The sequence below is a fragment of the Rhinoraja longicauda genome, chromosome 26, assembly GCF_053455715.1.
Source record: "Rhinoraja longicauda isolate Sanriku21f chromosome 26, sRhiLon1.1, whole genome shotgun sequence".
NCBI lineage: Eukaryota > Metazoa > Chordata > Chondrichthyes > Rajiformes > Arhynchobatidae > Rhinoraja > Rhinoraja longicauda.
The window spans coordinates 678456-930955 of record NC_135978.1 but is presented as its reverse complement, the minus strand read 5'-3'; the positions used below and the strand labels follow the sequence as shown (position 1 = coordinate 930955).

Sequence of the window (252500 nt, the reverse complement as noted above, 5' to 3'; positions counted from 1 at the left end):
TACGTTCAGTGACTGATGTACAGTCTCGTTGCACCTCCGGCAGTTACTCCAGCACTGTGTGAAACGTCACCTGTCCGTGTTCTCCAAATATGTTGCCTGACCCGCTGAGTTACTCCAGCACTTTGTGTCTTTCCTTGGTAAACCAGCATCTGCAGTTCCTCGTTTCTATGTGTTTACACATTGATGTGGAGGTGTACAAGATCATGAGCGGTAAATGCACAGAGTCTCTTGCCCAGAGTGGGGAACTGGAGGACCAGAGGACATAGGTTTAAGGTGAAGGGGAAAAGATTTAATAAGAACCTGAGGGTTACCTTTTTCACACAGAGGGTGGTAGGTGTATGGAACGAGCTGCCAGAGGAGGTAGTTGAGGCTGGGACTGTCACAATGTTTAAGAAACATTTAGAGAGGTACGTGGATAGGACGGGTTTGGAGAGATATGGACCAAGCGCACGCAGGTGGGACTAGTGTAGCTGGGACATTATTGTCCGGTATGGGCAAGTTGAGCCGAAGGGCCTGTTTCCACACTGTGTCACTCTATGACTCTATGACTAGTGTAGATGGGGCAAGTTGGCCGGTGTGGGCAAGTTGGGCAGGAGGGCCTTGTTTCCACGCTGTGTCGCTCTATGACTGTGCAGAGATGCGAATGAATCGCGCCGTGCAGTGATTGAGTTTGGTGACTCGTGCACTGTGTTACTGAGCCTGTAATCGCTGCCCCTCTCTCCGGTCAGCGACCCTCCACGCGGGTGTGAGGAACGGACACACAGCCCTCGGTGGACATTGTCAATTTGCATTAAATTCTTTTAGTACACTTGTAATGATTGGAAGCCGCACGGTGCTGTTCATTGATCACAGCGGGGTGGGGGGGAAGATCAACTTCTTATACAGCGGCCGGAATAACTCAGTCTGGTGGAGATCAAACACAGCAGGTCATAAATTCACATGTTCATAACTTCATAAGTGTTTTGGTTCAGTTTAGAGATACAGCGCAGAAACAGGCCCTTCGGCCCCCTACATGCCTGCACGTCTTTAGAGTGTGGGAGGAAACCGGAGCACCCGGAGAAACCCCTCGCAGGTCACGGGGAGAACGTACAAACTCCGTACAGGCAGCACCCGCAGTCAGGATGGAACCCGGGTCCCTGGCGCTGTGAGGCAGCAGCTCTACCCGCTGCGCCACCGTGCCGCCGCCCCTGACACCAGGCAGTGTGTGTAGAGAGAGAGAAAGATCTCTCGTTGAGCGTTGAGCGTGTAGGAAGGAACTGCAGATGCTGGTTTAAAGCGAAGATAGACACAAAATGCTGGAGTAACTCAGCGGGTCAGGCAGCATCTCTGGAGAGAAGGAATGGGTGACGTTTCTTCAGTCTGAAGGGTCTCGACCCGAAAGGCCGCCCATTCCTTCTCTCCAGAGATCCTAACTGTCCCGCTGAGTTACTCCAACGTTTTGTGTCTAAACGTTGAGCGTGTTTCTCTCTCCACTGATGCTGTCTGACCTGGTGAGTGTTTCGGGTATTTGCTGCCTTTAGATATTGTCATGATGCCGATTTCTTTCCAAGTCCGTCGGAGGCTAGAGTAATTCAGAGAGACCGCACCTGACCGTGTTTCTTTCAATTCATTCCTAATGATTCCAATCCTTGCATATGGACACATCAATTGATATTTTTAAGGCAGAGATTGATAGATTATTGATTAGTGCGGGTGTCAGAGGTTATGGAGAGAAGGTAGGAGAATGGGGTTAGGAGGGAGAGATAGATCAGCCGTGGTTGAATGGCGGAGTAGACTTGATGGGCCGAATGGTCTAATTCTGCTCCTATCACTTTTGAACTTATGAACGTCCCGGTGTGGGTTTATCGGTTAATTGGCCTCCGTAAATTGCCCCTCGTGTGTCGGGAGTGGATGAGAAACTCGGTTAACACAGAACTCGTGTGAATGGACACTCCAGATTCAGGGACAGTTTCTTCCCGGCTGTTATCAAGCAACTGAACCATCCTTCCACAACCAGAGAGCAGTGCTGAACTACTATCTACCTCATTGGAGACTACCTCTATCCTTGATCGGACTTTACTGGCTTCACCTTGCACTAAACATTATTCTCTTATCATGTATCTGTACACTGTGAATGGCTCGATTGTAACTATGTATGGTCTTTCTGCCGACTGGTTAGCATGCAACAAAAGCTTTTCACTGTACCTCAGTACATGTGGCAATAAACTAAACTGAACTGAACTTGTGATCAATGCTCGGCATGGGGTCGGTGGACAAAAGGGCTGTGTCTTTCAATCAATCGATCATTCAATCAAAAGCAGATAAATATCTATGAACACATTATGATGTAATTAACCAGCGAGAGACCAGGCAGTTCCAGTGATGTCATAGAGTTGTACAGCACGGAGACAGGCCCTTCGGCCCACCTTGTCCAAGCCTAACAAGTTGCCTTTCAGGGCTAGTCCCATTTGCCTGCATTTGGCCCCTTTCCCTTTACACCCTTCCTGTACATGTATCTGTCCAAATGTATTTTAAAACTTGTAATTGTATCTGTAATTGTAATTGTAATTGTAGCTTCCTCTGGCAGCTCGTTCCAGGTACGGACTACCCTCTGAGTGAAAAGGTTGTACCTGAGGTTCCTCTTCAATCTCTCCCCTCTCACCCTAGGCCTGCAACCCCAGGTCACATCCTTGTCATTCTCATCTGCACCCTTTCCAATGTCCTCTGTAATAAGGGTGACCAAGCAGACACATAGCACTCCAAGTGTGGTCTCACCAATGGACTAGATATTGGTCTCACCTTAACCCTGTGCCCTCCAGTTTTAGAATCCTCGACCCTAGGAAACAGACTGTGAGTGTTCACTTTATTCGTGCTCCTCATGATCTTGTACACCTCAATAAGTTCACCCCTCAGCCCCCTACAGTCCAAAGAAAAAAGTCCCAGCCTGCCCAACCTCTCCCTGTAACTCAAGCCCACAGGCCCAGTCTGAGTCAATACAAAATAAGAATGAATGATGGAACGTTATAAATGTCAAGGAATTAAACCACTGAAATGGCAACCTTTCCACACAGAGGGTGGTGGGTGCATGGAACGAGCTGCCGGAGAAGGTAATTGAAGCAGGTACTATCACAACATTTAAAAGACATTTGGACAGGTACATGGATAGGACAGGTTTAGAGGGGTATGGGCCAAACGCAGGCAGGTGAGACTAGTGTAGATGGGGCATGTTGGTCGGTGTGGGCAGGTGGGACTAGTGTAGATGGGGCATGTTGGTCGGTGTGGGCAGGTGGGGCTAGTGTAGATGGGGCATGTTGGTCGGTGTGGGCAGGTAGGACTAGTGTAGATGGGGCATGTTGGTCGGTGTGGGCAGGTGGGACTAGTGTAGATGGGGCATGTTGGCCGGTGTGGGCAAGTGGGACTAGTGTAGATGGGGCATGTTGGCCGGTGTGGGCAGGTGGGACTAGTGTAGATGGGGCATGTTGGCCGGTGTGGGCAGGTGGGACTAGTGTAGATGGGGCATGTTGGTGGGTGTGGGCAGGTGGGACTAGTGTAGATGGGGCATGTTGGTCGGTGTGGGCAGGTGGGACTAGTGTAGATGGGGCATGTTGGTCGGTGTGGGCAGGTGGGACTAGTGTAGATGGGGCATGTTGGTCGGTGTGGGCAGGTGGGACTAGTGTAGATGGGGCATGTTGGTCGGTGTGGGCAGGTGGGACTAGTGTAGATGGGGCATGTTGGCCGGTGTGGGCAGGTGGGACTAGTGTAGATGGGGCATGTTGGCCGGTGTGGGCAGGTGGGACTAGTGTAGATGGGGCATGTTGGTGGGTGTGGGCAGGTGGGACTAGTGTAGATGGGGCATGTTGGTCGGTGTGGGCAGGTGGGACTAGTGTAGATGGGGCATGTTGGTCGGTGTGGGCAGGTGGGACTAGTGTAGATGGGGCATGTTGGTCGGTGTGGGCAGGTGGGACTAGTGTAGATGGGGCATGTTGGTCGGTGTGGGCAGGTGGGGCTAGTGTAGATGGGGCATGTAGGTCGGTGTGGGACTAGTGTAGATGGGGCATGTTGGTCGGTGTGGGCAGGTGGGACTAGTGTAGATGGGGCATGTTGGCCGGTGTGGGCAGGTGGGACTAGTGTAGATGGGGCATGTTGGTCGGTGTGGGCAGGTGGGACTAGTGTAGATGGGGCATGTTGGCCGGTGTGGGCAGGTGGGACTAGTGTAGATGGGGCATGTTGGCCAGTGTGGGCAGGTGGGACTAGTGTAGATGGGGCATGTTGGTCGGTGTGGGCAGGTGGGGCTAGTGTAGATGGGGCATGTTGGTCGGTGTGGGACTAGTGTAGATGGGGCATGTTGGTCGGTGTGGGCAAGTTAGGCTGAAGGGCCTGTTTCCACGCTGCATCACTCTATGACTCTATGTCATAATTTGTGATCAGCTCAGAAGTCAATATTAGTAAATTATGTACTTTCCGCTGAGAATGAAAGTTTATGCGACTTAATTTCCTGACTGTGTTAAGGTAGCTTTGTCTGTGTGTCTTGCAATGATAGTTTAATGTAGGGCAATGAGTATTTAATGCTGGTCTTGGAGTACAAGTGTAGGAAGGAACTGCAGATGCTGGTTTACACCGAAGATAGACACAAAATGCTGGAGTAACTCAGTGGGACAGGCAGCATCTCTGGAGAGAAGAAATGAGTGACGTTTCAGGTCGCGACCCTTCTTCAGTCTGAAGGAACATCACCCTTTTCTTCTCTCCAGAGATGCTGCCCGTCCCGCTGAGTTACACCAGCATTTTGTGTCTATCTTTGGAATACAAGTATAAACCGAAGATAGACACAGTAACTCAGAAGCTGGAGTAACTCAGCGGGACGGGCAGCATCTCTGGAGAGATGGAGTGGGTGACGTTTCAAGTCGACACCCTTTCTTCAGACTAGTTAGGGATAACGGAATCAAGAGATATAGACGATGATGTAGAGAGAGAAAGAACAATGAATGAAAGAAATGCAAAAAAATGATGATGATAAAGGAAACATACCATTGTCAGCAGTTTGTTGGGTGAAAACAAGAAACTTGTGCAAACTGAATGTCAGTACGTGAGCAGCCACTGGAGGGAGCTGGTGAAGAGCTCTTTAAACTTTAATTAACTGTTCTCCGGGTGATCAAAATGGAAACTTTACCATTACTACAACAACGATCTGCAGAGCATTATTACTTCCATTCAGTTTAGTAACTAATCAGGAAGGTTAAGAAGGACCGAGGAAGGGTCCAGACCTGAAACGTCAGCCATTGCACATTTAGTGCAAGGTAAAGCCAGTAAAGTCCAATCAAATACAGTCCAAGGGTCTCCAATGAGGGAGATAGTAGTTCAGGACTGCTCTCTGGTTGTGGTAGGATGGTTCAGTTGCCTGATAACAGCTGGGAAGAAACTGTCCCTGAATCTGGAGGTGTGCGTTTTCCCACTTCTGTACCTCTTGCCCGATGGGAGAGGGGAGAAGAGGGAGTGACCGGGGTGAGACTGGTCCTTGATTATGCTGCTGGCCTTGCCGAGGCAGTGTGAGGTGTAGATGGAGTCAATGGAAGGGAGGTTGTTTTGTGTGATGGTCTGGGCTGCGTCCACAATTCTCTGCAATTTCTTGCGGTCTTGGATGGAGCGGTGATGCATCCTGATAGATGTCAGGCTGTTGTTCATTGACTACAGCTCAGCGTTCAACACCACAGAGGAGACGCATCTAACTTGGCATCATATTTGGCACGGACATTGTTTAGTTTAGTTTAGAGATACAGCACGGAAACAGGCCCCTCGGCCAACCGAGTTTGCACCAACCAGCGATCCCCACACACTAACACTATCCTACACACATTCGGGCCAATGTTACATTCATTCCGAAGTCAATTAACCTACAAACCTGTACGTCTTTGGAGCGTGGGCCGAAACCGAAGATCTCGGAGAAATGTACAATCTCCGTACAGACAGCACCCGTAGTCAGGATCGACCCGGGCCTCTGGCGCCGTGAGGCAGCAGCTCTACCGCTGCACCACCGTGTCGCCCTGATGGGACTGTAGGACCAGATTCTGTGTTGTACAGTTCTATGTTCTACATACACCTGTAGGCCTCTTTCGTGCCACTGGATGGCGACTCTTGTCAGTGTTGGCAGATGCAGTGTTGGTTGCTGAGGACCACGGAGACTGGTGGGGCAAGGAAAACATCTGGCAGCAACTCCAGGTCAATGCATCCTGAACACTAGTTATGGCCCAGACCCAGTCCCACGCTGGCAATTAGCAAATTAAACTCAGTGCGACCTGTCATGTTGCACCATAAACTGATGTAGAAATTGCCAGACCATCATAAATACTGCCCATGGAGCTGAGCTCCACAGTGAAAGCAGCCTCCAACCCCACCCAGGTAACCCAGACTGGGAATAACACAGAGACACAAGGAACTGCAGCTGCTGCAATCATCATCAAAACACAAAGTGCTGGAGGAACTCAGCGTCTGTGCAGGGGATGGACAGGCGACGTTTCGGGTCGGGACCCTTTTTCAGACTGATGGAGCGGGGGGGGGGGGGGGAGAAAGCTGGAAAAGAGAGGTGGGGGACGGGACAAAGCCTGGCAAGTGATAGGTGGATACGGGTTAGGGGGGTGGTTGGCAGATGGGTGGAGTGAGTGACAAATGCTGGAGGTGCAAAGGAGACAGACACAAGGGGGTCGGATAGGGAGAGGAGAGAAGGAGTCAAATGTGAAGCTGGAGAGAGAGATAGTGGAAGGTCAGAGGAGAGGGGGGGGGAGAGAGAGAGATAGTGGAAGGTCAGAGGAGAGGGGGGGGAGAGAGAGATAGTGGAAGGTCAGAGGAGAGGGGGGGGGGAGAGAGAGATAGTGGAAGGTCAGAGGAGAGGGGGGGGGAGAGAGAGATAGTGGAAGGTCAGAGGAGAGGGGGGGGGAGAGAGAGAGAGATAGTGGAAGGTCAGAGGAGAGGGGGGGGGAGAGAGAGATAGTGGAAGGTCAGAAGAGAGGGGGGGGAGAGAGAGATAGTGGAAGGTCAGAGGAGAGGGGGGGGGAGAGAGAGAGATAGTGGAAGGTCAGAGGAGAGGGGGGGGAGAGAGAGATAGTGGAAGGTCAGAGGAGAGGGGGGGGGAGAGAGAGATAGTGGAAGGTCAGAGGAGAGGGGGGGGAGAGAGAGATAGTGGAAGGTCAGAGGAGAGGGGGGGGAGAGAGAGATAGTGGAAGGTCAGAGGAGAGGGGGGGGGAGAGAGATAGTGGAAGGTCAGAGGAGAGGGGGGGGGAGAGAGAGAGATAGTGGAAGGTCAGAGGAGAGGGGGGGGAGAGAGAGATAGTGGAAGGTCAGAGGAGAGGGGGGGGGAGAGAGAGATAGTGGAAGGTCAGAGGAGAGGGGGGGGAGAGAGATAGTGGAAGGTCAGAGGAGAGGGGGGGAGAGAGATAGTGGAAGGTCAGAGGAGAGGGGGGGGGAGAGAGGGGGATAAAAGAAAATGGGGATAGACACAAAAAGCTGGAGTCACTCAGTGGGCCACGGAGCATCTCTGGAGAGAAGGAATGGGTGATGTTCCAGGTTGAGATCTTTCTTCAGCCTGAGAGTCGGGGGAAAGGGGAACGTGACATATAGACGGTGATACAGAGAGATAAAGAACAAATGAATGATGAAAGATAAGCAGAAATGTTGAATGGGAAACAGCCATTGTTAGCTGTGGTCTAGGTGAAAATGAGTCACAGACATTGAGACTCAACAAGACGACTTTGAAACTAGTACAAGGGCCGGAGAGAGAGAGAGAGAGAAGGGCAGGGCCGGAGAGAGAGAGGGTGCAAGGGTTACAGTCTACACCTTCTGTACCTCTTGCTCGATGGGAGAGGGGAGAAGAGGGAGTGACCGGGGTGAGACTGGTCCTTGATGATGCTGCTGGCCTTGCCGAGGCAGCGTGAGGTGTAGATGGAGTTGACGGGAGGGAGTTTGGTTTCTACTGTACTGTAATTGTATCACAATAATTCTGCTTCATCATGAGATCCAAATGAAATTGCACCTCGCACTGAAATATTATCACAAAGGGAAGATTGATCAGGGAATTTCTCCAAAGTTGGTCACCGGTTGGAAGTGAAGGAAGATGCTGGTGGGTTGGATGGGCTCCAAGGAAGGATATCCTCACCGGGAACTATCAACTTTGGAAAGCAATCTCTGGTTGCACCACGTCATGACTCAATCAGGAAATGTACTGACTACAAGGAATCACCAGAGAACTAATCACACTTCCCCTGAGAAACAACTGTGGAAGGACTTAAAAATCATATCATATAAATTTGATTCTCTGACTAGTAAGTGCATTAAATCGTGCAATATTGCGACATTTAGATTTCCAGGAGAAGTCATTAGAGCAAAGTGGGCTTTGCCTGCTCATGTTACCACATCCCATTAATGAATATCTCAAACACTTCATGCAATTTTTATCCCATCCATTATTATTAGCTGGTCCTTCCAACCCATCATTTTAGTTTAGTTCAGAGTGGGCGTGGAAACAGGCCCTTTGGCCCACTGAGTCCATGCCAACCGTCAGTCACTTGTACACTAGTTTCATGTTATCCCACTTTCACATCCTACACACTTGGAGCAATGAACAGAAACCTATTAACTTACAAACACGTACACCTTTGGAATGTGGGAGGAAACCGGAACACCACGTTAATTCCTGGGATGGCGGGACTGACATATGATGATAGAATGGGCTTGTATTCACCGGAATTTAGAAGGATGAGAGGAGATCTTATAGAAACATAGACAATTCTTAAAAGATTGGAAAGGCTAGATGCGAGAAAAATGTTCCCAATGTTGGGGGAGTCCAGAACCCGGGGTCACAGTTTAAGAATAAGGGGTAGGCCATTTAGGACTGAGATGACGAAAAACATTTTCACCCAGAGAGTTGTGAATCTGTGGAATTCTCTGCCACAGAAGGCAGTGGAGGCCAATTCACTTGACGTTTTCAAGAGAGTTAGATTTAGCTCTTAGGGCTAAAGGAATCAAGGGATATGGGGAGAAAGCAGGAACGGGGTACAGGTATTAGATGATCAGCCGTGTGGTGCGGTTTGATGTCAGCCTCGCCAATTATTATTTATTAATTATTAATTATTTTTGTATTATATGGGGAAAACTTTTTTAATCTATTTCCTCGATGCGACTTTTTCCGTATTGTATCTCCGTCTGCGCTGCGGCCTAACATCGAGGAGCTGGTGGTCCCTTGGTTAGGGACCAACTGCGACCGCTCCAACCACAGGAGCTTCGATCGCCCCGACACGGGAGAAAGGAAGGGAAGAAGATAATCCTTATTGATTTCCATCACAGTGCGCTGTGGTGAACGATTACATTAATTTTTATGTAGTTGTGTGTCTTGTTGCTTTTTTGGTATGACTGGATGGCAAATCAAATTCTTTGTATGTTTTTACATACTTGGCTAATAAATTCATTACAATACAATATAATACAATGGCAGTGCTGGCTCAAAGGGCCGAATGGCCTACTCCTGCACCTATTTTTCTACGTTTCTATGTTTCTACCCGGAGAAAACCAACATGGTTACAGGGAGAACACGCAAACTCTACACAGACAGTACCCATAGTGGGATTGAACCCGGGTCTCTGGTGCTGCAAAGCAGCAACTCTACCGCTGCGCCACCGTGCCGCCCCTGAGCTAGCATGGGAGTGTCTCTTTAATTCTGGGCAGTGCGCATTTATCCAAACCTTCCCTTCATTTTTATATCTCATTAAATTAATCTCACTAAATGGTTTTATTCTAAGTAGAATTCAGGAAAATGACAAAGGTCAGAACAGGCAATTTATAAATGTACACGCTCTCATCAATTTAAAAAAGAAAAACTTTAAGTCATAATTAAACATTGAAGCCTTCTAAAAATCAATCCAAGTTGCCGCTGGGAGAGGGTGGAGACAACACAGCCTTGAGCAAGGTTCATTTGCTTCCTAATGGCTTGAAGTAATTTGCTTTTTGCAGAACATGAGAAGGTGCCAATTTCAGTGTGAGCATCACGACCAGCACCAGCACGACCAGCACCAGCACCAGCACGACCAGCACCACCAGCAGCACCAGCACGACCAGCACCACCAGCAGCACCAGCACGACCAGCACCAGCACGACCAGCACCAGCACGACCAGCACCAGCACGACCAGCACCAGCACCAGCACCAGCACGACCAGCAGCACCACCAGCAGCACCAGCACAACCAGCACCAGCACGACCAGCACCAGCACCAGCACCACCAGCAGCACCAGCACGACCAGCACCAGCACGACCAGCAGCACCAGCACCAGCACGACCAGCAGCACCACCACCAGCACCACTACCAGCACCACCAGCACCACCAGCACGACCAGCACCAGCACGACAAGCAGCACGACCAGCAGCACCAGCACCAGCAGCACCAGTAGCACCAGCAGCACCAGTAGCACCAGCACGACCAGCACCAGCACCACCAGCACCAGCATCAGCACCAGCACCAGCACGACCAGCAGCACCAGCACCAGCACCAGCAGCACCAGCACCAGCAGCACCAGCACGACCAGCACCAGCACCACCAGCACCAGCATCAGCACCAGCACCAACACCACCAGCACGACCAGCAGCACCACCACCAGCACCAGCAGCACCAGCACGACCACCACCAGCACCAGCAGCAGCACCACCACCAGCACCACCACCACCACCACCAGCACCAGCACGACCAGCAGCACCAGCACCAGCACCACCACCAGCACGACCAGCAGCATCACAACCAGCAGCACCAGCACCAGCACCAGCACCACCACCAGCACGACCAGCAGCATCACGACCAGCAGCACCAGCACCAGCACCACCACCACCACCAGCACGACCAGCAGCATCACGACCAGCACCAGCACCAGCACCACCACCACCACCAGCACCAGCACGACCACCACCAGCACGACCAGCAGCATCACGACCAGCATCACCACCACCAGCACCACCACCACCAGCACCAGCACGACCAGCAGCACCAGCACCAGCACCAGCACCACCACCATCAGCACGACCAGCAGCATCACGACCAGCAGCATCACCACCACCACCACCACCACCACCAGCACCAGCTTGCTGCAGAAAGGAGAGACCTCTGCAAACGTCACTCCGGCACTCACTCGCAGCCCACAGTCAGCAGGCACAAAGAAGGCGTTTGGTACATTAGCCTTCCCTCAGTCAGGGATCTGAGAATAGAAAAAGACGCAGAGTGCTGGAGTAACTCAGCGGGTCAGGCAGCATCTGTGGAGAACATGGATAGGTGACGTTTTGTGTCAGGACGCTTCTGAATACAGACCAGAGGTCACAGCCTCAGAATCAGAAGGGGCATTCCTTTAGGAGGGGGATGAGGAGAAATTTATTTAGTCAGAGAGTGGTGAATCTGTGGAATTCATTGCCAAAGAAGGCTGTGGAGACCAAGTCAATGGATATTTTTAAGGCAGAAATAGATAGATTCTTGATTAGTACGGGTGTCAGGGGTTATGGGGAGAAGGCAGGAGAATGTGGTTGAGAGGGAGAGATAGATCAGCCATGATGGAATGGTGGAGCTGACTTGATGGGCCGAATGGCCTAATTCTGCTCCTATCACTTATGAACATGAATTTATGAAAGGTATCCCAAAATATCAGCCACCCATGTTCTCCAGGGATGTTGCCAGACCCGCTGAGTTACTCCATGTGGGGGGAGGGGTGGATGGAGGGGAGTGGGAGGGGAGGGGTGGATGGAGGGGAGTGTGGGGGAGGGGTGGATGGAGGGGAGGGGAGTGGGAGGGGAGGGGTGGATGGAGGGGAGGGGTGGATGGAGGGGAGTGGGAGGGGGAGGATGGAGGATGGAGGGGATTGTGGGGGTGTGTGGATGGAGATGGGGGACTGGGGTGGAAGGGGGGCTAATGGGTTGGGGAGTTGGGAATGGGGAATTGGGAATATAATGGGATTGATGTAAATGGGTGCTGAGTGGATGGTGTGAGATTAGTGGGTCATAGGGCCTGTCAATGCTGCATTACTCTAAGATTCTATTGAAGATAGACACAAAATGCTGGAGTAACTCAGCGGGACAGGCAGCATCTCTGGAGAGAAGGAATGGGTGATGTTTCGGGTCGGGACTGATGTCAGGAGAGAGGGAGGTGCATAGATAAGGAAGTGAAAACAGGGCAAATGAAATGGAGATCAAGGAAAATGTAGAAACAGATCATTGATCTGTCTGTGAAGACCCTTCTTCAGACAATTCACCTGGTGAGGCACAGACTGATTTTCTCCTCTCCCAGGCAGTGACTGTGTTGGGTCAAAGCTGAGCCCACAGTGCAGGCCGGAGAGATGGGGGAGAGTCAGGGGCACTCTTTGGATCAGCTGTGAGGAAGAATGAATAATGCTTATAAGCTCCATTGTATTAAACAACGTACCCACAGATTTACCGCAACCAACATCGAAGCTAATCCATCAGTATCTGGAATTGCTTTTATTACTGGAATCTTCATTTAAAATTAAGCCCATGAAGCCATTTCACGTTAATAGAATCTGTGTGGCCTTCTGTGGTGAGCAAGTGCTAGGATGTGTGGGTCCCAATTACTCATGAAAGCCTCCCTTAGCCTGGAACAGCAGCGTGCACTCTGACTGTCTAGACTGAGTCATAGAGCTGTACAGTATGGACACAACAGTGCAGATTGCAAGAATTATCCCAGGAATGAGTGGGTTAACATATGAGGAGCGTTTGAAGGCACTGGGCCTGCACTCGCTGGAGTTCAGAAGATTGAGGGGGGATCTCATTGAAACTTACTGAACAGTGAAACACCTGGGTAGAGTGGATATGGAGAGGATGTTTCCACTAGTGGGAGAGTCTAGGACCAGAGGGCACAGCCTCAGAATAAAAGGACGTTCCTTTAGGAAGGAGACGAGGAGGAATTTGTTTAGTCAGAGGGCGGTGAATCTGTGGAATTCATTGCCACAAATGCAGTGGAGGGCAAGTCAATGGATATTTTTAAGTCGCTGATTGACAGATTCTTCATCAGTGCGGGTGTCAGGGGTTATGGGGAGAAGGCAGGAGAATGGGGTTAGGAGGGAGAGATAGATCAGCCATGATTGAATGGCGGAGTAGACTTAACTGCAGCTAGACTTGAACCTCAAGTGTAGCTAAAGAGGATGCCACAATCCCTCTCAACGCCCCTGCAATCCCCTCCCTTCAGGATGAATGGGATCATTTGCAACATCCTGCACAACCTTCAGCAGAGATGGTTTGCACGCAACAAGAGCTTCTCACTGTACATCTGTACATGTGACAACAAACTTAAATAAACAGAGCTTTCAAAACTGGATCATCTGCATCCGACCTCTGGTTGAAACCCGTTCTGCTTCTGTCCTAACCAGCTCATAGTGATGAGGCCAGAATGAGGCCATTCGGCCCATCACGTCTACTCCGCCATTCAATCACGGCTGATCTATCTCTCCCTCCTAACCCCATTCTCCTGCCTTCTCCCCATAACCCCTGACACCCGCACTGATCAACAATCTATCTATCTCTGCCTTAAAAATATCCATTGACTTGTGGCCTCCACAACGACACCAAATCCTGGAGAAACGCAGCGAGACAGGAGAGAAGGATTGGGTGATGTTCCTTCAGACTCGACCCCAAACCTCACCCATTCCTTCTCTCCAGGTCCCGCTGAGTTTTTGTGTCTATCTTCGGTGTAAAGCAGCACCTGTAGTTCCCACAAGTGACATTGAGCAGGACCCATTGAGCGGTGACTCGGAGCCCACAGTTATGTCAGATACACTGGGTTGAGCTGCGACCCCGTTTAGACGAGGCCGCCTTCCTGAGAACACGAGGCTGTTGTTTGTAATATCGACCGCCGCTCTAATGGAGCTGTGCAGATCCGCAAAGCTGGTGCTATGAATAATGTAGCGGCAACAGAGTGCGGGCAACACGGCTCCCAGTAATAGCCCCGGCTCCCAGGGGATGGGGAACGGGGGAGAGGCGCTGCCTCCGCGGGTAGACATGGAGGCGGGTAGTACAGCTACCTCACCCCCGCTGCGTCTCATAGAGGGGGGGGGAGAGAGAGGAGAGAGGGGGGGAGAGAGAGGGAGAGAGGGGGAGAGAAAGGGAGAGAGGGGGAGAGAGGGGGAGAGAGGGAGAGAGGGGGGGAGAAAGGGAGAGAGGGGGAGAGAGGGGGAGAGAGAGGGGGAGAGAGGGGGGAGAGAGGGGGAGAGAGGGGGGAGAGAGGGGGAGAAAGAGAGGGGGGAGAGGGGAGGGGAGAGGGGGGAGAGAGGGGGGCGAGAGAGGGGGGAGAGGGGGAGAGAGAGGGGGAGAGAGAGGGGGAGAGAGAGGGAGGGGAAGAGGGGGGAGGGGGAGAGGGGCAGCGTTACAGGGGGGAGTGTTGTAGAGGGACGTGTTACAGATTGGAGAATCACGGGGGAGTGATACAGGGAGTGTTGCAGAGGGGGGAGTGTCACTGGGAGAATGCTGCAGAAGGGGGGTATTACAGGGGGAGTGTTGTAGAGAGGGGGTGTTGCTGAGGGGGGGTGTTGTAGAGAGAGGGGGGAGTGTTGCAGAGCTGGGAGTGTCACGGGGACTGCTGTAGAGGGGCGTGCTACAGATGAGAGTATCACGGGGGGGTGATACAGGGGGTGTTAGTGTGGGGAGTGTCACTGGGAGGAGAGCGTTGGAGAGACGGAGCTGCAGAGAGAGAGCTACAGCGGGAGTTACTGAGCAGGGAGGGGGATATCAGAGGCAGGGAGCGGCCACCGTGAGTCTCTGCAGCGACCAGAGGTTGTGCCTGGACCCGCGGCTGTGATCCGCACCGTCGCCTCGTCTACCTGCACCCTGCTCCTGCTGTCTCCCCCCACCCCCCTGTCTCCCCGCACCCTGTCCTTGCCCTCTCCCCCCACCCTGCTGTCTCCCCCCACCCTGCTGTCTGTCTCCCCCCACCCTGTCCCTGCCCTCTCCCCCCACCCAGCTGTCTGTGTCCCCGGGGATGCGCGAGTAGCGGGGGGGACCATGAAGAAAGGCGCGGACGCGGACGAGGGGGTGAAGCTGGGGCCGGCTGCGGGGGTCGAGCCGCCCAAGGACGGGCAGGAGATGGAGAAGCTGTTGGTCAGTGCATCGGACGGGAGTTTGGAGAACGGGCTGGTCAAGTCCCGCTCCTTCTCCGCTGCTCTGCCCGGCGACAAGGGCCAGGAGGCGGCGGCGCCGAACGGCCACAGTCTGCGATACCTCTCCTCGGAGTCGGTCAGTCACCTGGAGGCGCCTCCGTCCCCATCCCGGGTCAGTGTTGGTCGCCTCTCGTCCGCCTGCACCGCCAGCGGCCGCCAACAGAGCCGGCCCCGGGACTACCTGATCCTGGCCATTATCAGCTGCTTCTGCCCCATATGGCCCGTCAACATCATCGCCCTCGTCTACTCCATCATGGTGAGTGAGGGGGGAGAGAGGGAGGGGGAGGGGGAGAGGGGGGAGGGAGGGAAGGGGTAGGGAGGGAGGGGGTAGGGAGGGAGGGAGAGAGAGAGGGAGGGAGGGAGGGAGGGAGGGAGAGAGAGAGGGGGAGGGAGAGAGAGAGGGGGGAGGGAGAGGGAGAGGGAGAGAGAGAGGGGGGAGGGAGAGGGAGAGGGAGAGAGGGAGGGAGGGAGGGAGGGAGGGAGGGAGGGAGGGAGGGAGGGAGGGAGGGAGGGAGGGAGGGAGGGAGGGAGGGAGGGAGGGAGGGAGGGAGGGAGGGAGGGAGGGAGGGAGGGAGGGAGGGAGGGAGGGAGGGAGGGAGGGAGGGAGGGAGGGAGGGAGGGAGGGAGGGAGGGAGGGAGGGAGGGAGGGAGGGAGGGAGGGAGGGAGGGAGGGAGGGAGGGAGGGAGGGAGGGAGGGAGGGAGGGAGGGAGGGAGGGAGTAAGTAAACACTCTGAATCCTGTCCCGGGGAGAGGTGGGCAAAGGTGGAATGTTTCAATAGACAATAGGTGCAGGAGTAGGCCATTCAGCCCTTCGAGCCAGCACCGCCATTCAATGCGATCATGGCTGATCACTCTCAATCAGTACCCCGTTCCTGCCTTCTCCCCATACCCCCTCACTCCGCTATCCTTAAGAGCTCTATCCAGCTCTCTCTTGAAAGCATCCAATGAACTGGCCTCCACTGCCTTCTGAGGCAGAGAATTCCACACCTACACCACTCTCTGACTGAAAAAGTTCTTCCTCATCTCCGTTCTAAATGGCCTACCCCTTATTCTTAAACTGTGGCCCCTTGTTCTGGACTCCCCCAACATTGGGAACATGTTTCCTGCCTCTAATGTGTCCAATCCCCTAATTATCTTATACGTTTCAATAAGATCCTCCCTCATCCTTCTAAATTCCAGTGTATACAAGCCTAATTGCTCCAGCCTTTCAACATACGACAGTCCCGCCATTCCGGGAATCAACCTAGTGAAACCTACGCTGCACGCCCTCAATAGCAAGAATATCCTTCCTCAAATTAGGAGACCAAACTGCACACAGTACTCCAGGTGCGGTCTCACCAGGGCCCGGTACAACTGTAGAAGGACCTCTTTGCTCCTATACTCAACTCCTCTTGTTACGAAGGCCAACATTCCATTGGCTTTCTTCACTGCCTGCTGTACCTGCATGCTTCCTTTCAGTGACTGATGCACTAGGACACCCAGATCTCGTTGAACATCCCCTCTTCCTAACTTGACACCATTCAGATAATAATCTGTCTTTCTATTCTTACTTCCAAAGTGAATAACCTCACACTTATCTACATTAAACTGCATCTGCCATGTATCCGCCCACTCACACAACCTGTCCAAGTCACCCTGCAGCCTTATTGCATCTTCCTCACAATTCACACTACCCCCCAGCGTAGTATCATCTGCTATCCGGGTATCATCTGCTATCATTTCCCCGGGCTATCCAAAGTTAGGTGGCGCAGCGGTGGAGTTGCCGCCTCAAAGCGCCAGAGACCCGGGTTCGATCCTGACTACGGGTGCTGTTTGTACGGAGTTTGTACGTTCTCCCCGTGACCTGCGTGTTTTTCTCCGGGTACTCCGGTTTCCAGCCACACTCCAAAGACGTGCAGGTTTGTGGGTTGATTGTCTTTGTTGTGATTGTAAGTTGTCCCTGGTGTGTGTAGGATAGTGTTGGTGTGCGGGGACCGCTGGTCGGTGCGGACTCGATGGGCCGAAGGGCCTGTTTCTACTCTGTATTTCTAAACTAAACTAACGAACTAAAAAAGTATGTAGAATTGAGATAAAGTGGTGTTTGTTGTGATGGTGCATTGCAGTGGAGCCCGGAGTCGCCGAGATCAGTAATCACGTAGCAGTACACACACAGCGTGCTGGAGTAACTCCGCGGGTCAGGCAGCATCTCCGGAGAGAAGGAATGGGTGGCGTTTCGGGTCCAGACCCTTCTGCAGTTTTCTTTCTGCCCATACATATATCAATATCTTTCATTTGGTAACACCGAGATTTGCCAGACGTGATGATATTAGGAATAGGACCGTTGATCTGGGCGAAGACACAAGGAACTGCAGATGCTGGTTAATACACGAAAGGATACAAAGTGCAGGAGTAACTCAGCGGGTCAGGCAACCTTCCTGGAGGACATGGAAAGGCGATGTTACGGGTCGGGACCCTTCTCCACACAGTATTTTGAGGAGCATTTGAAAGGCGTGGCACGGGGAGGTGTAGGAACTGGTCAGCTGCAGAATGGCCGGGAGGTGGGAAGTGGGAACGAGTGGAGGGAGGCTGGCAAACAGCAACATCTTGGGAGAGTTGTAGAGCTGCAGGAGATTGCAGTCGCGGAGAGATGACCAAGCCTTTGGATCAAGCAAGAGTGCGAATCAAGCTGTTTGTCAGCCGGCGGCATCGTAGATCAGCCAACACACGGCTCGACAACACCAGGCGACGTCGCTCAGAACATGGGCAGGGCGGCAATGGGTGGCATCTGTAACCAGTCTGGAGATTGGAGTAAAGAGACCCCCCCGGGGACGTGATTAAACAGTCAAACCAGACGGCGGAATAGTCTCGACCCGAAACATCACCTATCCATGTTCTCCACAGATGCTGCCTGACCCGCTGAGTTACTCTAGCACTCTGTGAAACATCACCTATCCATGTTCCCCAGAGATGCTGCCTGACCCGCTGAGTTACTCCAGCACTCTGTGAAACATCACCTATCCATGTTCCCCAGAGATGCTGCCTGACCCGCTGAGTTACTCCAGCACTCTGTGTCTATCTTCGATTTATACCAGTATCTGCAGTTCTTTGCTACACATAGTTGTGACTTAGCTGGGCTGAATGACTATTTTAATATTCCATCGTCTTTCCCCGCCTGGACAAGTTTAATGGCTGATTTATGTTACGATATTTAAAATTAAATTGAATAATATTAAGAAACGTTTAAAGAACTTAAACAGGGCTGCAAAGATCTGTAAAGCCTCCCATACAAACAGTCCATGAATTTCCTTTTAAGATTTAGATTATGTTGGGAAATATATATTTACTGTATTTGAAAGTGCGGAATCTGCGATCTTGCAAACTTTGCCTGACCTATTGAAGATAGACACAGAGTGCTGGAGTAATTTAGCGGGTCAGGCAGCATCTGTGGAGAACATGGATAGGTGACATTTCGGCTCGGGACTCTTCTTCAGACTGAGAGTAGAGCGTGGGGTGAGGGGGTTGGGGGTGAAGAGCTGAAGGCGAGAAAAGACAGGGCCTTCATGGCCGACCACAAATAACCTCAGGCAGGATCTGAAGAAGGGTCTCGACTCGAAACGTCGCCCATTCCTTCTCTCCAGAGATGCTGCCTGTCCCGCTGAGTTACTCCAGCTTTGTGTCTGTCCCTCGAATTCTCTGGCTCCGCCTTCGTGACTGCGATCCGGTGGTGGGTAGAGTGGATGTGGAGAGGATGTTTCCACTGGTGGGAGAGTCTAGGACCAAAAGTCAAAGCTTAATACTAAAGGACGTCCCTTTAGGAAGGAGATGAGGAGGAATTTCTTTAGTCAGAGTTTGGCGAATCTGTGGAAGTCTTTGCCACAGACGGCTGTGGAGGCCACAAGTCAGTGGATATATTTCAGGCAGAGATAGATAGATTCTTGATCAGTGCGGGTGTCAGGGGTTATGGGGAGAAGGCAGGAGAATGGGGTTAGGAGGGAGAGATAGATCATCCATGATTGAATTGTGGGTGTAGACCTGATGGGCCGAGTGGCCTCATTCTGCACATATCACCTATCTTAGGGATAATGGAGTCAAGGGATATGGGGAGAAACCAGGGACGGGTTACTGATTGTGGGTGATCAGCCATGATCACATTGAATGGCGGTGCTGACTCGAAGGGCCGAATGGCCTCCTCCTGCACCGATTGGCCATGTTTCTATGTAATCACTTTTGAACACTTCTGGAGAACAGGTGTTTTGGTGGACAGTGAACGGCACCGGCACATAATGCATTATCAGCCACCCCTCGTTGTTCCCTCGCCCGCCGATGCTGAGTCAGACTGACTCTGAGCATCACACCCCGTCTTTACAAAAGGGAACCCCCGCGGCACAAATGGAGATATTTACCCCTGGTGTAGATAGACAGTTCAGCCTTTGTTTAAAGTCAAAGGCGGGAGGCTCGCAAATACAAACTGCCGCATCCAATAACACAGTAAAACACAGTAATAACACAGAGTGCTGGAGTAACTCAGCGGGTCAGGCAGCATCTGTGGAGAATGAATGGGTGACGTTTCGGGTCGAGACCTTTCTTCAGACTGAGAGTCAGGGGAGAGGGAAACGAGAGATGTAGACTGTGATGTACATAGATACATAGGGAGGTATCATAGACTTTAGGTGCAGGAGGAGGCCATTCGGCCCTTCGAGCCAACACCGTCATTCAATGTGATCACGGCTGATCATCCACAATCAGTACCCCATTCCTGCCTTCTCCCCATTCCCCCTGATTCCGCTGGTGATGGAGAGAGATATAGAACAAAGGACATATATGCAAAGTAAGACACAGTCTGAAGAAGGGTCTCCACCCGAAACATCACCCATTCCTTCTCTCCAGAGATGCTGCCTGTCCCGCTGAGTTACTCCAGCATTTTGTGTCTGTCTTCGGTTTAAACCAGCATCTGCAGTTCCTGCAACATCTCCGTTGTCACAAACACTGCGGCCGCCTCACATCTGCTCAGTGCACAGCCTCGCCGCTGATGTTTACCAGCAATCATTGGGTAAATATTTGGAAATGTTTGGAGGAGCGTTTCATTGATTGCTTCTCAATGTTGGCCATTTGCTTACAAAGGCAGCGTTGTGACTCACTGTACAATACAAGGCGGTAATTCGATCAGCCGCGCGATTCCAAGGCGTGGGGAGGGTCGGCAAAAACACAGAGGGAACTGCGGACCCGGCTTTAAACCGAAGATAGACACAAACAAAATGCCGGAGTAACTCAGCGGGTCAGGCAGCATCTGTGGCGAACATGGATATGTGACGTTTCACAGAGTGCTGGAGTAACTCAGCGGGTCAGGCAGCATCTGTGGCGAACATGGATATGTGACGTTTCACAGAGTGCTGGAGTAACTCAGCGGGTCAGGCAGCATAGAAACATAGAAAATAGGTGCAGGAGTAGGCCATTCGGCCCTTCGAGCCTGCACCGCCATTCAATATGATCATGGCTGATCATCCAGCTCAGTAACCTGTACCTGCCTTCTCTCCATACCCTCTGATCCCTTTAGCCACAAGGGCCACATCTAACTCCCTCTTAAATATAGCCAATGAACTGGCCTCAACTACCTTCTGTGGCAGAGAATTCCACAGACGCACCACTCTCTGTGTGAAGAAATGTTTTCTCATCTCGGTCCTAAAAGACTTCCCCCTTATCCTTAAGCTGTGGAGAACATGGATAGATGACGTTTCGGGTCGAGACCCCTTCTCCACCCGAAACGTCAACCAATTCCTTCCCCCCCCCCCCCCCCCCCCCCCCGAAAGACACATTGGGACCGGTGTTGTGATCTTCTCGGTGCGGGCGGATACACAGCATGATCTGTGTGGCACCAGACACCCAACAACCAACATTGCCAGCCTGATATAAACCCACTGTCACCCCCCTCTCTGTCCGCTCACCTCACATCTGAACCTTGTGAAGGGGCGGTTACAGGCGGATGTTGGAGTGTTTACGTATTTCTTTCATCTACTTTACATTTTTCTGGATTTCCGTAGCTGAGTAAATGAGACTTTAGACTTTTCACATGAAGATTTGAAACAGGCCCTTCGGCCCACCGCGTCCGCGCCGACCAGCGATCCCCGCACATTAACACTATCCTACACACACGGGGGGCAAACGAACCATTCTACACTTCCACACCGTCGTCTGTTTTGATCTGTCGTTTTCACTCCTCACCCTTCCATATCTCGATGTCTCTCTCTCCCTCGACTCTCAGTCTGAAGAAGGGTCTCGACCCGAACCGTCACCCATTCCTTCTCTCCAGAGATGCTGCCTGACCCGCTGAGTTACTCCAGCACTTTGTGTCCATCTTCGGTGTAAACCCACATCTGCAGTTCCTTCCCCCACTCCTCTCCACATCCACTCTATTCCAGGTTTCCTTCCTCGTCCGGGTGCCAGAGGTTAAGAGGAAAAGGCGGAGACTGGGGTTTGGAGGCAGAAATGGTTCAGCCATGCTTGAATGACGGAGTAGACTTGATGGGCCGAATGGCCTAATTCTACTATCCCTTATGACCTCGGGTTCCCTCATTGGGACGGATCCGAGGGCAGGGCTTCACATTGATCAGTCGCAACACGACAACCAGCGGGATATTCACCCCCCGTCTCCAAGCGACCCCGACCTCGCCACCCTGAGGCACAAGCAGCGGTAGAGTTGCTGCCTTACAGCGAATGCAGCGCCGAAGACCCGGGTTCGATCCTCACTACGGGTGCTGTCTGTACCGAGTTTGTACGTTCTCCCCGTGACCTGCGTGGGTTTTCTCCGAGACCTTTCCTCCCACACTCCAAGACGTGCAGGTTTGTAGGTTAATTGGCTTAAAATTGTCCCTAGGATCGCTGGTCGGCGCGGACCCGGTGGGCCGAAGGGCCTGTTTCCGTGCTGTATCTCTAAAACGAACTAATCTAAACGTTATTTATCCCAGGAGGGAAATTGATCTGCCAACTGTCATACAACCACAAACTACACAAAACACAAACTCCATCCAAACCTGCCCGATCCATGATGTCTCAATGTTTTTTAAAGGCTGTTGTTGTTCGACCTCCTCCGGTCGCTCGTTCCATACACCCACTACCTCTGTGTCAAAAACAGAGGACATAGATGTAAAGTGAGAGGGGAAATACGTAATAGGAATCTGAGAGGTACGTTTTTCACACAGAGGGCGGTGGGTGTACGGAACGAGGTAGTTGAGGCAGGGACTATCCACACTGAGGGTGGTGGGCGTGTGGAACGAGCTGCCGGTGGAGGTAGTTGGGTCTACAGCAACATTTACAAGACACTTGGACAGGAGATAGTTCGGAAAGGTACATGGATTGGAGGGATAGGGTAAATGCAGGCAATGCGACTGACGTTACGTATGGGCATCTTGGCTGGATGTGTGGAACGGCCTGTTTCCGCGCTTTGTGACTCCGTGGAGCCTCTGCCTGACAATCCTGTAGCAATGTGGGGAGGCGCGGTGGCGCAGCGGGTAGAGTTGCTGCCTCACGGCGCCAGATCCCGACTGACGGTGCTGTCTGAACGGAGTTGTACGTTCTCTCTGTGACCGCGTGGGTTTTCTCCGGGTGCTCTGGTTTCAAAGGTTACAAAGGCCTTTTATTGTCACATTGCCAATTACGGTACAGTGATATGCGAATTACCATACAGCCAAACCAAAAAAAGCAACATGACACACAACTACATAAACGTTAACACAAACATCCCGCACTGCGGAGTCGCCACGTCCCACAACTTGGTGGAAGTTTGGAGTTGGAGTTTCCTCCCACACTTCAAACACGTGCGGGTTTGTGGGTTAATAGTGTGCAGGGGGCGATGAGAAAGTGGGAGAACACAGAACCAGTGTGAGATACATTACGGGAAAACCCGCATCTCCGTCCAGGAAAGAGATAAAAAAATGTTTCCCCACCCCCCCCCCCCCCCCCCCCCCCCCCAACTAACGTGATGATAATTTAAACCAAAAATAAATGTAATCACAAATGTAACACAAACCAATAGCAACAAACCACCCCCTCAATACGAAGTGAAAGGAATATTCTTCAATATCAAATATACTGAGTATCAAACAACTAATCCTTGTCAAGGGTGCATCCCCCACCCCCCACCCCCCTCCCCCCCCCCCCACCCCCCCCCCCCCCCCCCCCCGCCACCCCCCACACACCCCCCCCGCCACCCCCCCACACACACCCCCGCCACCCCCCATCCCCCCCCCCCCCGCCACCCCCCATCCCCCCCCCCGCCACCCCCCACCCCCCCCCCCCCCCCCCCCCAGTGACCAGCGGTCCGGAAATCCCAGGGCGCCCGTGGACAGCGCGTCGTCCCCTCTTTAAATCCACCGGGCGTGGATGTGACCCTGGAGACGGGCAGGCAGCTTTGGGGCAGGCGGGACGGGGGCAGGGGCGGGGGCTGGGGTTGGGGCAGGGGCTGGGGTAGGGGCAGGGGCAGGGTAAGGGGCAGGGCAGGGGCAGGGGAGAGGCAGGGGAGGGGGAGGGAGAGGGGCAGGGGGGCAGGGGTTGGGGCAGGGGGAGGGGCAGGGGGAGGTGTAGGGGTAGGGCTAGGGGGAGGGGGAGGGGCAGCGGGAGGGGCAGGGGCAGGGGCAGGGGCAGGGGTAGGGGCAGGGGTAGGGGCAGGGGCAGGGGCAGGGGGAGGGGCAGGGGGAGAGGCAGGGGGAGAGGCAGGGGGAGGGAGAGGGGCAGGGGGCAGGGGGAGGGAGAGGGGCAGGGGCAGGGGGAGGGAGAGGGAGAGGGGCAGGGGTTGGGGCAGGGGGAGGGGCAGGGGGAGGTGTAGGGGTAGGGGCAGCCGGGAGGGGCAGGGGCAGGGGAGGGGGAGGGGCAGGGTAGGGGCAGGGGGAGGGGGAGGGGAGGGGGAGGGGGAGGGGCAAGGGGAGGGGGAGGGGATGGGGTAGGGGGAGGGGCAGGGGAGGGGCAGTGTAGCGGCAGCGGTAGGGGTAGGGGCAGGGGGAGGGGGGAGGGGCAGGGGCAGGGGTAGGGGCAGGGGGAGGGGTATGGGCAGGGGGAGGGGCTGGGGGAGGGGGAGGGGCAGGGGAGGGGGAGAGTAGGGGGAGGGGGAGAGGGAAGGGGGAGGGGTCAGGGGCAGGGGGAGGGGGAGGGGGAGGGGGAGGGGCAGTGGTAGGGGCAGGGGATAGGGGCAGGGGGGAGGGCAGGGGGAGGGGCAGGGGATAGGGGCAGGAGGGAGGGGCAGGGGATAGGGGCAGGGGGAGGGGCAGGGGGAGGGGCAGGGGGAGGGGCAGGGGGAGGGGCAGGCAGCTCTCTCCCGCCTCGCCTTTGCAGACGCGAGTGTGGGCTGTGGCTGATAAATGCGGTATCAGGAGTGGGGGGGACAGGCCGGGCGGGCAGGTTGTAGCGGCTACAGCGCGGGTGTAGCAGAGACCGGCTACACGCAGACACAAGCTGGGGATCACATACCTAGGACGCTGGGCACCGCGGGGGATGGAATCTACCCTCAATAAGAATGGGGACGTAGTTATTTAATATTTAAAATTTAAGAATATTTGCTCTGCTTTGGTGTCATGGCGGGGTGGGGGTGGGGGGTGGGGGGTGGGGGAGGGGTTGGGGTGAGGGGTTAAAATCCAGTTGGTAAATAAGAATGGACCGTTTCAACACAGTTTTAAATACATAATACACAGAGTGCTGGAGTAACTCAGCGGGCCAGGCAGCATCTCTGCAGAGAAGGAATGGGTGATGATTCAGGTTTGGAACCCTCAACGTCTCATAGAAACATAGACACAGAGACAATAGGCGCAGGAGGAGGCCATTCGGCCCTTCGAGCCACCACCGCCATTCAATGTGATCATGGCTGATCATCCACAATCAGTAACCCGTGCCTACATTCTCCCCATATCCCTTGATTCCACCAGCCCCGAGAGATCTATCTAACTCGACCCGAAATGTCACCCATTCCTTCTCTCCAGAGATGCTGCCCTGATCCGCTGAGATACTCCAGCACTTTGTGTCTCTCTTCTGTGTAAACCAGCACCTGCAGTTCCTTCCTACACATTAATTTATGATGGTCTGGTGAACACGATGCACCTTGGAGAGAACGTCATAACATCCGTGAGGTGCGTCTGTTACTCCTGCCACTAAATTACAGAGATCCTCACAAATACATTACCTACCAGTCCCGTCACTGGCTTGGAAAATATCACAATAAGTGTTAAGTGTGGAGGAAGGAACTGCAGACGCTGGTTTACACTGATAGACACAAAGTGCTGGAGTAACTCAGCGGGTCAGGCGGGTCATGTGGAGAACATGGATAGGTGACGTTGCATAGAGTGCTGGAGTAACTCAGTGGGCCAGGCAGCATCTGTGGAGAGAAGATTTTGGGTTGGGACCTTTCTTCAGACATGTTTTGTAACCAATTATTTCCTTTTCCAATTCTTTACAAGTTTATACAATAATAACATATCTGTGAAAATAACACGAAGATACGCGTCTGAAAGTTGATTTCAATTGATTCCTTTTGTTTAATTCTGCTGCGATTTAATTTCTAAGTGCTTGCTTTAATCCACACTCAACCCCGTTAAATTAAATGTTATTCCCTTTATCCTGTATCTGTACTCTGTGGTCAATTATAATCATGTATAGTCTTTCCGCTGACTGGATAGCAGGCAACAAAAAACGCTTTTCACTGTAGCTCAGTAAACATGCGTGGGTTTCTCCCGTGACCTGCGTGGGTTTTCTCCGGGTGCTCCGGTTTCCTCCCACATTCCAAAGACGTGCAGGTTTGTAGGTTCATCGGCTTTGGTAAAGATTGTAAATTGTTGCTAGTGTGTGTAGGATAGTGCTGGTGTACGGGGTGAGCGCTGGTTGGCGCGACTTGATGGGCCGAAGGGACTGTTCTAAGTTATATCTCTAAACTAAATTAAACTAATTTCTAGCACTTTTTTCAGAAGCCTAATGTCTGTGTATTATTTATTCACCAACAGTCCAGAAAACAGTTTGCAACAAGGCGACACAGATGGAGCCCGGAGACTTGGGCATTTGGCCCGGTTACTGAGTATCATCGCAATAGTGCTGGGAGCACTCATTATCATTACCTACTGTGTGGTTCAACTATGCAGGTAAGGGTGGCAAGGGGGTACTCTTTACATTTTTACTTTAGCTTAGAGATACATCGTGGAAACAGGCCCTTCGGCCACCGAGTCCACACCGACCAGCGATCTCCGTACACTAGCACTATCCTACACACACTAGGGGCAGCCACTTAAGCTACAAACCTGCACGTCTTTGGAGTGTGGAGGAAACGAAGATCCCAGAGAAAACCCACGCGGTCACGGAGAGAACGTGCAAACTCCGTACAGACAGCACCCTTAGTCGGGATGGAACCCGGGTCTCTGGCGCTGTGAGGCAGCAACTTTACCGCTGCGCCACCGGGCCACACACATTTGTGGAGTCAAAGGTGATTATTTCTAAATCTTCCACCACAAAACAAATGAAAACAAGTTAAACAATGAGTTGCGTTGGCTAACAACAGTACAGCAACATCATTTCTGTATCCATAACTGCAAGCTGTTTTTATAAACCAGAGTACCTGTCGATATAGACACAAGATGCTGGAGTAACTCAGCGGGACAGGCAGGCAATCCTCCGGAGAGAAGGAATGGGTGACGTTTCGGGTCGAGACCCTTCTTCAGACTGGATAAAACGTTCAACCATTCCTTCTCTCCAGAGATGCTGCCTGTCCCGGCTGAGTACTCCACGGTTTTGTGAATACCTTCGATTTAAACCAACATCTTTCGTGCACATTATTTGTCGTTACATCTGCAGTGTTGCGCATTTATCAAGTAAAGGTAGGAATAAAGAGTTCTCTGCTGGGCGATCGAGGGCAAGAATGGATGACGGCTTCTGATAAAGCAGCGACCCTCTTGTACACATAGGTTGTGCCGTGGTTCCTCAGCAGTTGCTGCTTTACCTGCAAGATTCAGTCAATAGAATTTCCATTCGCTGGAGTGTGTCAGTTGGATAATTTCCAAACTGCAGCTCACTAACACAGAGACATCTCGGCTCTTTCAATTCTTCCCACTTGCTGCACTTTACATTTATTTAAAGGTTGCTTTGTCAATCTTGGTCATTGGAGAAGCAGACACCACCCGACACCCCCGTCCTTTCTCTGAGTTACTCCAGCACATTTTGTCTGTAGTTTTATCTGCAACCTACGTGCCGTGTGGAGACAGTGACTTCATTAGTGTGGTTGACTACCCAAAAGCAAAGAGAAAATGCGGCATTCGTGCCCCAGAGGCCTTTCACAGTTAATGGCGCGAAGGCTTCCGTGTAGAAAATACTGCAGTGAACAGCTTCCTACCCTCCACTCATCCACCTAAACCTACCTGGTCTCCCGGTTGCCAAACACCTTAACTCCCCCTCCCACTCCCACGCCGACCTTTCTGTCCTGGACCTCTTCCATTGTCAGAGTGAGGCCCAGCGCAAATTGGAGGAACAGCACCTCATATTTCGCTTGGGCAGCTTCACACCCCAGCGGTATGAACATTGACTGCTCTAACTTCAAGTAACCCTTGCTTTCCCTCTCTCTCCATCCCTCCCCCCTTCCTAGTTCTCTGACCAGTCTGGCTGTCCTCCTGATTACACTTTACATTGTTGTCAGCTTCCCCGAGATAACAATGATCTATTCTGCATTTTCCTTGAACTTGAACTTGGTCCCCTTTGTGTCTCGTTTTCAACCCTGACCCTTCCATATCTGTATCTCCCTCTCCCCGGACTCTTAGTCTGAAGAAGGGTCTCGACCCAAAACGTCACCCATTCCTTCTCTCCAGAGATGCTGCCTGACCCGCTGAGTTACTCCAGCATTTTGTGTCTACCTTCGGTGTAAACCAGCATCTGTTGTTCCTTCCTACTCAACTATCAGCACGTTCCCTCACACAGCATGAGGCTGGAAAGGTCAGAACTTACTGTTCACGTCAGGAAGCCAGGGACAGATGTGAGCCCGGGTGATGGAACAGGCGGCAAGGACAGAGTAGAGCTAAAGGCAAACGTGTGGGGAGCTTGGTCTGGGATATTACCTGGTCAGCACGGTGGTGCAGCGGGTAGAGCTGCTGCCTCACAGCGCCAGAGACCCGGGTTCCATCCCGACTACGGGTGCTGTCTGTACGGAGTTTGTACGTTCTCCCCGTGACCTGCGTGGGTTTTCTCCGAGATCTTCGGTTTCCTCCCACACTCCAAAGGCGTGCAGTTTTGTAGGTTAATTGGTTTGGTAAACTTGTCCCGAGAGTGTTCGTGTGCAGGGACCTCTGGTCGGTACAGACTCGGTGGGCCGAAAGGCCTGTTTCCGCGCTGTATTTCTAAACTAAACTTAACTAAACTCAGCGGGTCAGGCAGCATCTCTGGAAACAAGGAATAGAAACATAGAAACATAGAAAATAGGTGCAGGAGGAGGCCATTCGACCCTCCGAGCCAGCATCGCCATTCAATATGATCATGGCTGATCATCCAAAATCTGTACCCCGTTCCTGCCTTCTCCCCCATGTCCCTTGATTCTGTAGCCCTTAGAGCTAAATCTAACTCCCTCTTGAATACATCACAAATAGGTTTCGGGTCAGAAGCCTTGCACGGTGCCGTGCGATGCATCTGTTCTGCATAGTGCATGCAAAATAAATCGTAGGAAGCCAGGAAGTGAAAATCAATAAACTTTTAAATGCTGGAAATATAAAAGCAAAATAGAGAAAACTGGAAGCTTTCAGAAGATCTAGCAGCACCAGAACTGACGAGGAACTCAGCACATCAGGCAGCATCTGTGGAAGGACGAACTGCAGATGCTGGTTGACACCAAAGATTAGTTTGAGTTCAGTTTATTGTCACGTGTGCCGAGGTACAGTGAGAAGCTTATGTTGCGTGTTGACCAGTCAGCGGAAAGACAATACATGGTTACAATCGAGCCGTCCACAGTGTACAGATATATGATAAGGGAATCACGTGAATAACATTTTGTGTAAGATAAAGTTCAGTAAAGTCTGATCAAAGATGGTCCAAGTGTTTTATGGGCTTTACAGACACAAAGGTTTTATAGGACACAGAGTGCTGGAGTAACTCAGCGGGTCGGGCAGCATCTGTGGAGAACATGGATAGGCGACGTTTCACAGAGTGCTGGAGTAACTCAGCGGGTCAGGCAGCATCTCTGGAGAACATGGATAGGTGGCGAAAAAAGAATGGATGACGGTTTGGCTTGGTACCCTACTTTAGACTGAAAGTAGAGGGGGTGGGGGGGGGGGGGTAAAACTGTGGCTAGGAAAAGACCAGAACAAATCAGGGCCGGCAACTGGTGAACAAGAAAGGGTGGAGCCCACAATGGTCTATTGTTGGCTGGGGAAGAGATGCTAACGAAGGGATACAGGGATGCGAACAATGGAACTAGTGGGCTGACTAGGGTGGGGGAGGAGGGGGGGGGGTGGGAGAGAGGGGGTGCAGGGTTACTTAGTATTGGAGAAGTCACCTCCATGCTGCTGGGTTGTGAGCTGCCCCGGTGATGAGTGTGGCGGTATCTGCGGAGGGAGTGGACAGATGAGGTTTTGGGTCGGGTCAGGTTAGGACCCTTCTTTAGCCGCGCTCTGCTCCACGGCGTGGACCTCCAGCACTTCCCGCCCGCCTGGCAGGTACTTGGAGCTGTGCCATTCCACTTACATCAGGAGACAAATCTTCATCCCTGCAAGCACTCTCCATGGCACTGAAAACCAATTTACATGCGATGGAGTTTTATGCCTTTCGTTTTTAATTATGGCCGGTGAGTTATAAAATGCATTTTATATTCTCCCCATTTTCTGGAGAGTTATAGCGTCAGGCAGAGTGGTGAAGCAGACTGTTCCTGACTCAGCTGTAGCTGTTCCAAGCAGCACTCCACTTAATCCCACTCTGCCGGCTTTCCCTGTCATCCCAACAAGGTCCTCGCTTTGAGAATCGATCCAATCGCTTTGACCACATCTCAGCGTTGTTGTCCCCCCCCCACCCCACCCCACCCCCACCCACACAGCACCCCCCCACCCCCACCCACCCAGCCCCCCCCCCCCCACCCCCACCCACCCAGCCCCCCCCACCCCCCCACCCCCACCCACCCAGCCCCCCCCCACCCCCACCCACCCAGCCCCCCCCACCCCCCCCCCACCCACCCAGCCCCCCCCCACCCACCCAGCCCCACCCACCCAGCCCCCCCCACCCACCCACCCAGCCCCCCCCCCGCCCCCACCCACCTCTCGGGCACAGTTCCAAATTTCTTAGCTCGTTTCACTCTGATTATCAAATCTCGGTGAATGTCTATTTGAGACAGAGTCATACAGCACGAAACAGGCCCTTCGGCCCACCGTGTCCATGCTGACCAAGTTGGCCTAGTGGGCAAGTCTCACTTGCCTGCATTTGGCCCATATCCCTCTAAACCCTTCCTACTCATTTATCTGTCCAAATTACTTTAAAAAAATCACAGTTATACCAATTTCTACAGCTTCCCCTGGCAGCTCGTTCCAGATATAGACCACCTTCTACGTGAGAAAGTTGCCTCTGAAGAAGTTTTTACAAACTTCTCCTTGTTGGGCACGAGGGACTTGGTTTATTTTTAATAAAGGCACAGAGCGCTGGAGTAACTCAGCGGGTCAGGCAGCATCTGTGGAGAACATGGATAGGTGACGTTTCAGTTTGAGACCCTTCTTCAGACTGACTCAAAACGTCACCTATCCATGTTCTCCAGAGATGCTGCCTGACCCGCTGAGTTACTCCAGGACTCTGTGTCTACCGTGTTACGGCTACAATCTCTCGGTCACGCCTGGCAGTTGGCGGATGTGGGAGACGGGGACTAGGTCGAGGCTAACGAGAGAACACTTGTGGATCCGACGACCCTTGTTGTGGCACAGTGTTACACTGGAGTGGGGACCAGCCAGCCCTGGCCAAGCTGCCCAAGGCTCCTGCACTTCACTGGGATCCATCACCTTCTCCACTCTCCCCACTCCCAGCAGTCACACAGGAGAAGAGCCGATGTCAAGCGCTCGCTCCCAGGGGCATCAGCACCACTTTCATCTCATCTACAGGAGGAAACGCCGCCGACCTTTAAAGTACTTTCTCCCATTAGCTTTTTATAACCTCGTACATATTCCACTTAAGATGATTTCTTAATTATATTTCAACTAATGGCATCTAATGTTGGAGACATTCACAACCGGAGACCTGGTTTGGCACCAGAACTAATTCAACGCTGAATGAAACTTCCCCGCACATTCACAACATGTTCCCTATTTGACCAAAATGAGAGTTTAACAATCTTGTCTGTCATTTCACAGCAAGCAGCAAGCAACACGTGACCCCTCTCTCTCCCCTCTCTCTCCGCTCTCTCTCGCCCCCTCTCTCTCTCCTCTCTTCCTCTCTCTCTCTCTCTCTCTCTCTCTCTCTCTCTCTCTCTCTCTCTCTCTCTCTCTCTCTCTCTCTCTCTCTCTCCTCTCTCTCTCCTCTCCGTCTCTCCTCTCTCTCCGTCTCTGTCTCCATCTCTCTCCTCTTCCGTCTCTCTCTCCTTTCTCCGTCTCTCTCTCTCCGTCTCTTCCCTCTCTCCGTCTCTTCCCTCTCTATGTCTCTCTCCTCCCTCACCCCCTCCAACTTCAATTAAGGAATGCAGATCTTGAGCAAAACCCAAGTCTAGAGTAACTCAGCGGGTCAGGCAGCATCTCTGGAGAACATGGATAGGTGACGTTTCAGGTCGAGATCCTTCTTCCGACTGAAGCAATTCTTAATCCCTTCTGATACCATTATGTAAAATGAACCATATTTGTGAGCTCCCCGAGTTCCTTGTGTGCAATCATTTATGGTGTCGTCCAAACTGACCTCCCCACCATCGAAGGGATCTACAGATGCTTCAGAGATACAGCGCTGAAACAGACCCTTCGGCCCACTAAGTCCGCACTAACCAGCGATCCCCGCACACTAGCACTATCCTACACACACTGGGGACAATTTACAATGGAGTGTGGGAGGAAACCGGAGCACCCGGAGAAAACCCACGCAGGTCACGGGGAGAACGTACAAACTCCGTACAGACAGCCCCCGTAGTCAGGATGGAACCCGGGTCTCCGGCGCTGCAAGCGCTGTAAGGCAGCAACTCTACCGCTATTAGTGAAGCAGATCGTGCTGTAATTGCAAAGTTATACACGCGATTGGCGCTGGCTTCCTGAGTCCGCTCTTTGTTCAGTTATCTGAATGTAAATCCCCCAACTTCTTGGTTAGGAATGTGTCAGAGAAACAGAGGGCAGAATATAGTTCTCAGTATTGTAGCACAAAGTCCAATGTCCGCAATGGGGTAGAGGTGGATCGGACGCGACCCTAGCTTATGGAGGGACCGTTCAGAAGCCTGATAACAGAGGGGAAGGAGCTGTTCCTGAATCTGGTGGTGCACGATTTCAAGCTTCTGCACCTTCTGCCGGACGGGAACAGGGAGAAGAAGGAATGGCCGGGGTGGGACACGAACATGTCTGTGATTATGGCGGCTGCTTCCCCGAGGCAACGTGAAGTGTAGATGGAGTCGATGGTGGGGAGTGTGGTGTGTGTGATGGGCTGGGGGCTACATCTACAACTCTGCGATTTCCTGTGGCCTTGGGCACAGCTGGATGACTATAGCCCAGTCTGCTTTCTACGGCGCATCTGTAGAGGTTTGTCAGTCACTGGAGACATGCCGGATTTCCTCGGTCTCTTCGGGTAGTAGAGGTGTTGCTGATGTCTTTAAGGATTGGCACAATACTACAGCCAACGTCACTGCAATGAAGGGATCAAACAGTAAATACTTGTCCACGTCGCAGTTGGATTCACTTGATTAACCTGCCATGTCCTTGTTATTTCTTCCAGTTGGCATGTAGACGCGTGGAGATGGCGGGACTCATTCCCAGACGGACTCAGTGAAGGGAAGTCACCTCTTTAGGAACGCCTGTTTCACTAACTCCTGGACAAGATGGAGGATGTGACCAGGAGAACCCTGTTCCACTTTAGCTCAATGTGCATCATCCAGCTGAGCGTCACCTGGGCTGGACACTTTCAGTTGACGTCTGACGACAGATTTCACAGCTAACCGGCCAATTCCACGCAGATAGCTGGGGGCGAAGGCCGCTTAGGCCATTTGCTGGGACACTTGCATGCTCCTCTATGCAGAGAGACACACCTCTGACCAGTTTACAACGCAGGTCTTTGTTCTTTGTACAAACCGACTGGACTGCGATCGTCCGTCAAGCTCAGGCCTGCCAGTAAATATGTGCAGATGTCACCCGAGGGAAGATACAAGAGAAGGAATGGAACTGGAGAACGGAACCAACGTTTGTCCCATTGGGTAGTCAGGACGGCACCGGAGGCTGGGTAACTTGCAGCGTTTTGTACTTTAGATGAACAAGGCAATGACTATGAGCATGTGGAGAGTGGACATATTACAGAAAACTAGAGAATGAGATGTCCGTGTGTGTGGATGTGGTGTTTGTGATATTTGATGTCGTATTGTCCTTGTTTATGTGGCTGTGTGTTCACCAAACAAACAAGTGTTGGCCCCGTGGCATCTCCACACTGACCGTTATGTCCTGGGTCCCCACACTGACCGTTATGTCCTGGGTCCCCACACTGACCGTTATGTCCTGGGTCCCCACACTGACCGTTATGTCCTGGGTCCCCACACTGACCATTATGTCCTGGGTCCCCACACTGACCGTTATGTCCTGGGTCCCCACACTGACCGTTATGTCCTGGGTCCCCACACTGACCATTATGTCCTGGGTCCCCACACTGACCGTTATGTCCTGGGTCCCCACACTGACCGTTATGTCCTGGGTCCCCACACTGACCGTTATGTCCTGGGTCCCCACACTGACCGTTATGTCCTGGGTCCCCACACTGACCGTTCTGTCCTGGGTCCCCACACTGACCGTTATGTCCTGGGTCCCCACATGGACCGTTATGTCCTGGGTCCCCACACTGACCGTTCTGTCCTGGGTCCCCACACTGACCGTTATGTCCTGGGTCCCCACACTGACCGTTCTGTCCTGGGTCCCCACACTGACCGTTATGTCCTGGGTCCCCACACTGACCGTTATGTCCTGGGTCCCCACACTGACCGTTCTGTCCTGGGTCCCCACACTGACCGTTCTGTCCTGGGTCCCCACACTGACCGTTATGTCCTGGGTCCCCACACTGACCGTTCTGTCCTGGGTCCCCACACTGACCGTTCTGTCCTGGGTCCCCACACTGACCGTTCTGTCCTGGGTCCCCACACTGACCGTTCTGTCCTGGGTCCCCACACTGACCGTTATGTCCTGGGTCCCCACACTGACCGTTATGTCCTGGGTCCCCACACTGACCGTTATGTCCTGGGTCCCCACACTGACCGTTCTGTCCTGGGTCCCCACACTGACCGTTATGTCCTGGGTCTCCTCCACTGTCAGAGTGAGGCTCAACCCAGATTGGAGGAACAACACCTCATATTTCACTCGGACAGCTTACACCCCAGCGGTATGAATATTGACTTCTCTAACTTCAAGTAGACCCGGCATTCCCTCTCCCTCCATCCCTCCCCCACCCAAGTCACACCAGCTTCACGTTCTCACCCAGCAAACAGCTAACAGTGGCCCGTTTCCTTTATCATCGTTACTTTTTTGCACATCTTTCATTCATTTGTTGTGTCTCTCTCTACATCATCGTCTATATCTCTCGTTTCCCTCTCCCCTGACTCTCAGTCTGAAGAAGGGTCTCGACCCGAAACGTCACCCATTCCTTCTCTCCAGAGATGATGCCTGACCCGTTGAGTTACTCCAGCACTTTGTGTCTATCTGCAGTTTATACCAGCATCTGCAGTTCCTTCCCACACAAGTGTTGTCCAAATATTTCATACCTTCTCCTTCCGTTAGTACAAAATGATTGATTGTTCTGTGGAAATAATCTCTGGCTCCAGGCCCATCACTGGCTCCAGGTCCATCACTGGCTCCAGGCCCATCACTGGCTCCAGGCCCATCACTGGCTCCAGGCCCATCACTGGCTCCAGGTCCATCACTGGCCTGGCCACATATTGGAGTGTGATTAAATTCAAAATCGCAATTCAAGGTTCTTATTGATTGAAAAAGAATGCTTCATCATTTTAAAAGGAGGCTTTTTGTTGGAAGCTGAGAGACGACTTGCAGAAGCACCAGTTTTTCTGCCCAGTCCACTCTGCTTCAGCGGCCGGGTGAAAGAGCTGAGGAATTGTCCACTTGCAGCCGAGAGAGGAAACAACTTTGGGAGTTATTAAAGTTAAATATATCTTCATTTGTTGAAAAATCCCGACTAAATTCACATGAACCCCATCGGTCATGCAAATAAGTTGTGTTCAGTGAGGAGTTTACAGAGTTCATCTGCGCCTTTCCTTCATTGACGACATATTAATTGCAGCAACATCTGCAAGGAACCTCATTACTGTAATTTATCACAACTGGTCTTCAAGTCGGTGCCAATGAAATAGCTCTGTCCTCATTAATAATGGTGACACTCCCCATCCCCTCTGTGTGAAGCAGGGGGCGAGGGAAGGAGCAATTGAGGGAGGGAAGGAGGGAGAGAGTGAGGGAGAGAGGGAGGGAGGGAGGGAGTGAGGGAGAGAGGGAGGGAGGGAGGGAGGGAATGAGTGAGTGAGTGAGTGAGTGAGGGAGGGAGGGAGAGAGTGAGTGAGTGAGGGAGAGAGGGAGGGAGGGAGGGAGGGAGAGAGTGAGTGAGGGAGAGAGGGAGGGAGGGAGGGAGGGAGTGAGAGAAGGAGGGAGGGAGGGAGGGAGGGAGGGAGGGAGGGAGGGAGGGAGGGAGGGAGGGAGGGAGGGAGGGAGGGAGGGAGGGAGGGAGGGAGGGAGGGAGGGAGGGAGAGAGGGAGAGAAGGAGGGAGGGAGGGAGGGAATGAGTGAGTGAATGAATGAGTGAGTGAGTGTGAGGGAGGGAGTGAGGGAGGGAGTGAGTGAGTGAGTTGGTGGGTGGGTGGGGTGCTTCCTCGCTGTAGTGCGGGTCTCCAACCCCACCCCAGGTGACCCCTGCTGGATGAGGGGTGACCACTCATTGGCAGCTGATGCTTAGTGTGAGCTGATGTCCTCACCCATTCCACCCAATGGTTGGCAGCTGGAGGTGAGATTGCCTGACCTACGCTGGGCTCTCAGAGCCTGACCTACGCTGGGCTCTCAGAGCCTGACCTACGCTGGGCTCTCAGAGCCTGACCTTCGCTGGGCTCTCAGAGCCTGACCTACGCTGGGCTCTCAGAGCCTGACCTACGCTGGGCTCTCAGAGCCTCAGCTACAACCCTGACCTCCCCTTGTTTCATCACCACACTAACCCCTGCTCAAGGCTTTCTCGTGAGCTTCAGGGTGAGTGCAGCACTGAGACTGACATCACGTTACGTGTGTTAGAGCCCCACGGACTGCATTATTGCTGATGATAGTGGCCGCTACATGGGTCGTACGTTCTAGGAGCAGAGTTAGGCCATTCGGCCCATCAATTCTACTCCAACATTCAATCATGGCTGATCTATCTCTCCCTCCTAACCCCATTCTCCTGCCTTCTCCCCATAGCCTCTGACACCCACACTAATCAAGAATCTATCAATCTCCACCTTATATATATCCACTGACTTGTGGCCTCCACTGCCTTCTGTGGCAAAGAATCCACAGATTCACCACCTTCTGACTAAAGAAATTCTTCCTCATCTCCTTTCTAAAGGCGCGTCCTTTTATTCTGAGGCTGTGCCCTCTGGTCCTAGACTCTCCCACTAGTGGAAACATCCTCTCCACATCCACTCTATCTGGGCCAGGTTGGTGGGGCACGACATTGCTTGCTGGTTGTGAGCAGGAGAGGGAAGCCGATGTCACAATGCACTGACTCAGTGTGTCCAGAGAGCCATTGCTGTTCCTGCAAACCCAATCAAAGCTTGGCTTCACTCTATCTCCCCCTGCCTCTGTCTCTCTCTGTCTCTCTCTGTCTCTCTCACTCCCCCTGCCTCTGTCTCTCTCTGTCTCTCTCTGTCTCTCTATCTCCCCCTGCCTCTGTCTCTCTCTGTCTCTCTCTGTCTCTCTCTGTCTCTCTCACTCCCCCTGCCTCTGTCTCTCTCTGTCTCTCTCTGTCTCTCTCACTCCCCCTGCCTCTGTCTCTCTCTGTCTCTCTCTGTCTCTCTATCTCCCCCTGCCTCTGTCTCTCTCTGCCTCTCCTTGTCTCTCTCACTCCCCCTGCCTCTGTCTCTCTCTGTCTCTCTCTGTCTCTCTCTATCTCCCCCTGCCTCTGTCTCTCTCTGTCTCTCTCACTCCCCCTGCCTCTGTCTCTCTCTGTCTCTCTCTGTCTCTCTATCTCCCCCTGCCTCTGTCTCTCTCTGTCTCTCTCTGTCTCTCTCTGTCTCTCTCTGTCTCTCTCTGTCTCTCTGCCTCTGTCTCTCTCTGTCTCTCTCTGTCTCTCTCACTCCCCCTGCCTCTGTCTCTCTCTGTCTCTCTATCTCCCCCTGCCTCTGTCTCTCTCTGTCTCTCTCTATCTCCCCCTGCCTCTGTCTCTCTCTGTCTCTCTCTGTCTCTCTATCTCCCCCTGCCTCTGTCTCTCTCTGTCTCTCTCTGTCTCTCTATCTCCCCCTGCCTCTGTCTCTCTCACTCCCCCTGCCTCTGTCTCTCTCTGTCTCTCTCACTCCCCCTGCCTCTGTCTCTCTCTGTCTCTCTCTGTCTCTCTCTGTCTCTCTCTGTCTCTCTATCTCCCCCTGCCTCTGTCTCTCTCTGTCTCTCTCTGTCTCTCTCTGTCTCTCTATCTCCCCCTGCCTCTGTCTCTCTCTGTCTCTCTCTGTCTCTCTCTGTCTCTCTCTGTCTCTCTCTGTCTCTCTCTGTCTCTCTCTGTCTCTCTATCTCCCCCTGCCTCTGTCTCTCTCTGTCTCTCTCTGTCTCTCTCTGTCTCTCTCTATCTCCCCCTGCCTCTGTCTCTCTGTATCTCTCTGCCTCTCCTTGTCTCTCTATCTCCCCCTGCCTCTGTCTCTCTCTGTCTCTCTGTCTCCCTCTGTCTCTCTATCTCCCCCTGTCTGTCTCTCTCTGTATCTTTGTCTCTCTAGCTCTTTGATGTGTCTCCATCAGGTAAAGTCCTCCTCGTGTGGACTGCATCCCTGGCCTTGTCGCCCACAGGTCCTGTGAATCCCACACACTGACCCCCCTCACAAATTACCCCTCATCTCCGTCCTAAATGTCCTGCGGTTGGAGTTTGTCCGCTGGGTCGTGATGTCCCAGTCAGGGGGAACAATCTACATCCAGTCCTTTAGCCCTGTCTAGAACGTTGAGAGTTTCCACAATCTTGGTCGGAGCCGAGAAGGTGAAATCACGTCTCACCACCACTTCCCCACGGAAACGCTCACCTCAAGATTCAGACTGATTATGTAATAATCAATAAGCCCATTCCCTCCTCTCCCCTCTCCCATCTGCAAGAGGTACAGAAGTGTGAAAACGCACACCTCCAGGTTCAGGGACAGTTTCTTCCCGGCTGTTATCAGGCAACTGAACCATCCTCTCACCAACTAGAGAGCGGTCCCGAACTCCAACAAACCTCATTGGAGACCCTCGGACTATCTCTAATCAGACTTTACTAGGCTTTACGTTGCACCAAGCGTTATTCCCTTATCATGTATCTGTACTCTGTGAATGGCTCGATTGTAATCATGTGTTGTCTTTCCACTGACTGGTTAGCACACAACATAAAGCTTTTCACTGTACCTCGGTACACGTGACAATGAACTAAACTGAAGGGCAAAGAGGGGATGACTTCCAGGAGCATCGAGATCTCCAACATCAATAACCGTGTTGCATTCATCCACTTTCAAACAGAGCGTGATTCTCCTGATATCAGAATCCTCGGCGACCCTCCACTGCTCTCTCTCTTCATAAATTCTAGGAGCAGAATTAGGCCATTCGGCCCATCAAGTCTACTCTGCCATTCAATCATGGCTGATCGATCTCTCCCTCCTAACCCCATTCTCCTGCCTTCTCCCCGTAACCCCTGACACCCGCACTGATCAAGAATCCATCAATCCATTGCCTGTTGGAAGGTCCAGCCTGCTCAGCCGCCACCTGCAGTCACCACCTCTCAACCTCTGCTCCTCTCCCGTTCCCAGCAGTTATCAAAGCCCAGACCTGAGGTACCATCACCAGTCATTGATTGCCCCCTTTCAGCAGCTTGAGAGGGGCCTGGAATGCAAGTGTTGATGTTTCAGCTACCCAAGGTTGTGGCGCTGTGGGGAGAGAGAGCTTCATCAACTGATGCTGTCGCTGTGACTCCACTAGGCTGGAGCTGCTTTGCCTGAGAGGAGAGCGATGCGATTTGCTGAAAGCTCAGAATGAATGTCGTAATTCACGGGCGCTCGACAGGTCTGAATTTGATTCATTTTGAAGCTTTCTAAACCTTGAGAAGTGGGATTTAGCTGTGGAAGATATATGGTAAACAATCGTTCCCCAGCCCTTCCATTTATCTGTGACACACACATCGTGTATCACAGCTCTCTGACAGCAGCTACAGACCAGTACATCTTGTGGATGGAACGCCACTCGCTCTGTCTTTTTACATGGATTGGGATTTTGTCCACATTACAGAACCTGGCTGCTGTCCTCACCAACACAATCCCCACTGAATCCCCACTCACATCCACAACCCCCACTCACATCCCCACTCACATCCACAATCCCCACTCACATCCACTATCCCCACTCACATCCCCACTCACATCCACAACCCCCACTCACATCCCCACTCACATCCACAATCCCCACTCACATCCACTATCCCCACTCACATCCCCACTCACATCCACAACCCCCACTCAACCCCCACTCACATCCCCAACCCCCACTCACATCCACTATCCCCACTCACATCCCCAACCCCCACTTACATCCCCACTCACATCCACAACCCCCACTCACATCTACAAACCCCACTCACATCCACTATCCCCACTCACATCCCCACTCACATTCACTATCCCCACTCAACCCCCACTCACATCCACAACCCCCACTCACATCCACTATCCCCACTCACATCCACTATCCCCACTCACATCCCCACTCACATCCACTATCCCCACTCACATCCCCACTCACATTCACTATCCCCACTCAACCCCCACTCACATCCACAACCCCCACTCACATCCACTATCCCCACTCACATCCACTATCCCCACTCACATCCCCACTCACATCCACTATCCCCACTCACATCCACTATCCCCACTCACATCCCCAACCCCCACTCACATCTACAAACCCCACTCACATCCACTATCCACACTCACATCCACAATCTGCACGGCAGCTCCTGGCCCAGATGCCACAATGCTTTTATATAAAAAACAGACCTGGGAGGCTGTCCTCGAGGCGTGGAGGGAAGGTTGACCTTCTGTGTTGCTTACACCAGGTCATCTTTTTATTGGTTTATTCCAGAATATGGGCAGGAGAGAACCATTGAACCATTGAGAGTTCTGTTCTGCAAGGTTGGCTGACAAACCTTTATGTGACTGTGATACACAGACCCTCCCCTCCAAGCATGAACCCCAGATTAGTATCCTACACTCCAGCAGTTGACCACTTTGTTGAAAGCTACGAGGGAACTGTTGTATATTTGCTTATTTTGTATAGATGAGCATGGGCTGTAATGTGCATGGATGCTCTTTGTGAAGTGGACTTACATTAACAGAAACAAATGTTAAACCTTTGCTGATATATCCCACCAATATGCTAATAAAATTTCAACCTTCTAAAGCACTGATCAAACATTATTGCTGCAACTGGAGTGTAAATCATGGAGTTCTGGAACAAAGGAGATTCATCTGTCTGTGTGTGGTGTTTAAATCTGAACAATAACCCAGTTTCCTGGAGCTTACTCCAGCTGTTTGTGTCTCCCTTCGGTTTAAACCAACATCTGCAGTTCCTTCCTACACAATAACGACCTTATCTGACAGTGAAGTTAGAGTCGGTCACAGAGCTGTACAGCACGGAACAGGCCCTTCGGCCCTCCTGGTCCATACCGACCAAGTTGCCATACTGGGCTAGTCCCATTTGCCTGCATTTGGCCCGTATCCCTCTAAACCCTTCCGATCCATGTATCTGTCCAAATGTTTTTTAAAAGTCGTAATTGTATCCACTTCCATAACATGCTTTGGCAGCACATTCCAGATACAGACTATCCTCAACCTTAAAAGATGCCCCTAAGCTCCATCTTAAATCTTCCCCCTCTCACCCTAACCCTGTGCCCTCTAGTTTTAGAATCCTCCACTCTGGGAAACAGACTGTGAGTGTTCACTTTATCCATGCCCCTCATGATCTTGTGCACCTCAATAAGGTGTAGGCCTCACTCAGCCTGCCACTCCCAGCATGTCCAACCTCTCCCTGTAACTCAAGCCCACAGCCCCAGGTTACTTCCTGGTGAATCTCCTCCACAGCCAGCAAAGGTCGCTAACAGCTCAATTCTCTGATCACAAGAACATACATATATATAATAACGAAAGAGAGATGGCAGGCACTGAAAGGTTATGGGCATTGTGGTCAGGTGTTAAGAGAGGAAACATTTGAACAGGTACATGGACAGGTTTACAGGGATATGGGCCAAACGCAGGCAGGTGGGACCAGTGTGGATTGGGTATGAATGAATACCTGGGAGTCCACATCACAGAGGATCTGACATGGACAACACACATTGCTGCAGTGGTGAGTAAGGCAAGGCAGCGATTTTACCACCTCAGACAGTTGAGGAAATTCAGAGTGTCTCTGAGGATCCTTCAGTGCTTCTACTCTGGGGCTGTAGAGAGCATCTTGTCCGGAAACATCACAATCTGGTTTGGGAATAGCTCTAAACGCACTATGGGAACTACACTCGCCCCCCTGCAGGACCTAGACATCAGGAGGTGCAGATCCAGAGCAAGCAAGATTATGGGGGACCCCTACCACCCCAGCAACGGACTGTTCCAGCTGCTACGGTCAGGCAAACGCCTCCGCTGTCACGCTGGGAAAACAGAGAGGATCAGACGGAGTTTCTTCCCACAGGCCATCAGGACTGTTAACTCTCATATCCACCAGGGACTAATTTAATTTACTGTATTAATTTATTTGTGTTAAAAAATCTGTTTTGTAGTTTAGCACAATCCGCAGGCATTGCCACTTTCACTTCACTGCACATCTTGTATATGTATGTGACAAATAAACTTGACTTGACTTGAATGAATGAATGCCTTTATTTGTTGTTGAAAGCACTGCATACAACGACATTATTATTGCCATTCCATTGGTGCCTAATATACTAACATAAAAGCACAGGACACAATTTAAAAACAATGTTATTTAACTAGGTCTTAAGATAAATAAATAATCAATATTGCAATATATCAATAAACAATGGTGACAGTGAGGTAAAATGCACAACAGGTAGCAGCGTGGAAGAGTGCAGCATGAGTAATACTCAGTAGCTTATTGCTTTGGGGAAGAAACTCTCTTAGTGTGGAGGTGCGTGTTTTGACTGACCTATAACGCCTGCCAGAGGGGTGGTGACCGGGGTGTGTGGAGTCTTTAATGATGTTTGTGGCTCTGCTGAGATGGCGTGAGGTGGCAATATCCTCCATAGAGGGCAGTGGGCAGGTGTGTTGTGGGCAAGTTGGGCTGAAGGGCCTGTTTCCGTACTGTATCACTTTATGACTGTTTATGATTCCTGCAGGAATACCAATACTTTCCATTCGTACGTTTATAAGTGATAGGAGCAGAGCCAGGCCATTCGGCCCATCAAGTCTACTCCACCATTCAATCAGGGAATCTATCTCTCCCTCCTAACCTTAGTCTCCTGCCTTCTCCCCATAACCCCTGACACCTGCACTAATCAAGAATCTATCTATCTCTGCCTTAAAAATATCCATTGACTTGGCCTCCACAGCCTTCTGTGGCAATGAATTCCACAGATTCACCACCCTCTGACTAAAGAAATTCCTCCTCATCTCTTTCCTAAAGGAACGTCCTTTAATTCTGAGACTGTGCCCTCTGGTCCTAGACTCTCCCACTAGCGGAAACATCCTCTCCACATCCACTCTATCCAGGCCCTTCACTATTCAACCAGTCACTGATGGCTTTGGGCTGAGTGTGTGGGGTGGGGTGTGGGGTGGACTTTGCTGCTTTGAGGGTTGAGGGAATGCCCCATCGCTGTGCTCCACACCCCACCAGGGCTGATGGTGTGGGAAGAGTTGTGACGATATTGCTGTGGACAGGCAGTGATGGAATGGGGACGCAGAGTGTTCCATTATTGAAGCGTACTTGTGGTGTTGCCATGAATAATGAATGCAGGAGCAGCATGATTGTACGGTTCACTCTGACCCATTGATGCATGAGCGTTGTATGGATGCACAGCCCATCACCTCTCGTCACGACAAAGCACTGTAACAGGTCTTGGCAGCTTATTAACCACCAGTGAACCGTGAGCCTTGAAGAACAACACTGAAAAATATTTCCTACGGAGCGAACTCTCATTTAATAAAGAGCTACAGAACACGGACACGGGCCATTCCACCCACCTAGTCCATGGTGGCGCAGCGGGTAGAGCTGCTGCCTCACAGCGCCAGAGACCCGGGTTCCATCCTGACTACGGGTGCTGTCTGTACGGAGTTTGTACCTTCTCCCCGTGACCGCATGGGTTCCCACACTCCAACGACGTACACGTTTGTAGGTTAATTGGCTCCAGTAAATTGTAAATTGTCCCTAGTGTGTGTAGGATAGTGTTATTGTGCGAGGATCGCTGGTTGGCATGACTGACTGGGCTGAAGGGCCTGTTTCCGCGCTGTATCTCTAAACTAAATTAAACTAAAGTTGGCACACTGGGTTGGCTTGAGGATTGGCGTTTAGGAGCAAGGAGGTCCTATTGCAGGTGAGACCGCACCTGGAGCATTGTGTGCAGTTTTGGTCTCCTAATTTGAGGAAGGACATTCTTGCTGTTGAGGGTATTTATTCACAAAATGCTGGAGTAACTCAGCAGGTCAGGCAACATCTCAGGAGAGATGCTGCCTGACCTGCTGAGTTACTCCAGCATTTTGTGAATAAATACCTTCGATTTGTACCAGCATCTGCAGTTATTTTCTTACACTTCTTGCTATTGAGGGAGTGCAGCGTAGATTCACCAGGTTAATACCCGGGATGGTGGGACTGACATATGATGAAAGAATGGATCAACTGGGCTTATATTTACTGGAATTTAGAAGGATGAGAGGGGAACTTACAGCAACATATAAAATTCTTAAAGGATTGGACAGGCTAGATGCAGGAAAAATGTTCCTGATGTTGGGGGAGTCCAGAACCAGGGGCACAGTTTAAGAATAAGGGGAAGGCCATTTAGGACTGAGATGACGAAAAACGTTTTCACCCAGAGAGTTGTGAATCTGTGGAATTCTCTGCCACAGAGGGCAGTGGAGGCCGATTCACTGGATGTTTTCAAGAGAGTTAGATTTAGCCCTTTGGGTTAAAGGAATCAGAGGTGGGCCAAAGGGCCTGTTTCCAATCTGTTCTCTAAACTAAACTAAAAATATTTAAACTGAATTCCGAGGGGCCTCAATGATTTGTGGATTCATTGATAAAATTGATTGATTGAAAGATACAGCTCAGAAACAGGTCCTTCGGCCCATCGAGTCCACGCCAACCAGCGATCACTCATTCACGCTAGTTCTATGTTATCCCAGTTTTTTTATCCACTCCCTACACACTAGGGGGCAATTTACAGAAGCCAATTAACCTACAAGCCTGTACGCCTTTGGGATGTTGGAGGAAACCGGAGCACCCAGAGGAAACCCATGCGGTCCCGTCACGTAAACCCACATCCTTTTCTCTGGCTTCACTTTTCGCATCTCTACTAACCTTGTCTCTTGTCTTTGTATAATCATCTGCCAGTGAAAATCTCCTTCACCTGTATCCACTTATCACTTGCCAGGATTCTCCCTCCCCCCCCCCCCCCCCCCTCCTCTCTTCCAGCTTTCTCCCCCCAACTACAATCAGTCTGAAGAAGGGTCCCGACGCAAAACATCATCTGTCTGTTTCCCTCCACAGATGCTGCCTGACCCGCTGAGTTCCTCCAGCACTTTGTGTCTATTTTGTAAACCGGCATCTGCAGTTCCTGAAATTGGGTCTGAATCTGTATTTCATTTACACATATATTGCAGAACTGGAGATTTTAAGACCCGGTATCAATATATATTTATTATCTGTCGATTGGAATAATGGGAAACAATATTTCCACTGATACACAACCTCACAGTATCTTCACACCGACAAGGGCCTGCTGCCCGTGAATAGTGTTCAGCTAAGATTATTGTCACGTGTACCGAGGTACAGTGAAAAGCTTTTGTTGCGTGCTGACCAGTCAGCTGACCACAATACATGATTACAAACAAGCCATTCACAGTATGTAGATGCATAAGGGAATAACGTTCAGTGCAAGGTAAAGTCAGTAAAGTCCGATCAAGGATAGTCCGAGGGTCACCAATGAGGTAGATAGTAGTTCAGCACTGCTCTCTGGTTGTGGTAGGATGGTTCAGTTGCCTGATAACAGCCGGGAAGAAACTGTCCCTGAATCTGGAGGTGTGCGTTTTCGCACTTCTGTACCTCTTGCCCGATGGGAAAGGGGAGAAGAGGGAGTGACCGGGGTGAGACTGGTCCTTGATTATGCTGCTGGCCTTGCCGAGGCAGCGTGAGATATACAGTGCATTTTTGTGCTTAATGGTGACACCATTAATGAATCGGTAAGAGAGTCCAGAGTGTTTTATTGTCGTGTGTCCCAGATAGAACAATGAAATTCTTACTTGCAGCAGCACAACATAATATGGTTGCACAGCGCACTGATGGAGGGTAAGGCTTCCATCAAGGTCTCTCCACTGCCACACAAGGCTCGGCTCACACTCCCCCCTCCGACTGCTTGCCAAACAATTCCCTGGTCCCAGGGCAGTGGATCGCACGTGGCATGAAGCCAACTTGTAGAGTGATGGACGATGTAGAATTCATTACTTCAGTACAAGCATTACTAATAAATGTAGGAGTTAGCGGCTATAACCCAGGGAATACGTTGATAATCCATCACCAAAGGCATCCTCATTAAAAAGCCCGCATGAAGACACCACACCAGTCTGTGTCCTTTCACCGTCTGCAACGATGTCTAAGGTTGAACCACTTAGTTTAGTTTAGCAATACAGCGCGGAAACAGGCCCCATGGCCGACTGTGTCCTCACCAACCAGTGACCAGCGCACACTAACAATATCCTACACACACTGGGGACAACGTACAATTGTTATTGAAGCCAATTAGCCTGTAGGCCTGTACATCTTTGGAGTGTGTGAGGAAACAGGAGCACCCTGAGAAAACCCACGCAGGTCACGGGGAGAACGTACAAAATCCATACAGACAGTTCCCGTAGTCAGGATGGAACCCGGGTCTCTGGCGCTGTGAGTCAGCAACTCTACCGCTGCGCCAACGTGCCGCCCGTTTGCAATTGCTGGTTTAGAAGGGTCCTGGCCCAAAACGTCACCTGTCCATGTTCTCCAGAGATGCTGCCTGACCCGGTGAATCAATAGACAATAGGTGCAGGAGTAGGCCATTCGGCCCTTCGAGCCAGCACCGCCATTCAATGTGATCATGGCTGATCATTCTCAATCAGTACCCCGTTCCTGCTTTCTCCCCATACCCCCTGACTCCGCTATCCTTAAGAGCTCTATCTAGCTCTCTCCTGAATGTATTCAGAGAATTGGCCTCCACTACCCTCTCAGGCAGAGAATTCCACAGATTCACAATTCTCTGACTGAAAAAGTTTTTCCTCATCTCTGTTCTAAATGGCCTACCCCTTATTCTTAAACTGTGGCCCCTGGTTCTGGACTCCCCCAACATTGGGAACATGTTTCCTGCCTCTAATGTGTCCAACCCCTTAATAATCTTATACGTTTCGATAAGATCCTCTCTCATCCTTCTAAATTCCAGTGTATACTAGCCTAGTCGCTCCAGTCTTTCGACATATGACAGTCCCGCAATTCCGGGAATTAACCTAGTAAACCTACGCTGCACGCCCTCAATAGCAAGAATATCCTTCCTCAAATTTGGAGACCAAAACTGCACACAGTACTCCAGGTGCGGTCTCACTAGGGCCCTGTACAACTGCACACAGTACTCCAGGTGCGGTCTCACTAGGGCCCTGTACAACTGCAGAAGGACCTCTTTGCTCCTATACTCAACTCCTCTTGTTATGAAGGCCAACATTCCATTGGCTTTCTTCACTGCCTGCTGTACCTGCATGCTTCCTTTCAGTGACTGATGCACTAGGACACCCAGATCTCATTGTACGTCCCCTGTTCCTAACTTGACACCAATCAGATAAGACTCTGCCTTCCTATTCTTACCACCAAAGTGGATAACCTCACACTTATCCACATTAAACTGCATCTACCAAGCATGCGCCCACTCATACAACCTGTCCAAGTCACCCTGAAACCTCATAGCATCTTCCTCACAGTTCACACTGCCACCCAGCTTTGTATCATCTGCAAATTTGCTAATGGTACTTTTAATCCCTTCATCCAAGTCATTGATGTATATTGTAAATAGCTGCAGTCCCAACACCGAGCCTTGCGGTACCCCACTAGTCACTGCCTGCCATTATGAAAGGGACCCATTTATCCCTACTCTTTGCTTTCTGTCTGTCAACCAACTTTCTATCCATGTCAGTACCCTACCTCCAATACCATGTGCTCTAATTTTGCCCACTAATCTCCTATGTGGGACCTTGTCGAAGGCTTTCTGAAAGTCGAGGTACGCCACATCCACCGGCTCTCCCCTGTCAATTTTCCTAGTTACATCCTCAAAAAATTCCAGAAGATTAGTCAAGCATGATTTCCCCTTCGTAAATCCATGCTGACTCGGAACGATCCTGTTACTGCTATCCAAATGCTCCGCAATTTCGTCTTTTATAATTGACTCCAGCATCTTCCCCACCACTGATGTCAGACTAACTGGTCTATAATTTCCCGTTTTCTCTCTCCCTCCTTTCTTGAAAAGTGGGAATCGATCAATTGAAAGATACAGCATGGAAATAGGCCCTTCGGCCCACCAAGTCCACTGAGAGGCTTATTTGTTCCACCTTGAAAACAAGGTCAGGGTGGGCGACATGGGACCTACAAGCCTGGTCTATCCAGAGACCATTCCTCATTACCACCAATTAAACCCAGTTGGTTTATCACCTTGGCTCACTGGATACCAGATGTTGTGCTGAGACGGGAGATTTGAAAGACCTGAGCACGTAATCTGGGCTGAGAACATCACCTGGGCTGGCACATCACCTGGGCTGGCACATCACCTGGGCTGGCACATCACCTGGGCTGGCACATCACCTGGGCTGGCACATCACCTGGGCTGGTACATCACCTGGGCTGGCACATCACCTGGGCTAGTACATCACCTGGGCTGGCACATCACCTGGGCTGGCACATCACCTGGGCTGGTACATCACCTGGGCTGGCACATCACCTGGGCTGGCACATCACCTGGGCTGGCACATCACTCGACTCTCACCACCACTCTCCTCAACCACAACCATTACAACTGTGAGCTTTGGAGGATATTATGTGAAGTTTAACAGCCCTGCTTGTCTATGGAAGAGGGTACACTTAAACTGGGGTTCATTGGACATAAAGAGCTTTCAAGATTCAAGGAAAACCCAATGAGATAATAGATAAGGTGAGGGAGGTGAATTGGTGGACTGAGTGACAAATGCTGGAGATGAAAAGGAGTCAGATAAAGAGGAGTGAAATGTGCAAATGTAATGTGACAGCCAAGTATCTGGGTGGGAAGGGACAGGGGGAGGGGAAAGAGGGGGGGGATAAAGGGAAATTAGGGAACGAGGGGTGGAAAATAACTGTAAGGAGAAGGGAAGAAGGAGCAGGGTGGCTGGATGGGTGGGACATGATGGTCGGAATGTGTGTGCACTGGGGAAGGGGTGGCGTGAGTGAGCTGGGGAAAGCAGGCACAGGTTGAAATTGAAAACTGTAATGCTCCTACTATTGGGCTGTAACTACCCAAGGGGAATAGGAGGTGCTGTTCTGCCAGAGAGAGTAACGTTTGTCAATGTACGTCCAGCAACACATCCACAAACCACGTCTTGCATAGGAATCCAAGCTCAGGAAATGGGATGCCAACTCTGGTGAGATCTTCAGAAACATTGTGATGCGGCTCTGGAGCCCAGCACCATCACCCACCACCCTTGCCATCCGCCACCATTACCCACCACCCTTGCCATCCGCCACCATTACCCACCGCCCTTGCCATCCGCCACCATTACCCACCACCCTTGCCATCCGCCACCATTACCCACCGCCCTTGCCATCCGCCACCATCACCCACCACCCTTGCCATCTGCAACATTCACCCACCACCCTTGCCATCCGCCACCATCACCCACCACCCTTGCAATCCGCCACCATCACCCATCACCCTTGCAATCCGCCACCATCACCCACCACCCTTGCCATCCGCCACCATTACCCACCACCCTTGCCATCCGCCACCATCACCCACTGCCCAGAGACCCCCTGGCCTTGCCCCGGGTCTCACTTGCCCCGGCAGGTCGGCACGGTGGCGCAGCGGTAGAGTTGCCGCCTCACAGCGCCAGAGACCCGGGTTCCATCCTGACTATGGGTGCTGTCTGTACGGAGTTTGTACGTTCTCCCTGTGACCTGCGTGGGTTTTCTCTGGGCGCTCCGGTTTCCCCCCCACACTGCAAAGACGTGCAGGTTTGTAGGGTAATTGGCTTCTGTAAATTGTCCCGAGTGTGCAGGATAGTGCCCATAGCAGAGGCATCCACGTGGCAGGGGCTGGGAACTGGAAGTGTCCTGAGCTAATTCTGCTACCACCACCATCTACTGTACAAGTGGTGACTCCCACTGAGTGTCGCCGGAAGCTTGTGGCCTTTTCAGGACGGACGAAGACAATGAAGTAACATTTGAAACAAGATGATGGACCCGAAAGAAGAAGTGTACGGGTCATTGGTTGGCACGGACTCAGTGGGCCGAAGGGCCTGTTTTCATGCTGTATCACGAAACTGAACTGAACAGATATCACACGACACAAGTACCATTTTAAAGTCAGCAACCAGTCTGTGGTCTTGTTCTCATTGAGGATATTTAAGCAGACATTTTCAGACTTATGAAAATCAATGAACCGGGTTAGCTTGGGATCAGTAGTACGTTCTACAACTGCACTCCAAGAGTGGAATCGCACCAAATGTGCTGCCTTGGATATTCCTCAGGCCTAACGATAATACTTACTTCATGGGTTGCCACACAGGTTATATGATCTGCACTCTAGGGACAATCCTAGTTTCCTTCACTAACCAACGGTGAAGGCAAAGGTGCTTCTGTTCACACCCATTATTAAATCATTGCAAGACTTGCCTGAAGTAAAGTCACTGGAAATCCCAGCTTCCTTGCCTTCAAGATAGACACCAAATGCTGGAGTAACTCAGCGGGACAGGCAGCATCTCTAGGAGGAAGGAATGGGTGACGTTTCGGGTCGAGACCCTTCTTCAGACTGGGATTCAGTGGAGAGGACATAGAGATGTAGAAGGGCAAGGTGTGAAAACGAGAGATCAAAGGGGCGTGGACCTGGAGAGCAGGAGGCATGACGTGGGAGGGGGAGGGGGGGCAGTGAGGGAGGATGGTACAGAACTCTCGTCAGAGAGACACACACCTTGTGGAGATGTCGCAGTGGAGCAGACGGACGGAGTGTGTAGGAACGGAAGACGCTGGTTTCTTTAATGTCTTTTTTTAAAAGTCTTTTGGTGAAATAAAGTTTCACTCGATGAAGAGTCATCCCCTTTCACCTCCTCTGCTGTAACTCCACATAGAATATAAAACAGCCCAGCACAAGAACAGGCCCTTCGGCCCACAATGTGCATACTGAACATAATGCCGAGCTCATCACTTCTTCACCCGCACATAAACCATATCCCTCAATATACATGCGCCTATCCAAAAGTCTCTTCAATGCCACTATGGTATCTGCCTATTCCACCCAGCAGTGCGTTCCAGGCGCCCAGCAACTCCTTTAAACGTTGCCTCTCTCACCTCTTCACCATGCCCTTTAGTGTTGGATGTTTGCACTCTGGCAGAAAGGTTCTGACTGTCTACCCTATCTGCGCCTCTCCTGATTTTAGGTCTCCCCTCAACCTCCAATGTCTAGAGAAAACAATCCGTCTATCCAACCTCCCTCCCATCACTCTGGTAAACCTCTCTGCACCCTCTCCAACCTCTCCCAGTAGCTGGAACCCTCTAATCCAGGCAGCACAACCTCTCCCTGTAGCTGGACCCCTCTAACCCAGGCAGCGTCCTGGTGAACCTCCTCTGTACCCTCTCTAACCTCTCCCTGTAGCTGATGCCCTCTAATCCAGGCAGTGTTCAGGTGAACCTCCCCTGTACCCTCTCCCTACAGCTGATGCCCTCTGATCCAGGCAGCGTCCTGGTGAACCTCCTCTGTACCCTCTCCAACCTCTCCCTGTAGCTGATGCCCTCTAATCCAGGTGGCGTTCTGGTGAACCTCCTCTGTATCCTCTCCAACCTCTCCCTGCAGCTGGACCCCTCTAATCCAGGCAGCGTCCTGGTGAACCTCTCCAACCTCTCCCAGTAGCTGATGCCCTCTAATCCAGGCAGTGTTCTGGTGAACCTCTCCAACCTCTCCCAGTAGCTGGACCCCTCTAATCCAGGCAGCGTTCAGGTGAACCTCCCCTGTACCCTCTCCCCGTAGCTGATGCTCTCTAATCCAGGCAGCGTTCTGTGAACCTCTCTCCAACCTCTCCCTGTAGCTGATGCCCTCTAATCCAGGCAGCGTTCAGGTGAACCTCCTCTGTACCCTCTCCCTGTAGCTGATGCCCTCTAATCCAGGCAGTGTTCAGGTGAACCTCCTCTGTACCCTCTCCCTGTAGCTGATGCCCTCTAATCCAGGCAGCGTTCAGGTGAACCTCCCCTGTACCCTCTCCAAAGCCTCCACATTCTTCCTGTAACAGAGGTGACCAGACGGCACAAATCTAAATGTCAATGATAATGGCATCATTGGTTAACAGAAGCAAACGTGCTGTGACATTCTACATGAATTATACACTTCTTCCCCAGTCAGCGGTTTACATGTATTGTAACGCAACCTAATGGCACTTTGAACCAAATTATAACTTGCAAACTTTTCCAGAAATGCTGTAGACCATATCTTGAGAAATAAAAGATTACCAATTCCTTGGCACAGGTAAGGACAATTAATTTGAAAATATGTGAATTAATATGAATGCGTCTCATTTGCAAGGTGATTTCTTGACTGGCTTTCTCTTCAATACATTGCCACACAATTTTGACCATGACATTTGGACAGATATATGGATAGGAAGGGTTTAGAGATATATGGCCCAAATGCAGGCAAATGGGACTAGCTTAGTATGCCAACGTGGTCGGCATGGACAAGATGGGCCGAACGGCCTGTTTCCATGCTGATGAGCTCTCAGACAAATCAATACAAGACAACTGACAAAGCACCAAGCAGGGTCACTTAGAATTCTAATTTATTAACAAATTACATACAGTCAAAGCTCCTCTGTACAATGCAGAAAATGCATTAGCAGAGAACAGAAATTATTTTACAAGATTAAAATCTACACGAACAAAATTTCCAGAAGCATTTAATGAAGCAGAGGGCGGGGCAGACGAGGAAAGAGTAGTATCAGACAAAAATACAAGCAGGTTTGGAAAAGATTAAAAAAAACCATAGCAGCTTTATGAACTCTATGAGGGGTAGAAGTGGACACTTTGTACGGATTAACTCAACAAAGTGCGAAACAAAACAAAATCAGCTAAAACAAATAAAGAACTTTAATTTGAACATAGCCAATTTGACATCTGGTAGTCAAGTTAATCCATAAAAGGTCACGGGAAATGGATAGTAGCCTATATTGAAAAGACAGTGTCACGTACAAAAAGTGGATCTCTTTCCCAACACTATTGGAATGATTCATATTTCCAAATATTGAGAATTGTGTCTGCGAGAAATCTGGACCATATTTCCATGGGTTACCTCAATCTGAGGGACAGAAGCAGATTCTCTCTCTCTCTCTCTCTCTCTCTCTCTCTCTCTCAACACCAGTCAACTATTCGTTACACTCTCTGCAAATCCAGGGGCCGCCGTGTCAGGGTTTGTGAATGAATGCACCCTGATCTCAAAAACTGGGCCTACGGCAAATCACAACTCCCTGGGAAAATACTGAAGGAGGAAAAATAAAATAAACAGATTGTATCTATTCAACATGATGTTGGTCCTTGGTGTAGATAACCTAAAGTACTTTGGGCTCCTCTCTCATTAATAAAATGAAGCTTCGGCAGTTGTTTTTTTCCCGCAAATCCAAAAAGGTTTGAAGTGAGAGGTTGATCTGGCTGGTCCTTGAACACTGTTACTCCGTGATATTACCACCCATGATGTGTCTCGGAAACCACACTGAAACATTCAACACAACGTGATTCACAAATACCACACGCTGGTGAGTGTGGCAGATGCACAAACACCACACGCTGGTCAGTGAGGCAGATGCACAAACACCACACGCTGGTCAGTGTGGCAGAGAATCACAAACACCACACGCTGGTGAGTGTGGCAGTGAATCACAAACACCACACGCTGGTGAGTGTGGCAGTGAATCACAAACACCACACGCTGGTGAGTGTGGCAGATGCACAAACACCACACGCTGGTGAGTGTGGCAGATGCACAAACACCACACGCTGGTGAGTGTGGCAGATGCACAAACACCACACGCTGGTGAGTGTGGCAGATGCACAAACACCACACGCTGGTGAGTGTGGCACTTACTTGGTTTTTAAGAGGTGCTGCAAAACTCAGAAGTTACATTTGAACATATATTTATGTTGGAAAATAACTCCCTTTCTCTTCTCTCCAAATGTTGGTCACGTGTGCATGAGGATGAGCTAGCTTCTGAGCCTGGGTCTCGGGCAGCAAAGGACCAGTTTCTGGAGCCTGGGTCTCGGGCAATAATGTGTAGGAGAAAAATTGCAGATGCTGGTTTAAATGGAAGGTAGACACAAAATGTTGGAGTAACTCAGCGGGTCAGGCAGCATCTCGACCCGAAACGTCACGCTTTCCTTCTCTCCCGAGATGCTGCCTGAACCGCTGAGTTACTCCAGAATTTTGTGTCTGCCTCTCGGGCAATAATGCTCGATTCAGATCAAACTGTGGACGGACAATGTCACTTGTTCTCCGCAAGAGGGCAGAGAGTGGAGGAGAGGAGATGGACATGGAGTGGACCGGTGCTCTGCCCCAGTGTGACCAGGCACACAACATGTTACACCAACCTTCATCATGCAACCAGTTTTTGAGTACACGCTCTTGAAAATACATATTTTGGATCAAGACACATTGAAGGTAGTTTATTACTAAATGTGACTCTATAAGTGTAAATGAAGCAGTGATGTATTACCTGGACCCTGGAGTTAGGAACAAAGCTCCCTGAACCAGACCACCTTGCACCACGCTTTGAAACAAGTCACTGGCCTGCTGTCTAGCACAATTATACGTTCCAAGAGATGAGTTAATTAAACAAAAATCAGAGGGTTTGATCATAAACTAATCACACGACTGTGGCCCAGGGGAATGTTGCTTTAAACCATTCAATGATAATCACGATCCATTCAACCTCACCATTGTATACAGGTTGGGTCCATATGTTCCCACCCCACTGCCTTATAGCTGCAAAAGCATCTTGGTATAATATTACATCAGTGAAAAGCATACAGTAGCAATAAGATAGTGCAAATGCCAATAACACCTCCCAAAATTAATGTATCCCTACGTTTCCGCAAATTTAACCTTTGAACCAAACTGTTGATGGCAGGAAATCGATCTGGAACAGTTGTTAAAGAAACAAAAGTCATTTCCAATGTATTAAAATAATGCTGCTACGTTGAAGAGTAAGTTTTAAATACATGCTTTATCCCCTCTCATCCTTTTGTGAAGGTGTAACTTCCTTGGAACACAGGTCTGTGGGCACCACACGTTCTCTGATTGTACCACTACTTCAGTAGATGTATCAGGTACAGTAGGTTCAATATTTTACGTGCTGCGAACTATTGGACTGTTGAGTTGAGTTGAGTTTAGTTTATTGTCAGGTGTGGCTAGGTACAGTGACAAGCTTTAGTTGACTGCAAGAAGAATCACAGTCAGGTGATCAAATTAATGAAAGATATGCAAAATAGTCATGATGATAAAGGAAACAGGCCATTGTTAGCTGTGGGCTAGGTGAAAACGAGTTACAGACAATGAGACTCAACATGATGACTTTGAAACTAGTACAACGACTTGGGATGGAGAGAGAGGGGATGCAAGGGCTACTTGAAGTTAGAGAAATCAATATTCATATCGGGGGGGATATTAAAGTGTTTGGAACCGGGAGATCATTGACCTTTCCGTTCCAATCTCACAGTCGAACCCCCATCACCACGGGTCAATGCCGCCATCAGCAACAACCTGCGGACAAGGGCGGTGACATTACCATCAGCAACAAGCTAGGACAAGGGCGGTGACATTACCATCAGCAACACGCTGGGACAAGGGCGGTGACATTACCATCAGCAACAAGCTGCCAACAAGGGCGGTGACATTACCATCAGCAACAAGCTGGGACAAGGGCGGTGACATTACCATCAGCAACACGCTGGGACAAGGGCGGTGACATTACCATCAGCAACACGCTGGGACAAGGGCGGTGACATTACCATCAGCAACAACCTGCGGACAAATGCGGTGACATTACCATCAGCAACACGCTGGGACAAGGGCGGTGACATTACCATCAGCAACAACCTGCGGACAAATGCGGAGACATTACCATCAGCAACACGCTGCCAACAAGGGCGGTGACATTACCATCAGCAACACGCTGCCGACAAGGGCGGTGACATTACCATCAGCAACACGCTGGGACAAGGGCGGTGACATTACCATCAGCAACACGCTGGGACAAGGGCGGTGACATTACCATCAGCAACACGCTGCCGACAAATGCGGAGACATTACCATCAGCAACACGCTGGGACAAGGGCGGAGACATTACCATCAGCAACATGCTGCCGACAAGGGCGGTGACATTACCATCAGCAACACGCTGGGACAAGGGCGGTGACATTACCATCAGCAACACGCTGGGACAAGGGCGGTGACATTACCATCAGCAACAAGCTGGGACAAGGGCGGTGACATTACCATCAGCAACACGCTGGGACAAGGGCGGTGACATTACCATCAGCAACACGCTGCCAACAAGGGCGGAGACATTACCATCAGCAACAACCTGCGGACAAGGGCGGAGACATTACCATCAGCAACAAGCTGCCGACAAGGGCGGTGACATTACCATCGGCAACACGCTGGGACAAGGGCAGTGACATTACCATCGGCAACACGCTACCAACAAGGGCAGTGACATTACCATCAGCAACACGCTGGGACAAGGGCGGAGACATTACCATCAGCAACACGCTGGGACAAGGGCGGTGACATTACCATCGGCAACACGCTACCAACAAGGGCAGTGACATTACCATCAGCAACACGCTGGGACAAGGGCGGTGACATTACCATCAGCAACACGCTGCCAACAAGGGCAGTGACATTACCATCAGCAACACGCTGGGACAAGGGCGGTGACATTACCATCAGCAACACGCTGGGACAAGGGCGGTGACATTACCATCGGGCAAACTGCCTGCCCCCCCCCAACCACCAGCTCCCCACAGGAATCCTGGCCTCACCCTCTCTCAGGCCCTCCCTTTATCCTATCAGGTCGGCACAGTGGCGCAGCGGGTAGAGCTGCTGCCTCACAGCGCCAGAGACCCGGGGTCCATCCCGACTATGGGCGCTGTCTGTACGGAGTTTGTAAGTTTTGCCGTGACCTGCGTGGGTTTTCCCTGAGATCTTTGGTTTCCTCCCACACTCCAAAGATGTGCAGGTTTGTAGGTTAATTGGCTTGGTATAAATGTAAAAATTGTCCGTAGTGTGTGTGGGGTAGTGTTAGTGTGTGGGGATCGCTGGTCGGTGCGGACTCAGTGGGCCAAAAGGCCGTTTTTTGCGCTCTATCTCTAAACTAAACTGTTGTGATTCCACCAAGTGGATTGGTCTTGCCGGAGTTGGCTAGACAGAGTGAAAAGTTAAGAACATTTCAGAATCTACAAATTGGATTACTCTCTAAGGGCAGCCATTTCAATTTTCTCAAAGACAGACCACCTTGCCTCAAATTGAACAGAGTAAAACTGGAAGTTAGTTCAATACGCGAGTGTGTTTTTTGTGTAAGAGGCACCAAGTGTAAGATTGCCAATAGCTCCTGGAGATATTTTTAACGGGTTTATCTACATTTGTTTGTTTTTGAAATAATTTCTCAGCATTAGGAATTAGATTTCCAGTGTTCTGCTGATGAAGATGCCTCATTGCTTCCTCACAGCAGGGGCTTTGGAGAAAGCAATGCACTGCTGTCTGCACTCAGTGGGGGAGACACATTAAACTGGTCACGGTGAGGTGAGTCCGTACCTATTGCAGGTTTGTTAATCAACCTGCGAAGCTGGTTAATCAGAGGTGCACAATCTGCCTACCACACACAACTGCCCATCTTCACTAACAATTCACCAACAATCTGCAAGCAATCTACAATCTCCATCAAAACACTATCAGAAAATAATTAGGGTGCCGGCTCTGATTTGTCCTGTCCCCTTTCATACCACGAGTCTTCCTCTCCCCTGCCTCTCAGTCTGAAGAAGGGTCTCGACCCAAAACATCACCAGAGACGCTGCCTGTCCCGCTGAGTTACTCCAGCATTTTGTGTCTATCTTCGGTATAAACCAGCATCTGCAGTTCCTTCCTACACACTCCGTCTGCTCCACTGTGATATCTCCTCAAGGTATTGATTCACAAATCACAGAGGGGGAGCAGCGAGAGAGCATGTTGCTAAACTCACTCCTCAAGGTTTGTCTACTGTGAGGAATTCTGCTCCTCTCCCTGACGAGAGTTCTGCATCACCCTCTCTCGCTCCTCCCCGACCACGTTTTAACCCAGGACCACCGCACCTTTCCTTGGTCATCGGTGCCGGCTCTGATTGGTTTTGTACCGTTCATATCTCTAGATTCCCTCTCCCGACTCTCAGTCTGAAGGGTCTCGACCTGAAACGTCACCTATTCCTTTTCTGCCTGACCCGCAGAGTTACTCCAGCACATCATTCACAACAGGCCTATATTTAATCTCCAATTTACAGAGATAATGCATGTAAGAAGTGTGTGTGTGTGTGTGTGAATTATTCATTCCCTACAGATAATACCCAAGTACTTACTTAAGGAAAAGAAATGTATGAAAGTAAGGCCTCGCTTTGTTAAAGTAACACACTGTGTAATAAAAGCTCTGACCTAGTGGGGCCTTGGCTTCAAACCAAAGCAGGTGTTTTAAACTTTGATGCATCTCAGCAGTGCCAAGCAAAGCAATCTCATGAAGTTTAAAACATCTGCTTTGGTTTCAAGCCAAGCTCCATAACCCCAGCCCCACCTCACTAAGCCAATGAGTGGTTACTTCACCCGGCTGTGACTTGCCCACTAACCTGCCTCACCACCTTTTACCTTTCAATAGATGCCTGGCTGAACACCAAGAAGAATACCTTTCTTGTACACTTCCCACAGAAGGCAGTGGAGGCCAATTCACTGGATATTTTCAAGAGAGAGTTGGATTTAGCTCTTAGGGGTAACGGAATCAAGGGATATGGGTAGTCAGCAGGAGCGGGGTATTGATTTTGGATGATCAGCGGTGCTAGCTCGAAGGACCGAATGGCCTACTCCTGCACCTCTTTTCCATATTTCTATGAAAGTGCTTTTATAAAGGATACTGGCCAAGGAGTTGACTTTGCTTTGTATGGACTTCAGCACCCCTCGTTGTGATGTCACATTTTCTTTCGTTGCCATGGCGATGCTGGAAGAAAGGAGACACATCATTACCAAGAAGAGTTTGCTTATTCTGCGACAATCTCCCAGCTGAATTGGCAGAAAATCAAAACCTCCAGCAGTCTGCTCTGATAAATGCGACTTGCTCCAGCACTCCGGGGATTCCCACAGCAGCCCACCCTTTCCTTTTCTGAAAATTAATCTCCATCCATCTTTTTCTTTACTTACCTCTTCGTTCCTGCATCAATTTAATAAATGTGCAGATTGGACACTTTTTTTTCCTTTCTAAATCTGCATTCTCAATATAGCCCTGACAAAATCCATCGAGACTAATAACAAGATAAACTCCACACACTGCGAGCTCATGCTGAGTTAGGCTCTGCTCAGCAAAGCTGAAACGCCAAAGCTATTAAACCATCTGCACTGCTCCAATGGTCTGTGCTGCTCTGTCTAAATGTGCTGGCTGCTTCTCATTTCTCGATGCATGTGTTTGCCTGTTGTCCCCCTCATCAGCCTCTTCAGAAGAACAGGAAATAATTAAGGCATAGACGCAAGGAACCGAAGATGATGGTTTACAAAAAAAAAGGTGCAATGTGTTGGAGTAACTCAGCGGGTCAGGCAGCATCTCTGGAGAACATGGATAGGTGATGTTTCAGGTCGAGACCCTTCTCCAGAAGAAGACCCGGACCGTTGCCCATCGTGGTCTTCACAGGTACTGCTGAAGTGCTGATTTACTCCCGCAATTTGAGAAAATAATTAAGCATCAATTTAGTAAATGTGCAGGCGCGACACTTTGATTCTAAATCTGCATTCTCAATCTGTTAAGAATAAAGTTAGCTGATATAGCATTTTTAGAATTTGAATGTAGAGTTGTGATATGGTCAATCGTCCCTGGATGATTACATGCTTTCAATTATCCAACGGCATAGCTGATGACCAGGTGGGCATGACGTCCATTTTCCCAGCACAAAGAAGAAGAACAACAAATACACAGACTCTTAACCAGAGTAAGGGAATCAGATGTACAGACCATTGATCCAGAGTATTCAAGAGTTAGATGTAGCTCTTAGGGCTAACGGAATCAAGGGATATGGGGAGAAAGCAGGAACAGGGTACTGATTCTGAATGATCAGCCATGATTATACTGAGTGGCAGTGCTGGCTCGAAGGGCCGAATGGCCTACTCCTGCACTAATTTTCTATGTTTCTAGTAGGGAATCGAGAGGTGAGAGATTTAACAGGAACCTGAGGGGCAACCGTTTCACACAGAGGGAGGTAGGTATACGGAACGAGCTGCTAGAGGAAGTAGTTGAGGCAGGGACAGTAACAACATTTAAAAGACATTTGTTCAGGCATTTTGGATAGGGATATGGCCAAACGCAGTCAGATGGGACTAGTGTAGATGGAGCATCTTGGTCGGCATGGGCAAGTTGGGCCGAAGGGCCTGTTTCACTTCTGTACAGCTCTATAACAACCAAGGATTTTCATTTTGTGTTATATCGAGGGAGAACCCATGTAATTCCAATTTGTATGAGACAAATCTTAAACCAAAAATTACAATCTTCAATTCCTGTACACAAAGCAATGTTGCTGACTCCACAATTATCTTGTTGGAGCTGCGTGGAGCTCCCACGACTGACAGCGGCTGTGGTGAGCAGTTCTTTGCTTCCTTTTAAGGCTACAATGATTGAAACCCTCAATAAATCTCCAGGTATTTGCAGGCCTGCACAGTAAATGCCAGAAAGTAAAAGCCAGCCACAAGCTGCCCGCTTGCATTTCTATTCAGCGTTGAGTTTTAGGCTCATCTTAAAACAGAAATCATTCCATACCACTTGGTAGTTTAGTTTAGAGATACAGCACAGAAACAGGCCCTTCGGCCCACCAAATCTGCGCCAACCAGCGACCCCTGCACACTAACGCTATCCTACACACACTCGGGACAATTTATCTTTATACCAAGCCAACAAACTTACAAACCCGCATGTCTTTGAAATATGGGAGGAAACTGGAGCACCCGGAGAAAACCCATGCAGGACACAGAGAGAACGTACAAACTCTGTACAGACAGCACCCGCAGTCAGGATGGAACCCAGTCTCTGGGGCTGTGAGGCAGCAACTCTAGCGCTGTACAATTGTGCCAGCAGTTGTCACTGGAAAAATACCAAAGTGCTTCAAAGGGAAGGAGATGCCAGCAACTTCTCCATGGATTCAATGCCATGAATCTCGTACAGAGTGCGCGCTACGCCCCATCGATTGACCGAGGAACAAGATGGTGATGAATACAGTGGTGCCCAAGATGGGATTGCAGTGCAAATGCCAGCATGGAGCAATGGGCCGAATGGCCAGCTTCTGTGCTTTAGGTTTCGTGGTTCTGTGTAAACAGAGTTGGAAGAAAGATAGGGACAAATGGGGATGTTGGAAATGGGACAGTAGTCTGCAAGAGGATCAAGTCCAAAGATAATGTGGAACAAGAAAGGGATTGCTTATATTTCACATTGTTTAGTTTAGTTTTGTTTAGAGATGCAGAGCGAAAACAGGCCCTTTGGCCCACCGAATCCGCGCTGACCAGCGATCCCCGCACACTAGCAATGTCCCAGTCATGAGGGACAATATACCAAAGCCAATTAACCCCATACAGACAGCACCGGCTAGTCAACAGGATGGAACCCGGGTCTCTGGCGCTGTAAGGCAGCAACTCTACTGCTGCACCACCCTCATATCTTTAATCCGGACACAATTACAGTCTTTACAAGACATTAGGATGGATATTTGGATAGGAAGGGTTTAGAGGAATATGGGCCAAATGCCGGCAAATGGGACTGGACCAGTACGAGGCTCACCTGCACTTGTGGGCCTGAATTCAGAAGGTCATAAGGAATAGGAGTAGAATTAGCCCATTCGGCCCATCAAGTCTACTCCACCATTCAATTATGGCTGATCTATCTCTCCCTCTCAACCCCATTCTCCTGCCTTCTCCCCATAACCTCTGACACCCGCATTAATCAAGAATCTATCTATCTCTCCCTTAAAAATATCCACTGACTTGGCCTCCATAGCCTTCCACAGATTCACCACCCTCTGACTAAAGTAATTCCTCCTCATCGCCTTCCTAAAAGAACGTCCTTTAATTCTGAAGCTGTGACCTCTAGTCCTAGACTCTCCCACCAGTGGCAACATCCTCTCCACATCCACTCTATCCAAGCCTTTCACTGTTCTGTATGTTTCAATGAGGTCCTCCCTCATGCTTCTAAACTCCAGTGAGTACAGGCCCAGTGCCGACAAACGCTCATCACAGGTTAACCTACTAATTCCTGGGATCATTCTTATAAACCTCCTCTGGGCCCTCTCCAGAGCCAGCACCTCCTCTGGGCCCTCTCCAGAGCCAGCACCTCCTCTGGGCCCTCTCCAGAGCCAGCACATCCTCTGGTCCCTCTCCAGAGCCAGCACATCCTTCCTCAGATATGGTGCCCAAAATTGCTCCCAATATTCCAAATGCGGCCTTACCAGCGCCTTGTAGAGCCTCAGCATTACATCCCTGTTTTGGGGAGTTACAGGGAGAGTTGGATAGACAGGGACATTTTTTCTTTGGAGTGTGTAGGAGGCTGAGGGGTGACCTTGTTTGAGGTGTACAAGATCACGAGGGGCAGGGATAAAGTGAACACTCATAGTCTTTTTCCCAGGAGAGAGTATTCTAAAATGAGAGGGCACAGGCTTAAGGTGAGAGGGGGGAGATTTAAGAGGGACCTCAGGGGCAACCCTTCCACCCAGAGGGTAGTCAGTATCTGGAATGAGCTGCCAGAGGAAGCTATGAAAGTAGATACAATTACAGCTTTTAAAAGACCTGTGGGCAGATATTTGGATAAAGAGGTTCTGAAGGAAATGGGTCAAATGTAGACAAATGGGAACTAATCCTAATTTTGTCTTGAAAGTAACTAAATCATCTTTATCTTAATGACTTTTGCCTGTGTTAAAATAGTCACCATAAGCTGGAGAAATGTGCACTAATTGCTCTGTGGACATGATTTAATGCAGCTTTGTTTATCAGTCTCTCTTTCCAAATGAGATCCCGGCACAGAAAATGCTGCACCAGACATGATTAATGACCAAATTATTGTTTTAAAAATACCTCCTTTCTCCAACCCACCGAGTACAATATTCACTCTTGCCTGTAAGATGATGAGATGCAACGTATTGTTATGGGTGAAGTTTTGAAATCAAATGCCTTTTATCTTCCTTTAGGAAGGAGATGAGGAGGAATGTCTTCAGTCAGAGGGTGGTGAATCTGTGGAATTCATTGCCACAGAAGGCTGTGGAGGCCAAGTTAATGGATATTTTTAAGGCAGGGATAGATAGATTCTTGATTAGTACGAGTGTCAGGGGCTATGGAGAGAAGGCAGGAGAATGGGGTTAGGAGGGAGAGATAGATCAGCCATGATTGAATGGCGGAGCAGACTTGATGGGCCGAATGGCCTAATTCTGCTCCTTTCACTTATGACCTTTACAGGGAAGGGACAAAATTAGCTGCCATCAGGTAGATGAGTTGCTCAGCAGGTGTGCCTTTCCGCTGATTCCACCTGAACCAGCACCATCAGGTAGATGAGTTGCTCAGCAGGTGTGCCTTTCCGCTGATTCCACCTCAACCAGCACCATCTGCAAAGCCATTTTTTAGCCAGAAACACAGACGTACAAAAATATAACATTAAAATATAACATTACTCGGTCATGTCTCATCAGACACAAATCAAATCCTGCAATGGGCACATTGCAGCGTGTGGTTTAAATGCCTCTTTTCTGAAATGAGAGAGGGGATGTGAAAACTTCATTGTATATTTCTTTCAATAAATTTTTAAAAGAGACAACAATCTTGCAGTGAGCTTTGCAACTATTTACATTCAAGCCCAACAAGGTTTTGAGATGCTTCAAATTTTAATAAGGTGGTTTCTAGTTTAATCCGTTGCTTAGTGTTATTTGACTTGAGGTGGCACAGCTGCTACACAGCGCCAGAGACCCGGGTTCGATCCTGACCACGGGTGCAACTAAAACACCTTTGCTGTATCTATAACCCTACATCGCTGTAACACTATATTCTGCACTCTGGTATATTTCTCTTTGCACACCCTGTTATATCTGTGTGCGGCCTGATTGCACTCACGTACAGTATGATTTGAATGGGTAACAGGTAAACAAAGATTTCGATGTCTGTACCACACGTGACAATAATAAAACCAATACCAAAACATGAAAGGCTTGCAGGAAACATCGAGTGCTCACAAAGAAGAGCTTACTCCTCTGGTTAACAGCTGTGGCCCTTCAGTGCTCAGGTCAGCAACTGAGCTGTAAAATCAATACAATATTTACAGACACAAAGTCTGACAGGCCGATTGATGTATTCAAGAGAGAGTTAGATTTAGCTCTTTGGGCTAATGGAATCAAGGGATATGGGGAGAAAACAGGAACGGGGTAGATTCCGGAATGTCAGCCATGATCATATTGAACGGCGGTGCTGGCTCGAAGGGCCGAACGGGCTACTCCTGCACCTACTTTCCATGTAAAGTGCTCAGTGGGTCAGGCAGCATCTCTGGAGAACATGGACAGGAGAAGCTTGGGGTCGGGTTCCTTCTTCAGACTGATTGTCGGAAGATGGGGAGTGGGACTGGAAGCAAGAAAATATACCGGGGCAAACAGGGCCGGCAACCGATGACCTCAGGCAGGGAGGTCCCCTGATAGGCTGATTGTTGGAAAGGGTTGGTCAGATCTCTCTTTTCTTTTCTGCTTTCTACTGCACAACCAGCAACAGCTGGGCTATCTCATGCAGGTTTCGCTCGCCTGGGTACTGGTTGCAAAAGGTTTATTTAGATTTTTATGTGGGCAAGTTTGGTGAGATGCTCCATGTCCAAGTTGTCGAGCTGTGACTTGAAGAGTGACAAGGTTAATGCATCTCTGGTGGTGTCGGGCAGGATATTCCACTTTGGGATAGTCCATGGATATAGTGACTGAAGGTAGCTATTTTTGTTTGCTCTAATTCTAGTACAAATGAAGTTACCCGAGGACTGTCTTGTAAATTTCTGGGTATTGGATTGAATGAAGTAAGATATGTTACTGGGGATGATGCCATGAATCTCCTTGTAGACAGTACATAAGCGAACTTTGGTGCGTCGCGACTCCAGCGACTCCCAGCCAAGGCGATTTAACATATGGGAGATGCTTGACTGTCTTGAGTAGTCATCACAAACAAACCGTGCTGCTCACCTCTGAACCTTGCCAAGGGTTCTCAGGAGGGATGCATCATTGTAACCTGTAGAGGATTGGGGGAGGGGGTATTGGAGAGTGTGTGTAGAAGTTACCTAAAATTAGAGAATGTAATGTTGATACTGCAGTCCTGGCCTCAGCCCCAGGCCTCCTGCATTGCCAGAGTACCACAGGCAAACTGGAGGAACAGCAACACATATTTCACTGGGCAGCTTACAGCCCAGTGGTATGAATGTCGAATTCTCTAATTTTAGGAAAGTTCTACCAATACCTCCCTCCCCCTCTCTCCTAATAGTTGGTTATCCAGTTCCAAAGTTTGTAATGATGTACCCTCTTGCGATCACACTGTACCCAGCCAACATGCAGCCTATCGGGGAACTTCCCTGCCTGAGGTCATCTGTTGCCAGCCCTGATTCTTTTCTTGCTTCCAGCCCCCCCCCCCAACAATCAGTCTGGATAAGGGACCAGACCCGAAACGTCACCTATCCATGTTCTCTAGAGATGCCGCCTGACCCGCTGAGTTTCTCCAGCACTCTGTGAAACGTCACCTATCCATGTTCTCCACAGATGCTGCCTGACCCGCTGAGTTGCTCCGGCACTCTGTGAAACGTCACCTATCCATGTTCTCTAGAGATGCCGCCTGACCCGCTGAGTTTCTCCAGCACTCTGTGAAACGTCACCTATCCATGTTCTCCACAGATGCTGCCTGACCCGCTGAGTTGCTCCGGCACTCTGTGAAACGTCACCTATCCATGTTCTCTAGAGATGCCGCCTGACCCGCTGAGTTTCTCCAGCACTCTGTGAAACGTCACCTATCCATGTTCTCCACAGATGCTGCCTGACCCGCTGAGTTGCTCCGGCACTCTGTGAAACGTCACCTATCCATGTTCTCTAGAGATGCCGCCTGACCCGCTGAGTTACTCCGGCACTTTGAGTCTATCTTTGGTAATAAACCAGCCTCTGCAGTTTGTTTTTATTACATGTGGTTTAAGATGCCTGGTTTCAGCAAGGACATGTCTACTGGGATTAATTAGCCCCCTTCTCTCCCGGGAATGCAATTACTTCAGCGCCAATTTGCTAAAGGTTTATTAGCAATCATTCTTTGGTATTTCCGACTGATATTTGGAATGAGAAACCCAAACAGCGATGAAGACACTCGAGTTGTTCACTTCTTTGTACAGAGTTAGTGTTGTAAATGCTAGCGGTTTAAATGCCTCCTATGATGTAGAGCTTTGTCTCTGTGGCCAAGGTGCACGATCCATCGCAAGCTCAGGAAGGAACGCTCCCACTCCTTGCTTTAATAAATCTTCAATTGCAGAGCAGTGAAAGGTTTCAGCTGCACAAAGATAGATGGGGGCTCAAATCACAGAGGCTTCGATTATCAGCAGGCGGAGAAAGGGAGTAGAGACATTTGTAAAATGGAATTAGACCCAGCGTTGCATGGTGATCGCAGTGCTGCACACAAACTTATTCTCAAACGGCTCGAACCTAAAACCTTGATACTTCTCCTTCCACAGATGCTGTCCGACCAGCAGACAGTTTCCAGCATTTTCTGCGTTTATTTCTGCTCCTTGTGTAACTCTGAGAATAGCAGCCATTATGCTACAACTCAGATTTTGAGAAGTCATACTCTACTGAGAAAGATGACTGTGGAGAAGATGAAGAAAAAATTAATATTTTTAATTTTTTAAAAGACAGTGCTGGAGTAACTCAGCGGGTCAGGCAGCAACTGTGGAGAACATGGATAGGTGACGTTTCACAGAGTACTGGAGTAACTCAGCGGGTCAGGCAGCATCTGTGGAGAACATGGATAGGTGACGTTTCACAGAGTGCTGGAGTAACTCAGCGGGTCAGGCAGCATCTGTGGAGAACATGGATAGGTGACGTTTCACAGAGTGCTGGAGTAACTCAGCGGGTCAGGCAGCATCTGTGGAGAACATGGATAGGTGACGTTTTGGAACAGGACCCTTCTTCAGACTGACTGACAAAGTCTAGCAAGTGATGGGTGGATACATATGGGAGGTTGAAAGTATGAGGTAAGGATATAAGGGGCGTGAAATGTGAAGCCAGAGGAAACAATGTAGGTGGGAGGGGTGCGGTGGGAGAGATGGATACACATCTAGGTGGGGCACAGGGAAGAAGGTTGGAGAGGCTTGTTACTTAGTATTGAAGATTTCAATGTTCACAGTGAGTTGTAGGATTGTAAACCATGTAAAATTGAATGTCTGTTTGAGAATCAGACTCTTTGATCAGTTTCAGCACCAGTTTGTTATAGTGACCAGTGTGCTGCCCACCGATGGATGGGTCAGGCTCCACCTCAGTGATCAGCATGATGGCATGAGATGGATGGGTCTGGACCACCTTAGTGACCAACGTGTTGGCATGGGATGGATGGGTCTGACCCACCTCAGTGATCAGCATGATGGCATGAGATGGATGGGTCTGGACCACCTTAGTGATCAGCATGTTGGCATGGGATGGATGGGTCTGGACCACCTCAGTGACCAACGTGTTGGCATGGGATGGATGGGTCTGACCCACCTCAGTGATCAGCATGATGGCATGAGATGGATGGGTCTGGACCACCTTAGTGACCAACGTGTTGGCATGGGATGGATGGGTCTGGACCATCTTAGTGACCAACGTGTTGGCATGGGATGGATGGGTCTGACCCACCTCAGTGTCCAGCGAGCTGCACATGGGGTGGGTCTGGCCCCAGTTCAGTGTCCAGTACGTTGGCATGGGATGAGTCTGGACCCACCTCAAGTGTCCAGCATGTTGGCATGGGATGGGCAAGAATCCACTTCACTGTCCAACATGTTGGCATGGAGTGGATGGGTGTGGACCACCTCAGTGTCCAGCAAGCTGCCCATGGGCTGGATGGTCCGGACCACCTCAGTGACCATCGTGCTGCCCATGGATGGATGGGTCTGACCCACTGCAATGCCCAGCAAGCTGCCCACGATGACCAGCAGACACGTGTCCCACAAAGTCCATCTCCTCATCTTCTGGAACACATGGCCCAGTTGCTGCAAAGGCAAGTTTGTCCCCAAGGAACATTGTTATCACTGACTTGGCTAAGGCTCCAGGCTCAGGAACAAATCAAAGACATTCATAAATGTTGAAAAATGTTCGAAGCCTATTAAACATTAATCGAACTATTAAAATATTAAAACTTGCATTTTAAAGTAAATTAAAAATTCAGGAACACCAAGAACCATTTAAAACAACATAACTACTTCTATTAATTCCAAAATATGTAAATTAGGTGACATATTTATGTCCCTCAGAGAAAATCATCTCCTGAAACGAATGAAGATGCAAAAACGTTCATCACTGAAATGTCTGAAGGGTCTCGATCAGAAACGTCATCCATTTCTTTCATCCACAGATGCTGCCTGACCCGCTGAGTTACTCCAGCACTCTGTGAAACGTCACCTATCCATGTTCTCCACAGATGCTGCCTGACCCGCTGAGTTACTCCAGCACTCTGTGAAACGTCACCTATCCATGTTCTCCACAGATGCTGCCTGACCTGCTGAGTTACTCCAGCGTTTTGTGCTTTACATATGCACAAAGGTAATGCAAAGAGAAAAATGCCAGTGTGCAGAATGTGGTCATGAAGAATGTTCTCCAAGGATACAGGGTCATATAGATCAGTTACAGATGTAGGTTGGGGAATCACAGGTGCAGGAGCTTGGTGGTACACTTTATGAGGTCAAATGTAAGGAGAAAGTTTAAGTTAATGGTATGACCCTTAACAGCATTGATATACGGAGGGATTTTGGGGTCCAAGTCCATTAACTCACTGAAAGTGGCAACACAAGTAGACAGAGTGGTAAAGAAGCCCTGTTGTATGATGCATTGATCATTGCCGTCTCTTTGTTAATAACTATCGTTAATAAACGAGAAGTTGATTTTGATTGATGAAGGATAATTCACTGAGGGAATACCCGCCTTCTGCTACAATTTAAAGGCACAAAAAGGAGAACACAAAGTTCACGTATTTGGAATCAAACCACCACAATGGCTGGATGAACGTGGACTGTCTGGAATAAACACTTCACCTTTACACACAGAGTGGTGGGTGCCTGGAACGCACTGCCAGGGTAGTGATGTGTGGGTATGTCGGGAAATGAGGTATATGTAGGGAATGGAGGGATATGGATCACTGAGAGGCAGAGGACATTACTTTAACTTGGCATCATGTTCAGTACAGACATTGTGGGCCAAAGGGCCTGTCCCTGTGCTGTACTGTTGTATGTCCAGGTTGAGATCCTTCACCTGGGGAGATGTGAGGTTCTGACCCTAAAACATCGACTCCCTTACACTCCCCAGTGGAAGCTAGAATCTTGCTCCTTTTCCATTCTTTTGTCTAAGCTGCCCTGCTGGTCAGACCCATACACAGGGTTTACAACATCGCAATACAACATAGCACATACAACATCGCACATACAACATAGCAAGGTAGCACAGTGGTAGAGCTGCTGTCTCACAGCGCCAGAGACCCGCGTTCCATCCCGACTACGAGCGCTGTCTGTACGGAGTTTGTACGTTCTCCCCGTGACCGGCGTGGGTTTTCTCTGGGAGCTCTGGTTTCCTCCCACACTCCAAAGACGTACAAGTTTGTAGGTTAATTGGCTTAGTATAATTGTAAATTGCCCCTAGTGTGTGTAGGATAGTGTTAGTGTGCGGGGATCGCTGGTCGGCACGGACTCGGTGGGCTGAAGGGCCTGTTTCCCCGCTGTCTCTCTAAACTAAACTAAACTAAACTAAACCACTACACAAGGGCAGCTCCAACATTTTGTCACATAGTATTTCTCTTTCTTAAAATCATGTAGACTGTGAAATCAGATTTTCTTCACTCTTGACAACTTTCTTGACTCTAGATTCTGACAGCCAACAAATGTCTGGTCTAGAAATGAGATGAGGAGGACTTTCTTTAGCCAGAGGGTGGTGAATCTGTGGAATTCTTTGCCACAGACGGCTGTGGAGACCAAGTCATTGTGTATTTTTAAAGCAGAGATCGCTAGGTTCTTGATTAGTACTGGTGTCAAAGGTTACGGTGAGAAGGCAGGAGAATGGGATTGAGAGGGAAAAATAGATCAGCCATGATCGAATGGCGGCGCAGACTCAATGGGCCGAATGGCCCGATTCTGTTCCTATGTCTTATGGTAAACAGTCTTATGGTTCTCTGGTTTCCTCTCACATTCCAAAGATGTACAGGTTTGTGGGTTAATTGGCTTCAGTAAAATTCCCTAGTGTGTAGGATATTGTTAGTGTACAGGATGATTGCTGGTCGACGCAGATTCGGTGGGCCGAAGGGCCTGTTTCCGTGCTGTATCTCTAAAGTCTAAAGACTAAATTGGCTCACAAGGTCTTACCTTATTGTGTCTTCTATCAGCCGATCTGAGCTGCAAAAGAGAAAAAAAAAGAATAATGTGAATATCTATCACTCTGCAATAAATCGCCCTGCCCATTTCATCATTCAGTTGTTCCGTTACAGACACCTGAGGAATATATTCAGTGTCGTACTTTCAACGTGCATAATTCACAACTGGAGCCGTGTCCCAGTGGAATGCAAGAGAAAGGCAAGAAATTAATCACACAAATAGAGCCTATTTTTATTTACCAACTGCAGGTTTTCAGCAAGGTGGTGGCCTGGGAAAGGCTCCATTCTCACAAGACCCAAGATGAACTACTTTGCTAAAACCACCATTCCTCCCCTCACCCCTCCAGTATATCCATGAAGCAAGTGCAGTGCCATTGACATGGAACCACAACATTGCATGTCGGTGGTATGTTGATTTATTTCTTATGATAACGTAAGAACATATAAAATAGCAGGGCTAGACAGCATGTTTCTACTCTGCCAAACTCTTACATATCTAGGCAACAGCGTCTCTCCTTTTCCCCCACTTGAAAAGGTGACTTTAGAGACACAGCTTGGGAACAGGTGCTTCGGCCCACCGAGTCCGTGCTGACCAGCGATCACCGTACACGAGCACTATCCAACACAATAGGGGCAATTTACAATTTTTTACCAAAGCCAATTACCTCACACCTTGCATGTCTTTGGAGTGTGGAAGGAGAAACCCACGCAGGTCACAGGGAGCACGTACAAACTCCGTACAGACAGCACCCGTAGTCAGGATGGAACCCGTGTCTCTGGCGCTGTGAGGCAGCAACTCTACCGCTGCGCCACCGTGCCACCCAGACTTGACATCCAAAATTACATAAACTTTTCTTTTGAAACATTCCTCAATCTATTTCAAATTAATCGCATTCAATGCTTTATTACCTTATTACTTTATGCAATAATTCTACTTAATTTGTAAGCCCACAAGAGATCGAGCAACCAAACGGGAAGGAAGAAATGTTCAGTGTCATAAATCACATGAGAAATCAAACTGGATTGTCAGGACAATTAAATGGCCCTTTTAGTAAAAACAGAGCTGAGCGTCTCTTTAATTCAAGTTTAGCACTCACAAATAAAGGGATGCAGAAAAATAGATGAAAGCAGCAACTGGCAGACACTGACGATGTGCTGGACTAACCCTGGCCCAGAAATAAAAGCGAACTGAAGAATTAAACAAATCTGTAAACTGAAAAGGGAGGCAAGGGTTGGGCGGAGAGAGGGTGGGGCGGAGAGAGGGTGGGGCGGAGAGAGGGTGGGGCGGAGAGAGGGTGGGGCGGAGAGAGGGTGGGGCGGAGAGAGGGTGGGGCGGAGAGAGGGTGGGGCGGAGAGAGGGTGGGGCGGAGAGAGGGTGGGGCGGAGAGAGGGTGGGGCGGAGAGAGGGTGGGGCGGAGAGAGGGTGGGAGGGTGTTTGGGTGGATGGGAGGGAGATAGGGCTGCAAGAGAGACCAGATAGACAAAGGCAATAATAGCTACAGATACAAATTGCTCTGGCATTAATTTTCCAGAACGTAGAATAGTTCAGCAAAGGAAGAAACCCTGAGGCCCATGTCCGTGCAGAACGTGGTGCCAAGTTAACCTCATTTCCTCTGCCTGCATGTGATCCATATTCCTCCACTCCCTAAATACGATACGATAGAACTTTATTTATCCCAGGAGGGAAATTGGTCATAAACACAACAAGATACACGAACCATGAAATCAAAGTGACGAGTGGAAGGTTCAGAATTGGGGGTGTGCAAAGATTGGAGAGGTGGGGGGGGGGAGTCAGTGTACCCCACGGCAGAAGGGGGAGGAGTTGTACAGTTTGATAGCCACAGGGAAGAAGGATCTCCTGTGGCATTGTGCGCTGCATCTTGGTGGAACCAGTCTGTTGCTGAAGGTGCTCCTCAGGTTGACCAGTGTGTCACGGAGGGTAGGCACAAAATGCTGGACTAACTCAGCGAAACAGACAGCATCTCTGGAGAGAAGAAATGGTTTTCGGTCGAGACCCTTCTTCAGACTGATCATGGGCTGAGCTGTATTGTCCAGGATGTTCTGCAGTTTGAGGAGCATCCTCCCTCCAAGACCACCCCCAGTGAATCCAACTCCACCCCCAGGATGGAGCCAGCCTTGCTGATGAGCTTGTGATGCTGTTGGCATTCGTGGCCTTCGCCCTGCTGCCTCAGAAGGAACAATGGCGAAGAAGATGGCACTGACCACCACCAACCGATGGTGGCTCAATTCAAGTTATTTAAACATCACTGTAATATGTCAAGCTCCTGGTCTGAAATTAATACCACATCTTGATTACTCCAACAATGTTTCTGCAGTAATCCAACAAAGGAGTTTGTGCTCCTAATATGGTTTCTAAACGCATTGAGTTGGGAACAAAGATGAATGGGATGAAATATGAAATCTTATTTTTCAAAGTAATTAGAACAATGCGATGAAGGTAGACACAGAAGTTGGAGTAACTCAGCGGGTCAGGCAGCATCTGTGGAGAACATGGATAGGTGACGTTTCACAGAGTGCTGGAGTAACTCAGCGGGTCAGGCAGCATCTGTGGAGAACATGGATAGGTGACGTTTCACAGAGTGCTGGAGTAACTCAGCGGGTCAGGCAGCATCTGTGGAGAACATGGATAGGTGACGTTTCACAGAGTGCTGGAGTAACTCAGCGGGTCAGGCAGCATCTGTGGAGAACATGGATAGGTGACGTTTCACAGAGTGCTGGAGTAACTCAGCGGGTCAGGCAGCATCTCTGGAGAGAAGGAATAGATGACGTTATGGATCGAGACCCTTTTTCACGATGCAATAATTGAGAGACCATGGTAGTATTGTAAGTAGCACTGTAGCCTGGTATAAACCCAAGACAGGAGCAGTGTGTGGGGAGTTTCCATATTCTCCCTCTGACTGCCCGAGCTTCCACCAAGTGGAACACAAAGCGCTGGAGGAACCAGTGGACCAGGCAGCATGTGTGGAGAACATGGATAGGTGACCAGGCAGCATGTGTGTACACAATGGACAGACAATATTCCAGGTTTCAGACCCTTCTTATAAGGTCGTAAGTGATAGGAGTAGAATTAGGCCATTCGGCCCATTAAGTCTACTCTACCGTTCAATCATGGCTGATCTATCTCTCCCTCCTATTCCCATTCTCCTGCCTTCTCCCCATAACCTCTGACACCTGTACTAATCAAGAATCTGTCTATCTCTGCCTTAAAAATATCCACTGACTTGGCCTCCACAGCCGTCTGTGGCAATGAATTCCACAGATTCACCACCCTCTGGCTAAAGAAATTTCTCCTCATCTCCTTCCTAAAAGAACATGCTTTAATTCTGAAGCTATGACCTCTGGTCCTGGACTCTCCCACTAGTGGAAACATCCTCTCCACATCCACTCTTCAGACTGGTATGTTGTGGTCAAGCTTCCAGCATCTACCATCTCTTGTGTCTCCTTCCACAAGGAATGGTTCACCGGGACTTTATTGTCACGTGTAGCTAGGCACAGTGTAATTACCTTCTCACAAAGAATTTAGTAAACATCCTACAAAACATGAGCACTAATATAATTAAGTACAAGAGTGCAGGAATGGCAGTACACATGGTCACCACATTTCCGGTATGCTGCAAGGATGCTGGTTTCTTCTAACATCGCAAAGACATGCTGGCAATTGGATTCTGGGAACTGTCCCTGTAGGCAGGCGGTCAAAGAATTAAGGGTAAGGTACGTGATTGAATAAGATACTGAGCTACAGATAAAATAAGGACTGACAGCTTGTTACTAACCACCCTGTCACCAACTAGACAGTGGTCCTGACCTTCCATCTACTTCATTGGAGACCCTCGGACTATCTTTAAATGGACTTTGTGTAGGAAGGAACTTCAGATGCTGGTTTAACCGAAGATAGACACAAAAACCTGGAGTAACTCAGCGGGTCAGACAACCTCTCTGGAGAGGAATAGGTGACGTCACCTATAGGATGCTGTCTGACCCGCTGAGTTACTCCAGCTTTGTCTGTCATTGATTGGGCTCTACTGCACTTTACCTAAACGTTATTCCCTTTATCCTGTTCCTGCACACTGTGGACAGCTTGATTGCACTGACTGGACGGCACAGAACAAAAAAGCTTTTCACTGTACACATGACAATAACAAATAATAAATAATAAACTGCTGGCAGCTGGCATAGACAATGGGTGAATGGCCTCCAGTTTTGCAATATTAAGTTTTGTAGCCAATAATTTTGAACTATGCTTACAGATTCCACCTTTCATCCTTACGTTAATAAACAAAAGTGAACAAACGGGGACACTGGAATTGCAACCCATTCCCCCAGATGCTTAAAGACTTCTAGAGTGGCCGTGTCCCAGCCTAGACACCCCCCTGGGTACCGGCTAGCCCCAGACAGTGTGTCCCAGCCTAGACACCCCCCTGGGTACCGGCTAGCCCCAGACAGTGTGTCACAGCCTAGACACCCCCCTGGGTACCGGCTAGCCCCAGACAGTGTGTCACTGCATATAGAGTAGCCGTGCCCCAGCCTAGACTCGCTCCTGGGTACCGGCTAGCCGCAGACAGTGTGTCACAGCCTAGACACCCCCCTGGGTACCGGCTAGCCCCAGACAGTGTGTCACTGCATATAGAGTAGACTCGCTCCTGGGTACCGGCTAGCCGCAGACAGTGTGTCACTGCATATAGAGTAGCCGTGCCCCAGCCTAGACACCCCCCTGGAATAAGAGGGACCTGTGGTGGTGGGTGGATGAGTGGTGGGGGGAACGAAGAAGGGACCAACAATATTGAAGGGTACTTTGTAATTTTGCGCCTGGCGGTGATTCTTTTGTGTACTGTGTATGCGAACACGAAGAATTTCACTGGACCCTCATGTACACGTGACAATAACTTATCTATCTGTCGACATCATCTGCAAAACTCACCGATCATTATTATTACTTACGAGCCCCTTTAGTTCATTAATATGACAACCTTAAAATACAAGAATCACAATGGTGGACGAAAAAATAAAGAGAAAATGGTTTGATTGGACAATGCATTGGCCATATAAATAACAAGCATGACTTGCAACTGGGATGGGGCTGATTGGAGAATCTCACTGATCAATCACACTGGGACACTGTGCTGCTGTAAATCACTGCGACTCACTTCTGCATATGAGTACATTACATTTTGTGGGAGAAATCGTGCTGCTTATATTGGATGAGGTTGCTGCCTTTTTGTCATGACTTCTGTGGACTACAGAAGCTTTTTATAAAGATTCTGTAAATAGACTTCTCCTGTTATCAGCAATTATGTTTGCTGCAAGATGGGCAGTTTTGTCCTAAGAACTGCCAAACCTCCAACTCATTAAACCTGCAGTGATGTTTAGTGTATAAAATCATGAGGGGAATAGGTCGGGTAGATGCACAGAGTCTCTTGCCCAGAGTAGGGGAATCGAGGACCAGAGGACATAGGTTCAAGGTGAAGGGGAAAAGGTTTAACATGAATCTGAGGGGTAACCTTTTTCATACAAAGGGTGGTGGGTGTATGGAACAAGCTGCCGGAGGAGGTAGTTGAGGCTGGGACTATCCCAACGTTTAAGCAACAGTTGGATAGGTACATGGATAAGACAGGTTTGGAGAGATATGGGCCAAGCGCAGGTACGTGGGACTAGTGTAGCTGGGACATGTTGGCCGGTGTGGACAAGTTGGGCCGAAGGGCCTGTTCCCACACTGTATCACTCTATGACTCTATGACTAGCGTAGATGGGGCATGTTGGCCAGTGTGGGCAAGTTGGGCCGAAGGGCCTATTTCCACACTGTATCACTCTATGACTCCATGACTAGCGTAGATGGGGCATGTTGGCCAGTGTGGGCAAGGTGGGCCGAAGGGCCTATTTCCACATTGTATCACTCTATGACTCCATGACTAGCGTAGATGGGGCATGTTGGCCAGTGTGGGCAAGGTGGGCCGAAGGGCCTATTTCCACATTGTATCACTCTATGACTCTATGACTAGCGTAGATGGGGCATGTTGGCCAGTGTGGGCAAGTTGGGCCGAAGGGCCTATTTCCACACTGTATCACTCTATGACTCCATGACTAGCGTAGATGGGGCATGTTGGCCAGTGTGGGCAAGGTGGGCCGAAGGGCCTATTTCCACATTGTATCACTCTATGACTCCATGACTAGCGTAGATGGGGCATGTTGGCCAGTGTGGGCAAGGTGGGCCGAAGGGCCTATTTCCACATTGTATCACTCTATGACTCTATAACATCACTTTGTCAACATAAATGGGTGACTTACTAGCAGACAGACTGAACAATGGCATGACATTTACTGATGGAAGGCAAGTCTCAATTTCTCACCTGCATTCTGTGTAATAAAATGACTGACAGCCAGGAGTGCTCTAAGCCATGTATCTATTATTTCAATTTAGACAAGTTGGACGCCTGGAAATGATGAAAAAGTGGTCAAAGATGTGCATAGATTGCAATTCCTTCCAGTCCATGGCCATCAGTTACACATCACTGACTTGGTTTGGACGGTATTTGTGCATGTCTACATTTACAAGGCAATTATGGACTTGGCATTTAGATTCACAGGAGTATCCAACATGGTCTCTCTCGCTGGCTGGGGTGGTAGTTTTTGTTTGCTGTTGAACTTCCTGAGGGAGAGAGGGGTGGAACAAAATGCTCGAGCATGCATCTCTGTCTGCCTAGCCTTGCAACCGAGGCAAGCAAAACCCACGAGGATTTTCCACATCAAAAATTAAATTCCTCTTGCACTGTTGAACAAGGCAAACACGACTGTGCTTGTTGATCGCTGAATGCTTCTTTTAATGAGACGTGCATGTTGCTGGTCACGCCAGCGTTTCTAGCCATTTCCTCACTAGCGGGAGAGTTGCTGCCTTACAGTGCTTGCAGTCAGAGACCCGGGTTCTCTGTCTGAACAGAGTTTGTACGTTCTCCCTGTGGGTTTTCTCCGAGATCTTCGGATTCATCCCACACTCCAAAGATGTGCACGCTTGTAGGCGAATTGGCTTGGGTTTGTACACTTGGTATAGTGTAAATTGACCCAAGGGTGCGTAGGCTTGTGTTAATGTGCGGGGATCACTGGTCGGCAACGACCCGAAGGGCCTGTTTCTGCCTGGTATCTCTAAAGTAAAACTCCTCAGAAGCAGTGAACCATCTTTCTAACAACTCAGTCCTTTTAATGAAAGTATTTCCAAGGCCGTGGATAGGAAGTTACAGAAGTTGGACTCGGGGACCAGAATGAGCTGGCAATGTGGCTCCATGTCATTTGATCTCTCCCTCAAAGGTTTCCCCAGCTCTGCTAAAGTCACTGGACGGACAAACACATTGGGCACATCATTCACACTCTGTGGGAGTCACTCAGTAGGGCTGAACAGACAGCTGTGATGTCGTCAGTGAAGAATTGAGTTCAAAGTTGCCCTTGCTTCAAATCCATAAAGACACCTTTGTAATAATTAGTCATCTTTTCATTCTTTACCCATCCTAGCATTAAGATTAATTGTGGCCTTGTACTGGTGTCAAGACCTGTTGTACAATGTATTTCCATTTTTTTTCCCATTTTAGTTTTATTTTTACATCTTGAACATATTCCAGCATTATATTGTTTGTTTCAGTGTAGATTATTTGTTGACTGAAGGAACTGCAGAAGCTGGGATCTTGTGTAGAAATGGAACTCCAGAAAGTGGAATCTTGCATAGACACCAGGAATTACAGAAGATGGGATCTAGCATTGATTATTTGTTCTCAGGTTGTTGTCTTTCTCATTTCTAATTTCAGTTTTCAAGTATTTGCATCAACTGGCACAGTCATGCAAGTAGGACACCACTCCATCACAGACATGTCACTATTTCTCTTCAGTTACATGCTTTTGATCGATTGTAATCATATATTGTCTTTCCACTGACTGGTTAGCACACAACAAAAGCTTCTCACTGTACCTCGGTACACGTGACAATAAACTAAACTGAACTTCAACTCTCTGCCAGATCCTTTGGGATCTTCACTCTGCAGCAAATTATCACCCAGCACTATGCCACAGGTTGTTATTTGAACATCTGGGAGGAGAAAAAAGCTTCTGTACACGAACTGGAACAACAGTTCCTAATTTAATAAAATGCCAGTCATGTAAAATTATTCCTTCTGTAGATTATTCAAATGAAACTCAGCATTCGGATCAACCCATCATTGAACCAGATATGCCGCCAAAGTTGGGCTCTGGGAATAACAATATTCCATTCCAGGATACGATGCACAAAATATATCTAATCGGATGGTTCTGCCCTATAAACAACCTCTGAGAAGCCTACATCAAACCATCACAGATTAACCCACCATTGACATCAATGAGTAGGCTGGACCAGCTTGCTCCTCTAACAGCTACATAGCAGAGAGCAAAAGCATAAAATGATAACAGCGATGAGCATTAACAACGAACTGCAGATGCTGGTTTATACTAAAGAAAGACACAGAGTGCTGGACTAACAGCGGGTCAGGCAGCATCTCTGGAGGACATGGACAGGCAACATTTTGGGTTGGGACCCTTCTTCAGACAGTTCTTCAGAACGGCGATGTTTTGATTGCCATAACCTGTGAGCAGGCAGAAGCATGCCTCCTGGGTTAAGATGAGGAATGACAGGTCAGAATTCTGGCCCAAGCAAACTTGACTGCCTGCAGTACCTTTGGCCCTAGATTGCACATCATTCAAACAAATGATCTCAACCAACCTGCGTGACATGAGTGTGTTATGTGACCTTTGAAGAGTATTGCTGGCATTGCTGGCAAACCCTCTTGGCAAAGAGAAAGTGCTGAAACCTCAATGTAAGGCAGCGGTGCGTATGCAGCCATTCTGTAGTTTATTGTCACGTGAACCCAGGTACAGTGGAAAGCTTCTGTTGCGTGTTAGCCAGTCACACTGCGATAGCTCGATAGAGCTGCATGTATGCTTCTTGTCCACCACTTCAAACAGCCCTGCACCTGATCACCAATGCACAGCTTCCACCTGGAAAGAAGATACTAAATCTAGTACTAGCGTACTAAATTCTGCAGTTCCATATTTTGCACCATTTCTTTTTCTACTGACATTTTCCCTTTTCATACAAATTGAAAGCACCTCTTTAATAGGTTGCAATAGCAGCACGTTGGGAATAAAACAGATTGGTAGCCGCCAGACATAGAATATTACTGATCTAAATCAATGGTAGTAAGACACGTGCAAGATATTATAAGGCTGATTTCATGGCGAGGATGCTAATGCAGAGACAGAAAAAAGATTAATCAGCTATAATTAGCCAAGGTCTTGTTCCAAAATGCAGAAAGGCTATTAGGAACATCAGAACACGGTGGCGCAGCAGTAGAGTTGCTGCCTCACAGCGCCAGAGACTCGGGTTTGATCCTGACTACGGGTGCCATTTGTACAGAGTGTATACGTTTTCCCCGTGACCGCGTCGGTTTCCTCCGGGTGATCCGGTTTTCTCCCACACCCCAAGGATGTACGGGTTTGTAGGTTAATTGGCTTTTAGTAAAATTGAAAATTGTCCCTAGTGTGTGTAGGATAGTGCTAGTGTGCGGGGTGATTGCTGGTTGGTGCGGACTCGGTGGGCCGAATGGCCTGTTTCCATGCTGTATCTCTAAAAATATATATATTCATTGCATCAATAGAATCAATCCCTATTTTTTGTGGTGCTGCTTTGAAGGGTTAATATAAACTCTATGGAAAATATTAGAATCACTGAGCAGTCCAGGCAGCACATGGCAAGGGAGAAGCAGTCAGCGTTTTGCATACATTACATTTTAACGTCAAGGCAGGATACCTGGAAGAAAAATAGCAATAATTTAACAGTAATTGTGATATTAATTCTGTTTGACCCAAAATGTTAACTGTGTTTGTGTGTCCACAACTGCTGGCTGTGATGTGCAGTTGCAGCATCTGTAGGATCTTGCCATTAATCCCCTTCACCCCTCATCTTCTACAGCATTAGAGTGGATGAGGGGGAAAAAGGGGGAAATAAGAACAGCAGGAAGTAGAAACCAATAGACAGAAGCAATGTCAAATTTTGCAGCAAATATATTTTATTTGAATGGAGAAGGTGAGATAAGCAGAGTGACAAAGAAATGAGGTGAAATTAACAAGGTGAGATAAATTTGAGACGTGGACAAGCAAAATTAGAGATTACGGAGTATAAATCTATACAGAGATGGAAAAGAAGGCACATCAAGTCTGACGCATGCACTCATATCTAATTGCAAGCACTCTTATCTAAATCCCAAGACACTTGAGGAATGTAAATTCGCAGGCAATATCTAAATATGATACATCAAATGATAGTTACAAACTAGACCACTTCTGAACCCTGTTAATAAAAACATCCTTAACATTAAGTTGGCTGATTTTATTTTTAGAAGTACTTAAACAGAACTTTTTAATGAAAAAGATGATTTGGTTGGGGATGGGGAAGCCTACCAGGGCACATTTTGAGAGGGGCCAGGTCCAAGATGCCAAATGCAGTCGCCTTCTGCTGTTGATTTGTCCACACTTTCATCTTTTCCTTCAGCACTGGAGTTACAATTCCAAAGCAGCATTCAGAATCCCCCACCAGTGTGGTTGCAATGTTGAGGAGGAAGGAACTGCAGATGCTAGTTTACTCCAGCATTTTGTGTCTATCTTTGGAATACAAGTATAAACCGAAGATAGATACAAAAAGCTGGAGTAACTCAGCGGGACGGGCAGCATTTCTGGAGAGATGGAATGGGTGACGTTTCAGGTCGAGACCCTTCTCCAGTCTGAAGAAGGGTCTCGACCCAAAACGTCACCTATTCCTTCTCTCCAGAGATGCTGCCTGTCCTGCTTGGTTCCAATGTTGTGCTGGGTGGAACTTGGAAGCATTTAAAACTGCGGTAGCTGACTACAACTGTTCATATTGTGTGAAATGCCAATTGTTTAACTGTTGTATGTACCGGCAACCGAACAATGAACATTGTACTTGCTGCAGCTAAACGGGCCCGTAAACACAATAACATAAAGATAAAGGTACAATAATCAATAATACAATGAAGTAAATCAGTAATACTCAGTAACTGGACTACAAGAGTGAAAAATGTTAGAAATTGCATTTGATTTAATATATTATGTTTTAATGTTTAATGTTTTATTCTTAATTGTCTACGGTACGTGGTGTTGTTACTTGCGAGCAAAGCACCAAGGCAAATTCCTTGTATGTGTACATAATTGGCCAATAAAATTTATTCAATTCAATTCAATATTATCAGATTGATACAAGGTGACATTCAATCCTAAATTTATTCATAGATTCTGCTAAAATCTTACATGCTGCAACTAAGTTTAAAAATCTTTATTTCAATTGATAGCCAACTAATTGGAAAACATTCACAGAATTCACCATATTAGAATGCTTTAAATCACTGGTACACCCTGTAAGTAAAAGGAGGCATACTGGAGTAATTATATATGGCATCTCATTTTAACATCAATATATATTTGTACCACATCTGATTGCTTATTTCATGTAATCTATACCAAGCGTAGAACTTTGAATGAGAATGCAAAGAGGGAAATGTGCTGGAAACGCTTTATAGAATTTAGAGAATGTAATTAGCTTTGGAAGTAAAATGGGACAAAAAGGTTTCATGGGACATGACAGAAATCACGCTAATTCTAGACGGGATTTTGTAAGTAATTTGCCATGGGAGTTCTACGTTAGTTAATGAACATGAAAGTGAATGGGATGTGAATTCAAAAGGAACAGTATATCAGTAAGCACATTGTAGCTGGTTGGCTTACAAATAAAATTATTTCCTTATCAATTTACAATGTTTTTTGTTGTTCCTACTTGCCAATAAATAGATGTGTAGGAAGGAACTGCACTTGCTTCTACCGAAGATAGACACAAAATACTGGAGTAACTCAGCGAGTCAGGCAACACCTCTGGCGAAAAAGAATAGGTGGCGTTTCAGGTCCGAACCCTTCTTCAGACTGAAAGTAGAGGTGGGAGGAGTAGAAATAAACTGGGGGTGAGAAAAGGCCAGAACAAATCAGGGCTGGCAACAGATGACCTCAGGAAGGGTGGAGCCCACAATGGCTCATTGTTGGCTGGGGAAGGTGTGATAACAAGAGGGATACAAGGATGCAAACAGTGGAAATGGTAGAACGGCAAGCGTGGGGGAGTAGACCTGGATTTTACTGATCAATACCAGTAGCTCGAGATGACAATACCTTCATCCCTCAGCACAGGTCTGAGTGTTCAACTTCCCATGGAGTGCACCAACTTCCCATGGAGTGCACCAACTTCCCATGGAGTGCACCAACTTCCCATGGAGTGCACCAACTTCCCATGGAGTGCACCAACTTCCCATGGAGTGCACCAACTTCCCATGGAGTGCACCAACTTCCCATGGAGTGCACCAACTTCCCATGGAGTGCACTACTGCATCGAGCTGAGATTCCGCGAACCATAATCATGCTGAACCAACATCCGTAGTGCAAACAAACACAGTCCACTGAAGATTGAACTGAAATCAGATTTTCCAGTGGTGGGATATGTAGGCCCACAGTGGGATATATAGGCCCATGTAGGGATATGTAGGATATATAGGATATATAGGCCCATGTAGGGATATGTAGGGATATGTAGGCCCACAGCCTTTATAGGGGATTGTAGGGCAAGAAGATAAAGTCAACAAGTGAAAGAACAATCTTTCAAATTATTTGAACTTTAAGTTTTAATAAAAACATGTTAACAAAAGTTCTCACTTAGTTTGTAAACATTAGATGTGCATCAATGTTAGATTTATTGTCACGTTTAGTTAAGTTTAGGTAGAGATACAGCGCGGAATTAGGCCCTTTGGCCAACCGAGTCTGTACCAACCAGCGATCCATGTACAATAACACTATCCTACCTACGCACACACACACGGGATAATTTACAATTTTACCAAAGCCAATGAACCTACAAACCTGTACTTCTTTGGAGTGTGGGAGGAAACCGGAGCACCTGGAGAAAACTCCGCAGGTCACGGGGAGAAGGTACAAACTCCGTAAAGACAGCACCTGTAGTCAGGATGGAACCCGGGTCTCTGGCGCTGTAAGGCAGTAACTCTACCGCTGCACCACCGTGCCACCCAGTTTCGTGTCCGCCTCCAGCATGTGTGTGTACCGAGGTATAGTGAAAGGTTTTGTTTTGCATATTACCCAATCAGATCAGGTAATACTATACCTAAATACAAGCAAATCAAACTAAGGTGCAATAGGTGGAGCAAAGGGGGAGATACCGAGTGCAGAATATAGTTCTCAGCATTGCAGCGCATCAGTTCCACAGACAAAGTCCAATGTCCGTAGTGGGGTACAGGGGAAGAGGACGATATGGCAGCGTACTATATTAAATAATTTTATTAGATGAAAACAGGAACATAAACGGAACTGAATCTCCTTCCGGAAATGAACTAGCTTTCTGCGGATAAATCTATTACTGATATGTCTAATGGAAATGTGATGTTCAGGAAATTAAAGATGTTAGTTGCAAGGTGTTAGCAGAGGTTGGCTCGGTGCATCGATGAGCATTGCTGTAAAGTAACTCAGGCTACGGTGGGAGTGACTTATTGATCAGCTACAAGGCAGAGGTTAGAAACTTGATTCCACTATCATTAGCATTAACAGTGCAAGAAATGTAAAAACAGCAGGGATAAAAGGGCTAAAAATGGCGTGTACGCCAGTCTAATGATTATTTATTTTTCTCCTAGTTATTCTACAGTGCACCTTTTTATTCCAACGTGAGCCAGTTGCAGATATATGAGAAAAAAATGCTGGTTGAAGACACTTCAAAAATGTATGCAACTCCACCAATGTTTTTATAAAGGAGACAGGAAAAGACCGACTGGGCAGACGAGCGACGTATTTGGATAAAACAAGGTCTTTATACAAGACATTAATGAAGCTGCATGACCAGCTATCTGATGACGGTCCATAAAATTCTTCAAAGGTGTTAACATATTTGGGCAAGTTTGCTGCAACCAATGCTGACCATACCAAGGTCAGGCACCAAAACAGGGAATGTTTATAATGCTGTGTTGCTATTACACTTGATGGTGTTATTAGGCATAAATGAACCTGGCAGTGTGAGTGCTAAGTTGAAAAGCATTGAAGATTATCCACAAGATAAGGTTGTAAAAAGTAACAGGGACGGAACAAGCTGAGATCAAGACCAAGGAACATATTTTTACGAGGCTGTTGCCAGGATTTGAGGGCCTGAGCTATAGGGAGAGGTTGGGCAGGTTAGTTCTTTATTCTGAAGAAGGGTCTCGACCTGAAACATTGACCATTCCTTCTCTCCAGAGATGCTGCCTGTCCCGCTGAGTTACACCAGCATTTTGTGTCTACCTTAGTTCTTTATTCTGTGGAGCGTAAGAGGATAAGGGGTAATCTTGTATAGATGTATAAGATCAAGAGGGGAATAGATAAGATAGATGCACAGAGTCTTGTACCCGGAGTAGGGGAATCTAGAACTAGAGGGCATAGGTTTAAGGTGAGAGGGGAAAGATTTAATAGGAACACGAAGGGCAACGTTTTCCACACAGAGGGTGGTGAGTGTATGGAACGAGCTGCCAGTGGAGGTAGTTGAGGCAGATACTGCAACAACATTTAAGAGACATTTTCACAGTACATGGATAAAGAAGATTGAGGGTTCTGGCCAAACGCAGAAAGGTGGGGCTAGTGTAGGTGTGGCACCTTGGTCGACATGGGCAAGTTGGGACGAAGGGCCTGTTTCCATGCTGTATGACTCTAAGGCTCTATCTAACAAGAAAATAAAATCAACGTTCAAACTGAGTTCTTGTATATTCAATCTCCCTTTTTGTACCAAAATGCTGGAGTAACTCAGCGGGACAGGCAGCATCCCTGGAGAGAAGGAATGGGCAATGTTTCGGGTCAAGACCCTTCTTCAGTCTGAAGAAACGCCACCCATTCCTTCTCTCCAGAGATGCTGCCTGTCCCGCCCGCTGAGTTACTCCAGTATTTTGTGTCTACCTTTGACGAACTCACTCCCTGTTTCGGAGGTACTGAAGCAGTTTATGGTGATTTAGAAACATGGAAAATAGGTGCAGGAGGAGGCCATTCAGCCCTTCGAGCCAGCACCGCCATTCAATATGATCATGGCTGATCATCCAGAATCAGTACTCCATTCCAGCTTTCTCCCCATATCCCTTGATTCTGTTAGCTCTAAGAGCTAATGTCTCAATTTGACACAAATATCTCTTCTCTAGATGAGGCTTACATCCCTGCTTGCCTCAACTCCCAGCCACCTAAACATCCCTGCTTGCCTCAACTCCCAGCCACCTAAACATCCCTGCTTGCCTCAACTCCCAGCCACCTAAACATCCCTGCTTGCCTCAACTCCCAGCCACCTAAACATCCCTGCTTGCCTCAACTCCCAGCCACCTAAACATCCCTGCTTGCCTCAACTCCCAGCCACCTAAACATCCCTGCTTGCCTCAACTCCCAGCCACCTAAACATCCCTGCTTGCCTCAACTCCCAGCCACCTAAACATCCCTGCTTGCCTCAACTCCCAGCCACCTAAACATCCCTGCTTGCCTCAACTCCCAGCCACCTAAACATCCCTGCTTGCCTCAACTCCCAGCCACCTAATCGTAGCAAGAAAATGCCCTGCAACAGCTTCTCCTCTCTTTCTCTCACAAACAGGTACCTTTAGAGGCCAGAGGGCAAAACAATACAACTCCCAATTGTACAATTGGATGGCAGAAGCCTGGTTTAAAATAAATGCTATCTTGATGCAAGTTTTAATAAACTGATACAACTATCTTAATTTGGAACATTTGCTCAACCAATTCAGAGTTATGTTGAGTAGAGTAATTGTGTGTCACAGTAAGTTGATGCCAGTCTAGATTAGGAAGCCATCTTCCTCCTCAGGGATCCGGGAATGTATCTGGTAACTGTGAGTACAGCAGCTTCATCTTTATAATCAACACATTGATTCATCATCCGTGAATCAGAACAGATATGAGAATCCCACTGGAAGTCTTAACGCTCCTCACAACAGATGGCAAAAGTTCTACAATTGCAAGCATAAATAATCTGAATTAGCCCAATAAAACGATCAACACTGTCATTGAGGCGGCCTCTGGATTGTTAACAGCCCGAACAAACACAAACAAACTGCAAAAGTTGCCGAAAACTTGGGTTGCTTAAAATTTAGTTTTAGTTTTGGAGATACAGCATGGAAACAGGCCCTTCGGCCCACTGAGTCCAGGCTGACCAGCGATCCCTGCACATTAACACAAGCCTGCACACACTAGGGACAATTTACACTTAAACCAAGTATACAAACACAAGCCAATTAACCCACAAACCTGCACGTCTTTGGAGTGTGGGAGGAAACTGAAGATCTCGGAGAAAGCCCACGCAGGTCACGGGGAGCACGTGCAACTCCCTACAGACAGCACCCGGTAGTCGGAATGGAACCCGGGGCTGCAAGCGCTGTACGGAAGCAGCTCTACCCGCTGCACCACCGGTACAAAGGACAAAGGTTAAAACTTTGCATCCTTTTGTTTTTCCTAAGAGACATAATGCACTAGCCACAGTGTGCATGAAGGAAGTGTGGGAACCAAGGCTGCAGTGAGTTTAACGGGAGTGCATGGAAAGGGGGCCATGGATGGTGATCACATTGCAAACAGGATCTGTTTGGTGGGATGGGTGGGGCATTAACTACTATACAGTTCATGACATTTTAAATATGAAGTACAGATATATACCAACAGCAACCCACCAATTTCTGACCACTGAAAGCTATTTTCTCCCTATATTTCATTCGATACTCAACCTACATAAACATTTTAGGTCGTTAAAATGGTTGGAACCAACTGTATGGTGCTACTCCTTGAAGCCAAGGTCCGAGCTACATTTACACCTGCAATCAACTCTTGCCTTCAACAGCAGCCAAATGAATTAAAAAAACCCTGCAGATGTTGATAATCTTAAATATATAGAGGACGCTGGAAATATTCAGCAAGTCAGGCAGCATCTGTAAAAGGACGAGGAGTCGTGGAATGTGCCGACCAACATGCCCCATCTACACTAGTCCCACTTGCCCACACCGACCAAAATGCCCCATCTACACTAGTCCCACTTGCCCACACCGACCAACATGCCCCATATACACGAGTCCCACTTGCCCACACCGACCAACATGCCCCATCTACACTAGTCCCACTTGCCCACACCGACCAACATGCCCCATATACACGAGTCCCACTTGCCCACACCGACCAACATGCCCCATCTACACTAGTCCCACCTGCCCACATCGACCAACATGCCCCATCTACACTAGTCCTACCTGCCCACACCGACCAACATGCCCCATCTACACTAGTCCCACCTGCCCACACCGACCAACATGCCCCATCTACACTAGTCCCACATGCCTGAATTTGGCCCATAGCCCTCTAAACCTATCTATCCATTTACCAGTCCAAATGTTTTTTTTAAAAACACTGATAGTCCCTGCTTCAATTACTTCCTCTGGCAGCTCGATCCATATACTTACCACCCTTTATGTAAAAAAGTTGCCCCTCAGGTTCATATTAAATCTTTCCCCCTTACCTTAAATTTATGTCCTCTGGTTTTTGATTCCCGTACTTTAGGAAAAGACAGTGCATTTGTCCTATCTATTCCTCGCATGATCTTGCACACCTCTATGAGATCAGCACTTATCCACCTGCGCTCCAATGAATAAAGACCTAGCCTGCTCACTCTCCCCTTATAGTTCAAGCCCTCTAATCCTGGCAACATCCTTGTAAATCTTCTCTGCATCCTTTTCAGCTTAACAACATCTTTCCTAAAACAAGGTGACCAAAACTGAACATAACACCAAATGCAGCCTCACCAATGTCTTGCACAATTCTAACATGACCTCCCAACTTCTATACTCAATACTCCGACTGGTGAAGGACAATGTGGCAGAAGCGTTGTTAACCACCCTCTCTCCGTGTGATACCACCTTCATTGAACCATGTCCCTGAACTCCTAGATCCCTCTGCTCTACACCACTCCCCAGGGGCCTGCTATTCTGCTCTACACCACTCCCCAGGGACCTGCTATTCACCCTATCGGTCTCGCACTGGTTAGACTTCCCAAAATCCAACACTTCTCTATTTTAATCTCCATTAACCATTCCTCAGCTCATATGCCCATCAAGATCCTACTACGATTTTTGACAACCATCTTCACTATCTACAATATCACCCTCTTGACTATCTTCTGCAAAATTACCAATCACCCCTTGTACGTTCTCATCTAAATCATTGATACAGTCTCTCTGACATGAAACATTGAGTTTCTCTTTCTGCAGATGCTGCCTGGCCTGTTTAGCATTTCTAGCATTTTCTGTTTTTAATTCAGTAGTAAAAATTGTTGAGCAATTCCACTCTCGTTAATCTAAACTTATTGACACCAAGTCGAGCACCACTGCTGACCTGACGGGGAACTTCAGCCAACAGCACGGAATGGAAGCGGAGCTCTGAGCCTGTCTGATCACCACCAACTCCAATTCATTGAGGTATCAGGGGAACACATCACAAGCTACACATCACATCTGCTCACAAAAACAACAACAAAAATCTGACATCTGATCTTCCACCAAATAAATCATGGGGATTAAAAGCAAGAACAAGCGATATCTGCATTTATCCCCAGGGTCTGCCTTCCAGTCACTGACCTTTCACAAGATGCTATGAAATGTCATCATTAAAGCAGCACGGCACTTTGCAAAGCTGGAGTGTGATAGATTAATGTACCTTAAAGTAAATCCTCAATCATTCTCCTCTTCCTAGCTTCTCTCCCAACACCCCTTCGGCTTGAAATATTCTCCAGCCCAGTTTGATGTAAGACAATGGAAGCTCTTACGGGGAAATAAAAAGGCAGATTTTAAAGGTATTCTTTCTCTCCCATTGTGTGCGACTAAACCTACAGAATAGTAGCTGCAACACAGGCGTCTTGCTCATTAAGCAAACATTCTCTCAGACAATATTCATCACAGTGAAGGGTTTATTTTAATTTAATTTACTGCTGAACAAAGATGTTTGTTGGCTACAATGCACGGTGGTGCAGCGGTAGAGTTGCTGCCTCACAGCGGCAGAGACCTGGGTTCGATCCTGACTACCGGTGCTGTCTGTACGGAGTTTACGTTCCCCCCGTGACCTGCGTGGGTTTTCCCTGGGAACACTGCTTTCCACCCACACTCCCTGTTATCGCCCATATTTTTATTTGGCAGGTATTTGACATGTAATTGATCTTCATTTAGGGCAGACCAACAGACCTTTAAATGGATCAAAGAACCGCCACACAATGTAATCAAAGATTTAAAAAGTATTTCCCCTAACAATCTAACATTTAATTCAATCCGGTGAATTGAAGAGTCAGAAAGTCATTAAGAGAAGTGAAATATGACATACAAAATATGAATTATCTTTCAAATGTTGATGAGCCCTGTTCAACATGCTTCGCTTTTAACTTTTGTGCTGTTTTATCCATTTTCAAAGATCTTTCAAAGAGACAGCCAGTTGATAGGATACCAATAGAGATCAGATTGCACGAGATACAAAATGCTGAAGTAACTCAGCGGGTCAGGCAGCATCTCTGGAGAGAAGGAATGGGTGGCGTTTGGGGCCGAGACCCTTCTTCAGACTGCACGAGCCAGCACACCCTGAACACTAACGTCGGGAACATTAAAAGGAAATCATAAACTGCTGCGACCAACATATATAGTCCATTATGGGAACCCTCAAGGCCCAGCCTGTTTCTTCAGGAACTAAGCCTGGAAATATTATTGGCGACACCTTCTCTCAGCGCTGTATCTCTCAAGTCTAAAAGATCAAGGCCCATTTGCCCTCTCAAGTTAAGGAAACAGATCCAGGGTGGTGAAGGGGACTGGTGCATTCTGGCCAACAATCACCTGTCAATCATCACTGAACCAGGAAAGTCTGAACGATGCTACCGAAACTCAAGGAATCATACAGAAACTACTACGGAATTAAGGGACACGGGGAGAACGCAGGAACGAGGTACTGATTGTGGATGATCAGCCATGATCATATTGAATGGCGGTGCTGGCTCGAATGGCCGACTCCTGCACCTATTTTCTATATTTCTAAACTCCCTCTGGCAGGTTGGCCATGAGGCAGTGTGGAAGAGCTGCCTCTACATGCAACTTTAAAACCATGTTAAATGTAATTCAAAGGATGCATTATTATTTGCATAAAGTAAAAGATTCTGATATTTTTCATTCAATTTATAGCGCATGGAGATGTTATAAATGCTAATAAATTAAACATACAACTTTGATTGAGTGTGGCAAGAAAGCAAATGAAAAGTGCACATTTCATGCCTTATTTGAAAAAGCAAATCAAATGGAAGATGAGAATTTGATTATAGGGACAAAATGCTGGAGTAACTCAGTGGGTCAGGCAGTATCTCTCTGGAGAAAATAGATAGATGACGTTTCAGGTCAGGACCCTAGAATGTCACAACCTGAAACATCACCTATCCATTTTCCTTTGTATTACATGAAAGTTTGATGGCTGGCCTGACAAGGGACAAGCAAGCTGGGTGAGGAACCTAGTCTCACTGCCGCATGACTCCTGCATGCAACCACAACTGGACAACACTCAGCTGGAACGACATTCTCAACACTCACTGCCTTTCCTCACACAGAATGCATTGCTTCGGCAAGCAACGGTTAGAAACAGGAGTGACAATTGCTGTACACTCAGGTAAAAGTTGGTACCTTTGGGACTTTGATGAAAGAGACAATAGTCTACGTTTCACGGCTAACGGAAACAGAACAATCAGCAGAACAGTTCACACCCTTTCCTGCATCTGGACAACGCAGAGACGGACTCATGCTGCAGCTCAGCCAACAAGAGGCACTGCAGTAATATCCTTGGCTCAAACACCGCCAAGCCACTTCATTCATCAAATACAAAAAAAACCTTTTAACGAAGAATGCAGAAATGAATCATTTAAATCCACACGTCAGATCAGTTCATTTCAGCAGGAGCGGAACAACTATCAGCAGTATTTCCCCATGTCGCGGTGGTTTTGACGTGTGAGTGGTTCAGCATGCCTTTGCCTGGGGTTTGTTGACTGGGCAGCCCAGCCTTTGCCTGGGGTTTGTGGACTGGGCAGCCCAACCTTTGCCTGGGGTTTGTGGACTGGGCAGCCTAGCCTTTGCCTGGAGTTTGTTGACTGGGCAGGTGCTTTGCAAAATGTCACGTTTATCACCACAACCAATGAGTTAAGAGGGTAAGTAAGTTACTCACTTATTAACTGGTTTGCTGGAAACGTATCCATTTTCCTCGCTGGCTTCACTGGAACTTCACCAACTAGTGATGGTACTGAGCTATGCTCTGGCACAATATCACACACACAGCACACAGGAATACCACACCCATGTAGTCGAGTTACAGCGTGGAAACTGGCCCTTTGGCCCACCGAGTCTGAGCCCGCCAACCACCAATCATGGACACTAGTTCTGTCCACACTAGGTGATCTTATATAGGTGTACAAAATCATGAAAGGAATAGATTGGGTAGACACAGAGTCTCTTGCCTAGAGTAGGGGAATCGAAAACCAGAGGACATAGATTTAAGGGGAGGGGGGAAAGATTTAGAAGCAACCTGAGGGGTGACTTTTTTTATACAAAGGGTGGTTGGTGTCTGGAACGAGCTGCCAGAGGAGGTAGTTGAGGCAGGGAGTATCACAATGTTTAAGAAACATTTGGACAGGTAGATTGATAGGGCAGGTTTGGAGGGATTTGGGCCAAACGCAGGCAGATGGGACATGATAGTCGGTGTGGGTAAGTTGAGCCGAAGGGCATGTTCCCACACTGCATCACTCTATGACTCAATGCGACTGTGAAGGCTGCCGGTTCTCTGTTCAGTTCCGCAGTTCCTCTCAGGCACAGGAAGGGGGCAGTGGTAGGTTTTCACATCTAGTTTAACACTTCTGCCATCTGGAGACAATGCACAGATATTGCATTCCAATTTGTCCAGATATTGCATTCCAATTTGTCTATCTACAATCTTTTGTCTTATTCCCCGATTATACCCTCATACCAGAACATCAACTGAAATGAAAATTGAAAATGCACAATTCTGATTTGCATATATAAGTGAGTCGGCATTACCTCCACAAACATTGCTTGAAAATAGGATCATTTGAAGAAAGAAGGAACTGCAAATACACAATAGGTGCAGGAGGAGGCCATTCGGCCCTTCGAGCCAGCACCGCCATTCAATGTGATCATGGCTGATCATTCTCAATCAGTACCCCGTTCCTGCCTTCTCCCCATACCCCCTGACTCTGCTATCCTTAAGAGCTCTATCTAGCTCTCTCTTGAATGCATTCAGAGAATTGGCCTCCACTGCCTTCTAAGGCAGAGAATTCCACAGATTCACAACTCTCTGACTGAAAGTTTTTCCTCATCTCAGTTCTAAATGGCCTACCCCTTATTCTTAAACTGTGGCCCCTTGTTCTGGACTCCCCCAATATTGGGAACATGTTTCCTGCCTCTAACGTGTCCAACCTCTTAAATAATCTTATACGTTTCGATAAGATCTCCTCTCATCCTTCTAAATTCCAGTGTATACAAGCCTAGTCGCTCCAGTCTTTCAACATATGACAGTCCCGCCATTCCGGGAATTAACCTAGTAAACCTACGCTGCACGCCCTCAATAGCAAGAATATCCTTCCTCAAATTTGGAGACCAAAACTGCACACAGTACTCCAGGTGCGGTCTCACTAGGGCCCTGTACAACTGCAGAAGGACCTCTTTGCTCCGATACTCAACTCCTCTTGTTATGAAGGCCAACATTCCATTGGCTTTCTTCACTGCCTGCTCTACCTGCATGCTTCCTTTCAGTGACTGATGCACTAGGACACCCAGATGTCGTTGTACGTCCCCTGTTCCTAACTTGACACCATTCAGATAAGACTCTGCCTTCCTATTCTTACCACCAAAGTGGATAACCTCACACTTATCCACATTAAACTGCATCTTCCATGCATCCGCCCACTCACACAACCTGTCCAAGTCACCCTGCAACCTCATAGCATCTTCCTCACAGTTCACACTGCCACCCAGCTTTGTATCATCTGCAAATTTGCTAATGGTACTTTTCATCCCTTCATCCAAGTCATTTACAAAGACACAGAGTGCGGGAGTAACTCAGCGGGTCAGGCAGCATCTCTGGAGAACATGGATAGGTGACTTTTCAGAGTGCTGGAGTAACTCAGCGGGTCAGGCAGCATCTCTGGAGAACATGGATAGATGACGATTCGGGTCAGGACCCTTCTTCAGACCTTTTTTAATTTGTTGAAATATTAGTTTTAAAATGTTACTCATTAACTTTTCTGCATGGGCAGAATGTCAAAGAAATATTGAATGGCAAAAAAATATTGAGTTAAAATGACACTCGTTCACATTGCGCCAACAAACGTTTAAATCACACCAGTAAGAGTTTTGGTACAGTTTGAAATTAAACATGTAAAATTAGTGTCCAGAGTGAGAGTTACAACACACTCCCTGATTAAATGTGACGAAAGCATTCTGTGAAATAAACGAAAGACCAAATTAACAACCAGAAGCTAGGCCTCTCACACACACAGCTTTTTACTGAGACTCTTCTAATATTTCTCTCTTTAGTGTAGAGCATCATATTTCATTCACAGGTACACATGTTCTATATCACAAACAACAGACTTTCTACTGTAGCTAGACACAAAATGCCGGAGTAACTCACGGGTCAGCAGTATATCTGGAGAAACCTTTCTCCACCATCAACATTCATGTATTAAAGCATTTCTTTTTAATGTGACTGACAGAACAAGAAATACTCTGGGATGCTTATTTCAAGGTAGAGCACGGCTATTATTTATACTACCGTTCAGTGACAATTGCACCAAAAGCAACCAGAAGATGGCATTTTACCACAAACTAGACAGATCTACGCGTTTTACAGAGCATAGAAAAGTACAACACAGAACAGGCCCTTCGGCCCACAATGTCTGCACTGACCATGATGCCAAACTAAAGCCCATCCGCCTGTACATGGTCCACATCTCTCTATTGGCTACCTGTTCATGTGTCTGTATAAATGCCCCTTAAATGCCATTATCTTATCTGCTTCCACCACCTCCCCTGATGGGGTGTTCCCGGGACCCAACACTCTCTGCACCAATAAACTTGCCTCACACATCTCTGTGAAACGTCCTCTTCTCGTCCGAAACCTGTGCCCTCTAGTGTTTAATATTTCCATTCTGGGAGAAAGACTATCTACCCTATTTATGACTTTCATAATTATATATGCTTCTATTACATTGCCGCTCTATGTAGCTAATACATTCCGATCTTGGCAACATCCTGGTGAATCTCTCTCTCCTGCACCCTCCCCAAAGCCTGCACATCGTTCCTCTAATCTGCAACCAGAACTGCAGAAAATACTCTGAATGAGCCCTTACCAAAGTCTTGTACAACATGACTACCCAGCTTCCATACCCTACGCCTCTAACTCTGAAGGCATACCACACGCTTAATTTAACACGTTAGGCACCACGTTTGGCAGGGTCATCGTGGGCTGTTGGGCCTGTTCCTGGGCTGTACTGCTCTATGTATGTTCAATCTACTTCGTGTTCTAATTCTAACCTCATCTTGCTTCCCCTCGATGATTGCGCACTGGTCTTCTCATCTCCTCTTTGATTCTTGCTTCCATCTCGATCCTTCATATCCTTCTATTGTGTTCCTCACCCTCACCTTAGTATAAAGGCAATCATCACACAGTCACTCACAACACCGCAAGCTAGGAAGCACTGAACAACTGGCCACGTGGATATCGTTCAGGCTTTCTCCGCTACAGTGTACGTTTCACCCATCCAACTACATGCCACAAACTGCAAGAATCTATGTCCATCCTTCCACTCTGTAATCAGAATACATCTACTTCTCCAAGAAGCTGTTATCAGGCAATTGATTCATCCTACCACAACCAGAGAGCTGTGCTGAACTACTGTCTACCTCTGATGTCCCTCGAACTATCCTTGACTGGACTTTGCTGGCTTTACCTTGCTCTGCCTTATCACGTACCTATATGCTGTAACTGGATTGGTTGTAATCATGTATTGTCTTTCTGCTGACTGGTTGGCACGCAACAAAAAGCTTTTCATTGAATCTCGGTCCACGTGACAATAAACTAAACTGAACTGAAGTCGCAATGCTTTTTGTTTAAAATGTCTAAGTATTAAACAGGGGTTTCAAAAGTAAGTGCTAGAAAGTGGCATCACTTGGTCCCAATCTTAAAAACATGTTATGGTTTCCTCCCTCACGTATAACTGAGTTGCCGCATAAACACTGTTCTCCGTGCTCATTAATGAATGGATCACTGCACAGCTCTGTCGTAAGCTCCAATAGAAACGTGCCATTTCCCCCAAAAGCTCAATTAGAAATTAACCTTTGCACTTAACTACATAAGATATGACTTAATTTCATCAAGAAGCAATCAGCTGCATTGCACAAAGCAGAATAGCATTAATCACAAGAAACCAACACTAGTGAAAAAGTGAACATACCAGTAATGTTCATTATTTAAAAGCCATCACAGTTGTATATATCCGAATAATAAAGTGACCACACTTTTACTCGCTCCAGACACATTTTAAAAACCCAATCAAAATGCTTCACCGGCATTGAGGTGATACACAGCACATTGCTTTGCTTTACTTGACTACAACGCTCACTTGGAACCCAACCGTACTGCAACCAGTGGAGAAACAGGAACATGAAACTTACTTCCGGAGATGATCGTGTTCTTTTAGGAATAGTTCTGTTCTTCTGTTGTTAACCCCCGATCCACTTTTGTAAGATCTGAGGTGAAAATAGAAAGACTTTATTGTATTTTGTTATGGTCACCAGATATCAATCAACCACTAGAGAGCAGTCATGAGTCCAGAGATGCTGGAGTAACTCAGCGGGTCAGGCAGCATCTGTGGAGAACATGGATTGGTGACGTTTCACAGTGCTGGAGTAACTCAGCGGGTCAGGCAGCATCTGTGGAGAACATGGATAGGTGACATTTCACAGAGTGCTGGAGTAACTCAGCGGGTCAGGCAGCATCTGTGGAGAACATGGATAGGTGACATTTCACAGAGTGCTGGAGTAACTCAGCAGGACAGGCAGCATCACTGGAGTAAGGAATGGGTGACGTTTCGGGTCGAGACCCTTCTTCAGACTGATCTACTATCCTGAACTACTATCTTCCTCATTGGAGACCGTCAGACTATCTTTGATCGGACTTCACTGGACTTTATCTTGTACTAAACGTTATTTATGTTATTCCCTTTATCATGTATCTGTACACTGGGGATGGTTCGATTGTAATCATGTATTATCTTTCCGCTGACTGGATAGCACGCAACAAAAGGTCTTCACTGTACCTCAGTACACGTGACAATAATCTAAACTAAAACTACCAGTGTAAATAACAGTTTGAAGAAGGGTCTCAACCTGAAACGTCACCCATTCTTTCTCCCCAGAGATGCTGCCCGTCCCGCTGAGTTACTCCAGCATTTTGTGTCTATCTTCGATTTAAACCAGCATCTGCAGATCCTTCCTAAATAACAAGAGTATTACTTCATCCAAAGATATGCATTGTCACACCTTGCAAATCTTTACATGCCAATCAATTCTACTTCTCAATGTAGTTAAATTACTACTTATCTTTGAAAAATGCAATCTGCTGGCACAAATATGAAGACACGAAGGTACTATTCCTACTTTCGCCTGAGGTTTTTAAATTCTATGGTAATAAATATTTTGATGCTCAAAAACACAGCACTTGACAGTGGTTGGGCCATAGCATAGGTGATCAATTTGGGTGAGATTCATTGCACTAATTAATTTTAAGATCAATGTAAAACAAGAAATAGATTAACAAAAACAAATGTGATTTATTGAAGCACCCGACTGCCATGCTTGCTGAATGATTTTTTAAAATCTCAACTAGCACTATCCTACCAACAGCCAGAGGGTAGTCCTGAGCTACCATTAACCTCAGTGGAGACCCTCGGACTATCTCTAAATCGGACTTTAATGGACTTTATCGGGCTCTAAATGTTATTCTCTTGTCATGTATCTGTATGCTGCAAACGGCTAGATTGTTATCGCGTATTGTCTTTCCGCTGACTCGTTAACACGCAAAAAAAGGTTTTCACTGTACCTCTCTCTGTACATGTGACAATAAACTAAACTAGTATGGAACACAAAAAGTATTCTTTTGATCAATACATATTTCAAATAGCATTCAATGGATCCATCAAGCTTCTATTAATACCAGTTTGGTGGCATATGTAACAAATAAAAAGTTTGCAAACTATTTCAAGAACTGACCATGCTGAACAACAATTGCTCACTTACTCAATATCTTTCCGAACTGATCCCAACAAGTCTTCTCGTTCTCGGATTGCAATAAAGTTTGCTTTGGTTTTATTAAATTCATGTGTATAATCCTGCAAAGAAAATAAAAGTATGAAACTGTTAGCTGTATTTTCTTTTGCAGCATAACTTCTACAAGAGAGCCCGTCAATTGGAAGATCCACGTTATTTTGCAAGCCCCAGAAACTAAAGCCCTAGAAACCCTCCTGCATCAAGGCTCTTCTACCAATACCAAATGCTGCGCTCAGCAGCCTCTGACAGCCAATACGGCAGCATGTAACTTATTAGTTACGTTCGCATTGATAGCCCATACTGGGTTTGGCCAACAGTGAAGTAAATCATCATTGGCATTGCCTGACCATGCCCTCAGATCCTGTATGTTGTCAACACATGCTTGAAGCTGCCTCGATTACACTGGATGCCCCTGAATTTATATGGCTCTGTCTCCCTTGGTTGATGAATATCTGACACCAGCCCTTGTCTGTCAGTGGTTCAATAACACTGCGACTCAGAGGTGCCTATCCCATATACATTTGGTTTGTGTTTGTTTAGTTTGGTTTAGTTAAGTTGAGGTACGGCATGGAAACAGGCCCTTCGGCCCACCGAGTCCACGCTGACCAGCGATCACCCCGTACACTAATACTATCCGACACACTTGGGACAAATTACAATTTTGACCAAAGCCAATTAACCTGCAAACCTGCACGTCTTTGGAGTGTGGGAGGAAACCGGAGCACCTGGAGAAACCCATGCAGTCATAGGGAGAACGTACAAACTCGTACAAACTCCGTACAGACAGCACTGGCAATCAGGATGGAACCCGGGTCTCTGGCGCTGAAGGCAGCAGCTCAACCCGCTGTGCCACCATGCGTCCTGTTGATACATTGTGGCTATCCATTTAGGATGCTGATTATTTTGTGTGCTCCTTAATAATCTATATGGTCATAAGTGAAAAGAGCAGAATTAGGCCATTCGGCCCATCAAGTCTACACCGCCAATCATGGCTGATCTATCTCTCCCTCCTAACCCCATTCTCCTGCCATCTCCTCATAACCCCTGACACCCGTAATAATCAAGACTCTATCCATCTCCGTCTTAAAAATATCCACTGACTTGGCCTCCACAGCCTTCTGTGGCAAAGAATTCCACAGATTCGCCACCCTCTGGCATGGCTACTGGTGTGAATAAATGGTAGACAGTATTGGGCTGAAACAGTGTAAGTTTTATTATAACCCTTTTGCAGTCAGTGCTGGCTCTGCCAAACTGTACTGCAACACTAAGGTAATAAAAGGCACCACTTAAAATTTTATCTACTTGCACCAAACATCTATTCCAACGTGACAGGAGAAAAGATCAACAGAAAGGGGCAGTAGAATTTGCAGCCAATATGATAAAAATCTTTGAAATCTGTTATCTTCCAGGATTATTTATGTAACAGCCCAGTCAATGAATTGTGTTCATTCAGAATTAGCAACTAAAAAAAAATTCACCTTTGTCTTTTATTAAATAGAGATTGGAATGGTTAGGTAATGAAAATGCTCAACGTACATATTTCGTCACAGACATATAATTATCAACATCATTTCACCTGTACTTCCAGAAGAAGGAGATACGATAAGTCAAAACGGATGCCTGCTCATCTTTAGACTTTAGAGATACAGCGCAGAAACAGGCACTTCGCCCACCAAGTCTGTGCCGACCAGCGATCACCCTGTACACTAAAGACAATTTGCTCTTTACCGAAGCTAATTAACCTAAAACCTGATGTGGGAGGATGCCGGAGCACCCGGAGAAAACCCACGCAGGTCACGGGGAGAACGTACAAACTCCGTACAGACAGCGCCCGCAGTCGGGATCGAACTCGGGTCTCTGGAGTTGTGAGGCAGCAATTCTACCGCTGCACTACCGTGCCGCCCTAACTTGTTTAATTACATGCTACCTACTTGTTTTGAAGTACAAAGATAATTTGTTTAGTTCAATCTACCTCTTCACCACAAGAAGAATCAACAACAATAATTTTGGACAAAGTATTTAGTTCTTGACCGAATGATAGTTCAGATTCTTTGAAGCATAAAATTCACGAAGAGAGGTAGAGAATGTGGGGGGGGGGGGGGGGGGGGGGGAAGAGTAAATCGTAACGTGCAGAGAACAAAGTGGGATTAATGTAGGATTGGTGTAGATGGGCAGATGTGCAGTTGCTGATCGGTCGGTGTGAGCTCGGTGGGCAGAAGAGGCTTTCCCATGCTGTATCTTTGACCCAATGATTAACTTTGCAAACACAGGAGTCTTTCTGACCGCCAAATCTTCTAAATGTTTTTATAATTATTAATAGAATTGCAGATACCATAATTAAATATTACAATCTTTCCCAAAGGGGCATCAAAATCCGTGATATTTTAGTTGGAGTTGTCATTCTATTAAATTGAATTTATAATGAACATACAAGTTTTCCAAAAGAAAGAGGCACATTATTTTCAATGTTATATTAATGGATTATCACTATATTCGCCAACAATCCCTAATTAAAATACAAAGAGATCACTTGCAGGGAAGCTATTGCTCAACAGCTTTCAATCACCTAATGCTGAGGTTGACAACTGACATCCAATCTACAATCGTGATAAATCTCTCCTGTTAACAATTTACTCTGCAATTTATCCATTTACATTTCACGAAGATCTGATATTTCAGCATTATAACCGCACTTTCAGTTTTAAGAATTGGCAAATATTTGATGAAAATTAATGATTCTTCCACCACTTTCCCTTTATTTTGTGAAGACAATATTTCAGAAGCTTTTCTATCAATATTACCATTTATGCAATTTCATTCAAAGTGATGCAATTTCAAAAATAAGCTTTGATAAAATGAACTGCAGCGCCTAGTGGCACAAGCAATTGCAGATGATGGAACCTTGAACAAAACACCAAGGGCTGGAAGAACTCTACGGGTCAGGCAGCATCTGAGGTGGTAATGGGGACGTTTCAGGTTGGGACGGTACTTCAGACTGGTTTAAGGTGAGAAGGGAACAGTCTATAGATCAGGGGTGGCCAAACTTGCTTAATGTAAGAGCCACATACGATAAAGTTCAGATGTTTGAGAACCGCAAGACATGAACAAAATTTACACATACGTTTTTATTGTTACATACACATTTTGTTACAAAAAATTTATATAAATATTAAGAAATGCATGTATGCAATAATATTTATTCATGTATGTAGTTTTTTAAACTGTTAATTTGTATTAGTTTCAGTAATCACAAAGTACACATATATACCAAATGTTTTCAAAATCTTGACTGATGATTGTTTTAACTATATTGAACGTATTTAATACGGTAATGAACTACGGGAACTTCTAAGAAAAATGTGCGAATTTGCATTTCAGTAACATAAAATTAGACTGCCAAAACTAAAACTAAAAAGGAAAACATTATATTTATAATGATATTTATTTGTCTCAGTAAATATCAGGTCAAAACATGGAGGAAAATATGTATAGTATAGATGATGTGTGAGGTATGTTTTATTTTACACCAAACGGTGGAGACCTGGAACACAATGGTACGGAGATGGTAGATGCTGACATGATAGAGGCACTCTAGTGGCATGTAGATATACCCATGAACAAGCATGAGCGAGAGGGATACAGGCCACATACATGTGACTGTAAACTAGCACGTGCAGTTGTTTGTTTCTACGGTTTGGGTGAGGTATTTGGGGCGTTGTTATAGAGGGGTTGGGTGGCAGGGGGAGGGGGGGGGTGTTGTAGCATCATTGTTCTACTGGCTAGCTCAAAGGCACAAGACTATTGTGGGGAGGGGAAAAAAAGATGCCATCAATCCACAAAGGTCGTTGTGATAGACTGCATCTTCGTTCCTGCGGTGCCTTACCTGTAGAATATCCCTGTGCCGCTGTAGTGTGTGCATGAGTGCTGCGTTCAATGATGTCACTCCAGGTGTTGAAGTGTATTCTGCCATTTTGTCATTGATTCCTGTGAGCTACAAACAATAAACAAACATTGAAAAGTGTACACGAAAAGAACAAGGCTCAGAGTACAGCACTTTGTCAATATATAATTTTCAATGTTTACTTTCATCTTTCTCTTTTTTATAATCATTTAAAATGCAGCCCTCCATCTGTAGCTGAGAAAATGGACAGGCCATGCTTGAGTAGACCAAAGGGTACTGGTACATACATGCTCATTGCTGTTGGTGACTATGGCAGGATCGGCTCCACAAAGCCATTCAACTGTTTAAGGGTCTGATCGCCTAATTTACTTAATGATTTAAAAACAAATAGAACATCGAAAGGTAAAGTGCAAGATTGGGCCCCTTCAGTGCACCATGTGCTGAGAACATTGCCGAGATAAACTAATCTCATCTGCCTGCACCTGATCCATGTCCCTCCATAGCCAGGTGTCTATCTAAAAGCATCTTGAACGCCACTATCTATATCTGCCTCCACCACCATCCCCAGCAGCATGTGCCAGGCACTCATCACCCTTGCCCCTTACATCTACGTCAAACTTTGCCCCTCCCACCGTAAAACTTTAATCATCGTTGTGTAATAGTAAAAACTCAACAAAATTGAAGATCTCGTTTTTTAATTTTTAGAGGTGTCAGTACATCATACTGGCACGCACCATAACAAAAAAAGCACCGTAATAAGCAATATTCTTCCAACTTCCCTGCTAATGTTAGGTTAGTTTAGAGATACAGTGCAGACACAGGCCCTTCGGCCCACCGAGTCCGCACCGTCCTGCGATCCCCGCACATTAACACAATGCCGACACGCATTATGGGCAATTTACTCTTATACCAAGTATACAAACCCAAGCCAATTAACCTACAAGCCTGCACATCTTTGGAGTGTGGGAGGAAACCGGAGCACCCGGAGGAAACCCACACAGGTCACAGGGAGAACGTACAAACTCCGTTCAGACAGCACCCGTAGTCGGGATTGAACCCGGATCTCTGGCGCTGTGAGCGTTGAGGCAGCAACTCCACCACTGCGCCACCGTGTAAATAGATCTGGATGCCACTGCACTCTACATAGCCAGATGCAGTGTGACCTTTCACTGGGGCTGTTTTGATAGTGGGGCGAGCTGCCAGTGGAATACCTGTCGGTACAGCACATGATGAAAGAGACGGTAAGCAGGTTCCCACTGCTGCACCACTCACAGGCAGCTCCTTGCAAGCCCTTGTCCATGGTCACTGAAACCACAGTAAATGGGCATCGTATCCTCAGAAACATGTAGGGCACAATGATACAGACTGTGAATTCCCTTTCACCTTCAGCAAGTCTCCACTAATTCGATGGAGCTCTCTTCCCCACATGGATTGCAGTACAACTACATGAACATTCAAATGAACACTACCCCAAAGCAGCAGTCTGCTTCACATGGTGGTGTTCATATTGTGCAAACAGAACCAAACTAGCCATAAAAACAGGCTGAATTCTCAAAACATAGCAGGCTGCATTTGCAAAATAACAGCGACAGACAGGGGTGTCTGTTGAAAACGCACACCTCCAGATTCAGGGACGGTTTCTTCCTGGCTGTTATCAGGCAACTGAACCATCCTACCACAACCAGAGAGCAGTCGTGATCTCCCATCGACCTCATTGGAGACCCTCGGGCTATCTTTGATGGACTTTACCTTGTACTAAACGTTATTCCCTTTATCCTGTATCTGTACACTGTGGACGGCTCGATTGTAACTAATCATGTATTGTCTTTCCACTGCCTGGTTAGCACGCAACAAAAAGATTTTCCCTGTACCTCGGTACACATGACAATAAACTAAACTGTAAAATTAAACTACACCAGATAGAGAAATTATGTTCATCTGCCTATAGAGCATCTTATGACAGTTTTCAGAGCAGAATATTTAAAACAGATCACAAGCTCACTGATCTACTTACTGCATGTAGAAAACTCCATGCACAAAATGTGCACATGATTATTTGAGGTGATACGGCACTGCACAAATACAAGTTCTTTCAGTTTAATTTTTTTAAATGGACTGATTTTCAGCTATGAAATATAAAATGAAGTTATCTTCTCTGTACTTACAGCGATACTGAAGTGCATTCAGACGGGGACTCCTGGTGCAATCCAGGACCGGTGTATTTGGGGTAATAGAGGGGGACCACCAGGGAGCAGAAATCATACAATCTCTACAGCACAGCATTTTCACACGCTCGTCAAACCTTCCGACCCCATGCTTTACCTTTTTTTATTATTTATTTGGATCGTTACAACTCTACAAGAAAGCTTTGACCTTTTTTATTAAACAAACTAATAGATTAAGATTGAGGGGTAACTTCTTCACACAAAGGGTGGTGTGTGTATGGAACAAGCTGCAAAGGAGGTAGTTGAGGCTGGGAATATCCCATCATTTAAGAAACTGTTGGACAAGTACATGGATAGGACAAGTTTGGAGGGATATGGACCAAGCACAGGTAGGTGGGACTAGTGTAGATGGGCCATGTTGGCCAGTGTGGGCAAGTTGGGCCTTAGGGCCTGTTTCCACACTGTATGACTCTATGACAAGATATTGTTATAGCTACCCGATTGCATCAAGTAATTTTAAACGGCTGATAATGCACTTCTTTCACATCACCTGGCCCTGGTTTCCACAGCAGCATGTACAGAATCATTATACCAGCCAAATTACATTGGATTAAATCAATAGCAGTCATTTACAGCCGTGTTATCTCCAGGCATGATCCACTGGAAGATCACCTGCCATCTTAGTTAGACCACGGATAGCGGCTTCATTTCAAACACAAAACAAATATGAGGGTGTGGAGACACAACTAACTGCAGATGGCGGCATCCTGAGGAAAACACAAAGTGCTGGAGGAACTCAGTGGGTCAGGCAGCATCTGTGGAGGGAGTGGACAGATGGGTCAGGTCCCCTCTTCAGACTGATGGCAGGGGCATGAAGGGGGGGGGTGGAGCTGGATGAGAGGTGGGCAGGACAAGGCCTGGCAAGTGGTGGGGGAGGGGTCATTGGCAGATGGGTGGAGTAAGTGACAAAGGCTGGAGTTGAACAGGAGGTCAGATAAGGAGGAGTGAAATGTAAAGCTGGAGAGAGGGGTTTGGATGGAAGGGGATGGGGAGAAGGAAAAGAAGGTATAAAATGATTAGACAGGTGTCAGAGGTTATGGGGAGAAGGCAGGAGAATGGGGTTAGGAAGGAGAGATAGATCAGCCATGATTGAATGGCGGACTAGACTTGATGGGCCGAATGGCCTAATTCTACTCATATCACTTATGACCTTAAAAATAAGTGGCTTAGGTGTAATATTGTCAGGTGTACTGAGGTACAGGAAAAGCTTTGTACTGCATGCTATCCAATCAGATAATCCTATATATAAAAACAATCATGTCAAACTCAAGTACAATATGTCGAGGAAAGGGGAAGATACAGAGTACAGAATATCGTTCTCAGCATTGTAGCACCAGTTCCAGAGACAAAGTCCAATGTCCACAATGGGGTAGAGGTGAATCGGACACGACCCTAGCTTATGGAAGGAAAGTTCAGAAGTCCAATAACAGAGGGGAAGAAGCACTTCCTGAGTCTGGTGGTGCGCGCTTTCAAGCTTCTTAAACCTTCTGCCGGACTGGAGTGGGGAGGGGGAGGAATGTCCGGGGTGGGACTAGCATTTGATTGGGTCGGCTGCTTTGCCGAGGCAGCGTGAAGTGTAGATGGAGTGGACGGTGGGGAGTGTGGTGTGTGTGATGGACTGGGTTACATCTACAATGGTGGGGAGTGTGGTGTGTGTGATGGACTGGGCTACATCTACAATGGGAGACTCAGGGATGGGAGATGAGCGTGTGCAGGAGGGAAAAGGAGCATGATGCAGGTGGGAGATACCAATGCGGGCTAGGGTGGAGGCAGGAACTGTGTGAGCTTCTTGTTTAAACGAATGGTGCACAAGGAATACAATGAGATTTGGATTTCTGCAATGCTTTAACACTCCAGAGGATCTGGAGCAACACAGCTGCACAGCCCACAGTGCAGTTACACTGCTTGTCATTTTAATTGCTGGCAATCATCAGTTCAGTTTAGTTTATTGTCACGGTACAGTGAAAAGCTTTTGTTGTGTGGTAACCAGTCAGCGGAAAGACAATACATGATTACAATCGAGCCATTCACAGTGTACAGATAGAGGATAAGGGAATAACGTCTAGTGCAAGAAAAAGCCAGCTAAGTCCGATCAAAGATAGTCTGATGGTCACCAATGAGGTAGATAGAAGTTCAGCACCGCTCTCTAGTTGGCGAGAGGATGGTTCAGTTGCCTGATAACAGCCGGGAAGAAACTGTCCCTGAATCTGGAGGTGTGCGTTTTCACACTTCTGTACCTCTTGCCCGATGGGGGAGGGGAGGAGAGAAAGTGACCGGGGTGAGACTGGTCCTTGATGATGCTGCTGGCCTTGCCGAGGCAGCGTGAGGTGTAGATGGAGTCAATAGGAGTTTGGTTTGTGTGGTCTGGGCTGCGTCCACTATTCGCTGTAATCATTTGTGGAATTATATGGGTACTGTGCAACAATAAAGAACTATGCCTGGTCAATACTTTCATTATTTGAGCTAAATTTTGGCAAGACATCCCTGGTCTAACTATTGAAAGATTTGTGAGCCATTTCATAGATTTTTTAAATTGAAATAAGAGCATGGAATTGAGGATTGACAAAGGGCATATGCTGTAACTTGGGGACAAAAGAGACTGTAGATGTTGGAATAGACAATAGACAATAGGTGCAGGAGTAGGCCATTCAGCCCTTCGAGCCAGCACCGCCATTCAATGCGATCATGGCTGATCACTCTCAATCAGTACCCCGTTCCTGCCTTCTCCCCATACCCCCTCACTCCGCTATCCTTAAGAGCTCTATCCAGCTCTCTCTTGAAAGCATCCAACGAACTGGCCTCCACTGCCTTCTGAGGCAGAGAATTCCACACCTTCACCACTCTCTGACTGAAAAAGTTCTTCCTCATCTCCGTTCTAAATAGTCAATAGTCAATAGTCGTTTATTTGTCACATACACATAAATGTGTAGTGAAATGAAACATTACCCGCAGTTAAACAATAAGACCAATAATGGCCTACCCCTTATTCTTAAACTGTGGCCCCTTGTTCTGGACTCCCCCAACATTGGGAACATGTTTCCTGCCTCTAATGTGTCCAATCCCCTAATTATCTTATATGTTTCAATAAGATCCCCCCTCATCCTTCTAAATTCCAGTGTATACAAGCCCAATCGCTCCAGCCTTTCAACATACGACAGTCCCGCCATTCCGGGAATTAACCTAGTGAACCTACGCTGCACGCCCTCCAAAGCAAGAATATCCTTCCTCAAATTTGGAGACCAAAACTGCACACAGTACTCCAGGTGCGGTCTCACCAGGGCCCGGTACAACTGTAGAAGGACCTCTTTGCTCCTATACTCAACTCCTCTTGTTATGAAGGCCAACATTCCATTGGTGCATATGGAGCAACAAGCGATCTCCTGGAGGATCTCAGTGGGCTGAGCAGCATCAGCGGATGGGAAGCAACAGGCTACGTTTCGAACGGGTCGAAACCTTGCACCAGCTCTGATCTTGCACGACCCACTGAGTTCCTCCAGCAAGTTGCTCATTGTTTCATGCAGTGCATCTTAACGGTTCAAGTTGGCAGGCTGAACTAGGCGGGCTGCGACGGGTTGCGACGGGCGGGCTGTGACGGGCGGGCTGTAACAGGCAGGTTGAAAACATGTGAAGCAGCAGGTGAATGAATAGTTTAGTTTCGTTTTTTTGTAAACGAGAATGGGAGTGAAGTTAAAGGTAACTAGATGACAGCAGAAGCTTCAGAAAAGGTGGAAGGAAAAATGCAACGTGGCATGAGTCAGGCACAGCCTGGAGCTCCAGGTATGAGCTGGTGGCATGATTCAGGCACAGCCTGGAGCTCCAGGTATGAGCTGGTGGCTGAATGGGAAACATTATTGCAGCAAACACCATCACAGCAATAACTGAGGAGGCAATTTCACCTTGGCTAACAGTTGCTCGATTTCCATAGCCATCGTATCAAACATCCTATCTTGGCTCGATCCATTAAGCAGTGGCGTTGTATCAGAGCTAGAAAATTGGAAAGAAAGGGACAATAAACCAGCAGAATAATGCAAAGCAAAGGCTGACCACACAATGATTGATTTGCACAATTACATATAATTGATTTGCGGTGCATTGCATAATTTGACTAATCTACTTAAATATATGAATAGCCAAAATCACCTTGTTAATGTCCATCTTGGGTCAAAGCTTCTTTTATCGATTTTAAAGCTGTTTTGCATTGAATGCATATTTTAAAGATATTAAATGAAACATTTAATGTTAATTATATCAAACAAATGTTCTGGTTTTAAATATTAATATCCTTTCATCTAACTTTATATTTTATTGTGATGAACTGTTGAATTAAGCAAAAATGAATGTCATCTATTCGGTTAAGAAATATAAGCAGTAAGGTTAGAAGTTCTGAAAAAGAGGACCACTTAAACATTTCAAAATAATCAAACGACACATGTATATTCTTCGGCAGCCCAGCTGCAGCCTGTTGGATACTTGCCAAGAAATGATTAATTATTTTCAACTTATCTTGCTAACAATAAGGAACAGCTTGAAAATAGTCAGACGATTTGCAAGTGAGGCTTGAAACAGGACAATGGGGACACGAGGAACTGCAGATGCTGGGATCTGGAGCAAAAAAAACAAACTGCTGGAAGAACTCAGTAAGTCAGGCAGCATCTGTGGAGGGAAATACGCAGTCTTTGTTTCAGGTGGAGATCTTTCATCTGGTCTGGAGTTCCCCGGTGTGGGACAAATAAAGGAATATATTATTATGAAGAAATAGAGGGGACATAGCCAACATAAAGATGCAAGGGGGTGGAGAGGGGCAAGAGCTGGCAAGTGATAGGTGAATATGGTTAATTAGCAGCTCCTCACACGGATCCACCTCTCACTCAAGACAGACACGACATGCTGCAGTAACTCATCGGCTCAGGCAGCAACTCTGGAGGAAAGGAATAGGTGATGTTTCAGCTCAGTCTGAAGGAGGGTCTCGACCTGAAAAGTCCCTTTTCCTTTTCTCCACAGATGCTGCCTGACCCGCTGAGTTACTCCAGCACTCTGTGAAACGTCACCTATCCATGTTCTCCAGGGATGCTGCCTGACCCGCTGAGTTACTCCAGCACGTTGAGAAATGTCACCTATCCATGTTCTCCACAGATGCTGCCTGACCTGCTGAGTTACTCTAGCACCACATGAAACGTCACCTATCCATGTTCTCCAGAGATGCTGCCTGACCTGCTGAATTACTCTAGCACTCTGAAACATCACCTATCCATGTTCTCCACAGATGCTGCCTGACATGCTGAGTTACTCCAGCACACTGTGTCAATCTGAAGAAAACTAATGCTTGACTCTCAATGCTGATGGAAGAAATGGCAATTGGTTGAAAAGGGAGAAAGTGTTTTTATTTTTCAGGGCACACCAATCTCGTGAAGCAACTTTCAGAAGGTGACAATTGCTGGCAGTTATGGAGCACAATGGTGCATGGTGATACAGGGAAGCCTCCAATGCTGCAAGGTGATGCAGGGCAGCCTCCAATGGTGCAAGGTGATACAGGGAAGCCTCCAATGGTGCATGGTGATACAGGGCAGCCTCCAATGCTGCAAGGTGATGCAGGGCAGCCTCCAATGCTGCAAGGTGATGCAGGGCAGCCTCCAATGGTTCAGAGATGCTGCAAATTAAAACTTCCAAATAAATTGAACTTGGGGATCTTTGTTGTGAATCTTGTTATTAACAAAAGTCCAATGTTCAAAAATCCAGTGTTCTTTGACTGATTTGTACACAATAAACATCATCCGTAATACAAGAACATTTACAATTCAGCTGAATTTGTATCATTAAAAACAAATAAACATCAGGAGGGAACAAAAAAACTTTTCCATTTTCTCCTGGTTTTCTTATAACAACTTTTGATTTACAGCATTAGAAGTGCATCAAACCTTAAACTTATATTCTGGGTCTTCGGTATAACAATGTTAAAACTTTGACAGTTGTATAACTTCAGAACATCCATCATAAGATCATAAGTGATGGGTGCAGAAGTAGGCCATTCAGCCCATCAAGTCTACTCCGCCATTCAATCAAGGCTGATCTATTTCTCCTGCCTTCTCCCTATAACTGCTGACACCCGTACTCTGCCTTAAATGCAACAATTGACTTGGCCTCCACAGCCGTCTGTGGCAAAGAATTCCACAGATTCACCATCCTCTGACCAAATAAATTCCTTCTCATCTCCTTTCGCAAGGTATGTCCTTTAATTCTGAGGCTGTGCCCTCTGATCCTAGACTCTCCCACTAGTGGAAACATCCTCTCCATATCCACTCTATCCAGGCCTTTCACTATTTGGTAAGTTTCAATCAGGTCCTCCCTCTAAACTCCAGCAAGCACTGGCCCCAATGCCATCAAACACTCATCATATGTTAACCCACTCATTCCTGGGGTCATTCTTGTAAACCTCCTCTGGGCCCTCTCCAGAACCAGCATATCCTTCCACAGATATGGGGCCCACAATTGATCACAGTACTCCAAATAATTGCTTACAATACCGCAAATATCTCAGTAGTCGGAGAACAAAGATAGTGTGAAGGATGAGGGAAGGAGAGTGGTGATAAAGACTGCAGCGTAGTACCTATACCTGTCGCGGCGTCCATCTCGTGTTGCGGTACCACTGTAACTTGTGCACAGCTTGCTGAACGAAACTAACTTCAAATCCAGTTCATTCTCCAGCTGACGAGCCTGCTTCCGCAGGTCTGCACGTGGAAACAAAGCAAGGTCGAGCAACTTTACAAACAATTCTAAAACATGTTGACTAACAGGAAGGTGAATTTCCTTTTATAAAACTATGTTTCCCAAAAATTCCCTCAGTGATTATGGAGTCAGAGTGATATAGCGTGGAAACAGGCCCTTCGGCCCAATATGCCCACACCGGACAACATGTCCCAGCTACGCTAGTCCCACCTGCCTGCGTTTGGTCCATATCCCTCCAAACCGGTCCTATCCATGTACCCAAACTGTTTCGAAAAAATGTTGGGATAGTCCCTGCCTCAACTACTTCCTTTAGCAGCTTGTTCCAATCACGACCACCCTTTGTGTGAAAATGTTACCCCTCAGATGAGAGCACAACTCTGAGCAGTGTCGAGTGCATCCAATCTTCTGCTCGTGACTTCTTTGCAGTTTATTGATCACACATAACGCACATGCTGACCTCACACTTAGGCTCTCTACCGATTGCTTCTAAAATTCCTCAACCAATTGCAGTTACCCACCCGGTTCTAAAGGATTCCAGAGGTTTGCTTTCATTATGCAGTCCAGCTCCCCAATAACGTACACTTACGTAGCTCATCCCACACTAGTTCACAACTAGTAGTTAACCTACTAATTCCTGGGATCATTCTTATGAACCTCCTCTGCACCCTCTCCAGGGCCAGCACAGCCTTCCTCAGATATGGTGCCCACAATTGCTCACAATATTCCAAATGCGGCCTTACCAGCGCCTTATCGAGCCTCAGCATTACGTCTCTGTTTTTGTATACAAGTCCCCTGGAAATAAATGCTTGCATTGTGTGATGAAAGGATATAGTAAACCTGAGGGGGAACTATTTCCACACAAAGAGTGGTGGTAGATGTGGTTGGTGAGGCTGCACTCGGAGCACTGAGTTCAGTACTGGTCACCCTGCAATAGGAAAGATGCCATTAAACTGCAAAGGAAAATTTATGAGCACGTTGGTCGGCATGAGACTGAGGGTGATCTTATAGGGATGTAAAAAGCCACAACACAAAAATGCACGGAAACTTTTTCCGGGTGGTAGCTTAAAGAAGCAGAGGACCTAGCTTTAAGGTGAAAGGGAAAAATTTATAGAAACCTGAGGGGGGACCTTTTCACACAGAGGGTGGTGGGCATATGGAACAAGCTGCCACAGGAGGGACCTTTTCACACAGAGGGTGGTGGGCATATGGAACAAGCTGCCACAGGAGGTAGCTGAGGCAGGCACTATAATAACATTTAAAGGCCACTTGGACAGGTGCATGGATAGGAGAGATTTAAGGAGATATGGGCCAAATGCAAGCAGCTGGGACTAGCTGAGGTGGGCACCTTGGTCAGCATGGACACGTTGGGCTGAAGGGCCTGTTTCTGTGCTGTTAAACTATGACTAAGCATTGAGAACTGAGTTTATGACCATGAGACAAGAGATTTTATGAATACATCAAAATTTCACTTCACAATTATTAAAACTGAGGAAACAACATAGCTAAAATGTTCTGAGGACAAACTGCAAAGTCCTCATGGGAACAGAAATATGTGGCACAGAAGGAAGCAATTCAACACACAGCCTAACACTGTCCATTACCCCTACATCCCAGCTCCATAGACCCATGCAAGCAAAGAATTCCATTGCCATCTGGTGTACAAGACAATAAACTAATCAAAATCTAGACTCGTAATGCTTCTTCAGGTCCTCTATCCGGTTACGTAAGTAATTTGTTCTTTTTTTTAAATCTATCATTAGTTCAATCTTTGAGCTCCAATCCTTATTCTGTTGGTGAAAACATATTTCCTCAACTCCTCTCTGAACCTTCTTCCAATTGAATTAAATCCATGTTCTCTAGCCACTACTTGCCAAATGAAAAGTTCTCTTCCTGTTCAGTTACTGGCTTTTCATCTTGATGCACTTCAGTGTCTCTCTCCCCCCCCCCCCCTCCCCGCCACCCCCGCCACCCCACAAAAAAAACAGCTCCAACTTCGTCAGCCTCTTATTATAGCTGCAATTCTCCAGCTCTTTCTATCGCGAACATATTATTTGTGTGGTGTGGTGCAAACACTTGCCCAAACATATGGCACTGTGTCAGAGGTTGAACACATATCCCAGGCTGCCCTCACTCAGATGAGCTGATTATCGGATAAGACATTAAACCGAATGCCACATCTACCCCTCCCGCGAGTGCAAAAGCTCCATGTCACAAAGGTACAGAGAGGCTTTGCCTGTAACGACAACCGATTCCTCAGCTCATTACAGACAGACTATCCATGTTCTCCACAGATGCTGCCTGACCCACTGTGTTACTCCAGCACTCTGTGAAACGTCACCTATCCATGTTCTCCAGCACAGGCCCAGAGCTGGAGCCGCCGAGCCCGCTGTCGGCCTGTCCCCCCCCCCCCCCCCCCCCACCCCACACAACAACCTAGGCCGATCCTTGTCTCCCCCCTCTGCTCTGCCTCCCACCGGTCCGGGCCGGTCCGGGCCGCACTCCCCCTCTCTCTCTCTCCCTCCTCCTCCTCCTCTCTCTCTCTCTGCTCCTCCTGTTCCCTTACCCCCCTCCCCCCCCCCCCCCAACACCGGCCTTCCCCCACTCTCTCTCCCCCCACCCACCCCCTTCTCTCCCCCCCCCCCAACACCGGCCTTCCCCCACTCTCTCTCCCCCCCCCCCCCCCCACCCACCCCCTTCTCTCCCCCCCCCCCCCCCACACCGTTCTCTCTCCCCCCATCTCCCCACTCTCTCTCTCCCCACTTCCCCCATCCCCCTCCTTACTCACCCCCACCCATCTCTCACCCCCCCACCCATCTCTCACCCCCCCCCCACTTCCCACCCATCCCTCACCCCCCCCCCACTTCCCACCCATCCCCCTCCTCACCCTCCCAGTAGTTGCTGGTCGCCGCCGCCATCTTTGTTTGCAGCGTCACCGCGGCCCCGGCACTGAGAGAGAGAGGGGGGGGGGGGGGTACACTGGCAACAATGGCCGCGCACTCACACACACACACACACACCCACCCCCTGCACACACTCCGCGCGGGAATACATGTGTGCCAATGATATCTGATGAGCATCCGCCGCCCTGGCGCTTGGCAGCTCCGCGTGTGAGATGTTTATTGTATTTAATCTCCCTCTTCCCCGGTGTGGCATCGCCCATGCGCTTAAAGGGACCGCGCGGCAGCCGCGGAGTGCGCGTGCGCGTCTGGCTCTGGGCAATGTTCATGAGGTAGAGTGGGGAAACAGGCCCTTCAGCCCAGCCAGCCCATACTAGCCCAACCTGCCCATACTGGCCCAACCTGCCCCATCTACACTGATCAGAGTAATACAGCGTGAAAACAGGCCCTTCAGCCCAGCCTGCCCATACTGGCCCACACTGGCCCAGCCAACCCATACCGGCCCAACCTGCCCCATCTACACTAGTCACAGTTTATACAGCATGGAAACAGGCCCTTCAGCCCAGCCAGCCCATACTGGCCCAACCTGCCCCGGCCAACCCATATTTGCCCAACCTGCCCCATCTACACTAGTCACAGTGATACAGCATGGAAATAGGCACTTCAGCCCAGCCTGCCCAACATGCCCCATCTACACTAGTCATAGAGTGACACAGCGTGGAAATAGGACCTTTGGCCCAACTTGCCCACACCAGCCAACATTATCCCAACTACACCTGTCCCATGTGCCTGCTCTTGGATCATATCCCTCCAAACCTGTCCTATCCACATACCTGTCTGTTTCTTAAATGACGGGATAGTCCCAGCCTCAACAACCTCCTCTGGCAGCTTGTTCCATACACCCACCATCCTTTGTGTGAAAAAGTTGGATTCCTATAAATCTTTTCCCCTTCACCTTGAACCTATGTCCTCTGGTCCTCAATTCCCCTACTCTGGGCAAGAGACTCTGCATCTACCCGATCTATTCCTCTCATGATTTTATTCACCTCTATAAGATCACCTCTCATCCTTCTGCTCTCCATGGAATAGAGCGTCAGCCTACTCAACCTCTCCCTATAGCTCACACCCTCTAGTCCTGGAAACATCCTTGTAGAGATCATAAGGAACAGGAGTAGAATTAAGCCATTCAGCCCATCAAGTCTATTCTGCCAGTAGACTAGATGTTCCTGCTCCTGGATCTGGGTCTGCTCTAGCTCATGGGTCTAGTCCTGCATCTGGACCTGCTCCAACGTCAGGGTCTGAGTCTGTGTCTGCTCTAGTTCTAGCTCCAGGATCTGGATGTTTCTGCTCCTGGATCCGGATCTGCTGCTGCAGGGTGTGCAACTGCTCACTCTCTGGAGAAAGATGCAAGGGCCTTGGTCACAGTCGAGCACGGTACCGGTGCACTTTGCAGTCAGAGAGTTGTGAATCTGTGGAATTCTCTGCCTCAGAAGGCAGTGGAGGCCAATTCTCTGAATGCATTCAAGAGAGAGCTAGATAGAGCACTTAATGATAGCGGAGTCAGGGGGTATGGGAAGAAGGCAGGAACGGGGTACTGATTGAGAATGATCAGCTATGATCACATTGATTGGTGGTGCTGGCTCGAAGGGCCGAATGGCCTCCTCCTGCACCTATTGTCTACTTCCAAGGAACTGCAGGCATTGGTTTCCAAAAAAAGGCAAAGTGCTGGAGTAACTCGGGGCTCTCCGATTTGGAGGCTGTTCCCTAGGATACACCCAGAGATAGTCTTCCAGCAGCATGATGTCCATCAACTTGGTCTTCTGGAAACCCGTTGGTCTCCCAGCACAGTGAGATGTTGACCAGGGAATGGTGCCGGCCTGCCCATTCCAACTTCAACTCAAATATTACTGTGAAATAAACCGGCTGGGCTCACTAACAAGGGAGGGCTGTAATCTTAGTCTTAATTTTTTTAATTACTGTCACGTACTGAGGTAGAGTGTAAAGATTTTTCATCGCGTGCCATCCAGTCAAGGAAAAAACTACATGATTACTATTAAATCGTCCAGTGTTCAGATACAGGATAAAGGGAATAACATTAGTCCAATAAAGAACTCTTCTGAGTTCCAAATTAGAAGCCTTATTCTTCCAGGTTATCACAACTGAGACATTGGCTCTATTCCTTCAACCTTCCAAAGGGTTTCTTTGTTCTGAGCCCAGCCAGGACTTCTTACTATTTTTAAGTCAATCATTTGCAGTTGCCATTTGTCCAAGGACTGAGGAACAACACAGTTATTTTCTTATAATCAAAGAACCCCCTTGACCGATACGTGTTCCTGTTCATACGTCACAATTCCTCAGGCTGTCCTTTTCATAACCCTAACTCCAACACCCTTATCAATTGCTATCTGTTTACGGGTCAGGTCAGAGCTGTGAAGATGCTCTTATGTTGTTACTGACTAGATGTCAAATCATAAGAATTTACTGCACGGTATTTTGTGCTCTGGTTCCTAGCATCTCTCTCTAGCTTGCTTGCGATGTTTGACATCTTGTCCCTGGCTACACAACATATATCCTGAATATGGTGTGTTGATGTGACCAACAGATCCCTGAAAATTCTCAGCACAGATGTCTTTGCTTGAAAGTCTAGAATGGACAAAAATACAAGTATCCATCATCAACTGATCCTTTTTAAGAACAAGGAGAAAATTATGTGTCTTTAGATTTCCTTAATATGCAGTTATAGATTTCTGGATTTCTTTGCTATAAACTATTCATTCCAGTCTGCATCACTGTTTTATTCAGTCAATTGCACCCATTGTGTTAATCAGCAATGATCCACCCACCCCCCCACCCCTTAACATACAGATCAATATATATGCCAGCATGCAGGTCAACCTCAGGATAAATCATACTGATTTGGGGTGATACGTTTATGAGTAATATTGGGAAAATGGTCCATTAACATTACTGTTTATGAGTATTAAATAATGCCAAGGACACAGTGGCGGAACAGTATAGCTGTTGCCTCACAGTACCTACGGCCCAGTTTTGATCCAGACCTCGGCTGCTGTCTATGTGGAGTTTGCATGTTCTCCCTGTGACCACGTGGGTTCCCTCTGGATGCTCCAGTTTCCTCTAACATCCCAAAATCTAAGGTTTGTAGGTTAATTGGCTGCTATAAATTGTCCCTCATGTGTAGGGAGTGGATGAGAAAGTGGGATAACATAGAATGTGCGAGATCAGATGATCAATGGTCAGTGTGGACTCGGTGGATGAAGGGCCTGTTTCCACGCTGTATTTCTAAACTAAACATCAGTGACAATTCAGCCAGAGATTTTTTTTGCCATTATTTCAAGCAATTTATCTTCCCTCAGTGGCCAGAACAAAGCCTCAAATTAACACGTCATCCAAAAGACAGCACCCCCACAGTGCACTGACGTGATAGCAAGACCTTTCAAGCTACACATCACAGCAGGAATAAAATCTAAACAGAGAGCAGGCAGCACCAAATTATATGCACCATCTGATCTTCCGTCTCCGATGTTAGTGCTCCAAGCATTCATTTGAAGAAAGCCATGATAGTACTAATTAATTTCTTCAGGGTGCCTTCAGCACACGTGATCATAATTCTGTTTCTGCAAGAAATAATCTGTAAATTTATTGTCTCGAGGCAATATTTCTGGTACATTGCCTCATATTTCCCAGCCAAAGCAAAACCAAAATTGAAGTTTAATTAATCTATTAAGGCACCCAATAGCAATCTATTAAATGTAGATTTATAAATCTCTGGATTTAAGTTTCAATTATCAATCACTTAGTTATCTTCGTATTTAACAATAATAGCTTCCTGATATTAGAGTTCAGTTTTGATACAGTGCAGAAACAGGCCCTTGAACCCACCGAGTCCGCGCCGGCAGGCGATCCCTGTACACTAGCACTATCCTGCACACTAGTTACAATTTACAATTTTATCAAAGCAAATCAACCTACAAACTTGTATGTCTTTGGAGTGTGGGAGGAACCGGAGCACATTCCTTTAGGAAGGAGATGAGGAATTTAGAAGGGTGAGGGAGGACTCATTGAAACTTACCGAATAATGAAAGGCTTGGATTGGGTGGATGTGGAGAGGATGTTTCTACTAATGGGAGAGTCCAGGACCAGAGGTCATAACCACAGAATTAACGGATGTTCCTTTAGGAAGATGGTGGAGGAATTTCTTTAGTCAGAGGGTGGTGAATCTGTGGAATTCATTGCCACAGAAGGCTGTTGAGGCCAAGTCAATGGATATTTTTAAGGCAGAGATAGAAAGATTCTTGATTAGTACAATTGTCAGGGGTTATGGGGAGAAAGCAGGAAAATGGGGTTAAGGGGGAGAGATAGATCAGCCATGATTGAATGGCGGAGTAAACTTGATGAGCCAAATCAAGTTTAATCCTGCTCCAATCACTCATGAACATGATGGAAAAACCCACAAGGTCGCTGGGAGAACATACAAACTCCATAAAGACAGCCCCCGTAGACAGTCTCGAACCCAGGTCTCTGGCTCTGTGAGGCAGTAACTCTACCGCTGCGCCACTGTGCAAAATAGTATTTGTAATTTAAAATCTAATTACATGTAAGGCATGTATGCATCAAATGACGTTTTCCCTGTATATTCCAACCTGCCAATCTGGCCTGGCCCTGTAAACTGCGGAAGGTAGTATTGTACCCAGCAATTCTCAGGTCATTGACAGTATCCTGAAAAACAACAATGCAAACATTTGGCACACCAATTTGCATATTTTATCGCCACTAATTATAAGCGCATGTAAATGCAGAAATTGATCCCCTAAATCTGACATTTTAAAATGTTTTTAATTCCCTGTGGAAACACATCCAATTTAATATATTCAGTCATTGTAAAACTGTAAGTCTGATTACAGGTTCCTAAATCAGTCAGAAAAGGCATGTTATAAGACAAAAATATATTTTATTTGTTATTTCAAATTCGGAGATAGACTTTCCAAGTGTTGACCCGACATGGTAAGATGATCAGAGAATAGAAAACAAATCTAATGGAAAGAAATCAAAACTATTCTACATCAGCCTTGCTACTTACTTATATACAACGCTTCCATCTTTTTACTTATGACATGCCTATCATTAAAACAAGCGAAAGATGTTCCAGCTAAATATCACTGCTGTTTAGCTGCACATACGACCATACACACAATAGTTATGCTCCATAATGCATTTATTTTTCGATGCCAAACCCTTTCACTGATATCCAGTAACATTACCACAAAGTGAAAGCAATATGAAAAATTTAAGGCATCACAGTATATCATCAAACACGCAAATCGGCTAAAGTCCTGTGCAAAAAAGGTACAAATTAATGATGACTGGAACAACATTTTGAAGTAATCCTCCAAAATGGAGCTGACGACATCAAGTACAGCAAGACATTTCTGGTGAGCTGATACATTGCTACGAGTCAGGTGTTTTTGGCAATGCTGTATTTCTGGCGATCTTATACTGTAATTAGGTTAGGCAGATCAGGTGTACATTCAGCAGCACACACTGAAACATTCACACACACACACATTCACACACATCTGGACAAATTCATTATTCTATAATCCTTCACCAAAATTCAATAACCTCATTATACTGAAAAACATTTACACCCAAGTTTTAGATTATAAAAGTTATGAAAAAATATGCTTCAAAAAGCATACAATCGGACCACTAGTTCTCATTTTACTTTCCAGTAACCACCTTTACCATCATAATTCAGCGTAAGCAATTCCACTATGTCAGTAGCAGTACTTCAGACTTATATATCTCCTCTTAAAACAGTGCCTTTAAAAATTAAGCTTCCAGTTCCTCTGTTAACAGTTTAACTGCAACTGAGGGAGCACCGACTACAAAATAATCCAGTGTGTATCAGGAAACCAAAGGGAAAAGGTAACAGCAATAATATTGAAACACTATTTGCAGAGATGGTTCATTTGGTTCACTCTCCCAGTATATAGTCTGTGTGCAACTCAAAAAATAGTTTGGCTTTCAAGTCCATTACGACTGTTAATCACAGAATGTAAAAGAGACGTAAGGACTGTGTCAAGCACTCCTGCATGTTGATTGTTGACCAATCTTCTTACATTCAGTTTATGAATTACATCAATATCAGCAACATTAGATTATTCCTAATTTATAATATTATTTGCTGCAATGAGATGTACCCAGTGTTTTTTTGTGGTCAGGAAGGTGCCGATACACACGCCGTCCCTTGCTGTTGGTGTCTACAGCAAATCATCGTCCTAGAAACTGCTTCAACTGTTTAAGAGTCTGACCGTAATTTAATTTAATTAATACATTTTACTTTGAAATTTAGTAACCATCCCGTAATATTAAAAAAATTGGAGAATTTAAAAATCTAGTTTTTAGTCGTCTGTTTTTAGTTGCATACGTCATTAAAAAAAAGCATTATGTTTAATAGAGTGAAATGTAAATGAACTGCAGATGCTCCTCAGCTTACGATGGGGTTCCGTACGGGTCGCTGCTGTTTGCACCATCGCAAAGTCGAACTATTGCAAGTCGAGGCATCGTAAGCCGGGGAGCGCCTGTATTCACAATTGGAGAGGAGCAAAAATAGTAAAATAAATGTCTAAATCTTAAGATCTTAAGATCTATGAAGGTAGATTAGGTGGTATCACCTTCACTACCAACAACATTCATGCACAGCATAAAGCTGCACTACATCGGTTTAAAACACATCCATCGGTTTAAAATAGCTTGTACAACCTGTATGAATTATACAGCACCGGAGTGCAACATTTCACTCTGCCCACCCACCCCCCCCCTCCCCTCTCTTCATTTGTACAAAATACAGTGGTGTGAATGGTTGGAGGATTATTAAATAGATTGCACATGAATGCTTTTGTACTTATTGTTATATAAAAAGACTGCTAGAAGTTGTGATGGGCAGAGCTTAGATGGTAGAGATGGTGCAACAACACTCTCCATGTGGCTGACCTTCCACATTGTACACAAGTCAGATCAAGGTGTGTCCAATTCTTCAGTGAAGTTGTTATTCATTCCTGCAGCGTCTACTTTCCCCAAACGGACAACCAAGAACGTCACAGAAATGACTCCAAGATTTCCACCCAGTGCCAGTTGCAGTAGTAGGTCGGACAAATCCTCTCCTAAGGTCATGAGACTTTTGTTCATTCTACTTGGCAATAAAGATGAGTGTTAATATCAGACCAGCAGGGCTGGTGTGATACATTAATGTTCATTGATGTAATGTCTCTTCATCGCTCTCCGTTTCATCCTGAAACTCGTTGCTGAGAAGTGATTTCTTTGAACCCATCGACATCATTCGGATCTCATCCTCATAGTCATCCCGATGCTGTCTCAAACGATGGAAGCCGTCCTTCTGGTGACTGGACTTGAAGGAGCAGACACACCAAACAATGCAGGCAGTCACAATCACTGCTGACAAAGCTGCACCTAAATGGAGAAGGAAAAGCAATCCTTGTTTAACCTCCTTAATTTGTAGTGGCACACAAATGAATCGTCAAACCACAAGGAACTGCATACTGGTTTACAACAAAAAAAAGACAACAGCATGGATAGGTAACCTTTTGGGTCTGAAGAACGGTCCCTACCCAAAACGTCACTTATCCATGTTTCAGTAACTATGTTAGAATAAGGAGAGGTGCAACACAGGTTTATTGGGTTTTCTGATGTAGTTTAGAGATACACCTTGGAAACAGGCCTATGTAGGAAAGAAGCCAATTCACCGACAAACCCACACGTCTTTGGAATGCGAGGGGAATCTGAAACTTGAACACCCAGTGAAAACCCACACGGTACAAACTCCATACAAACAGCACCCTTAGTCAGGATCAAACCAGAGTCTCTGGCGTTCTATGGCAGCAGCTCTACTGCTGCGCCACTCTGCTGTCCCCCAGATGAATGGGCACTTCTTCAAAGAATCTGACTAGGAGTTCAGGAGTACAGTACGGTACATAAGATTCTGAGAGGGCTGAAGGTGGATGTTGAAGAGCTCAAGAGTTTAGAACAAAGGGCTTGGTCTCAGCATCAAGTAGAAGAGTTTCTTCAGTCAGAGGGTTGGAATTCACTATCTCAAGAGTATGTAAGGCTATCAAAGGTTACTGGGAGACAGCAGGAGAATGGGCTTGAGAGGGAAAGATAGATCAACCATGATTGAATGGTGGAGCAGACTCGATGGGACGAATGTCCTAATTCTCCTTCTCTGACTTATGAACTTCCTGAGATCTCAGTTGTTGAGTATAGTCATGATTAAGGATCCACATATCTTGGGACAAAACAGGGAAGCAATCTGGGGATGTAAAAAGATGAGCTATGATCTTGTTGAGTGATGGAGCAGGCCGGAGGGATTTAGCAGCCCAATCCTGTTCCTACATTCTCTCTCTCACTCTGACTAATGAATTAATTGCTCTCTGTAACAGATTTCAATCCACAGGTCAGTTAACAAATGTCAGAGCAAGCGGTTTATAACACGGTGCCGTTGCATCAGTGCCTACCTGTTGCCGTTACCACCAGTTCTCGGGGCAGGCCAAACAACTTATCGTCCAGCTCAACAACCATCACCAACGTGGTGGCTGCCTCATACGACGACACAAATACCTAAAAGGCACACAAAAAAAAAATATTATTTCAACCTTTCAAACAGAACCAGGAGAGCACTGCAAACCCTTTACCCTGCAGCCGATGAGAGTGCCTCTTCTGCCATGACATCTCTCACTTACGGCACCAACAAATTTTAAAGGAAGATACAAGGAACTGTGGACGCTGCAATCTTGAGCTACAAAACAGTGTTGGAGGAAGTCAGCGGGTCAGGCAGCATCTGTGGAGGGAGTGGGCAGGCAATGTTTGGGTCAAGACCTTCTTCAGTCTACTTGAGTTTAAGTTTAGTTTATTGTTACATGTACTGAGGTACAGTGAGAAGCTTTTGTTGCGTGCTAACCAGTCAGCGGAAAGACAATACATGATTACAATCAAGCCGTCCACAGTGTTCAGATACAGGATAACGGGAATACCATTTAGTCCAGTAAAGTCCAATCAAAGATAGTCCGAGGTTCTCCAATGAGGTAGATAGTAGCTCAGGCCTGCTCTCTAGTTGGTGATAGGATGGTTCCGTTGTATGATTACAGCTGGGAAGAAACTGGCCCCGAATCTGGATGTGTGCGTTTTAAACGCCAGAACTACATTTAGACAGAACACCGCTGAGCACAAGCACACGAAAGAGAAAAGCTGCATTACAATCTCGGGTGCTGATTGAGATGCTGATCAACCCTCATGCTGTTTTTATTGGTAGCCAAGCAAAATTAAGATATTAGCATCCCTCATCCAACAAATCAATATTTTCTCCATTAGGAAACAATTTAGACCATTTTGCCACTTTGACAAATGAAGGGGCTAAACATTGATGTCTAATCAACAAAATTGGTGCTTCCAAGTTCAACAATTTGTTCACAGATCAACCACAACAAACATGATTTATAGAAAGTACCATCATTCAATGATCAAATTTGAATACAATCTGAAAAACCGGCAACCTTTAAAGGTAATAATTTGCAGTCTTTGATTTTCTATTTATCATGGCCTACTGGGTCCATGCCAGTTCCCAGGGGAGTAATCTCATTAGCCCCACTTCCCCTCACCACTGCTAGACATTATCTCACATACGCCCATCAAAGGGCTTTTGATTAATTTTGCCATTAATCCACTCAGTGCGGTATTACAGTAAGAAATTAACCTAGCAGCACCTTCAGTAAAGACCAAATCAGAGATACCTACCATACCTACCTTGTTGAGCTACTATCTACCTCTTTGGTGACTCTCGGACTATCCTTAATTGGACTCTGTTGGCTTTACATCGCACTGGTCGTTATTCCCTTATCCTGTATCTGTGCGCTGTAAATGGCTCGATTACAATTGTGTATTGTCTTTCTGCTGACTGGTTAAAACGCAACAAAAGCTTTTCAGTGTACCTCGCTGCACGTGACAATAAACGAAACTGAACGGAACTAAACTGAAATGTCTTGGAATCGAGAAAATAGATCAGAACAACACAGGAACAGGCCCTTCAGCTCACAATGTCTGTGCTGAACATGATGCCAAAACCAATTCTTATCTGCCTGTACATAATCAATATCCCTCCATGTTGATGTGCCTATCTAAATGCCACTTCCATATTGCCTCCACTACCCCCCTGGCAGCATGTTCCAGGCACTCACCATCCTGTGTAAAAACGTTTTGCCCCACACATCTCCTTGAACTTTGCCCCTCTCACCTTGAAGCTATCCACTATCCATCCATCCATCCTGGGAGCTGCCCATCTACATTATCTATCAGTCTCATCATTTTATATACTTCTATCAGGTCTCTCCTCTTTGGGATGTGGGAAGAAACAGAGCACCGGGATGAAACCCATGGCATTACAGGGAGAACGTGTAAACCCCACACAGACAGGACCCGAGGTCAGGATCGAACCTTTGTCAGTGCCCTCTGTGGCGACTCTGCATACTTTGAGTATGCAAAACAAAGAATCAGACTGACATATCACGTGTGATAATAAACTATCATTCATTCAGGTGAAGAGTGCCACGTACCAACCCGGGTCTTTAGCGCTTTGAGGCAGCAGCTCTATCCACTGTGCCACTGTGGCACCCCTGACGTTTTGAATGATTTTTACTTTAACTCCTTCCAGATACTGCCTGAGCTGCTGAATGTTTCTGGAGTCTGTGTCTTTGTTTCAGATTGAGCACCTACTCGCTGCCAGGTAGGATGTTACCTGTTTGCGCTGATGCTGGTAGCCTTCTGCAAGTGCATCAACATCATGCGGTCCCGGAGCCAGCAGGATGTGGAAGTAACCTGCCTCCGACGTGGGCACCCTCACGCCTTCATTCAGAATTATATTCGCTCTTGGGATGGGATTCCCATCATGATCCGTAACCTTTCCACGCAAGCCTTTATGGACCTGGCAGAAAGAAAGATTAGCAGATAGTGGAAAATAACATTAGATAAACTTCAAAGCAAGCGGAGGCACACCCATATCAAGAGAGACAGGCACTCGCGTTATAGCCAGATCTTTACTTTTAAATGGGAATGTTTTGCCCGAGGGTGGTGGAAAGGGATCAGGGATAGTGTAACCCTTGGCCATCCATCCATGGCACAAGCTGCCTAGGGGTTGATGCTGGGTGCTTACCTCAACAAGCATGCTCAGCAGAGACTTCTGGTTATCGTGCCAAATTGCACCCAGCTCTTTAGCCAGTGGGAACTTGCAGCAGCCGGTGTAAACTGTGATCTCCGGACAGTGGCCGTAGGTAACACTAAAGTCCTAGCAAGGCAAAAGATAAGAAAACAAACGATCTTAACTAGGTGCTCATGTATGGATTATTACACGATAAACAAGAATGTTACAGGATCTACCCAGTGGGCAAAAAGCTTCACCACAAGATAAACATAGACGTAAAACACCAGAATTAAAGTTCAGAAACAAGGAACTTCAGATGCTGGCTTGGACAAAAAAAGACAAAATGCTGGAGTAACCCATGGTTAGGTGATGTTTTGGGTGGGGACCCTTCTTCAGGCTGGTTGTGGTGGTGGGGAGCAGTAAGCTGGAAGAGAGGGGGGGGGGGGGGGGGGGCAGGGCAATGTCCGGCGAGTGATAGGTGGAAACAGATGAGGGATGGGATAGAAACATAGAAAAATAGGGACTTCGAGCCTGGACCGCCATTCAATATGATCATGGCTGATCATTCAGCTCAGTAGCCTGTACCTGCCTTCTCTCCATACCCCCTGATCCCTTTAGCAAAAAGGGCCACATCTAACTCGCTCTTAAATATAGCCAATGAACTGGCCTCAACTACCTTCTGTGGCAGAGAATTCCACAGACTCACCACTCTCTGTGTGAAGAAATGTTTTCTCATCTCGGTCCTAAAAGACTTCCCCTTTATCCTTAAGCTGTGACCCCTGGTTCTGGACTCCCCCAACATCGGGAACAATCTTCCCGCATCTAGCCTCTCCAACCCCTTAAGAATTTTATATGTTTCTATAAGATCCCCCCTCAGTCTTCTAAATTCCAGCGAGTACAAGCCCAGTCTATCTAGTCTTTCCTCATATGTAAGTCCCGCCATCCCAGGGATCAATCTGGTGAACCTTCTCTGTACTCCCTCTAAGGCAAGAACGTCTTTACTCAGGTTAGGAGACCAAAACTGCACACAGTACTCCAGGTGCGGTCTCACCAAGGCCCTGTACAACTGCAGCAGAACCTCCCTGCTCCTAAACTCAAATCCTCTTGCTATGAATGCCAACATACCATTCGCTTTCTTCACTGCCTGCTGATGAAAAGACAAGGAGATTCGCAGCGATACTGGCAAGGGAATCCATTTATTAAGCGGCGTACCGCTGTGTACAAAATCATGGGGTGCGGACAGTCTAGATAGTAAGAACTTTATCCTAGTAATAAGAACCTTGTTCCCCAGCTCACAAAATCAGAGGGCACACATTTCAGGTAAAGTTAAGATCTTCGGAGGGGATTTGAGAGAGAATTGTTTTCCACACAATGGGTGGAATGGCATGCCTGAGTGGGCAGCAAAGCCAGAGGCTTTCGAAACATTTCAGAAATATGTCGTGTGCATTTAAATCGCCAGTGCCCAGAAAGCTGCAGGCCAACTAATGGAAAATGGGATCCATATGGATGCATATTTGATGGCCCCATAAGATTACTGTTCTGTACTCAGTGACACATCAAGTATTAATTGGGTTTATGGGTTTGAATTACAGTGAGAGTTCGGATAGACTGGGAGATTGTTTGGAATGCAAGAGGCTGAGGGGTGACTGGATGGGGCTCGGATACAGTGAAAGCTCAGTCTTTTCCCCCAGGGTGGAGGATTCCAAGAATAGAGGGCATGGGCTCGAGGTGAGGGGGGAGAGATTTAAGAGGGACCTCAGGGGCAACTTTTCACTCAGAGGGCAGTCTGTATCTGGAACAAGCTACCAGAGGAAGCTAAAGTAGTGGATACAATTACAACTTTTAAAATACAATTGGGCAGAAATATGGATAGGAAGGGTTCAAAGGGATACAGGTCAAATGTAGCCCAGTATGCCAACTTGGTCAGCATGGACAGGGTGAGCTGAAGGGCCTGTATCTGTGCTGTACAGCTCTGTGACCATGGCCTTTTGAGAAAGTCTTCAATGCGTCACTTCGAATGTTAACACTGTACAAGTTTGTACAACGTAATTTTGTCAGCTTTTGGTTACAATTGTATTAGAGAATTTAAACCACCACAAGAGGGCAGTGCAAGAAAAGCAGACAGCACCTGCTTTTGTTCAGCCAACCAAAGCTTTGGATTTAAAAGTTGAACATGTGGCAAACTTTCCGTGACTATGCACAATGTTTTCTGTAGATGATTCCCAGCTTTAATTTGTACAGCTGTATGGTTGGGCGCACACTAAATGGTTGCATCAGTCAACGTGCTCTTGTACCTGCTTCGGTAACTCCAACACCCAGGAATGACTGAGACTGCAGAGAGTGGTGGACACTGCCCGGTCGGTCCATCATGGGTACTGACCTGCCTGCCCACCATCGAAGGTCCATCACAGGCAGTGACCTCACCACCATCGAAGGGCCATCACAGGCAGTGACCTCACCACCATCGAAGGGATCTACAGGAGTCGCTGCCTCAAAAAGGCAGCCAGCATCACCAGAGACAATAGGTGCAGGAGGAGGCCATTCGGCCCTTCGAGCCAGCACCGCCATTCAATGTGATCATGGCTGATCATTCTCAATCAGTACCCCGTTCCTGCCTTCTCCCCATACCCCCTGACTCCGCTATCCTTAAGAGCTCTATCTAGCTCTCTCTTGAATGCATTCAGAGAATTGGCCTCCACTGTCTTCTGAGGCAGAGAATTCCACAGATTCACAACTCTCTGACTGAAAAAGTTTTTCCTCATCTCAGTTCTAAATGCCCTACCCCTTATTCTTAAACTGTGGCCCCTGGTTCTGGACTCCCCCAACATTGGAAACATGTTTCCTGCCTCTAACGTGTCCAACCCCTTAATAATCTTATATGTTTCAATAAGATCTCCTCTCATCCTTCTAAATTCCAGTGTATACAAGCCTAGTCGCTCCAGTCTTTCAACATATGACAGTCCCGCCATTCCGGGAATTAACCTAGTAAACCTACGGTGCATGCCCTCAATAGCAAGAATATCCTTCCTCAAATTTGGAGACCAAAACTGCACACAGTACTCCAGGTGCGGTCTCACTAGGGCCCTGTACAACTGCAGAAGGACCTCTTTGCTCCTATACTCAACTCCTCTTGTTATGAAGGCCAACATTCCATTGGCTTTCTTCACTGCCTGCTGTACCTGCATGCTTCCTTTCAGTGACTGATGCACTAAGACACCCAGATCACGTTGTACGTCCCCTTTTCCTAACTTGACACCATTCAGATAATAATCTGCCTTCCTATTCTTACCACCAAAGTGGATAACCTCACATTTATCCACATTAAACTGCATCTGCCATGCATCCACCCACTCACACAACCTGTCCAAGTCACTCTGCAACCTCATAGCATCTTCCTCACAGTTCACACTGCCACCCAGCTTTGTATCATCTGCAAATTTGCTAATGGTACTTTTAATCCCTTCATTCAAGTCATTAATGTATATTGTAAATAGCTGCGGTCCCTACAGACTTTGTCTTTAATTGTGCTACAGACTTTGATTTTGCAGTTATGGTTACCTCGTCTTACGGTTATTAGTTTATTGTATTATTGTCATGTACAGGTGCTCCCCGGCTTACGATGCTTCAACTTGCGATATTTTGACTTTGCGATGGTGCAAATTGCAGCGACCCATAGCGAGCCGCCGCTCGCTTCCGGCCACGTGATCAGGTGTATTAAATGCATTTCGACTTGCAATATTTTTGGTTTGCGATGGGTTTCTCAGAACGGAACTCCATCGTAAGCTGAGAAGCACCTGTATTATCTGTGTGTTATTGCATTTACAGGCCGGTACATACGACAATTGAACACTCTCGACTCGCGATGACAGTGGCTCACCTTCATGCTGTGCATGTGGCCATGCCACTGGGCACCACGTACAATGCCACCGGGGATACTCTCATCTGTAACACATTAAACCAGAGAGACGTCAGGGGCCAGAAGCCAGCAAATGCGGTTGCGTTCTACAATCATTATTTCATATTCTCAGTCTTGTATTTATTGACCAAGATGAGCATTTACCACATTCAGGATGTGTAAGAATGAACTGCAGATGCTGGTTTAAATCGAAGATAGACACAAAATGCTGGAGTAACTCAGCGGGACAGGCAGCATCTCTGGAGAGAAGGAATGGGTGACGTTTCAGATTGAGACCCTTCTTCAGACTGGATCTCAACCCAAAACGTCACCCATTTCCTTCTCTCCAGAGATGCTGCCTGTCTCGCTGAATCACTCCAGCATTTTGTGTCTATCTTCGATTTACCATGTTCACTTGGGGCCTGCCACGCTGAGAATAAAGGGACCCAGCAGGCAGCCGCCGAGAACAAAGAATTCTTCGTAAAATCATTCACAGTGGTAAAAAGATTTCTCCCGACTCTAAGCCCATTTCTCACAAATGCCATAGGATGCACTGAGAATGTCCAACGCCGCCCAGTGTCGAATTTGTAGAAAATTCATTTGGAGTGCTTTCCTCAATTTAAGCAATAATTAATTTCCCATTCCACCATAGATTTAAAAGTACACATCATTTCTCCTGCTCTACTATTGTGGACGCGACCGTACCCTGGAACCAACCCAGTGCACCAGGGTCAGCAAGAGAGAACAGCACAACCTCTGATATTTGCTGACCACACTACAGAGTAAAAACACCGACAGAGATGGAGGAGTTCTGGATGTACAAGCCCCCATCAGGTTGTAATGCCAAAGACAATCTGATCTGGGCTTGCGAAGTTCTAGAATTTTAACAACTCCCAAATCAGATTGAAAATATTTTCAATTCCAACACCCGATATCTCAGTGCAGTTAACCCCAGTATAAATTCTTACCTGTGTTATTGGGACACCCTGGGTGGCCCAGATGCATTTTAGGATGGTTGGTAGAGTACACATTGGCCAGATATTTTAGGGTTTCCTCATTCTCCACTGTTGAAGAAACACCAGATAGCAGTCAAAGTAGTTAATGCAATAACATCCCACGTTCAAACAATTTTAATTGGAAAACATTATTGAAAGCAAAAAAAATCTTTCTCTCTCTCATATTGAAGCATGTTGGAATGACATCGCCAATCCCCGACAACATTTCTGTTCACAAGTTGTCATTCACAGGGCATGTCCATTATGGAGTTTGGGCAACGTTCAAGATCCCACCTCTACTTTCTTCCACATTTGCTCTTTCTACCTCACTACTTTATATTAAAATTCACATATCTTGAACTATCAAGAAACAGATATGATCATCAAACATAGTCCAATTAAGAGATGGCCATGAATGGCAAAAAACAATGGGATCACTGATCTAAATCACACTGACATTTTAATTTAAAGGCTGCAATCCTTAAAATATAAACTCTTCCACGTGTTATTTGGAACGGTACATAGTTTAGAGGGCTATGGATCAAAGTCGGACTAGCCCAGTATGCCCACTTGGTCAGCATGGACAAGGTAGGCCGGAGGGCCTGTATTCGTGCTGTATAGCTCTATGACTCAATAAATTCACTAAGATCGTATAGAATGAGTTTGATCTTCATAGTAACAAAATTATAATAATCTGCAGTAACAAATATGTAATTAACAGTATTAAAAGTGATAGATTGATGGAGGGGTCTTAGTGAAGGGGGGAGCGTTAGAGATGTGTGAAGGGACTGTTGGGGCTGGGGGTAAGGATACCTTGAAGAGTTAGGCACATAGTCAGATCAATATTGTCGTGGGCGCACACCTCACTCAGGTGAGTAGGGATACGAGGGCGAGGCCACTGCTGAGGACTGACCGCTCAGCGCCAAAGCGGGGAACACCAGGAGATGGCTGTAGAGACACGGCAAGGGTTGGGGCTGGGGACTGGGGCCAGAGGAGAGGGAAGGAACAGAAAGCTCACAGGGGGAGGGGTAGTATTGGAGCAAGGGAAGAGAGGGGGAGAATATTTCAGAAGACTGGGTGTTGCCCAGCAGAGCTAACTGGCAGTAACGAGAATCAGGGCTCAGTGCTTTAGAGATAGAACGGAAACAGGCCATTCGGCCCACCGAGTCCGTGCTGACCAGTAATCACCCCGCGCACTAACACTGTCCTACAGACTGGGAACAATACAGAGGTGAATAGAGGTGTAATCAATGACTTTTGTTGAGTGGTGTGGGCTGAATCACCTGCAGCTCAACGCCGACAAGACTAAGGAGTTGGTGGTGGACTTTAGGAGGAGAGGAACACCCCTGTCCCTTGTCTCCATCAATGGTGTGGATGTGCAGTTTACCAGCGAGTATAAATACCTTGGAGTGTACCTGGACAGTAAACTGGACTGGTCTAGGGACGCTGAGGCCCTGTACAAGAAGGGACAGAGCCGGCTGGACTTTTTGAGAAGGCACCGCTCCTTCAACATCTGCAGTAAGATGCTGCAGATGTTCTACCAATTGGTGGTAGCCAGTGCCATCTGCTTCACTGCTGTGTGCAGGGTGAAGGCCGCGGACGCCAATAACATCAACAAACTCATCAGGAAGGCCGGCTCTGACCTGGGGGCGGAGTTGGATTCATGGGAGGTGGTCTTGGAGGGGACGATGCTCCTCAAACTGCGGACAATACAGCTCACCCCCTCCATGACACACTGGTCAACCTGAAGAGCACCTTCAGCCACAGACTGGTCCCACCAAGATGCAGCACAGAACGCCACAGGAGATCCTTCTTCCCTGTGGCTATCAAACTCTACAACTCCTCCCCCTCTGTTGTGGGGTAGACTGACACCCCCCCCCCCCCCCCCCCCACCTCCTCGATCGTTTGACCATCCCTCCCTTTCCACTCGTTACTTTAATTTAACGTTTCATGTATTTTGTGTGTTTTATGACTGTTGGCAGATCAATTTCCCTCCTGGGATAAATTAAATTGTATCGTATTTACAATTTTACCCAAGCCAAACCGGCATATCTTTGGAGTGTGGGAGGAAACGGAAACGCCCAGAGAAAACCCACCCAGTCACAGGGAGAACATACAAACTCCACACAGACAGCACCCGTAGTCAGGATCAATCCCAGGTCTCTGGCGCTGCGCCATTCAGTGCTGGATGTGGTGAGTTGGTTACCTGGCCATGTTCCTCCTCAATTTAGTCCTCTCCTTAAATCCACAGTTCTTGCAGCAGATGGTGCATCATAAATGATCACACAAAGGGTAGTGGGTGTATGGAACAAGCAACCGGAGGAGGTGCTTGAAGCAGGTACTATGGAAACGTTTAAAAAATATTTAGACAGGTACATGGATAGGATAGGTTTAGAGGGATATGAGCCAAACGCAGGTAGGTGGGACTAGTGTAGATGGAACATGTTGGCCGGTGTGGGCAAGTTGGGCTAAAGGGCCTGTTTCCACGCTGCAAGACTATGACTCTATAACAAATGAGCCACTGACAATACTCTTGCTTATTTAACACAGGACAAGTTAAGGTTCCCAGTGGCAGTAATGTACATACCCGTTTGTACAGGCTTGTCGTAAGGATAGGTGGTAAGAAGGGAGCCGCCATCCAAAACAACGGACAGTGTGAATCCTTGGTTGAGGATCAGGTTCTTGACGACGTCTCTGGTCTCAGGCTGCATCTCTGCTAGTTGTTCAGACGAGTTCCCTGAAATACATGGTCACCATTTATTGCATCTATAACCTGGTCTTCAGGATGTACACTCAATCAAAACTTATCTTTCTGTTCAGTTTAAAAAAGGCATGATAAAAAGTGACAGTAGCATTTTGAGTTGAATAAGAAAATTATAACACATGCAGATATTGCAGATGCTAGAATCTTGAGGAAAAACACAAAGTGTTGGAGTAACTCAGCAGGTCAGGCAGCATCTGTGGAGGGAAATGGACAGACAATATTTTGGGTCGGGACGCTTCTTCAGACTAGACACCTGGAACTGCATGTGCTGGAATCTTGAGCAAAAAACCCCACAAAATGCTAGAGTAACCCAGTGGGTCAGTCACATAGATAGGCAATGAAGGGTCCAGAGCTGAAACATCACCTATCCATGTTCCCCACAGATGCTGCCTGGCCCGCTGAGTTACTCCAGCACTCTGTGAAACGTCACCTATCCATGTTCTCCACAAATGCTGCCTGACCCGCAGAATTACTCCAGCACTCTGTGAAACGTCACCTATCCATATTCTCCAGAGATGCTCCTCAACCCACTGAATTATTCCAGCACTTTATTAACCCCTTCTTCAGACTCGGAGTGGAGGGGGAGGGAAGAGAAGAGGATTGATAGGATGTTAGAAAGCCCTTGCCATCAGCCCTCTCTACCAGTTTCACCACCCCACCAATCTGAAGAAGGTAGCCGACCCCAAACGTCGTCTGTCCATTCCCTCCAATGGTGCTACCTGACTCACTGAGTTCCACAAGCAATTTTTTCATAACACACACGCATATCACTCAAGTCAATGTTACCCATCACTTAGTGTTACAAGATAGTTGAATTATGCTTCTGTTTAACTAGCTAGAATTATCAATTATTTTTTTCCCCATTAAATCCCGTTGATTAAAATGATCTCAAAATAAAATGTATTTTTCGATGACCTGGGCCAATTTATTTCTCAAATATTTAATTAAATATTGATCACGTGATGTACTGTAACCACCAATTCAGAATCTAGCATTTATGATCTCTTCTATTTTATTGCAACAACAAAACAATTAATTTACAGCCCTTATATATTGATGAAACAATCAATAAGTTATCAACACTGGCCCAGGGTGAATTAGCCAGAATGACCCAGGTATGAACAATCCCCCCCAAACCCACTTTTGATTTTAAATAGAAGTCTCGATTTGATATACAAAACAAATTTGCTCAAGGCGTATATATGCTATGGCAATGCCTTATCATTTAACTGTGCATATGAACCCATGATTTGAACTAGTTAACTTTATCATCTACAAGGGGAACCAAAAATAACACAAAGTGCAGGGTTTGCAACGAGATTACGCTATTATAATGAAAATAATAACTCTGCTGGAGACGAGATGTTGAATGGCAGAGGTGTGGATCAGTATTTCTAATGACACTGTTACCTGTTCTGATTGATTATCTGTGGTCAGTGTTGAGATCTTTGCCGTGTATATTAGTTTGCCCAACTCTGACGGTACACACTCTAATGGATTACCTGTGAAGTCACTGTCGAGGTCTTTGCCGCGTATGTTAGTTTGCCCAACTCTGGAGGTACACTGCCCCTCTTGTGCAATTTCTCTACCATCAGGGTTGACTGACGGCACAATCATAATCTTTGTTTCCTCAATCAACTGGAAAGCAAGGTTTTTAAATGAGTTATCAATACAAGCTTTTTTCTTCAACTGCTAAATACAAAGTATAAAGAGCAGCCAGAGCTTACTTACAACAAGCATGCACATAGTTGGAAGGTAAATTGTAGTTATTACTCGATGACTTATACAGGGATTTGCAGTAATAAAATGGATATCTCAAACATTTATACAACAATAACTTACAAAATGTTTCAGCGTTTTGAAAGCAATAAGATTACATAAACCAGCTCTGCAAAAATACAATAAATCCAAGAAGCTCAACATTTCACTGTGCTGTTCCAGGATTTTGTTAAGGAGCTCCTGATGTGGGTGGGTCAGGAGGGGGAAAGAGAATCCAAGCGGGAATTTTTTATAAACTCCATGCATTTACATCGGCACTTGCTTTTAAAAAAACCCTCAGTTTCTGCCCACATATCAAGTGTGGCGATATAAAATAACAGTTAAACATGTAACATGGGCCGTCATCAAGAACTGCCGTTTTCAGGACATTTGCAATGCTTGATTTGCTGGATCATTACATTACATAAGTGATAGGAGCAGAATTAGGCCATTTGGCCCATCAAGTCCGCTCCGCCATTCAATCATGGCTGATCTATCTCTCCTTCTCAACCCATTCTCCTGCCTTCTCCCCATAACCCCTGACACCCGCACTGATCAACAATCTATTGATCTTCGCCTTAAATATATTCACTGACTTGGTCTCCACACACTTCTGTGGCAAAGTATTCGAGATTCACCACCCTCTGACTAACCAAATTCCTCCTTATCTCCTTCCTAAAAGAATGTCCTTTAATTCTGAACCTATGACCTCTAGTCCTAGACTCTCCCATTAGTGGAAACATCCTCTCCACGCCTTTCATTATTCTGTACGTTTCAGTGAGGTCCCCCCTCATTCTTCTAAAACTCCAGCGAGTACAGGTCTAGTGCAGTCAAAAGCTCATCATATGTTATCCTACTCATTCCTGCGATCATTCTTGTGAACCTTCTCTGGACCCCCTCCAGAGCCAGCACATCCTTCCTCAGATATGGTGCCCAAAACCGCTCACAATATTCCAAATGCGGCTTGATCAGTGCCTTATAGAGCCTCAGCATTCCATCCCTTCACATATCAAGCTTTGCGATATAAAACAATAGTTAAAACATGCAACATGAGCGACCATCAAGTGTTGCAGTTTTCAGGGCATTTGCAATGACTGATTTGCTGGATCATTGCATTGATCTGCTGCTTTTGTTCCTCCTCTCACTGTGAGGAGATGCAAGCATTAATATTCTGCAGGGATCATGAGCCCTGAAGCTGTGGCAGGTGATTCTGCTGCAGTATTCCTGCTCCACATTTTCTTTATTTAGCCACATCACGGCAAATGAAATTCCTCGTATGTTGCAAAACATACTTGGCTAATAAAGTATGATTATGATTATGCACGTGTCCATCATTGCATTCCCCCATGAATTATGCAGTAGAGTGGAGAGGGTGCACATTTCATCATGATTATGATTATGCCACCTCATTCATCCCTCCCACTCCAAATTCAACAGCACTCAAATATTTAAAAAATGCACGAGGGAACAAAGTGAAATGGTTAAAGGAAAGTGAGGTTGCCAGATGATCATAATAAAACCTAAAATGAAAAATAATCTACAGCATCGACAGGTGCTGGAAATCTGAAACACAACAGAAAATACTCAGGTTCCACCACATCTGTGGACAGAGAGACAGGTTCAGGTCAACAACCTGACATCAGAAAACACGCTTTGTGGAGAGCGATTGAGAAAGTACTTTACTTTTAAAACAGCCCTGTGTTCAAACCAGGAACAGACATGGTCTAGTAATTTGATCTGAAGAATGTGCATTGCAAATATTGACAAAGCTCAAATGCAAGATGAAAGGAAAATTATGCATCGATCACAGAAGACAACCAGAGGAATATCCAAAGAACAAACCTGTGGGAAACATTACCTTTGTAACAGCTTGGTTTTTCCCAAAAAGAATACAAAGGAACTCTGCAAAGGCCAGGAGCAGCTCTGTGCCGACCGGTGCATTGCCATGAACTCCAGCAATAAACTTAATTTTTGGTTCTGCAACTTCCTTTACTCCAGGCCTATCTGATATTTCCAGGGCCCAAATGTGGCGCACTTCTACACTCTGGCCCAGACTAACACAGGAAGAAAGACAATAAATGTTAAATCACTAGTTTCTTAATTCACGTGTCCATCATTGCATTCCCCCATGAATTATACGGCAGAGTGGAGAGGGTGCACATTTCATCAATCGTTTGCTTATTGAAACATTCTGAAAAATCAATACCTATTTTCTATTAATGAATACAGATAAACATTTGACTGCAGCTTTAGACTTTATAGAAATACAACGTGGAAGCAGGCCCTTCATCCCACCGTGTCCGCGCCGACCACCAAATCACCACGTAAACTAGCAATATAATAAACAAGGACAATTTACGTTGCCAAAGCCAATTAACCCACAAACGCACACGACTTTGGAGTGTGGGAGGAAATTGGAGCACCTGGAGAAAACCCACGCGGTCACAGGGAGAACGTGCTCAGGACACGCACAAGGACAGAGGTTTCAGGGAGGGCTGGGGGCGCGAGAAGTTTTGACATTTTCATAATCACCGGACTGCTGCTGAACAAATCGAAAAAGCACGTGCTTTCACTCAATTGGTTATTTTGTCTAGATAGTATGGCAGGTGCAACTATTTACTTTTCAAATCATATATCATATCATATCATATATATACAGCCGGAAACAGGCCTTTTCGGCCCTCCAAGTCCGTGCCGCCCAGCGATCCCCGTACATTAACACTATCCTACACCCACTAGGGACAATTTTTACATTTACCCAGCCAATTAACCTACATACTTAATTAACCTAAATCCTTCAGGAAACTCTTGAATTCCAGTCCAGAGGAATGGATGAACTCTGCTTTATCAATTAATTTGCCATTCGATTCCACGCTACAAATTAACCAGAGCAGATGATGCTATCTACTTCACTATAGGTCACTTTATGCTCTCCTATTAAGGTCCCTCAACTAATGGACACGATTCTTCAGCTTTTGCACAAAACATTGGTTATGCCGTGATTACCTGTTCAATTTGGTAATGGCGGGATAGTTACTGTGTAATCCACGAAGAGCCTCAGACAGGTCTTTGTAGTCATGGTAACGGTAGAGATTTAGGTCGACACGTGTGGACAAAATCAGGTCCTGCAACCCTTTTTCAGAGGACAGACTCTTGATGAGTTTTTCAAACTCCTGTCCGGGGTCTGCGGAGGACTGGGTCCGCACTTGGTCAGGGCCACTGGCATGGTTGTCCGCCACACGCACAAGGGTGAAATTTACTTCCACTGCTTCTTCCACGACTGTCACGCTCCTGGTCTTTGGGGTATATCTGCAGAGGATGAGGAGGCAAGTAGTAAAACATGGCTTTGTACAATCACAACTGGAAACTTGCTAACTCTTTTGTGCTCAAACTACACCTACAGGTAGAAAGGCAGGTAGACACGAAATGCTGGAGGAACTCCGTGGGACAGGCAGCATCTCTGGAGAGAAGGAATGGGTGACGTTTCGGGTAGAGACCCGGCTTCAGACTACACCTGCAGGTAGTTCTGCTACATCTAAATAGCGCCTATCTTAAAATACTTCGCATTATGGAAAATTGCGTTATAAAATCAATGATTAATGAAAATAGGGGGTTTGGCTGAGAGTATTTCAGAGTCAAAACAAAAAAAGTGTTCCCCCCACAAGATTTTTTTAAAATCAGGTAATTTCAACAGATCTATTTTAGCAAGCTAAAAATACAAATAGCTGTATGTTACATTATTTAATAGAGTATCAAGGCATAATTGACAAGAGGTCATTCTTATCAATTAGAATTCTGATCTGTTGGTGAAAATGTCCAACTAGAGGGCATGTTTAGGGTCAGAGGTGCACAATTTAAAGGAAATGTGCAGGATTTTACACACACATCGGGAGTGCTGGGTGCCAGGAATGAGTTGCTGGGGATGCTGATGAAGGGATATGATAGCAGCATTTAAGAGGCTTTTAGGCAGGCACGTTGGTATGCAGCAAATGGATGGATATGGATTATATGCAAGCAGACGATGGAATCATAATCAGCATGGACAGTGTGAGCTGAAGGGCCTGTCCTGTGCTGAACTGTTCTGTCCCAATAGCCACCCAGAGTGAGCTTGTTCATAACAGACAACATTGTCTGATTACTGCAGGGTTACATAGAAACAGTTTATTTTCCCTCCACTCTTTTATTCCAAGAGTTTTCTTTCTGCTTCTCAATTTCTAATGTAATTCTTCAGTGGCTATCTAGTTCTCAATAGAAGTCATGTCATAATCAATTTGGACTGCATAATACAACAGCATTCCCAATTCGTTAATCGTGTTATACTAATGCGCATTATAAAAAAGCAGAAGTACCTGTACTTTTTTTACATGCAAATGTTTGAGAAAGGATCATTATCAATTATTATCAACTAGATTTTTTTAATACAATATAAACATTCAATTTATAAACAAAAGTCTCTTTTTGTAAATTAAAGTTTGCCAAAGTGCAAAATCAGGTTAAAGTGAACACTTCCCCACAACAGGTTTGTTTTATTGTGTTGCATGCGGATCCATTAACAAAGCTACTGATCCCTGTACAAACACGCCTTTTAATTCAATGTAACAACAATCTCTTCTGCATTCTGTAAGTGCTAACTGCTTTTCCTGTAAACATTCACTCAAAAATACAATGGTTAAAAACAAAACCACACTCCTACTTGTAATTGTTTCTTGCTCACACAAAGAAATATTGGTGTCTTAGTCTGGAAATTCCCCAAGTGACAAGCTCCCCAAACTCATTAATGACCTGGATACCAAGCAATTAGTTGATGCTCTGAGACAGCATAGTCTTCGTGGCAAGGTTCAGTATAATGGCTGGGCTGAAACCCCATGGGTGCAGGTGGGCAAACATGCCTTGTATGTACAACAGCAGATAAACACTCACACCACACCAAGCCCCATCTTCTGGGTTAGCTGGCTGTCAAACCGCCAAAACCACAATGATTTAAGGCAAAACAATGTCAGACATCAGCAAAGCCAATTAAAAATTATTGATTAGTACGGGTGTCAGGGGTTATGGGGAGAAGGCAGGAGAATGGGGTTAGGAAGGAAAGATAGATCAGCCATGATTGAATGGTGGAGTAGACATGATGGGCGGAATGGCTTAATTCTGTTCCTATCACTTATGATCTTATGAAAATAAATACAAAGCAAAATCTTAACTAAATTTATTTTTAAAACATGCACATTATCTCAGTTCCCTCACTCCAGCCTTAACTAAGTGCCCAAGGTGGACTTTAGGACCGGCTTCTGTTCTGTACAGCTCTATATGTTCTGTACAGCTCCAGTGGACCGCATGTGAAGACCAAAGACAGAGCAGAGTTGGGAAAGCTGCCGACAAAGAGCAGCCAGGACGTTTGGTACCTCTGAGAACCAGAGGACATAGGTTTAAGGTGAAGGGGGAATGATTTTATAGGAATCTGAGCTGCTGGAGGAGGTAGTTGAGGCAGAGACTATCGCAATGTTCAAGCAGCAATTAGACAGGTGCATGGACAGGACAGGTTTAAAGGAATATGGGCCAAACGCAGGCAGATGGGAAAAGTATAGATGGGACATGTTGGTTGGCGAGGAAGGAACTACAGATGCTGGTTTCAACCAAAGATGTGACACAAAATGCTGGAGTAACTCAGCGGGACAGGCAGCATATCTGGAGAGAAGGAATAGGCAACCCTTCTTCAGACTGAAAGTCACAGAAAAGGGAAACAAGCTTTGGTGTGGACGTTGGGCCAAAGGTCCTGTTCCCACACTATATCACTCTATGACTCGGAATTGTTGTGTCTGTGTCAAAACCTTAAGTAATTGATATACGATTGGTTTCTTGCTTCTCACCCTCGAGCGGAGGCAGTGATTTTGTAGACACCAGGCACGAGCAGGCGCCAGTAATCTCCATCTTTCGCAGATCTCACTAGATGGTTCACCTCGGCCACAGTGATGGTAGCATTGAAAATCCCCTTTCCATTAGTAGCATCGATTACCAAGCCCTTCACACCACGGTGCACCTGGTGTCAACATATTAAATCACAATCAGATTTGCTTGGTATGAATGAAGCTTTTCACTGTATCTCTGTACATGTGACAATAATAAACTAAACAAAACAAATGTAACACAATCTGCTAAAATTTAGGCAGGATTTTGTGTGTAATTTGTTCAAATCAAAATGTATTTCTATAAATGGATTAAATTGCATGACTTTTAATGTCCCAGTATTAAAATCTACCTTAAAATCAGGTGCTTAAATACAATTACCATTACAAAAGTTTAGCAACTTAGTAAATAAAATGGAAACACCCATAATCTTTGCAATTTTGATGTTACTATTTCTGCATGACTGATTTTTGCATGGCCTTAACCACACCAGTAGTTGTTGATTGGCAATCTGAAACAGTGTCACACACCCCGAAGATAGACACAAAAAGCTGGAGTAACTCAGCAGGACAGGCAGCATCTCTGGAGAGAAGGAATGGGTGACGTTTCGGGTTGAGACCCTTCTTCTGACGAAGGGTGTTAGAACTGCAAAAGTAGCTGATTTCCTCTCCAAAGGCACTGGCTGATCTAGAATTTTGTGTTTTATTTTGGCTTAACTGATCCATAATTTCCTTCTTTACCCTCCCTCCCACTCATTTCTTGAATAGAGGTGCAACATCTGTGGTTTTTCAATGTGTTGGGACTTTTCTGTATCCAGGGAATTTTGGTAAACCAGCCAATGCATCCACCATCTCTGTGTAGAAGGGAACTGCAGCTGCTGGTTTATACCAGAGATAGACTCGGTCTCACTGAATTATTCCAGCATCTAGTGTCTATCATCCACCATCTCTGCAGCCTTTTCCTCTTAGCCCATCGAAAGTTTACAACACAGTTAAGATGTTAAATATGCCTATTATTTAACATTCTTAGAAGAGGGGCCTCAGGGAAGAGTGCAACATAACTCTTGATAATTGAGCATCATCCCACTGACACGAGCTGCCAGAAGGAACAGTAAAGATGGATACAATTACACTGTTTAAAAGATATTTATACAGGTGTATGCTGAGGAAAGGTATAAAGGGATGTGGGTCGTAAATGCAACTAGCTCAGACAGACAACTCATCAGCATGGATGAGTTGGGCTGAATGGCCTGTTTCCGTGCTATATAACTGTAGGGCTCTGGGGAGGTTGTTGGCAATGCCAGTGTTTACTGCCCATTTCCATCTGATGCAAAAAGACAATTAAGAATCAGGTACATAGATACATCTGTGGTCGGATACAAGCCAGACCAGGAAATAATAGCAGATCTCCTCACATGAAAGGCCATGTGGCACCAGAGACTTACTAAAGCACATGAAAAACAAAGAGCTTAATATCAGATTGAGTTTACCTGCTTCATAAACTGCAGAAGGGACCTTTTATTTTGCTTCCAATACTTTGGTAGATCACTGGCGTTGGGGAATTTAAAGCAACCTAATTCAATAGTAACTTCAAAGCAATTTGTATGAAGATAATTCCAGTCCTGCATGCCACCTGTGAAGCAAGGATTTACACTTAATGAAGTGCCTTCAGCCGTTTCAGAGGTAAAATTACAGATTACATTAAAAATGTACAAATATCTCCAATTTATTGGAAAAATACAATTACACAGTTTTATTTTCCAAGCAACACATTTTTGCATTCTTGGGTTTAAGCTACTTCCTTCCTGTAGAACGTGGGGAGACTGATTTTGGAGGGGACGCATTGTTAAAATATACCACATGGATCCATGATCTAACCTTGTATAAGCAAAATAATGTGGCAGCAGAGAAACTGTACGATAAAACATCACGCTCCTCAGTGTGATCCAAAGGCACATCATGTGCTGGGATAGTTTCAGGTTAAATGATACAGGGCTGCATTATTTGCACAGACATTAGTCAGAACGCAGTTCGCAGCAGGCAGGAGGAGCCACGAGGTGTTTGTAGGAAGGAACTGCAGATGCTGGTTTACACCATAGACACAAAAAGTTGGAGTAACTCAGCAGGACAGGCAGCATCTCTGGAGAACATGGACACAGAGTGCTGGAGTAACTACTCAGCGGGACAGACAGCATCTCTGGAGCTTGGTGAGGACTTCTTCCCATAGAAAAAGGATGGGAGGAGGAGGAAAAGCTCTTCGTCGTAACAGACCCGTAACTCGTTGAGAGGGGAACAAAGGTGAGGCCTCTGTTGTGGACAGACCAGTCTCAACCCGAAAAGCCACCTATTCCTTCTCTCCAGAGATGCAGCCTGTCCTGCTGAGGTACTCCAGCATTTTGTGTCTATCTTTGGAGCCACAAAAAAACTGGAGTCTTGAACAAAACAAAGAGCTGGAGGAACATGGCGGGTCAGGCGGCATCTGTGGGGTCGGGACCCTTCTTCAGACTGAAGGGTCCTTAGCCCAGTTGCCTGTCCATTCCCTCCACAGATACGATGTAATACAACTTTATTTATCCCAGGAGGGAAATTGGTTGAATTGCTGCCTGAGCAACCGAGTTCTTCCAGCATGTTGTTTTTGATAACACCCAAAACTAGTCATGGCACAGTTAACATTAAATACAATAAACTACAGCTTTATGTGTTAAACATTATTGTCTTGAATAAACTGCACCGTAATTAGTAAAATCATAGTGATTGTCTTGTGATGGTTTTATGTCCACAATCAACTGCAAACTAACTAAACAATACATGGGAACGCAGCCAGACAACTTTTAGTTGGTCCCATGCTTTTGCAAATCCACACTAGCGCTGCTCAACAATTAGTCACCTGGGGCAAAGCCTTCAATTGAAATGCAAAAACTGCACGTCAGCTGTTTGGGTGTAGGTTCCTCACTGGAATATTATGGTTGCAGAATTTGCCTTGGGCCCTCATTATGTGATGACAATTGAGAGCATTGTTTGGTATGTATCATACAGGAACTTTCTCAGTTCAGGATCGGATGCATATCAATTGATAGACCAATGATCCATATACTTCACATGACCTCTCGTATGACACAGCAGGTGGCCATTTGGCCCATCAGGTCTATGCAAACCTTTGGAGCAACCCTATGATCCCAATCCCCTCTCACATATCTTCGTCAATTCCATCCCGACTTCTCCCAAGACACGTCTACATTTACAGAGGCCAATTAGTTATGAATCCGCTTGCCTTTAGGATGTGGGAGGAGCTTGGAATGTCCGGGAGAGAGCAACACAGTCACAGGGGGAACATGCAAGCTCTGAGGCAGAACGGATTAGGATCAAATGCAGTTGGCACTATGCACTGAGCCCAAACAAAACTAATACTTTTTTTTTTTAATTAAGAATTTTTTTTTAAATTAAAATTTTACAAAACATCTTACCTGGCACATTGTACCAATTTGCACCGTTAGTGATTCCCTGAGCAAAATATTCTTCAGGGTATATTTTTTTACAAGGATGACCTTCAAACATTGGACCATTCTCCTAAACACAAAAGTCAGAAAGCAATTATCTTTGTGTTGGTCTGCATGTGTGTGTTTATGGTCTTCCTCAGCCAGTGCTCGGCACATTTGTTGGAGGAAAGCTCACTGGACATCAGGATTCATCTATTGTGCCCCGCATCAAACCATGGCCGAAATTACTTCAATCTACAAGCTCACCTCCTCCTCGATCTGCCTACCACCAATCTGATGGCTCCATTGGTTTTACAGACAATCACACTAGCTATACACCTTAAAATCATCATTGATCGTCATTAACATTTTTGAGACATGTTCTATTTTCCATTTCTTCTCAATCCCATGTGTTACCCAACTTCTCCAGCATTTAGCTGTGCACCTCCTCCAGCCTCAGTCACACAGGTAAACTTCCATTGGTGCTTACTCTGGAATTTTCATATCATATCATATCATATGTAGGTTATGTAGGTTAATTGGGTATGTAGGTTAATTATCAGGTATGTAGGTTAATTGGCTGGGTAAAATGTAAAAAATTGTCCCTAGTGGGTGTAGGATAGTGTTAATGTACGGGGATCGCTGGGCGGCACGGACTTGGAGGGCCGAAAAGGCCTGTTTCCGGCTGTATATATATGATATGATATGATGATATATATACAGCGCGGAAACAGGCCTTTTCGGCCCACCAAGTCCGCGCCGCCCAGCGATCCCCGCACACTAACACTATTAACACTATCCTACACACACTAGGGACAATTTTTACATTTACCCAGCCAATTAACCTACATACCTGTACGTCTTTGGAGTGTGGGAGGAAACCGAAGATCTCGGAGAAAACCCACGCAGGTCACGGGGAGAACGTACAAACTCCTTACAGTACAGCACCCGTAGTCAGGATCGAACCTGAGTCTCCGGCGCTGCATTCGCTGTAAAGCAGCAACTCTACCGCTGCGCTACCGTGCTACTTTCTAGACGGCACTCACTGCCACACCCGCCTCTGGTGCAGGGCAACGGTTCAAATGCCTCAGTGATTCTGCATTAAAACATCAACGTTATCACTCCAAGGGTTCCCTCTGTTTAGTATGAAACAATCAGTTGCAGGAACTGACAAAATGCTGGAGTAACTCAGTGGGACAGGCAGCATCCCTGGAGAGGAGGAATGGGATGCTCCCGAGATGCTGCCTGCCCCGCTGAGTTACTCCAGCATTTTGTGTCCACCTTCAATTTAAACCAGCATCTGCAGTTCTTTCCTACATGGTTGGAGGAACTCAGCAGATCAGGCAACATTGGAGAGAGCGGACAGGCGGCATTTTGGGTCTTTGCTCTCCACCAGGATACAAGTACCCTCATAATTCCAACATAATCAGGCAATTGCAATTCATTTTCGCTGTGACCATTCATTTGCATTTTGGCTACTGACCCACATTTACTTACATTTTATCCTACAACGCTACTAACATCTTTAACTCCGGTTTGTCTCTAGCTAAATCCCTCTTTGGTTATCATGCGTTTTATTTTTCCCCTCTTGCACACTCTGTCTTTGCAGTGAGTGAGGGCAGTGGGAAGACTGCTCTGAGATTAGCTGGGAAATATGAGAGGAAATGATTACGAGGCACAGGTGAATAATCGTCAGCTGCTTACCTCGAGAGGCTGTGAAGTAACATTCACAAGGACATGTACCTGTCCACTACTTGCTCTGTCTAGGCTACCACAGTGGAGGCATGAATCTTACAACCAAATCATCCCAGTCATTACCCTTTTACTTCCTTCAAAGACCTCAATTCCGTTTACTCAAGTGAGATTAAGTGTTTTGGAGAGCTGGAATGAATTATTTCCTTAGATTCTGCAGAGTAAGGGCTCATCTTTGGTCATTCCAAACCATCTCTATTCAACGTCCTACAGTGCATTGATGGCCACCCCATTGACACTCGCACGGCATCCCTTTCCTTCAAATTACAGTGACGACCTCATCTAATCGCTTCCTTCCTCCTTCAACCCAACTTCCTTCTACCTTCCTCAGGAAAAGAATTCTTCCTCTTCACTTAAAAATAGTCCAGGCCAACAGAATAACAGACACACCACTGCCATAAATTCTATCATTCCACTTAATAGACAAGTGAAACAAAAACAGACATTTCGAAAATATGAAAAATGCTTCATGTAGAAAATGTCCAATTAACACCTCGTTTGTATTTGTGTTTCTCTCGGGGCATGTTTTTGATGTCAGTAGTGCACTGAAGTGATTTCCTTTCATCAATTTCACAAATTTCAGGATATAACCTTTAAATATTTACTTGACAGACACACAACCCTGACAAGCCGCAACTTTTACTTTATTTAAAGCAGCTTTAAAAGAACATGAAATAATTTACAAATATTGGGGGAAGCAATTTAGTTTGCAGGGTAGAAGGACATCAGCAAAAAATGGAGAGGTCATAAGGTCATAAGTGATAGGAGAGGAATTAGGCCATTTGGCCCATCAAGTCTAATCCACCATTCAGTCATGGCTGATCTATCTCTCCCTCCTAACCCCATTCTCCTGTTTTCTCCCCATAACTCCTGACACCTGTACTAATCAAAAATCTATCTCTACCATAAAAATATCCATTGACTTGGCCTCCACAGCAGTCTGCAGCAATGAATTCCAGATTCACCACCCTCTGACTAAAGAAATTTCACCTCATCTCCTTCCTAGAAGAACGTTCCTTTAATTCTAAGGCTATGACCTCTAGTCCTAGACTCTCCCACTAGTGGAAACATCCTCTCCACATCCACTCCATCCAAGCCTTTCACTATTCTGTATGTTTCAATGAGGTCCCCCCCTCATTCTTCTAAACCCCAGCGAGTGCAGGCCCAGTGTCGACAAACGCTCATCATAGGTTAATCTACTTATTCCTGGGATCATTCTTGTAAACCTCCTCTGCACCCTCAGCAGATCCAGCACATCCTTCCTCAGATATGGTGCCCAGGCCTTATGGAGAGGCGAGAGGCAGGGTGCAGAGAAAGCAGGGATGAAGCCAGGAAACAGAAGTTTTCACTGGCGTTTAATGTGGGGAAAGCATGAGGAGTAAGAAATATAAAGTTGGATTATCAAAATGGAAAGAGTGCAAATGAGTGGAGTGTGGTATTGTTGTGCATTGATTACATCAGGTGTATGACATCTGTGTACGGTTATGTAATAATCATAGTTTTTACAGTGGTACAAATCGATCGTTGGGAGCAAGGAACTGGCTTGAATGCCACTTCAACAGACCTTTTAATATCCTAATGGGCGAGTAACCATTTGCAATATATAATCAGATCATGTACTTAGAACTTGAGGGGCAATAATATTTTATGACATTGATGAGGCCGCATCTGAAGTACTGTATTCAGTTTTGGACACTGCTATGGGAAAGTTGTCATTAAGTTTGAAAGGGTGTGGCGAAGATTTACAAGGATGTTGCTATGGTATCTAGTGAATCTGAATTGCTTAAATGGGATATCTTTGTTGGCATGGATGAGATGGGCTGAAGGTCCTGTTTCTGTGCTCGATGGCCTTATATACTTAGAATTTAAAAATCTGAATGTCTAAGTTTACAGAAATAATATTAGAAAAACTATGTTATTCACTAAAACCGTACAGATTCTCCAAGGTAAAGTACAGTATATATCCTTAAAATGAATTCAATAAGCACATTAAATAATGCAGGCGATAACCTGCTTGTGATGGACATTAACTGGAGAGGGATTGGCAACAATGAAATAGAATCATACACCACAATATTAAGTTTTTAACCATCGTAGGATCTAATTAAAGCAAGCCAAGTACCTTGGCAAAAGAAAGTGCCAACTGGTGAAAGACGGCATCGTCTGGTGATCTACTGTACATCTCTTTGCCATCTGGATCATCATCATAAGGGTAATTCACTACGAGGGAACCTAACCAAAACAGGAATAATTATTCAATGTTCCAATATACAGGTGAGCTAAAAAAAAAAAAACACATCAAAACAACGTGACATTTTATGAATAAATTCCTTAACATGTACTCAGAAAAAACATGCACAGATGTCTGAAATTTATATGCAGTGATAATTCTCTCTCCCACCCCACACTTCTCCCTCCCATTGATTGCAGAAAAACACAGGAACATTGTTCTGAAAGCACAAGGAACTATGGATGCTGGTTTAGACACAAAGCGGGTTCGGCAGCATCTCCGGAGAACTTTGGCAGGCAACATGTATGTGAAGAAGGGTCCCAACCCAAAATATCTCCTCTCCATGTTCTCCAGAGATGCTGCCTGTCCCGCTTAGCTACTCCAGCACGTTGCATCCAACATGTTTCTGACGTTGGCTGAGGTTTTACCATTTCTTTGTCTTTTGGAACGTGCTGTTTACTCAAAATGTTCAATACGATTAAAATCACACCCAAGTTGACCGAAGGAGGAAATATACGCACCTCCATGCAAATTAGCAGACAACACAAAGGGAATCCTATTGAGCCAATCCATCACTGCTAATGTCTCAGGCTGACGCGGATCAATGATTTGAAAGAACTGATCAGGAAAGTTGCGATTCAGATCATAGTTGTTACTGTTGTTTCTACCAACTACACCATCCACGTCCCCTGAAAACATAAGCAGGTGAATGTTTCAGAAACATTTAGGACAAATTGCAGAAACAAGAGTGAAACTTTCACACCATGTAATGTTCTCCAGCACACAAGATGTGTTATCTGTGGTTTAAAATAAGCCATTAGCATTTTAGAAAAAGATAAATTATGGATAATTTATTTTCTTTCTGGGCATACATTTACAGCAATGGCAAACATTTTAATTAGTAGAATGGAGACCAACTTAGGTTTGTTATTGTCATATGTACCAATGTACAATTAAAAGCTTGGTTTTGCATGATATTTGAACAGATCATCAGATATGCCATACATTGCTAAAATCAGGTAAATAACTCAAGTACAATAGGTAGAGCTATTTTCAAGAGATGGAAAGCAATCTAATGTCAGAGATTCAATAAAATCAATCTGTAAATATTTTGTAAGACCAAGCCATATGTTTCATAGATTTAAGCATTTAAACTGAAAATAAAGATGATTTTTGAAAATCCACATTCTTAAATTCATTCTACTTCAACACAAGTTCTTGCAAAGTAATCAGTTCCACAGAAAATGCTGAACATAAAAGGTTTTGGAATGAGACATCCCAACATCACTTTTGGCTGGCAAGACCAGAGAAGTAGTAGAGACAGACCATCAGGCAGACCAGAGACGTAGTAGAGACAGACCATCAGGCAGACCAGACGTAGTAGAGACAGACCATCAGGCAGACCAGAGATAGACCATCAGGCAGACCAGAGAAGTAGTAGAGACAGACCATCAGGCAGACCCGAGACGTAGTAGAGACAAACCATCAGGCAGACCAGAGACGTAGTAGAGACAGACCATCAGGCAGACCAGAGACATAGTAGAGACAGACCATCAGGCAGACCAGAGACATAGTAGAGACAAACCATCAGGCAGACCAGAGACGTAGTAGAGACAGACCATCAGGCAGACCAGAGACGTAGTAGACAGACCATCAGGCAGACCAGAGACGTAGTAGAGACAGACCATCAGGCAGGCCAGAGGCGTAGTAGACAGACCATCAGGCAGACCAGAGACGTAGTAGACAGACCATCAGGCAGACCAGAGACGTAGTAGAGACACACCATCAGGCAGACCAGACGTAGAGACAGACCATCAGGCAGACCAGAGACGTAGTAGAGATAGACCATCAGGCAGACCAGAGACGTAGTAGAGACAGACCATCAGGCAGATCAGACTCCCCACAATTGACTCCATCTACACTTCACGCTCCCTCAGGAAAGCAGCCAATGTAATCAAAGACTTGTCCCACCCCAGTTATTCCCTCTTCCACCCGCTCTCATCCGGCAGAAGGTACAGAAGCCTGAAGCCAGACTCAGGAACAGCTTCTTCCCCTCTGTTATCAGGCTTCTGAACGGCCCTTCCATAAGCTAGGGTACTGTCTGATTCACCTCTACCCAATTATGGACGTTAGGCTTTGTCTATGAAAGTGGTGCACTACAATGCTGAGAACTATATTATGTAGCTTCCCCATTGCACTACCTATTGCAATCAAGTTTAGCATTATTGTATTTGCGTATAATATTTAGTCTGATTGGGTAGCATGCAACTGTACAGGTGACAATAATAAACCTGAATATGGTTATTATACTATTTTCTTTCATCCACAGCACATTTTATTAATTATTTTCAAAGCTGGAGTCTTGCCAATGCAAACAAAGTCTCACCTTCTGTTGAATGTTCATATCCATCAGGGTTCATGGAAGGCATGATGTGGATTCTGGTGTTGTTCACCAAACTGGTCACTTCAGGGTCTGTCCCATAATTACTGCAGAGGTACTCAATAAGGTTGAGGAGTAGCTCGCGGCCCACCACCTCGTTCCCGTGCATGTTCCCAACGTACTTGAACTCGGGCTCACCTAGGCAGACAAAGCGTGGCGTATTTAACATAGTTCAACTATTTCCTCATAGATCACTGGCACTTAAAACATTTGGTTTTGTAAATCTATGTTGCGCCAAATTATGCAATTTTGCAAATATATTGTGCACGACCCAGCCTCCTTGCACAGAGTGGCTCTCAAGGGCCAGCCAACGCACAAGATATAATGTGTGCTGTTAGAAACGTGAGATCGCTTAAAGAAAGAATAAACGTGTCTACAGCCAGCACTGCTTTACCTCACCCAATTACTGCAAGTCAGTGAAGGGAACAGGAGGAATTAGGCCAGCTCGCTCCACCGTCCAACTGCAACATGAATGACCGCCAACTCGTTCTCTGCTGCATCGACAACCGCATCGGCACTGTCTCCAGCACCCGTGCAAATTCGTTGATTTCATTAACTTCACCACCAACTTCCATCCTGCACTCAAATTCACTTGACTATATCTGACATCTTTCATGATCTCTCTGTCTCTATCACAGGGGGCAGACTATCAACTTACATCTTCTACAAACCCACCGACTCCTAGTTATCTGGACTACACCTCCTCCCACCCCACCTCTTCCAAAGACACTATCCCCTGCACTCAATTTCTCCATCATCGTTCATCTGCTCCCAAGATAAGACTTTCCATTCTAGGACATTTAAAATGTTCTCGTTTTTTGTAAACATGGTTTCCCCCCCCTGCTGTCATAGATAGCTTCCCACACTCTCGGCTGTGTCCTATACATCGCCAGCACCAAGCGTGGACTCAGCGACCGTTTTGCTGAACACTGGCACTCAGTCCACCAAGGCCAACTGAATCTCCCGGTTGCTAACTATCTTATCTTCTTTTTTAAATCTTATACTGTCCTTTTCAAAATCTTATACTGACTTATAGTTTACCTGGGCCTCCTTCATTGCCAGTGTGAGGCCACAGGTAAACTGGGGGAGCAGCACCTCATATTATCCTTGGGTAGTTTACAAAGCAACAGTGTGAGCATTGAATTTTCCCCTCTCCCTTGTACCACACCTGGACTGGCACCGATTTCTCATTTCTTCTTCCACTCTCATTCCTCTAGTTTCACAATTTGCCACTCTTCAATCTTTTTGGCTCAACCCTTCTGCCTATTCATATCTAGTCTTTGTCCAACCATCTGCATATCAACCCCTACCTGCCTCCTCACCTGTATCCACCTATCACCTGCCAGGCCTTATCCTGTCCCTACTGTCTTCCAACTTTCTTTCCAAACCCCCCCCCCCAACAATCCGTTTGAAGAAGGGCCCCGACCCAAAACTTCACCCATCCATGTAGAAATAAAGAACTGCAGATGCTGGTTGATACACAAAAGGACATAAAGTGGCATACCTTGAGGTGATTTCCTTTGTGCATCACCTATCCATGTTCTCCAGAAATGCTGCCTGACCCAATGTGTTACTCCAGCATTTTGTGGGGTTTTTTGCAAGCCAGCATTTACAGTTACTTGTTTCTTCATTTCAATGATCATCCATTGCATTCCACTATTTCTGGACAACATTTTCAATCCTATTTCCCTCACAATTTGATTTTGATCCCCACTTGGGTAAAAGAGTTTACAACTCTTTTACCCAAGTGACAAAAATGCTGCAAGAGCATCTTATAAATCGGGGGAATAAACCTATTTATTTCTGTAGAAAGCACTGTATTATGTAGAATTATTTACAGAAAAAGGATAATGCGCTTCCTGAGCAACTTTCATTTCAAGCCATCAATGGGACAATAAAATCCTGGCTCTCAAGACAATTAGGACATGGGAATAGGGGGTTAAGGAGCATTCATATTAACCGTAGAAATATATATACACATTAAATAGATAGTGCACTATTGTAACAATTATACCCATTTCATGGACACCGGGATTGTCTGATATTTCCATGACATACAAATTTCTTTCTTCCACAGATTTTCCGATGCTGTAGCGCCTTGTGATGGCTGGATATTCTGTTGCGTATTTCCTCAGTAGGATCTCCATATCTATGTAATTATGATGTCTGAAGTTCTCTGGCTCAATGGTATTAGACTGCTGGACATCCTCCATTTCAGATACGTTGTGCAACTTGAATTCAGTCGAGCTTGCCATGGTTGGAGTGACTGTCTCAATGGTGTGATTATCTGCAGTTGCTAGAGATTGGAGTGTGAAATTAAGTTGTGTGGCTGGACCTTCCAGTACCTCAACATCCAAGACAGTGGAGGGCATGTAACTGTGGAAATACAAGCAATTTAGATACATCTTGTCAATAAATAACCAAAATCTATCATATTAATCAATTTTTAAAAAGTAATCAAACAACTGGCCCGGTTAATTTGGCCCGGTTAAGACCCCAAATATTTGTGGCTTCTATGTTCAAACATGTTAATATACACCAAGATGCCTAAGTGGCAACATAACCCACAAAAATAATGCTAAATAAAACTAAAAAGGGATACAGCGCTCAAGCTGGATTTTGCTCTATGAGATAGAAAGATAGCTCTGTACCTTTACAATGGTCTAAGTGCTTGATAATTAAATTATTTTCTTTGGTGGGAAATCTTCAAAATTATTTATCTCATATTGTTTAGTTTGAGAGATGACAAAATGTGCTGACGAGAGCAATGATAAATGATTTAGACGAGCGTCACACAAATAATTCCCTGGGACACTAGCGCTGCTTTCAACAGGGGTTAAGTGCTCCCTTGATGCCACATATGATGCACATACGACGAGAGTGATAGGGATACACAGAAACCCTCAATCCACAAGGGCAATTTTGAATTTAATCTGCATGATTAACTCTAATATAAAGCGGTTGTCCTAGCTGGTCACCTCCATGTCCAGCATACACCCATCAACCAAAACATGATGACCTGATGAGCCAAAACATTATGACCACCAGCCTAATATGCTGTTGGTCCTCTGTGTGCAGCCCCATACGCAGCAGGGTGCGATGCACTGTGTATTGTGACATATTCCTCCCGTGACCACCATTTAAATTTTCAGTGACTTGTGCCACAATAGATCTCACGCATCTATGAGCCTTGGGTGCCCAACACCCTGTCGCCAGTTTGTCCCTCCTCGGTAGGTTCTCACCACTGCTGACTGGGAGCACCCCACAAGCCTTGCCGTTTCAGAGATGCTCTGACCCAGTCGTCTGGCCATAACAATTTCCCCCCGTTTCAAAGTCGCTCAGGTCTTTACTCCTGCCCATTTCTCCTGCATCCAACACATCAACTTCAAGAATTGACTGTTCACTTGCCGCCTAATATATCCCATGACAGGTGCCATTGTAACAAGATAATCAATGTTATTCACTTGGCCTATCAGTGGTCATAATGTTTTGGCTGATCGGTGTACATCTACATTCAGAAGTCCAAGGGAGGTTTGTCTGCCATTAACACTCCTTACCCTTGTGCAACAGTGGTTATATTGTAGATTCCTGGTACAAGCAATCTGTGGAAATCACCAAAACTCCCCGTTGTAATATTGTGATCAATGCCAGCAACTACAATGGAAGCGTTAGAAATTCCTGAGCCAAGAACGGTATCCGTGACAAATCCTGCAACACCAATGTGAACCTGCAAAACACAAGCAGAAATGCCACTGGCTATTGACATTTGATGAAAATAACCAGGCAATGAGATTACCCAACTTAACTGCTTCAATTGCCGAGCAGCAAACAAAATCTAGACATTATTAGTCGAGTTCTGGAGATTTATTTAGGTTGGGACAAAAAATGTATTGCTAATGCTTACTGATCTTTCCTCAAAATCGTCTTGGCTCCTGTATTAACTAACTTTTGACAAGGAAGAAAGTGAATATTGGAGTGATATGGGCCAAACGCAGGCAAGTTTGAACTATTGTAGATGGGGCATCTTGGTCAGCATGGGCAAGTTGGGCCAAAGGGCCTGTTTCCATGCTGTATGGTTCTTTTAGTCTTGGCTTGTACACAATGATCCACGTGTAGGAGAATTTCATGTACATATTTCATGTACATCAATTCATGTACATATTTCTTGGATTTTTAAAAATCTTTTCCCTATAAAGTAATCTCTCTCCTCCTTGAATGTCCTCCACAGCTCAGAGTCATACCACACAGAAGCAGGCCCTTTGGCCCACCTTGTCCATGCCAAACAAGAAGCCCCATCTAAACTTGTCCCATTTGCCTGAGCCAAACCAAATTCTTTACCTTGAAACAACCTTTCTCAATCACATTTGCAAGGTCTCTCTTAAGGGCAATTTAAAAATATACATCTTTCCTTTTAAAACATTCTCTTAAAATACCTGCTCCATCAAACTTAGAAGGGATTCAAGGTTGTTTTTCCACTCTTCACTCAAGGCAGAGGCAGGTGGATATTTACAACAGGAGAGTTCCAGTGTGATCTCAAAGCAGTCTCCATGCAAGTAATTGTAGTCCTGCATTCCACCTGCAAGTCAATTAAAAGGAGATGTCATACAGCCATGCTGAACGTGAGAAGTGCATACCATTTAGAATGATGAAAATTAGTTCCAGCTTTCTCAGTTTCAACATCATATTTTAAACTGGGTAAGTCATGTCTCCAGGCACTATCAAGTTATATTAACAATATGTTCAGCTTGGAGGCACCAGTGACAGCTAGTGGTTATATAAATTACATAAACATATATTTAATGCTAAGATTGCTGCTTACAGTGAAAAGCTCAACCTAAATTTTGTTAACAAATCAAAATAGTCCGAATGGTAGATTGATGGCGCACAAGGCAGGTGATGGTGAATCATGTGACCCATATGGGAGTAACTAACCCAAGCTGCCGATTCACAGAGCTGCAGGGCAGGGAGTTTCAGGACCTACAGCCTGTAATTAAGGAACAGGTGATACATTGGCAAGCCACAGAATGTTAAGCAACTTGGGAGAAAAACTGGTGACGTGCCCGCTACAAAATGCCAGAGAACAGTGCGCTCCTGATGTACCCCAATACACAAGTGCGGCAAGATCACGGCTGATCTCTGCCTCCTAATCCCATTTTCATGCCTTCTCCCCATAACCCTTAACACCTAATCAAGAATTTGTCTCTCTACCTTAAAAGTATCCACTGATCAGGCCTCCATAGCCCTCTGTGGCATCGAGTTCCACAGATTAATTGCCCCCGACAAAAGAAATTCTACTTTTCTAAACGTGTGCCCTTTAACTCTGAGGCTGTGACCCCTGGTCCTAGACTCTCCCACCAGTGGAAACATCCTTTCCACATCAGAGTATTGAGTATAGAAGTTGGGAGGGAGGTCATGTTGCAGTTGTATAAGACGTTGGTGAAACCACATTTAGAATATTGTGTTCAGTTCTGGGCACCATGTTCTAGGAAAGATATTGTCAAGCTTGAAAGGGTTCAGAAAAGATTTACGAGGATTTTGCCAGGACTAGAGGGTGTAAGCTATAAGGAGAGGTTGAGTAGGCTGGGTTTCTATTCCATGGAGCGCAGGAGGATGAGGGGTGATTTTATAGAGGTGTACAAAATCATGAGAGGAACAGATCGGGTAGATGCACACTCTTGCCCAGATTAGGGGAATCAAGGGCCAGAGGACATAGGTTCAAGGCGAAGGGGAAAAGATTTAAAAGGAATCCGTGGGGTAACTTTTTCACATAAAGGGTGGTGGGTATGGAACAAGCTGCCAGCGGAGGTAGTTGACGCTGGGACTATCCCATCATTTAAGAAACAGTTAGACAGGTGCATGGACAGGTTTGGAGGGATATGGACCAAGCGCAGACAAGTGGGACTAGTGTACCTGGGACATTGTTGACCGCTGTGGGCAAGTTGGGCTTAAGGGCCTGTTTCAACACTGTATCACTCTCTGACTCTATCCTCTCCATCTATGCCTGTCATCATTCTGTAAGTTTCAATGAGATCCCCCCTGAACCTTCTAAACTCCAGCGAACAGAGGTCCAGTGCTGTCAAACCCTTATTATATGCTAACCCACTCATTCCTGGAATCATTCTTGTAAACCTCCTTTGGACTGTCTCCAGAGCAAGCACATCCTTCCTCAGATATGGGGCCAAATTTTCCTCACAGTACTCCAAATTATGGAAGAAATAACCCCAGAAGTAAAATGCCCAACAACTGGTCTTAGAATATGGAACTGAACTGCACAAGAACAGGCCTTCCTGCCCACAATCAGAGCCGAACATGATGCCAAGACCAACTCTTAACTGCCTGCACCCAATCTGCCTGCGCCCACACGTCTTTGGGATGTGTGAGGAAACCAGAGCACCCATAGGAAACCCACTTGGTCACAGGAAGAATGGGCAAAACACAGACAGCACCCACGGTCAGGGTCGAACCAGGGCCTCTGGCTCTGTAAGGCAGCAGCTCTACCACTTGCATCACTGTCTAGTGTAATAGTTATACACATGATAATAAATGGAGTGGAAACGTTACACTCCCAGGAATATCAGAAAGATGTTTTACATACAGAAATGCAATAACATAGTAAAATCTCTTGGGATTATTTAACTGTCGAAGTTTTGCATTGAGACCTATGAATAAAACTGTCTAAATAAAATTACATTGAATTAACTGATGCAAACATTTTTAATGAACATACCAATTTGATTCTAGCAGTAAGGAAAGGAAGCATCAACAAGTGTCAAGCGCCAGACCAGTCTCTTCAGAAATAACATTACAACCCACTTAGGAGATCACCAATTTTATTAAAAGCTATCCATTGAAAAAGTTAGCAATTAGTTCAGTGGCAGGGGAAAAAAATGAACAGTGTGAAACAGAAAATGTTACTTATTTTGATGTAGTTCAAGTTCTACTTCGATTTTCAAATATTTCCGCAACCCGAACCGGTTTCCCAGAATTACATCAAAAATATCTCCTCTCTGCAAAACGCTTACCATACTTACAGGATATCCTGCAACTGTTGTGTATGAATAAAACTGGTTCAACTCACCTTAAAAATATAAGCTTTTTATCTTTGTCAACAATGGGCTAATTTAACCGTGAAAATATTTGTTTTATGGTTCTGAACAAAACTCATTACAATGCAAAGCAAACTTAAGTATTAACAATGGGTTTCTGAAAGCTAACTATTCAAATTATAGGCACAAAGTAAATTTAAAATGGGCCCCGTAATAGATTCAATATCACAAAGGCTGATTGTTGACGCAGTCCTTTTTTTGCATTTCATATGAAGGACACACATGACCAGAATATTCCCCTCCTTCTATACGTGTAGACACTGTTGGTCATTAAATGAGTTATTTCAAGGTGAAGGTGAAATCCTAGAAAATTAAAAATGATGTAAAGGTTATGAAAATTGGGAAACCTTCAATAACAACCAGAGGACTTCAGGTTTTTGACACCATTGAATACACCAGGCTGCTAAAAAGCCTCTCCTCAATCAACTAGAATGGTATAACTCCAGAAAAACTCCAATGATCTTTGTGCAGGACTAACAGATTTTGCAGGTTATACGGCAGCACTGTAAATATTCCAGGCGACCCAGTGTGTTAAAGGGAGCAAGAAATATACCCTTTCCACACCCAGCCACAGACCCACATGTTTCTCACTCCTGTTGGGCTGGACCCCAGGACTGGCTCCTGCCATGCATTAGGATAAGGGGGTTGATGCCACCCAACCACTCTACGATCTGTAACCGAAACTTGGCGACCGTTCCACCAAACCTTTGCGCCCGGTCAACCAAGACCTGCTGGATCACCCAGTTGCTAAGCACCCAACCCCCCACGCTCCTTGCAACTCAACCCTCGTCTCACAGTCTTTTTATCTCAGGCCTTTGTCCACTTCTACCTATTAAAACCCCACTCAACTGTGTCAACCTATCACCTGCCAAATTTTGTCTTGCCCCACGTCTTGTCTTCTCTTCCTACTTTACCCCCCATGACCAGTCTGAAGAAGGGCCCCAATCCAAAACGTCACCTTCCCATATTATCCAGAGATGCTGCCTCAACCGTTGAGCCACTCCAACATTTTGTATCTTTTTTTGTAAACCTGATTCTGCAGTTCCTTGTTTCTATGATCTGTAGCTTTGGTCCCCACACCCTGCTTACAGTGTAGACCCTCAGCTAATATTCTAGACGGACGAGCAAGCTGGAAATCCTGATAGTCAGACATGCAATGATTAGATGTCAGATCATTAGTTTTATTGTACATTCATCTGGTTCCTTTCTAACCTATCCAACCTGCAGTAACCATCAGCAATAGTATTCCTTCAAAGTTCTGCAATGCATCTCCACAGTTCCCCAAGGATCTACCCTTCCCCTTCCTATTTCTTATTTATATAGAGCACAAAAATCAGCCCAAAAAACTAACTGTCATGCATTTCCCAACCTACTCTTAGAAAAGTCACTTCGACTTGACCCACAAATGGTGGAAAGACTCACACTATCTTCTTCAAACCCCACCAAATATTCCAAGCTCCACTCACAATGGAAACTGTACGAAACTAGATGAGACGACTGTCTGCAGTCTTGTTCAGCTGCTCAACTAGTACAAGGACTGAAAAGGTGTCACCAAGATACATTCAGATTAAAATATGCCATCTTTTCATTGAAGATAAAGGCACAAAAAGCTGCAGTAACTCAGCGGGTCAGGCAGCATCTCTGGAGAAAAGGAAGAGTAACGTTTCAGGTTCTAGCCATACTTTCATTGTTCACTTTTTATACTTGATGATGAGTGGTCACTATTCATAAATCTGCAAAGAGTTTATGACGCACTATTGATTGCATCACGCGCCGGCCTGACCATTGGTGATAAACACACACACACACAAAACTTGTGTAAAGGTTGGCTGTATAATTTTCTGTCGTTAACAGTTAGAAGCATAAGTTAGAACAGTTAGAAGTAATTTCTCTCACTTTGAGTTGTTGGAATTAATCTTGTTTAACCGAAAGAAAGAATTCTCTTTGAACAGCTGCCATCACTGCTTCCCCCCATCGACTAATTAAGACCATCGTTCAGACATTTTATTGGCTTCCTGGTTTTTCATCATTGTGGCGCTTTGTTCTCTGGATCAGAATACAACCTTTCTGCACCTAATGAGTGACAGCTACAACAACGTACTCCAGCTCTTTACTGTGTAGGATGGAACTGCAGATGCTGGTTTAAACCAAAGATAGACACAAAATGGTGGAGTAACTCAGCGGGACAGGCAGCAGACTGAGTTTGAAGAAGGTCCCGACCCGAAACATCATCCATTTCCTTCGATCCAGAGATGCTGCATGTCCCGCTGAATTACTCCAGCATTTTGTGTCTATCTTCAGTGCTCTTTACTGTTGTTCTAACACCGTCACTGTCACACTGCAGCCATTAGTTTAGAGATACAGCATGGAAACAGGCCCTTTGGCTCATTGAGTCCATGCAAATCATCAATCTCCCATTCACACCAGTTCTCCCACTTTCTCATCCACTCCCCACACCCAGGGGCAATTTACAGAGGCCAATTAACCTACGAATGAATGAAATGCACCTGAATGAAACCCATGTCATCACAGGGAAAAGGTGCAATGTCCACATGGCTGCATCGAGGACAGGATTGAACTCTGTTCTCTCGCACTGCGAGGTAGCAGCTCTACCGTCTGCGTCACTGTGCCGCCCATTCCAGTGCATCCAACATATTCTTTCCTCAGGCACGGTACACCCAAGGTAACAGAGGAGACATCCTTTGTCTCTTCCTCCTCAGCTCCTATTTACATCCTAATAAAACCCAGTATTCCTCTTTCTCCTTCACTGATTCCCTGGCATTTATTTACTTTGCACTGTTTATTTTACACATTTATTTCACGTTCAAAAAGGGTTGAGAAGGGGCCCGCCCTGAAACTTCACCTATCCATGTGCTTCCGAGATGCTGCCTGACCCAGAATTACGCCACCATTTTTTTTTGGTAAACCAGCATCTGCAGTCCCTTATCCCTTTATCCCATCTGTATCTGGTTGGAATCAGAATCCCAAACTTGAAAGTAACTGTGTGGCCAAAACGAACCAATGCATCATTTAGTTCTTAAGCTGCTGCATTTGAAAAATATTCTTTTAAATCTTTGTCAATTTGACTTCAGTAGTTTTGAAGTCATAGTAATTTAATGTGTTCAGTGCTACCCCCGATTATACTCGGGTCAGAGTATACAAGGGAAAAAAAAACTTCGCAGTGAACTGGTTAAAAAATGAATACATTTCGTAAGAAATCTATACCAAACAAAAGTACAATAATTCTCGTGCAATGCATTGTGAAAATTGAAATGGAACTTTTTAAAAGAGCTGTTTACTCGTTCTTTTATTAGAAGAATGACCAGACACGATACATAAATAGCACATCGAACTGGCAATAAAATGGAGACATCTGCTCAAGGCCAGGCAGATATTTTGATCTCAGTAAATACATGTACTTTGAAATCATATCCATCTGATAAATTACTGTGAAATTGTATCTTTTTAGCATGTCTAATATTTGCAATCAGAGGCAAGCATTGATAATATGCTATTCACACTCACAAACATTAACTAGTCATTGACTTCCTGCACTTTAATCAGTCATGATTTCTCAGCAGAAGCTGGCTCTAAATAGTTAATTATCTCATCTGTTAGTTTTCAAACTTTTAATTTTCTACTTTTCGCGGTTATGAAGCAATGCTCCAAAGAGCAAAACAATTGCCTGACTGAACAAAAAAAACTGCAGATGTAAGATGTTTGAAAGAGAAGGAATGGGTGATGTTTCAGGCCAAAACCCTTCTTCAGAATGATGTCAGGAGAATGGGAGGTACATAGATCAGGAAGTGTAGAGTGAAAATGGGACAAAGGGAATGAAGATCAAGGAAAATGTAGAATAGATCATTGTTAGTTAGAGGGTAACGACAAAGCAAACAGAGATAAAATGTAGACAGTAAGACTGGTCGGAGAACTGGGAAGGGGATGGAGAAAGAGGGAAAGCAAGGGTTACTTCAAGTTAGAGAAGTTAATGTTCATATCTCTGGGGTGTAAGCTGCCCAAGCGAAATATGAGGTGATGTTTCTCCAATTTGCGCTGGGCATCACCACGACAATGGAGGAGGCCCAGGACAGAAAGGTCAGTGTGGAAATGGGAATGGGAGTTAAAGTGTTTAGCAACCGCTTAAGAAGACGGAGGCGCAGGCAAGCACCAAGAAAACCAACGTGACTGTGGTAGCAGTTAAGATGATGGAGGCGCAGACTCCCCCACCTTTAAAGATTGGTTAAATTGGTACAGTCAAAACAAGAATACCCAGTTGTGTGCTCATGATGGAACTGATGAAAACGACAAAGGGAGGTCTGTTGGACGAGGAGCCTAGTGGGGTAGAAAGGTGGGGACCAAGGGAACACGGCCACTGATCTGACTGGGAAGGGAGAGGCGGTTTAGTTTAGCGATGCTGCGCGGAAACAGGCCCTTCAGCCCATGCTGACCATCGATCACACATGTTCCATGTTATTGTACTTTCTCATTCACTCCCGACACATTAAGAGCAATTTACATGGACCAATTGACCTACAAATCCACACATTTTGTGGATGTGGAAGGAAACCGGAGCACCTAGAGGAAACCCCCACGGTCATGGGGAGAAGGTGCAAACTCCACACAGACAGTACCCGAGGTCAGAATTGAACCCGGGTCTCTGGCGCTGTGAGGTAGCAACTCTACCCACTGCACCACCGTGCTGCCTGTGAACATGCGAGCTAGGAATGTGATGAAATGAGTGCAAGGGCTCCATCATATGACAGAGGAAGCCACATTTCCAGGAGGAGGACATTTCAGGGTTCTGGAGCAGAAAGCCTCATCTTGAAAACAGATGGGGCCGAGATGGAGGAATTCAGGAAAAGAGCTGACATCCTGACAGGAGGCAGAGTGGGAAAAGGGAGAGTTAAGGCAATGTGGGAGTCAGTGGGTTTATGGAAGATGTCCATGGCAAGTCTATCTCCTGAGATGGAGACAGCGAGATGCAGAAAAAGAAGAGGTATCATGTTACCCATGAACGATCCATGTGTAAAGTGGTGCTTAATATATCTTACACCCAAACACAGTGGGATCTAATGTCCAACACTGACATCCAACCATACTGGTTTTAAATTTTCTCCCTTCCAAGAGCCACACTGCGTGGCAATACCAGGGGTACCAACATCATTGAATATCAACCAACTTGTATCCCATCTCTCTATGCATGCTGGATATCAAAGCAAAGAACAAATCCAACCCTGATGCACACAAACCAAGTGAAGTCATAGCTAATGATTCATTAATTAACAATTTAGAACATCAAACAGTACAGCATAGGAACAGACCAATCGGCCACCATGTCTGTGCCAAACATGATGCTGAGATTAACTCTAATGTACCTGTACAGAATACATTTCTTGCACATCCATGTGCTTATTCAAAGTCTCTTAACGCCACTATCGTATCTGCCTCCATCCCCTCTCCCAGCAGCGCATTCCTCTGTGTAAAATAAGTTACCCTGTACATCTCCTTTAAAGTTCACGCTTCTCCCCGTAAAGCTATGCCCTCTGGTATTTCATGCTTCTATCCTGGGAAGTTGGTTCAGACTGCCTACCCCACCCATATCTTTTGTAATTTTATATACCTCTATCTGGTCCCCGCTCAACCTTTTCCTCCCAGAAAAAAACAATCCAAGTCAGTCCATGTAGTTGATACCCCCTAATCCAGACATCATCTGGTAAACCTACTGTGCATCCTCTCCAAAGCCTGCACACCCTTCCTGTAGTGGGGCAACCAGAATGGCACGCATTTACGCCCTAACCAATGCCTTATAAAGATGCATTGTGATTTCCTGACTCCTATACGCAATGTCCTAACCAATGAAGAAAAGCATACCACATGCCTTCTTTACCGCAAAATGTGTGTGCTGCCACTTTCAGGGAGTTTGTGTTAAGGATAGGGGCTCAGTCTTCTTTTTATCCAGTGAAGCAAGACACCTGAGACATATGTTGAGCGAAAAGGAACTAGCTGTGAACTCACTTTCTTAATGCCGGCCTACATCAGTGTAAATACCAATGGATGGTGTCTGTTATCAAATCACAGATGCACAGCGTCGAAACAGGCCCTTCAGCATCCCAACTCTGTACCAACCCATTTTCTTCTTAAACACACTAATCCTACTAACCCATTTTATTCTCCCCATATTCCCATCAACTCCTTCCCAGGCTCTACCCCTCACCTACATTATTGGTGCATTTATTGTGTGTTTACTGTGGCCCTTTAATCGATAAACCTGCGCATTTTTTTGGGATGTTTGTGGAAACCAACGCAGTCACAGAGAAAATCGTGGCAACTCCTCATAGACACCCTCCTGAAGCCAGGATTGAACATGGGTCACTGGAGCATGGAAGCAACTGTGACAACTGTGCTTATTCACTGTACCTATGCATAGGTTAGTGATAGAAAAACAAACATAGCAGGAATAGAAAATTATGCCCCAACTGCAAGTCGAGTAATAATCACTGGGTTAGTATTTCAGCTCTACATATGTTCCCTTGAATCATATTAGATAAATAAAGTAGCTCTTTTGTTCAAGGGGAAATTCCTCACAAACGCCCACAATCTGTCAAGATTGGCCCTCACAGCTCCTCCACCATTACGCTCAGCCACTGGCTCCCCGCAGGGCTGTGTGCTGAGTCCCCTCCTCTACGCTCTGTATACACACGACTGCACTCCTATTCACCCCTCCAATTCAATCAGCAAATTTGCAGACGACACAACTGTGGTCGGTCTGATCACTGGAGGAGATGAGTCCTGCATACAGAGACAAGGTCTGTGCTCTGTCCCAAATGGTGCGAGGCAAACAACCTAGCACTGAATACCAGTAAGACAAAAGAAATGGTACTGGACTTTAGGAGACACAGAGCAGTTCCTACCCCACTTCTTATAAATGGGGAGGAAGTGGAGAGGGTCTCCACCTTCAAGTTCCTGGGACCACCATCCCCCAGGACCACTCCTGGACTGCAAATACTACAGTGGTAATTAAAAAGTCACAGCAGAGACTACACTTCTTAAGACTGCTCCGGAAAAACAAACTGAAGGAGAATCTGCTGGTGACCTTCTACGCTCCACCATTGAGAGCGTACTGGCATACTGCACCATTGTGTGGTATGCTGGCTGCTCAGTTGCAGACCAGAAGGCCCTCCAGAAGGTTATTAAGACAGCAGAGAAAATTATCGGCTGTCCACTACCTTCTCTGAAGGACATCTCCAGCTCGCGTTGTCTAAACAGGGCCAGAAATATAATTAAGGCAGCACACACCCAGGATATGAACTGTTTGCTCTCCTGCCCTCTGGGAGGCACTACAGGAGCCTAAGGGCCAGAACAAACCGACTTAAAAAGTTATTTTCCCTGGGCCATAAGAACTGTGAATGGAAACACTTGACTTGATGTGACTCTCACTTTCGTCGCACTTTTTAAAATATTTTCAGCATTTTAGGTGTAAAACTCATTTATTATTTATTAGGTTTTTTATGGTTTTTATTGATATTGGTATTTGTTGTGTTGGTTCCTATGTTTGTGCGATTGTCTTTGAAAGATTTGCACTGTTGCACTGTTTCAGATGTAGCACTTCTAATTTTGTTGTACTGTTCGTACAATGACAATAAAGGCATATTATTATTATTTTTATTATTATTACTGTATGTCGCTGAACTCACCTGGTACATCATTACCACTGGGCTCCCATTGATGATCCCATCAGGGAAGGTTTCTTCAGGTGAGTCATTGCACTGTGGTTTGCCTGTTTTCATTATGGATGCTTGGAAGCGTAGGTCTTGGCCAAGTACTTAAATACTTCATCATCCGGGGCCTTACTGTAGTACCCTTTGACTCGTGATTTTTCGAGTCATCATAAGGATAACTGGCAACCACCGATCCACCGTGAAGATTCGCCGAAATCAAAAACTTGTTTTCTACAGGAAAATAACAAATTACAATATTAGAATTAGGCAATGCAAAACAAATACACTTACTTTAAACCATCAGTAGATGCGTTACACCAGTGAGAAACCAAATTAGATGTCTGACAAAGATCAGAATTTACGATCAAACTTTTGTTACAGATGGCCGTTTGCCATGAGTATGTTAAAATATTTTAATTGCAACATTTGTCAGATAATACCTCCTAGATTAATCATCAACTAAAAACCCAAGCAATTCTTTTGGAGACTTCATGATACAAGATATCAGACAGTCTAAATCGAATCTTGGCATTCAATGGCCCAAACATCCACAGGTCCCCTATCATTAACATCCCGAGGGTCATCAAGCAGAGCGGCAACCAGACCCGACACCCCTAAATCTTTTCACCATGCTTGACGCTAATCAGCAGTATGACAGAATACTCTGCACTTGTCTATAAGAATGTAGCTCCAGCAACGAATAAACCTCAGCACCTGGGATAAAACTGGATTTCCACCCCATCCATCACCCTAACCCATTCATTCCCTGAACAACATGGCTGCAGTGTCTACCGACATAATGTATCACAATTACTTGTCTAGGCACTTGGACAACATCTCCCGAGTACCCAACCTTTACCATGTGTAATGGGGATATCTGCTCCTGGAATCACACGGTCCCCCACCAACCACATACCAGCTAGAGTCAGTGACAGAGCTGCACAGCATGGTACAGGCCTTTTGGCCCACTTTGTCCATACCAACCAATTGGCACATTGGGCTTGTCTCAATTGCCAGTATTTGGCTCGTGTCCCTCTAAACCCTATTTATCATACATCTGTCCAAATGTCTTTCAAATCCGTAATTGTATCTGCTTCTCTAGATTCCACTGGCAGCTCATTCCAAATACAGACTGTTTCTTTATTGTTACTACATCTATACGCTAATATTTGCTACCCAAAAGCTTCATGGATGAACCTTCACCTGAAGGCTGCGTCAGGAAGGGTTACAAATGACAGCCTTAGCAAGGACAATTACAGATGGGTAATAAACACTGTTCCTGTCAGCAACATCCATGCCCAGTAAATAGGTTGAAGAAACAGGAACAGAAGCCATCATGATCATGTGTCGAAACAGAAAATAAATTAAACACACAGTCCACACCCATCAGAGAACATTTGATGTATGTCATTAATTAAAAGCCAGATCAAGAAAATGCTTAGACAAGAATGCACCGAGGAAGGAGAAAAAAACATCAGCATGTGTTTTATTTTTAAGATATTGATTCCCACGATTCATTATTTAAGGCTACACCTGTGAGCTAAAATATAGCACTTTGGCACACAATACATCATGCCATGTCATGCCCAATTACGTACTTGGCCAATTTCAACATTATGTACCACAAGAAACAGCATTATGTCAGGAATTAACTCACCTTTATAATTGAACACTATATTATAGTGTTATTATATTATAATAAACACTATTCTGAAAAACACCAGATTTCATTCCCTTCACTTCAATACTGTATTTTACCTTACAATTAATTGTCTACCCACAGGAGGTCACCTCCAAATTCTGTGCATCCTCATTTTTGTCAATAATCAATCACCTACAGGGAGTTTATCAGATACTTCTGCAAATCCACATAAAATAACATTCATGATGCTCCCTCACTGCCCTTCATTCAACGGATGACCAATTTCAGAAGCACCAAAAGGCCCATTTCAATCCTCCCACCTATCACTCAATAAGATCACAACTGATCCATGATATAAACTCCACTTTCCACTTAAACCAATTCTTTTAGTTTAAAAATCCACAGCCTCAAATATAATGAATCCCAGTTTCATAACACACCAATGAACTACCACATTTTCCTTCCCACTGATTAGTTTCATCCCAAAAATAGACACAAAATGCTGGAATAACTCAGCGGGACAGGCAGCATCTCAGAAGAGAACGAAAGGGTGAGGTTTCGGGTCGAGACCCTTCTTCAGACACAAAACGTCACCCATTCCTTCTCTCCAGAGATGCTGCCTGTCCTACTGAGTTACTCCAGCATTTTGTGTCTATCTTCAGTTTAAACCAGTATCTGACGTTCCTTCCTACAGTTTTATCCCATTTGTCTTTCATGGACTCCTATATACACACCACACCACACCACACCCAAAGTTTTTTTCTCCCTACTCTTTCTTTACATGCACCTCTTTGTCACCTTTGACAGCTTTCCCAGTCTGCTACTTCCCTGGTCTTAGCTCAGGTTTCTTCTGCAAACATGATACCATCTCTTACCATTTTGATCGTAGTTGCGTGGTTACACTAGTGGAGCTATGAGTGACTACACTCCCTTGCCTGGAACAGACGTGCGGTTGCAAAATAACTAGGCTGGTCTGCAATGAGTCACCTATTTGCTTTTCAGTGAACAGCAGAAAGTGCAACTTTTACATGACATGCAACTTGTTCAAAACTGTCTTCACTTCAGTAATAAATATCACTCTTCCATCTAATTTTCAAATTTGAAGGGTTTCAATTCCGTCAATCCTATAACTTGCATACTGTATTTTAAATATTAGTAGGTACTTAAGATAGACATAAAAAGACTCTGAAGAAGGGTCTCGACCCAAAACGTCACCCATTCCTTCTCTCCAGAGATGCTGCCTGTCCAGCTGAGTTACTCCAGCTTTTTGTGACTATCAAGTCAAGTCAATTTTATTTGTATAGCACATTTAAAAACAACCCACGTTGACCAAAGTGCTGTACATCTGTTTAGGTACTAAGGAAAAAATGAAACATACAGTAGCACACAAACATAACAGCACATACAAAACAGTTCACAGCGCCTCCTCAATGGGTCTCAAACGCTAGGGAGTAGAAATAGGTTTTGAGCCTGGACTTAAAGGAGTCGATGGAGGGGGCAGTTTTGATGGGGAGAGGGATGCTGTTCCACAGTCTAGGAGCTGCAACCGCAAAATCTTCGGTTTAAACCAGCATCTGCAGTTCGTTCGTACACATTAGTAGGTACTTAGTCCCTTTACACATATTAAGAATATTTACACGATTTACTGCCATGCTTTCCATATTGAAAAGATTGAGGCATACTAAAATATTTCAGATAAGTAGTTGCAGAGACCAGGCATATCTCTAGAATATAACTGACAACTACCACCTTCAACCTCATCTAATGCAGTTGGCCTTTAATCCACCTCAACTAGTCAACGGTAAAGGTCACACTTCCACACTTTTCCACAATATTCGAACCATCCAGAACCACATGGCTTATGATCAACATCCTAATCAAGGTTTACTGGCCTCTGCACTACATCCTGCAGACTCAATGCGCCATGAATGAAAATCTATTCTATTTTTCAGACCTTAGATTTTCACCTCTACGGCAAACACAACTTTTAGTTGGCATTGGTATTTTAGTTTAGAGATACAGCCAGGAAACAAGCCCTTCCGTCCACAGAATTCACGCCGACCATCAATCACCCGTTCACACTAATTCTATGTTATCCCACTTCCTCATCCACTCCCCCAAAAGAGGCTTTTTTAAAAATAGAGGCCTATTATCCTACATACCCAAACATCTTTGTGGGAGGAAACTGGAGCACCTGGGGGAAACCCATGCAGTCACAAGGGGAACGTGCAAACTCCACTCAGACGGCATCCGATGTCAAGATCGCACAAGGTCTCTGGTGCGGTGAGACAACCGAAATACCAGCTGCGGTATTGTTTTCACAATGTTTTGTGTACTGAGATATGGTGAAATACTTGGTTTTGCACGCTAACCAGGTAAATCATACCAAAGGAGCAGTGTAAAAAAGAAAAATATAGTGTTACTGCGACAGAGAAAGTGCAGGGAATTCAGCCCTAGGATATGAGAGTATAAGAAAATAACTGCAGATGCTGGTACAAATCGAAGGTATTTATTCACAAAATGCTGGAGTAACTCAGCAGGTCAGGCAGCATCTCGGGAGAGAAGGAATGGGTGATGTTTCAGGTCGAGACCCTTCTTCAGACCAGGATATGAGAGGTCAGTTGAAGTATTTGATGGTATGCGTTTTCAAGCTTTCAAATCTTCTGCCCAACAGGAGAGGGAAGTAGACAAATATGACCAGTTGTGACACAAACTGCAGATGCTGGTTTACAAAAAAGGGGGAAGGCTGGTTTGTGTGATGGACTGGGGTTCATTCACAACTCTGCAATTTTTTGCAGTCTTGGACAGAGCAGGTGTCAAACCAACCTGTGACACCTTCAGATAGGATGCTTTCTAATAGTGCATCTGGAAAAATTGGTAAGAGTCACTGAGAACATACCAAATTTCCCCAAAGCCTTCTGAAGAAATAAGAAGTGTTCGTGTACTTTCTTGGTCACAACATCAACATGGTTGGACCACGTCAGCTTGTTGGTGATATGTACACCTTGGAACTTGAAACTCTCTACCATCTCCAGTTCAGCACCATGATACAGACTGGAGCATTTTCTCCATGACTCCTCATTAAGGCAGTGTCCTGCGCCTTCATTTCACTGACACGGAGGGAGAACTTGTGGTCCTTCAGTCTCTGCGCCCCCCCCCCCCCCCCCCAAAAGAATTATTTTAAAATATTTTTCCAAATGCTGGGTCTCATGATTAAAAATGGAAATGCAGAAGTCACAAAGCAGTCCAAGGGGCTAAAATGCACTAACTCTTATCCCGTTCACACACAAAGTAAAAGGTAGCACCATAGATTCATTCCTACAACAAAATTGCAAGTACAGGTGCTCCTCAGCTTACGATGGGGTTCCTTTCCGAGAAACCCATCAGAAACGGAAAATATTGTAAGTCAAAATACATTTAATACACACGATCACGCGACCGGAAGCGAGCTGCGGCTCACTACGGGTCACTGCCGTTTGCACCATCGCAAAGACGAAATATCGCAAGTCGAGGCATAATAAGCCGGAGAGCACCTGTAAACAACTTTAACTGTGGTCACAGAAGTCAGCTTACGTCTGGGAATTTGGTGAGATACTACGTTAACAATAGTTGGGGCATGGATATCAGTGTTCAGGACAAACATAACACCACACTCGGGCAAGATTCCGAATTCAGTTCCTACTGCTCAACACTTTTTAATTCACACAGTCATAAGATTGAACATGTGCAAGATGAGAACATGAAGTTTCTAGAACGTTTCCAGCAGCCATTATTCATCAGGTTGTGCTACTGGCCCCTGTAGTGGTAATTTGCCGATTAAAAGCATTTTAAACAGTAGGCTTACAGCAATAGAAGTGGAACTGTTTGACCTATTTGCAATTCAAAGCAACATAAAACCTAGCAGACAAAGAAAAAAACATGGTGTTTTGTTACTAATCAGTATCAATGCCAGTGATGCATTGCGAGAACATGGGCAAGCCGTGTTGCCAGGAGTCTTTGTGTAAAGGCATTGATGCTGTACCGTCTGACCCTTTTTTGCCTGATTAGTACTGCCTGACATTTGAATCGGGCCCAACACGACCAGATATTGCTGCACAATCATTGAAAGCAAGCATGCAGGTGCAGCAGGCAGTGAAGAAAGCGAATGGTATGTTGGCATTCATAGCAAGAGGATTTGAGTTTAGGAGCAGGGAGGTTCTGCTGCAGTTGTACAGGGCCTTGGTGAGACCGCACCTGGAGTATTGTGTGCAGTTTTGGTCTCCTAACCTGAGGAAAGACGTTCTTGCCTTAGAGGGAGTACAGAGAAGGTTCACCAGATTAATCCCTGGGATGGCGGGACTTGCATATGAGGAAAGACTGGATAGACTGGGCTTGTACTCGCTGGAATTTAGAAGACTGAGGAGGGATCTTATAGAAACATATAAAATTCTTAAGGGGTTGGAGAGGCTAGATGCGGGAAGATTGTTCCCGATGTTGGGGGAGTCCAGAACCAGGGGTCACAGCTTATCATATCATATCATATATATACAGCCGGAAACAGGCCCTTTCGGCCCACCAAGTCCGTGCCGCCCAGTGATCCCCGTACATTAACACTATCCTACACCCACTAGGGACAATTTTTACATTTACCCAGCCAATTAACCTACATACCTGTACGTCTTTGGAGTGTGGGAGGAAACCGAAGATCTCAGAGAAAACCCACGCAGGTCACGGGGAGAACGTACAAACTCCTTACAGTGCAGCACCCGTAGTCAGGATCGAACCTGAGTCTCCGGCGCTGCATTCGCTGTAAAGCAGCAACTCTACCGCTGCGCTACCGTACCGTGCTTAAGGATAAGGGGGAAGTCTTTTAGGACCGAGATGATAAAACATTTCTTCACACAGAGAGTGGTGAGTCTGTGGAATTCTCTGCCACAGAAGGTAGTTGAGGCCAGTTCATTGGCTATATTTAAGAGGGAGTTAGATGTGGTCCTTTTTGCTAAAAGGATCAGGTGGTATGGAGAGAAGGCAGGTACAGGCTACTGAGCTGGGTGATCAGCCATGATCATATTGAATGGCGGTGCAGGCTCGAAGGGCCGAATGGCCTACTCCTGCACCTATTTTCTATGTTTCTAATACTCAAGAGATAAGTAGGAAGGAACTGCAGATGCTGGTTAAAGCCAAAGATAAACATATCTTTCACTCATTTGTTCTATATCTCTCTACGTCACCATCAAAATATCTCGTTTCCTATTCCCCCGACTCTCAGTCTGAAGAAGGGTCTCGATCTGAAACATCACCTATTCCTTTTCCCCAGAGATGCTGTCTGACCTGCTGAGTTACTCCAGCTTTTTGCTGAGTTACTCCAGCTACAAACATATAGTGGTGTATATAGGGAAACACCAATCTAGGGGGTGTGCACTTTATGTTTGTTTAATTGTAATCTACAGTGACTTACTCAGGATACGAGAGTATGCAAATATGACTTCTCACTACTTGATTCTTGTTTTGGAACAAAATACAAATCGGACATTTGTCCCATTCTGAAAAATTCAATTTGAACTTGGATCATTCATGCGGTTCCTTTCACTAAAGAGGAGTCATGACCCGAAACATGGACTGACCATTCCTTCCCAGATACTGCCTGGCCCGTTGAGTTCTCCAGTACTTTATGTTTTGATTGATTGAAAGATACATCACAGAAACAGGCACTTTGGCCCAGACTCCATACTGACCATCCATCATCCATTCACACTAGTTCTATGTTATTCCACTCCCTACCCACACAGAGTAATTTAGAGACAACTTAACCTACAAATCCAAAGTCTTTGGTATGTGGGAGGAAACCAGAGCACCTGGAGGAATCCCATTAGTCACAGGGAGAACGTGAAAATTCCACAGACAGCACCCAAGATCATGATCTAACCCAGATTTGTGGCGCCATGGGCAACAGTTCCACCAGCTGTGCCTCTGTGCCAGCCCTCAAATTAGGAGTCAAACTAAGTGACGAGGATGTTAGACAGCTATGGAGGCCGTCAAGTTAAACCAGAGAATGACAGATTCTTGATTAGTCAGGGCATCAAGGGTTATGGGGAGAAGCAAGGGAATGTGGTTGAGAGGGAAAGACAGATCAGCCATGAATGAATGGCAGAGTAGACTCAATAGTCTAATTCTGCTCTGATGATTTATAGCCATACAGCATGGAAACAAGCCCAACTTGCCCACACCGACATACTAGTCCCACCTGCCCGTTTGGTCCATATCCCTATAAACCTATCCATGTACCTGTCCAAATGTTTCCTAAATGTTGTGATAATCCCTGCCTCAACTACCTCCTCTGGCAGCTCCTTCCACACACCCACCACTGTGTGAAAAGGTTGCCCCTCAGGTTCTTATTAAATCTTTCCTCCTACCTTCACCGTAAACCGATGTATGTTTGCGAGAGATGGATACAGAATGCTAGAGTAACTCAGCAGGACAGGCAACATCTCTAGAGAAATAGAATGGCTTACGTTTCAGGTCGAGACCCTTCTTCAGACTGGGTGTTCTGGTTGATTACTGCGCAAACACCTCATAAGTGGTTATCTCGTGTATGAGATAATTAGGTGTATGAGACAATGAGGTGTATGAGGTTATTGTGTAGGAAGGAACAGCAGATGCTGGTTTACACAGATCAACACTAAATGCTGGAATAACTTAACAATAACTCTATCCAGAGATGCTGCCTGTCTACCTGAGTTACACCAGTATTTTGTGTCTATATTTGGGATAAACCAGCATCTGCAATTCCTTCCTGCACATAGGAAGGAAGCAGTTAGGCTGGAAAGACTGCAAGGAAGATTTACAGAGATGTGTAGGAAAGAACTGCAGATGCTGGTTTAAACCAAAGATAGACACAAAATGCTGGAGTAACTCAGTAGGACAGGCAGCATTTCTGGAGACAGGTACATGGATCGGGACATGTTGGCCAGTGTGGGGAAGTTGGTCAGAAGGGCCTGTTTCCACGCTATATCACTCACTCTATGACTAGTGAGGACTCCTCCGGAGAGAAGGAATGGGTGATGTTTCGGGTCGAGACCCTTCTTTAGACCTTTGATTTGTCCATATTATAGGCAAGACGCTGTCAAGCTGGAAAGGGTGCTGATTGACAAGATTTACAAAGATGTTGCCGCCAGGGCTAGAGGGCCTGAGCTACAGGGAGAGGTTGTGAGTTGACGAGGTTCACCTTTAATCCACCTCTCCATGGCCACCACCTCGGGCACGTCCGCCTCCTCCACGGCCAGGGCGCCGTACTGGTCGGGGAAGCTGCGGTTGAGGTCTTTGCCCTTGGCGTTCCTCCTGGCGTCGGCGGATCCGGCGCAGACGCTCTCCACAGCGCGCTCGAAGCCGTCGGGGTTGAGGCTGGGCAGGAGGTAGACGCGGGTAGTGTCGAGCAGGCGGCTGACGCGCGGGTCGCGGCCGTAGCCCAGCACCAGGTACTGGGCCAGGTAGAGCAGCACCTGGCGCGACACCGTCTCGTCGCCGTGCATGTTGCCCACCAACTTGAGCTTGGGCCGGGGCGGCGAGGCCGGGGATGAGGCCTGGATCGGGGCCGAGATCTCTATCACCCACAGCGAGCGGTTCTCCACACTCCGGCCGATGCTGAAGAGCCGGGCTTGGGCGGCGTGGGCCTCCGCCAGGCCCCGCAGCAGCTTCGTCATCTCCTCGTAGTTGTAGTAGCGGGACGTATCGATGTCGGTGTCGGTGTCCCCGGCTCCGGCCGCCCAGCACACGGCCAGGGCACAGACCGCCAGCATCGCCGCGCTCACCATCGCCATCGCCATCGCCATCGCTCTTGCCGCCAGTGCCCCGGGAACGGACAACCCGCGTGGGCCCGCCCCCCCCAACCGTGAGGGACACGGCCGCCGGCCAACCAGCTCGCAGCATTCACTCGAACCCGCCCCCCTCCAGCCCGGCGGACCAATGCGCTCTCCGCATCCACCGGAACCCGCCCATCATAGCGTTGAGAGACCGGCCCAATCAGATCGCTGCTACAAGCAGAACCCGCCCAACATGCCTTGAGTGACATGACAGCCGTCCAACCAGATGGCAACTGCCTGCAGATACCGCCCTCCGTGGCCCTGAGTGACAGCGCGGCTGACCATACAACACACGGCATTTTCATTCCCGCCCCCCTCCCGCCACTGACAGGCAGCCTGGCTGCCCAACCAGCGTGCCACGTCTGCTGCGGTCCCGCCCCCGTGTGATGCCTTCATTGGCCCCTCAGCATCATGTGTCGTGAGGTACAGTCAACTCTTTCTTTGCGTCTTCTTTTTGACTTCGGTAACTTATTACGACACGTGCTAATAGCACGTTGGCCTTCAAAGTGAGAGGGGTTGAGTATAGGAGGGACGAGGTCCTTCTGAAGTTGTACAGGGCCCTGGCGAGCCCACACCTCGAGCAGTTTTGGTCTCCTAATTTGAGGAAGGACATCCTTTCTGTTGAGGCTGTGCAGCGTAGGTTCACCAGGTTAATCCCCGGGATTGCGGGACTGTCGTACGAGGAAAGATTGGAAAGACTGGGCTTGTATTCACTGGAGTTTAGAAGGATGAGAGGGGATCTTATAGAAACATATAAAATTATAAAAGGACTGGACAAGCTAGATGCAGGAAAAATGTTCCTGATGTTGGGGGAGTCCAGAACCAGGGGCCACAGTCTAAGAATAAGGGGTAGGCCATTTAGGACTGAGACGAGGAAAAACTTTTTCACCCAGAGAGTTGTGAGTTTGTGGAATTCTCTGCCACAGAAGGCAGTGGAGGTCAATTCACTGGATGAATTTAAAAGAGAGTCAGATAGAGCTCATGGGGCTAACGGAATCAAGGGATATGGGGAGAAGGCAGACAATAGACAATAGGTGCAGGAGTAGGCCATTCGGCCCTTCAAGCCAGCACCGACATTCAATGTGATCATGGCTGATCATTCTCAATCAGTACCCCGTTCCTGCCTTCTCCCCATACCCTCTGACTCCGCTATCCTTAAGAGCTCTATCTAACTCTCTCTTGAAAGCATCCATAGAATTGGCCTCCACTGCCTGCTGAGGCAGTGAATTCCACAGATTTACAACACTCTGAGTGAAAATGTTTTTCTACATCCTTTGTGCCCCGACCTCAAAGGTGCGGAAGGTTCATATGTGATAGGAACAGAATTAGGCCATTCATCCCATCAAGTCTACTCCGCCATTCAATCATGGCTGGTCTATCTCTCCCTCCTAACCCCATTCTCCTGCCTTCACCCCTTAACCCATGACACCTGTACTAATCAGGAATCTATCTATCTCTGCCTTAAAAATATCCATTGACTTGGATTTCATTGCCTTCAGTGGCAATGAATTCCACAGATTCACCACCCTCTGACTAAAGAAATTCCGCCTCATCTTTCTAAGCGTATGTCCTTTTATTCTGAGGCTATGCCCTAGACTCTCCCACTAGTGGAAACATCCTCTCCACATCCACTCTATCCAGGGCTTTCACTGCGTGGTAAGGCAAGACTGCGCATCCGCACATGGGCCCCTCTTCCATCCGCTGCCATCGCCGATTCAGTTCCGTTCAGTTTCAGTTTAGTTCATTTGTCACGTGTATCGAGGTACAGTGAAAAGCTTTCCCTCCTCCTCCTCTCCTGTTCTCGGGGACAAACAAGGGCCGGGCTTGGCATCTCCCATCTCCCTTTTCCGCTGCGGGCAAGCCAGGCCTGCTGTTGGAACATAACCACTTTCCACCGGTCATTCCGTGCTGTAGCTCTAAACTAAACTAAAATAATATATCAAAATGGCTTACTTAGAGTCACACATTCCGTGCTGTAGCTCTAAACTAAACTAAAATAATATATCAAAATGGCTTACTTAGAGTCACACATTGCTTTTCTATTACTTGGCAAAGATTTATTTTTTATGGGAACTATACTTTGATTCATTCAACCACATGTGTGCACCCACATTAGACAGCGATGCCACTCGTTTCTGTCTTGTAGATTGTGAAAGAAGTGTACAAGTACTGTAACTCCTCATAAAGCAATGAATTATTTAATCTCTAACCAATTTGCCACCAGGTGTTGATCTTGAGACAGCATGGTGTCATGTGCTCACATATTGGAGGGCATTCTACTGCACCCAAGGTCACAGGCATTTCAAACACATTCCTGTATTCATGTACTCTGACCTTCAAAACACAGATTGGCCACTTCAAATGCTGATATTTAAAGTTATTTTCCATTATCTGCACTTTATCTGTACCCTGCACACTATTACCCAGAGAGTTTTTGTCCAAGGGTCGGGGAATCAAGAAACAGAAGACGTAGGCTTAAGGTGAGAGGGGAAATGTTTAATAGGAAGCTGAGAGGCAACTTTTTCACTCAGAGGGTGATGGGTGTATGGAACGAGCTGCCACAGGATGTAGTTAAGGCAGGTACTATATCAGTTAAAAGGATAGGTAGATGAATTGGACAGGTTTGGAGGGATCGGCAGCGGCGGCGGCGGCGTGTTCGCCCGCCCCGGATCGCGGGGCTTGGGTCGGCCCGCTGCAGACCTTTCACCGTCCGGCGCGGCCTGGAACGTGGCAACATGAACAGCCTGACCACGGGAGAAGACGGCAGGGGAAGAGAAAAGACATTCTGGCCTTCCATCACAGTGAGGAGGGGACTGGAGGAGACTCACTGTGATGGATGTTTCTTTTTGTTTGATTGTGTGTGTTATTGCTTATTTTTATTGCTCTTATTGTTGGACTGTGGGTAATCTTTCATTTCACTGCACATTTATGTGTATGTGACAAATAAACTTGACTTGACTCAAACGCAGGCAAATTATACTTGCTTAGATGAAGTAGTTTGGTCAGAATGGACTTGTTGGGCTGAAGGGCCTAGTTTCGTGCTCAGTAACGGTGCAGTAAGAAATGATAGGCCTCCCAGAATTCCATCCTTGTTCCTTCATGGCTTTTGTTGCCTAGAATAATTCTGTCACTACACTTATCCTTAATACTGAGTTGCCAGCTCTCTTACTTTAGAGACACGTGTTCTATTTCTAAATTGTTAAGATCACCATTTTAATACAGATGCCATCTCTGCTTTCTTTGCCATTTGCTTTTGTGAATAGTACAATCATTGTAAATGTTTCTAATTTATTTTCATCACATGTAACAGAGGTCAGAACAGGGTGGTGAATCTGTGGAATTATTTGCCACTGATGGCTGTGGAGGCCAAGTCAATGGATATTTTTAAGTCAGAGATTAACAAATTATTGATTAGTATGGGTGTCGGGTTATGGGGAGAAGGCAGCAGAATGGGGTTGAGAGAGAGATAGATCAGCCATGATTGAATGGCAGAGTAGACTTGATGGGCGACTGGCCTAATTCTGCTCCTTTGACTTACAAACTTATGAATTTATGAAGTCAAAACTCAAACTGCAATCTGACTCAGTATTGTGTCCTTGCACCATGGATTAGACAAACATGGATTAGACAAATGACAGACACACAATGCTGGAGTAACTTAGTGGGTCAGGCAGCATCTCTGGAGGAAAGGACTATGTGACTTTTTGAGTCAGACTCAGATTAGACAAAGTGAAGATAGACACAAAATGCTGGAGTAACTCAGCGGGACAGGCAGTATCTCTGGAGAGAAGGAATGGGTGATGTTTCGGGTCGAGACGGTCAGAAAGTGGCTTCGTTTTGAGGGAAAACACCTTGCAGGCACGGTTGAGAAATCTGCTGTAAACTGACATGCTGCCTCAATGTGAACCACAATCTGTGTTTTAATTTCCATATTATATTTTAAATCTTCAGTGCAATGCTAAAGTAAAGAGGAAGGTTTAAATTTTCAGATCCCTCAGATTAATCCAGGAGCCATTAAAATATTTGCCAATTTGCACATTGTCTGATGGTGCTGTGAATGTTTAAGTTAAAGAGACAACTGTTGGGTCATGAGATGCAAGAGGAGGTCATGCAGAATTACTCCACGGTTTTGTCATTGGGTCTTTCTTTTTGCATCAGTTGCTGATCAGGCAGAGAAGATCTTTCTCATGACTGAACATATATCTCCCCTCTCCCATCAGGCAAGAGGTACAGGAGTGTGAAAACACACACCTCTAGATTCAGGAACAGTTTCTTGCTAGCTTTTATCAGGCAACTGAACCAGAGTGGTTCTGAGCTGCTATCTACCTTATTGGTGACCCTTGGACTATCTGTAATCGGACTTTACTGGACTTTATCTTACACTAAACGTTATTCCCTTTATCTGTATCTGTACAATGTGGACGGCTTGATTCTAATCATGTATCGTCTTTTCTCTGACAAGATGGCATGTAACAAAAGCTTTTCACTGTACCTTGGTACATGTGACAATAATAAACTAAACAATTTTAGAAATTAGTTGACTGACCTATTTTGGAATTGCTTTGGGAATTGCTGAGGGGAGAGTGTATTGTAATAAATCAGTTGCATTGCGGCTTGTTCATATAAAAGCTGGGGTGGGACCAAACAGCCGGACCTTGTCACGAAGCATTGATTCTCGATAATTACAGGCTTGTTCCCAGCAAACTGCAGTGTGAGAATACGCAGAGAGGATGTTAACAGCAGCATTAGAATTAAAGGGCCCTGCCCAGTGATATTCATCTCTGAAGAAGGGTCTTGGCCTTAAACATCACCCATTCCTTCTATCCAGAGATACTGCCTGACCCGCTGAGTTACTCCGGCACTTTGTGTCTATCTTCGGTGTAAACAGCATCTGCAGTTCCTTACGTCACATATTCATGTAGCAACGTACAAATAACTTCACAGAACCTTTCACCCTCCCAGTTGCCTAACAGCAGATCCGGACGGAAAGTATTAACTACTGAATCCTTTTAGAACCCCTTGAAGGGCAGTGGGGAGTCTGAAGAAGGGTCTCGACCCGAAACGTCACCCATTCCTTCTCTCCAGAGATACTGCCTGTCCCGTTGAGTTACTCCAGCACTTTGTGTCTACCTGCTTTCTCCATCTTTAGTTTAGTTTATTATCGTACAGATACAGGATAAAGAGAATAACATTTAGTGCAAAATAAAGTCCAGAAAAGTCCAATTAAAGATAGTTGGAGGGTCTCCAATGAGGTAGATGGTAGCTCAGGACCACTCTCTAGTTGGTGATGGGATGCAGCAGTTGCCTGATACCAGCTGGGAAGTGTGAACAAGGAACCATGCCTCTGGTTCCTTGAAAAAACCACAAAGTGCTGGAGTAACTCAGTGGGGCAGGCAACATCCCTGGACAACATGGATAGGTGATGTTTCCTCAGATCCTTGTACCTTGTGTCCACTCCAGCCTTTGCTGCTCATCTCCCTCCACCTCACAACCTCCACTCTCCGTTGCATCTTACCCTCCCTGATTGACAGTGTTCTCACACGCCATTAACTCTGGAGCAAAAGAAAACAGAACTCTGGAAGAACTCCGCGGGTCAGGCAGCATCTGTGGCGGCAAAAGGTGTGTGTTGACCTTTTGGGTTGAGACTGTGAGAGGAAAGAGGAAGGTTGTCAGTATATGCAGTACAAGGGAGTGGTGGGACCAGGGGCCTAGCCAGGTTCTAAAGTTAGGGGGAGCAGAACAGGGGCCTAGCCAGGTTCTAAAGTTAGGGGGAGCGAGCACATAAAAAAAGGCGCCATGACACAATTTAAAACTCATTATACATTTATATTTTGTGTTTAAAATCAAAACACAAGGAAGATTCAGTTTTAAAGGAAGTACATAATTGTTATTTTGTATTTAAAATCAAAACACAATAAAAAAAGTTTTGAATTGAGATTCATATTCATTTTGCATATTTTTCATATATTTTTCAAAAAGCTGAATCAAATGAGAAGCCATTACCAGATCTAGACTACTTTTCTGTAAATATGTGGATAAATTGAAAGCCTTGTCCAGCACTTTACTCCAGAATATAAGAATAACTAAGAATTCATGTACTGAGTGTTTCCAGTATATTTTTTGCTTCAGCGAGCTGCTTAGGGGTACAGTTTTTTATCTCACCATCCAGAATTCTTTGTAGAGCAACTACCAGTGCTGATAAATTCTGCAAGACTGCCTCTACTGCTGACTTTCTGGACACCCATCTAGTATCACAAAGTTTCTTTAGAGTCAGTGCGAAAGATTTGATCTGACAGCATTGTTCTTCTTTTAGTACTGAAAGACAAGGTAAACTGCCAGTTAGAGAGGAGGTTATGATGTCACGCTTTGTTTTGGTTCCCCAGATGCCAGTGGCCACCAACACATCACAGGAGATTGAGCAGACAGTTCAAAGCATTGAGAGGTTGGTCGAATAAAGTAATGGCTCCAGAAAGTTCTTCCAAGGCCATGCGATAGCAAAACAATAAAAAAATAATGAGATTCGACTTTTATAGTACAAGTGAACTAAAGTGTTAAAAAATTGTTGAAAAGGCGTCACTTTTCAACAATGTGCTGAAGGGGAGCGGTCTCCCCTGTTCCCCCATGAACTACGTCACAGGGTGGGGCATAGACTGGTAGGTGGTGGAGGAAGGAACTGCAGATGCTGGTTTCAATCGAAGATAGACACAAAATGCTGGAGGAACTCAGCGGGTCAGGCAACATCTCTGGAGAGAAGGAATGGGTGACCTTTCGGGTCGAGACCCTTCTTCATTCTGGTAGGTGGTTGTTTAGTTTGGTTTAGAGATACAGCACGGAAACAGGCCCTTTGACCCACCTAGTCCACACGGACGATCACTAACCCATTCACACTATTTCTATGTTATCCTACTTTCACGCCCATTCCCTGCACACAAGGGGTAAATTTAATTTATAAAGGTCAGTTAATCTACAAACCTGTACGTCTTTGGGATGTGGGAGGAAACCGGAACACCCGGAGAAATTCCACACGGTCACAGGGAGAACGTACAAACTCCACGCACAGATAGCATCTGAGGTCAGGATCAAAGCTGGGACTCTGGTGCCATGAGGCAGCGGCTCTACCCACTGCGCCACTGCTCCACTGCGCCACTGCTCCACTGCGCCACTGCTCCACTGCGCCACTGCTCCACTGCGCCACTGCTCCACTGCTCCACTGTGCCACTGCACCACTGCGCCACTGCTCCACTGCGCCACTGCTCCACTGCGCCACTGCGCCACTGCTCCACTGTGCCACTGCACCACTGCGCCACTGCTCCACTGCGCCACTGCACCACTGCGCCACTGCTCCACTGCGCCACTGCACCACTGCGCCACTGCTCCACTGCGCCACTGCTCCACTGCGCCACTGCACCACTTCGCCACTGCTCCACTGCGCCACTGCTCCACTGCGCCACTGCGCCACTGCGCCACTCTGGGGAATCTTCCACTTGTATTGCTTACAAGTGGTGTGAACAATGAATTTTCAAATTTAGGATAACACACACCCCTGTTCTTCCACACCCAGGGTGTTCTTCCACGCACATTCACCTGCCCACCAAGCCGGCCAATCCCTCTGTTCAGGAAGGAATTGCAGATGCTGGTTTACACTGAAGATAGACACAAAATGCTGGAGTAACTGAGTGGGACAGGCAGCATCTCTGGATAGGAGTGGGTGATGTTTCGGATTGAGACCATTCTTCAGACTGCCTCAACCCGAAACGTTGCCCATTCCTTCTATCCAGTGATGCTGCCACTGTTCACCGGTCCCATCCATCCCCATCCCCATCCCCTCCCCTCCCCTCCCCTCCCCTCCCCTCCCCTCCCCTCCCCTACCCCTCCCCTCCCCTCCCTGGTTCCATCTGCCCAGCATCCCCTCTCATTCTGGTTGCACCTATCACCGACCAGCCTCCGTCCCACCCCTCCTTCCACCTGCTGTCGGCTCGTCAGGTGCTCCTTGCAGTCAGTGGAAAGTTACTTCAGTAAATGAATGAATGTCCTTTTCCAGTCCAGCATGGGGCCTTTAGTTACACGCTGTTGGTTCCAGTGGTCTAAATATTAACTAGTATTAACTACTCGGTTTGGAATTCCTTGCAGGTCAATGAAGGTTTCTGAGTATGATGAGCACGAGGGTCACCAGGAAGGAGGGGTCCAGGTGGGTCGAGGGGCTGATCTATGTGTGGAGTCTGGAGGTGTGGCTGAGGTGCGGAATGGATACTCCTCACCTGTATTCACCATGGAGAAGGACATGGAAGGTGGTGAATTCAGGGAGGTGTTGGATGACAAATAATAAAAGCATTAAATAGGCATTAAAATTACACAACCCCAAAAACCCCAAAAACACAACTGCCCCGTATTAGCTTGGACATCCCGTATTTTGGGCTAAATTGGCTTGTCCCATTCGGGACCACCCATATCCCGTATTAGGCCCAGGGTGGGGGCGTTGTAGGCCTGAACGCTGCCTGACGGTGGTTGCATAGCAACCCGCCTCCCGGCCTAGGCGGCCGCCATTGGTGGAGCGGGAGCACGTGGCCGCTGGCTGGGTGAGGTCACTTGGGGAGCGGGTGGTGACGTCACCTTGTCCTGTATTTAGGGCCCTTTTATAACATATGCTACGGGCCCCACACTAACTTAATCTAGTCCTGCTTCAGACGGATATGGGCCAAACGCGGGCAGTTGGGAGTAGTATAGATGGGGCATGTTGGTCGGTGTGGGCAAGGTGGGCCAATGGGCCTGTTTCCAAGCTGTGTGACTATGATAAGTCACAGGAGCAGAATTTGGCCATTTGGCCATTCGATGCTACTCTACAATTCAATCATGGCTGATCAATCTTTCCCTCTCCACCCCATTTGCCTGCCTTCTCCCCATAACTTTTCACACTCTTAATAATCACGATTCTTTCAATCTCCACTTTAAAAATGCTCAATGTGGCAATGAATTCCACAGATTCACCACCCTCTGACTAAAGAAATTCCTCCTTACATCCTTTCTAAAGGTGCATCCTCTGGTCCTAGACTCTCCCACAAGTGGAAACATCTCTCCACATGATACTTTATGATACTTTATTATACTTTATGAAATTCTTTGTTTTGCGTGCCATACACAAAGTATGTAGAGAGTATAGGGCAGTGACAACATCACAAAGTGTTCAATGCAGTCCCCATTAGTCCCTCGTTGTCCTCGGAGCTGTTGGAGTACTCCCCCCACAGCAGTGTCAGAGGCTTCCACAGTCAGGGCGGTCGGAGCTCAGCCCGTGGGTGGACCAGCATCGTTGCCTGTGTTAGCTCCTGATTTGCACCGGTGAAAGCGGCCGTGGCCCCAGCCTCACCACTCGAGGTCCCGCTGCTTGCTGGCCAGGAATGAACAACAGCCGCATTATCCTGGCAGCCCTGGCACCAACTGATGGTAGAGGTTTACCATGCCAACACCTGGAGACCTTTCACTGTGGAAGGCCGAGGAAACTGCCCGATGGTGTAACGGACCCAAATGCAGCACACGGAACCAAGGAAGTAGTTTTAGAATGAGCTTTCTTTCTACCTGTCGGGGACAGAAGACTGAGGCGTTCACCAGGGCTACGACGAGGCATGAAGGTCGGGAGCAGGCAGGGTCGGCAACGGGAAATCAGTCCAAGAGGGAATGCTGGAGTCTTACATGAGGGCTAAGAACAATCTGGCAAAGAGTGTGTGTGCAGGAAGGGTTTATATGCTGGCTTGATTAGTCCCTCGTTGTCCTTGATTGCCCCTCATGCGGGGTCCCTCCCTGATGAATGCAATATCCGCATTCACGGACCTGAGCTCGAGCATCCCTGGACAACGACCTCTCCGTTTGGAGTGGGAGCATTCGGGATGGTGCCGGGAACCTCAGGTCCATGCAGTGGGAACTCCCAGGAGTCCCATATTGTTGGTGGAAGGAGCACCAACCATCACCCACCCCTCCTGTGAAAATGCCCCCAGGCCCCACAGTCACCCCTCAACCTGACCCCCCCATCTACATAGAAACATAGAAAACAGGTGCAGGAGGAGGCCATGATCATTCATTGTGATCATGGCTGATCATCCACAATCAGTAACCCGTGCCTGCCTTCTCCCCATATCCTTTGATTCCGCTAGCTCCTAGAGCTCTATCTGACTCGCTTTTAAATTCATCCAATGAATTAACCTCTACTGTCTTCTGCGGCAGAAAATTCCACAAATTCACAACTCTCTGGGTGAAAAAGATTTTTTTTCATCTCAGTTTTAAATGGCCTCCCCTTTATTCTTAAACTGTGGCCCCTGGTTCTGGACTCCCCCAACATCAAGAACGTTTTTCCTGCATCTAGCTTGTCCAGTCCTTTTATTTTATATGCATCTGAGTTGGCATATGGCATACCTCATTGGAATCCTTCAAACTATCTTTATTCAGACTTTACTGGACTTTATCTTGCACTAATTGTTGTATCGTGTCTCAGTTTACTGTAGAGGGCTTGATTGTAATCGTGTATAGTATTTTCTCTGACTGGATAGCATGCACCAAAAACATTTTTTACTGTGTCGCGGTACATGTGACAATAATGAACTAAACAAAACTATACTTCCAGGGAAGGTTCCTTTTCTCCAGAGATGCTGCCTGACCTGCTGAGTTACTCCAGCGTTTTGTGTCTGTTTCTGTGCTGTATCTCTAAACTAAGCTAAACTACTTGTAATTGTGAGTTGTTCCGATATTCTATTTGTAATTACCCGCCGTGACCACAGATGTAGAGGTATATTATCAGCCATTAATACAAGAATCTCAAAACTGTACTGCACAGACAGTGCATACACACGACGTCTAAGCAAAGCGAGTGTCAAGGTTTGTATTAGTGTGTTGACATATCCTTGCAAAATGGGACAGTACAATGAGAGAGTCACATAATGCGTTTCCTCCTTCCTGACTGGTGGTGGGGAAGATGCTGGAGTCAATTATTAAAGAGGTAATAACGGCGCATTTGGATAGCAGTAAAAGGATTGGTCCAAGTCAGCATGGATTTATGAAGAGGAAATCCTGCTTGACTAATCTTCTGAAATTTTTTGGGGATGTAACAAGTAAAATGGATGAGGGAGAGCCAGTGATTGTAGTGTATCTGGACTTTCAGAAAGCCTTTGATAAGGTCCCACACAGGTGATTGGTGCGCAAAATTAGAGCACATGGTATTGGGGGTAGGGTATTAACATGGATAGAGAATTGGTTGGCAGACGGGAAGCAGAGAGTAGGAGTAAACGGGTTATTTTCAGAATGGCAGGCAGTGGTGAGTGGAGTGCCGCTAGGCTCGGTAGGGCCGCAACTATTTACAATATATATTAATGATTTGGATGATGGAATTAGAAGTAACACTAGCAAGTTTGCAGATGGCACAAAGCAGGGTGACAGTGTGAACTGCGAAGAGGATGTTAGGAGGTTGCAGGGTGACATGGACAGGTTGAGTGAGTGGGCAGATGCATGGCAGATGAAGTGTAATATAGATAAATGTGAGGTTATCCACTTTGGCGGCAAAAACAAGGAGGCAGATTATTATCTCAATGGTGTCAGATTAGGTAAAGGGGAAGTGCAGCGAGACCTGGGTGTCCTTGTACACCAGTCACTGAAAGTAAGAGTGCAGGTATAGCAGGCAGTGAAGAAAGCTAATGGCATGTTGGCCTTCATAACGAGAGGATTTGAGTATAGGATTAAAGAAATCCTTCTGCAGTTGTATAGGGCCCTGGTGAGACCACATCTGGAGTATTGTATGCAGTTTTGGTCTCCTAATTTGAGGAAGGAAGTCCTTGCTATTGAGGCAGTGCAGCGTAGGTTCACGAGGTTAATCCCCGGGATGTCGGGACTGTCATATGAGGAAAGATTGGAAAAAATAGGCTTGTATTCACTGGAGGTTAGAAAGATGAGAGGGGATCTTATTGAGACATATACAATTATGAAAGGACTGGACAAGCTAGATACAGGAAAAATGTTCCCATGTTGGGGGAGTCCAGAACCAGGGGCCACAGTCTAAGAATAAAGGGGATGCCATTTAAAACTGAGGTGAGAAAAAACTTTTTCACCCAGAGAGTTGTGAATTTGTGGAATTCCCTGCCACAGAAGGCAGTGGAGGCCAATTCAATGGATGAATTTAAAAGAGAGTTAGATAGAGCTCTAGGGTCTAGTGGAATCAAGGGATATGGGGAGAAGGCAGGCACGGGATACTGATTGTGGATGATCAGCCGAATGGCCTACTCCTGCACCTATTTTCTATGTTTCTATGTTTCTATCACAATGAATGGCAGTGCTGGCTCAAAGGGCCAAATGGCCTACTCCTGCACCTATTTTCCATTTCTATGTTTCTATGTTTCCTGCACTTAAGAAGAGCTCTTGGTGCAAAGGTCCAGCAGTCGCTGAGCTTGGATGTGAAGTCCCTTGTGGTCGCTGGCTAATAGATGCTAGAGTTTGTGGTTGAGCTCTCTGCTCACATGAGGTTGAAAACTGGAAACTAAGTAATGAAAAGACTATGCAAAAGAACTACACCAATTCAGAGAGGAGGTGGCCACAACTATACTCCTCTTATTTCCCAAAGGCTGCTTTAAGAAGAGTGCGAAAGGCATGGATAGAGTGGTTGTGGAGATGCTGCCATTCTGGCAATGTGTATCATCTAGAAAATGCAGTACCGCCACTCCGACAATAACGACTCCAACCACAACTCCCCAAACTAGGAAAGGACGCAAAGTGCTGGAGTAACTCAGCGGGTCAGGCGGCATCTCTGGAGAACATGGATAGGTAACGTTTCACAGAGTGCTGGAGTAACTCAGCGGGTCAGGCAGCATCTCTGAAGAACATGGATAGGTGACGTTTCACAGAGTGCTGGAGTAACTCAGCGGGTCAGGCGGCATTTCTAGAGAACATGGATAGACGACGTTTCACAGAGTGCTGGAGTAACTCAGCGGGTCAGGCGGCATCTGGAGTATTGTGAGCAATTTTGGGCACAATATTTGAAGAAGGATGTGCTGGCTCTGGAGAGGTTCCAGAGGAGGTTTACAAGAATGATTCCAGGAATGTGTGGATTAACACATATGCGTTTGACGGCTCTGAGCCTGTACATGCTGGAGTTCAAAGAATCATTAGAGATAGGAGCAGATTTCGGCCATTCGACCCATCAAGTCTACTCCGCCATTCAATCATGGCTGATCTATTTCTCCCTTCTAACCCCATTCTCCTGCCTTCTCGCCATAACCTCTGACACCCATATTTATCAAACATCTATCTATCTTTGCCTTAAATATATCCACTGACTTGGCCTCCACAGCCTTCTGTGAGGGGGGACCTCATTGAAACTTACCGCATACTGAAAGGCTTGGATAAAGTGGATGTGGAGAGGATGTTTCCACTAGTGGGAGAGTCTAGGATTAGAGGTCATAGCTTCAGAATTTAAATACGTTCCTTTAGGAAGGAGATGAGGAGGAATCAGAGGGTGGTGAATCTGTGGAATTCATTGCACAGATACTGCATGTCATGCCCATTCCCTCTGGTTAATTCAAGCAGAGGGTTGGCTGGCCCCTTATCATTAGACTTTACAGCACTGAAACAGGCCCTTCGGCCCACCGAGTCCATGCCGACTCCATACAGCGGTCACTCCATACACTAACCTAGACACACTAGGGACAATTTTACAACTTACCAAAGCCAATTAACCTACAAACTTGTATGTCTTTGGAGTATGGGAGGAAACCAGAGCGCCTGGAGAAATCCCACACAGGTCACGAAGAGAACATACAAACTCCGTACAGACAGCACCCGTAGTGAGGATGGAACCCGGGTCTCTGGCGCTGTGAGGCAGCAACTCTACCGCTGCGCCACCGTGCTGCTCTAGTTTGCCTGTTATTTACCGTGCTGTTTACTACTGCTGGTTTACAGAGAAGCACGTGGCTGCTGCTGGAGGTTTGCTCGGACTGCAGAAGCCGTGGTACAGAGGCTGGTCAATGGTCATCACCCAGAGAGTTGTGGTCATCTGGTCAGCAGCTCGTGACTGCCCAAGCTCTGAGAATTCTTTCAGTGGTTCTGTGGTCGATGATTCACACCTTCGGGAGGTGAGAAAGATAACCCTGCTCGGGGTGGAGTGGGGGGATAAGAAATGTGGCTGCAACTTCACCTTATACTTAATGCTTGACTGGTCACATTCCAACTTCCACTAAAAGGATGCAGCATCTTCAATAACTTCATTATTATCATTATGTGCATGACTGTGGTGAGGTGGAGGTACATGTGCATGACTGTGGTGAGGTTTAGTTTAGTTTAGTTTAGTTTAATTTAGTTTAGTTTAGTTTAGTTTAGGAAAGGAAAGAACTGCAGATGCTGGTATATGACACAAAATGCTGGAGTAACTTAGCGGGACAGGCAGCATCTCTAGAGAGAATTGGTGACCTTTCGGGTCGAGACCCTTCTTCAGACTGAACAAATGAATGAAAAAAATGCAAAACAGTAACAATGATAAAGGAAACAGGTCATTTTGTTAGCTGTAGCGAGGTGTGAAAAAAAGCAAAATGTCACACACTCGTTCTCTCCAGACATACTGCCTGTCCCGCTGAATTCACAAGGTATAGGAGTAGAATTAGGCCATTCGGCCCATCGAGTCCACTCCGCCATTCAATCATGGCTGATCTCTGCCTCCTAATCCCATTTTCATGCTTTCTAATCAAGAACTCCAGCATTTTGTGTCTGTCTTTAGTTTAGTTTAGTTTATTGTCAAGTGTACTGAGGTACAGTGAAAAGCTTTTGTTGCGCGCTATCCCGTCAGCAGAAAGACAATACATGGTTACAATCGAGTCATCCACAGTGTACAGATACATGATGAAGTGAATAATGTTTAGTGCAACGTAAAGTCCAGTAAAGTCTGATTAAAGATAGTTCGAGGATCTCCAATGAGGTAGATGGGAAGTCAGGACCACTCTCTAGTTGGTGATAGGATGGTTCAGTTGCCTGATAACAGCCGGGAAGAAACTGTCTCTGAATCTGGAGGTTTTCACACTTCTCTACCTTTTGCCTGATGGGGAAGGGGAAGAAGAGGGAGTGACCGGGGTGAGACTGGTCCTTGATTATGCTGCTGGCCTTGCCGAGGCAGCGTGAGGTGGAGATGGGGTGAGACTGGTCCTTGATTATGCTGCTGGCCTTGCCGAGGCAGCGTGAGGTGGAGATGGGGTGAGACTGGTCCTTGATTATGCTGCTGGCCTTGCCGAGGCAGCGTGAGGTGGAGATGGGGTGAGACTGGTCCTTGATTATGCTGCTGGCCTTGCCGAGGCAGCATGAGGTGGAGATGGGGTGAGACTGGTCCTTGATTATGCTGCTGGCCTTGCCGAGGCAGCGTGAGGTGGAGATGGGGTGAGACTGGTCCTTGATTATGCTGCTGGCCTTGCCGAGGCAGCGTGAGGTGGAGATGGGGTGAGACTGGTCCTTGATTATGCTGCTGGCCTTGCCGAGGCAGCGTGAGGTGGAGATGGAGATGAAAATGAAAATGTTGCTTGCTGCAGCAACACAGGCACATAGTCTCAGACACACACAGGAATAAATTATGCATAAATTGTACAAAATTACATGTAAAATGCAGGAATAAAGAAGACTGCAAAATCCAAAGACTCGAGTGCAACAACAATGATTAGAAAAAAACAAGTCTGTGTTTGTGCAAGAGGTGGTCCATAGTGTTCTGTTGCCGAGGGGGATCACGGGTGTGTGGGTCAGTTCTGTTGCCGAGGGGGATCACGGGTGTGTGGGTCAGTTCAAGAACCTGATGCTTGTAGGAAAGTATCTGTTCCTGAACCTGGCGGTGTGTGTACAAAACTGAATTAGTGTGTGCAGCACCGTCTGACATGCTAAACCTCCCAGCACCATCAAGTAGTCAGGCTTGATGGTGAAGGGGACGGGGGAACAGTCGGGCCAGTTCCAAAGAGCATGGCCTCGCCCTTCCTGCGGTTGAATATGGCTCCCGCTGCCGGCTCTAACTGGTCACAGATGGCAATCAATCTGCAGACCGACCCTGCAGCCGAGCAACACACCGCGACTGTCTCACTAGTGGAAACATCCTCTCCACATCTTGCCACTTGTCACCTATCCATGTTCTCCACAGATGCTGCCTGACCCGCTGAGTTACTCCAGCACTCTGTGAAACGTCACCTATCCATGTTCTCCACAGATGCTGCCTGACCCGCTGAGTTACTCCAGCACTCTGTGAAACGTCACCTATCCATGTTCTCCACAGATGCTGCCTGACCCGCTGAGTTACTCCAGCACTTTGTGCCCTTTTGTGTAAACCAGCATCTGCAATTCCTTGTTTCTATATTTACAGACAACATCATTAAACTCAAAGTGAAATCAAATTTTTATTTTGAAAATCATATTTTGATAAACACACTAATATTAAAACCAGATAATTTAAATTTATTATGTTATTACATTTTAACAATAAAGTTTGTTTACTGCAATGAGACAAAGGATATCTCTGCAGCAGCAATTTAGTGCTTACTATTTAAACGCACAGAGGAGGTGTGGTAAAAGTCCACCAACAGAGGTCACTTTCTGAGCAACGGTTTCACGCTCCCACAATGCCACCTCTGGTGTTCAACTGCAAGGCTTCACGTCTACCTCTAAAGCTAGAGGTAGTACTCAGCCATTAAATAATTTTAAAGCTTATTGTTTTTCAAATACATTACAATACAACATAAAGGAAAAGCACAATTTAAAATATAAAGTTGAACTACTTCAAACTAATATAATTGTATCTGGCTGCGCTCCACTGTCGGTGTAATTTCTTGGTGGAAATATCAACTCTTCAGCCAGAATAACTTTCAACAACCCATGGTATGCATTCTATAACAGAAAGAACAGATAAATATTAGTAAAGATTTGACAATTAATTTACAATTAATCAGCTGGCCCAGCTGCCAGTGGTAACGCACCCGCACAGCTGGCCAAGCTGCCAGTGGAGACGCACCCGCACAGCTGGCCCAGCTGCCAGTGGAGACGCACCCGCACAGCTGGCCCAGCTGCCAGTGGAGACGCACCCGCACAGCTGGCCCAGCTGCCAGTGGAGACACCCGCACAGCTGGCCCAGCTGCCAGTGGAGACACACCAGCACAGCTGGCCCAGCTGCCAGTGGAGACACACCAGCACAGCTGGCCCAGCTGCCAGTGGAGACGCACCAGCACAGCTGGCCCAGCTGCCAGTGGAGACACACCAGCACAGCTGGCCCAGCTGCCAGTGGATACGCACCGGCACAGCTGGCCCAGCTGCCATGGCGGACCACAACACAGAGGTGAACTGTGCGCCGCGGTCTGATGAGATGTCCACTGGCACACCATACACGGGCGATGCAGTGAGCAGCGAGGGCACACGTTGTGCCAGAGGTATCGGCGGGCGGGACAATCGGTGTACAATGGTGGGAAGGTGGGGACACCCCTGGATGGTGGTAGTGGGCCCACCAGATCAACGTGGATATGGTCAAAGCCACGGTGCGGCAAAGCGAGATCCTGCAGGGCGCCTTGATGTGACGCTGGACCGTAGATGCCTGGCAGGGAACGCACACCCTGGCCCAGTTGGCAACCTACTTCCGCAACCCGTGCCACATAAACTTTGCCGCAACCAGCGCCGTTGCTGCCCGGATGGAAGGGTGGGCCAAACCATGGACAGAATCCAAAATCCGGCGACGCCAAGCCCTGGGGGCGATGGGCTGAGGCTGGCCATTAGCAAAGGACCGAGGTGCCAGCGGGTCCCAGAGGTACACCCTCCAAGGACAGGCTGGACATGGCGGTGCGGTAGGCATGCATCTCCTCATCATCCTGCTGCACAGCTGCTGGGGCCGAATAGTCGATGCCCTGGGCTAAAGTGAGGACGCCATTGATGGTAGTGCAGGACAAGGTGTCGGCGATCTGGTTGCCTGTACCCGCAATGTGCTGGAAACAGGTCGTGTACGCGGAGATGTAAGCCAAGTGACGCTGCTGCAGTGAGGACCAGGGATCGCAGACCTTCGCAAAAAGGGGCTTGTGGTCGGTAAAGGCCGTGAAAGGTCTGCCCTCAAGGACATAGTGGCGGACGGTCAGGTACAGCGCCAGGAGCTCACGGTCGAAAGGGCACAGTGGCGCAGCAGTAGAGTTGCTGCCTTACAGCGAATGCAGCGCCGGAGACACAGGTTCGATCCTGACTACGGGCGCCGTCTGTACGGAGTTTGTACGTTCTCCCCGTGACCTGCGTGGGGTTTCTCTGAGATCTTCGGTTTCAAAGCGAGTGGTTACCAGTGGCCATCGATCAGCTGTTGGAGTTCTCCCCCCACAGCAGTGTCAGAGGCTTCCACAGTCAGGGCGGTCAGAGCTGTTGGAGTACTCCCCCCACAGCAGTGTCAGAGGCTTCCACAGTCAGGGCGGTGAGAGCTGTTGGAGTACTCCCCCCACAGCAGTGTCAGAGGCTTCCACAGTCAGGGCGGTCGGAACTCAGCCCGTGGGTGGACCACCATCGTTACCAGTGGCCATCGATCAGCTGTTGGAGTACTCCCCCCACAGCAGTGTCAGAGGCTTCCACAGTCAGGGCGGTCAGAGCTCAGCCCGTGGGTGGACCAGCATCGTTACCAGTGGCCATCGATCAGCTGTTGGAGTACTCCCCCCACAGCAGTGTCAGAGGCTTCCACAGTCAGGGCGGTCGGAGCTCAGCCCGTGGGTGGACCAGCATCGTTGCCTGTGTTAGCTCCTGATTTGCACCGGTGAAAGCGGCCGTGGCCCCAGCCTCCCACTCGAGGTCCCGCTGCTTGCTGGCCAGGAATGAACAACAGCCGCATTATCCTGGCAGCCCTGGCACCAACTGATGGTAGAGGTTTACCATGCCAACACCTGGAGACCTTTCACTGTGGAAGGCCGAGGAAACTGCCCGATGGTGTAACGGACCCAAATGCAGCACACGGAACCAAGGAAGTAGTTTTAGAATGAGCTTTCTTTCTACGTGTCGGGGACAGAAGACTGAGGCGTTCACCAGGGCTACGACGAGGCATGAAGGTCGGGAGCAGGCAGGGTCGGCAACGGCAAATCAGTCCAAGAGAGATTGCTGGAGTCTTACATGAGGGCTAAGAACAATCTGGCAAAGAGTGTGTGTGCAGGAAGGGTTTATATGCTGGCTTGATTGGTGATCTAGAGCAGGTGAGTGAACAGGTGAGGGGAGTTGGCTTAACATGGTGGGCATGGCTGGCAGGTGAGTGAACAGGACAGTCTGTGACAGATGGTCTCAGTCTTGGCCGGGATTGGGACTGCACCATGTTGGGTGAAGTGATGGCCAAGGAAATTAATGGAATTAAGGCCAAACTGGCACTCAGCCAGATTAATGTGGGGGTGGATTAGAAATGTAACCGTGGGGATATGTTGCAGCATGCTGTGGTTGGGGCGGGCGGATTGGAACTGAGGAGTCAGGATGGCAGGGAAAGCTGCTAGTATCTGAGCATACACGTTCTTAGCGGAAGTTATGAAGTCGAGGTGTGGGGCAGCAGGAACGGCGGGGAGCACAGACGGGTTGGGAAGTCTGAGAGTGGACAAGGCATTGTCCCTTCACACCAACCCACAGAGAATGTGCCCGGAGGCAACCGGCCGGCGCCCAAGGGTAGGGACACGTGCTCAACAGTGAAAGGCCGAGTGAAGTGGCAGGAGCCCCAAATAAGGGGAACTGTGCGGACAGCGTACGTCCGGATGGGGCTGCCGTTGGTGGCAGTCAGGGGAGGCCCTCGCCTACTGGGATGGATGTCGGCTCCCAACGGGGACAATAAGCTGACCTCCACTCCCGTGTTGATGAGGATATGATGCCCAGAGTGGCGATCCCAGATGTAGAGGCGATGTTTCTGGCCGACCGCGACAGCCATTACTGACGGATGGCCGCAGCTTTTCCCGGATGCGTGCAGGGAGAACGGCATCGACTGGGCCTCGGAACACCAGCGTTGGTGGCAGTAGCACCGTGTACCTTTGCCAGCGTCGCTCGAGACTGGCTTCGGCGCTGTGCTGGCAGCGGGGGCTGGAAATGGCCGCTGGGACCGCCGTGGAGCTGCCGACACCCGACCGATGGAAGCACCATCCTACAGTTTGGCCAGCCACTGCTCGGCCGCTCGTTCAGCCAGCTGCCGGGGGTCGGTGGAATCACTACCGGCGAGAAGCAGGCGGATGTCATCACGATCTGCTCTGGAAACGCTTGCTGAAATAGGAGTCAAGGCTGACGTCCGTCCATCAGGGAGAGCATCTTGCTCATCAGCACTGACAGCTTGCGATCGCCGAGCCCATCCATGTGAGCGAGCCGGGCGGCACGTTCGTGACGGCTAAGCCCCAGTGTGAAGCAGGAGTGTTGTGAGGCCCTCGTATTGCCGTCAGCGAGCGTTTGGCGAAGGTAATGTATGAGGCTCCCGGCCGTGTCTTGGTCCAACGCGCCAACCACGTAGAAATACTTGGTCGCATCGGCGGTAATGCGCCGAATATTGAACTGGGCCTGGCTCGGTCTGTTGGAACCACACGTGTGGCTGTGAAAACAGGCAGTTTGAGAGTGGCTGCGTTCTGCTGGGACAGGTCGTCGTCTGCGTCCATTGTTGAAATCCAAAATAAGCCGTTTTGGATGGTCGAGGGTCACCAATGTAGTAAACCAAGTGTTGTGAATCAAACAGGTTTTATTAACGAAACAATGGTTAAACACACGCGCGCTTAGTTAGGAGTACAATTAAGTGCTTGTTGCTGTTGAGAGGAGCACCACTCTTCCGTCCACTCGTCCAACTGTCAACTGTCATCTCCAAGTGTCAACTCTTATCTCCAACTGTCAACTGTCATCTCCAACTGTCAACTGTCATCTCCAAGTGTCAACTCTTATCTCCAACTGTCAACTGTCATAGACAATAGACAATAGACAATAGGTGCAGGAGGAGGCCATTCAGCCCTTTGAGCCAGCACCGCCATTCAATGCGATCATGGCTGATCACTCTCAATCAGTACCCCGTTCCTGCCTTCTCCCCATACCCCCTCACTCCGCTATCCTTATCTCCCTGTCACGTGATCGTTCCAGTTCTGGTGACGAAGGTTCGATCAGTAAGTGGCTTGACCCCTAGGTGACGCCACAAGGTGTACTCCAGGTAAATTGTTGGAAGCATTCCTATTTAGTTTCATTTAGTTTAGTAGAGATGCAGTACGGAAACAGGCCCTTCGGCCCACCGAGCCCGCACACATTAACATTTACCCTACACACATTCGGGACAATTAATTTTTACAATTTTACCAAACCAATTAACCTGAAAATCTGTACGTCTTTGGAGTGTGGGAGGAAACGAGAGCACCCGGGGAAAACCCACGCAGGTCATGGGGAGAACGTACAAACTCCGTACAGACAGCATCTGTAGTCAGGATGGAACCTGGGTCTCTGATGCTGTGAGGCAGCAACTCTACCGTTGTGCCACCATGCCAGAAATAATCCCAAGAACAGTTATTCTCTGATTCTGGCAACATTATCATTGCCTTAGTGACGGATTTTTCTAAAAGGATCACGAAAAATGTAATAAATCAGTAAAATGTAAAACATAACAAAGGAACCACTAACCATTTCTCAGGTTCAACCAACGAAACTGAACTCTGCTGTCCTGTTTCTTGAACTGGATATGTTGTTACTCTGAAATATAAACAAGATGCTTATAATGTACCGAGTGATATTATCAAACTGTCTTTGTAAATTCCAGTTCGGTTCAATTCAGTTTATTGTCACGTCTACCGAGGTACAGTGAAAAGCTTTTGTTGCGTGCTAACCAGTCAGCGGAAAGACAATACATGCGTGGGCTCGGTTAGCCGTAGGTCCTGTTTCCGCACTGTATCTCTAAACTAAACTAAACTTAAGAAGAATGCCTCCAATACATAGACGTGGGAATTAAATGTGACATCTCCAAGTTTGCAGATGACACAAAGCTGGGTGGCAGTGTGAGCTGCGAGGAGGATGCTATAGACATAGACAATAGACAATAGGTGCAGGAGTAGGCCATTCAGCCCTTCGAGCCAGCACCGCCATTCAATGCGATCATGGCTGATCACTCTCAATCAGTACCCCGTTCCTGCCTTCTCCCCATACCCCCTCACTCCGCTATCCTTAAGAGCTCTATCCAGCTCTCTCTTGAAAGCATCCAACGAACTGGCCTCCACTGCCTTCTGAGGCAGAGAATTCCACACCTTCACCACCCTCTGACTGAAAAAGTTCTTCCTCATCTCCGTTCTAAATGGCCTACCCCTTATTCTCAAACTGTGGCCCCTTGTTCTGGACTCCCCCAACATTGGGAACATGTTATCTGCCTCTAATGTGTCCAATCCCCTAATTATCTTATATGTTTCAATAAGATCCCCCCTCATCCTTCTAAATTCCAGTGTATACAAGCCCAATCGCTCCAGCCTTTCAACATACGACAGTCCCGCCATTCCGGGAATTAACCTAGTGAACCTACGCTGCACGCCCTCCATAGCAAGAATATCCTTCCTCAAATTTGGAGACCAAAACTGCACACAGTACTCCAGGTGCGGTCTCACCAGGGCCCGGTACAACTGTAGAAGGACCTCTTTGCTCCTATACTCAACTCCTCTTGTTACGAAGGCCAACATTCCATTGGCTTTCTTCACTGCCTGCTGAACCTGCATGCTTCCTTTCATTGACTGATGCACTAGGACACCCAGATCTCGTTGAACTCCCCCTCCTCCTAACTTGACACCATTCAGATAATAATCTGCCTTTCTATTCTTACTTCCAAAGTGAATAACCTCACACTTATCTACATTAAACTGCATCTGCCATGTATCCGCCCACTCACACAACCTGTCCAAGTCACCCTGCAGCCTTATTGCATCTTCCTCACAATTCACACTACCCCCCAACTTAGTATCATCTGCAAATTTGCTAATGGTACTTTTAATCCCTTCGTCTAAGTCATTAATGTATATCGTAAATAGCTGGGGTCCCAGCACCGAACCTTGCGGTACCCCACTGGTCACTGCCTGCCATTCCGAAAGGGACCCATTTATCCCCACTCTTTGCTTTCTGTCTGTCAACCAATTTTCTATCCATGTCAGTACCCTAACATGCCCTAATTTTGCCCACTAATCTCCTATGTGGGACCTTGTCGAAGGCTTTCTGAAAGTCGAGGTACACCACATCCACTGACTCTCCCTTGTCAATTTTCCTAGTTACATCCTCAAAAAATTCCAGTAGATTTGTCAAGCATGATTTCCCCTTCGTAAATCCATGCTGACTCGGAATGATCCCGTTACTGCTATCCAAATGCTCAGCAATTTCGTCTTTTATAATTGACTCCAGCATCTTCCCCACCACTGATGTCAGACTAACTGGTCTATAATTACCCGTTTTCTCTCTCCCTCCTTTCTTAAAAAGTGGGATAACATTTGCTATCCTCCAATCCACAGGAACTGATCCTGAATCTATAGAACATTGAAAAATGATCTCCAATGCTTCCACTATTTCTAGAGCCACCTCCTTAAGTACTCTGGGATGCAGACCATCAGGCCCTGGGAATTTATCAGCCTTCAGTCCCATCAGCCTACCCAAAACCATTTCCTGCCTATGAGGTTGCAGGGTGACTTGGATAGGTTGGCTGAGTGGGCAGATACATGACAGATGCGGTATAATGTGGATCAATGCAAGGTTATCCACTTTGGTGGCAAGAACAAGGCAAATTATTATCTGAATGGCATCAGGTTAGGAAAAGGTGAGGTGCAACGAGACCTGGGTGTGCTTGTACATCAGTCACTGAAAGGAAGCCTGCAGGTACAGCAGGCAGTGAAGAAAGCTAATAACATGTTGGCCTTCATTGCGAGAGGATTTGAGTTTAGGAGCAAGGAGGTCCTACTGCAGTTGTACAGTGCCCTGGTGAGACCGCACCTGGAGTATTGTGTGCAGTTTTAGATTTAGATTTAGAGATACAGCGCAGAAACAGGCCCTTCGGCCCACCGGGTCCGCGCGATCCCCACACACTAACACTATCCTACACCCACTAGGGACAATTTTTACTTTTGCCCAGCCAATTAACCTACATACCTGTACGTCTTTGGAGTGTGGGAGGAAACCGAAGATCTCGGAGAAAACCCACGCAGGTCACGGGGAGAACGTACAAACTCCGTACAGACGGCGCCCGTAGTCAGGATCGAACCTGAGTCTCCGGCGCTGCATTCGCTGTAAGGCAGCAACTCTACCGCTGCGCCACCATGGTCTCCTAATTTGAGGAAGGAAATTCTTGCTCTTCAGGGAGTGCAGCATAGGTTCACCAGGTTAATTCCCGGGATGGCGGGACTGAGATATGATGAAAGAATAGGTCGACTGGGCTGGTATTCACTGGAATTTAGAACGATGAGAGGAGATCTTATAGAAACATATAAAATTCTTAAGGGGTTGGACAGGCTAGATGCAGGAAAAATGTTCCAGATTTTGGGGGAGTCCAGAACCAGGGGCCACAGTTTAAGAATAAGGGGTAGGCCATTTAGGACTGAGATGAGGAAAAACTTTTTCACCCCGAGAGTTATGAATATGTGGAATTCTCTGCCACAGAAGGCAGCGGAGGCCAATTCACTGGATGTTTTCAAGAGAGATTTATATCTTAGGGCTAACGGAATCAAAGGATATGGGGAGAAGGCAGGAACAGGGTACTGATTTTGGATGATCAGCCATAATCATATTGAATGGCGGTGCTGCTCGAAGGGCCGAATGGCCTACTCCTGCACCTATTTTCTATGTTTCTATGTTTCTATATTTCTATGGTTACAATTGAGCCATTTAAAGTGTATCGATATATGATAACCATTCCAAATAAACACAAACGTAACTCAGCCCGTGAGGAATATATATCAAGTGACCCTTGTATCCCTCTCTCTCTGTCCTCACCCACCCTAGTCATCATACTAGTTTCACTGTCTGTATAGCCCGTTATCACCGACCCCACAGCCAGCAATGGACCATGGGTGCTCCACCTGTCTGTATAGCCCGTTATCACCGACCCCACAGCCAGCAATGGACCATGGGTGCTCCACCTGTCTGTATAGCCCGTTATCACCGACCCCACAGCCAACAATGGACCATTGTAGGCTCCACCTTTCCTTGCTCATTGTTATGTTTTGCACATCTTTCATTCATTTGTTCTATATCTCTCTACATCACTGTATATATTTCTTGTTTCCCTTTCCCCTGACTCGCACTGTGGAGAAGGGTCTCAACCCGAAACACCACCCATTCCTTTTCTCCAGAGATGCTGCCTGACCCGCTCAGTTACTCCAGATCTTTATGTCTATCTTAGGTGTAAACCTTCCTACACATCTTTCCATTGCAAATGTTGTGTTGGTGAAACTACAATGAGATTGCTGGGGTATCTATCCCCCCTCCTGTCTGTGAAGATGTGATCTGTGTCGATGAATGCGGATATCATTTATCAAAGTCTCCCTGCCATGCATGTGGACAAGTGGTTGGACATGCTGAAGAATGGTCCTGCCCCGAAACCTTGACTGCCCACTCCCTCCACAGATGTTGCTTGACCCACCGAGTTCCTCCAGCACTTCCTGCTTTGCTATGTAACCAAACATTGCCAGTCTGTGTGAAATACGTTGCTATGGAGAGATTATTTCAGATAAAATGAAAGACTGGTAGCAGGAAGTGTTGACATCCTGTGCAGACTGTGCGAACAACCTGCTTGAGGTGTGTGCGCAGTAATCCACCAGAAGCACAACCTCTCTCCTGCTCTGAAGTTTGTTGCTGTGTGGCAATCCTACATTGGCTGTTTCAGAAAAAGGATGATGAAACACACGATGCGGCACGGTGGCGCAGCGGTAGAGTTGCTGCTTTACAGCGAATGCAGCGCCGGAGACTCAGGTTCGATCCTGACTACGGGTGCTGCACTGTAAGGAGTTTGTACGTTCTCCCCGTGACCTGCGTGGGTTTTCTCCGAGATCTTCGGTTTCCTCCCACACTCCAAAGACGTACAGGTATGTAGGTTAATTGGCTGGGTAAATGTAAAAATTGTCCCTAGTGGGTGTAGGATAGTGTTAATGTGCGGGGATCGCTGGGCGGCACGGACTTGGAGGGCCGAAAAGGCCTGTTTCCGGCTGTATATATATGATATATGATATGATATGACATCACATCCTGCGCTGCCTCTTTGAACAATTTACTTTGCAAAGTATTGAGCAATTCAGATAGTTTGTTCAAAGACACAAAGTGTAGACACAAAGTATTCGAGTAACTCAGCGGGTCAGGCAGCATCTGTGGAGAACATGGATAGGTGACGTTTCACAGAGTGCTGGAGTAACTCAGCGGGTCAGGCAGCATCTGTGGAGAACATGGATAGGTGACGTTTCGGGTGGGGACCCTTCTCAAGACTTAGGCTGAAGAAGGGTTCCGACCCGCAATGTCACCCATTCTTTTTCTCCAGAGGTGCTACCTGATCCACTGAGTTACTCCCACATTTTATCTATGTTTCGTATAAACCAGCGCCCGCAGTTCCTTGTTTGCGAATTGTTATGCATGTTGCAGAATGAGACACAAGATGGAGCTGAACCCAGGCGCCTCTCTGCCTCCTGGTCCCAGAAGTGGATCTGCAATCATTCATTATAATCGTTCCACTCTTTTAAATCTTTATCCCTTTATCCTGTATTGTACTGTGGGTGGTTCGATTGTAATCATCTACAGTCTTTTTTGCTGTCACGCAACAAAAGGCTTTTCACCTTACCTCAGTAAACGTGACAATAATTAAGCAAAACTAAAGTTGTTTTCAAGAGAGAGTTAGATTTACTGAAGCTCTTTGGGCTAACAGAGTCAAGGGATATGGGGAAAGAGTGGGAATGGGGTACTGATTTTAGATGATCAGCCATGATCATATTGAAAGGCAGTGCTGGCTCGAAGGGCCGAATGGCCTACTCTTGCACCTATTTTCCTATGTTTACAGCAATGGCAGGTATTCCTGGGAATAATGCAGAGGTTGCAGGATCAATTTATCCCAAAGAGGCGGAAAGACTCTAAGGGGAGTAAGAGACACCTGTGGCTGACGAGGGAAGTCAAGGACAGCATAAAAATTAAGGAGAGGAAGTATAACATAGCAAAGAAGAGTGGGAAGACAGAGGATTGGGACTCTTTTAAAGAGCAACAAAAGTTAACTAAAAAGGCAATACGGGGAGAAAAGATGAGGTACGAGGGTAAACTAGCCAATAATATAAAGGAGGATAGCAAAAGTTTTTTTAGGTACGTGAAGAGGAAAAAAATAGTCAAGGCAAATGTGGGTCCCTTGAAGACAGAAGCAGGGGAATTTATTATGGGGAACAAAGAAATGGCAGACGAGTTAAACCGTTACTTTGGATCTGTCTTCACTGAGGAAGATACACACAATCTCCCAAATGTTCTAGGGGCCGGAGAACCTAGGGTGATGGGGGAACTGAAGGAAATCCACATTAGGCAGGAAATGGTTTTGGGTAGACTGATGGGACTGAAGGCTGATAAATCCCCAGGGCCTGATGGTCTGCATCCCAGGGTACTTAAGGAGGTGGCTCTAGAAATAGTGGAAGCATTGGAGATCATTTTTCAATTGCTGCTTTACAGCGAATGCAGCGCCGGAGACACAGGTTCGATCCTGACTACGGGTGCTGCACTGTAAGGAGTTTGTACGTTCTCCCCGTGACCTGCGTGGGTTTTCTCCGAGATCTTCGGTTTCCTCCCACACTCCAAAGACGTACAGGTATGTAGGTTAATTGGCTGGGTAAATGTAAAAATTGTCCCTAGTGGGTGTAGGATAGTGTTAATGTACGGGGATCACTGGGCGGCACGGACTTGGAGGGCCGAAAAGGCCTGTTTCCGGCTGTAGATATATGATATGATATGATAATGTTCTATAGATTCAGGATCAGTTCCTGTGGATTGGAGGATAGCAAATGTTATCCCACTTTTTAAGAAAGGAGGGAGAGAGAAAACGGGTAATTATAGACCAGTTAGTCTGACATCAGTGGTGGGGAAGATGCTGGAGTCAATTATAAAAGACGAAATTGCTGAGCATTTGGATAGCAGTAACAGGATCATTCCGAGTCAGCATGGATTTACGAAGGGGAAATCATGCTTGACAAATCTACTGGAATTTTTTGAGGATGTAACTAGGAAAATTGATAGGGAGAGTCAGTGGATGTGGTGTACCTCGACTTTCAGAAAGCCTTCGACAAGGTCCCACATAGGAGATTAGTGGGCAAAATTAGAGCACATGGTATTGGGGGTAGGGTACTGACATGGATAGAAAATTGGTTGACAGACAGAAAGCAAAGAGTGGGGATAAATGGGTCCCTTTCAGAATGGCAGGCAGTGACCAGTGGGGTACCGCAAGGTTCGGTGCTGGGACCCCAGCTATTTACGATATACATTAATGACTTAGATGAAGGGATTAAAAGTACCATTAGCAAATTTGCAGATGATACTAAGCTGGGGGGGTAGTGTGAATTGTGAGGAAGATGCAATAAGGCTGCAGGGTGACTTGGACAGGTTGTGTGAGTGGGCGGATACATGGCAGATGCAGTTTAATGTAGATAAGTGTGAGGTTATTCACTTTGGAAGTAAGAATAGAAAGGCAGATTATTATCTGAATGGTGTCAAGTTAGGAAGAGGGGATGTTCAACGAGATCTGGGTGTCCTAGTGCATCAGTCACTGAAAGGAAGCATGCAGGTACAGCAGGCAGTGAAGAAAGCCAATGGAATGTTGGCCTTCATAACAAGAGGAGTTGAGTATAGGAGCAAAGAGGTCCTTCTACAGTTGTACCGGGCCCTGGTGAGACCGCACCTGGAGTACTGTGTGCAGTTTTGGTCTCCAAATTTGAGGAAGGATATTCTTGCTATTGAGGGCGTGCAGCGTAGGTTCACTAGGTTAATTCCCGGAATGGCGGGACAGTCGTATCTTGAAAGGCTGGAGCGATTGGGCTTGTATACACTGGAATTTAGAAGGATGAGGGGGGATCTTATTGAAACATATAAGATAATTAGGGGATTGGACACATTAGAGGCAGGAAACATGTTCCCAATGTTGGGGGAGTCCAGAGCAAGGGGCCACAGTTTAAGAATAAGGGGTAGGCCATTTAGAACGGAGATGAGGAAGAACTTTTTCAGTCAGAGAGTGGTGAAGGTGTGGAATTCTCTGCCTCAGAAGGCAGTGGAGGCCAGTTCGTTGGATGCTTTCAAGAGGGAGCTGGATAGAGCTCTTAAGGATAGCGGAGTGAGGGGGTATGGGGAGAAGGCAGGAACGGGGTACTGATTGAGAGTGATCAGCCATGATCGCATTGAATGGCGGTGCTGGCTCGAAGGGCTGAATGGCCTACTCCTGCACCTATTATCTATTGTCTATTGTCTATTGAAAGTGCATTACAAATATGAAGGGATACTTACTGTGGAGTGTTGAGTCCAGGATACAAGACCACTAGCGGGACGGAGAAATCCCCAAACACCACCTGAGCATTGAGGCCGTGGGGATCGTCGACAGGCTGCACGGGTTTCTGTTGGGATACAAGGGAGGATGTTGTTACAACACATCATGTCCACTACCAGACAAGCACCAACACTGGTGAAGTATCCCCTGCAGATGGTTCTTGCTCCTCAGTAGCCAGCCGGTGGGATCATTGAACTCTTATGGCCCAGGAGCATGGTCATTTGGGTCCATGTGTAAGATCGATCTACAGTTGCTGGCTTAGACCGAAGATAGACACAAACATCTGAAGTAATGCAGAGGGACGATCCTCCAGCATCTCTGGAGAGAAGGAATGGGTGACGTTTCGGGTCGTGATCCTTCTTCAGACTGGACTCCATTTAATTTGGGTCCATGTTGGCTCTGTGTGGATGAATCTGTGGACAGGACCACGACCCAGGCTGGATCCTTGAAATTAGGGCCTGTTTCCATGTTGTACCTCTAGAGCCTAAAGTACCGAACCAGTGCCAGTGATGCAGGTATCAGAGTGGGGAGGAGGCACTGGAACCAGTGCCAGTGATGCAGGTATCAGAGTGGGGAGGAGGCACTGGAACCAGTGCCAGTGATGCAGGTATCAGAGTGGGGAGGAGGCACTGGAACCAGTGCCAGTGATGCAGGTATCAGAGTGGGGAGGGGGCACTGGAACCAGTGCCAGTGATGCAGGTATCAGAGTGGGGAGGGGGCACTGGAACCAGTGCCAGTGATGCAGGTATCAGATCGGGGTAGAGGAGGAGGGAGAGGGGGGGAAAGTGGGTGAGGGGAGGAGGAGGGAGAGGGCGGGTGGGGGGAGGGGGAGGGAGGGGAGTGAGGGAGGGAGGGGAGGGAGGGAGGGAGGGAGGGAGGGAGGGAGGGAGGGAGGGAGGGAGGGAGGGAGGGAGGGAGGGAGGGAGGGAGGGAGGGAGGGAGGGAGGGAGGGAGGGAGGGAGGGAGGGGAGGAGGGGAGGAGGGTGGGGGTGGAGGGAGGGGAGGAGGGGGGAGGGGGAGGGTGGGGGTGGAGGGAGGGGAGGAGGGGGAGGGGGAGGGTGGGGGTGGAGGGAGGGGAGGGGGGAGGGGGAGGGGGAGGGGAGGGGAGGGAGGGAGGGAGGGGAGGGGAGGAGGGAGGGGGAGGGTGGGGGTGGAGGGAGGGGAGGAGGGGGGAGGGGGAGGGTGCGGATCGGGAGGGGGTGGAAGGGAGGGGGTGGAAGGGAGGGGGGAGGGGTGGGGACAGGGGGTGGGGGTGGGGAAGGGAGGGAGTACAGGAGGGAGAGGAGGGGAGAGGGGGAGGGGAGAGGGGAGGAGGAGGGGGAGAAGGAGGGGGGAGGAGGAGGGGGGAGGAGGAGGAGGAGGGGGGGGAGGAGGAGGGGGGGAGGAGGAGGAGGAGGAGGAGGAGGAGGAGGGGGAAGGAGGAGGGAGGGGGAGGGACCGAGGGAGTGAGGAGGGGGGAGTGGGGGGAGAGGGGAGGGGGGATTTGGGGGAGGAGGGGAGGGGGGAGTGGGGGGAGAGGGGAGGGGGGATTTTGGGGAGGAGGGGATGGGGGAGTGGGGGGGACATGTTACTGCAGTTGCAATGGACATTGTTTTAACTTTTGTCAACCTCCTACCTCCTGCCAAGTCTGTCCTACCATATGAACATGAATAATACGTATTGTATAGTATATCAATGAAACATGTATGATACAGTATCTCAACAACAAATGACCACCAGCAGCTCACTACACAGACTGCCGTCAGCCGTCAGTGATCCTTGTACACAATGGCAGAACAGAAACATTCACCTCCCCGAATACAATTTCTAAGTATCCTATAGAAAAGCAAATCAGATTCACGGTAATTCTGCAGTGATCAGATGGCAATGTCCTTCGAATAAACTTAACCAGAGAAGATTGTGAAAAGTTCATAAAAGGTTAAAGATTGCAAACCTCTGAAGCAGCGTCTTCAAAGAACGGGACCGCCATTTTGAAGGGATGCACCCACTGACAATGTTGCGCATGGCAATACATCGAAAAACTACAGACGTGAAATAAAGGCATGACGTTGAGTCCATAAATGGAATCAGGCCGACTCTGACGAAGGTTCTTGAACCGAAACGTCACCTATTCCCTCCAGAGATGCTGCCTGTCCCACTGAGTGACTCCAGCTTTTTATGTCCATCTTCAGTGTAAACCAGCATTTGTAGTTCCTTCCTTCACTAACTCTTTCTCGCTTGATATTCGCTCATGATCACCCATTTGGTCAAAAATCCCCCTCCTTTATATTCTATTATACCTCCTATCATTAGCTGCAATCGTTAGCTTAGCTGGTTTCAAATACATCCTTTTTATATTGTCATTTAACGTAGAAATTAAACCTTCCATGCTGTATCTCGTCTAAAGTGCAGAACCAGCGCCTGATAGGGGAATCAGAGCGGGGGGGGGGGCACTGGAACCAGTGCCAGTGATGGAGGTATCAGAGCGGGGGGGGGGGGGGGGGCACTGGAACCAGTGCCAGTGATGGAGGTATCGGAGTGTGGTCACCACAACCAGTGGTCACCACAACCAGCTTTATGAGGCAGCTTTGTGTGGGAGCCTCTGGTTTCAATGCACTTTGACAACCGACCGAGACCTGACTCGACACCAACAGGCCACATCAGCCCAAGCTGTGCTTGTTATTTATCACGTTAAAATGAGGGGCAGGATTAGGTCCGGCCTGGCATTACAACTCCGGCCTGGCATCCGGCAACATGGACGACTACAAGGGAGAGTCCTACCGACTGCGAAGGGCAGTGAAGGATGCAAAAAAGAGGTACCGGGACAAGATGGAGTCACAGATGGAGCAGCAGGACACCAGGCGCCTTTGGCAGGGGCTACGGACTATAACTAGCTACAGGTCCAGCACCCCCTCAACCGGAAGTGCCGGCTCCTCCTTAGCTGATGACCTGAACTCTTTTTACGCACGGTTTGAGACGGGTAACACCACCAGCTCGCCGTCTAAAAACAGCACCGAAGGGGCGCTGGCTAGCGAGGCTGGAGGGGGATCCACCGCCGGGGATGTGCACACATTCTCGGTGTCCGAGCACGAGGTGAGGTGGGCTCTGACGCGTGTGAACACGAGGAAAGCTGGAGGCCCAGATGGTATATCTGGGCGAGTGCTAAAGTCTTGTGCTACTCAGCTTGCTCCAGTGCTCACCACAATATTCAACCTCTCCTTGGCCAAGTCCGTGGTCCCTGCATGCTTCAAAAGATCCATCATTGTACCGGTGCCAAAGAATGCCTCTCCAGCGTGTTTAAATGACTACCGACCGGTGGCCCTCACCTCGGTTGTCATGAAATGCTTTGAGAGGCTAGTCAAGAAGCACATCTGTGCCCTCCTTCCTCGCAACATGGACCCACTACAGTTCGCATACCGTCCGAACAGGTCCACGGATGATGCCGTCTCCCAGGTTCTACACACCGCTCTCTCTCATCTGGACAGCCAGGGGGGCTATGTGAGGATGCTGTTCATTGACTTTAGTTCAGCATTCAACACAATAGTCCCCAGCAGACTGGTTGAGAAGCTGCTGGAACTGGGGCTTAGCACCCCTCTGTGTGCCTGGGTCCTGGACTTTCTCACTGCCAGGCCCCAAGTGGTCAGGATGGGGGAACACACATCTAGCTCCCTCACCCTGAACATAGGATCCCCCCAGGGCTGCGTCCTTAGCCCCCTACTGTACTCCCTGTACACACATGACTGTGGGGCCAGGTTCAGCTCAAACTCCATCATCAAGTTTGCTGATGACACTGTGGTGGTGGGCCGGATCTCCAACAACGATGAGAAGGCCTACCGGGAGGAGGTGGCTGATCTGGCACTCTGGTGTCAGGACAATAGCCTCCTCTTGAATGTCACTAAAACAAAGGAGCTGATTGTGGACTTCAGAAGGGCTAAACATCCAAGGACGTACACGCCACTCGAGATAAATGGGTCTATTGTGGATAGGGTGAGCAGTTTCAAATACTTGGGAGTCCGCATCGCAGAGGATCTGACGTGGGCAACGCACATTGCCGCACTGGTGGGTAAGGCTAAGCAGCGCCTTTACCACCTTAGACAACTGAGGAAATTCAGAGTGTCGCTGAGGATCCTTCATTGCTTCTACTCTGGGGATGTAGAGAGCATCCTGTCCGGCAACATTACAGTCTGGTTTGGGAACAGCTCTGCCCAGGACAGGAAGGCCCTGCAGAGAGTAGTGCGTTCGGCAGAACGCACCATGGGAACTACACTCGTCCCCCTGCAGGACCTATACATCAGGAGGTGCAGATCCAGAGCAAGCAAGATCATGAGGGACCCCTGCCACCCCAGTAACGGACTGTTCCAGATGCTACGATCAGGCAAACGCCTCCGCTGTCACGCTGTGAAAACGGAGAGGATGAGACGGAGCTTCTTCCCACAGGCCATCAGGACTGTCAACTTTTATAACCCCAGAGACTAAATTTTTGTCGACACTTTTTGTGCTATGTTTAGTAACTTATTAACTTTATTTATATGCTGTAACTGTAATTCTTTTTGTGCACAACCCGCAGGCATTGCCACTTTCATTTCACTGCACATCGAGTATGTGTATGTGACAAATAAATTTGACTTGACTTGACTTGACTTGAGGTCACCAAATATAATCCAAACTAGAAAATCAGTGGCGGAAGTGAAGACAACCCACAGTTTACACAACAAAAGCATTGGTACGGTAATAGTTAACCGTGAAAGGATTGAAGCAATCTAGTTTAATTGAGGACACTCACAGGAGGAATCAACACACTCATGTTGAGACATTGGGGCAGAGTAGAGGTTCCAGCAGGTGGTGAACATTCCCTGTTTACTTCCTTTGCACATAAACCTCATGTTTATGTTTTACAAAGTAGTCTGTCAATCTCCCTTCCATTAACTCCATCTACACCTCACGCTGCCTCGACAAGGCCAGCAGCATAATCAAGGACCAGTCTCACCCCGGTCACTCCCTCTTCTCCCCTCCCCCATCGGGCAAGAGGTACAGAAGTGTGAAAATGCACACCTCCAGATTCAGGGACAGTTTCTTCCCGGCTGTTATCAGGCAACTGAACCATCCTCCCACCAGCTAACGAACAGTCCTGACCTCCATTCCTTCTATTTAACTGTCTTTAATCAGACTTTTGGACTTTTTCTTGCTCTAAACATTTATCCTGTATCTGTACACTGTGTAAAGCTTGATTGTAATCATCTATAGTCTTCCCACTGACTGGAACCACGCAACAAAAAGCTTTTCACTGTACCTCGGTACACATGACAATTACAAACTAAACTGATCTAAACATTGCTCCTGTACGTGGGAAGCTGATTCACAAAGTTGTGCCATTAAATCAATTTAAACCTGACCAATATGAACACATTTCTGAACTGATGCACCAATGACAAATCCAGGGCAAAGATCAAAAAGGACCACTTTGCAACATAATTATATAAGGGGCAAGAGTGTTATAAATACAAGCCTGAAGGCGTTGTGTCTCAATGCAAGGAGTATTCGGAATAAGGTGGAGATAGTTATTAATGATTATGATATAGTTGGGATTACAGAGACATGGCTCCAGGGTGACCAAGGCTGGGAGCTCAACATCCAGGGATATTCTATATTCAGGCGGGATAGACAGAAAGAAAAAGGAGGTGGGGTAGCGTTGCTGGTTAGAGAGGAGATTAACGCAATGGAAAGGAAGGACATTAGCTTGGAGGATGTGGAATCGATATGGGTAGAGCTGCGAAACACTAAGGGGCAGAAAACGCTAGTGGGAGTTGTGTACAGACCACCTAACAGCAGTAGTGAGGTTGGGGATGGCATCAAGCAGGAAATTAGAAATGCATGCACTAAAGGTGCAGCAGTTATAATGGGTGACTTCAATCTATATATAGATTGGGTGAACCAAACTGGCAGGGGTGCTGAGGAAGAGGATTTCTTGGAATGTTTGAGAGATGGTTTTCTAAACCAACATGTCGAGGAACCAACGAGAGAGCAGGCCATTCTAGACTGGGTATTGAGTAATGAGGAAGGGTTAGTTAGCAGTCTTGTTGTGCGAGGCCCCTTGGGCAAGAGTGATCATAATATGGTAGAGTTCTTCATTAGGATGGAGAGTGACAAAGTCAATACAGAAACAAGTGTTCTGAACTTAAAGAAAGGTAACTTTGAGGGTATGAGGCGTGAATTGTCCAAGATAGACTGGCAATTGATGCTGAAAGGGTTGACGGTGGACATGCAATGGCAGGCATTTAAAGGTCGCTTGGATGAACTACAGCAAGTGTTCATCCCAGTTTGACAAAAGAACAAACCAGGAAAGGTAGTGCATCCGTGGCTAACAAGGGAAATCAAGGATAGTATTAAAACAAAAGATGAAGCATACAGATTAGCCAGAAAAAGTAGCATACCAGAGGACTGGGAGAAATTCAGAGTCCAGCAGAGGAGGACAAAGGGCTTAATTAGGAAAGGGAAAATAGATTATGAGGGAAAACTGGCAAGGAACATAAAAACTGACTGCAAAAGCTTTTATAGATATGTGAAGAGAAAAAGATTAGTTAAGACAAATGTAGGTCCCTTGCAGTCGGAAAACGGGTGAATTGATCATAGGGAACAAGGAGATGGCAGACCAATTGAACAAATACTTTGGTTCTGTCTTCACTAAGGAAGACATAAACAGTCTGCCGGAAATAGCGGGGGACCGGGGGTCTAAAGAGATGGAGGAACTGAGGGAAATCCAGGTTAGTCGGGAAGTGGTGTTAGGTAAATTAAATGGATTAAAGGCAGATAAATCCCCAGGGCCAGATAGGCTGCATCCCAGAGTGCTTAAGGAAGTAGCCTCAGAAATAGTGGATGCATTAGTGATAATTTTTCAAAACTCTTTAGATTCTGGAGTAGTTCCTGAGGACTGGAGGGTAGCTAATGTAACCCCACTTTTTAAAAAGGGAGGGAGAGAGAAAATGGGGAATTATAGACCAGTTAGCCTAACATCGGTAGTGGGGAAAATGCTAGAGTCAGTTATTAAAGATGTAATAGCATCACATTTGGAAAGTGGTGAAATCATCAGACAAAGTCAGCATGGATTTACCAAAGGCAAATCATGTCTGACGAATCTTATAGAATTTTTCGAGGATGTAACTAGTAGAGTGGATAAAGGAGAACCAGTCGATGTGTTATATCTGGACTTTCAGAAGGGCTTCGACAGGTCCCACATAGGAGATTGGTGTACAAACTTAAAGCACACGGTATTGAGGGTTCAGTGTTGAGGTGGATAGAAAATTGGTTGGCGGACAGGAAGCAAAGAGTAGGAATAAACGGGTCCTTTTCGGAATGGCAGGCAGTGACTAGTGGGGTACCGCAAGGCTCAGTGCTGGGACCCCAGTTATTTACAGTGTATATTAATGATTTGGACGAGGGAATTGAATGCAACATCTCTAAGTTTGCGGATGACACGAAGCTGGGTGGCAGTGTTAGCTGCGAGGAGGATGCTAGGAGGCTGCAGAGTGACTTGGATAGATTAGGCGAGTGGGCAAATGCATGGCAGATGCAATATAATGTGGATAAATGTGAGGTTATCCACTTTGGCGGCAAGAACAGGAAAGCAGAGTATTACCTGAATGGTGACCGATTAGGAGAAGGGGAGATGCAACGTGACCTGGGTGTCATGGTGCACCAGTCATTGAAAGCAAGCGTGCAGGTGCAGCAGGCAGTGAAGAAAGCGAATGGTATGTTGGCATTCATAGCAAGAGGATTTGAGTTTAGGAGCAGTGAGGTTCTACTGAAGTTGTACAGGGCATTGGTGAGACCGCACCTGGAGTATTGTGTGCAGTTTTGGTCTCCTAATCTGAGGAAAGGCGTTTTTGCCTTAGAGGGAGTACAGAGAAGGTTCACCAGATTGATCCCTGGGATGGCGGGACTTTCATATGAAGAAAGACTGAATAGACTAGGCTTGTACTCGCTGGAATTTAGAAGACTGAGGGGGGATCTTATAGAAACATATAAAATTCTTAAGGGGTTGGAGAGGCTAGATGCGGGAAGATTGTTCCCGATGTTGGGGGAGTCCAGAGCCAGGGGTCACAGCTTAAGGATAAGGGGGAAGTCTTTTAGGACCGAGATGAGAAAATATTTCTTCACACAGAGAGTGGTGAGTCTGTGGAATTCTCTGCCACAGAAGGTAGTTGAGGCCAGTTCATTGGCTATATTTAAGAGGGAGTTAGATGTGGCCCTTATGGCTAAAGGGATCAGGGGGTATGGAGAGAAGGCAGGTACAGGCTACTGAGCTGGATGATCAGCCATGATCATATTGAATGGCGGTGCAGGCTCGAAGGGCCGAATGGCCTACTCCTGCACCTATTTTCTATGTTTCTATGTAAGACCTTGATTAATCTCATTGTGTGCTGTCTGTTAATTTACAATGAGTTTTTAAATAAATGATTTAATTTAGAATTGACACAAACGTGATGGCACTCAAATCTCTTCGTTTAAAATGGAAATCCCCTTTGGTGCATTCAATTGTTGTAACTCTGAAGATTTACAGAATCAAACCTATGTCCTCTGATTCTTGATTCCCTACTCTGGGTAATAGACTCTGTGCATCCACCCTATCTATTCCTCTCATGATCTTATACACCTTTAAAAGCTCACCTCTCATCCGCCTGACTTGAGAACCAGATGATGTAGGTTTAAGGTGAGGTGGGAAAGATTTGATAGGAACCTGAGGGGCAACTTTTTTTCACAGAGGGTGGTAGGTATGTGAAATGAGGTGCCAGAGGAGGTAGTTGAGTCAGGTACTGTCACAATGCTTAAAACATATTTGGACAGCCACATGGATAGGATAGGTTCAGAGGGACATGGGCCAAACACAGGCAGGTGGGACTAGTGTAGATGGGACATGTTGGTCGGTGTGGGAAGGTTGAGTGGAAGGGCCTGTATTCACACTGTATCACTCTATAACTCTATTTGGACAACATGAACCACAGTAATAATATCATGTAATTACTGCAGAAATTATTAATAGTACAGCACAGTAACACGTAAAACATGACGATCTGTTTATGGATATGAAACAGATTTGTTGTATTCAACGCGAGCACTAACAGAATAGTATTGGAGCAAAATATCACCAGTGCATGTGGATTTACATCGGCAAAATTGTTTGAAGCTGATACTGCGGTTGAAATGGACATTGATTTAACTTTTGTCACCCTAGCAGGAGGATGTCAAATAAAAGGAAAATAGGGTTGAGAGGGACAGGTAAATCAGCCATGATTGAATGGCAGAGTAGACGTGAATGGGCCAAGTCTGTCCTACCATATGAACATGAATAATACGTATTGTATAGTATATCAATGAAACATGTATGATACAGTATCTCAACAACAAATGACCACCAGCAGCTCACTACACAGACTGCCATCAGCCGTCAGTGATCCTTGTACACAATGGCAGAACAGAAACATTCACCTCCCCGAATACAATTTCTAAGTATCCTATAGAAAAGCAAATCAGATTCACGGTAATTCTGCAGTGATCAGATGGCAATGTCCTTCGAATAAACTTAACCAGAGAAGATTGTGAAAAGTTCATAAAAGGTTAAAGATTGCAAACCTCTGAAGCAGCGTCTTCAAAGAACGGGACCGCCATTTTGAAGGGATGCACCCACTGACAATGTTGCGCATGGCAATACATCGAAAAACTACAGACGTGAAATAAAGGCGTGACATTGAGTCCATAAATGGAATCAGGCCGACTCTGACGAAGGTTCTTGAACCGAAACGTCACCTATTCCCTCCAGAGATGCTGCCTGTCCCACTGAGTGACTCCAGCTTTTTATGTCCATCTTCAGTGTAAACCAGCATTTGTAGTTCCTTCCTTCACTAACTCTTTCTCGTTTGATATTCGCTCATGATCACCCATTTGGTCAAAAATCCCCCTCCTTTATATTCTATTATACCTCCTATCATTAGCTGCAATCGTTAGCTTGGCTGGTTTCAAATACATCCTTTTTATATTGTCATTTAACGTAGAAATCAAACTTTCGAAAATGGTCAAATGGCAATATCTGAGCATGTGTGGAGGTTCAGGGTTTGTGTAAATGCACTCTCTGGATTGGGAGAAGTCTGAGATTAACATGAGAGACACGGTGGCGCAGCGGTATAGTTTCTGCCTCACAACGCCAGGGACTCGAGTTCGATCTTGACTACGGGTGCTGTCTGTACGGAGTTTGTACGTTATCCCCGTGAACTGTGTGGGATTTCTCCGGGATCTCCGGTTTTGTCCCACACTTCAAAGGCATACAGGTTTGTAGGATAATTGGCTTGGTATAATTGTACATTTTCTCTAGTGTGTGTAGGATAGTGTTAGTGTGCCGGTGATCGCCGGTCAGCGCGGATTCAGTGGGTCGAAGGGCCTGTTTCCGCGCCGTATCTCTAAACTAAACTACACTAAACCAAACCACATTTGTGTGTGAGGATGGACAAAGGAGAGTGGATGGCAGTACCAGGGGAACAGGTAAACCAGCGTGCATCTCCAAACCTACAGGCCTTGTACCTTTCCACTGTGACTGGAACACTACGGCACTCTAACACTATATTCTGCACCCTGGTATTTTTTTCTTTGTGCTTGTGTGTGGCTTGACTGTACTCCAGTATGATTTGATTCGATTTGACTGGATCAATAGTCAAGAGTGTTTTATTGTCATGTGTCCCAGATAGAACAAGGACTCTCTTACTTGCAGCAGCACAACACGATATGTAAACATGGTACACTGTAAACAATAATAAATGGTCAGTGTGTACGCACACACATGTACACACACATGTGTACGCACACACATGTACACACACAGACACACACACATGTATCATTTTATATAAATATATATATATATCATTTTGTAATATGTGTACATACAGTATACATAATCCATATCCCTCCACTCTCTCCACTCCCTCTTAGATCTCTGTTGAGACAATATCTGAAACGCTAACATCTTTGGATGGCTGATCTATCTTTCCCTCTCAACCTCATTCTCCTGTCTTCTCCCTATAAGCTTTTACACCCTTACTAATCAAGATCCCGTCAGTCTCTGCTTTAAAAATACTGAATGACGTCCTCCACAGCCGTCTGTAGCAATAAGTTCCATAGATTCACTAAACAATTCCTCCTCATCTCCTTTCTAAGTGTCTTCCCGTTTATTCTAACATCCCTTTTATTGTTCCTCTTTGCCTTGTGCCATCCAGTCCACCTGCTACCTGCCCTTTGATACCATGGCCTCTCACCTTCCTCATCTGCCTTCTTGAACAGTGGAGTAACATTTGCAATTTTCCAATCGTCTGGAACCATTCCTGACTAATCATTCTTGAAAGATCACCACTAATGTCTCCTCAATCTCTAAAACTACCTCATAGAGCCAAAGAGTCCTGCAGCATGTAAACAGGCCCTTCAGCTCAACTTTCCCACACCGACCTACATCTTACAGAACCCTGGGATGTAGCCCATCTAGTCCAACTTATCCACCATCAGACCTTTCAGCTTCGCAAATACCTCTCCCTAGTAGTAGCTACTCCACTGATTCCCACCTCCTGACCGTCTTGAACGTCAGGCATGCTGCTGGTGTCTTCCATTGTGAAGACTGATGCAAAAGTGTATTCACTTCATCTGCCATTTCTTTATTCCCCATTATTCCCTCTCCAGCGTTATTTTCCAGCGCTCCAATGTCCTCTCCTGCCCATCTTTTATTCTTTACTTATCTGAAGAAAAACTTGCTTATTCACTGGAGTTTAGAAGGATGAGAGGGGATCTTATAGAAACATATAAAGTTATAAAAGGACTGGACAAGCTAGATGCAGGAAAAATGTTCCCAATGTTGGGCGAGTCCAGAACCAGGGGACACAGTCTTAGAATAAAGGGGAGGCCATTTAAAACTGAGGTGAGAAAAAGCTTTTTCACCCAGAGAGTTGTGAATTTGTGGAATTCTCTGCCACTGAGGGCAGTGGAGGCCAATTCACTGGATGGATTTAAGAGAGAGTTAGATAGAGCTCTAGGGGCTAGTGGAATCGAGCGATATGGGGAGAAGGCAGGCATGGGTTATTGATTGGGGACGATCAGCCATGATCACAATGAATGACGGTGCTGGCTCAAAGGGCCGAATGGCCTCCTCCTGCACCTATTTTCTATGTTTATCCTCCTTTATATTATTGGCTAGCTTACCTTCATATTTCATCTCTTCTCCCCTTGTTGCCTTTGTTGTTGTCTTCTGCTGGTTTTAAAAGCTTCCCAATCCTCTAGCTTCCCACTAATCTTTGCAATATTATATACCTTCTCTTGTACCTTTATGCTGCCTTTGACTTCCCTTGTCAGCCACGATCGCCTCATTCTCCCCCTAGAATTTTTCTTCCTCTTTGGGATGAAAAGATCCTGCATCTTCTGAATGATTCCCAGATACTCCTGCCATTGCTGTTCCACCATTGTCCCTGCTAGGGTCCCTTTCCACTCAACTTTGGCCAGCTCCTCCCTCATGTGTGTGTAGTCCCCTCTGCCCAGCTGCAACACCACACAACACTAACCTCGGCAACTATGATGTGTGGACTGTCTTTGGTTGCACAGCAGACTTCAGTTTTGCACTGTTATGGTTACCTAGTATTATAGTGATTCATTTATTGTATTGTAGATTGTTACTCAGTTTAATTTAGTTTAGTGTCCCGTGTACTGAGGTACAGTGAAAAGCTTTTTGTTGTGTGCCAACCAGTCAGCAGAAAGACAACACACGATTGCAATCGAGCCATCGACAGTGTACAGATAGATGATAAGGGAATAACGTTTAGTGCAAGATAAAGCCGGCATAGTCCGATCAAAGATAGTCCGAGGGTCACCAATGAGGTAGATAGTGGTTCAAGCTGCTCTCTGGTTGTGGTAGGATGGTTCAGTTGCCTGATAACAGCTGGGAAGTTATTGTATAACTGATCTATGTGTTTCTGCGTTAATGGGCCTGTTTAGCTGCAGCAAGTAAGAACTTCATTGTTCCATTGTGGGTACAAGAGAGAGCTAGATAGAGCTCTTAAGGATAGTGGAGTCAGGGGGTATGGGGAGAAGGCAGGAACGGGGTACTGATTGAGAATGATCAGCCATGATCACATTGAATGGTGGTGCGGGCTCGAGGGGCCGAATGGCCTCCTCCTGCACCTATTGTCTATTGTCATACGACAGTTAAACACTGTCGACACGCTTGTGATGAAAGATTGTTGCAGATAAGGAGTTCTCAGGTGGGGGAAGAAGCTTTCAGATAGCTTGTGGCTTTGGCAACAGGATGTTTGGGTGGTGGTGAAGGCAAGCAGCTGGTGCAACAGACTCTGGAGGGAGAGAAGGACCTTCAGCACGTGCTCAGAGATGCCCAGGCCAGGCCAGGCCACTCTTTGTGTGCTGGTGGATCTGCAATCACACATTACAATCGCTCCACTCTCTTAAAGCTCTACTCCAACAGCAGCATTTCCTATTTGATTGTGTATCTGGATGTGGATGTGGGGAGGATGTTTCCACTAGTGTGAGAGTCTAGGACTAGAGGGCACAGCCTCAGTATTAAAGTTTATGTGATAGGAGCAGAATTAGGCCATTTGGCCCATCGTCTTCTCCACCATTCAATCACGGCTGATCTATTCGTCCCTCTCAACCCCATTCTCCTGCCTCGTCAAAATACCCATTGACAGCCTCCACAGACGTCTGTAGCAATGAATTCCACAACACCACCACTCCCCCCTGGCTAGCAGGTCCAGAGACCGTGATCCATCAATCCCTAGATGACCAGGAGGGGCTCGGATAAATGAAGACATGCATTCAAGAGAGAGCTGGATAGAGCTCTTAAGGATAGTGGAGTCAGGGGGTAGGGGGAGAAGGCAGGAACGGGGTACTGATTGAGAATGATCAGCCATGATCGCATTGAATGGTGGTGCTGGCTCGAAGGGCCGAATGGCCTCCTCCTGCACCTATTGTCTATTGTCTAAGACACAAGGTCTTAGACCCAGGGTTCTAAAATTAGAGGGCACAGATCATGAGGGGCTCGGATAAAGTGAACACATGCAGTCTTAGCCCCAGAGTAGAGGGTTCTAAAACTAGAGGGCAGCTTACAACTCAGCGGCAGGAATACTTATTACTCTTATTTCAGGTCATTGTATTCCCTCTGTCATTAGCTGAGTAGTTCCACCATTTCATGTTTTACCAGCCTGTGTAATTTATGCATTTGAGGTTAGAACTTGTTTCATTCCAAGCATTGGGAGCCAGCATGCGATCATTCGAATAAATGTGCAGGAAGGAACTGCAGATGCTGGTTTATACCAAAGACAGACACAAAATGCTGGAGTAACTCAGCGGGAAAGGCAGCATCTCCGGAGAACAAGGACACAGAGTGCTGGAGTAACTCAGCGGGACAGGCAGCATCTCCGGAGAAAAGGATGGGTGATGTTTGGGGTGGGAACCCTTCTTCAGAAGGAGTCATTTTCATAGACCTCGCCTGCACCCTCTTCAACGCCTCCACATCCTTCCTGTAATGGGCTGACCAGAACCACACACAATACTCCAAATGCTGCCTTAACCAAAGTCCTGCAAAGCTGCATAATAACTTCCTGACTCTTATACTCAAGGTCCCGACCAATGTAGGTCAGCATACCAAGTGCCTTCTTTACCGTTCTATCTATTTATCATGGTCATAGAGTCATACAGCACGGAAACAGGCCTTTCAGCCCAAAGTGAAATCTCCATCTATACTAGTCCCACGCTTGGCCCATAACCCTCTAAACCTGTTCGATCCATGTACCTGTCCAGATTTCTTAAATGTGATGCTAGTCCAGGCCTCAACTACCTTCTCCGGCAGCTCGTTCCATACACCCACCACTCTATGTGTAAAAACGTTACCCCTCAGGCTCCTATTAAATCTTTCCCCTCTCACCGCCATTCCCCTCATGATTTTGTACACGTCGATAATATCACTCCTCATCCTCCTGCTATAGCTCAGGCCCTTGAGTCCTGGCAACATGAATGAAAGAATGTATGAATGAATGAATGAATGAAAGAATGAATGAATGAATGAATGAATGAATGAATGAATGAATGAATGAATGAAAGAATGAATGAATGAATGAATGAATGAATGAATGAATGAATGAAGGAATGAATATTTTATTTTCACATGTGACAACTCAGAGTGATATTCTTTGTTTTGCATTCCCAAGGTATGCAAAGAGTTGCTACATAAAGGGCGTTGACAAAGTTACAGGTATCCCATTTTAACACAAACCATTTTTAACACATACCATTTGTAGACCTCCATATTGCACGCCAGTGCCCCCATGCCAGGCCCCCCCACACCAGGCCCCCCCACACCAGGCCCCCCCACGCTGTCTCCCCCACACCAGTCCCCCCCATGCCGGCCCCCCCACACCAGTCCCCCCCATGCCGGGCCCCCTCACGGCAGTCCCCCCACTCTGGGCCCCCCATGCCGGCCCCCCCACTCTGGGCCCCCCCACTCCGGCCCCCCCATGCCGGGCCCCCATGCCGGGCTCCCCCACGGCAGGCCCCCCCACACCAGGCCCCCCCATGCCGGCCTCCCCACACCGGGCTCCCCCACGGCAGGCCCCCCCACACCAGGCCCCCCCATGCCAGGCCCCCCACCAGCTTGACAAAATCTTTCCCAGAACATGGTGCCCAGAGCTGAACACAATTCTCTACATGCGGCCACACTAATGTCTTATATAACTGTAACATCACCTCACAACGTCTATACTCAATACTTGGACTGATCACAAAAGCGTTTTTGACCCCCTTATGAACTGTGACGCCACTTTCAAGGAACTATGTACCTACGCTCGTAAATCTCTCTGCTCTTCAACGCTCCCCAGAGCCCTGCTGTTCTCTGTGTAGGTCCTGCCCTCGTTAGTCACCTCACATTTCTCTGTATTATTGCCACTTTCCTGGAGTTCTGGATTTGGACCCGAAGATCCCTCTGTACATCAATGTTGTTAAGGGCCTTGCCATTAACTGTAGACTTTCCCCTTACATTCAATCTCCCAAAGTGCAACACCTCACACTTGCTCAGATGAAACTCTCTGCCACTTCTCTGGCCATTTCCGTAGCTGATCTATATCCTGCTTTGTACCTTGACAGCCATCCTCACAGTCTGGGACCTCCACAATCTTGGTGGCATCTGCAACTTACTGACCAATCTGTCCCATGTTTATATCCAAATCATTTATATATGAAATATATATAACATATATGTGTATAAAAATACTTGTGTATAAAATCATGAGAGAAATAGGTTAGGTAGATGCAGAGTCTCGTGCCCAGAGTAGAGGAATCGAGGACCAGGGGACATAGGTTTAAAGTGAAGGGGAAAAGTATTAATAGGAATCTGAGGGGGTAACGTTTTCACGTAAAGGGTGGTGGGTATAAGGAGGTAGTTGAGGCAGGGACTATCCCAATATTTTAGAAACAGTTAGACAGGTACATGGATAGGACAGGTTTGGAGGGATATGGACCAAATGCGGGTCTCGACCCGAAACGTCACCCATTCCTTTTCTCCATCGAGGCTGCCTGATCTGCTGAGATACTCCAGCTTTTTGTGGCTTTCGTGACTCTATGACAAACGGCAGAGGTCCCAGCACAGATCCCTGTGGAACTACACTGGTTACGGCCCTCCAGTATGAATATTGTCCCTCCACCACAACCTTCTGTCTATCAGTAAGCCAGTTATAAATCCATAGACTGTCACCGTTAATCCAGTGCATCTTAATCTTCTGGATCAGTTGGCAAGGGGAGACTTTATCAAAGGCCTTACTAAAACCCATGTAGCCAACATCCACCGCCTCACCCTCATCAACCACATCGTCACTGCCTCAAAAATCTTAATCAAGTTAGTTAGACATGACCAGCAGTGTACAACACCATGCTGACTGTCCCAAATTCACCCATTCTCTCCCAGATGGGGGTGGATCCTATCCCAAAGAATCCTTTCCAATAACTTCCCCACCACTGACGTGAGGCTCACCAGCCTACAATTCCCTGGATTCTTTATACTTTCCTTCTTAAGTAAAGGAACAACATTAACTACTCCTGCCCTCCGAGACCAAGCTGTGGCTCGAGAAGATGCAAAGATCTCTGACAAGGTTCCTGCTATCTCCTCTCTTGTCTCTTTCAATAACCAGGGATTAATCTATCAGGTCCTGGGGATTTATCCACCTTTATGGTCTTCAAGAGCCCCAACACCTCCTCCTTAATCTCCGACTGCCCTTGTACATCAGTGATCCCCACACTGATCTCACTGACCTCCATGTCCTTCTCCTTAATGAAAACCTCCATCCCCAGATTCCAAGCACAAATTCCCTTCTATTCCCACAAAGCGGTCCTGCCTTCTCCTAGTAACCCTCTTGTTTCTGATGTTGGTATGAAAAACTTTAGGATTGACCTTAATCTGACTCGCCAAAGCCATGTCGTAACCCCTTTGGTCCCTTCTAATCATCCCCGAGTTTTTTTATTCATAAAATGCTGGAGTAACTCAGCAGGTCAGGCAGAATCTCTGGAGAGAAGGAATGGGTGACGTTTCGGGTCGAGACCCTTCTTCAGACTGATGTCGGGGGGGCGGGACAAAGGAAGGATATAGGTGGAGACAGGAAGATAGAGGGAGATCTGGGAAGGAGGGGTGGGGAAGAGAGGGACAGAGGAGCTATCTAAAGTTTACTGTTAGTAAGGAAGATAGTTCCTCTGTCCCTCTCTTCCCCTCCCCTTCCCAGATCTCCCTCTATCTTCCTGACTCCGCCTATATCCTTCCTTTGTCCCGCCCCCCTGGCATCAGTCTGAAGAAGGGTCTCGACCTGAAACGTCACCCATTCCTTCTCTCCTGAGATTCTGCCTGACCCGCTGAGTTACTCCAGCATTTTATGAATAAATACCTTCGATTTGTACCAGCATCTGCAGTTATTTTCCTACCTTGAGTTTCTTTCCTCCTTTCTTTATATTCCTCAAAGGCCCTGTCTAATTCCATCCTCTTAAACCTTGTAACGTGCTTCCATTTTCTATCTGACTCCACCAAGTGGAGTTTCTCCTAAGTGGTGGGAGACTGCCTGGTTCACAAATTCACAAGTTATAGGAGCAGAATTAGACCATTTGGCCCATCGCTTCTACTCTGCCGTTCAATCATGGCTGATCTCTATCTCCTAACCTAATTTTCCCGCCTTCCGCACCATGCTCTACTCCCTCTTCACACACGACTGTGTTCCTGCATTCGACACCAACACCATTGTCAAGTTTGCAGATGACACAACGGTGATCGGGCTGATCACCAACGGTGATGAAACAAACTACAGAGCGGAGGTGCAGAACCTGGCGGACTGGTGCTCGGATAACAACCTGTCCCTAAATACCACCAAGACCAAGGAGCTGATCATCAACTTCCGTAGGTCACATAACGGGGAATATGCCCCGATCTCTATCAACGGGGACAGTGTGGAGAGAGTGTCCAGCTTCAAGTTTCTGGGCACTCATATTTCGGAGGACCTAACATGGTCCAATAACACTGCTGCGCTGGTCAAGAAGGCACAGCAACGACTGTTCTACCTGAGAACACTGAAAAAGTCTTGTCTACCCCAACAGCTGCTGACGACCTTCTACCGCTGCACCATAGAGAGCATCCTAACGCATGGCATCCCTGTGTGGTATCTCAGCTGCACGGAGGCAGAGAGGAAAGCTCTACAGCGGGTAGTCCATAGAGCTCAGAGGGCCATCGGAACACAGCTACCAGACTTGGAGGGCATCTACAACACACGATGCCTCAGAAAAGCCACCAGCATCCACAAAGACTCCTCACACCCCTGCAACAGTCTGTTCAAACTTCTACCATCGGGCAGACGATACAAGGCCTTCTACGCCTGCACCTCCAGACTCAGGAACAGCTTCATCCCCAGGGCCATAGCTGCTATGAACCGGTCCTGCTGAGCCGGATGGTCACATCGCACAGTGAACCGGCACAGATCTACTTGCACTTTATTCTGTTTTAAAACTGTTTCTAAATTTTGTTTCATTGGGTTGTCTAAATTTATACTGACTAGCTAATTAATTTATTGCATCGTATGGGAGGCGCATTCCCAATCTCGTTGTACCCCTGTACAATGACAATAAAGATGTATTGTATTGTATTGTATTGTATTCTCCCCATAACTCTTGACACCCGTTCTAATCAAGAATCTCTGCCTAAAAAATGCAGGTGCTTCCCGGCTTACGATGCCTCGACTTGCGACAGTTCGTCTTAGCGATGGTGCAAACGGCAGTGGGCCACAGCTCGCTTCCTGCCACGTGATCACGCGTTTTCAATGCATTTCGACTTACAATACTTTTGGTTGGGATGGGTTTCTCGGAACAGAACCCCATCGTGAGCTGGGGAGCAGCTGAACCATGCTGCTGGGGAGCAGCTGAACCATGCTGCTGGGGAGCAGCTGAACAGTGGCTGTGCCTATTGCAAATAGGTATACCCTCTTGGGAACTGTCGGGGCAGAAGACGTTTCCAGTCCGAGTGGCGGACCTGTTGGCAAGGATACTCGACAGGGGAGACCGAAGTCAGGAAGAGCCGTAGTGGTGGGTGACTCTATCGTCCGAGGGACAGACAGAAGATTCTGTGGCAGCAGGAGGGACTTGAGGATGGTCTGTTGCCTCCCTGGTGCCAGGGTTCAACACATCACGGACCGGCTTCAGAAAATCCTAGTGAGGGAAGGCGATCAACCTGAAGTCGTGGTGCACGTGGGCACGAATGACGTCGGGCGGAAGAGGAAGGAGGTGCTACAGCGGGAGTTTAGAGAGTTAGGAAAAAGACTGAGAAGTAGGACGTCGAAGGTGGTTATCTCTGGACTGCTACCGGTACCTCGTGCTGGTGAGGCCATGAACAGAAAGATAGAGGGTATGAATTTATGGCTGAGGGGCTGGTGCAGAGAGCAGGACCACTGGGATTTCTGGACCACTGGGATCTCTTCTGGGCTAGGGGTGACTTGTACAAAAGGGACGGGTTACATCTTAACAGCAGGGGGACAAACATTCTGGCAGGCAGGTTTGCTAGTGTGACACCTGTGGCTTTAAACTAAGTAGTGGGGGGGAGGGGTTAACAAATTGTGAATATGAAGATGAGGTTAAAGGGAATACAGGAGATATTGCAAAAGACTCTCGGAAGAATGGGAACAGAAGTTCTAGAGGGGAAAAGAGATTAAGGGCAGGGCCATTTGTGACCGATGTGAGAGGGGAGGTAAATACAGAAGTTAAAGTGTTGTACTTAAATGCACGTAGTATAAAAAATAAAGTGGATGAGCTTGAGGCTCAGTTAGTCATGGGCAAGTATGATGTTGTAGGGATCACTGAGACATGGCTACAAGAGGACCAGGGCTGGGAACTGAATATTCAGGGGTACACAACGTATAGAAAAGACAGACAGGTGGGCAGAGGGGGTGGGGTTGCTCTGATGGTAAGGAATGATATTCATTCCCTTGCAAGGGGTGACATAGAATCAGGAGATGTTGAATCAGTATGGATAGAAATGAGGAATTGTAAGGGTAAAAAGACCCTAATGGGAGTTATCTATAGGCCCCCAAACAGTAGCCTCGACATAGGGTGCAAGTTGAATCAGGAGATAAAATTGGCGTGTCACAAATGTAATGCTACGGTGGTTATGGGAGATTTCAACATGCAGGTAGACTGGGAAAATCAGGTTGGAAATGGACCCCAGGAAAGAGAGTTTGTAGAGTGCCTTCAAGATGGATTCTTAGAACAGCTTGTACTGGAGCCTACCAGGGAGAAGGCAATTCTGGATTTTGTGTTGTGTAATGATCCTGATCTGATAAGGGAACTCAAGGTAAAAGAGCCATTAGGAGACAGTGATCACAACATGATAAGTTTTACTCTGCAAATGGAAAGGCAGAAGGGAAAATCGGAAGTGTCAGTATTACAGTATAGCAAAGGGGATTACAGAGGCATGAGGCAGGAGCTGGCCAAAATTGACTGGAAGGAGGCCCTAGCAGGGAAGATGGTAGAACAGCAATGGCAGGTATTCCTGGGAATAATGCAGAGGTTGCAGGATCAATTTATCCCAAAGAGGCGGAAAGACTCTAAGGGGAGTAAGAGACACCTGTGGCTGACAAGGGAAGTCAAGGACAGCATAAAAATTAAGGAGAGGAAGTATAACATAGCAAAGAAGAGTGGGAAGACAGAGGATTGGGACTCTTTTAAAGAGCAACAAAAGTTAACTAAAAAGGCAATACGGGGAGAAAAGATGAGGTACGAGGGTAAACTAGCCAATAATATAAAGGAGGATAGCAAAAGTTTTTTTAGGTACGTGGGTCCCTTGAAGACAGAAGCAGGGGAATTTATTATGGGGAACAAAGAAATGGCAGACGAGTTAAACCGTTACTTTGGATCTGTCTTCACTGAGGAAGATACACACAATCTCCCAAATGTTCTAGGGGCCGGAGAACCTAGGGTGATGGAGGAACTGAAGGAAATCCACATTAGGCAGGAAATGGTTTTGGGTAGACTGATGGGACTGAAGGCTGATAAATCCCCAGGGCCTGATGGTCTGCATCCCAGGGTACTTAAGGAGGTGGCTCTAGAAATAGTGGAAGCATTGGAGATCATTTTTCAATGTTCTATAGATTCAGGATCAGTTCCTGTGGATTGGAGGATAGCAAATGTTATCCCACTTTTTAAGAAAGGGGGGAGAGAGAAAACGGGTAATTATAGACCAGTTAGTCTGACATCAGTGGTGGGGAAGATGCTGGAGTCAATTATAAAAGACGAAATTGCTGAGCATTTGGATAGCAGTAACAGGATCATTCCGAGTCAGCATGGATTTACGAAGGGGAAATCATGCTTGACAAATCTACTGGAATTTTTTGAGGATGTAACTAGGAAAATTGATAGGGGAGAGTCAGTGGATGTGGTGTACCTTGACTTTCAGAAAGCCTTCGACAAGGTCCTACATAGGAGATTAGTGGGCAAAATTAGGGCACATGGTATTGGGGGTAGGGTACTGACATGGATAGAAAATTGGTTGACAGACAGAAAGCAAAGAATGGGGATAAATGGGTCCCTTTCGGAATGGCAGGCAGTGACCAGTGGGTTACCGCAAGGTTCGGTGCTGGGACCCCAGCTATTTACAATATACATTAATGACTTAGATGAAGGGATTAAAAGTACCATTAGCAAATTTGCAGATGATACTAAGCTGGGGGGTAGTGTGAATTGTGAGGAAGATGCAATAAGGCTGCAGGATGACTTGGACAGGTTGTGTGAGTGGGCGGATACATGGCAGATGCAGTTTAATGTAGATAAGTGTGAGGTTATTCACTTTGGAAGTAAGAATAGAAAGGCAGATTATTATCTGAATGGTGTCAAGTTAGGAGGAGGGGATGTTCAACGAGATCTGGGTGTCCTAGTGCATCAGTCACTGAAAGGAAGCATGCAGGTACAGCAGGCAGTGAAGAAAGCCAATGGAATGTTGGCCTTCATAACAAGAGGAGTTGAGTATAGGAGCAAAGAGGTCCTTCTACAGTTGTACCGAGCCCTGGTGAGACCGCACCTGGAGTACTGTGTGCAGTTTTGGTCTCCAAATTTGAGGAAGGATATTCTTGCTATTGAGGGCGTGCAGTGTAGGTTCACTAGGTTAATTCCCGGAATGGCAGGACTGTTGTATGTTGAAAGGCTGGAGCAATTAGGCTTGTATACACTGGAATTTAGAAGGATGAGGGGGGATCTTATTGAAACATATAAGATAATTAGGGGATTGGACACATTAGAGGCAGGAAACATGTTCCCAATGTTGGGGGAGTCCAGAACAAGGGGCCACAGTTTAAGAATAAGGGGTAGGCCATTTAGAACGGAGATGAGGAAGAACTTTTTCAGTCACAGAATGGTGAAGGTGTGGAATTCTCTGCCTCAGAAGGCAGTGGAGGCCAGTTCGTTGGATGCTTTCAAGAGAGAGCTGGATAGAGCTCTTAAGGAAAGCGGAGTGAGGGGGTATGGGGAGAAGGCAGGAACGGGGTACTGATGGAGAGTGATCAGCCATGATCGCATTGAATGGCGGTGCTGGCTCGAAGGGCTGAATGGCCTACTCCTGCACCTATTGTCTATTGTCTATTGTCTATTGTCTATTGTCTATTGTCTATTGTCTATTGTCTATTGTCTATTGTCTATACCCACTGATGTGGCCACATCGTGAGCTGGGGAGTGCCTGTACCCACTGACTTGGCACGCCTCCACCCACTGACTTGGCACGCCTGTACCCACTGACTTGTCCTCCACATCGTGAGCTGGGGAGTGCCTCCAGTCCACCCACAGCCTTCTGTGGCAATGACTTCCACAGGTTAACTACCACTTGGAGTTGTTGGAGGAGTGCTCCACCTAGTGGAGACCGTCACAATTACTACTTCTGCTTCTTCGATTCCATCCAAGAGTCCACAGTGTTGTATTTATTGTCCTGTGTCCCAGATCATGGAACAATGACATTCTTACTTGCAACAGCACAACACGATATGTAAACATGGTACGCTGTAAACAATGTAATAAATGACTAGGGACAATTAACATTTAAACCAATAATAATGATATAATATATTCCTTTATTCGTTCCACACCGGGGAAATTTACAGTTACAGCAGCAAAGTGGATAACAAGAGAGCAAGAGATCGTTCATTATAAATAAAAGATATATAAATTGTCATCAGTTTTCTGTGTGTTCTTGCCAATGCGTTCGGAACTGTCCTTCACAGTTTCCTGTGGGCATCCTTTGACTTCTTCATGATACCAGAGACCATCGCAAGCCTTGTCAAGGCTTATTTTCAGGATCTGCAGCTGTGGAGAATGGGGATTGGCATAATGGCAGAGTGTACCATCTCCCCATTGATTTTTACAATGGCTATGGAAGTCATCATAAGGGCCTCCAAGTGGGTGGTGGGAGGCAAGCGGCTGAAGTCTGGAGTCCGTCTACCACCCATCAGGGCCTACATGGATGACATGACAATCATAACAACAACAGCACCTTGCACCAGGTGCCTTTTAGGGAAGCTTCAAGAGAACATCACTGGGGTTAGAATGAAATTTAAGCCATCCAAATCAAGAAGCATTTCTATAATCAAAGGCAAACTGACGGATCAAAGGTTTTTCATTGATCAAGAACCAATCCCAACTGTGTCAGAGAAGCCAATCAAAAGTCTGGGGAGATGGTATGACTCTAAACTGAAGGACACTGATCAGGCAAATGAGCTGAGGTAAGAAATCATCAAAGGTCTAGCGAACATCGACCGATCCAAGTTGCCTGGAAAGCTGAAAATCTGGTGCCTGCAGTTTGGATTACTCCCTCGCCTTATGTGGCCACTAACCATGTATGACATCACCCTCACAAGAGTTGAGAAGATGGAAAGAACTATCAGCTCTTTTGTGAGAAAGTGGCAGAGAGGAGTAGCCAGTGGCTCTGGCTGAAGAGGAAAGACCCCATCTGGTCTCCCAAATAAGCCGGCTAGGCAGATGCAGAGGGGGGTGGTTCTGGGACGCCAGAATGCACTGCTGAGCCTACTGGAGACGTTGTGGGTCCAATCAGCGAAACGTCGATGAAAGTAGGTGCCCACTTGATAACCCCAATGACGTGTCTGCCGAGCCTTTCTCAACATCGGAGGAGCATAGGTGAGTGCATAAGCCTCCCATCACCACCGGGACCAAGTTGATGTTTGGCACTTGGGATTTCTAACATCTTGTCCTGTGTATTTGGAAACATTTACCCTGGAATCATCCAGTGACTGCCGTGAATAGAATGGCTGACAACAAGGGAAAGACCTTGTGACTGCTGGAAAGGCAGCTGACAGGAGGAAATAGACCCCACCTGGGGCAGGCATGGGCTAGCCCCCCATGTCAGCAGGATCCAATACTATTCAGTATTTTGGATTCACCCACCTATTGCTACGAACAGAATTAAAGAAAGAATACCCCTAGAGTATGTGAGAGTGGGGGCGGAAGAAGACTCATTGACGGATAATACGGCCAGAGACCTAGGAATGGAAAAGACCATGAGTAATACATGCACTCACCAAGACCATGAGTAATACATGCACTCACCAAAACCATGCGCACAATCAGCATCCATGAGTAATACATGCACTCACCAAGACCACACTCACCAAGACCATGCTCACAATCAGCATCCGAGAAGAGGCTTCAGGTCTGCTCCTGCGGCTGGATGAAAATAACATCTTCAAAGGGCTTGAAAATACATCAAGGAAAGAAAGGGTGCTTGAGGGAGGGAAAACAGGGACCTCGCATTGATAAGTACTTCCTGAGAAGTCAATCAAGTCAGTCGAATGAAGTCCAGTGACTGGAGTCTCACCAAAGTTTGCAGGAATCAGCCCCCCTGATGAAGGAAACTCAAGCACAGTTATGCAGACAGAGGAAAATATGGAAATTGGGGTTATCAAGTGGGCACCTACTTTCATCGACGTTTCGCTGATTGGACCCACGACGTCTCCAGTAGGCTCAGCAGTGCATTCTGGGGTCCCAGAACCACCCCCCTCTGCATCTGCCTAGCCGGCTTATTTGGGAGACCAGATGGGGTCTTTCCTCTCCAGCCAAGAAAACCAGCAATGGAAAAAAAGATCAGCGGAAGAAAACCCCGCGTGAAATGGCCTGGAGCCTCGGAGAAGAAAGAATGGGAGACCGTAAATGCAGACCTGACCAATATCCTACAGGGTGTAAGGGGTACAGTCAAAAGAAAGCTTGATAAGATGGGGGACATTATCTATGGCTATGGAGCAGAGCGTTATGGAGTAAGCGAGGAAAAGGAAAGGGCACCCACTTTGGAAAGTAAGTCCAGACGGCAAAAGGAGATGGAATGCCTAATCCGGGAGAGAAGGCAGCTCAAGAAGCAGTGGAGGAAGGAAGGCTTCTGATAGTCAGAAGGAGGGAAACATCAACATTCTCCAGGGAAACATCAAAAGCCGTTTAGCAACCCTGAGACGAGCAGAATACCTGCGGAAGTCACAAAAAAAGAAAGAACGAACGAGATCACGCTTCTTCAAGGACCCCTATAAGTTCGTAAAATCACTTTTCATCAGAGAAAAGGGAGGAAACCTGAAACCATCAAGGCAGGAGCTAGACGAGCACCTGAAAAGAATACATGCTGATGACAAGAGACACCTGAAGACAGCTATTCCATCAGACATTCCACCAATTGAACAACCAGAGCACCAGATGGACATTAGTCCTCCAAAGTGGAGGGAGGTGGAACAGACAGTAAAGCGGGTAATAGCATCTTCAGCCCCAGGGCCAAATGGGGTTCCGTATCGACTCTACAAGAGTGCTCCTGATGTTCTTCGCTTCCTGTGGAGGCTAATGAGAGTGGCTTGGGAGAAGAGAATTATACCCAAAGCATGGCGCAGGGCATGTGGAGTCCTGATTCTGAAAGAGAAGGAATCCACAGCTATCAGCCAATTCTGCCCTATCAGTCTCCTCAATGTAGAGGGTGAAATCTGCTTCACCATCATAGCTCAGAGGATGACCAGCTATTTAGAGAGAAACAACCTTGTGGATACAACAGTCCAAAAAGCAGGCATCCCAGGGTTCTCTGGATGTCTCGAACATACCAACATGATTTGGCACCAAATCCAGACTGCAAGAAAAGAAAAGAGAGATCTACATGTCATTTTCCTTGACCTTGCCAGTGCGTTCAGAACTGTCCCTCACAGTTTCCTGTGGGCATCCTTTGACTTCTTCAGGATACCAGAGACCATCGCAAGCCCTGTCAATGCTTATTTTCAGGATCTGCAGCTGTGTTTCACCACGCCAGACTTTACCACCACATGGCACTGCATGGAGATTGGCATAATGGCAGGGTGTACCATCTCCCCATTGATTTTTACAATGGCTATGGAAGTCATCATAAGGGCCTCCAAGTGGGTGGTGGGAGGCGAGCGGCTGAAGTCTGGAGTCCATCTACCACCCATCAGGGCCTACATGGATGACATGACAATCATAACAACAACAGCACCTTGCACCAGACGCCTTGTAGGGAAGCTTCAAGAGAACATCACTGGGGTTAGAATGAAATTTAAGCCATCCAAATCAAGAAGCATTTCTATAATCAAAGGCAAACTGACGGATCAAAGGTTTTTCATTGATCAAGAACCAATCCCAACTGTGTCAGAGAAGCCAATCAAAAGTCTGGGGAGATGGTATGACTCTAAACTGAAGGACACTGATCAGGCAAATGAGCTGAGGCAAGAAATCATCAAAGGTCTAGCGAACATCGACCGATCCAAGTTGCCTGGAAAGCTGAAAATCTGGTGCCTGCAGTTTGGATTACTCCCTCGCCTTATGTGGCCACTAACCATGTATGACATCACCCTCACAAGAGTTGAGAAGATGGAAAGAACTATCAGCTCTTTTGTGAGAAAGTGGTTAGGTGTTCCTCGATGCCTGAGCAGCGTAGGCCTGTACGGTCAGGGGGTACTTCAGCTGCCTCTCCCTAGCCTCACAGAGGAGTTCAAGTGCACTAAAGTCAGACTAGAGATGACCCTGGCAGAATCGAGGGACACTGTCATCCGAGCTGCTGCCCCAACCCTGGCAACAGGAAGGAAGTGGACGGCTAAGAATGCGACACAGCAGGCAAAATCTGCTCTCCACCAAGGCGACATGATTGGGCAAGTCCAACACGGACAAAGTGGCTTGGGGCTTGGCGGAAAGCGACCTTGCTGGAACAAGGCATCCTCACTGGAGCGCCGGAAGTTGGTCATGGCCCAAGTCCGCCAACAGGAGGAGTCGAGTAGGTGTGCCAAGGCTGTGTCGCAAGCTAAACAGGGCCAGTGGATGAGATGGGAGTGTGGAAAAGCGGAAGATCAGCTGGAAGGGCATGTGGGAGATGGAGGCGAGCAGGATAAGCTTCCTCATTCAGGCAACCTATGATGTCCTTCCCAGCCCAGAAAATCTCAACCAATGGCTGGGCGAAGATCCATCATGCCCCCTGTGTTCAACACCAGCCACGCTTAAGCACATCCTCACTGGGTGTAAAGTATGCCTCTCCCAAGGACGGTACACCTGGAGACATAATCAAGTGCTCAAATGCCTGGTAGCGACTCTGGAAAGCAGGAGAACAACCAACAATGCCCAGCCGCCCAGAACAACCAACCCAGTTATGCCAATTGCCTTTGTTCGGGAGGGGGAACAAAAGCAACGGAAAATTCCACCAAGGACAAGGTTTGGACAGCTGGAGGCAGCCCGGGACTGGCAGATGCTGGTGAATGTGGACCAATAGCTTACAGTTCCACCAGAGATAGCCATCACCAACTTGAGGCCTGATCTTGTCCTCTGGTCCAACACTCAGCGCATGGTGTATTTTGTGGAGCTCACAGTCCCTTGGGAGGAAGCCTTTGTGCAGGAAGCCTTTGAAAGAAAGAAACTGCGCTACACTGACCTTCCAGCGGAGGCAGAACAGCGGGGCTGGAGAGCAAAGATCTGCCCGGTAGATGTTGGAAACAGCTGTTATTGTTGACTGGTCTGCTGGGAGCAGTGCTGGTTGTGCAGTCTCACAGCAGTGGGAAGGAAGGACCTCCTATATCTCTCCTTCATGCACTTGGGGTGAAGGAGTCTGTCACTGAAGGAGCTACTCAGTGTAGTGACAGTGTCCTGTATGGGGTGGGAGTCGTTGTCCAGCAGCGATGTTAGCTTTGCCATCATCCTCCTCTCTCCCACCACCTGCACTGAGTCGAGGGGGCAACCCAGGACAGAGCTGGCCTTCCTGACCAACTTGTTGAGTCTCTTCCCCTCTGCTGCTGAGATGCTGCTGCTCCAGCAGACCACTCCATAGAAGATGGCTGATGCAACCACCGTGTTGTAGAAGGTCCTTAGGAGTGCCCCCTGAACTCCAAAGGACCTGAGTCTCCTTAGCAGATAAAATCTGCTCTGGCCCTTTCTGTATAGCGCATCGGTGTTTTCAGTCCAGTCCAGTTTATTGTTGAGGTGGACACCCAGGTACTTATGAATCCACCCTCTCGATGTCCATTCCCTGGATGTTCACCGGTGTCGGGGGGACCTGGCTGTGCCTGCGGAAATCTACCACCATCTCCCTGGTTTTCCCTGTGTTGATCCAGAGGCAGTTCCGCTGGCACCAGTCCACAAACTCCTTGATCAGTTCTCTGTACGCCCTGTCCTCGTCGCCTGTGATGAGGCCGACGATGGCAGAGTTGTCAGAGAACTTCTGTAGATAGGACAAGCCCATTTACCTACAAACCTGCACATCCTTGGAGTGTGGAAGGAAACCGAAGATCTCAGAGAAAACCCACACAGGTCAGGATGGGACCCGGGTCTCTGGTGCTGTGAACGCTGTGAGCACTGTGAACGCTGTGAGCACTGTGAGCACTGTGAGCACTGTGAGCACTGTGAGTCTGTGAGTCTGTGAGCACTGTGAGCACTGTGAACACTGTGAACACTGTGAGCACTGTGAGCACTGTGAGTCTGTGAGTCTGTGAGCACTGTGAGCACTGTGAGCACCATGAACACTGTGAGCACTGTGAACACTGTGAACACTGTGCACTGTGAACACTGTGAGCACTGTGAACACTGTGAACACTGTGCACTGTGAACACTGTGAGCACTGTGAGCACTGTGAACACTGTGAGTCTGTGAGCACTGTGAGCACTGTGAGCACTGTGAGTACTGTGAACACTGTAACCACTGTAAGGCACTGTGACCACTGTGAGCACTGTGAGCGCTGTGAACACTGTGAGCGCTGTGAACACTGTGAGCGCTGTGAACACTGTGAGCGCTGTGAACACTGTGAGCGCTGTGAACACTGTGAGCACTGTGAGCACTGTGAGCACTGTGAACACTGTAAGTACTGTGAACACTGTGAACACTGTGAGCACTGTAAACACTGTGAACACTGTGAGCACTGTAAGCACTGTAAGGCAGCAGCTCTACCCACTGCACCACTGTGTTACCCCATAATGTAAAGAGGGCAACTAACCTACGAACCCACACATTTGTTTTGGCAGGTGAGGGAGGAAACCGGAGCACCCGGAGGAAACCTATGCGACCACAGGGAGAACGTGCAAGCACCACACAGACAGCACCTGAGGTCAGGTGGCACAGGGAAGCAGCAGCTCTACCCGCTGCACCACTGCAGCACCTCTGTTCATCCGGCACTTTGTGTTTTGCTAAAGATTAATGACTTAGACGAAGGGATTAAAAGTACCATTAGCAAATTTGCAGATGATACTAAGTTGGGGGGTAGTGTGAATTGTGAGGAAGATGCAATAAGGCTGCAGGGTGACTTGGACAGGTTGTGTGAGTGGGCGGATACATGGCAGATGCAGTTTAATGTAGATAAGTGTGAGGTTATTCACTTTGGAAGTAAGAATAGAAAGGCAGATTATTATCTGAATGGTGTCAAGTTAGGAGGAGGGGGAGTTCAACGAGATCTGGGTGTCCTAGTGCATCAGTCAATGAAAGGAAGCATGCAGGTACAGCAGGCAGTGAAGAAAGCCAATGGAATGTTGGCCTTCGTAACAAGAGGAGTTGAGTATAGGAGCAAAGAGGTCCTTCTACAGTTGTACCGGGCCCTGGTGAGACCGCACCTGGAGTACTGTGTGCAGTTTTGGTCTCCAAATTTGAGGAAGGATATTCTTGCTATGGAGGGCGTGCAGCGTAGGTTCACTAGGTTAATTCCCGGAATGGCGGGACTGTCGTATGTTGAAAGGCTGGAGCGATTGGGCTTGTATACACTGGAATTTAGAAGGATGAGGGGGGATCTTATTGAAACATATAAGATAATTAGGGGATTGGACACATTAGAGGCAGATAACATGTTCCCAATGTTGGGGGAGTCCAGAACAAGGGGCCACAGTTTGAGAATAAGGGGTAGGCCATTTAGAACGGAGATGAGGAAGAACTTTTTCAGTCAGAGGGTGGTGAAGGTGTGGAATTCTCTGCCTCAGAAGGCAGTGGAGGCCAGTTCGTTGGATGCTTTCAAGAGAGAGCTGGATAGAGCTCTTAAGGATAGCGGAGTGAGGGGGTATGGGGAGAAGGCAGGAACGGGGTACTGATTGAGAGTGATCAGCCATGATCGCATTGAATGGCGGTGTTGGCTCGAAGGGCTGAATGGCCTCCTCCTGCACCTATTGTCTATTGTCTATTGTCTATTGTCTATTCCAGCACCTCAGTTTAGTTTATTGTCACATGTACCGAGGTACAGTGAAAAGCTTTTGTTGCGTGCTAACCAGTCAGCGGAAAGACAATACATGATTGCAATTGAGCCTCTTACAGTGTATAGATACATGATAAGGGAATAACATTCAGTGCAAGGTAAAGCCAGCAAAGTCCGATTAAGGATAGTCCGAGGGTCACTAATGAGGTAGATAGTAGTTCAGCACTGCTTTCTGGTTGTGGTAGGATGGTTCAGTTGCCTGATAACAGCCGGGAATAAACTGTCCCTGAATCTGGAGGTGTGTGTTTTCACACTTCTGTACCACTTGCCCGATGGGAGAGGGGAGAAGAGGGAGTGGCCGGGGTGAGACTGGTCTTATGCTGCTGGCCTTGCCGAGGCAGTGTGAGGTGTAGATGGAGTTGATGGAAGGGAGGTTGGTTTGTGTGATGGTCTGGGCTGTGTCCACAATTCTCTGCAATTTCTTGCGGACTTGGATGGAGCTGTTCCCAAACCAAGCTGTGATGCATCCTGATAAAATGCTTTCTATATGTCAAAGTGCTTGTTCTGTGCTGTGCTGTTCTGTGTTCTCTGTTCTAAGTTAAAATACTCCAATCTTGAGTAAAATGGTGGAAAACAAATAGTTTAAAATGTAGCTTCATTTTTAATTGAAATGCAATCGGTCCCTTTGTGTTCCAAGTCCCCCTCCTGATGTGAGCAGGATGTTCAGCTTGTGGACAGGGGGCAGGTATAGCTCTGTTTAGTTCACGGATCAACTTTCAACTCCATGTTGTCATCTAATCCCCGTACAGTCTGATTCCTCAACACTCCGTCTGCTGGTGATCTCCCCATTCTCCCCTCTCCCATCAGGCAAGTGGTACAGAAGTGTGAAAACGCACACCTCCAGATTCAGGGACAGTTTCTTCCTGGCTGTTACCAGGCAACTGAATTATCCTACCACAACCAGAGAATAGTCCTGAGCTCCCATCTACCTCATCGAAGACCATCGGACTAACGTTAATCGGACTTTACTGGACTTTAACTTGCTCTAAACATTATTCCCTTTATCCTGTACACTCTGGACAGCTCAGTTGTAATCATGTGTTGTCTTTCTGCTGACAGGTGAGCACGCAACCAAAGCTTTTCACAGTACATCAGTACACGTGACACTAAACTAAACTAAATTAAGTTAAGCCGGTATTGCTGTCTCCCAATTGGATTCAGAGTCACAGAGTTCTACGGCATGGAAACAGGCCCTTCGGCCCACCTTGTCCATTCTGACCAAGTTGGTAGACTGGGCTCGTCCCATTTGCCTGCATTTGGCCCATATCTGCAGCAAGTAAGAATGTCAATGTTCTGTCGCTGTACATATAACTCTTAAACACTGGAGTCTTGAAGATAGACACAAAGTGTTGGAATAACTCAGCAGGTTCAGATCCGAAACATCACCTATCCATGTTCCCCAGAGATGCTGCCTGACCCACTGAGTTACTCCACCACTCTGTGTCCATGTTCCCCAGAGATGCTGCCTGACCCACTGAGATACTCCAGCACTCTGTGAAACGTCCATGTTCTCCACAGATGCTGCCTGACCCACTGAGTTACTCCAGCACTCTGTGAAACGTCACCTATCCATGTTCTCCACAGATGCTGCCTGACCCGCTGAGTTACTCCAGCACTCTGTGAAACGTCACCTATCCATGTTCTCCACAGATGCTGCCTGACCCGCTGAGTTACTCCAGCACTCTGTGTCCATCTTTGGTGTTCTTTGTTTCTAAACGTGAGTCACGACTGGACTGTGTCATGACTGTAGTGTGGTTGGTTCCCCACTAGTGGGCAGTAGCTCTGTGCTGACCGGCGATCTGTCCAACACCAACCTTTACAACCCGTGCAGGCTAGCAATGAGCGGCGTGGAAATGTCAGCTATCCTCAGTAATATGAATGTCACTGCCTGTGTACAGAGAGCAGCGCTGTCTGCATGGATTTACGAAGGGGAAATCATGCTTGACTAATCTATTGGAACTTTTTGAGGATGTAACTAGGAAAATTGACAGGGGAGAGCCAGTAGATGTGATGTACCTCGACTTTCAGAAAGCCTTCGACAAGGTCCCACATAGGAGATTAGTGTGCAAAATTAGAGCACATGGTATTGGGGGTAGGGTACTGACATGGATAGAAAATTGGTTGGCAGACAGAAAGCAAAGAGTGGGGATAAATGGGTCCCTTTCAGAATGGCAGGCAGTGACTAGTGGGGTACCGCAAGGCTCGGTGCTGGGACCGCAGCTATTTACAATATACATTAATGACTTGGATGAAGGGATTAAAAGTAACATTAGCAAATTTGCAGATGATACAAAGCTGGGTGGCAGTGTGACCTGTGAGGAAGATGCTATGAGGTTGCAGGGTGACTTGGACATGTTGTGTGAGTGGGCGGATGCATGGCAGATGCAGTTTAATGTGGATAAGTGTGAGGTTATCCACTTTGGTGGTAAGAATAAGAAGACAGATTATTATCTGAATGGTGTCAAGTTAGGAAAAGGGGACGTACAACGTGATCTGGGTGTCCTAGTGCATCAGTCACTGAAAGGAAGCATGCAGGTACAGCAGGCAGTGAAGAAAGCCAATGGAATGTTGGCCTTCATAACAAGAGGAGTTGAGTATAGGAGCAAAGAGGTCCTTCTGCAGTTGTACAGGGCCCTAGTGAGACCGCACCTGGAGTACTGTGTGCAGTGTGTTTTGGTCTCCAAATTTGAGGAAGGATATTCTTGCTATTGAGGGCGTGCAGCGTAGGTTTACTAGGTTAATTCCCGGAATGGCGGGACTGTCGTATGTTGAAAGACTGGAGCTGAGATGAGAAAAAACCTTTTCAGTCAGAGAGTTGTGAATCTGTGGAATTCTCTGCCTCAGAAGGCAGTGGAGGCCAATTCTCTGAATGCATTCAAGAGAGAGCTAGATAGAGCTCTTAAGGATAGAGGAGTCAGGGAGTATGGGGAGAAGGCAGGAACGGGGTACTGATTGAGAATGATCAGCCATGATCACATTGAATGGTGGTGCTGGCTCGAAGGGCTGAATGGTCTCCTCCTGCACCTATTGTCTATTGTCTGTTACACATCGGAAGGTGCTCAGAGTCATTAGGTCATAAGGAATAGCAGTTGATTTAGGCCATTCGGCCCATCAAGTCTACTCTGCCATTCAATTATAGCTGATTTATCTCTCCCTCCTAACCCCATTCTCCTGCTTTCCCCCATAAACTCTGACACCCGTACTAATCAAGAATCTGTCATAAAAATGTCCACTGACTTGGCCTCCACAGCCTTCAGTGGCAAATAATTCCACAGATTCACCACCCTCTGACTAAAGACTGAACTCTGACATTAACAGAAAATAGCCAGAAGCAAGGCCCTAATTAGACCAGGACTGCCTAAATCGACAAGATTACACACACCTCCAGATTCAGGGACACTTTCTTCCCAGCTGTTCTCAGGCAACTGAATGATCCTACCACAACCAGAGAGCAGTCTGAAGAACGGTCTTGACCCAAAACATCACCTATTACTTTTCTCCAGAGACACTGTCCACCCTGTTGAGTTACTCCAGCATTATGTGTCTATCTTCGGTTTAAACCAACATCTGCAGTTCCTTCCCACACAGTCCTGAACTACTGAGGAAGGTTGTGCTGGCTCTGGAGGGGGTCCAGAGGAGGTTTACAAGAATGATCCCAGGAATGCGTAGGTTAACCTATGATGAGCGTTTGACGGCACTGGGCCTGCACTCGCTGGAGTTTAGAAGAATGAGGGGGGACCTCATTGAAACGTACAGAATAGTGACAGGCTTGGATAGAGTGGATGTGGAGAGGATGTTTTCCACTAGTGGGAGAGTCCAGGACTAGAGGTCACAGCCTCAGAATTAAAGGACGTTCTTTAAGGAAAGAGATGAGGAGAGTCCTGGACTAGAGGTCACAGCCTCAGAATTAAAGGACGTTCTTTTAGGAAAGAGATGAGGAGAAATATCTTTAATCAGAGGGTGGTGGAACTCTTTGCCACAGAGGGCTGTGGAGGCCAAGTCAGTGGATATTTTCAAGGCAGAGATAGATAAATTCTTGATTAGAATGGGTGTCAAGGGTTATGGGGAGAAGGCAGGAAAATGGGATTAGGAGGCAGAGATCAGCCATGATTGAATGGCGGAGTGGACTCGATGGGCCGAATGGCCTAATTCTACTCCTAAACACTGGAGTGGAGTTCCCAGCCTATCCAACCCCTCCCTATAACTCAAGCCCAGGCAACATCCTGGTGAGCCCTCCTTGTGTACCCTGTCCACCAGATCCAACATCCACTGGTCCCACGCTGCGGCCCACGTTGGCTATTTCGGATATCTCCATTCTATTCTTGAAACAGGTTTATTTTTGCGTCAGCGAAGCTGGTTATGGCTTTGCTGGGATATCAACCTCACAATCAAAACCACCATCAAAACCTATCAAAACCACAAGTGCTGAGTCTATTTTGTTGTTGCCAAGATTAGTAGTTGTGTGTGGGGCCTCACAGAGCAACTGAGCTGCAACTGGGGCAGGGGGATGTGCGTGAGTTGCATTGTTGGCCATTCCTGGGCTGCATTGTTGGAGAATGGTCCCCCTTCAATGGAGAGAGTCCACAGGAGCTTTACGAGGGCCAATACTCACTGGAGTTTAGAAGAATCTCATTGAAACCTGTCCATAATGAAAGGCTTAGATAGAGTGGATGTGGAGACGATGTTTCCACTAGTGGGGGAGTCTAGGACCAGAAGAGGTTTACCAGAACAATCCTGGGATGAGTGGGTTAATGTATGGGCAGCGTTTGAAGGCTCTGGGCCTCTACTCGCTGGAGTTTAGAAGGATGAGGGAGGATCATATTGTAACTCATTGGATAATGAAAGGCCTGGATAGAGTGGATGTGGAGAAGATGTTTCCACGAGTGGGAGTGTAGGATAAGAGGGCACAGCCTTAGAATAAAAGGGCGTACCTTTAGAATGGAGATGAGGAGGAATTTCTTTAACTAGTGGGTGGTAAATCTGTGGAATTCATTGTCACAGAAGGCTGTGGAGGCCAAGTCAGTGGGTATATTTAAGGCAGAGATAGATAGATTCTTGATTAATACAGGTGTCAGGGGTTATGTGGAGAAGGCAGGACAATGGGGTTGAGAGGGAAAAATAGACAATAGACAATAGGTGCAGTAGGAGGCCATTCGGCCCTTTGAGCCAGCACCACCATTCAATGTGATCATGGCTGATCATTCTCAATCAGTACCCCGTTCCTGCCTTCTCCCCATACTCCCTGACTCCGCTATCCTTAAGAGCTCTATCTAGCTCTCTCTTGAATGCATTCAGAGAATTGGCCTCCACTGCCTTCTGAGGCAGAGAATTCCACAGATTCACAACTCTCTGACTGAAAAAGTTTTTCCTCATCTCAGTTCTAAATGGCCTACCCCTTATTCTTAAACTGTGGCCCCTTGTTCTGGACTCCCCCAACATTGGGAACATGTTTCCTGCCTCTAACGTGTCCAACCCCTTAATAATCTTATACGTTTCGATAAGATCTCCTCTCATCCTTCTAAATTCCAGTGTATACAAGCCTAGTCGCTCCAGTCTTTCAACATATGACAGTCCCGCCATTCCGGGAATTAACCTAGTAAACCTACGCTGCAAAGCCTCAATAGCAAGAATATCCTTCCTCACATTTGGAGACCAAAACTGCACACAGTACTCCAGGTGCGGTCTCACTAGGGCCCTGTACAACTGCAGAAGGACTTCTTTGCTCCGATACTCAACTCCTCTTGTTATGAAGGCCAACATTCCATTGGCTTTCTTCACAGCCTGCTGTACCTGCATGCTTCCTTTCAGTGACTGATGCACAAGGACATCCAGATCTCGTTGTACGTCCCCTGCTCCTAACTTGACACCATTGAGATAATACTCTGCCTTCCTATTCTTACCACCAAAGTGGATAACATCACACAAACTCCGTACAGACAGCACTCATAGTCAGGATGGAACCCGGGTCTCTGGCGTTGTGAGGCAGCGACTCTACCGCTGTGCCACCGTGCCACCGTGCCACCGTGCCACTGACTGATCTGTTTCACACTCGTGTCAGCGCATCGTGAACTTTGGGGAAAGAGTCCCTCTCCTCTCCAAATACATAATGGACAAACTTGGTATTATTGTGTAGGAAACAACTGCAGATGCTGCTTTAAACCAAAGGTAGGCACAAAATGCTCAACGGGGCGGGCAGTATCTCTGGAGAGAAGGAATGGGTGATGTTGAAGACCCGTCTGAAGAAGGGTCTCGACCTGAAACGTCATGTCTCCCTTCTGTCCTGGCATTAATAGTTACTTGACCTGTGGTCTATTGGGGGTGGGCTGGGGGGATTCTGATGACTGATCAGTGAGTACAATTTGTACACAATCCCTGGTTGTATCTGCAGTCATCAAGATTAAGAGGCCATTTGGCTCTACCATCCCATTCTACCTTCCAATTCCACACTGGTCAAACGGCACCTCAACTCCTTCCCTCCACTCCGCCTCATGTGCCAATGTACCAACACAATGTCCATCTTGATACAAGCCACAGGCTTGTCAAGGAGGAGAAATGATCTCTCTGGTTCCGTCTGTAAGTTTCATGTACAATTGGCGGCAGGAGCCGAGAGTGGTTAATTGTCACATTTACCGGCAATGGAACAGTAAAATTCCAACTAGCTGCAGCTTCACAGACCAGCAAATGCAATAACACACACATAAATACATAATAATCAATAATACAATGCATTAGTAAGCCACACCAGCAATTCCAGAATCTGCAGTTGCTTGTGCCTGCATTCTTTGCCACCCTGTGCTGAATGACTCTGTGCATTCAGTCTATCTATTCCCCTCATGGTCCTATACACCTCTATAAGATCACCACTCAGCCTCCTGCACTCCAAGGAATAAAGTCCTAGCCTGCCCAACCCTCAATCAGTGACCTGGTTAACCTACGCTCAGATTCCTGAACTCAAACCCATGTTCCATGAGGTTGCCATCTCATATCTGGCAGGGGCAGGTGGGGGGGGGGGGGGGGGGGGGACCATCTGGCAATCATGCTCTCTGATTCAGTAACGTTTTTAATTTTTTATTTTTTTTTAAATCAAATTTTTTTTTTAATTAAAAAAATTAAATTCTTTTTTTTTTAAATTGTTTTTTTAGAAAAGTATTTAAATTTTTTAATTTTTTTTTTAGATTTAAAAAAAAAAAGTCAAGGACCAGTCTCACTCCATCTACACCTCATGCTGTCTCGGCAAGGCCAGTAGCATCATCAAGGACCAGTCTCACTCCATCTACACCTCATGCTGTCTCGGCAAGGCCAGTAGCATCATCAAAGATCAGTCTCACCCCATCTACACCTCACGCTGTCTCGGCAAGGCCAGTAGCATCATCAAGGACCAGTCTCATTCCATCTACACCTCACGCTGTCTTGGCAAGGCCAGTAGCATCATCAAGGACCAGTCTCATTCCATCTACACCTCACGCTGCCTTGCCTGTTAAATCATCTCCTTGCTGTAATTAACAGTAGATGTTCAAGATCCTGTTTCCCATTCCTGTACACATTAAGAATAAATGCTCACTATTAGATTCCTCTCCCGGCATCAATTACTTCTGAAAAGCTGTGCATGCTTAGTTTAGTTTAGATTAAAAACTGAGGTTACCTTTTACTGTGATATTCAACTGGCATGTGACTTAAAAACAGCCACCGTAATCCAGTGTCCAAAGATCGTGGTTTCCCTCCAGGCATAATTCAGTTGAGAAGTTGAACAATTTGGAGGTTTAGTGATCACTTTACCTCGTTGTTATCTGTCACAGTTTCCAAGGACTGAGCAATAGGCGTAGTGGTACAATGACACCCACGCTTCTCAGCAATTTGCATTGCAAAGGAAACTGGAGACTGGCCCCAGCCCGAGTGTGATTCATTTTCGATTTGTTGATCTTTGCAGCGACTCGGTGGTTGGGTTATAATGTTAACGTTGTGTGCAGCTGTTAGGGGTTATGACAGAAGAATGGGGTTGTGAGGGAAAGATAGATCAGCCATGATTGAATGGTGGAGTAGACTTGATGGGCCGAATGTCCTACCTCTGCTCCGAGAACATATAAACTTATGAAGCAACAAATGTGTAGATGGGGACATGATGGTCTGCATGGCCATGGCGGGCTGAAGGGCCTGTTTCTCTGCTCTGCCTCTCTCTCACACCCAACAATGGGTTCCCCCAACAGACCGGTTGTTGGTCCCCAGTGCCCAGCTCCTTGGCCACCTGCCATGCATCAGGGGCCTGTCTCAATACATTGAGTAATGCATGTACACTGCCAACATTGCCTTTCCTCACCACTCTCTTCCTCGGTAACATGTCTGCCTCCATCTTATTTGTTTCATCAACTTTGAAATTAACCTATTTTTTAACCACTGGAGTTGATTATTCTATGATCTTCTAGCTGAGTTCATATCTTCTAGCTGTTGCACAATTGTGGCCATCTAGAGCACTATGGACCATATCATGACCTATTCACCCATCACCCCGTGAACCTGGAACTGTGCAGCCCAGGAACTGGCCCTTTGGCCCACATCAACAGGTTTCCAAGTTCAACTAATCTCCAACAAAACATTGGTGAAGCCACATTTTGAGTATTGCGTTCATTTTTGGTCACCTTATATAGGAAAGATGTTGTCAAGCTGGAAAGGGTGCAGAGCAGATTTACGAGGATGTTGCCAAGGCTCAAGGATCTGAGCTATAGGGAGAGGTTGAGCAGGCTAGAACTTTATTTCTTGGAGTGCAGTTGGATGAGGGGTGATCTTATAAAAATAATACAGAGCAATGTGAGGTGTAGCATTTTAGGGGCACTAACATTGGCAGGACCTACACAGTGAATGGTAGGGCTCTGGGTAGTGTTATAGAGCAGAGGGACCAGTGCAGATACATAGTTCCTTGAAGGTGACGTTGCAGGTTGAGAGGGTGGGCACATTGGCCATCATCAGTCAGAGTATTGAGTGTAGAAGTAGGGAGGTCATATTGCAGATATATAAGACTGTGGTCAGGCCACGTACATTTTTGGTCACCTTGCTTTAGGAAAGACGGTGTCAAGTGGAAAGGGTGCAGAGAAGATTTATGAGGATGTTGCCAGGATTCGAAGGTCTGAGCTATAAGGAGAGGTTGAGCAGACTAGGACTCTGGCCTTGGAGCAAAGGAGGATGAGGGGTGATCTTATAGAGGTGTACAAGATCATGAGAGGAATAGATTGGGTAGATGAACAGAATCTTTTGCCCAGAGTTGGGGAATCAAGATCCAGAGGCCATCGGTTTAAGGGAGGGGGTGGGGGGATTTAATTGGAGCCTGAGTGGTAACTTTTTTACACAAAGGATGGTGGGCGTATGAAACGAGCTGCTGGAGGAGGTAGTTGAGGCAGGGACTATCACAACATGTAAAAAACATTTAGACAGGTATGTGGATATGACAGGTTTGGAGGGATATGAGCCAAACGCAGGCAGGTGGGACTAATGTAGATGGGACATGTTGGGGCAGTGTGAGTAGCCATCGTAATCCAGTGTCAAAAGATGGTGTTATCTCTACAAGTATCGTTCAGTTGCAAAGCTGAACAGTTTGGAGGTTTAGTGATGACTGTGCCCGTCGTTGTTATCAATCATAGTTTCCAAGAAGACGTTGAGGTGAGATGACACCAACGCTGTTCTCAGCAGTTTGCCTTTCAACTCAGGTATCGTGACAAGAAACTGGAGACAGCGGTCGAAGCCAGAGCTACTTGTTGACCCTTGCAGCAGCTCGGTGGTTGGGTTGTAATGTTAACGGCGTGTGCAGCTGTCAGGGGTGATGGGGAGAAGGCAGGAGAATGGGGTTGAGAGGGAAAGATAAATCAGCCATGATTGAATGGTAGAGTAGACTTGATGAGCGAATGGATTCATTCTGCTCTGAGAACTTATAAACTTATGAAGCAACAAAATGTGTTTTCTGGCTTCATTGCCACCCACCCAGTTGTAGCCAAAGAACTAGTCAGTGTGCTGCTTCTGGCAGGAACAATCACAACATTTCATGCTTCATGTATGTTGTGTTTTGTGACTGTTTGGCAGATCAATTTCCCTCCTGTGATAAATAAAGTTCTATTGTATCGTATCGTATTGTATTAGACAATAGACAATAGACAATAGGTGCAGGAGTAGGCCATTCAGCCCTTCGAGCCAGCACCGCCATTCAATGTGATCATGGCTGATCATTCTCAATCAGTACCCCGTTCCTGCCTTCTCCCCATACCCCCTGACTCCGCTATCCTTAAGAGCTCTATCTAGCTCTCTCTTGAATGCATTCAGAGAATTGGCCTCCACTGCCTTCTGAGGCAGTGAATTCCACAGATTCACAACTCTCTGACTGAAAATGTTTTTCCTCATCTCCGTTCTAAATGGCCTACCCCTTATTCCTCTCACAGTCCAAAGACATACAGGTTTGTAGGTTAATTGGCTTGGTGTAAGTGTAAATTGTCCCTAGTGTGTAGGATAGTGTTAATGTGCAGGGATCGCTGGTCGGCCCCAGGTTCTGGACTCCTCCAACATTGGGAACATGTTTCCTGCCTCTAACGTGTCCAACCCCTTAATAATCTTATATGTTTCGATAACATCCCCTCTCATCCTTCTAAATTCCAGTGTATACAAGCCTAGCCGCTCCAGTCTTTCAACATATGACAGTCCTGCCATTCCGGGAATTAACCTAGTAAACCTACGCTGCACGCCCTCAATAGCAAGAGTATCCTTCCTCAAATTTGGAGACCAAAACTGCACACAGTACTCCAGGTGCGGTCTCACTAGGGCCCGGTACAACTGCAGAAGGACCTCTTTGCTCCGGCTTTTGGGAGCTCCAGCCGTAGCAGCTTCGACCGCCCCGAAGCGCAAGGTACGATCGACCCGCCCGCAGGCCCTTCATCGCCCTGCGTGGCTCGGCCGCAGCACTTTCCATCGCCCGGTGGGGGCTCAGGACTTTCATCGGCCTGCTCGGCTCGGCCCTGGGACTTTCCATCGCCCGGTGGGGGCTTCAAAAAGTTGGGAGCCTCGATCACCTCGTGGCACCACGGGAGAAGAACGAGGAGGAGATAAGACTTTGCTTTCCATCACAGTGAGGGTGTGCCTAGAGCAATCACTGTGATGGCTGTTTGTGTAAAAAATTATATCTGTGTGTCTTGTGCTTTTTAATGTCTACTGCCGGACCCTGACGTGAGAGGACGCTGGCGTTGTGTATTCGCCGCTTTTCCGTCAGGATAGTTTGTCTGTTTGTTTCTATGTTAATTGTTTTTGTAAAGCGCTTTGAGCATGCGATAAGGCGCTATATAAAATAAATGAATTATTATTATTATTATTATACTCAACTCCTCTTGTTATGAAGGCCAACATTCCATTGGCTTTCTTCACTGCCTGCTGTACCTGCATGCTTCCTTTCAGTGACTGATGCACTAGGACACCCAGATCTCATTGTAAGTCCCCTTTTCCTAACTTGACACCATTCAGATAATAATCTGCCTTCTTTTTCTTACCACCAAAGTGGATAACCTCACACTTATCCACATTAAACTGCATCTGCTGTGTGTATCCGCCCACTCACACAACCTGTCCAAGTCACCCTGCAACCTCATAGCATCTTCCTCACAGTTCACACTACCACCCAGCTTTGTATCATCTGCAAATTTGCTAATGGCACTTTTGATCCCTTCATCCAAGTCATTAATGTATATTGTAAATAGCTGCGGTCCCAGCACCGAGCCTTGTGGTACCCCACAATTGTAGTATTGTAGAACCTTGTCAAATATTAAAAAAATTATTTAAGCAGATATATTGATAGGAAGGGTTTAGATGGTTACGGGCCAAATGCAGGCAAATTTGACTGGCCCAGTATGCCAACTTGGTCAGCGTAGACTAGATGAGCAGATATAGCTTGATGACTCTATGAATCTGATCACATGCAGGATCTGATCCCTTTTGAGAACACTCCTCTTAAAGCCTGGTCTTGCAGCATTAAAGAAACTAAATACTATAAAAGTAGGGTGGCACGGTGGCGCAGCGGTAGAGTTGCAGCTTCACAGCGCCAGAGACCCGGGTCCTTCATGATTACGGGTGCTGTCTGGATGGTTTGTACGTTCTCCCCGTGACCGCGTGGGTTTTCTCCAAGATCTTCGGTTTCCTCTCACAGTCCAAAGACGTACAGGTTTGTAGGTTAATTGGCTTGGTGTAAGTGTAAATTGTCCCTAGTGTGTAGGATAGTGTTAATGTGCGGGGATCGCTGGTCGGCGCGGACTCGCTGGGCTGAAGGTTCTGTTTCCTCGCTGTATCTCTAAACTAAACTAAACAAAACTAAACTTTAGTTGCTTTAGATTGAATAGACGCACACATTCTCTTGCCCAGTGTAGGGGAATCAAGTACCAGAGGACATAGGTTTAAGATGAGGGGGGAAAGATTTAATAGGGATCTGAGGGGATAGGATGGTGTGTGTTTGGAACGAGCTGCCAGAGGAGGTAGGTGATGCTGGGACTAGCGCCACGTTTAAGAAACATTTGGACGGGTACATGGACAGGACAGGGTTAGAGGGATAAAGGCCAAACACAGGCAGGCGGGACTAGTGTAGATGGAGCATGATGGTTGTTGTGGGCATGTTGGGCGGAAGGACCAGTTTTTACACTGTGTGACTATGTCGCTAGGCTGCTGCTGTTCTAGTCTTCACTAAACTAGGTCTCTTGCAGCTTGATGTAAGCAGTCGTATTCTGCAGCATTTGCAATGCACTGCCTGTCCCACCACAATGTCAGAAAAACATCGGTATGATTTTAATTTAGATAATTAAGCGGAAACAACATCGCAGTGGTTATAAAATCTGCTGTGACACCCTTTAGTTTTGTTCCATTTCTTGCCTGGGCTTTTGTTGAAGAAATGTGATAAATCTAAGGCAAATGTTATGATTTCAAACTTGCAGCTAGATTCCTTCAGCATCAGTCCTCGGAGACTGGGAGCACCCAGGAGGTGCCATTGAATCAGTGGTCAGGAACATATCACCAGGGTGGATGGGATCACAGAATCTACAGAAGTTCACAAGTTCTAAGAGCACAATTAGGCCATTTAGTCCATCAAGTCAACTCCGCCATTCAATCATGGCTGATCTATCTCTCCCTCCTAACCCCATTCTCCTGCCTTCTCCCTATATCCCCTGACACCCGCACTAATCAACAATCTATCTATCACTGCCATAAAAATATCCACTGACTTGGCCTCCACAGCCTTCTGTGGCAAAGAATTCCACAGATTCACCACCTTCTGACTAAAGAAATTCCTCCTCATCTCTTTTCTAAAGGTACGTTCTTTTATTCTGAGGCTGTGCCCTCTGGTCCTAGACTCTCCCACCAGTGGAAACATCCTCTCCACATCCACTCTATTCAAGCCTTTCACTATTTGGTAAGTTTCAATGAGGTCCCCCCTCATCCTTCTAAACTCCAGCGAGTACAGGCCCAGTGCCCTCAAATGCTCATCATATGTTAAGCCACTCATTGTTGTACACCTCCTCTGGACCCTCTCCAACGCCAACACATCCCTCCTCAGATAAGGGGCCCAAACCTCTGCAAACCTTCTGGAACAACCAGAGGTGGGATGGGATTAAGAGTTGGGAGGTGCTGAGAGGTGTTTTTAGAGATTAGGAAGGAGACGGAGACATCTTATGCAGATGTGGCGATCAATGGGCAAACCTCCCAGCACGCCGCAGCCTGCAGGGGGAGCCACTCAGTGACCAGCGGACCGCAGCCTACAGGGGGAGCCACTGAGCCGGTCACTGCTGGGCCCAGCGGACCGCAGCCTACAGGGGGAGCCACTGAGCCGGTCACTGCTCGTCCCCCGAAGACCAGAGAGCGGGAGGAGGGAGCCGGTGATGACGACGGGCGGAGAGGGGATCGGGGTCTGGCCCACCGTGCCCTCGAGGTCGGCTGTGGGAGGCTCCCATCCCCCCCCCCGGGGAACGATGGTGGACGGGAGAGGAGAGGAGAGGGATGTGGGATCTTTGGTCGATCAATGACCAAGGAAGGCGTCTGGAGGCCCTTCAGCAGCCTGGGGCTCGCCTGGATCGGGCCCCGCTCATAAGTTTAGTTTAGTTTAGTTTAGAGATGCAGCACGGAAACAGGCCCTTCGGCCCACCGAGTCCGCACCCACCAATGATTCCCACACATTAACACTATCCTACACACACTAGGGACCATTTACATTGATACCAAGCCAATTAACCTACAAATCTGCACGTCTTTGGAGTGTGGGAGGAAACCGGAGCACCCGGAGAAAACCTACGTGGGTCACGGGGGGAATGTACAAACTCCGTACAGACAGCACCCGTAGTCAGGATGGAACCCGGGTCTCTGGGGGCTGTGAGGCAGCAGCTCTACCCGCTGCACCACCGTGCTGGTGAGTAACTAGTGTGTGGGTTAGACTTTGAAAATGGCGCCAAATTCAGGGACAGTTTCTTCCTAGCTGTATCAGGTAACTGAACCATCCTATCACCAACTGAAGAGTGGTCCTGAGCTGCCATCTACCTCATTGGAGACCCTCGGACTATCTTTAATCGGACTTTATCTTGCACTAAACGTAATTCCCTTTATCCTGCATCTGTACACTGTAACGGCTCAAATGTAATCATATATTGTCTTTCCGCTGACTGGTTGGCACGCAACAACAACAGTTTTCCTTGTACCTTGGTACACGTGACAATAAACTAATCTAAAGGTACGAAACTAAACAAACTTAATAGTTTATATAGTATGACCACAGACTGACACAGCTCGGTAACATGCCCTTCAGCCCAACTTGCCCATGCCAACCAAGATGCCCATCTACAGTAGTCCCACCTGCCCACGTTTGGCCCATATCCCTTGGTCCATCCTATCCATGCAACAATCTATCTATATCTATCTATCTAAATCTATATACTAAAACTCAGATCTTGTATATATATATACCCGTATGTATGTATTTATGTATCTGTGATTTCGGCTGATTTCGGCAAAAACGGTGAACCGTAGCACCACAATTTTTGCACCGCCTTAATCACCACTCTTCCCGCTGGTGCCAATGATATTTTCATTTAATTTGGTCGTATATTTTTTAAGTTACAGAGGTTTTAAAGTTAAAACATTTTATTTCTAACCGGTTTTTTGAATGTCTTCAGCGTGTGACGTCACAATGCCCCCGTGAGATGAGCTCGCGCTGCCCCCCCCTCCCCCACAACTCATGTGGTGACGTCATGCCCCCCCCCCTCATGCCCCCCCCCCCCCCCCCTCATGCCCCCCCCCCGTCATGCCCCCCCCTCCCCCACAACGCATGCAGATATAGGTATAAACATGTGGACCTGCAGCCACAACGGTAAACTACAGCGCCACAATGTCAGCGCCTCCTTAATCACCACTGTCCTGGCAACTGTTTATAACAAGTTTTATTTAAATTAGTCGTATATTTTTAAAGTTACAGACATTTTAAACTTTAAAACTCTAATTTCTAAACACATATTTTCCACGTGCTGTGCGTCTGACGTCACCACGCACGGCCTCTCCTCACTCGCACAAACAAGATGGACGCCGTTAGCGGAGCCGCCCGCCCGCAATCACCGCCCTCACTCCCCTCCCCTCACTCCCCTCACCTCTCCACACCCGGGGGACACTCCTGAGCAGGAGGGAGATGTCGGACTGTTGTCCACTCATCCTTCCCTTCAACCCACGCCACGGAGTCCTCGAGTCCCCCCTCCCTTGCCGGGCCCCGCACCGTTACCGCACACAGGCCGCAGCCCGGCAGCTCCCCCCCCCCCCGTGCACCGCCGCCCGTCCCCGCATCTGACATTACTCAGGTCGGGCAGCGCTGACCGCCGGGAGATGTAGTCACCGTCGCCTCTCCCGCTCGGGGCGGGGTGGGGTGGGATGGGGCACCTGCCCGACTGACGACAGTGCCTGCCTGAGGTGACGAGAGCTCTACTGCTCCCCCCCCCTCCTCCTACCCTCCTCCCCCTCCTCCCCTCCCTCCTTCTCCCTGCACGCTCGGTAAGTGCCTTTAGCCGGCAACGGCTCCATGGAGGGGAGTGGACGTGGGGGCCGAGTGGGTGGAGGGAAAGGTGTGGGTAGGAGGGGGGAGGAGAGAGTGGGGAAAGGGGGGGTGAGGAGAGAGTGGGGGGAGGGGGAGAGTGGGACTGGGGAGGGGGTCAGCGGAGGTGTGGGGGTGGTTGGGGGAAGAGGGGGTGGGGGAAGGAACAGTGAGGGTCAGGGAAGAGTGGGGGGAGGGAAAGAGGGAGAAGGTGGGTGGGGGGGAAGGGGAGAGTGAGAGTGAAAGGGGAGGAGGGGGTGGAGAGGAGGGGTGGTGGTGGGGGTGGGAAGGGGGACAGTGGGGGTCAGGGAAGAGGGGGGTTGGGGAGGTTGGGAGGAGCAGAGAGTGGGGGTGGGAGGGAAAAGGGGGGAAGGTGGGTGGGGGGGAAGGGGAGAGTGAGAGTGAAAGGGGAGGAGGGGGTGGAGAGGAGGGGTGGTGGTGGGGGGGAAGGGGGACAGTGGGGGTCAGGGAAGAGGGGGGTTGGGGAGGTTGGGAGGAGCAGAGAGTGGGGGTGGGGGGAAGGGGGGAAGGTGGGTGGGTGGGGGGGGGAAGGGGAGAGTGAGAGTGAAAGGAGGGGGAGGGTGGGGGGAGGAGGGAGGGGGTGTGTGGGGAAGGGGTTTGGTGGTGGGGGGTAGGGCGAAAGGGCGACTGGGGGTCAGGAGAGAGTGGGGGTGGGGAGAGGGGATGGGAGGGAGGGGGATGAGGGTGGGGGAGGAGAGAGTGGGGGAGTCGGGGTGGGTGAGGAGGGTTGGAGGAGAGAGAGGGTCGGGGAGAGTGTGAGTGGGGCTGGGGGAGAGAGAGTGGGGTTGGGGGAGGAGAGAATATGGGGGGTGGGGGAGGAGAGAGTGGG

At 47.1% G+C, this 252500-nt stretch overlaps 3 protein-coding genes and 1 long non-coding RNA gene across 7 annotated transcripts; 1 reads left to right on the top strand and 3 right to left on the bottom strand.

The window, feature by feature from the left end:
• The first annotated feature begins 14659 nt into the window (after window positions 1-14659).
• Window positions 14660-31232, top strand: trarg1a (trafficking regulator of GLUT4 (SLC2A4) 1a). Its single transcript, XM_078422800.1, has 4 exons — window positions 14660-15416; window positions 26118-26247; window positions 28067-28206; window positions 31036-31232. Exons 1-4 carry the CDS (start codon window positions 15002-15004, stop codon window positions 31230-31232), a joined length of 882 nt encoding a protein of 293 aa, XP_078278926.1. The 5' UTR covers window positions 14660-15001.
• Window positions 31233-52726: 21494 nt separating this feature from the next.
• gosr1 (golgi SNAP receptor complex member 1) lies at window positions 52727-114351 on the bottom strand. Of its 4 annotated transcripts, none has more exons than XM_078422248.1 (9): window positions 114225-114351; window positions 111085-111205; window positions 108377-108464; window positions 102238-102345; window positions 98325-98416; window positions 96702-96776; window positions 70796-70825; window positions 59109-59191; window positions 52727-55094 (listed from the first exon to the last, which is right to left on the bottom strand). In XM_078422248.1, the coding sequence occupies exons 3-9, from the start codon at window positions 108419-108421 to the stop codon at window positions 54970-54972; spliced, it is 558 nt and encodes a 185-aa protein (XP_078278374.1). In that variant the 5' UTR covers window positions 108422-108464; window positions 111085-111205; window positions 114225-114351; the 3' UTR covers window positions 52727-54969. The 4 variants fall into 4 exon arrangements, with proteins under 4 accessions (XP_078278374.1, XP_078278370.1, XP_078278372.1 ...); XM_078422244.1 differs by lacking the exon at window positions 114225-114351 and adding an exon at window positions 114088-114137; XM_078422246.1 differs by lacking the exon at window positions 114225-114351 and adding an exon at window positions 114088-114137 and having other exon boundaries at window positions 111091-111205.
• A 4714-nt stretch (window positions 114352-119065) lies between these two features.
• LOC144606525 (carboxypeptidase D-like) lies at window positions 119066-174835 on the bottom strand. The gene is given in 24 exon segments (XM_078422761.1): window positions 119066-121591; window positions 122653-122755; window positions 124926-125111; window positions 125340-125471; window positions 129205-129269; window positions 130191-130286; window positions 132805-132954; window positions 134484-134619; window positions 136598-136793; window positions 137746-138048; window positions 140604-140773; window positions 142130-142272; window positions 144104-144206; window positions 147990-148099; window positions 148619-148786; window positions 150484-150675; window positions 152552-152913; window positions 154095-154264; window positions 154971-155113; window positions 164487-164504; window positions 165358-165432; window positions 165435-165506; window positions 165509-165592; window positions 174208-174835. Coding segments are annotated over 24 exon segments (3999 nt in total). The 5' UTR covers window positions 174812-174835; the 3' UTR covers window positions 119066-121373.
• A 16765-nt stretch (window positions 174836-191600) lies between these two features.
• LOC144606194 (uncharacterized) lies at window positions 191601-243351 on the bottom strand. The gene is made up of 4 exons (XR_013548926.1): window positions 243224-243351; window positions 204281-204387; window positions 196439-196507; window positions 191601-191710 (listed from the first exon to the last, which is right to left on the bottom strand). It is a non-coding gene; the product is annotated as an uncharacterized LOC144606194 (long non-coding RNA).
• Between the last annotated feature and the right edge of the window lie 9149 nt (window positions 243352-252500).

Excerpts from the sequence above, each read along its gene's own strand:
- trarg1a (XM_078422800.1), top strand. The coding sequence starts at position 15,002 with ATGAAGAAAGGCGCGGACGCGGACGAGGGGGTGAAGCTGGGGCCGGCT. Across the intron at positions 26,248-28,066 it reads TGTGTGGTTCAACTATGCAG|CATGAGGCTGGAAAGGTCAG; the intron begins GTAAGGGTGGCA and ends TCCCTCACACAG. Across the intron at positions 28,207-31,035 it reads TTGGTCTGGGATATTACCTG|TGTTACACTGGAGTGGGGAC; the intron begins GTCAGCACGGTG and ends GTTGTGGCACAG.
- gosr1 (XM_078422244.1), bottom strand. The coding sequence starts at position 114,118 with ATGGCGGCGGCGACCAGCAACTACTGGGAGG. Across the intron at positions 102,346-108,376 it reads TCGAGCAACTGTTAGCCAAG|CTCACAGGAATCAATGACAA; the intron begins GTGAAATTGCCT and ends TATTGTTTGTAG. Across the intron at positions 70,826-96,701 it reads GAACACGATCATCTCCGGAA|CTCAGATCGGCTGATAGAAG; the intron begins GTAAGTTTCATG and ends TCTCTTTTGCAG.